This window comes from Pangasianodon hypophthalmus, chromosome 7 (genome assembly GCF_027358585.1).
Source record: "Pangasianodon hypophthalmus isolate fPanHyp1 chromosome 7, fPanHyp1.pri, whole genome shotgun sequence".
NCBI classification, from domain to species: Eukaryota; Metazoa; Chordata; class Actinopteri; order Siluriformes; family Pangasiidae; genus Pangasianodon; species Pangasianodon hypophthalmus.
In genome coordinates this window covers 17,395,475-17,614,977 of record NC_069716.1, presented here as the reverse complement: position 1 = coordinate 17,614,977, position 219,503 = coordinate 17,395,475, and the positions used below count along the sequence as shown (strand labels likewise).

The 219,503-nt window shown below is 37.8% G+C and overlaps 16 protein-coding genes across 32 annotated transcripts in view; 8 read left to right on the top strand and 8 right to left on the bottom strand.

The window, feature by feature from the left end:
• Positions 1–3,254: 3,254 nt before the first annotated feature.
• Positions 3,255–17,516, bottom strand: mtnr1ab (melatonin receptor 1A b). The gene is made up of 2 exons (XM_026918156.3): positions 17,072–17,516; positions 3,255–5,748 (listed from the first exon to the last, which is right to left on the bottom strand). The coding sequence occupies exons 1-2, from the start codon at positions 17,241–17,243 to the stop codon at positions 4,880–4,882; spliced, it is 1,041 nt and encodes a 346-aa protein (XP_026773957.2). The 5' UTR covers positions 17,244–17,516; the 3' UTR covers positions 3,255–4,879.
• Positions 17,517–33,189: 15,673 nt separating this feature from the next.
• Positions 33,190–39,022, top strand: asah1a (N-acylsphingosine amidohydrolase (acid ceramidase) 1a). Its single transcript, XM_026917455.3, has 14 exons — positions 33,190–33,334; positions 33,431–33,477; positions 33,606–33,696; positions 34,308–34,391; positions 34,516–34,594; positions 34,759–34,833; positions 34,941–34,986; positions 35,081–35,225; positions 35,325–35,379; positions 37,176–37,257; positions 37,462–37,593; positions 37,717–37,840; positions 38,475–38,531; positions 38,646–39,022. The coding sequence occupies exons 1-14, from the start codon at positions 33,266–33,268 to the stop codon at positions 38,733–38,735; spliced, it is 1,176 nt and encodes a 391-aa protein (XP_026773256.1). The 5' UTR covers positions 33,190–33,265; the 3' UTR covers positions 38,736–39,022.
• A 124-nt stretch (positions 39,023–39,146) lies between these two features.
• On the top strand, positions 39,147–42,691 carry fgl1 (fibrinogen-like 1). The gene is made up of 7 exons (XM_026918312.3): positions 39,147–40,356; positions 40,518–40,692; positions 40,773–40,932; positions 41,327–41,424; positions 41,529–41,617; positions 41,731–41,918; positions 42,186–42,691. The coding sequence occupies exons 1-7, from the start codon at positions 40,294–40,296 to the stop codon at positions 42,343–42,345; spliced, it is 933 nt and encodes a 310-aa protein (XP_026774113.2). The 5' UTR covers positions 39,147–40,293; the 3' UTR covers positions 42,346–42,691.
• A 111-nt stretch (positions 42,692–42,802) lies between these two features.
• On the top strand, positions 42,803–77,204 carry mtus1a (microtubule associated tumor suppressor 1a). Of its 9 annotated transcripts, none has more exons than XM_034305891.2 (15): positions 42,803–42,882; positions 48,656–50,390; positions 51,127–51,358; positions 52,711–52,881; positions 54,908–55,009; positions 57,006–57,113; positions 66,414–66,637; positions 69,561–69,627; positions 73,137–73,351; positions 73,639–73,744; positions 73,838–73,911; positions 74,092–74,187; positions 74,699–74,815; positions 74,962–75,059; positions 75,274–77,204. In XM_034305891.2, exons 2-15 carry the CDS (start codon positions 48,702–48,704, stop codon positions 75,488–75,490), a joined length of 3,516 nt encoding a protein of 1,171 aa, XP_034161782.2. In that variant the 5' UTR covers positions 42,803–42,882; positions 48,656–48,701; the 3' UTR covers positions 75,491–77,204. The 9 variants fall into 9 exon arrangements, with proteins under 9 accessions (XP_034161782.2, XP_026773509.3, XP_026773508.3 ...); XM_026917708.3 differs by lacking the exon at positions 42,803–42,882 and adding an exon at positions 45,146–45,548 and having other exon boundaries at positions 74,702–74,815; XM_026917707.3 differs by lacking the exon at positions 42,803–42,882 and adding an exon at positions 45,148–45,548.
• On the bottom strand, positions 77,097–82,303 carry pdgfrl (platelet-derived growth factor receptor-like). Its single transcript, XM_026917716.3, has 6 exons — positions 82,071–82,303; positions 81,009–81,279; positions 80,383–80,534; positions 79,936–80,235; positions 79,646–79,782; positions 77,097–77,639 (listed from the first exon to the last, which is right to left on the bottom strand). Exons 1-6 carry the CDS (start codon positions 82,123–82,125, stop codon positions 77,448–77,450), a joined length of 1,107 nt encoding a protein of 368 aa, XP_026773517.1. The 5' UTR covers positions 82,126–82,303; the 3' UTR covers positions 77,097–77,447.
• Positions 82,304–83,255: 952 nt separating this feature from the next.
• On the bottom strand, positions 83,256–98,223 carry slc7a2 (solute carrier family 7 member 2). 2 transcript variants are annotated; one of them, XM_026918331.3, is made up of 12 exons: positions 97,939–98,223; positions 95,983–96,353; positions 94,567–94,722; positions 93,545–93,710; positions 93,286–93,422; positions 92,934–93,156; positions 91,134–91,273; positions 88,538–88,640; positions 87,399–87,586; positions 87,063–87,229; positions 86,051–86,159; positions 83,256–85,844 (listed from the first exon to the last, which is right to left on the bottom strand). In XM_026918331.3, the coding sequence occupies exons 2-12, from the start codon at positions 96,344–96,346 to the stop codon at positions 85,690–85,692; spliced, it is 1,908 nt and encodes a 635-aa protein (XP_026774132.3). In that variant the 5' UTR covers positions 96,347–96,353; positions 97,939–98,223; the 3' UTR covers positions 83,256–85,689. The 2 variants fall into 2 exon arrangements, with proteins under 2 accessions (XP_026774132.3, XP_026774133.3); XM_026918332.3 differs by lacking the exon at positions 91,134–91,273 and adding an exon at positions 90,717–90,853 and having other exon boundaries at positions 83,258–85,844; positions 97,939–98,222.
• Positions 98,224–102,910: 4,687 nt separating this feature from the next.
• Positions 102,911–112,938, top strand: mtmr7a (myotubularin related protein 7a). Its single transcript, XM_026917438.3, has 14 exons — positions 102,911–103,167; positions 103,461–103,583; positions 104,664–104,826; positions 105,466–105,623; positions 105,805–105,933; positions 106,960–107,094; positions 107,191–107,323; positions 109,390–109,499; positions 109,605–109,730; positions 110,525–110,574; positions 110,676–110,876; positions 111,031–111,165; positions 111,697–111,823; positions 111,956–112,938. Exons 1-14 carry the CDS (start codon positions 103,144–103,146, stop codon positions 112,235–112,237), a joined length of 1,896 nt encoding a protein of 631 aa, XP_026773239.2. The 5' UTR covers positions 102,911–103,143; the 3' UTR covers positions 112,238–112,938.
• A 1,685-nt stretch (positions 112,939–114,623) lies between these two features.
• On the top strand, positions 114,624–121,220 carry cnot7 (CCR4-NOT transcription complex, subunit 7). 3 transcript variants are annotated; one of them, XM_034305974.2, is made up of 8 exons: positions 114,624–114,816; positions 115,669–115,707; positions 115,823–116,053; positions 116,152–116,345; positions 118,428–118,589; positions 118,714–118,858; positions 119,024–119,134; positions 120,045–121,220. In XM_034305974.2, exons 3-8 carry the CDS (start codon positions 115,937–115,939, stop codon positions 120,174–120,176), a joined length of 861 nt encoding a protein of 286 aa, XP_034161865.1. In that variant the 5' UTR covers positions 114,624–114,816; positions 115,669–115,707; positions 115,823–115,936; the 3' UTR covers positions 120,177–121,220. The 3 variants fall into 3 exon arrangements, with proteins under 3 accessions (XP_034161865.1, XP_026774381.1, XP_053091595.1); XM_026918580.3 differs by lacking the exon at positions 115,669–115,707 and having other exon boundaries at positions 114,625–114,816; XM_053235620.1 differs by lacking the exons at positions 114,624–114,816; positions 115,669–115,707; positions 115,823–116,053; positions 116,152–116,345 and adding an exon at positions 116,570–116,690.
• A 233-nt stretch (positions 121,221–121,453) lies between these two features.
• Positions 121,454–138,442, bottom strand: zdhhc2 (zinc finger DHHC-type palmitoyltransferase 2). Of its 3 annotated transcripts, none has more exons than XM_026918532.3 (13): positions 138,146–138,442; positions 132,959–132,985; positions 132,445–132,539; positions 131,931–132,051; positions 131,704–131,773; positions 131,575–131,607; positions 130,596–130,716; positions 129,840–129,972; positions 128,335–128,461; positions 128,161–128,247; positions 127,732–127,847; positions 125,146–125,221; positions 121,454–124,433 (listed from the first exon to the last, which is right to left on the bottom strand). In XM_026918532.3, the coding sequence occupies exons 1-12, from the start codon at positions 138,270–138,272 to the stop codon at positions 125,181–125,183; spliced, it is 1,098 nt and encodes a 365-aa protein (XP_026774333.1). In that variant the 5' UTR covers positions 138,273–138,442; the 3' UTR covers positions 121,454–124,433; positions 125,146–125,180. The 3 variants fall into 3 exon arrangements, with proteins under 3 accessions (XP_026774333.1, XP_026774334.1, XP_026774335.1); XM_026918533.3 differs by having other exon boundaries at positions 132,445–132,536; XM_026918534.3 differs by lacking the exon at positions 138,146–138,442 and adding an exon at positions 138,001–138,097.
• A 3,124-nt stretch (positions 138,443–141,566) lies between these two features.
• On the bottom strand, positions 141,567–159,888 carry micu3b (mitochondrial calcium uptake family, member 3b). 4 transcript variants are annotated; one of them, XM_026917516.3, is made up of 14 exons: positions 159,427–159,879; positions 157,530–157,674; positions 155,893–155,924; positions 155,726–155,804; positions 151,685–151,732; positions 151,498–151,580; positions 151,343–151,414; positions 151,091–151,132; positions 149,320–149,415; positions 148,517–148,608; positions 146,750–146,921; positions 145,204–145,312; positions 144,920–145,077; positions 141,567–143,459 (listed from the first exon to the last, which is right to left on the bottom strand). In XM_026917516.3, exons 1-14 carry the CDS (start codon positions 159,667–159,669, stop codon positions 143,391–143,393), a joined length of 1,440 nt encoding a protein of 479 aa, XP_026773317.3. In that variant the 5' UTR covers positions 159,670–159,879; the 3' UTR covers positions 141,567–143,390. The 4 variants fall into 4 exon arrangements, with proteins under 4 accessions (XP_026773317.3, XP_026773318.3, XP_053091780.1 ...); XM_026917517.3 differs by lacking the exon at positions 151,091–151,132 and having other exon boundaries at positions 159,427–159,881; XM_053235804.1 differs by lacking the exon at positions 141,567–143,459 and having other exon boundaries at positions 143,476–145,077; positions 159,427–159,887.
• Positions 159,889–160,021: 133 nt separating this feature from the next.
• Positions 160,022–163,671, top strand: fgf20b (fibroblast growth factor 20b). Its single transcript, XM_026918308.3, has 3 exons — positions 160,022–160,925; positions 161,332–161,435; positions 161,667–163,671. The coding sequence occupies exons 1-3, from the start codon at positions 160,658–160,660 to the stop codon at positions 161,910–161,912; spliced, it is 618 nt and encodes a 205-aa protein (XP_026774109.1). The 5' UTR covers positions 160,022–160,657; the 3' UTR covers positions 161,913–163,671.
• A 22,514-nt stretch (positions 163,672–186,185) lies between these two features.
• On the bottom strand, positions 186,186–187,981 carry LOC128318635 (transcription factor HES-4-B-like). The gene is made up of 4 exons (XM_053235662.1): positions 187,907–187,981; positions 187,647–187,742; positions 187,231–187,324; positions 186,186–187,071 (listed from the first exon to the last, which is right to left on the bottom strand). Exons 1-4 carry the CDS (start codon positions 187,931–187,933, stop codon positions 186,485–186,487), a joined length of 804 nt encoding a protein of 267 aa, XP_053091637.1. The 5' UTR covers positions 187,934–187,981; the 3' UTR covers positions 186,186–186,484.
• Positions 187,982–195,519: 7,538 nt separating this feature from the next.
• Positions 195,520–197,305, bottom strand: her11 (hairy-related 11). The gene is made up of 4 exons (XM_026918071.3): positions 197,231–197,305; positions 196,971–197,066; positions 196,555–196,648; positions 195,520–196,405 (listed from the first exon to the last, which is right to left on the bottom strand). The coding sequence occupies exons 1-4, from the start codon at positions 197,255–197,257 to the stop codon at positions 195,819–195,821; spliced, it is 804 nt and encodes a 267-aa protein (XP_026773872.3). The 5' UTR covers positions 197,258–197,305; the 3' UTR covers positions 195,520–195,818.
• Positions 197,306–199,878: 2,573 nt separating this feature from the next.
• Positions 199,879–201,650, top strand: her5 (hairy-related 5). Its single transcript, XM_026918072.3, has 3 exons — positions 199,879–199,976; positions 200,306–200,401; positions 200,524–201,650. The coding sequence occupies exons 1-3, from the start codon at positions 199,926–199,928 to the stop codon at positions 201,028–201,030; spliced, it is 654 nt and encodes a 217-aa protein (XP_026773873.2). The 5' UTR covers positions 199,879–199,925; the 3' UTR covers positions 201,031–201,650.
• A 6,141-nt stretch (positions 201,651–207,791) lies between these two features.
• pfdn6 (prefoldin subunit 6) lies at positions 207,792–209,437 on the bottom strand. The gene is made up of 4 exons (XM_026918142.3): positions 209,241–209,437; positions 208,430–208,500; positions 208,152–208,276; positions 207,792–207,949 (listed from the first exon to the last, which is right to left on the bottom strand). Exons 1-4 carry the CDS (start codon positions 209,302–209,304, stop codon positions 207,829–207,831), a joined length of 381 nt encoding a protein of 126 aa, XP_026773943.1. The 5' UTR covers positions 209,305–209,437; the 3' UTR covers positions 207,792–207,828.
• A 1,380-nt stretch (positions 209,438–210,817) lies between these two features.
• mrpl11 (mitochondrial ribosomal protein L11) overlaps positions 210,818–219,503 on the top strand; it is a 43,164-nt gene continuing 34,478 nt past the window's right edge. Inside the window, exon 1 of the mRNA XM_026917414.3 lies at positions 210,818–210,927. The gene's annotated coding sequence lies outside the window, so the exon portion shown is untranslated. The remainder of the gene's footprint in view (positions 210,928–219,503) is intronic.

Sequence of the window (219,503 nt, the reverse complement as noted above, 5' to 3'; positions counted from 1 at the left end):
CATATGGTGGTACAGTAATGTTTTCAGTTCTACAACAGACTAAGTAATTGTTTCTTTTGCCTTCCTAAGTCTTTTGGTTTAAGGATGGAGGGTAAAGTTTCAGAATCTCATCTTCATAAGATCTCTTAAACAAACAGACCACACACATACACTGCCCTAATTTCCCTCACACAAAGGCACACAAACAACAGACTTCACCAAACCGCTGAGCAAGGAACCTGTGCAGGTTTATATAGGAATGACTATAGTGAGTGTCCTTCAGTTGCAAATCAGGGCAAGGCCTTATTGTCTACACATACACAGATCTGTGTGGCCAGTTATTGCCTTTCTTTGGATGGTTAATGGTTCTAGCTTCCTAAAGAGATTCGTCATGGAACCTCTGAGTATTAACACTAACCAATTTTCCTATTATGGTTAGTGGCTGAATTTCAAAAACCTCAGTGTATCCGTGCAGCAGTTAAACCTAACAGAAAGTGTTTTGCACACCAATATTCTGGATCTTGTTGACTAGTAAATACAACTAGTAAATAAGTGTTAGAGACACAGATCATGACAACAATCATGACGATAGAAACTTTCACCCAGAAACTAACAGGACTCATTCTAATCTGTGTATTTTATTATCTAATCTGTGTATTCTTTTCTCTGGCCTGTTATTAGGCATGAGTCAGATAGTGTTAGCAAGCTAGCTAAATCACAAAGCAATAAACACACACAGGGTGTGCAGACACCTTGGATGACTCACTGCTATCCAGTATAAACAAGTTTGAAATACATAGAAATGAACTAGTCACTAGCCAGCTATTATGAATTCTGTAGCTAAACAACTAGCATTACAACTAGGTAATGATAGTAGAACTTACAACAAATTAGAGGATAATTAAATATCTTGCCTGTTTATATCCTAAATCAGTTTTTCTTATTATATCGGACTCTCTGACTTGACAACGCTGAGTGTGTATTATTAACTGAGTCCCATGACTGAAAAAATTTATAAAATATTTTTTAAACAAAAAAAATCATTCGCACTGTACCTTTACACTACCTTTACTCTTTAAGATAATTTTAAATACAAATGACATCATGATTAAACATGATTATGCCTAAAAAGAAGTGACGGACCAGTGGAGAGTAGCATGACAGTGAACGCTTGCTATGTTAATTTGAATAAGCATCTTATGCATAGAGAAGCTGAATACCTGATATAAAATTTCTGATTTATTTATCCCTGATTTTGGGTTCCAAAACTTGATGGATACTCTAGGTTTTATAGGCAGGAAAATTTAGTTTTGAATCTCTCAAAAACGAAAAAATGCAACACTTACTTCTTATTATTTTATTAATATGTAACCATAGTAGTGTATGGTGTTGTAATGAACAGGACTCAGACTGGTGATTAGGATACATGTGCATATTACAGAGATTTATTACAAAGAACATGGCTCCCGAAGCCAAATCACTTCTGTAAAGGGGCCTGCCTAAGGGTCTGGGAGCAGTGCGGTCTGGTTGTTCTCTGTGGAAATCGCTGAGTGGTAGTGAGAGGTACAGAATGTCCCTTGCTAGTACCTAGGACCTTTCTTCAGGACCATAGACCTCCCTTTCTAGCAGTACATGATGTTGCCCTGTTGCCTGGAGTCAAGAAGCATGTGGAACATGTGGACAGTACTGGTCACCTGGTTTTGGGTTGATGGAACAGCAGGCTTTAACAGAGCAACATGGAAAGTGGGTAAAAGTACTGCAGGTAGCAATTCCAACCTACTGTATAAGCTACTGGATTCACTTATTTGACTATCTTAAAAATACCTAATGAAATGGGGCCTTAACTTTTGAGAACATAACTTCAGTTTCAGGTCTCATGGGGAGAGGCAGACCATTTGTCCAGGTTACAGCTGGGTGGGTGAGGGCAGTGATGTCTGTCTGCCTGGCTCTTCTGTGTACAGATGGCTTTCTGCAGATGAACGTTCACTGTTTTCCAGGTTTTCTTGCTTTTTCTCATCCATTCATTTTGGGTAATTAGACATACACTGAAAGGGAGTGAGTCCTGTGGATGAGTGTGTTAGCAAATTCTGTGCATAGCGACACCAGTTGTGTTGACTATTATTGCAATATGTTCTCAGGAACCTATTGATTTCCTGGCTCAGACGACCCACTTGGTTGTTGGATTGGGGATAGAACCCTGAGGACAGACTGACATTGATATTTAATTGTGTGCAAAATGCGTGCAATACATGTGCAGTGAATTGGACTCCTCATGCAACCCAATGTCCACTCAGTGACCATAATGTCTAAATAACTCCTTGAAAACAACTTGTGCTGTCTCCATGGCTCTAGGGAGCTTGGAGGAGAGGTATCAGATGGCAAGCTTTAGAAAATCAAACAACGATTGCTAGTATTGTGGTATTACCTTGGGAGACTGGGAGATCAGTGATGAAATCTACTGTGATGTGTGACCATGGTTGATGTGGAATGGGTAAAGGTTCATGGAGACCTGAGGGAAGTTGTCATGTGGTGCAAGACAGGGCACAGACAGTATAAGTTTTGAAAAATTTGCCCATATCTTGCACTAAGGAACACCACCAGAGTTTTTCCACTAAGCTTCTTGTGTGTTGAATGCCAGGATGCCCAGAACTGAGTGACTTATGGACCCATTCGGTGATTATTTCTGACATGTTCTGAAGCACATTTTTTCAGGTGCACATTCTAGTGGGATTGTATCTCCCAGTTGATGGAAAAAAAACACTTTATGTTTCTGTCACACTTAAGCATGAAACTCTGAACTGAACTTACCTGTAGACTTGGCCACAAATTACTCATTGTTTTAGATGGGAAGTGGGATGTTACAGGCTTAGTTTTTCTTATCCATGCTTGCAGGCCTGAGGAAGGCGTGGTAACCTTTGTTTGTTTGTTACTGTGTACAGCTCGTGGCCATTAATAGCAGTGTTTAAAAGGACTTTCTGTTATTCACTGTATAGGTTGGCTACCTGCAGCTCATCATTTAAGACTTTATTTAATTTTTTTCACATTCATTAAGAATGGGGTAGAGGGTTAATAGATGTGCCCAAGGGGAAAAAAAGGGCAGATGGGTAGCCAGTGAAAGGAAACAGGATTATTTATCAGAGCTGTTCAAACATAAAATACATTTACTTCAGCTTCCACAGATTTAGAGACACATTCAGCTCTGACAACCATCTGTGGGCATGGATACAGCAACGTGCACTTAAAAATAGCTCAGGGATTGTACACTGTGTATGGCCAGGATGCACAGGATGAATCATTCTATGAAAGAATCATGCATGGATAGAAACCTAGCTCAACATCTCATTCTATTGCTGACCGATATCCGGAAAACCGGAAATTTTTCAAGGCAACCTACAGGAGGCATCATTGTGATAAGAAAATCTGTAGAACACATAATTTGGCCCAGAAATCTGTTTCTGCTCAGGTGATCCAAGCCATTTGAAAGGTTTTCCTGTCTGCCAAAATAGACTTAGAGCAAAAAAACCAATGCTGGATTGCAGTTTATGAGAATATGACAAGATACAAGAATATGGCAACCTAACAAATGGCATACACATCATAAAATCAGTACATTATAATTAGAATCCTATATTCCCAGTTGTATTTGAACATATTCTTCTAATTATGCTAGTGAGAATATGAAAATGAATACCCTGTGTTGCTTTGTTCGAAAGGTAGCTGTACACTGAATTTCAAATTATCCCAGTAAAACTCACATTTGACAGCTCAAAGACAGACAAACAAATATGTTCAGTCATGTTGCTTTATGTAAACAATAAAGTGATGTATAAAATTTCTGAAAGCAAAGTGACACAATAATGGTGTTTTGCACACAGAACTTGGAGCATGCACAAATACAAACAGATCATTATCACCATGTATATTTTGATCATAGGAATTCTCCATATGACCTGAAAATATTGCTTTACCTTTTCAGTCTTCCATGATAAATATTTCCAGCACTTTTACTTCACCCTCCTGTCAAGCTTTAGTTTATTTCAGCTCTTTTATTCATATACAGGGCAATTAAAAAAAAAAACAATGTTAAACACACATACTTGCAGCATTTTTCTTTACAGTTTTCTTTTCTTTACAGTACTGTTGTCATTTTTGGTGAAATGGCTACCAGTTTGAGTTTGGAGTTAAGAAGAAAGGTTTGCGCATAGATGGTTCCACTCGAGTGATACAGTATTGTGGTGTCATATGACACTGACACCACAAAAATGTCACTGACATTTTTGAATCACCCTGTATACTATGTATACTATGGCACATACACAGAAGTTATAGGAATATAAAAGTTCCCAATCAAAAACATGCAAAGCATGTGCAATTTGTTCACCAATATATTTGTATTCAAAAAAGTAGCATAATCTTGCTGAGTGTTGTATGTTGGAACAAAAATTTAGTGCCAAACAACAATTATCTGGTAAGCTCCAAGGCTTAAAAAAGGTTTTCGTGTGCTATAGACAACCTCTTTTGTGAGCAGAGACAGTAAGGCGTCCAATTCAAAGTTATCAAATGTCAAATGCATAATGTTATATGTTAAATCAAATATTTTTTCAATTTTTTTGTTACTCGGAGATGACATTTGGGCACAAACTGATAGCCATAGAATATCTATAAATAAATACTGTCATGATAAATAAATATATCTTTCCCCATTATGAAATGTAAACATGAGACAGGATATTTGCAGTGCACCATTTAAAAAGAACCTGTCAAAGAAAATTCATACACCCTGTATGTCTGAATACATTGTTTATATATTTATTACTATATAATACCAAATACAGTCCCAAGGGGTCCAGATGGGTATTTGGAGTATTTCTTGCTCACGGTGGCCCAACCTTTTAAGTGTTTACACAGAGTCAACTTTCACTTGGTTGTTGTTTGACATTAAAGCGGACGGCTTGCTTTTTATCCTGTCTACAGCATCATTAGAGCTGTCTGGGTAGAACATCCTAGCAGTGCAAAATGAGATGATGATTTTTTTGTACTCTTGTCTAAAGTTCTGATTGAGCAGTCCATAGACAATGGCATTAAGGCAGCTGTTAAAGTAGGCCATGAAATAACTGAATACAAAGAGCCACTCTGGGATGAGAGGCGCCACCCGCTCTGGGTTCACAGCCACGGCCAGGCCGATAAAGTTGAGCGGTGCCCAGCAGATGGCAAAAAGCACAAACACTACAAACATGGTGACAAAATTCCGCACTGTATGTGGTGTAAGCTTGGTTCGGAACTCAGGCTTGACACGCTTTCGCACCTGGATAACCAGAATCCAGATCCTCAGGTAGCAATAGGTGACGACCAATATAGGAAGGATGAAGTGGAAGAAGACCACGGCAATGGTATAGGCTGAACTGGCTGACTGCGCAAACGTGCAAGAATACACCCGGGGGTCATACTGCAGCGAGCCCACGAAGAAGTTCGGCACTATAGCGACAACAGTCAGGATCCAGATTAGGACGACATAGCACAGGGAGTTTTTGTCACTGTAGAGCTTGTCGTACTTGAGGCTGTGACAAATGTAACAGTACCGGTTTATAGCAATGCCAGTGATGTTAAATATGGACCCAATGACACTTAGTCCCATCAGAAAGCCACTTATTTGGCAATGTACAAAGCCCAGGTTCCATCCACTGTTGAAAATAGACATCAGCACCAGTGGGTAGGGATAAACTGCCACGACTAGGTCTGCTACTGCCAGGCTCACCACAAATATGTTCCCTGCAAAACAAATATAGCGTATTTTCAGGCCTGATTCGTCATTCACATAAGAATGAGAAATTGAGCTAAGCATGTAAAATGATTTTGACTATGCAATATTTGCAGAAATAAAGTGAAATATAAAACAGCAAAATAGAATACAACACATTTGAATATTTAAACAGACTGTTAATGTTTTCCAAAGCCTTTGCACAAAGATACAAATATTTTTATTATGCAAGATAAGAGAATAGCTTGAAATGTTGCAGAAAGCCCAACAGGATTGACATTAGATTAGATTTGCATACACGTTAAACCTGATATCTGACTACAGTGTTTAACTACAATGGATGGATGATTGATTGAATATAGTTTTATTTTTTAGGTCTGTCACTTCTCATTTTTTTATCTCACTCTATTTTGTAGTTATACATTTTTGTCTTACTCTACCTTGTGGTCACAAAGAGCATTATAATGATTTGACACTAATGAAGATTATGAGCTGCAAATGCAAAACCTAACTAGGAATGTAAAAATAAATAAATGTTGGTTGAACAAAAAATAAAGAAAATAAATAAAGAAAAATGTTGGTTGAAATTTTAAAACAAAAAAAAAAACAGAAGAGAGAAAAGAAGGAAAAGAGACAAAAATAATCATATAAATTATGGCTAAATGAGTCACAAAAAGCTAGCAAAAAAAATTTACTTCCTGTCTGACATCTTTCAAACCTCAAGGTTAAGACTTATAGATGTCTTTTTCATCAATGATGCCAATGTATTTTAATAGAATGACCTTCACCACTTTAATTAAGTCATACCTTTCCTAAGTCTGTCAGCTGCTTTCTCTATTAAAAGCATTTGGGTTGCACCTGCTTGTGTCACGTGATGTTTCGTTCTCCTTTGAGGAACGTGTCGAACTTTGGGGCTCGTCTCAGGAGAGAGTTGTGATATGGTTCATTTAATAACATAGCAGTGCTCTTTCTGTTAGATTTTTCTCTCAAAGCACTTAAAACGTATTCAACAATTTTAACTCATTTTAAATCCCCTTAAAAGAAAATATTTGTTGCATCAGTCACTTAGCTCAGACGTGCTACTTGCAATACTGAGAAGCATGTAGCATGACCTGAGCAATAGTGACATGGAAGCCTTTCTCCCATCTGTCTTCCCTCATTAGCACTAAGCCTGTGTGACTCTGTCCTCTGCGTGCGGCATCTTATTGCCGGGAGGCACAGGGGGAACACGAGCTTTCAAGTATTTCAAAATATCATTCATGTTTTTTCCACTAGTTCAAGGCACCCATGTGGCTTTCTTTGTATAAGAAGAATTTTTTTATATCCTGGGTATTAAAGCTGTGGTGTTTTAAATGTTGATTGAACTAAGGCTTGTTGATAGATAAAAAATAAATCCTGGCAGATCAGATGAAATGATTCCTGGCATGGTAAGTTTTTTTATGTATATGCATTCATGACTTAGTGGATTTAGCTTGTTCCTAGAAGCAATCATTAGAGCAGAGGAACAGAACAGTGGCTCAAAATTATTCTCTGATTACTGAAGCACTTCTGCCTTTGGGCTGATGTGTTCTCTCTTCAGCCAGAAAGATGAACAGCCTAGAACAGCCAAAAGGTCCTCAGTGTGCCCCTGGATCCTTTCTGTGGACATCGTCTCCATCTTGTGAAGGACAACTACTGTCTGTTACTTGACTATGAACCATTTTAAAAAGCATAATGTACTGTAAGTAGTGTATAAGGCAAAGACCTGGCCCTGGCCAGGAGTAATTCTAAACTGCTACTGTGTCTTTTTGGGACTGAATTGCATTCTTGGATGATGCCACCCATTTCCGCACAAGTAACAGGTTCCTTTCTTTCTTGAAGACATTTTCACTTAAGTTACACTGGGAACAAACTGCATAGATGTCAAGTGCAGTTTCCTAAATTGGTAAAATTATGCCACATTTTCAGCATTGTAGAAGTTCAGCATTTTTGTAGCACATCCAAAATCAGACTTTTTTCAGTGTAACACAGATCAACATTTAAGTTCAATATACCATATATCATATAGTTTTGGAATATATGGGAACCTAAGGAAAATGCTACATCTTAATATTTAAATCAAAGTAGTTATATATAAGGTTAAATATGGTTGGGCCTTAATTCTGAACAGTGCTAGTTAGTCACCTAACATTATTCTGTCACTTTTATCTTTTACACAACACTGAGTGCAACACTCAGATGTGTTATAATGGCTTTTTGTCACCAGTGCTAAATGTTAAGCTGCCAGTTTCTTTCTTGTTGAACTTACAATATGCTTGTACTATACAATAGGCCTGTAACTTTAATTTTGTAGTCAATTTTACTTTGGACAGCCAATTCTCCTCATTGTTGGACATGTTGAGCATACTGCAATGCATTTTCTGCTCTTTCTGTAATTTTCTTTGAGTTACCATAGCATTCATGTCAGCTCAAAACAGTCTGGCCAATTCGTAAACACTCGATGAATGTTTTTTTGGTCGTTTTTTTTTTACCATTCTGTGTAAATTCTAGAGGCTAAAATCCTAGAAGATTAGCAGTTTCTGAAATATCCTAACCAGACCATCTGGAACTATATATACTGTATGGCCCAAAGTATGTGGACAACTGACCCTCACACCCATATGTGGACCTTCCCCAAATTGTTGCACACAATTGTTCAGAATGTCTTTTATTGCTATGGCATTACGATTTCCCTTCACTGGAACTAAGAGGCCCAAACGTGTTCCAGCATGACATAAAGACATGGTTTGCCAAGGTTGGTGAGGAAGAACTCGAGTGGCCTGCAAAAAGCCCTGACCTCAAGCCCACTAAACACCTTTGGGATGAATTGGGATGACGGCTATGCACCCGACATCAGTGCCTGACCTCTTGCGCTCTTGTGGCTGAATGGGCAAATTCCCACAGCCACACTCTAAAATCTAGTGGAAAGCCATCCCAGAAGAGTCGAGGTTATTAGAGCAGCAAAGGGGAAACAACTCAGTATTAATGCCCATGATTTTTTAATTCTTTTCTAATTTAATAAAACAATTTTTAAAAATTATTTTTGTTGACAACAACTTGAGTGAGAAGTACAATCTTTGACATATTTAGATGAATTTCTGAGTTTCTTAGTATTTGGTACGTCCCCTTTTTGCTTTAATGACAATGTGCACTCGAGCTGGCATGGACTCCACAAGTTTGGGCAAAACCTTATGATCCATTTTAGATCAAATCCATCTGAGTGTCTTCTGAATACGTGCTTCAGTAGAAGAGATTAGGCATGAAGAAAATCTGACCTTCTGTACAAAGCAAAATTTGGTGGTGCTTTTTTTTTTTTTTTTTGCACCACACATACCTTTTGGAATTATGGAATTATTATACCTTTTGGAATTGGTCTCATCAGACCATTTTGCAAACACATTTTGCCACATAGTTTGGGGTGATTTAGTTGAGCTTGGATGTTTTTTGTGAGAAAAGGCTTCTGTCTAGCCACCCTACCCCACAGCCCAGACATGTGAAGAATATGAGAGATTGTTGTCACATGCAGAGAGTAATCTATACTTGTCAGATATTCCTGCAGCTCCTTTAATGTTGCCTGTTCTTGTTAGTGTCACTGTGGTGCTCCATTTTCTCCACTTGTTGATGATGGCCTTTACAGTGTTCCATGGTACATCTAAAGCTTTGGAAATTTTTTTGTACCTTTTTCCTGATCGATACCTTTCAACACTGAGACTATGTACAGGTTTTGTCAGCTCTTTGCAGACCATGGCTTCAGCAGGCAGATGAAACCAAGAAGATTTGAAGAAAATCCTACAGAAACAGCTGGTTTTTATTTTGGGTTAATCAGAATAATTTCACTGATGACAGCTGTATGATAATTACTTTTTGAACATGAGACTGAATGTGATTGGTTCATTCTGAACATAGCCACATCCCCAATTATAAAAGGGTGTGCACACTTATGCAACCAGGTTATTGTACTTTTTTTTCCTATTTTAAGTGTTTCTGATTTTCTGATTGTTTTTTACTTCAATTTTAAACATTGTAATTTCACATTGAGGGTGGAAAAAGTTCTGACATGATTTATCTTGGTTTAATTTTTTTACATCACAAAAACCTGCCATTTTAACAGGGGTGTGTGGATTTTTTTGGTACACCTTTCTATCCCAGCCAGCATTAACGTTTTCAGCAATTTGTGCTACGGTAGCTCTTCTGTGGGATCAGACCAGATGGGCTAGCCTTCACTCCCCACACATCAGTGAGCCTTGGGTGCTCATGACCCTGTTGCCAGTTCACCAGTTGTTCTTCCTTGGACCACTTTTTGTAGGTGCTAACCACGTTTTGCCGACCTGCTTGTCAAAGTCACTCACATCCTTACGCTTGCCCATTTTTCCTGCTTCCAACACATCAACTTTGAGAACTGACCAATCACTTGTTGCTTAATATATCCCACCCCTTGACAGGTGCCATTGTAACGAGATAATCAATTTTATTCACTTCACCTGTCAGTGGTTTTAATGTTATGGCTGATTGGTGTACATATATATAAACTATAGATGCTTTCACACTTGGTGTGTACGATGAGTACGGTGAGTATGGTTCATTTGTGGTTCATTCTGTGCTTCACTTGATTTGTGCATTGTGAAACGTCAAGTTTTGGCCTTCAACTTTTGGAACCTAAACGTCCGGATAAATACTGACAGCAAAAGTCTATGAAGGTAATTCAAAATAATGAAACTGTAATACAGGATAATTCTATCACATGTATAAATAACTAAAACATTTGAACTACAAAGGGAGACAAATTAATTTTAAAAGTTTACCTAAATTGTCTTAGTAAAGTGTTGGGCCACCACAATCCACCACAACAGCTTCATAGCACCATGGCATAAATTATACAAGTCTCTGAAACTGTACTAGAGGAAATAACACTGTTCTTCCAAAAGATATTCCCTCAGCTGGTGTTTTGATGATTTGTTACATCATTACTGAAATCTCCCAAAGGTGTTCAATAGATTGGAGATCTGGTTTTCTGAATTTTTATCTAATGTGTTTTTATTGACAAACCTGTAATTGTTGGTGATTTTAATAGTCATATCAAGAGTGCAATGGCCCTTTAAAGACTACCTGTAATCAAAACTTTTCCTTGTTAGTTCATGTCCTTGGTCAGACGTGCATGATTCATCTAATCACTTAAAAGATACACCTCTTTTTTGTCCATATCCTTCCACTAAAGTGCAAACATTTTACTGCCTCTAAATGGCCTTTGACTACATCATTGTGAGAGTACATTTCAAGTTCTTAGGCCTCACTCAGAAGTTTAATCACACCCTAAATCTAATTCTGAATTTTGGCATTAATATTTCCAAGGTACTTGGAGTTGCCCCTGAATGGATCTGTATCTAATGGACTTATGATATTCTGCCTACTCACACCATTCACACCACTCACACCACACACAGTTGTAGCAGTCATAAATAGATATCTTCCAGACCTAAGTGAACTATGCTTTTCATAGTCATGTGGCATCTTGACCAAAAGACTGATGAGTTCATTACATCTCTATGGTCTCCCTTGGAAAGTGCAGCATCATCTGGTTTGAAAAAAAAAACAATAATTTGAATACAGTTGAAGACAGAAGTTTACACCTTAGCCAAATACATTTAAACTCAGTTTTTCATCATTCCTGACATTTAATCATAGAAGACCTTCCCTGTCTTAGGTCAGTTAGGATCACTACTTTATTTTAAGAAATGTGAAATGTCAGAATAATAGTAGAGAGCATGATTATTTCAGCTTTTATTTCTTTCATCACATTCCCGGTGGGTCAGAAGTTTACATACACTTGGTTAGTATTCGGTAGCATTGCCTTAAAGATAGGAGAAAGAATAGGCCTAAATTGGAAAGAATATTTAGGAAAGAATATAACGGATTATATGAAAATGTACTGTTCATGTCCTTTGTAACTCTTATCTTTTGGTGAGACTAATAAGAACTTTTCAGCAATAACTGAGTATAGGATATGGTAGATACCTCAAATCCATAGGTGCCATCTTAAAGTCATCTTAGAGTTAAAATGAAACACCATTCAGATAGGAATTTTAAAAAAATCTACCTTGCAATATAAATTAAAAAAGCGAAAATGTCAAAAACAGCTTATAATATCCTTTAAGTGTGACTGTCAGTAAAAACCCATCAGTGCTCAGACTAAATTCTGGAAAACAGCCAAAATCTTTTTCAAAAATCTGGTTTTGACAACAACTAAGATTTTCTTCTAATAATATACTTTGAAATCTCTACGTTAATAAATGTATTTTACCAAAACGCTGTGGAAATGTTTGATATTTTCTAACCTTGCCTTGGCGTCTTCCTTCAAAGATCACTTTGGGGAAAGAAGTCAATTTAACAAAACAGTTAGTCTGCTGAAAGATGTCTAAAACCTTGGCTTTAACCAGTGTGAGTGATGGTGGTGCTGGTGATGAGACAGACACTGATGTGGATGTTGGTAATATTTGAAGTGATAATCAACATTTCCTTTTGTACAGCTGAAGTCAAAAGTTTGCATACACTTAAGCTGAAGTCATTAAAACCCATTTTTTAACCACTCCACAGATTTCATTTTAGCAAACTATAGTTTTTTACAACATCAGTCATTTACGACATCTACTTTGTGTGTGACACGAGTAATTTTTCCAACAATTGTTTACAGACAGACGGCTTCACTTTTAATTGACTATATCACAAGTCCAGTGGGTCAGAAGTTTACATGCATCAAGTTTACCATGCCTTTAAACAGCTTGTGATTCCAGAAAATCATGTCAATTGGAGGTGTACCTGTGGATGTATTTTAATGTCTCTCTTCATACTCCTTGCTTGACATCATTGGAAAATCAAAAGAAATCAGCCAAGATTTCAAAGATTGTAGACCTCCACAAGTCTGGTTTATCCTTGGGAGCAATTTCCAAATGTCTGAAGGTACCACGCTCATCTGTACAAACAATAGTATGCAAGTATAAGCACCATGGGACCACGCAACCATTATACCGCTCAGGAAGGAGAAGCATTCTGTCTCCTTGAGAAAAAAAATCGTTTGTTGCAAAAAGTGCAAATCAGTGTCAGAAAAACAGCAAAGGACCTTGTGAAGATGCTGGAGGCAACAAGTATCTATATCCACAGTAAAAACGAGACCTGTATTGACATAATCTGAAAGTCTGCTCAGCAAAGAAAAAAACCACTGCTCCAAAACCTCCAATAAAAAGCCAGACTACATTTTGCACATGATGAAACAAATATTTGGTCTGATGAAACAAACATGTAACTGTTTGGCCATAATGACCATCGTTATGTTTGGAGGAAAAAAGGGTGAGGCTTGCAAGCCGAGGAACACCATCCCAACCATGAAGCATGGGGGTGGCAGCATCGTGTTGTGGGGGCGCTTTGCTGCAGGAGGGACTGGTGCACTACACAAAATAGATGGCATCATAAGGAAGGACATGAGCCAGGAAGTTAAAGCTTGGTCACAAATGGGTCTTCCAAATGGACAATGACCCCAAGCATACCTCCAAAGTTGTGGCAAAATGGCTTAAGGACAACAAAGTCTAGGTATTGGAGTGTCCATCATAAAGTCCTGACCTCAATCCGATAGAAAATTTGTAGGCAGAACTAACTGAAAAAGCATGTGCGAGCATGGAGACCTACGAAATTGACTCAGTTACACCAGTTCTGTCTGGAGGAATGTGGCGAAAATTCCATCACTGCGAGAAGCTTGTGGAAGGTTACCCAAAACGTTTGACCCAAGTTAAACAAGTTAACACTTTAACTGCATTTAATATTGCTTTTTCTACTTGACGTTTATATTTTTATGTCTAGACATAATAAAATAAATAAATCAAATCAATACCTCAGTACATTCATACTGTATATTCTATACTGTAGCCTAGTTTTACCAACTATGAGCAACTGTGTATTTCAGTCATTGTAAACTGATAGATAATACTTATTATAATAATTATAATAAGATAAATGATAAATAATTGTAATTTGGTCATGTGGATTTTCATCTGTGGCAATTACGACAAATAGAGAACCATGATAATAACAAACAATATGAACAACCAGCTTGAAATACCCTCTGTGTAGAAAATAAGACCTTAGCGAATCCTTCTCAGAAAAGAGAGGTGACATTTCATTTTAGTGATCTCTCATAGCAATGGGTTTTGAGATGGCTTTACTAAAAGGGCCATATATAAAAGGAAGAGTTTTTGCATGTCTACTTATTTTACAGGCTATCATTTCAACTTTTGTATTTTCTAGCATCTCAAATTTCAGGCAATTTAAAACCAGCCTCTGGAAAATGTACCATATGAGCTCTGGAATACTTGTGCTGGGTTCAGCAAGAGAAAGTTCCTTGGTCCTTAGTCTTAGCACTTTTTTGGCAGAATCAGGACCTTTTTCCATAAGGTAGAGTACAAGATGTTAAAAAGCAGCACCCTAACAGTGCAGAATGTCTCTGCTCTCTGCACAGAACCACAGTGTAGGAGTTGACTTCAGCAAGCGTTTTTTTTTTTTTCCTTTTACTATGAAAGAGTGCCACAGGGCAGGATAGGAAGAAATGAGGACAGGAACATGAACTTTGTGTAAGCTATATATTTTCTGTTTTATACAATTTAACACAGCATAAACCCACAGTGAACCATGATGTTTCTTATACAATTAATTATTTGCTTGCATTTTAATGCACTTAAGTTATTAAATGATCACAAGGGTCACAAACACCTGCACTAATTAGCTCACTAACAAAATTAAGTAATCAGTGTCATTTTAAATAAAGTATGCACAAGGGAATATTTTGACTCTTATCCCAAATAAGTAAAGTCCACTAAAGTCAATTTTCCTTATAATACAGACTCCATAATGTGCTGCAAACAGTTCCTCTTGAATGAACAATGAGCTTCACTTAATAAATCTGCCTCAGGCTTGCAAGCCATGTCAGGGCCACTAAGTGAGAATAAAACAGTGAGAGAACAAGAGAAAGAGAAATACAGTGTGCCAGAGAGTTTCAAAAATAATTACAGAGGCAAATTTTCTTTGAAAAAAAAACAATAGACTTCATCCAGGACAGCATACGTTCCACAATCTGCCTACATACAAAGCCTTCTATGGTGATGAACATCATATTTAACTGCTCGTGAGCTGTATTGGCGGTAGGGTGCTGCAGGGAATGCTGAGTGTGTTTAAATCAGTGCTACAGGCCAGGAGGGAGTACTTGCTCTGAATAATCCAAACAGACAGTGATGTCACAGGGGATTGAGTCTTTCTGGTTGAATTGGTATATCTTTGTCAAGGGAAAGGGAAAACTGCTGTGTTCCACAACTGAAGAAAAATGCACAGTAAATTATTTGTGTATGTATGTATATTTTGGAACTGTCAGTATGTGTGCATGACTGTACTTTATGGTCTGTGTTGAACATGTGGTATGATTATTTGAAACAGGCAAGCCCTTACAAATTCCCAGTGGGTCAGACAACTATACATTAGGCCATTGGACATCTCCTCACTAGAGAGAAGCATAATGAAGTACGTCACAGGAGGGTAATAGAACAATGAGTGGGTTAACTGTGAGTAGGCATTGCACTGCACCCAGTGGGAGGTCACACTGCAGAATGCATTCCAAAAAGGTTCCCTTTGTGCAGTTACACTAACACAGAAATGCAAGTATTCTGTTAATTGGTAGTTTATGTCCAGACATAAATTACATGGTAAACAGCACATTATTAAGCTGTCATTCATGCATTAAATACATTTTCAGTGGCATCAGTTTTGAGTGGGTTGAATGGGTCGGCTCCTCTCACTCACTCACTCACTTACTACACACACACACACACACAAATCATGTAATGAAGAAAATAAAACACATTACAGCCAAAATTTCATTTAAGTAATCTGTGTTCTGTAGGTTTTACTTTTGTGCTACTAAGTTTTACAGTACAGCACCAGCACACGGTGTTCTCTCTACTGGCAGATGATAGTGGCATATGGGACAGTATGTCACTGGCGATAAGCACTCTGTCCACGTGTGGGAGAGTAACTGGCTATTTCAGTTCTGTTTGATATCAAGCCAATTACCTGAAGCCACTAAGCCGTGGGTTGTGTCTCCGAAAAAATACAATGAAATAAAATGAAATGTGACAATAAAAAAAACCTGCTTGACATAACTGAAAGTACAAAGGAGCAACTTCCTATAGTGTTTCTGTCACATCTTATGAAAAGAATGCCATTGTGTAAAAAAAAATGTCTGTTATATTTAAAATCTAATTTAAGCTTATGTTTTCCTTTCTCACTGTACTTGGGATATAAAGCAGCCTACATTTTTAATGCACTTTGAATACAATGTATATTTGCTTTAGTGAATTGTGGATATATAGCACCATATACAGATACATAATATAAGTGTTTATATGGCTATCACATTAGTCCTGGGTTTTGCGTTTCTTTGGTAAGTCTTTGGTACAACAGGCATCATTAATATTTAAAGTGGCACTGTCAGAGACTTCTTATCACAGTCACAGCTTCACCACTTGCCCCAGGGTAAATTCCATCACTTCCTCACATAAACAAGGAATGTTAACTGTCTCTTTCATACCGTCTGATCTTACTCATAATCTCCCTCCACTTTGTGTCTGGTATGCAATAATTACAATAAAAACCAAGCACTAAACAAGATATTCTTTCACAGTAATGTGAAAAAAGCAATGCATAGAATTTATTTAGTTCAAATGTGTGCATGATTTCCACCTGAATGAAATATACAGGTTAACATGAGCACAATTTTGTCTTTCAAAATTTCTTTATTTACTTTTGGAAGTAATTGTATTGATGCACTATGTTTAGTGGCATAAAACTGGAACTCATGTACGCAACAGAATCAAGCAAATTCAGCAGCAATGCATCACTTTTATCAGTGCACTCCTTTGAGTTTCACTCACATGAATGTAGTACAAATAGTTATTTTTAATTCATGCTTCTAATATTCAAATACTGCTAATATCTGAGCAGTACTTCAGGAAAATATCAACTGAACTGATGTATTAAAAATCACCAAGGATACTTTTACTGTAAATAGTCCTTAATCCTTGTAAATAGTCCTTCTTATTTTTTTAAGATGACTATAGACAATGTTTAGAGAGCATGTGTTGTATTTTTGTGAATCTGTTTATAAAGGATATGTGAATCATGGCTTGGCATGCATGCAAGGTGCGCGTGAAGAATGCTGTGTGCGCATGTGGTGCTGTGAGAGAGATGTTTGGAAATGTGAGCATCCTTGAAGAAGAGGCTTACCTGCGTTTCTGAGCTTCTTATTCCTGTAGACGGAGAAGATAACCAGCAGGTTGCCCAGGATGTCGACCACGATGGTGAAGATGAGCACGCTCCCCAGAGTGCTAGAAAGCCACGGAGGACGGCTGAGTGTGAGCGAGGAAATGTTCGCTAGTATGCTGCCATTTGTGTTCATTTTAAACCTCACTTTTCAGTCCTCAGCATCACTCACAGGTGCTGGCGCCATTGCAAAACTTTTGGAGTAGTCAGTACTTTGGGCTGTGTATTTTTAAAAAAAAACAAACAAACAAAAGCGCGGGAATAAGCCTCCTTGCGTCTCGCGCGTCGCTCGCGAGGCAGCACGTGCGCACGCACTTTTATAGCTTTGGAGCGACTTCACATTTGATAATTCAATTCTCTCTTAATGCCGTGACTCGTCGATGTGTGGAAACGCTGCCCCGCCGTGGAAGAGAACAGAACATTCACTTTTCTTTCTTTTTTTCCCTTCTTTTTTTTCCCCCCCTGACGCACAACCTCATTCACGTTTGCTCACGTGTAAGGGTCATTCACCTCTGCACGCGCTCATTCATTGTTTTGGTGCCCATTCATGATTTATTTCATATAAAGTGAAACTGCATCTACAGTTGGGATCATAGGTTTTTGCAGAATCTGCAAAATGTTAATAATAATAATAATAATAATAATAATAATAATATGGATCATAAAAATTGCATTTTGTTTTTTATTTATTACTGCCCTGAATAAACTATTTCACATAACAGATGTTTACATATAGTCCACAACATACAATAATAACTGAATTTACACAAATGAACCAGTTCAAAAGTTTACATACGCTTGAGTCTTAATACTGTGTGTGTTACCTGAATGATCGATGACTGTTTTTATGTTTTGTGATAGTTGCTCTTGAGACCCTTGGTTGTCCTGAACAGTTAAACTGCCAACTGTTCTTCAGAAAAAGCCTCCAGATACAGCACATTTTTGCTTTTCCAGCATCTTCTGCATATTTGACCCATTTCCAACAGCTATATGATGTTGAGATCCATCTTTCTGCACTGAGGACAACTGAAGGACTCGTACACAACTATTACAAAAGGTGCAAACATTCACTGATGCTCAAAAAGGCAACACGATACATTAAGAACCGGGGGGGAATGCAATTTTTATGATCCTTCTTATTTTTATTTTTATTTTTTTAATTATTAACATTTTGCAAATTCTCTAAAATGTATGTAAACTTATGACCCCAACTGTAGATTGGCTTTAGTGAAAATAAGTGGTGTGGATTCAGGTAATGTTGGCCATCAGGTAACTAATAAGTAACAAGAAAAAAAAATTCAAATGACAAATAATATTCTACTTCCAAAGCATTCGGCTGTTAATCAGGGGTGGAAATTACCTGAGTAGGTTGTACTCCACTTAAGTATTGTTTTGTGGGGTTTATATTTTACTTAGACCTTCAAAGTACTCATTACAAACCTGAAAGGTCTCTTCTTCATCAGTATCCTGGGCTCAGGAGTACAGGTGCATCTGTGAAAATCACCACATCACTTAACATGTAGTTAGCTTATGTATAGCCTAAGAGTTTATTTATGCATCAGACAATTCATTAAGAATGCAGCCTTAACAGTTATTGGCATTAAGGCTGACCCTGCTATCATCGCACATTAATATTGGATTTCATTACAATGTACACAGCTAACAATGCCTTCAGGGGTGTCCTGGGCTCCCACACATTATATCTGCATTTTATTCTAAACCATCCAAGCAAATTATTCAATGCATTAATCAGCTAAAACATTTTCTTTTTTTTTTCCTTTTAATACTTGAGTACATTTTTTAAACTTAGCAACTTTTTGACTTTAAATTGACTACATATTTGGCTGGATATGTAGACTTTTAACTAAGTAAGATTTTTGATATGTTATCTAAACTTTCATTTAAATATAATTCCTCTGTACGTGTTCTATTCCTGCTGTTATTGCAACTGATATTATGCAATAAGTTGTACTACTACTGACTAAGTCATACTTATTAAAATACACACGAAGCTAACTTATTAAAATACACACAGAATATTTGTAAAATATACTTTTGCATCTGTTGTTTTGTGTCACTTCCCACATAACCTGAAAATGTTAGATATAGTGGTAGGGTACACTGTAAACAATTTCTGTAATTTCTACAATAAAACACAGTGTTCACTTGTTTAAATACATGTGATTTGCTGTCTGATACAGCAGCCTGCATTATATACTGCGATAATATAATATTTACAATACTGGAAGATTATACTGTATCAAAGCACCTCTCTGTGTAGCTGCTTTAACACTGATTAGTCACAATTTTATACTTCTGTCTTTATTTTTTTTTTAAACTTGCATTGTTTTTGTGGTTGATGTTGCAGTGATATACTAACAAATGTTAAATCTAGGCACTATAATGGTAAAGCAAACATTTTGGGATGTGTTTGGTAAGAATTGATAAGAACTAAATATTGAGCTTAATAAGGCATGAGGAAGAATGGGTGACGAGGTTAATTGTAAGAGAAGGCCTGTTGCTGTTCTTTCTGCAAGGCAACCAAGTGAAACCCTGCAGAATGGGAGTCAAAAGCATTTACCTAGAAAAAAGATCTTGCAAAAATCTGCTTTAGTTTGCTAGCTAGCCTGATACATTAAACATATAGGCCATATATCAGTCTTTCTTCTTTCTTGTTTCTTTTTTTTCTGTAGTATTCACTGTGACCTATTAATTCTGTTACTGTTGTTCTTATTTGTTCATTTTAGCAAGTACTTACTCTGTCATTTTATATCCTATGCCTCTATATTTATGTTCTATTAAGAGTCACTTTTTTCATTATTAATTTATTTCCATTCTTATTAGCTAATTATAAATCTAATATTCTTTTTATTAATATTATCTAATAAAAGATATTTCTTCTCTTGGATGACAGCCCTGTCACATCTTTTCTTAATTATACTTTTATTTACTTATTTATTTCACCCAGAATGTAATTAGCTACATATTACGATGAAAGGGAAGTGATTGACATTAATATTTGTGGATATTGTTATTGTTGTCATTTCATTGGGCCTAATTTGTCCATATTGAAATATCAAAAGATATAATTTGATTAAAATATATCTTGTTATATTCTTGATGATCTTGGTTAATACAGTGTCTAACTCTCAGAACCTGTTGGTAGATCCTGCAAGTTTCACTGCAGTTATGCTTTTAAAATGAATTATTGAATAGTAATATAGTTAAAGAGGGTTAAGGAGAAAGGTAACTGTCTCACATTACTAGAAAAAATCATCTTGATACAAGACAGTGTCTTCGTGTAAGAGCCTTTTTGTAAGTTTTCTGGAGCATCAAACAAAAAGTGTCCTGAATTTACTCACATTCATCCTAGAAATCAACGTCAGTTAATAAAATCAACGTTCCCTTTATTTAGTAAATCAGTGTCATTTAGTAAATCAAAGTATAACACTGATCAAGATAAAAGTGCTGTATTTTGGTTGTTTTTATTTTTTTATGCTTCTAGGCTACATTTAACACCAATTTGTTAACATGCCAAAAGACATTTGTTAATTTAAAAAATGAGGAATACTTTGGAGAGGAGAACTGTAAATGATTATAAAAGTAAAGAAAAATTTATTTGCTCAAATTACTTTCCTAAATAATCGGGGAAAGGTATTACCCCTCACTCACTGGGAAATTATAATTACTGTTTCACATGCTCAGGAAAATGTAGGTATAAATGTGCTTTTGGTTTTTCTTCCTTCTTTGCCTTTTTCAGTATTTTCCACAACTAATCATAATAGAGATGGTCTGTTTCTAAATGAAACCTGCTCTCTGCTGTAATCTGGTTATTTAATAAATGACCAAACAAATGGACAGATATGACAACTGATTGGGATCTGGTAATTAATTAATTAAGCATTTTGCCAGCCTTACCTGTGTGTGAGAGGGACTGCATCACAAGATTACTTCCAATCCCCAAAATACTGCTGCTGAGTGAATAAATGTTATGATTCTTATACACAGTATGTATAAGAATCATAACATTTATTCACTCAGCAGCAGTATTTTGGGGATTGGAAGTAATCTTGTGATGCAGTCAAGAACTGCTTGAAGTCTGCAACCCTTAGGCATCACCGCAGGCTTGATATCTTTCATGCTGATGTTCTTTCAAGCCTGCAATGCAGCCCATTTCAGTCTGAGTCATTGTCCTACTACAATATTAAGTGCAATCTACAAGGTTTTGAGTAATTTTGATTGGCTCTAAGCAGGTTCTGCACACTTTACAGCTATAAATGACCATGCCACATCACTTTCTTAATTTTTTGTCTTACTGGTAGTGGTTGCTCTTTTCCTTATCTGTCCCCAAAACTTGGTACCAGAATTTTAAAAGCTTTTATGTAATGTTTACATTTTCTTTTTGTATCTAACGGTAAATCCATTGAGGTTTACACGTATATCTGCTAATGCTTATGTGTCATTTGCTTTAAGCGGCACATACTGTATGTATATACAATATATATCACTGCCACAAGAGTGGGGTCCAAAACAAAGGTCTGAGACCACATTGTCTGTGGGTTTTTTTTTTTTTTTTTCATTTAAAATTGGAAATAAACAGGTTTTAGAGTTTTGAAATATTTAAAACTAAGATGCTCCATATCTTGAATATTTAATATATTCAATATATTCCCAATCATCAGACAACTAGTCAGCTGTTGCCTGTTGGTCTTTTGGGACTCTCATGAGAGCAACAAGCAAAAGCTGACTAGTTGTCCGATGAATGGGAATGAAGTAGTGCCGGGGGTTTGTGCTCTGGATGTGATTTGACAAGGATGTAACACTATTCAACAGTTCATTTTTACTCTAAAGCAGTATAGCAATGTCAGATTTTTAAGGTTTGTGATGGACAAATTTGCAGGCACTGACACTCTTTTGGTCGTCATGTTCCTCATGGTCCTCATGAGAAAACAACTCCAGGTGTAATGCAGTTACAGCCAGTTTTGTTAGCTATTTCACTGCAGTATTCAGATTTGCTTTTAAATTTAGTATTCTCTTTATGTCTATTTACAGGAATTCAGGTGCCTCTGTGCAAATCTCCACATCACTTAACATTTAGTTTAGTTATGTATAGCCTAAGAGTTTTCATTTAATTGCGGAGCATTTAAGGACACCTGAACAAGAAGAGTCTTATCTGAATTGAAACAGATTAATGAGGTAGAGCTCAGGGAGACAATATAATTAAGAAAAATTCAATATATTTCTGCATCAGATAATTAATCAGGAATGCAGCCTTTAAACAGTTATTGGCATTAAGGCTGACCCTGCTATCATCACACATTAATACTGGATTTCATTACACTGTTCATATCTAACACTGCCTTCAAGAGACAGACTAGCAAATAAATTGTCTCATTAGCACTAGGCTTTATGTCCAATTAATAGCACACAGCTGGCAAAAAAAAAAAAAATCTAAGTGTAATATGAGTGTTATCTATTTTACAGAGTGTTAGAAAGTACTCTGTTAGCAGAGTACAGTCCTAATTAAATACAGAGTCCCATCTAAGCTGGTGCTAGCTCATTTCCCAACAATGTTTTTGTTATTAAAGTATTAAATCAGTGGATATTTCATCTTTTAGTAGAAACCCCTCGCAAAAAAAATATTAAAGTCAGATTGTGTTTAACTCTCCAAAAGATGAAGGTTAAATGATGTTGACCCAGAAACACAGAAAATACTTCTATGTGGCATTTGGATGAATGTGAGCATGCATAAACTATATACATTCAGCCAAGAATCATAACAAAGCTATACCGGAACTGACAGAATTCAAGTTATTTACAACACCCCAGGAGCCGCTGAAAGGGGTTATTCTGTTTGTGCCTAAAGCTACAACAACACTGATCTACATTAATATGGAGAGTGGCCCAGAGTTAAGGACATGGCTAAGCCAAGCTCAGCAGCCTGGAGTAGAACAGGAAAATGTTAAAGCAACAGGGACTGGAACAGACATTTCAGTCCCAGGACACAAGATTGGATGAGCAGATGTATGAGGGTCGTCACGCAATGGGGACTTAGCCACTGAAGGAGGATTGAAATATCTGGAAAAATAGATAGAATTGGCCTTGCATGTCTATAAAGAGAGGGAAAGAAGAAGCAGGTTATAAAAGGCTATGATAATTGCACCCTACAGACTCCCATTTTTAATCTCCCTGTTTTAATGAAGAAAGAAAATATGTGGCTATATTAAATCACTGTCATGTCATGGCTAAAGCAGAGATAAGAGGCTACTGACACTGATGGGAAGGAAGTATAATGAGAAAGCATAAAAAACATCAAATATTTATTGAAAGATTAAGGGTATTCAAATTGCAGGTGATGTTAATAATACATTTTAATCACAATTCATTTTTAAAGACCATGGTTCAACATGCTGCAAAACAATAGAATAAAAAGCAACAATCTTGGATTTACAAAACTAACTTGATGTGTTCCTGATTCTTTAATGCCAACTGCTGTAATTTCACAGAGAGACATCATGCATTTGATTGCCTTGTAGAGGGCAGGAGTAAGGAGACTACATATTATGTAGATTACTGCCTTGTTTGGATAACTGGCTTCTGTGCACCTCCACCAGGGAGCAGGTCATTCAGGGCACATGCGTAGTCCTCGCTCACATTAGGTGCTCAGCCACAAAAAGATCTAACAGGTTTATCTTGGTTTCATTTTTTTACATCACAAAAACCTGCAATTTTAAGAAGGATGAAAAATGTTTTATATCCACTTTTTACGAGGTGAGTGCTGAATGTCAATTTGGACTGTTATACAAGATCACACAAAACTGCTTCCTGCATCTTTTGCAGAGCGGATGATTGAATTCTCAGGTTGTCTGTTTGACAGATGGCCCTGTTCAGTGGCCTTGCTTTCTTTCTGAGGGCCACTGAGGCAGTGAGGTGTGCACTAAGAGAAATCTGGGTGCTAAAAGAGCCTGACCAGCTTGCCTCCACATGACAGCATCACATGGATCACACAGGGACAACACATGCATCCTCTCTCCTCCCTTAGGCCACTGACAAAACATGCCAAAGCATTTAATGCTATCACTGCCTCACCTAAGCATTGCCATCTCCCAGCTCCAGGGTCCCAGGTCAGTCCTGAGCTCGGGTTACTGTATGGAGTTTCACATGTTCTCTGTGTGTCTACATGGATCTCTGATTTCCTCCCACCTCCCAAAACATGCCATGCAATTGGCTGAGATAAATTTACCCTACCTGCGAACAAGTATGTGTCTATATGAATGAAATGCGTCTAAATGAAGCATGGTGCCCTGCAATGGTGCATTACAAATTCATTTCAAATTACAAACAAAAAAATAAAGATATTTCTATTAAAACAAACAATAGGCACAATGTAGGTCATATACATGTGTACATACACACATACTAAGACCTTCAAATCTTCAAACACCGGCATGCCATTTCCACCTCAGCCTATAAATCACAATCTTCCTGAACATGTGCACAGGTGAGTGAGCCTCTTCTCTTGCCCAGTTACCGCCCACAAATATCCATAAATGGTCAGTGCAAATGACCTCATACTTATAAAATATCAGGTAATATGAGGTGTCCCATTCATTGATTAGTAATTTGGCCTTGACAACGGCAGCAAAAAAAAAAAAAAAAAAAAAGAAGAATTTTGGGGAATGCATTTTGGAAGTTGTGTCAGACATCAAGACAAAAGGACACAATTACCACTTGACAAATAAACTGAAAGAAATAAAAGGGATCATGTCTGAAATACCAACAACATTAAAACAGCTTGTTAAAAATACACCTTTGCACTGGTCTCAGCTATTCTCAATTGAGGCATGATGTTCTCATGCAGTCTCACAGCGTGAAGGTTACGCTCGACTGCTGGGTAGAGATGTGAGCTGGTTAATCAGGCAGTTGTCTACGAGAGATGAGGAGGAGGAATCCATGCTTCTCTGCCATGTTGAGCAGTGCACTACATGCCCTAGACTTTTTCCAGCAGTCTCCCAGACAACACCATCGCCCTTTAAGCATGGACACATGGGCACAATTGAACACTCGAGAGAGTGTGCATCATTGTAGCTAATCTCCTTTGTACTATGTGGGATAGAGAATGAAATCGACTTGTTCATTTAGGCTACAGAATTAAATTGTTTTTGATTGACGAAAGCCGATTCATTCTGACTAGGTGTCTGTTGGCCTGGTCACCCACCATGTAAGATAATCCGATGTACCGACTTGTCAATTTAGTTATGCCAACCAATACGGCTGGCATGCTTCTCATTACCAAGTAGCCCATATGTGTTTATTATGGAGCTGCATAATTTGATATGAAGTGGTACATGTGAGAGCGGTGACTTGCACATCTGGCTGTAATTCTCTACATATCCACAAGGTGTTGTCATTTACACCCAATTTCCTGCCAAGTATTTCTTTATAAATTGGATTGGATCCAGTTCTTCACCACTAGCTGACAGGTCGGAAAGAGGTTAAATGATGATATGTAACAAATGACAATGTGGTATTTCCAGACTAAATATTGCCCAGCCTAAACTCAAGTGGTGCTTTTCCTGAACTGTGATGCACTAGTTGGCCTGTCTGAGGCTCTAGATGATCCTGGCTGTGCTCTACAAACTCATAGTGGGGTAAGTTATTTAATCCTGGAACTTCATATCAAATTCTAGGGCAGCCTTAAAATATACAGGCTGAAATATTCACTCACAAGCTATGGTGAAAGGAAAACCTGTACCCTTGCACATGCAACTAACATGCAAATATCCAATCAGCCAATCATGTTGCAGCAGCCAAATGCATAAAATCATGGAGGTTAATTCCTTCAGTTAATATTCACGTCAAACATCAGAATGGGGAAAAACAATAGTTTTATATATATATATATATATATATATATATATATATATATACATATATATATATATAGACAAAACATCTGTATTGCTTTGTAAGGACTTGCTTTAAGTCTTTAAATCCCATGCTAAGATCTAAGGCAGTTAAAAGTGAATGTAGAATGGCCGTGTTAATTATTGAAGAACAAGCTAATTTTCATTGTCAAATCTTGACAATGCCATTAAAGGAAAGTGCAACAAATGAGAGCTCTTGCAGCAGTCACCTCTGGGCCTCTGAATAGCACAAGCCTTTGAATAGAACAAGAGGAGAATCTTTTAAAAAGGAGCAAAAAAAAAGAAAATTTCAAAAGAGAATTCTTTTCAGTCTTGGATCATGGGCTATCTGACCAACAGGCACACTTAGTGATGCTCCAAACTTTGTGTTGGTGGCGGTGGTGAGCAGCACTGCACCCCAAAAAACTGTCCTGTCTCCCTTTCTTTTCATTCTCTACACATAGAAATTTCAGTACAACACCAACTTGTGCCACCTCAAGAAGATGATTCATCCACTGTAGGGTGCATTCACAATCAGATAAAAATAGGGTGCCTTCAAAATCAGATTACAGGAAGCTGGTGGGAGGACTTTGTCTTGTAGAGCAGAGAAAAGTACCAGCATCTCAACATCAACATAAGAATGGTGGGATTTGGTCCCATCAACCAGGTCACCTGTGCCTGTGCTACTAGCATACGTAGCTAGTGTTACTACCTTCACAATCTAGTGTATTCATTGTATTGTGATTTAAATAAATCTTTTTCAGATTTAGCAGCACTGTCAATATAATGTAATATAATAAAATGAAATAACAGTAGTCAATGAGTAGGCACTCTTTAAATTGCATTCTTTAGTAAATGTGTTTGGTGGAGGACTTTGTCTTGTGTAGTAGAGAAAAACACTTACATCTAAACATCAACTGTTGAACTGGTGATAGGTGTCCAGCATTCTGGCCTGAACAACGGACTGGACTGCACTGATAACAATGCTGTAGAAGTGGCTCAAAATCAAAAAAGGTTCTGATCACCTGCTAGATGGATTGTATAGCTGAAAACTGTAATTGAGATGTGTGGGTCTATAAGCAAACAAATACAAAGGGGTACAAATCTGAACATATTAACTAATAACTGGACAACTACACAACAGTAGGCTGCATTATGCCTCCATTAACATATGCGTAATGACAGTATAGCTAACAGCATGAGGCTAATTGCAATGCTAATGATAATGAGCCATACTAATACGTACACTTTTACTGAGAAAACAGAGTATACACACAGTTTAAGAATAACGTTATAGAGCGTGGTGCTGCTTTTATTTTATTAATTTTCCCTGTGCTTTTCAGTATGGCTTGTATTATCAACTAAAGAAAAATTAAAGCTTATCTCACTAATGATCACGCTTCACACACAGAAACAGCAGGATGCTCAGCCAAGCACCAGCTCACTGCAAGAGTGTAGAAATAGGTTATAATAAACACAGGTGTAGACAGTTGTCTTAGCAAATCACAGCAAGTCGTCGTAGAAAGTCATCATAGCGAGTGTTAGATCCGCTGAAAATGCTATCCACCCCAACATGTGGCATAGGTTTGTATGCCTGCCAGAAAAAGAAAAGAAAAAGGGGGTCTGTTTTGGTCAGTGTCCCATCACAGAGAGACAGGCACCATGGACACTTCTCATACAGACTAGGGAGCAGTACTGCGCCACAGGTGGTGTGTGGCCCCTTGGTGTAACGTCAGAGAACATCAACTAGCTGGATGTGTGGGTATTCCATCCGGTTCTCAAGTTCTTCTTCCTGGTTATGACATCACCACATGCTGGTTCTTACAGACAATGTCCTGACTGTCAACTACATCAACCAGCAGGGTGGCACAAGGTTGAGCAGCTTTCTCTGGGAAAGGTTTGGCAAGGTGCAAGTGGACCTCTTCACCAATGCCAAGTCTACACATTGCCAATTACAGATCTACCTCACAAAGCCAAGACAAGCCCATGACTGGCCTCACCACATACTGATCATTTCCCTCCTCTCCTTTTCCTCTCCTTTTCCCACTTTCACAGATTTCAGCAACTTGGCCCAGTTCTGCTTGTGGTCCCAAGATGCAGCAGTAAAACTTTGGGTTGCACTACTGCTTTTGGCATTGGTAGGAACACCCAAAATGCTTCCTCTCAGAGTAGATCTGCTGTCCCAAATGGACAAGAGATATGATACCCCCACCAAATCATCTATATCTGTGCTACTTGCATGCATAACTAGCATTAACATGCACTGCACTGTTACCTGAACTACCTTGTGTATTCATTGTATTTTGATTTCAATACTTAATTCATTTTCAGATTTAGCAGCACTGTCAATATAGGCACTGTGGTAAGAACTTAATGCCTACTCAATGACTGCTGGTTCTGGAGTAGAGATTTTGCAGGTCAGTCTTTATAGAAAAGCATATTTTTAGTATTTGAACGAGGAGAAATCTGTGTTTAATTACCAATTTTAATCAATACAAAAAAGAACCTTACTCTAATCATGACACCAAAAGAAAAGCAATAAGCAACAAGCTTATCCTGCATGTGGTCAGGCTCACAATGAGACCATGTGGATTAGAATTTTGTACTTGAACCAATTGTTGAGATGCGACCAAAAGTAGAACTCTGTGGCACCTGAGTAAATTTTCTTGAGAGATTAAAACTTTCATAAATCATAATAAAAACTGAATTTTAATTTCTGTCTTTAGAAACAGATACAGTACAAAGATAACTTTTTTCAATCCAGCTTGGAAGAAAGTTGTGTTCAGCACAAAGGATCAGTAATAGTGCAGCACCACTGGTAGCTTGGTGATGCTGGAATTTCAATTTTCAAACTTTGGATCAGTAACTCAGAACCTTAGCTGCTAAGTCACCAGTATATAGGGTTAGGTGTTATAATTGGTAAAAAAAAAAAAAATATATATATATATATATATATATATATATATATATATATATATATACATATATATATATATATATATACACTATATTATCAAAAGTATTCGGTCACCCATCCAAATGATCAGAATCAGGTGTCCTAATCACTTGGCCTGGCCACAGGTGTATAAAATCAAGCACTTAGGCATGCAGACTGTTTTTACAAACATTTGTGAAAGAATGGGCCGCTCTCAGGAGCTCAGTGAATTCCAGCGTGGAACTGTCATAGGATGCCACCTGTGCAACAAATCCAGTCGTGAAATTTCCTCGCTCCTAAATATTCCACAGTCAACTGTCAGCTTTATCATTACAAAATGGAAGAGTTTGGGAGCAACAGCAACTCAGCCACGAAGTGGTAGGCCACGTAAACTGGCGGAGAGGGGTCAGCGGATGCTGAAGCGCATAGTGCAAAGAGGTCGTTGACTTTCTTCACAGTCAATTGCTACAGAGCTCCAAACTTCATGTGACCTTCAGATTAGCCCATGGAATGGGTTTCCATGGCCGAGCAGCTGCATCCAAGCCACACATCACCAAGTGCAATGCAAAGCGTCGGATGCAGTGGTGTAAAGCATGCCGCCACTGGACTCTAGAGCAGTGGAGACGCGTTCTCTGGAGTGATGAATCATGCTTTTCCATCTGGCAATCTGATGGACGAGTCTGGGTTTGGAGGTTGCCAGGAGAACGGTACATTTCGGACTGCATTGTGCCGAGTGTGAAATTTGGTGGAGGAGGAATTATGGGGTTGTTTTTCAGGAGTTGGGCTTGGCCCCTTAGTTCCAGTGAAAGGAACTTTGGATGCTTCAGGATACCAAAACATTTTGGACAATTCCATGCTCCCAACCTTGTGGGAACAGTTTGGAGCGGGCCCCTTCCTCTTCCAACATGACTGTGCACCAGTGCACAAAGCAAGGTCCATAAAGACATGGATGACAGAGTCTGGTGTGGATGAACTTGACTGGCCTGCACAGAGTCCTGACCTGAACCCGATAGAACACCTTTTGGGATGAATTAGAGCGGAGACTGAGAGCCAGGCCTTCTCGACCAACATCAGTGTGTGACCTCACCAATGCGCTTTTGGAAGAATGGTCAAAAATTCCTATAAACACACTCCTCAACCTTGTGGACAGCCTTCCCAGAAGAGTTGAAGCTGTAATAGCTGCAAAAGGTGGACCGACATCATATTGAACCCTATGGGTTAGGAATGGGATGGCACTTAAGTTCATATGTGAGTCAAGGCAGGTGACCGAATACTTTTGGTAATATAGTGTATATATATATATATATATATATATATATATATATATATATATATGTATATATATATATATATATATATATAGCAATTGATTATTAACTGTTATGTCATTATGGTTTCTTCTTTATATCAAAAATTAAGAAAGAAAAACTATAGCACCTTTATTTCACATATTTTACAAAACAGAACAAAATACAGTAAAAAAAAGTATAGCCTTTGAAAGAATAATGTTCATTATGTGAATGATGTTTTACTCACTGATTATTATTAATTAGTATAAGGTTATCAAAATCTTTCATGAATCAGATGAAAATGTTCCTTTCAGCAGATAAGCTCTGAACAGACAAATAACCAAGGACTACAAAGGCATACATAAATGTCAGTTGTTCTGTTTTTAAAGTACTTCTGTTTGAACTAGTGCTCCCGGGACTCATGAGATAAGTGCTATCAAAGCAGATAATCACTGAGAAATGTTTAATTAATGGAGGATCCTCATCTGGCTGACCAGCTAGACAAGTTTTATCTCTGATTTTTTTAAAATCTGTCTTTTTTTTTATCTCTCTGCACTTCTTCTTCTCCAAAAAGTGTAATACTTATACTTCTCTGCTTTGGCAGTAAACGTGATAATGTAGTAAACGGTTGTATTCATAGACAGGAAAAGCTCCAATTCATATCCAGGCTCTTGTGCTGAATGCTGACTGGTGCTTAAGTGTTACATTTTTGTGTTATAGGGGTATATTCAGTTCAGCAGCACTTCTGAATGATTTACTAATTAAGAAAGATTTAATTATTCAGCGTAGGTGCTGCTTTGAGGGATTAACTTCTAAAAGGGGCAACAGCTATGCAGGTTGTCTGTATTGGTACTGAAATACTTTGTGCAACAACTGGTGACAAGTTTTGGTTAGATGAATGGTTTATCAGTCTTGTCCATGTAATAAAGTGAATAAGGCTGGGGTTAGGATGCTTACTTTTCTTAAACTGGACTTAAGTTGAAGTTAAGGGCTAGTAAAGGCTATTCCAGTCACTGTGAATGGCATAATCCTGTTTGCGAGTAATGCTTGTTCTGCTGCAATATCTAAAATGTAATAGACAAACTATGCTACAAAATATTGCAGCTATTCTTACACAAACCAGAAAAGCAGAGCATAGTACACATATTCAGCATGACTACATAGTTGCTTATTTTATTTAGAATTTATTCTAAAGGCTTTAGCACTATTAAGGCTTAGCACTACATATTACGATTACACATTACTGAACATTTGATGGTTTGATGACTATTGGAACAATTTTGTTTTTTTTTTGTTTTTTTTTACAATAGCCTTTACCTACTTTTTAATGTTTTTAATGTTTTTTATTTACATTGTGGATAGTCATTTCCAGTTTATTAATATTTCACAAGTGCATAACCTAAAAACGCAGCTAAAGACATAGTTTTAAAACTTTGTGTAAGTTTTATTTGCCCCCATTTTTAACCTAATTTCAATGTGTTTCATTTCTATTTATACAAGAGTTAGCTCTGATCCACTAATTTGATTGGACAAGTGGTGGTCCAAGAGTGCTGATATTTTGTATAATAGAACTGGGACATTTCACTGTTTGGATCACTCCACTTGTCTGTGTTTGCTACCTAAAATTTGCTACATAAAATAGTTTGTTACGCTGAATCCGTTACTACATTTACTACAGACTGTCATTCAGTTGGAGTGTTACATGGCAACACACAAAAAGCTCTTCTAGCTGTGCCTTTTGGGAAACTATTTTGTTCATGAGATATTGCTTAACTGACAGTAATTTACATGTGGCACTTTGGGTAGCATTCACAGGTTCAGGGTCTGTGGATTGATCCTGTTGGGTTACTTTTGCTGTTCTACTCATGTCTGCATTGGGGTCTAGCTCCTGGTTCTCCAGTTTCCTCCCACCTCCCCAAAAACATGCCAGTAGATGGACTGGCTATGTTAAATTTCCCCTAAATGTGAATGCGTATGTGAATGTGTGTGTACATGGTGCCCTGTGATGAATTGGTGTACCATCCTGGGTGTATTCCCACCTCACACTCTGTGTTTGTTGTAGCCTAGTTTATTTTATCCAATTTATTGCTATATTATTTTGGTGAGGAAAGGCACTGCTTCTTCTTCTTCTTCTTCTTCTTCTTATTATTATTATTATTATTATTATTATTATCCTTACACAATATCAAAACACTATTTTTGTAGATTTATAGAAACTGTAAAATAAAAATGAATTACATTTTTACATTTTTACATTTAGGAGTATCAACCAAACAAGTATATAAAAAAGAAGCTTGTACTGACCCCTGCTGGACACAAGTAGTTATTTCAGGAGAATGAATAGAGGGTTTTTAACTAAAACAGGTTCTGCGAGCCTCAGGCTTTCTTTGCATTCATTAACGCCTTCCAGCATTGTGTAACTGCCGAATTTTCCAGCAGTAGAAAGTCACATTACTGCACAAGCTCAAGCTTTGTGAAAAAACATTTCTCTCCTGGGGACTTTAAGGTGTTATATATTCATTTCCCTCATCTAGAGTACAGCACTTACATTTCTTTTCTTTAGAAAGAAAGAAAGAAAAAGATTGACATTAAGGTAGTTTAATTAATAGACACATACGCTAAATAAATAAATATGCAGGATCAATGTTTTTTTTTCATAACATGTCCGAAAAAAGAAAATGAAAACAGAGAATATTTATTTAGAACTGTGTGATGCAGAGAATTTCCTTGTTTACCATCGGAAGAAAACATAGCGTTGCGGTTAAAAGGGGGAGTCTCCGTACCACTATCGCACACTTTAACGTAATTACAAAAAATAAAAACAATTACGTGTGATGTAGAGTAATGATAGCGTATAATAAATATAATGGCATTGTAAAATACATGTTAGAAAGGTTTTTGTTAAATAAAAATAAAACCAATATTTCCGTTCATCCCCATGACCCATGGTACATTCCAGCTCGATGTACTCGCTTAGGAAGTGCTTTGCGCTTCAGTATGAAGCTGGAAGTTAGAGGCAGTAAAGAAGATGAAGTTGACAAATGCTCGTTGTATTTCGTTGACATTGATCAGTTTTTCCTCACTGTTTGCCTGCTTAGTAAGTAATGATTTGATTTATAATGACTTTAATTGCTATATGAAGGCATTAAGGAGTACATGAGTGTGAAGTGTGTAATGTCTGTCTTGTTTACAGCATGGTGAAGAATGTAGGACAGGGATGTATCCTCCTAAGGGGCCAACGTAGGTTCAGCTATTTCTGTAAAAATCCTGGGTTTGAAATGTTGCATGAAAATTTGATCTTTCTTTATCTCATGCTCCTATATTGAATTGCTGTGAACTGAGAGCACTGTTCTTATTTTCCTGTACAGGTTTAAAAGTAATGTTACCTGGTACACACTGGACCTTGACTTACCTCCTGCCCAGAGGTGGACTCATGTGATAAAGGAGAAAAAAGCTGAAGTAAGCTCTTCAGGTCATGCTGTGATACTTTGGGTCTTGTCTGTGTATTTACTTTTCTATCTAAACACACAGATAGCAAGATATAGCTGAGTATTGCACATACTGTGGCCCCTCTGTGATCCTATCAGTATGTTCCAATAACACTGAAATCCACAAAACTTCTGTGTGATCAGTATTTTTTTATATTGTTGTCAAATGATATATGATGTGGAAAAGTATAGCGTAAGATAAAACTCACTTAAACAGAAGGGGGGAAAAAATTGTATTGTCTAAGCGTTTGTTACTATATTACCTATCGGTATTCTTAGTTTGTGACCCAGCGAACCAGTATCAGAATGTGTTTATTGACTCCGAAGCACTTTTGTAAGTTTTTTTGGATAAGGGCGTCTACTAAATGCCATAAATGTAAATGTGATATAAATGTAAAAAGATATTTCTGCAGTTTTCTGTTATTCTGTGGGTTTTTCCACCCCTAAAACCATGTAAAGGTAGAAGTTCCTGTGAATTAAGGAACAAACTCTTCTCTGGGTAACTGAAACAAAGAACATGAAAGTGAACCTGGTTAACTAACCTGGTTTACAGTAATTAAGCGGGTGTGCTTTGTGTTTCAGTTGGCGGCAATGATACAGGCAATAAAAGATTTAGCCAATGGCATTTTTCATGGAAAATTAATTCATTTAGTGGATACAGAGTTGGTGAGTATTCTCCTTCAGTATTTATAGTACCATGTAATGCCACTGTTAAATATCTCAGCCAAAAAAATGTATGATTCCTGTATTCAGATTTACTTGTGTTATGTTTTTGTGCCTTTTTTTTCAGCCTTTGATTGTGGACATGCTCCCATACCCTTTTAATGAGGAAATTAAAGGAATTGCTTCTGTCTCTGATGTCCTTTTAGGTCAGGGTTGTTCTTTTAAGCAGACTGTCTGTGTCTCTTTTACGTTTATATTTCATAGGATTATGAAAAATGACAATAGAGGTAATATAACAATGTCAGTGATGTTTTTTCTAAGCTTTCTAATATTTCTTACTAATGCAAGCCTTTCTCTTTCAACTTTTTAGGAGAAGTTGTGCTTTTTAATATCTTCTATGAAGTTTTCACAGTTTGCACATCAGTGGTGGCCGAGGACTTAAATGGTGATTTAAATGCTAGGAATTCTTTGTCCATATATAATTCATGACTTACTTTGATTTTTTTAATTAATCTATTATACTTCATAACATGTTACTTATTATTTTGCAAGGAAATATATACCATGCTAGGAATTTGGACTTTGGATTGTTTATGGGGTATGATTTTTAACCTTTTTTTCTGTTTTGTTTTGGTTTTTTTGTATATGTTTGGGATTTATATTGCATTTACTCTCTGTTTTGATTCTATTAGTTGGGACCTGAAAAACCATACTTGGACTCTAACTGAGAAGCTCAAGCCACTTGTGGTGAATGTTGACTTGAAGCGAAACAACAGAACAGTTTTCAAATCAACCAGCTTTGCGGGATATGTGGGAATGCTCACTGGCATTAGACCTGTAAGTGTTTCAGGATGTGCAAAGACACTGATCTGCTTTTCATTTTCATTTTTTTTTTTTTAAATGTTTACAAAAAATGTTATTTGTGTTTGCTTGTAGAAAGAATTTACTCTAACCATGAATGAGCGTTTCAATGTTGATGGAGGATACGTAGGTAAGATGACATTTTTCGGCATGTGAAATTCATGAGTCAAAAGTGCTTTTTAGTTATATAAGTTTCACCTGAAGCCCCTCTGTTGCTACGCAATTTGTCAGCCCCCCTCTACCTCATCAATCAATGAATCAGTGGAAAGTGATCACTATAGGACCACCACTGAACAGTCATTAATTGAGTGGTGCATAATTCCCAGCACAGCAGTGACACTGGCATGGTAATAACATGGTGGTATGTGTTGCACTGGTACAAGTACACGCAGTTATGCCACGGTTTTTAAACACCTCACATGTGTTGAGAAACCAGCCACTAACCAACAGCATGCATGTAGTCGATAACTGATGGTGAGAAAAGGTAGAGCATGTTTTACACACACTGTGCATGGAAAAACCTAATGTACAGTCTGTGACTGTAGACATTCAAGGTAGAGCAACAAGGTACGCTGTATATAAAAGGTCTACACATATCCCTTTTAAAATTGCATGATTCTGTGATGTAAAAAAAAAGAAAGAAAGAAACCAAAATAAGTCATATCAGATCTTTTTAAAATGATGTAGCAACCAACAACATTCAAGTGGAAAACTACTAAAAGTGTTGGGGGGCGGTATACACTCCCCTTAACTAATATTTTGTTAAAGCACCTTTTGCTTATAATGGAGCAGTTAGACATTTTGGGTAAGAGTCTACCAACTTAGCACATCTTGATCTGGCAATTTCATTCAACTCTTCTTTGCAAAAATGCTCCAGATCTAAGTGGCTTTCCTGTGCACAGCCCTCTTCAAGTCATTCCACAGGTTTTTAATAGGATTTAGATCTGAGCTCTGACTGGGCCATTCCAAAACGTTGACCTTCTTCTTCTGAAGACATGTTTTGTTGCCTTGGATTTGTGCTTTGAGTTGTTATGCTGGAAAGTTAAATTTTTCTTCATCTTTAGCTGTCTAATAGAATCCTGCATAGCCCAGGCATGTGACAAATATGAGAGATTGTTATCACATGCAGGGAGTGGCCAGTACTTGCCAAATATCTCTACAGCTAGTTTTAATGTTGCTGTAGATCTCTTGGCAGCCTCCTTGATAACTTTTCTTCTTGTTTTCTTCGGTTCTTGTAGTGCTCTGTTTTCTCCACTTGTTGGTGATGATCTGCACAGTGTTCCATGGTACATCTAATGTTTCGAGCAATCTTTTATACCACTCTCTTGATCGATACCTTTCAACAATACGAGCCACTACATGCATTGTTACCTCTTTGTGGACAGTTTCACTTCACTGATGACAGGTGTATGACGATTACTTTCGAATGTGTGTTTGAATGTGATTGGTTAATTCTGAGCACAGTCACATGCCCCATTATAAAGGGGTATGTACACTTGTGCCACTGGATTACTGTTTATTAATTTTTTTTTTTCTTCTAAAATGTTTATATTTGTTTTTCACTTGAATTGTTGTGATTGCTATATCACATTAAAGGTGAAAAAAGATCTCACATGATTTACCTTGGGTTTTTTTTTTTTACAGCAGAAAAACCTGCAGTTTTAACAGGGATTTGTAGACTTTTTATATCCACTGTAGGTATGTCTTAATAAAGTGTTCAGTATAAATATAGTATTTAAAAACACAGTATCACTGCTGTGCTTAAACCAGCATCACAAACACTGTTAAATCTGTGTTGCTGCTCAGTTAATATAGACTCAGCACTGGTCCTGTGGTGGTCCTTATATTGTTTGAGTACATGTGTATATACATAAACTGTGGACAAACAGTCTTTGCTTACTGATAACATCATATAATTTCTCCCAGGGATCCTGGAATGGATTCTGGGCAAGAGAGATGGAATGTGGATGGGCTTCCTCACGCGAAAGGTCCTGGAAAATGCAACCAGGTTGAGTCGGTCTTCCACTCTTTTTATTCCAAATACCCATATTCAGTATTTATATCCAGTTCTTGATACTTCTTAATTACTTTTTTCTTTTTTTTTTAGTATTTCTAAGTGTCTAAGCTGACCTGTTTCTATTATGACTGTTGAGAAATGAATTATGTGATGGTAAATATCATGCAAAAAATGACGTCCTTGTATTTTCAACAGTTATGAAGATGCCAAAACCCAGCTTGCCCTGACCAAGTTACTTGCACCAGCCTACTTTATCCTGGGTGGAAACCAGACAGGCCAGGGTTGTGTGATAACCAGAACCAGAATCAACACACTGGATATCTGGGAGTGAGCTCACATTATCACACTAATAGTATTTAATATATCAACACTCAGATACTCACTGAGTTTCCAGTTGACTGGGTACACCTGGTTTTGATTTTCTAATATAATGTAACTTTCATGTTGTAGGATTAATTTAAAACTTGGGAGATGGTACGTGCTTGAAACGAACTATGACCACTGGGAAAAGCCTTTCGTTTTGGATGATCGCCGGACACCAGCTATGAAATGCATGAATAAAACCACACAAGCAGTAAGTGTTTACAATAAAGAATTAGCACAATATAAACCAGGAGTTCTCAAAAGGTTTGGGCAAATGACCCCAAATGGACATTATGAATTTTCTGTGACCCCAAGCCTCTGCATTTTGGTTTCTCCTGTTATTTAGCGTCACAAATGTAAATCCCTGTTAAGTTAACTTTTTTGGCATTTTTTAAGGTTAGTTTTCTTCACTTCTGTTTTTCCACTGAGTCAGAGTCACTTGATGTTTTAGAGGAAATAGGGGAGATAGATGGAGAAATTTTTCAAATTTCTTTTGCTGAACTCCTAGTGCAGCATGTCTATTTTAGTAAACAGACTAAAATAGCATGTACACTCTGCATTTAAATGTGTCTTGTCTGAATACATTTAATCTCGTGGTAACATTTCAGAATAGTAACCCACAAAAAGCCATGTTCATAGTGCTATATTCATTATATTGATTTGTAAAATAACAAAAGAAGAGATTGTGAGTTTCTCTCATGACCCCGATTTGTAAATCAAGTGACTCTACATGGGGTCATGCCCCCTAATTTGTGAAGCCCTGATACAAACCATAGTGCCTGTGTTTAACAGTGATTATAAATCATATCATTAACCTGGCTGACCACTAACATATGTTTCTTCAGAACATTACCTTGTCGACTATATATGATGTACTTTCAACAAAACCAGTCCTAAATAAGGTAAGATGTCTATCACTAGTTAACCCAGAACTAATCTAGAATCATTCATGCTTTAATGCAGTTTAATATTATTTTAATGTTTGATTTTTTGTGTGTGTTGTTTTATCTCTCTAGCTAACCACCTATACTGCACTAATGGAAGTATCAACTGGGAGACTTGAATCTTACATCAGAGACTGTCCAAGTCCATGTACTCCATGGTGATTGACTCAGGACTGAACATACTGGTAAAGCTGGTAGTGTGTCTATAGAAGACTATAATGATTCACGGTCTCTGAAATATTACATTAAATGTCATTTCTATGGGTGCTTTTTACTAATACAGAAATAACCACTTCAATGTTCTAACAAAAGTTTAAATGTTTTATGTTGTGGCCATACTGTGGGGAAAATGCTTCTGACTGTAGTATTATGAGCAATTTATAATTTATGTAATGTTTGATTAATGTTGTTTTTTAATTCTTTTCCAAATAAAAGTATTTTTCTCTTTGTTCATTGTTCTCTTCCTTTCATATCAAAATAAGGCAAGTATGAAATAAATAATATAAAATGTATAAAATCATGTAAAATAAATAAAATAGCAAACAATGCACCTACATTTAATGGGCAATCAATGCAATTCATTTAATAGTCACTTTTTAGGGAAAATGTCAGATTTGTTTTATGTATATTTTTATATATATAAGTTATAGCATATATAGCAGTTAAATCCACCTCAGATATGTTTGTGACATCTCTCTGTAAATGACAGCAGATAACATTGACAGTGTTTGCTCACCAAGCACAGATGCAACAGTCTCCTTAACACAAGTCAGTTTTGTGACTATTACATTAATTTAATTATTTTTAAGTTGCATTTAACCTGAAGTTTGTTCAGGAAATTTTGCAAAGCAGGAATTATGGATTTTACTGTTCTGACTGATTATTCATTCATTCAATCATTCATTCATCTTCATTAACCGCTTTATCCTGCAAAGCTTTATTCTACAAGGCAAGAATGCACCCTGTATGGGACACCAGTTCTGCTTATGGCATGGTACACATACACACGCACACACACAGGTTTTTTTTTTTTTTTTTTTTTATACGTGATATAAGCAGCTGCTTAAGGCAACATCTTTGTTTCAGACAGGACACAGAATGGAACTGATGTGCAAAAGAGATCTGCTGCGTTTGCTGTTAGGTAACTGGTGTGAAAACACATATTATTATGGCCGCTGATCTAAAGCACACAAAAGCAATGTGGAAGTCTTGCGTTTCTCTGTGTCCTTTCTGAAAGATGTGCTTGGCTTTGGGGTTGCATTGCTGTACCCTGTGATTCACCACACAGTAACCTTCTACACACACGTGTGTATCAAATCAGGTATTCTTCTCTGAAAGTCAGCCAGGCTATTTTAGATTTCTTTTTTTAATCCTTATACATTTTGTCTTAAATTTTTTTAAATTAATTAGTTAAATGTTGTGTTGCTTGATTTTTGAAGAATGAAGCCATGAAGTTTGAACTAACAGGTATTTTGTTGTAAGTTTGGTTATGGAGATTATGCCCTTGATGTTGAAGATCTGTTCCTCGGCATTGTTTCTGAGTGACTCACCCAAAAAGCACACTGGCAGTTCCAGCGGATTTTAAAAGGCATGCAGGACCGATCAGACAGGCGAAAGATCTTTGGTACATGAGCTGGGAAAAGGATTTAAAAACCAGTACAGTAATTATCGTAAAAGATTACTTTCTTTCTCATTTCCTTTTGGGATTCATTTGATTGTTATGATGGCAACAAGACATTATGTTGTGATTTGGATTGTTTTCTGTTTGGACCTGATTGATTCTGTAAGTATTATTACCTTTCTGAGCATATATGAATTTAATAGTACTCAGTTGAATTGATTTTTAAAATTATTTATCTATTTGGTCAATATCTGACTCCTTTCTATACAGTGCCTTGTAATAATTTTTTGTTGTCTTCTCAAAAAAAAAAAATGTGTGCGTAGTCCTTTGATGAATGCCACCAGGAGAGAGACAGACTTCAGGCACAGTTGAGGAGTATGGAGGCTCGTGCTGTTAAGCAGCAGGAGATGATCCAGCGCTTACTGAACCTCAGTGAGCAGTCTCCGCTTCCTCTAAATGAGAGCATCTTTTATGACCTAGAAGATAAACAATATACAGGTAAATAATGTGTATTTCTGTTTATAAGTATTTTGCTGGAATGCAGTGCTTATTGAAGTTGTTTTTTTTCCTCATTTCAGACTGTGCTCAGATTTTCAATAATGGTTACAAGAAGAGTGGATTTTACATGATTAAACCTGAAAAGAGCCCAGCTCAGATCAGAGTGTACTGTGATATGAAAGAGGGAGGCGGATGGACAGTCTTCCAAAGACGTTCTGATGGTAACGAGTCTTTTGACAGGTGAGAAAGATTCTTTGTGTAGATATTTGTGTATTATTTGTACAAAAGTCACATTGGAGTGTGGAACTAGAGGACTGCAAGTAATTTTTGATAAACTTTATGAAGAGATAAAACAGACTTTCATCATAATGCAACCTGAGTGAGTTAAGTCTAATTATAATATAATAATAATTATTATTCAAAACAATATATTACTTTAATAATATCAGATTATTCAATTCATAACTCCCTCAATTTTTATGTTTCCATTTGGCAGTAGATATTAATTAACAGCTTTCATTTGATATGTCATTTTTCTAACCTCAAAATGAAATTATAACGTAAATGCCGAAAAGGTTAGAGAGATGTTTGCATTACTGGTCTTTCCTGGTGAATCTAATGTCTTTTCTTATAGGGATTGGAATGATTACAAATCTGGTTTTGGTGATATGAAATCTGCACATGGAGAGTTCTGGTTAGGGAATGACAACCTACATTATCTGACATCCCAAGGTGGGACATTCCTGTATGTGTGAAGTTTAAATATAATTCCAAGATCATAAACACTGTTTATTCTTAATTACATATCATGTATGTTTCTTAATATTATGTGACAGCTGATTACAGCTTGAGAATCGACTTGGAAGACTTTGAGGGCAGCCACCGTTTTGCTACGTACAAAAAGTTCAAAGTTGACAGTGAACAGGTAGCACCTGTCTTTTTTGAGGATTAAACAAGGAGATTATCCCTCTGTTTAGTAACTATATAAGCATAAGTTTGAATGAATTATAACTACGCCATTTGTCTGCATGGTTTTAGAATCATTACCAGCTGCAGTTTGATGGATACAGAGGGAATGCAGGAGACTCCCTCTCGGGCAGCTACAACCCTGAGGTACGGGGTTGGGCAAGTCACCAGGGCATGAAATTCAGCACCAAAGATAAGGACAATGATCGCTATGAGCGCAACTGTGCTCTGGAAGATAGGTCTGGCTGGTGGTTTAACAGGTCTGTTAAATGTATTGTTTTCCATAAAAAACTACTTAACAAGTTAGTTTATACATTGTGTATACATTATATGGTTTATACATTGTGGTTATTGGTAATGTGAAATATTAGTCTCAGTGTCGTAAATCATCTACATACAGTATTATAAGCATGTAAAGGATTATCTGAAAAGAAGTCATTATTAAGTGGGAGGGAAAACCCTCACCCAGTCTTCATAAATACCCTGCATGTTGTTTGCTTGAAGTTCTTCCATTGTTCTTCCTCTAGATGTCACTCTGCCAATCTGAATGGACTGTACTATAAGGGGCCTTACAGTGCAATGACTGACAATGGGATAGTGTGGTACACCTGGCATGGCTGGTGGTACTCTCTCAAAACAGTGGAAATGAAGATCAGGCCAAGTGCCTTTGAACCTAATGAAGTCTAACATAGCATGCTCTACCATTGCCTAATTTTTCTTGGAAAATGCATAGATGTATGCATATTTGCAATATGTTTACATACAGTTTATAATAATAAAGAACATATACAATGTAGCTTATAGTATGTGTAGTTTATAGTGTGTATATAGTATATGTAGTTTATAGGCTAGTATATATACACTTTACATCTATATAATCACAAAGTGTTGGTAAAAATGTCAGCATACCATTTTGACATGCATTTATTTTCTTCATGATGAGATGGGGGATGCAACATACAGGCAAATAAAAAAAATGATGAACATGATCAAATGTAAATGCAAATATTTAACTAGACTCAATCAGAGTGAATTAGTCAAATAAAGTTCAATAATGTGATCTTATAATGTCTTTGTGTTGTAACTGATTAAAGTTATAAAGCTTATAGCAAGTTATATAAAACCAAGGGCTTGGAATGCTACCCCGGAAGTGACGCCATCTGTCCGCAGGTGAGAAGAGCGCCGAGCTCGTGCGTACCTGCTGAGTGCACTGTTTTTCTGCAGGTGAGATGCATGGCTGTTTTTGCAGAAATATAAGAACATCAGAAGATGAGTTATACAAATTTGCTACCTTGCATTGTCCGTCAGATTCTCTAAAGTTGAAATAGGAACAAAAACGCATCAGTGTTCCGGTAAATGATCTCCAGTCTTGTGGTTTTTCTTGTGTAGTTTGGCTCCTCGCTTACTAACGCGCTTTAGTGGATAGTAACGGTTGTAAATATTTATTTAGTTTTCTCCTTATAAATGACATGATCGGAACAGCTGAACACAAGCAGGCCCTGCTTACAAATTTATGTTTTAACAGCTTAGGAAATGGCTTTTATTGGTAACCCAGTAACTATGCAAATTACAATGACTCCATGACTACAGTATTTGTATAAAATCCAATAAAACTGTTGCATTCATGATGCAGCTATAATGTATAGACTACACAGCATGCTTAATTATCTATACACTGACTTGCTCAGTCCCATAAAGGATTCACAGCATACCATAGCTTTATGACTGCTTCCCTATTTCTGGAAAGCAGTGCAAGGCATCCAAGATGTCCTTCTGATCAGTGTAAATGAGGTGAATGAGGTGCAAAAAAGAATTTAGCAGTGTTCAGGAAACAGACTGTGTCTCTAAAGGAGATGTGACCTCAGGGGAAAGCGGAGCTGGAGAGACGCAAGTTACTAGAAATAACTAGTTGGCTCTCATGTAATCAACCCTATTCCCAATGCTGCAAGCAGCTTTTAAATAATTGCATAAGCTACAATCTCACAGTTACTTGTAGCTTGCTGATTGAAATTATTAGGAAAGATGAGACGTTTGTTGGTTTGTTGGTACAGTTTACTGATTGCGTGAACATTGATTGCATGCTTTCTCTTTGCCAAGAGAAGAGCAGGGGAGGTCTTGGCATGCTGTGTCTCGACTTACAGCACTTCTGTCCTTTAGGGCATTGTATGGCATCCAAAAGGAATTTAGGTCATTTTAAGATGCCAGAACAAGTGTTGGCGCAGGTTCTTTTAAAGTTTTAAATGAAAGTTTGTCTTAATTGTAAATACATCTAGGCTGCGGAAAATCTATCTGCAGGTACATGTAGATTAAACTCTGTTTTCCTTCAGCTGACATGTATTAATCTAGATTCCCTGGCACAAACAGTATGAAAGGAAGGGTTTTCTGTTATGACAGTACATGTCCATAGATTGTTGCACTGATTAGGTGACATAGATGGAGGTTATAGAGGGGTGCCAGAGTCAGAGAACAGTTGCCTTCAACTTTATTCATGAAGAGCACACATGAATATTTGATTTTTTGAGTTGTGTTGAGAACTGAGATATTTAATATAGACCTTCTCCAGCAGAACTACCACTAATATATATATATATATATATAATGTGTGTGTGTGCATGTGTATACAGTGTGTGTGTGTGTGTGTGTGTGTGTGTATATATAATATATAGACCTTGTTTCCATGGGTTGAATATTTGGAATGGGGATAAAAGAGCTGATAAATTCTTTGGAAAATGGTTGTAATTGACCATACTGACATAACTTTCTACTGTTTCTTAAGTACACAGTCATTTTCTATCCAACATTATCTTACCAAATATTTGCCTTTGGTTTCACAGTCATGATAAGCTGTAATCAGTGGATATGTGTGAAATTCTATCCTGGTGTTTATCTTGTGGTTCATGCATGCACGGCTATGAATCATTTATTCCTCATTATCGGCGATCTCATACCTGAAAATAAAATTTACCATCAGTTTTTAATCACTGATCTGCGTCCAATTTGACAAAAGTTATTCCCACATTGTAATCCATTGCACAATTACTGCAGGTTGGTATTACTGATTATCCATGATTATACATTTTTATTAGTCTGGATTAGGAAGGAATAGAACTGTGTAGAACACAGCTAACCAATTCATGCCATCTGTTCCTAGAAATGTGTGTGTAATCATGTGCCTGTCTAAAGAAACAACCTACATTTTTATTTTCCATATTTAACACACACACAAAATTATGATAATGTTTCTAAACAGAATTTATGATGTGTAAAACAGACTTCAAATGGTCTCTTCCTAATTTGTCTATTGCATATTGAACTGAAATTTTTTACATGCGTGTGTGTGGGCATGCTCTCAGTTTCAGCCTTGGACAAAAAAGCTGGCTGTCATGAACTCTCTCATAATAGGAGGCCTTTGGTCTCATAGCAACAGCGAATGCCGTTCTGTCCTGCCATGTCTAAGCCCCTCCCTCCTTGCAAAGGTCCCTGCTAGGGATAAGGTAACCAAATGCTCTCTCCAGTAAACTTAGCCTTGTAACATTACCACAGGCCTGAGTTGGACCTTGAACCGTGGAGTGGCGCATGCAGAGGCGTGTTAGAATGAGTGCAGTCTGATTGCCCAAAGGTGATGGAAGCCAGCACTGAGAATATTTGTTAGGCAAGGAAACCATTGCTGCAAATTCAGAGGGCTCTGAGAGCAAGAGCCCACACTTTAGCAGTGTGTTAATGATGCTCTGGCAAGTTCGACTCTGAGACGGGGGCTGGTAGATGAATATGTGAGGAGTATGCACAGAGTTATGTGTTTGGTCTAGTCTGAGACTTTGCCATACCACTGATGGGATCAATTCTATGAGAAAGGATCTTGACTTGGGGAAGAAAACAGTTTAACAGAGCTGGTAGGTATATTTTCCCTTTCAGCTTCATTGAATAAGTTGGGAACTAAACAACTAACTAACCAGCAGATTTCTTAAACTTTATGCTAGCAGAATAAATGCTTTGCTATATTGCACAAGGCAGCATTCCTTTTTCAAGGGGATCATTCAGGCAGATATTTATAGCGATGATCAGATAATATGTAAAACTATACTATTCAAAAAAGCTGCTTGTGTTTGTTAGTAAACATGTGCTTAATACTATGTGATGGAATTCCCCATGTCTCATAATTATGTTGTGTATAATCAGTATTATTAGTAGTAGTAATAGTATTTTTGCTGTTTTAATATGGAAATTGGCCATATCGCTTGTCTGTGCTACACCTTAAACAGGAGCACTATTGTGTCCCTCAGTACAGGCTCAGTAAATAAAATCTTAGCAGACTGGAACAGCTCCTGCATAACTGTTTTTATGACCAGCATAACTAAGAGATCTATGTACCTAAGGATTTAGCTCTCATTTTTATGACTTTTGAAAGCACTAATGTCCCAGTAGAGGTATGCTGGTAAATGACTTCAGTGACTGTCCCATTCATAGTAGTGTGTTAACAGAGAGGTGGTTGTTTCTTGTGTTACTTGAGCAGTCAGGTTTTAAATGTCTAAGCAGGCAGTCTGTCCCTAAGGTAATGTTTTGTGAGACTGAGAAATAAAAATTTTCCCCAGTGTTATTAATAGGAGGAAAATTCCTGTGTATGAAAAAGTATTTCTACCCACACTCAGGACTGTGTTATGGTGATAATATCAATTTCTAAAACTTTCAACTGATATGTTAAAATAACTACAGTAGATTAGGCTCAGTTTAGAAGAATTTTCAACCTTCTCTCTCACCTCTTTCTTTTCTTAAAGAGATTATCTGAACATAGATTTTTATATAGATTAGTATGGACCTCCAAAATAAACATAGTTATCATTTTGCTGTGATTATCCCTTAGAACATAAAGTTTCCATTGCATAAAGCATGTGTGTTAACTCTATACAAATGCAACCAGTGTTTTTAGACTCCTAAAGAGGCAAACCCAGCCCTACAGCTAGTCCTGATGTGTAATTTAAACAACTATCTCGGGTCTTTGAGACAGACGTGAACCTTTGCCTGGTGGATAATCATTGTTTCCTCCTGTCTGTACCTGTTATGTGTTACAGACACCTCCCTCTTTCTCAACATAGGGTAAAATGTTATTCTACTGATTTGTTTGTTCACGGTGCTATTGTTGGAAGGAATCATAGAACATATGAGTCTCTCTCCAGGCTAAGCATTTCAATAGATTATTTGATTATTTATTATATTTCATATGTAAAAGGTTTGTTTTGCTGATTCAAGTTCCTGGTAAAAGATCTGGCAGCGAAGAACTTCTACCCCTTGCCTAGACCCCTTTCCTTTATTGTACTTGACAGGAGTGCAGTGGAGTGTGCAGGGTCTTTCTATCAGCAGTTTAAAATCATGCCGAGCAATTACTACCCCTGTGGACTGTGGTTATGGCACAAGCAGGCAGAACAAAGAATGTGATGAGATCTTTTAGGTTCAAATAAAAACTTTCCTCCCATTTTGGACTGCATTATGTTTTAAAGTTTGTACAATGTTTTAATAATGTTGTCTCAAATAGTGTTGAATAATCCACAAGGGGTAGGAGTAGAGCTACAACAATCATAAGAACTCAAACTTATGATTCATAAGAACTCAAACTCTACTTCATCTACTTCTGAGTTTAATATCACCAGCAGTAGATGAGTTAAGCTAACAACACCAAGAACATGAGGATTTTATGAGTTTCTGTTTAGTTGGAAACTTTTTTTGAATTGCACCTGGAGTAAAGGCCATTTCTCCTGATCTTTGTATGTATATTAATTTAATCTGAAATATTATAATTCATGATTTTGGAATGTGTCTGAATTTGTGATGAACTTCTATTACTCCTAAAAACAGATGTTTTAGTCTCTCTATTTAATAATAAATAAATATCCAACGAAAAAGCACCTTATATTATTTGTATGTATTTCCTATTTAATTTCTAAAATGATGTACATTTCTTCAGCATTTCTTATCCATGAAATATTAACATATCCAAAGTACATTGTCACAGAACTAGCTTTCAGTGCTGACAATTTAAAGTCTTGTAACTGTGAGGCTGTTTATATTCTGTCAAGTTCTAATTATCGCACAGTGAACGTTTTGTGACTGCTTTGTAGCACAGTACCTATTCCTGAGTTAAACCAATCTACTTTGATTACCATTTGCTGTTGACTTGTAAATATAGAAGGCTTCTTCCAAACTGTCATTTTTCTTTAGCTTGCCTAGGCACTCATGGCAATAAACTGCAGTAGTGTCTTTAGTTTTCTTGTTAGCCCTATAAATGGTTCATTTTGTTCATTTCCAATGACTTGGACATTATGTGTAAACCTAACCAGCAGTTTGGTTAATATTTAAGTATTTAGGGCTGCTGTGTGCTAACATACTAATAAAAGGACTGGATTTTGCTTCCCAGGCCTGTGTTGCCTTTTTTTTTTTGCTTTCAAAGGCAGTGATCCTAGAAAATCATTTCAGTTAGACTTTTAAGAAAGGTTAACCGTGGAGGATAGTGACACAGTCCAAACTTTATTACTTATACAAAGGTGTCCTTGGAGATATTAAATATTAATATGGTGTCATATTCTTGCTACAAAGAAACGTTGTTCAGTGAGTTGATTATAAAACATTAAGACTCGAGATTGTGTTGCTTACTTACTAGGCAAAAAGGAGTTTCTAGTTTACTATGAACATTAAATATTAAACACATTGCTGGTTAGGTTTATACATGGTAATGTCCAGGTAATTGGAAATGAGCTAACATGGACTATTTATAGGGCTAACAAGAAACTAATGAAACTACAGAGACTGAGCAGTTTATTGTCATGTTTAAGGTGGTCGAACTAATGTAAAATGAGGTAGAAGGCTTCTTAACAGTAAGGTTACTGGTGTATTTGGGTGTTGTCCTGAGAGGCTCTTTTCATCTACACTTTACACCAAAAGGCAATCTTTCTTTAACATGTACATTGATTAAAAAAAAATCTGAAGTATTTACTTTTCTCCATCTTAGGTGCTTTGCTTTGGCTGATATGTAAAGGCTTACCACAAGAGAAAGTATGCAGTCAAACCATAGATGTTTGGACCTTGAAGTCAGCACCTCTGAACTTAAAATCACTCAGACAGCCAAAGGCATGGAGGTTCCTCTTAACGCTATGCACGTCTCATTGTTTGCAGAGGACCAAAATGGAAATGACATTACTTGCCTTAGTGACCATTCATCTGGTTCACCAAGGGGCAGCTGTAGTCATGGTAAGACAAACAGCCCTGCTGATGTAGAGATGATGGAGGACTGTGTCAGTGAATTGATTTCAACTACAAGCATAATTAAAAAAGTGGATATGCAATCCAGTGCGGCCACAGTCAGCTGTATGAAAACTGCAGATGACAACTGTAACCAGAATGTGACATTTATGATCTCGGGACTGCATAATGGCAATATTGATTCTGAAAGTACCATGCCAGATGTCCATGGTCTCCCTGTAAAGAAATATGACGGCATTGACACTGACGCACAACAGGCCTTTGTCATAGGATCTGTTACTCCGTCATGCTCTAGCTCCAGTGAGAACTACAACTCTGTGAGCTCTGGTGAGATGCTAATTAGGAGCAACAGTTTTATCATTCATGAGTCTGATCAACTACTCAGTGCCTCAGTCTTGGAGGAATCTTTAGATATGCCTTCTGATGTTGGCCCGATACCTGGCTTGCTGCCTGATGTTTGTGAGGGTCTTGTTAATAACATGGTCAGTGCTACAGGACAAAACAGCAAACATCCAGACTTTGGAGTCACCTTCATCCAGCCAAGCAATCAGACATTCACAATGGAAGAGGATGTCTTTCAAACAATTCCTCATAATGGACCTGGGGAAAGCAGAGCTTCACATTTGGTTGCAGGGGTTAATCATTCTGAATGTGTCACACCAGTTAATCTGAAGAAAAGTCATATCGAAGCTGAAAGATCCACTCGCTCCACATCGGCTGAAGGAAAAATATTCCAAATTCCAACATGTGAGGAACTAGACATCAGTGGTAATGCTCAGACCTCTACTCCTGTTCAGTCTATGAGCTCTAAAACATTTTGCTTTTCAGACTCTCCTCTTAACAAGAGTAAGAATGATTTCGGGAGTCCATTGGCCCACGTCATGAAAGAACAGCAAAGTTCTGTCTGTCCGAAACCTAAAACTTCATTGACTACATCTACTAAAAGTAATAAGTTAGAAACTAAGAAGTATGCCAAGCCTGACTTCAGTAATATAAAATCTAAAATAATGTCTAGACCCACCAATGCCTCAAAGCCATCAAGTGCGACTGTTTTCAGTGCTTCATCAAATACAAGACAGCACAAAAACCAGACTAGACCTTCCCATTCCATGCAAAGTATAGCATCTCCTGCCAAATCGACCTCTGCAATTTCTTCCAGCTCCACTCTCGCATGTGGTAGACTAAAGAGGGATCAGAACAATGTGATTAAAAGAACTCACTCATCCACTTGTCAAGATACTGCACCTGCTCCAAAGTCCCGGCCTCGCACGTGGTCTGAGACTTCCAGCTCATTGAAAACTAGTGGAGAAGACACAAGTGTAAAGGAGCCACAGGTTGGTAGGATCAAAAACACCTTTACTAATGCAAAAAGCTCATCTGTAGGAGGTTTTCTGAGTCGGACTAGCCTGACCAAACTTGGAGACAGACATGCTTCTTCTAGAGAAGAAAAATGTCTCAGGAAACCCCAGAGAACCAGTCCAAAAGTGAGTTAAAAATCTGTGTCTTGGAGTAAAATATTGAAGTGAACTGTTTGTGTGTTTTTGTTTCAAATGAATTTTAGTGCCCTTATCCAGAGCGACTTACGTTTATCTTTATTTTAGACTAACAGATGAGAATGACTTATGGTTTGGTATACAGTACAAGGTTTAACATTTTAGGAAAACCAACACAAGTATATAATGAAGCAGTGTTTCTCAAGCCTGTACCTAGTGCAACCAAGTTTGTTAATTAGCTTATCATATTGTATCAGGTAAATTAAAAATTAGAATTTGGGCCAGGATTGCGAAACACTGTAATAAAGTACTACAGTACTTTTGGGATTGAATAGCCTCTTGACCTTTGCTCTCTCAAACATGGTCTCAAATGATAAAAATTCAAATTTGTTTAACCATCTTGAACCAAATTAATGTCCAGACAACCATGTTACTGCTTTGAATGGCTTTAATTGTTGCGTTAAATATGATCTTGCTTCTCTGGTAAATGTATTCCATGTGTACACACTCACTATGTTTATAGAGTTTGGGGGGGTGTTACTTGGCAGGGATTTCCAAATTCCCAGGAGAACTGTAGTACAATAGCAAGTTCTGAGTGTGCGTAAGTTCTCGACCACAACTTACATTCTTCAGCTCTATTATGGCCAACACCATAGTGAGTGTGGGGCACACAGACTTCAGTCATTTCTCTTGGGAGCATACGAGTGAAAGGAAGCTCCTCTTGCAGGCAGACTCGTCCCGGTCGGTAGGAGCAGCGCTGTGTGATTGGCGCAAAGGCAGTCTTGGCTCCCAGCCATTGTCATCCAGGGCAGGAGGCACTTCGTCTGCGCAAACTCCAGCTGCAAGCCTTCGGCCACCTCCTCTGTCTGCATCAAAGCTTAAGCCTGGCACGGCACGGAAAAATGGCTGCACCACCACTGACATGCCTTCTCCGAGGAGCAAACTGAGCACATCTGGAGGTATGGAAAATGGCTTGCACATGGTAGATTCTTTTTGTTTCAGCTTATTAATGGCAGTTTTTTTTTTAAAAACATTGGATTTACATTTGTCTGTAGTGACCTACTCCTGAAACCATGCTGAGTGATGCCAGGTTGTAACATTCTATGGCAAATGAAGTAAATTGTGTAATTAAATTTATTCAAAAAGTGAAAGCAGAACTTTCACAGACTTAATATCATAATACGTTGCTGTCATTAAATGTTTTTTGGATGACACTTACTTACAGTATATTATATTAATAGCTTTAACTTACAAACACTGTTTAATTTTACACCACGTGTTTTAGCGTACCTAGCCAAAACAACAAATATATTGATGTCTGATCCATAACTGCACTGTATTTTCTTGTGGTTGATTAGGGCTTAACATCTCATCAGCTAATTATTGAGCGTTTCGTGAGTTTGAATGGAATGTGAATGGAAAACTGTGTATGTATAGATGACAGTCCAGAGTTTAAAGAGACTAGCAGAAATACATGTCTTTAGTTTGTCTGCAGTTCTCATTTTCACTGCAAGGATGCGAATGCCCTACACACTACTGAGAGCCGGTTTTCCTGTTTCTGATGAACAAATCTTGTCATGTTCCCTGAGGACTACAAAGGATACAGATGTGTTTTCTCTACCTTTTTCAGACTTTTTTATAAACACGCCCCTTCCTGTTCTCCATGACCGTTCTTGTAGTTACAGGAGAAAATTAGAGGCCCACTGAGAAGGTCAACCTAGACCGGAAAGCAGTAGAGCTAATGGAAAAAACAGGGGAAGGAAAGGAGTGCTGTGTTGAATCATTCCCTGATGTGATTTGGTTGTTCAATATGGTACTTTTCACTGTTTTACCAGTAATGTGGGAAGTTAGGATATAGGGAAAGGACCACTGTTGGACACATAAGCATGGGCAGAAACTGTTTGACCCCATCATCAAATAGAGGTTTAGGATTATTATCTGTATTCCTAAATACCAGTTCCTTAATATGCTTCTAGGCGAGGGTAAGAAAATGGATCCAGTCTACTTTGCTATTTTGGCAGTAGCATTACTTACTACAGTGTTCTAATATACACAGAGATCAGTTTTCACTGTTTGGGCCTGTATGGGTTCTCGGGGGTGTCAGTTTTGGCAGACTCTTCCCTGTAACTTTGGACTGTTTGCAGAGATTTTGGAAAGGGCAACCTGCTGAATTGATGATTTCTGTATTTAGAAAGCAGCTGCACTTGTGATTGAATGTGTTTGACCATGTATTTGGTAATTTGCTTTGCATTACATAAATGTTTTATTGCTTTACAGCATCACTAACAAAAATTATCTTGTTTTGACGTAGGTAATCCAAGCATGCGTGTTAACGAAGGTGCAGGAACCGAGGGTCCAGGGGGAACCGTTTCCAGGTTCTCTCTTCCTGCTGGCCACCAGCATTCATCAGCCTCAAAACTGCCAATGAAGACAAGGACCCAGATCAAAAGCTTGAGTGCCTCCAGTGGACACACAAAGCCTGGTGAGACTTTAGATGCTTTTTCCAAAGCTGCTTATAATCCACTCAATGCAGCCAATTCTTTGTATTTTCACAATCTTCAATATTCTCCTAGACCAGTGTGATCTATTTTATGATGTGAATAATTCATTCATTCAAGAAGGCTGTAAATTGCAATATATTGAACATACTACTCACTGAGTACAGCTTTGATTTCACTTAATTATGATTTAAACAGATAGCACTACACTTGGTGCTGCATATAGGACTGATCAAGCAGTTAATTTTATTTTAATCCATAACACAACTTTGTTGTTGAAAACACAACCTAAACATTTTGTGTGGGAATGGCTTGGTTATCCTTTCACAGTATGGTCAGTGTTTATGTGAATAGTTTGTAAAATGTGGTTTTGGAGAGTACAGGGGCCAGGATGACATTTGTTCCCTTAGAGTTATACCAGTCAGTATACAATATATCATCTGTTTGGTCACACGATTGGTATTCACTTCCCAGTCTATCAAATACTGCTGTCACTTTGGGGTAAAAATAGATAGGTAGCTATGTCTGAGTCTGAGTTACTGCTCCTACTGGAAGCATGAAATGTGCTTCAATTCTCCATCTAGGACAGCTCCTTGCATACTTTACATTGACAGTATGATGGACAGTCAACCATCTGTGTGTTATGTCCAGTCAAAAATATGCTGCCAATGAAATGGTAGTGCTCAGATATAACTTGTCAGTGTAGCCGTGATCATCCTTACAGTCCAGTTGTTGACCCACTTTTTCAGGCTTGAATCTTAAATCTTATTTAAGCTCTGATGAAGTAGATTCTTTCCTTTAGGATTTTCCCAAACCCTGCAGATATACTTAAGTGGTTTCATGTTTGTTTAAAAGCATGATATTTTCTGACCCGTAATAACAATGATTACAGTGTTCACCCATATCAGCTTTCTAGGGGACAGAGTCATAAATAAGTCACTGAATATGCTGAATGCTTTTGCCAGCTCTAGTATTTGTGAGTTTGTGGCTCTAAGGCCAGTTGAAAAGTAGGCCAGTGTTGTCAGTACAGACAGAGAAGGGGAGCTCTATTCAGACAAAGAGGCTTTTTTCCCCCCCTGAGCATCCTCACTACCCTGCTGCTTCCTCATTGGTCGATTGGCATGCTTTTCTATTAGTGGGGCTCCTCAGTCCCACATGTCTAGCAGCCTGGGTTTGTTCCACTCCAGTTCACTTGGAGGGAGTGAGAAAACTGCACTCAACCGTATGTCGCCAGAAGCTCCATGTATACTGGACTGCCTTCTTTTCTTTGCCCATTGTTAAACTTGTAGAATAAGTATTACTAATGTTGGCTTACGGGGGCCTCCGCAGCTGCACCTGGAGTGAATTTTCCTTGTACGTTTTTGACAACTCGACCCTGATCCCCCGATCCAGTGCAGGCTCTCAGTGTGATCTCACTCTCTTGACATGCCTCCTCATTGGATCCTATCGCTTCTGTATCATTCCTTTGTTAGCTGCCTGTTATGGGAAATCTAAGACTCCACTACAGAGAAGTAAGTTGTGTTAGACCATTCAGAGATGAACTAGAGTTTAAATTTCTGGCAGAGAGAATTTTCATAGAATCTGTGCTGTTGGTGCATGCAGCTGTTTTTTTAAATGTTTGTGCTTAGTGTATTGTTATTTAATACATTGTTGATATCCTTCAGGGTTCTTTGGTCATCCCTATCTAGAACCCTAGTTCAGGAAAGTGCTTGCACATCAGAAAACCCTTTTTTGGAAGCTAAGAATCCTCAATTATTCAACAAACCTTTAAATATCTCTTGTAGAAATCCTGTGTGGTATAATCCATTACAGTATGCAAAAATAGAAATAGCAGATGTTTAGTGTAAGAAAAGCTATAATGTTTACACACATTGTGTAGTCTGGATGCAACTAGGTAATGAAAATCTTTGTGTACATCTTTGTGTGTGTGCTAAAAGTAAACCTTTTCTCTCTAGCACGTTTCTGTAGAATTCAGATTGTCTTTGTGTGTGTGTCCGTGTGCGTTCGCAGATTTGGAGTCACCTTCAGGAGCTTTGGGAAAACCTCCCACCAACAGGACCACTTCATTAAGAACCAGGCTCCAAAGTCTGTCTCCCAAAGTCTCATCTTTTGGTAAAAACACATAAGTTCTCATAAGAACTCCATGCACAGCAGTCTACATTAGTTGCTAGAAAGTGTGGACAATTCAGAGAATTCCTATTGAGCTACAGGCCACTGATTTATAAACGGTTTCCACTGATTGGCTGTGACTTACACTCTGATTTATCTACACTCTTAAAAATAAAGGTGGCAGAAATGTTTCCATAAGATTGATGCCATAGAATGTGGGGATTTTAATTAAAATTTTGCAAAGGTCTGGTTACATTAAATTCCTTTCATCTGGATGATTTGAAGTGGAATGTTTTGTTCATAGTGGGGCTTCACAATTTTGACTAATGAAATACTGAAATACTATGATGGATCTGAATTCAGACCACCGTCTGCTAATTGACAACCCCTGTCATAGGAAACCTTTTTTGGTTCCCCCAAGAATCAGTTCCGTAAACCATGGCTTCATTTTTAGTGCTGCTGCCACAAATATATATACACTATATTACCAAAAGTATTCGGTCACCCATCCAAATGATCAGAATCAGGTGTCCTAATCACTTGGCCTGGCCACAGGTGTATAAAATCAAGCACTTAGGCATGCAGACTGTTTTTACAAACATTTGTGAAAGAATGGGCCGCTCTCAGGAGCTCAGTGAATTCCAGCGTGGAACTGTCATAGGATGCCACCTGTGCAACAAATCCAGTCGTGAAATTTCCTCGCTCCTAAATATTCCACAGTCAACTGTCAGCTTTATCATAACAAAATGGAAGAGTTTGGGAACAACAGCAACTCAGCCACGAAGTGGTAGGCCACGGAAACTGACGGAGAGGGGTCAGCGGATGCTGAAGCGCATAGTGCAAAGAGGTCGTCGACTTTCTTCACAGTCAATTGCTACAGAGCCCAAGTACAGTATGCAGAGAGCTTCATGGAATGGGTTTCCATGGCCGAGCAGCTGCATCCAAGCCACACATCACCAAGTGCAATGCAAAGCGTCGGATGCAGTGGTGTAAAGCACGCCACCACTGGACTCTAGAGCAGTGGAGACGCGTTCTCTGGAGTGATGAATCATGCTTTTCCATCTGCCAATCTGATGGACGAGTCTGGGTTTGGAGGTTGCCAGGAGAACGGTACATTTCGGACTGCATTGTGCCGAGTGTGAAATTTGGTGGAGGAGGAATTATGGTGTGGGGTTGTTTTTCAGGAGTTGGGCTTGGCCCCTTAGTTCCAGTGAAAGGAACTTTGAATGCTTCAGGATACCAAAACATTTTGGACAATTCCATGCTCCCAACCTTGTGGGAACAGTTTGGAGCGGGCCCCTTCCTCTTCCAACATGACTGTGCACCAGTGCACAAAGCAAGGTCCATAAAGACATGGATGACAGAGTCTGGTGTGGATGAACTTGACTGGCCTGCACAGAGTCCTGACCTGAACCCGATAGAACACCTTTGGGATGAATTAGAGCGGAGACTGAGAGCCAGGCCTTCTCGACCAACATCAGTGTGTGACCTCACCAATGCGCTTTTGGAAGAATGGTCAAAAATTCCTATAAACACACTCCTCAACCTTGTGGACAGCCTTCCCAGAAGAGTTGAAGCTGTAATAGCTGCAAAAGGTGGACCGACATCATATTGAACCCTATGGGTTAGGAATGGGATTGTACTTAAGTTCATATGTGAATCAAGGCAGGTGACTGAATACTTTTGGTAATATAGTGTATATATACTTTCTATCACAAAATGCTTTGTGTAATGGTAATATTTACAACAGATATTTTTTTAGTTTTCTGTGGTGCCAACAAAAGGTTTGCACCAAAATTGTTATTTTATGGTACCACACTAAAGTACTGTTTTTGGCTCTTTTTTTTTTTTTTTTTTAAAGTTCATCCCATATAAACAATACCTGACAAAGTGCTGATGTTTCTTTTCTTTAGAAGTGCTACTGTGTCTTTACGTTCTTTTTTTACTGGCCATGTCAAGTGCACTTAAAATCTTTCCTGTGCTGTGAATGATTCTGCAGGAAACAAGAACCCATCTTCACTGTCACATGCATCTGTGAGGTCTGCAGTGAGCGTCTCAAAACCCCCTGCTTCATCACGACCTGCTCGTCTTACTGCTACATTTTCAGGTGGGTAGTTACTAGAAAGTCAATAAGACATTCACACTCTGAGTTTGATTCAGTGTTATTGAGCTGTATATGTAAATGTACAAATTGCTTCATATATCAGTTCAAAAACATTGACATTTGTAATTACTTTCGATCAATAAATAGGATTAAGGGTGATAAGTGAATGTCATTTTCATATCCTTTAATCAGTGACTTAATCAAATGCTCTCTTGGCATTACATAATCCTTACCTAAGCCCACACCAATTTAACAGTTTTCATCTTGACAAAATATAAATCATTCAACTGGCAGACTGAAATCCCTTCGATCATCATCTCTCTCACCACAGCTATTAATTTTTGTCCTGGCACAATGGGAGGAAAAGGTGGATATTTGCTGTAGTGATATGCAGTGTGTGCGTTAAATCCCTCTGTAGTCGTGGTTTTTCATATGAATTGTAGTGGCAGGTGGTTTTCACTGTGCGGGCTCCACTGAGTTGTCGTCTCAGCAGCTTGAGGGCTGTGTTCTGCAGCCAAGTCCATGTGACCTAGCTGAGATAGGGTACACAGCCCCAGCCAAGTCAGTGCTCTCATAAACACGGTGCGTAAACAGATCACCTGCTTGGACCAGGCATTAATATAATCCTGGTCTGTTGCTGTTTTTTTTTTTACTGATCTATGGACTTGGGATGAGTGGTGGGGTTGAATTGCTTTTAGCAATTACCTGTCTGGTTAGCAAAATTTAATTCAGCTTGGGCATTGTACATTTACAAATTGCGTATATTTGAATTTCAAAAATAGTTTTTTACTTGCAATAACATGTCATATAGCTTTAATTCATTCATTCATCTTCACTAGGCTCTTTATCGTGGTCAGTGTCAGTGTTCTGCATTCCATTCTCCTTTACGTGTTTGTTAGAACACAACATTATAAACAGTCATTATAGGCAGTGTTCATGTGCACCTACATTTCAGTACCTGGAATTAGTAAAATTGCACACTTATGAGAACCAAGGTATGAAATTAGGTGCTTGCTCTTGAAAGATGTTTTTTTTAGCCTTGGGGAAAGAGCTAGGGTTGTGTAAGTATGCAAGGTTTGCTGGTGTCAGCAGCTAGCTACACATTCTTCCTGCAAACACTGATGACATGAGATTATGACTGCAGCAGTGTACAGGCTTTGTTTCCTTCAGAGATGGACACCTTAGATTGTATATGATACTATTAATAATATTATAATAGGGCAGGCATTTTGCCCAGCTTGCACACACTATCGATTTTCACCATTTTTTTATGCATTTGTTTGTGTGTCTATTCTGGATAATATAGAAATGATGGTGCTGTAATCCATTTAATGAAATTAAATATCACTCATGGGTTATCCTTGAATCCAATATTTCTCTCATTTTATTTTACATATGCTTTGTATGCCATTATTTTACACAGTGTTGATATTATTATGAAAGGCTATTCTTTATACTCTTTTCTTTTTGGTGTATTGTATAGTTTTTTGTTTTTTGTGGATTTACTGCAGTTCCTTGCCAAGAAATTCATAAACCTTTATTTGATTTATTCTCTACCCAAAAGTTAGTGAATTATTTTTTTTAGTTGTGTAGGAGGGTGCATTATAACACAAGCTTAATTTTGTTCGCGTTATTTATTATAGATTTCAGGCATTAGTAGACAATTAATTGCTTTAACTCCACTGAGATCTGCTTTCTAGGATAGAACCCAGTTATATTTATGTGGAAGTTGGCTGAACACCAGCATGGCTGATTTCAGCTCTATAGCAGGCACAGTCTTGCTGTGAGCTGTTGCTTTGACCCCCGCCATTTTTATCCTCTCACCCTCCCTCTAATGGGAGAAGGAGAGAGCATGTGAAGGAAGGCAAGAGAGGGAGGCCTGCGTCACAGCTTCAGGCTGTGCTGTTCACTCCTCCCACCTCCCTCCTCTCTCCTCTAGCATCCTCCACAGCGGCAGTGCCATGGAGAGATGCGGATAGAGCTTTGTCTGAACATGGATGGATAAAAGCCTGTTTTTGATCTGGGTGGATTACGCTTGTCTGCTTTCTTTGCATCTGTCAGAGGACCTCTGTTGCCAGAATATCCTTCTCTGGCTTTCTTTTTCGCTATTCTACAGCTAGCAAGAACTGAAGAAAAATACAGACACTACTGTGAAGCGGGATTTCATTTCCCTTCGTTTTTTCAAAATTGGTGTTTTTTTTTCTTCTCTCCCTATAGCTCAGTGCTTCAGTGAACTTTTTTTATGATGCTTTGAACCATGCACATGTGGATTCACACTGAAGCTGCTTTTCGTATTGTTTTGCTTCAGCGGTCTTGTTAGTTGTGTGTGTATATATTTTGATATATTTTTGGGACGCCGCAATGTTGTTCTCTCCCAAATTCTCCCTGTCCAACATCCATGTGAAGCTGACTGCTAAAGGTTTACTCCGGAGCCTCCAGCTGCTATCTGGCTTCAAGAAGAACACCGTGGTGTTTCGAGCAGGTGTGTGTGGAGTTCCACCAAAAAACATGTAGATTTGTCTTTTGCTCTATACAGACAGTTTGGAATAATTTGTTTGTATCTTTTGCAAGGTGCTTGCAAGGAGTCTATTTTTAATCTGGCACTTTGCTCTTACTGCCTCAGGGTGTCATTTTTACTGCTCGTACATACATGCTTGTGTATCCACTTACTCTCTGGAACACTTTACAGGACTGACAAGTGTTTTCTCACCATACATGCTTTTACATTAGCTTTAAGAACCCAAATCATACCCATCATCATCATAATTTTTTTTTCCTCCTAGCTTGCATTTCCCTCTAGTTTGTTGGCTGTTTACCTGTATATTCATTCTGATAGAGATCTGGGAAGCCCAGTTCTCTGGTTACTAGCTTGTGGGAAGGTTTTTTTTTTGGGCTGTATTAACTGAGGGATTTATAAATTTGTAAACAATTTTATTCCCATGTAAAAGGCTCATTATAAATTTGGGATTCATTCCGCTCCTTTTTATAGCAAATGGCCAAATAAGGGCTCGTACACAGAGTAGACTGTATTTATTCCTCTTTTATTGAGCTAGGAAAGTCACTATATTTAAACTGGGTGATTTATGAAAGGGTTTAGAGTCACTTGTTGAAGTATCTGACTTAAAATAGAGCTATTGATAGCACTCCTTACTCGAGAATTGCTCTAATATAATCTGAATCAGTGAATCTTACATACAAATTAGTACAGTATAGTAGTACATTATAGTATAGTATAGTACAGTATAGTAGTGCATTCACATAGTTGGTTTGTTTATTATGTTTATTCATGCCCAAATCAAACTTTTGCAGTTTTTCAGGATTTAAATTACAGTATATGTAGCCCTCAGATATTGCATTCCTTCACATTCGTACCTTGGATTATATGGGAATTAGTATTTCATCATAAAATCATTGATTAGTTATTATTTATTTGTATATCTGTATTGTGAATGCAGACTGTCAATTAAGTTTATTTAATTCAGAGACAAATGGCACAACTGTTTTGAATAAACCCATACAGACTGGTAGAGCAATCCCCAAGTGACACAAAAGAATTTCGTCATTCCTTCTGTGACGAATATAACAACCTCTTTAACATGCTAGAAATGGCAGTGAATAATGCATTGTGGGGAAGTGTGGAAATCTAGTAAAAGGAGATGGGTGTCCTTTTTAAAAACACACAGGCCTTGTAGTTTTCAGTGGGGTCAGGAAAGTGCAGTATCATAAAGGAAACATTTCTGGTTCCATAAAGAACCTTGAAGGTGATGATTCTTGAACCTTTTTGGTGTGGTCTCAGTAAACTAAATAATCATTTCCACTCTAAAGAGCTTTCCATGTAATTCTAACATTTAAAGTGAATTGATTTAGTTCTCTGGCACCAAGACAAAATTGTTAAAGATCCATCAGAACATTCTTTAATACACCAAAAATTGCTTCTTCTATGACTTCACTCTAAAGAGCCTTTTCTAGCATTTTAATCTTTTAGAGTGTAGTAGATGATGAGTAGATGTGGGCCCATATTTACAAAGAAGCTTAAGGCTAAACGTAGCTCCTTACTGGCTGATGTAAGAGAAAATAGGTCTGTTAATCCTAAACCTAAATGCTTCATTTTTTTTTCTGTGCATGTGTAATTTGTTGTTTGATTTACCTAATGACAACAGGCTTTTGTCATTGTTGACAAAGGCACTGTGTCAACTGCAGGAGTGTTTCAGTGATGGTGGAATAAGGGTGTTCACTTCACTATCGAGTAATGCAGTACGCCCAAAGTGTACACAACTCAGCAGTGCTTGGTAACATGACAATTGCAGCTATGCAAGAAATATTACCTTTAAATATCATGCACAAGTCATATTTTCTGCAGACTGCATTAATAATTCAGCCAGTTCTACTGATGACAGCATTTTTCATAAATGAATATTGACAGTGACTGACTGACATCTTCACGGTAAGGTTGTAAATGGAAACCTTACCATTACACACCATCATTATTACAGTATGAAAAACAGTAATGAAAAAAATAAAATGAAAGTGTCATTGATTTCATAATACACAAACAAAAAAATCTATGCTGCTATTATTATGAATGTTTTCTTTTAGATTTTTGCAAACTACATAACCATGGATACACTACAGTATAGTCTGCGGCCTTTAAATTGATAGTATTGGAGCATGTAGATCATTAATATTGTGTGTGAAGTCAGTAACAGTTCATTTTTATGACATTCTGCATTGGGATAGTGTTTATGCATTTACTGAACAGGCCACTACTGCATCACTTTTGATATTAATTCATGAATCACTCATGAATTATTCATCGCAGCAAGGTCGACCCTGCCTTTACTTTAGGAATTCCTTAGACAAAAGATTCTCTCTGTATTTTTATAAATAGATTTTAAGGAGAAACTCTTGGTTAGGAACTTTTAGTGTAAAGATAAGATTCTTTGTGAATATGTCCCCTGTGTAGTGTGAAGGAGTGGAACAGTAGAGAACCAGTTTCCATGGAAGTCTTGATTGGTGGCAGAAATAGCAGTGCAAACTGAGAGCGCAAAGTGGATCTGCTTTTCAGGCGTGTATGAATAATTCACGCCTCTGAGATCAGCTTGAATCATTTAGAACAGCTTTCCATTATCTGTAGTGCAATTATTTATTTTAAGCTGCTCTAGTTTTCTAGTTTATAGAATAGTTTTCTGGTCAGCAAGGTCTGACTGTTCTGAATATGGACACAGACTAGCACTATCCAAGATAAAGAAGAGTTGTGTTTAATTCATGAATGGTGTTTTCCCTTCCAAGAATTTGTTTACAGTGTAGAATTTTTCTCTGTTTATGACTTATGTTTTATCGCTGATATGGACACTGACATTATAGTAAACGTGAACACTTAATTGAGTAGTAGTATTCTCAGTAAATCTGCATGACATTAAGTGCGGCCACCAGAAGCCATGGCAGAGTGCATATTAAAATGACAGAATGCGCCCCAGATCATTGAGGTTAGGGATTAAAGCATCACTGTGCTCAAATAGTCTCTCTAAAACAAACAAAAAAAAGGCAATTGATCAAATACCAAATACTCCAGTCATGTAGATCCACTTATTTGCACAGTTTCAAGGCTTCCCTGAGTCTCTTCATGAGGTATTTATTATTTGGCTGGGAGGACAGTGGGTGTCCAGGGCTGTCATTGCAAAACCCTTCTCCCTACTATAATTACATAGTGTAGAATTAGTCTGCAGGGGGTAGATTTCAAATATAATTTCAAGTTTAGTCTTGCCAAATTTCATTTACACTAGGTTGGCATCTTATGTAATATTTCTAGGTGCTCTCTGGGGATGCCTTGGGATAAACAGCTACGGAGAAGGTTGTCGCAGTATTGAAGGCAACTTTTTGAAGTAGTGAGACCTCCGGAGGCCAATCGCCAAAATGCACTTGTTACGTTTGGAGTGTTGATGTAGTTTAGAGTTAACTGTGAGTACTGGCTTTTACTGTGACTAGTTTGTTGTGGGACAAACAAGCATTGTGACTTGGTTATGTTGGCGGCTGTGTGAGTTATATGGTATTCCCTGTGGGGCTTGGCTAGGATACTCTGAAGGACAGACTGATGAGTGACTTAACACTCTAACCGAACACTCCAAATATCTGTAAAATTATGCAGATCATAGTAACAGCTTTGACACTGGCCCAGGCTGTGTACATTACCTTTCATTTTTCAGCTAGCCTGCTTCTCTACTCCTCTGTCTGTCCTTCTAGTTTCACAAAATGAGCCTTGCCCTAATTCACACAGTGCTTGTATTGTTGTGTATTGTCCCCAGTGATATACTCAGAGTGGGTTCAGGTGGGTTAAAGTACCGTAGAACTGAAGGGGTGTACATTTTATTGCTATTGGGCACAGAAGTGGCAGTGTCCCTACTGTGGCTCTTTCCACACCAACTGCTATCCTGTGTGGCTATGGCAACTCTTAACATTGATCTAGAGGGTGCAGTCTCAGCCACATGGCATGGTACTAACCTTATGGACCTGTACTTAATCTTCCTCCTTGGCTTTTGGCTTCTGGATAACAGGAGGACAGCCAGCCTTTAGCTCACCATGGCAATGCCCATGGAGCTCTCTGTTTACTGGGCTTGGCTGCCGCACCGCATTTAATCCCCAACCCTTGTTGGACCCCAATGTGTACATAGTCATTCAGCCACATTCCCCTTACGCTGCATAACAGTGTGTCTGCATGACTTCAGAATCAAGCTTTGGATCTCAAACTTGGTGGTCACAAAATGGTGTGTCTACATAGACCTTTGGGTTGTGAACCAGAAGGTCATCCCGGACTTGCCCCTGCACACTGACAGACCTAACCTTTACAGCTGTCATCATGCACACCAGGGTATTCTGCTATACATGAGTTCCCTTCAGCAGCACAGCGTGTCATTTTCACTTTGACTGACAGGTGGGGTGTCACAGTGGTGCAGGTATTGTTGGTGCCACACAGCTCCAGAGTCAGAGCTTTAAGCCTGTACTCAAGCTACCATTTTTTTGTGCAGTTTTTTTTATTCTTTGTGCGAGCATGTGTGTGTTTTCTTGGGGCATTCGGGTGCCCTGTCATCTCCCTAAAACATTTTGGTAGAAGGATTGTCTTTATAAATTGATCATAAGTGTGAATGAGCATGTGAGCATGCAAGTGTAGTATTCCCATGTGCATGTAGTATACCTGGGATAGGCTTCAGATCCACCATGACTTTGACCAGGATAAAGTGATTACTGAAGATGAATGAATGAATTAAATTGAAGGTGGTTACTGACACATCCTGAGCTCCTTTTGCAGTCAGTTCCACAGTGGAAATTATTTGAGAGAGTTCTCATTTTCTGTGTTTTATTTTAATTCTTTTGTATATGTATTTGAAATTCTGTTTGATTGTCCAGATACAGAATTGCCGTATCATTGAACTTTAGCCACACACACACCACATCAGTATTAGTATTCTATAATTTTGCTCCTGGGCAGCATGAAGATAAATCCTGACCAGTAGAGGGAGCTATGGGAGCCCTTTGAAGTCACTTTTGCAAACGTTTACCAGCAATGATGCGGTTATGGATCAAATTATGAAGCCTCTGCACTGCATGTTCCTCTCTTTAGGAAGGAATGTTTGCCTGTATTCCACATGAGCAGAAGCCTCCACCACTGATTTTTTTTTTCTTACAGAAGAATCAACCCATAGTAATAATAGACACTGCCATGACCTTTACATTGATTAAGGCTCTGTAGAGGATTACTGAATTGAGCTGTGAACATTTTGCATGACCTTTTAAGAGCTCAGCTTCAATCTTTGCTTTAATCAGATGGATGGATTAATGTGATATTAAATGTTGTCCATATGGAAAGCTGGTTTAAATAATAGTCCCTCCTCTTATAATGTCCTTGTCAGTCAATGACCAGCACACTGGAATTTGTTCATTTTAGTTTGCAGTGTTCCTGGTCCCCACACTACATGATAAGAACATTAATATTAGTTTTAAGGGTGTGAACCGAAACTAAACTATCATGGAAGGTTTTTAACTGTTTGTTTAAGAACATAAGGGGTAAAGCAGGCAAGTAGTAAGCCATGCTGTTTATGCCACAAATAGACTGGGGGAGGAATCGAAACACAGATTTGTGCATTTCCCCCACCCACAACTGTGACGTCTTTTCTTTGTAAGCAGGTTAGACTTCCTGAGATTGCTAGCATTGCTGACCTTCCAATTCATTTTTTCCCAGTCTTACTTGCTAGACATTAAAGGAAGTGCTAACAGCTAATATATTAGTAGATAATCTATAAACATTGCATATTTATTGAAAGTTAGAAATGTTGTTTCCAAGGAACATTTTGTCTTCGCTCTTACAATTTTATAGAGCATAGTTATTATCGAACTGTTATTCAGCTGCAATTTTAATGCCATTCATTTTGCAGGGATTTGAGAAAACCAACAGGCTTAAATATCAAATGTTAATGATGCAATCATGTATCAGTTGTATGGAATCAGTGGAATAAAACCAACTTGAGACATTGTTTTGATGATTTTTTTAAATATTTTCTAGTAGAACCCCTTTGTGAGGCTAATAATCCTTGAAGAAACATTGAAATACAATTTTTATAAGAGTGTAGGGGTTTTTTGGCTATGATTCTCACTAAGCATCAGTGGCAAGTCTCACAAGTGCTATGAGGAACCACTCCCACCTCACCTCATTAACAGTGTGCTTTAGAGCCAGCAGTCCTCACAGAGCGGTTATGTAATAGCTCAGGCAGAACTGCCTCCCTGTAGGTCTCTGGTGTCCAATGTCAAAGTCAAGAAAACATGTTAAATTCAAATAGCTTGGACCACAAAAGCACCGCGTACTCTGCTCAACTTTTTAAAATGGTAATCTTATTGTGTGACTATTTCAGTAATGCTTTTATCCTTTCAGCAGAGTTTCTCTATCAGAGAGTATTTCAGGTTGTAATGCTGGTAATGCCTCCCCCTCGGAGGAATTCTGGCTATTATTATGACATGGTGTTGTATTTATAAAGCTTGTGTAAATCAAAACTAGTGTGGCACAGCCATGCTAAAATAAGAGCGCTGTGATGTGTGTTTACAGAGGGGGAGATGGATTGGGAGATGGACATGTCATTCGGGGCACAGGTTGTTCATCAGGGTACCTTGAGTGTACAACTCCTAACATCTGAGAGCTTGTAGACAGTGGACATTGGTGCCTGTGACCAAGCTTAACATAGGTGCACGAACTAGAAAGTGGTTTTAGGAAAAGCATGCTGAACGCTGCATCAACAGTAAATGGATGTTCTCTTACAGTTGACAAAAGCAAGGCAAAGGGGAGCTCACGGAGCCAGCAGCAGGGCCACACCAACGGCCAACCGGACCTGGTGCCACCAGAGACCAAGCCACGAGGATTGGACTACTACAAGGCTCTGTGTGAGAAAAAGAACCAAACCATCCAGCAGCTGAAGAACAGCTTTATTGCTAGCAACCGCAGATTTGAGGCCATCGCTGTTGTTGTACAAAACCTTTACCTACAGGTATACTCTTTTTCTTTCATGCAATCCTTAATTATATATCTGTTATACTGATGGATTCATACATCACCTAATCTTGATGTGAAACATTTATGAAGTTTATGCAGTTAAGATAAAAATGTGTGTAGTATTTTGTTTACTTGACATTGCTAGTGCTGGTTAGAAATTTATAGCCTTGTTGCGTGGATTGTTGATTGTTGGAATGTGGTGTGTGTGTGTCTGTGTTCTGTTTGTTTTGGTGATGCCCTCACATGGCTCTGTAATTAGTTTTCATACCAGGGTTTCTTGGAAGACAAGTTTGACTGTGTTAGTCTGCTGATCATGTGCTCTGCCCCACAGGATTTGTGTGTGTATATACACACACACATATATACACACATAAATCCCCAACCTAGGCTGTGGGGAATCCCTAGATCTGGCCTTTATAATTTGTCAATATAAGCACAAATGTGTGCCCACTCTAGGAAGCTCTCTAAGCTGTTGAGAGTAAAGTACAGTGGTGAATTTCCTTAACTACTGAAGGTAAATCTGTTATATGAGTGGGTCAATTTTGGGGTTATTTCATTCCAATGCTGCCTATTAGTAAGAATCTATATAGTCCATGTTTCATGTTACAGTGATCTAGTTACATCTTACTGTCAAAACTGGTTTAGAATGTATACTCATGCTTCATCGCTGATGCATCCAATTATTGATCTTTTTGCAAGTTGGCAGTGAGGTATCAGTTGGCAATAGAGCACAGAAACTACTGGATGGTTATACATGGAGATTTAATCCCTTTGTTAATTTGATCTCAAGATAAAATTCCACTGTTTATGTATACATCTTATTTTGTATGTCTCTGAAATGTGTATTTTCATTGGCAACGCATACCTTCTGTTTGTCCATATGCCATAATAGCACGAAATGATATGAGCACAAATATAATTATATTTTGTTTGGGAGTGAAATGCCCTGCAGTGGAATGTATTAAACATTTATTACCCTGATAATAGTGGCTTGGACCTTGTCATGTCTGTGTGAGAATGTACAGCTGCTGACTTGATATGGTTACAGGCAAAGTCAGGCATTCAGCAAGGTGGACTGGGCTGGTTCATTTCACTTCTTTGTTAAGCATTGTCAACACTTAGCACAAGGCCGTAATTTCACTATAAGAGCATGCACATTTTTGTTGAATCATCTGTTTGCTGTATTAAGTTGTACAACAAGGACATTTAAAGGACTGCTACAACTGAAGGCTGATACAGTTTATTTATCAGTCAATTAGTGTTGATTTTCACCTCCTTCGAGAATTGAATGCATCAGAGTCAATTATCTTGTGACAGTGAATGGTATATATCACGTATGCAGTTTATTATGTATAGATGAATCATGATCAATTTATTTGATCTCTTTCATTGTGGTGCAAAATATTAGGTAAGAAATTTATTCTCATTTTGCTGGTAACCTCATGCTTTTTGTTTTTGGTGAGTTCATGTTCATGTATTACAGGATTACATGCACTGAATAATAAATTCAGGACTGTACAATGCCTACTTCTTTAAGAAAGACTGTACTCTGCCTTTCTGTTCTTCAGTGAGAAGGTCATTTCATACTCCTCTCCTATAGCATGCTGCAATTTAGTAAGTGCCACTCAATCAGCTTTCTGTCAGAATCTGTTTTTTTTTTCTTCGCTTTGCCTGTGGTGGCTCTCTTAAAGTGCAGTGACACACATCTTGCTCATGTGCACAATGCAGCCTTTTCCCTGCTGCTCCTCTATTAGTGGCATTATGGTATATGCTAGACACTGAGAGGCAAGTGGTTGGAGGAGGGTAGAACCAATGGAATGGCTCCTTCCAGTCATCCCTCTGTTGTAAAAAAAAAAAAAAAAGGAGAGAGAGAGAGAGAGAGCAGTCGTGTGTGGAGGTGGTGGTGATTCCTTCACCTGAGCTGCCGTCTGATTCTGATTCCACTGATTCTGGACTGTTGGACCATGGGCTGCTCTGGCAGCAAAGTGTGCCTTAACGCTCCCTGTGCTTCACCCAGGGTAAAGACATTCATCTTCTCCTCAGGGACCGGACTAGGATGACAAACAGGATCTCTGTGGATGCCTACACAAATGCCTACATGCATCTGTCTCTTGTTAATTATTAAGCGTGTGCTGTGACGTTTGAGAGTTGTACATGACTCATCTCATGTCTTGCTTTAGCAGTGTTGTTATTTTAGGCAGCTTGGTGTAGTCTTCCAGGGCTGCTTTAATTAGGGGGGTTATCAGTTCACATCTGCCTGATGCATGTCCTATGTGGATTTTATTGAGCTGCGGGGGAAAGCACAGGTTGGGAAGCTAGCAGGAGGCTTTTGGATCTCCGCTGCGTCTTTTTTGGGAGGCTGTCAGGAGCACTGCAGCTGAGGGGCTGGCTGAAATCCACTTTATTAAAGAAAGCCAGTGGAGGAGGGAGACTCGAAGCCTAATTACGCCACTCTGCATCATTCTAAACCAGTTTCCTGAGGAAGCCAATTAGTTTTGAGATGCTTCTGTTTTTATATTTTTTGTATTCTGTGCTGTGTAGAATGCAACATAATGCAGAAGTATATATATGACTGTGGATGTTAGAGTCATATGCAGCATTGTCAGTCTTATATTCACAAACAGATATCTAGGTAACTGGAAAAAGCTTCATTACAGCAGTATTGTCACGCAGTCTATTTCTATGACAAGCACATATTCTGAGGAACAGTGACTCTGTTGAAAAAATATTTATACTAGTTGCCATTATAATATAAGGTCAAGCTTCGACCAGAGCATAGTTACATTTTAACCATATTTAAACCATTTAGATTCACAGGCAGATACATTTAATTTTATTGTTTCAGTATATAAACATGGAGGAAAAGTCTGTGTACTGTGTGTGAGTTTCTGATGTGAGTGTCTCCTCTGTGTGTGCAGCATGAAGAATCAGTGAAACGGCGTCAGGAGCGTTCTGTGGAACTGCTCAACCTGCGTGAGGAACTCGGTGAGTAGAAAGTACTGATGCTAATAAACTGCGTCCTTGAGGGCGTTGTCTTTAAGGTGTTCAGTTTTCAGTCCATGCAAAAACAAATGAACAAATCTAGAAAGGTACCGTCTTTGACAAGTGACTTTTAATAAGCTAATTGCATTGTAATAAGAAGAGGAGTGGATGTGCTGTGTCCTGCAATGTGTTTTTTTTTTTTTAAAGCTGTAATTAAATTTTATCCTTTTGTGTTTAATTTCATGTACCTATTATTAGGCATGGAGCCAGTATGCCGTTAGTAGTGTTAGGGCAGGGAGGAGGTAGAGCTGTTTGTTTTACTGCCATGTAATATGACAGTGCAAAAGTCACTAGAGCATTGTTTTCTTTTAAGGATCATTTCAGAGGTGTGCCTTTTCCCACACGCTCTTTCCTCCAGACAGGGAGCAGGGGGGAGGTATATCCGTCCTAACATGCACTTGTACCCCAAGGCCAAGGCCCTACTTATATCTGAAGGAAAGCAGAATTACTACAGGAGTCAGTCTAATTACACGGAGTTACAGGAGGCGAGGTGGTGGTAGTGCAATAGGGTTAGTGTACATACCATTAACTCCTCTGTGGTGATTATCAGATACAAAAACAATCTTTTATTGTCTTTCTATTTGCTGTTCTATAAATGCTGTGACTGATGCAAAATCTATCATTTGATCAGTACAACCAGATCCATTCCTCAAGCCCGGAGCACCAACACTGTATTTAGAGTGTCGCTGTTTCTCTGTTCTTTAAGCAGGAGAGATGCACTTTTTCCCATGAAACTGGAGATATCTAGCGAACACCAGTTTGTCCATTTCTTTCTGTCAAAAAATACATAGTCTGTCCTGCTGCCTGGTGAACTGCTCATGCAGCAGTTTGGTATATAAATCATATTTTGTCTGGCATTCGTTAGTGATGTACAGAACGACTATTTCAATATGTTTAAGTCTTTTTCTACTTTTGTTTGGTTGCACTATTGTTAGTTGGGCAATCTGACTTAAAAGGTTGAAAATACAAGGTTGAAAAAAATATACATCAACCATGCCTCATGTTCGAAACTGTTTGTTTCTGCCTGATACACAATCTACAAAGCTGTAATGACTGGCTTAAGGGGTCGGTCAATCAGGCATTGTATTTTTTCCATATTTTTTGCATTTTTTTGCCATATCAGACATTCTTAATCCTGTGTATGATCGTAATCCTGCTGTCTTGGCCTCTTAGCGCATTCCAGATATCTAGAGAGGCTTAGGACCCCCACATGACTCCCTTTGGCTATCTCACAACATGAGCCATGCTAATATTGAAGAGTGTTATCCTGTTACCCGCACAAGGTTTCAAATATTGATTTCCACTTGCTATTTAAGACTGTCATGAGGTGCATGTTTCAATAAAGCCACTGAACTTCGCGTGCTCTAGCTGGGGGTGTTTTGTTTTGGCTTCTCTCCAGATTGGCCATATAAAAAGGCCAGTCCTGTAAACCACACTAATGTAGATTGTTCTCAGAGGCTTCAGTAAACTGACAGTCCTGTCTATGCACATTAGCTTTGGTGTGCCTGTTACAAAACCATTTATCAGGGTAACACTGATTATAGCTCAGGAGGGAAATGTTGCCCACACTACACTTTAAAGCTTCTATAATTATATGTAATTTCCCCCACTGTGTACATTGATAACTTCATCATTAGGACACATCCATGTAATTTAACGCTTTAGTTTAGTGCAGGGATTCTTCAGTCAGGGAGATCCACTGCCTCGCAAAGTTTCAAGTTTTTTCCAACTCTTAACACACCTGATCTAGTTCGTAAGCTAATGATCAAACCTTTCCATAAGTTAGCATGTTGTGCCATGTAGAAAATTACTCACAAGCTGTTGTATTTGGCTAGCTTTACAGTAGAACTCACCAAAAAGATAGTTATTATATTGCAAGTGATGATCATCCCATCCTTTTTGGAGTTGTCTGCATGGTTGTCAGCTAACTTGCTTGCTTTATATGACACTATGACAACTCACATGCTTTTCCCATCCCCTTTTCCCAAGTGACAAACACTCCTGATGTGTATCGGTTGCTTTTCCATTCACTCACATTATTTGGATTATTTATAGGCTGTGCATCTGAGGTCTGCAGCATAAATTTACCCACGTAATAGAATTACACTGCAGATTTATGAAATGCATCCAGCCATTAGTGATCATTGGTTCAGGCTCATCTGCTGTCCCTGAAACTGCACATGTCATGGTTTTGTTCTGCACCGGGGACAGGTTACAGAACAGACACTGTTTGTCCTCTAGCTAAAGTATACAGTATGTGTTTTTTTTCTAGTTTGTGCTCATGATTCCTTCATGATCGCTCCTAGTATAAACATGATTTGATTAAGGTATTTACACAGGGCGTGACTGCTCAGCCCAAGGGTTGTTTAACAGACTGTTGTGTGTTACAGCAACAAATCGACTGAACCCAAGCACCTCCTCTTTATCACTGATTAGAGTCAGATGAGGGTCAGTGACTCATTCTGTCCTGTGGATAAGTGTCCTGAAAGAATTTCATTTCAATTTTTCTGGGTTTGAGATGTCAAATAGCAAGTCAGATCTTACAGGCAATGGCTTTCAAACACATAAAATGTCCCGATTGTATAGGTCACAGCTGTCTGTACTCTTTGCCAAACTTGTGCCATTGTTGCAGACAAGAGAAACACTTCTAGGCTGGCAAATGCTAAAGGACACTGGCAGTCGTTTTCGATCTAGGAATCTGAATTGCATGTAGTCCTTTCTTTTATGATATTGTTGACAGTGTGGCCTCACACATGCCTTAGAACACAAGAAGTTGCAGCTGTGATTCCAGCAGTCACTTGATTGTGTGGATAAAGAACTGCAGCGGTGTGTGTGTGTGTGTGTGTGTGTGTGTGTGTGTGTGTGTGTGTGTGTGTGTGTGTGTGTGTGTGTGTGTCGGCCCCCTCTGGGACTGGGTTAAGAGGCATCTGTTATCAGTAATAAGAGAAGCTATTCACAGATTTCCAAGTTTGCTCTGATTGTGAAAGTATGAGTTTTGACACATGAGCATGTTATTTTCTCTTTTATTAACACTTACATTATCCTGTCAATTTTTTTTTAAACTTGTTATTCTTGCATAATATTGCACACACTTTTGTAGTACTTTGTAGTGCTGTCAGAAGTGCAATAACAACTGTGTGCTAGAAAGAATGCTTTTCAAATGAATCACACCATGGAGTATTGGCAGAACCTTATGTCAAGGCAGCAGATGTGCTCTAACGCCAGCAGCTTGTCCTTTCCAGATTTGGTGCATAGAGATCGGTCCTTTAATCTTGCACCAGACATCCTAAGATTAAAACAAATTTGTCAGCACAAAAAATGACCTTTAACAGAGGAGCTCTGCATTTTGTGTATTTATACACACACATTTTAGCTGTGATACAGCGTGTATGTAAAATGCATTCAACAATACAGCCATTGGCATGAATTAAAGAGGTGAATGTGTTCCACAGTGAGCTCAGTGCAGTCATGCGAGCGTCTGGAGAAGGAGAAGGAAGAGCTGCATGTGGCCTTCGATGGAGTGCTGCAGAAAGTGCAGGAGCAGCACCGCCTGGACCTGGCTGACCTGGAGGAGCGTCTGAAAACATTCTACTCAACAGAATGGGAGAAAATCCACCAGTCCTACCAGGAAGAAGCAGAGAAGTACAAAGCCCTGATGGAGCAACAGGTGAAGGGGAAGGATGGATGGATTTTATGCATTTTTTATGCAGTGTCATTGTAAGACATTTTTACACAAGCTCCTCTCAGATGTCACTCCTGTATTACTTATCCGGAGAGCTATTTTAATTCCATGATGACTGCTGTATTTCTCAGGTTATGCTGCCATGTTTCCATTTGTTTTCACGTTCGCATGCAAAAGGTTTATATTTAGGCTTACAAGCTACCCGTTGCTGAACGCTTCAAACATTTGCCAGAAGTGCTTCTGATACTGAGAGTGTTTTTGTGCCTGTGTAGCTGGAGGAACTGAGAGCCAAACATGAGGCTCTGCAGAAAGAACTGGAAGAAAGCCATGAAGAGAAGGTTAAGGGCCTTAAACAGCACTATGAAGAATCTTTTGAAGGTGACTAAAATTAGTGTTCTCTCTCCACCCACACAGTTAGCTAACCACTAATATATGTGAAAAACCATGCTAAGATTTTCTTTTCTCTTTCAGAACTCAGAAAATCTCATGAGCAGGAGATGCAAGCTCTGCAAAAAATGCAAGAAGACACAGAAGTCGAGTTATCTGTAAGAAGGCACCAGGAATGTTAATTTGGCTAAATCGAATCAGTTACTTATGTTTACACTTATAAAAGCAGTTTACAAGTGAGAATTCAGTCCATGTTACTTGGCCTCACCAAGTAATCATCTATACAGTGTATGTTAGAAGTATTGAAAACTGACAGGGACATATTTTGTCTTCATCAGAATCAAATTGAGGAGCTCACTACAGCAAACACCTACTTCAGTGAGAGGCTGAAAGCTGAGGAGGACCGAAGGAAGGAACTGGCTGAGAAATGTCAGGTACATTTTTTTGCCTTACCCTTCAAAGCTTAACTTATCCTGTACTGTTTATACATGTTATCAGTAGACAGGAATAGTGCCCACTGATAGCAAGGGTTGAACACTTTCCATTTAGAGTCTATCAGTGCATTTTGTAAAGAGGCAGGTTAATATTAGACAGTCCTCTCTTCACAATGAAGTGGGCCCCCTAGCATTTTGAAAGGGGATTTAGATAATAACCCTCCAATTCTTTGCCAGGCCTTCTATATATAGAGATATCATATCAACAACCCAGTCTCCATTGCCTTTCTGTCGCTACATAATGACTTATTACATAATGTCAGTGTGACTTTAAGCCACAAGATCAGACAGATGCACACATGCAAGTTACCATTTAAAAACACTCTTTGTTACTTTGTGTATATTCATAAGAGAACTATACAGCTTCTATATAACTACAGAGAAAAATGCAGGTATGAGTGGTATGAGTTTGCCACAAAAGCTCTCGCTCACTAACATTTAATGTTTCCAGAAGGACTCTCATACCCTCTATCTGGAGCAAGAGCTAGAAAGTCTGAAAGTGGTGCTGGACATTAAGAACAAGCAGATCCACCAACAAGACAAGAAGCTGATGCAATTGGACAAACTGGTGAGCTCGACTCTCATCTTGGCCCTTGTTTCCCACAGACTTCTATTTTTTCATTTTTATGGATATACTAGACTGAAGAAAGTAAGAAATGGAAAGCTAGTATTTCAGTTTACGCACAATGTGGGTGTTTAATTGCATTATTCTAGATGGAGAAAAATGTGAAGATTGATGAATGTCTTAAGAAAGTCCAGCAAGAAAATGAAGATCTAAAAGCCAGGATGGACAGACATGCGGCATTATCGAGGTTTGGCTCATCCTTTACTGGTCTCTGGATTTTCTCTTGGTTTCTATGACCTTGTGGTTTGATTTTCATACCTTTTTTATTTTCTGGTGCTTTTGATTTTCTTCTATTTTGTTTTCTCTGTCATTATATTTTATATTTGAACTTCCAGTACACTTGCAGTACTTACTTTGTAACTTGAATTATAATGTTCAATGGCCTTTTTTCCTTCCCTTAGGCAACTGTCCACAGAGCAGGCAGTCCTGCAGGAATCACTTCAGAAGGAAACAAAAGTGAACAAGCGTCTGTCAATGGAAAACGAGGAGCTGCTGTGGAAGCTACAGAATGGAGACCTGAGCAGTCCACGCAAGATCTCCCCCTCTTCCCCCTCCGTGACTCTGCAGTCCCCTCGCCACTCAGGCCTTTTCTCCAGCCCCCCCGTTTCCCCCAGATAACACTGGTCATCAGCTTCCAGGAAGCATCTTCTCAAACACTTTGCCAGGGACAGAGTTCTCATCTACACTGAAGGCTATATTAGCTGTGTGGGTCCACATGTGGGTCCACATCCTGTCACCTGAAGGACATTAATCCAAAATGGATCTACTCTCAGGTGAATCTTGTACGGTTGAAAGACTATTAAGACTGATTAAAGGATTGCACAGATGCACTTAATCAATAAGGCCACCTTTTTGTACTTTGCCTTTCACGTTTGATTTTGGAAGAAAAATATCTCAGGGCTTGTACATAATTTCTCATCTTTTTTTGCCACTAGACCTTCCTCCTTTGTTTTTTGTCCTTCATTATCTGGCTATGTTTGAATGGAATGGCAAAATGCTCTATTTTATGTCTTCAGTTTCTATGCATATGACTTGTGTGCTATCAAAATAACATTATGACTGCGTTTGACATTTTTTTAAAAGCTTTACCACTAGCAGCCTTTTACGAGGACCTGTATTCCATCACTACAAAAACATATTCCTAGCATTATACTCATGAAAACTTTCCAGATGCTACTTGACAGTTTAAGGATAGGTAATTCATTTTCCCATTAGATTTTTCTCTTTTCCCCCTATATTTGAATAGCAAGGTATCAAATATTGGGGAAAAAATTTATTTAAATGTAGACTCATGACATTTTTACACAAGTCATTTTCATACCCAAGTGTGAAACCAAATGCTTGGACAGATATTCCTATGTAGTATTCCTAAAAAAAAAAAAAAAAAAAAACTTTAGAAATGCTTAAGGGATGCAGATGTATTCTCTGCATTTTGAATCATTATTTGAACCATATATATTACAATGATATTTTAAAGACAGAGTCCCACAAACTGAAGACTGATGAACAGTGTATTTGATATTTCAGAGAATTAGCCAGTACTTCTAGGAATGAAATTCTCCTGGCAGTGTATGTTTTAAATATGAATACGGGTTTACGCGATTGTTCACTACTGTTGACCCCTGACGAGATACTGGTGTACTTTTTGTTCGTCCTCTTTTCCTTAACTATTCTTTATGACCATGGGACCAACGTATATGACTGTTTGTGCATGTTCAAGTGGCCTCAAGAGCAACCCCCAGTGTTGAACCTCTCTTTCTGCAGCTTTAAGGATTGACTATTTCACATGTGTGAATACGGTTTGGTTGTGAGAGCAAAAGAAATTAAGAGCTAACATGGAACTTGGTTGTGTGTCGCAAAGATATCTGTGTGAGTATTAAGTTTATTGGTGTGAAGCTGATTTTTTTTTTTTTTTTTAAGAAATATGCAATTAATAAAGTCATTAAAAGCACTTGCTTTGTTCATTTCAAAGTCTAGTGCATTTTTAATAAAGTATTTTAGTTAGTAGTACCCTTTCATATGGAAATGGTTAAAACTTACCATATGTAATGATGATATCAGGACAAATGCAGAGTTACAGAAAGCTTAGGTAAGATTGGTCTAAGTAAAAGTGGAAAGTGAAGAGTGTGTAACACTGAACCAAAAATAAGCACAGGCTCCACTCTGCACTCCGCATTCCACATACGGAGTCCATTAGAGGCTTAGCACACTTTCCACCACAAGCTCCACCATCCGCTTATTTTATTTTCACTTCCAGCAATGCAAGACCATGTTAATATTGAGGTACAGATAATGATTGTAGCATTAAAAAAAAAAAAAGAAAAAAAAAAAAGCATAGATCTGATTAAACACTTTGACAACCCTTCACTGGAGCTATTTTCACTATATGAAGCATTTGCAGATAATATGAAAATACATGAAACCAGTAAAAGGTACTCATATTTTATACATTATCTTGCATTTTCCCCCATTGCCAGGAAAAGAGTCTTTTATTTTCTCACAAAGGCATCAATACAAAGAAGCAGCAAGATGCCTGAGGTGTAAAGAGAGTCCAGTTTTAGTCCCATTTAATGGTCTAATGATATGAGTTCACTTGTGCGGCCACAGATGTCTCTCCATGGGCGTTTTTGGCTGTGCAGATGTAGTTCCCAAAATCAATAGTCTCCGCATCATCCACGATAATGACACTCTGGGAAATGCGCGTGATTTGGCCCACACCTCTGTTTATCAGCCTCCGTGAGTCCTGAATACTCACAGGCCTCTGGTCCTTCATGCGAAAACAAGAAAGGAGTTCAGGGTGAGTTTGCTTACATTAACTGCATTCATTCATTTCTAATTTGTGAATACAAGCCTTCAGTTAAATGGCATAGAATCTAAAGGGAGAGTGATTGTGGAACTGTAATAAGGAGAACTCTGAGAGCTGAGAGCTGTAGCCAGGCTCCCCACTATAGAGTCTTGGGAAGGAGAAGGGAGGACGCTGGCAGGTGGTGGGTGCGGAAACTTCATCACAAGTAGAAATGAGAGAAAATTTATTGGATGTTAAATAAATCTATAAATCTATCGCTCGCTTCTGCCAGACTCTCAGTCTCTATGAACATTCACATTGAGTATTTATTGGAGTGTTAATCAGTGTGAGTCTAGTGAGCCAATTACAGGCTCTTTTAAAATGTTCAAACTCCAAGACAAGGTGAACATGGCACTGTGCTACTGGATGTTGGATTTATATAACATGAAATATAACTATTACACAGGGTGTCAAGTTGAATACTACAACTTACATTGGATCACTCATCACAGACCTCTACTTTTTTTCCTATTCAGTATCTAACCAGTCAAGATAACTCAGTGAAGTTTTTGCTTATTACAACTTAACAATTGACACTGCTGGACTGATTTCAGAAAACTGTGAATTGGTAAGCAATCCAGAAGTGGCTAATGCTGTAGTATGGTCGAGAACAATAACTTCATTAACATCTCATTAAAGTCAGTAACCAACCAACAGTCATTATCAGCATTAAAAACACCAGCAGCTTGCTTGACTAACTCTTAAATAAGAGATTTTCTCAAACAAAGAAGTATGAGATACTGTTGCTATTACTAACTTATTCTGCAATTGTCCCATCCCTGTACATCTCATACGATTAAAGAAGGGCCACAAAAATCAGCTCTTAGCCCTTTTGAGCACATTTTCTGAACCTCATCACTCCGACAGATTATATGTCTGCACTCCTCAACTCAAACAGCAGTAGTTCAGAGTCATTAGTATGTTACACATCTACATATTTTCTATTTTCTCTTATTATTATTATTATTATTAGTAGTAGTAGTAGTAGTAGTAGTAGTAGTATTTGAGTCATTCTTGAACTCAAGGTCTGTTTTACAATATTAACAAACTATGAGAAGAAAAAAATAAGAAAAATAAATCCTTAACAAGATGAAGAAGGATTATGAAAGTGTCATGAGAGTAGGGGTTATTTTATATATTTTAACAAAAAATTCTTTACTTTTCCACAACTTCAAACAAAATATTTATGACCACATTTTTTGTGAATAAACTTTTCAGTTGCTGCAATACCCCAAACGTATGATATTTGTATGATTTAGAGGAAATGTACTGGATTCATACCTTGGCCACTAAACCAACTCCTGCACATTGACTTTTTTATGTTACACCAATGCTTACTACTTAAAAGTAGAATGACATTATTACAGCTAATGAAAAAGGACTTTTCCAAACCTAGTGTTTTTGTTTTTTTCATTTTCCAAAACTTTTCTGTGTCTGAAAAGTGTAATGTCACTTTTTTTTCCAGGATTGTGGAACAGGAAAGTTTTCAGCTCAGTTTAAAAAGAGAAAATGAAAGAACTGTTTCTGATAGATTGTGGTAGTGTGTTGTGGTAGGTGCTGAAACACTAATTGCTCCTATAGTGCATAAGATCCTTTCAACTAGGAGCCAAGTGTCAGAGGACCTAAGTGTACATACTAGCCCTGAAAGGGAGCTTTTTTACAGTAAGTCATAAGCAAGTTAGTGCAACTGAAAATAGGAGTGATGTGAGCACATATTGCTGTATTGGTGAGAACGATGGAGGCTGAGGTTTATAATTTATGTACAGTTACTAATGTCTTCTGGTTTTGCACCTAATGTATTCTCCTGCACTTTATTGTACAGAATCCAAACACTACCAAAATGTGGTGGTAATAAACAGAAAATTTTCAATCTAATTTCAATAAGCCTTTTGCCTGATCTCTTTTTGAGAGAAACTACTGTTATTTACCTGTCCCGGATAGGTCCAGGTGAATTTAACATCCATCTCAGGCTCACCCAGAACTGTGCAGGTGATGTTAAAGATGTCCCCTCCACTCACTTCATTTGACGAGGCCTGAATAGTTGCATATGGAGGACCACTAGGTACTAGAGTGAAAAAGAAAAAAGAATACACACAACTAACCTCATGTGTTCCATTTTTTTTATCCATATTCACTAATATCACTTTCATTGTTCTCATATCTCAATGTTCAGCCATCAAATTACACATTTCATGTTTATTAGTAACATCTTTCTGACCTTCAAGATAAAGCAGCTGGTACTTAGTGGAGACCTGAGGTGTGGTCTTTGTGGTGCTCTTAGCCTTGCAGTAAAAGGCCCCCATGTGCTCGGGGCTGGGGCTCTGCAGGATAAAGCCTTTGGTGGGGTTGTAGGAGATAAGGCTCCCATCAGCCTGTATCTCCTCTGGAGGCATTTCCCTGTGTAGGGACACTGTGGTCTTAGGGGTCGTGACTCGACAGGGAACTGTTGCAGGTTTATCAGGCCGCAGGAACACAATCTCGAAGTGGATGAGTGATGGGACAAATAGATCGTCTTTGTCTTGGCAGAGAGATAAAGACATTTACACGATATCTTTAGGCCTCTAAACAGCATTGACTGTTATGGCCACAGTTACAAAAACAATATTGTAATATTATTACTATTTTTTTCTGGTACTGTAAGATCTGGTACTGTAAGATGTTGTACCTGCAAAGTATATGTAGGTGGTGGAGGTGCGATCTGGGTCCTTCTCACACTCATCACCATCACAGAGTATCACCCAGCAGCTGTACGCTCCCGTATCAGCAGCAGAGGGTGATGTCAGGGTCAGCTGACTAAACTTCTCATTCTGGTTAATGCTAACACAACAAGGAACAAGGCCAATTTTTCAGCATCGGTAAGAAAAAAATGGCATACTTAAATCATTATTTTATTGGAGAATCTAAAGTTTGCACTGTGATAAGTTCTCTCAAGATTTCGTCCTCATGTCATCTCAGGGAGTTTTTCCTTGCCACTATCACCTGTTCATTATGGATCTAAATCTACAGTATATCCGGATTTCTGTAAAGCTGCTTTGTGACAATGTCTACTGTTGTATGGTTCTAAACTGAATTACATTTTCTAGGTTGAATTTCTAGATTTTTAGGAGCTTTTTTTTTGCTCTAGGAGCAAACATTTGGCATACATTGTTTCTTTATTAGCTCTGGCTCCCAATAAACTAGGGCTCTGCTCATATTCATAACAAGTAGAACAATATGGTCTCAAGATGGACCAAAATATAATACTTGAGTATGGATTGAGAATGAAACAACTGAGCAAAATAATTGAAGTACCTGAGACGGGAATCATTAAAGGTGTCCAAATAAGATGGGTATGCCCAGCCAATCTTGCTCCCTTTGCATCTTAGTTCCAGTGTTTTTCCAGGATTCAAGATTACGCTGTCACCGAGACGAAGGAAGCGGCCTTTGTCCAGAACCTGGGTGAGAATGGACTGAAATTTTTCTCCTACCTCTTTGTCTTTTACTTTGGGGTAGCGCCCCTTGACCCGCTTTCGCCCTGGTCTGAAACTGGCATCTTTCTTACTCTTGGTCTGTTGACTCACACCTGGGTTAGCATGAGAAAGAAGTGCCATGTCAAACCATTATCACAAATGCTAATCTTCGCTTGGAAATTAGATGGAATGAAGACAACATGGCAAGTATGTGGACGTGGAAGTTTTGTCAAATTGGGGAGAAATGTTTTAGAGAATGGGAAGAATATTTCTGCTTTTCAAGTTTTGCTATGGTCCAGTTAGAGCCAGAGAGTAGAGAACGAGAACAGAGCGGCAGGAACAGAGCAGCATCTGGAAATCTACTCCATTTTGCATTACAACTCCGCAGCTGTACAAACAGAATTGCAGGAAATTTGCTTTTTTTCGTTATGTTGAAGCCCAGACACCATGAGTCTTGCAAGTTTGTGTTTTTGCATTACACTCAAAGTGTATCAGAGTGATCTAGCATAACTTTAACTACATGTTAACTAGCTTTGACTGTTGTGTTTGCTGCTGAGCTTTAATGTTGTCAAAGTTGAAACACAAAAAGTACAATGACAAAACAAAGAAATGTTCCATTGCTCAACATTTTACGTGTGAAGGGAAGCCATGCAACTGAAAATAAGGATAAGCCAGGGAGTTTCATCCAAAATAATGAGGATTTTTCTAAATTCCTTTAGAGCTTGTTTTCCTCCCCAACCACTGTCACTGTCACAGCTCTGGAATCTCCATCACTCCCAACAAATCCAAGGGAATTCCTGACAAACTACAAAAGCCATACATCTCCAGTTTCTTTCCCAGCTATAACTGTTGCCTTAATGGGACACTGAAAACAGTACATAATAAAAAAGTGATACAGACTCACCATTTTGGATCTCCAGCAGGAGTAGTGACGATAGGAGAAGTACCCAGAGCTTCATAGTGAACAGTTCCAGGGGTGCAGGGGCTTGTTCAGTTTCACAGGAATACCAGCCAGCAGATCTAAAGCTCTGCAAACACAAACTGTCTCTATTGCACTGTGGGCTTCTTCATCCACAAAAAGAGGGTAATGCTTTAAAACTTCTCTAACAACCCCAAAATTCTGCAATGCCCATCCTCTGGTGCCCTCTGCTGGCCCAAAGCTGCTTTTGCTAAATATTGTAGATATACAGTGCAATAATTCTCAATAAGATGTTGATTTAGTTCCAATGTTTACATTTGGCTGACACTTTTAGGTAAAGCAACCTATATTTGAGACAGGATACAAATGAGCAGCTGAGGATTTAGGGTCTTGCTCGAAGACCCAACAGTGGCAACCTTCTGATCTGTAGCCTAAAGCCTTAACCAACTAACCACCATTTCCAAGTGGTTATACCAAATATCAGTTAGACTAGGCCAATGAGAAGCATTGGGAACACAGGTAAGAATACACCCTGGATGGGGCATCAGTCCATCGCAGGGCAGCAAGCACACACACATTCACAAGATCATTCACACAAGGGGTACTTTAAAGCCACAGATTCTCTTACCAGAGGTGGGAGGAAATCAGTGAACCTAGAGGACACAGACACAGACATGGGAAGAACATGCACAAAAACCCCACACAGACAGTAACCTGAGCTCATGAGTGAACCGGCGACCCTGAAAATGTGAGGCATAATATTTAACGTAATATTTAATTTTCTTCCGCTGTTCATTACTTTCTGACTTTGAGAGCCGTATAGATGGGGGTAGTAATTTTCTTGCTCTAACACACCAGCCTTGAGGTTTTTATAATTTATTTTTTTTAATTTCCAGGTTTAGATGCTTTGATGCTGTAAATACAGGTTCTTAATGAGTGTGTGTGTGTGTGTGTGTGTGTGTGTGAGTGTGAACTATGTTTTATGGCCATAAAGATTATATCATAAGGTAATATAGAGATATTAGCTAGGTATGTGACTGACAAAAGTCACAGATAGTACAAGTGCAAGGTTTGTTTTGGCTGCTGATAGATTGTGCCCACACAAATTCCACCTAAAAATAAACCATAAAAAAAAAAATGGAAATATGAAAAAAAAATTTATTGGAAAACATAAGTAGAATTTACCAGAATCAGTCTGTAATACAGTTTTATTATTAAGGCCATTAATTAATTGATAAGGTCTTACAGAAAACATTCATAAGAGTTATTCTACAAATTAAATATTTGGATAATGTTATTTCTCTAGACTCTCAAAAAAAAAAAAAAAAAAGCTTGGTCAAGTGCTCTGTGAACTACATCATCAATTAATCAGTATCGGTGATACATGCTAACGATCTAAACTATAAAATGGTACAAATCTAATAATACAATTGCCAATAAGAATTAAACACATCAAAACAATCTTAGATTTTATATTTTTGAAATAGCCTTCATGACAGCTTTGTACACTCTTGGTATTCTCTCAATGGGCTTCATGAGGTAGCAATTGGAGATGCCTTTCCAGCAGTTTTGGGGAAGATCCCACATATACTGAGCACTGCTTAGTTGCTTTTCCTAAGTCTTGAAAGAAATTATAGGTTAGAAAAACTTTTAAAAAATATTTCTTTAAACCGAACATTTTTATTTTGTAAATAGATTCATTTACATGCATCAACTTTGCTATTTAGAAATAAATGTCATCAAAACGTCTTTAAGAAACTATATTATACTGTAAATATCCAAACCATAGCCAGCTGTTGCTTTAATCCTAAATCTCATTTGTTTTCTCATTTATTTACAAAAGGATGTGTCTAAATAAATCTATACAAAGAAGGGGGGGAAAAGGCTAGTGATAGCACATCTGATTACAGAATGCACATAACTGTTTGCTTTTAATAGAAATAAGCCTCTGCTTTAATTTGTTTGACTCTTTTTTTTTTTTTTTTGCAAACATTTGCTTAGTATGCAATTACACTTAAGTGTGTATACAGTAAACATAGCAAGAAAAAAACAGCCAAATAATCCAGTATGTAACACAATTACAGCAAGGAATGTAACCTTAGACTATCAAAATATATTAAAGCATTAATATTATCTGTGACAGCTGGTGATATTAGATGAGACGGCCAAAATCTACTATCTTGACAATTAAACTTTTAGAGTCAAGCAATGCCTTATATCACAAGGTATCATTAATGGGATAAGAATGAAATGGGGCAAACTATTACACACACACACACACACACACGCGCGCACATTTAAAGTCAGTGTTTCAAGTATGTAATGCCCTACAGGGGTCATGCTGTGTTTCCTCCAAATATTTAACCTACATAACCCTTCCAGACCAAAAAACATAAAACGTACACTTCTGTCATCTGTCCTTTTGTGTAATTCGTACTTTGATTAGACAATGTGTGCTCTAGTCTATCTACTTTTAGTTGCTCTTCCATAGGAATTTAGGGGGAAAAGTTGTAAATAATCCACCTTGTTCCCATTCATTACACTTGTGACTGTGCTTTACATCTCAGTCACAACTAATAATGTGTGTGTCAGTGAAGCAGGCTGAAAAATATAGGCCCATAGGGATCAAATCTAAGGAGGGTTTAACTCTGTGCAATCACCTGGCACTGACAAACTGTATGAATCTGCTCTCTGAGCTAGGAAGAATCAGCTCCTGTGTTGCTTCTTTACACCTTTCTGTGTATTTTTCTTAGGACCATTAATGGTGCTCTTGTGCCTTGTTCCACAAAAATCCAAATTAATCCGCCTTCAGATGTTCGCTAACAGCAAATAATGAAAGGTTATATCTTCTGTCTTTTTATCCTTGAAAATCAGGATGGCTTAACCGTGCTAGCCCAGATACACCAGCTGTCTCTGAATATTATTATAGCTCCATTTGCAATAAATGTCTGCTCTGTATTGTAATATAGAACTCACTGTGTTATCTTAAAATAAAAGAAAAGCAATAGATCTATTATAGGTCCTTTGAAGTAAAAGCAGAACTTTCTTCTTTTTAATATTATACAAAGGTCTAAACAAAGCAATGAAAATGAATTGCAAGCAAAGAACATGCAGTCAAAATATTGAGAATACTGATCATGGTAAAAAAAAAAAAAAAAAAGTGAAAAAACAGAGTAACTACTCTATATTTGTATACAGCTTATGGGAAATTATAATGAAAAACGCAATAAAAGCTGAAACTACCTGAACACTCTTGTGGCTAATGTTCTTTGACCCAACTATTCTCTAGGTGTATGAAATACCTGATGCTATTGAAGATGTAGTGTTAACAGTTAGTCGGTTAATGTGTGACATTCATTCCTCATTTAGAGTTAAGACACATTTTACTATCATACTTGTATGATCATATTTCATACATTTTTTTTTTTTTTTAAATCACAGCATTCATGTCAGTATTAATCTTAAGATCTTAAGAGAGAATGCAATGTCAACCCATGCCTGACACTGGGCTCAGAGCTGAGCTGGTCTCTCAGTAGGTAAAGCAGAATGGCTTGTTGCACACAGAGCTTTAAGGCAAAAACAGCTATAAACAGCAATACATTCTTTAAAGCTGACTTGTCTTCTCTGATTGGATATATTTGTCTTCAGCACCATCCTTTGCAAACATCCTCTGTTTCTCTGGTGCATTTTCAGTGCTCTGCCTCTGCCTCTGGTGCTCACTGCTGTGCCACATCCCATAACCGAAATAAATAAGGAAACCTGTAGAAGAGTAAAACACAACTGTTTGTGTATGTCTAGTTCACCCAGTTCTTTCTTGGACTACTCTAGAGTTCAAACATATATGTATCTGAAGCATTTAGTAGTGCCAGTCATGCTTAAATAAATTGTTTTGGAGTGCTAATTGCTGATTGCGTGTGGGTGTGCATGTGTTCGAGATGTGTGTGAGAGAGAGAAAAAGCACTTACCCACAGTCATCCAAACAGAAAAACGGATCCACGTGTCTCCACTCAGCTGCACCATGAGGTAAACATTGACAAATATACTCAGAATGGGCAGAAAGGGTAGCAAGGGAACCTGTAAAGCAAATAAACGCACTGCAGTGAACATCTGCAGTGGTGCTCAATAATACATGGACTGAAACTTAGTCTGTGTGTTAAGTCAAATAAATGAAACACCACATTACTCTCAGTTAACTGAACCATGCACTAAACATTAATAAGGAAGCTTTCTTTCTTTTTTTTTTAGTTTTATCTACTCCTAGCAATATTGGCAGGTAATTTATTAACTGAGAAATTACATATCGTTCAATCAGTGCTATTAGTTAGAAGGTTCATATGCATTAAACAGTATTTGTTATTGTAATTGGTGAATTTATCATTCAAGTTGTAAAAAAAAAAAAAACCTTCATGAGTTTTTATTAAGCTAATTTAACACATCTTTGTTGGCAAGTCTAAGTTAGCATTAAATTTAATCAAAATTAGCTCTGTCTGTTTCCATTAGATCAATTTAGGTTAGTTTAAAGCTCTATGAGATAAGCCTTGTTATTTGTGTTACATTAATGTAATCTTTGTTTATTTCATTCAATAAAGGCTTGTTGACATAAAACACGCATTTGTTTGGTATGGTTAATCAGCAACTTATGACACACAGTTAATAGTCAAAAGATTTTGCTGAAGATTTACATCCTTACTTACTTCTAACCTGTTTTACTTGTTCACTTGTTAGTACATGCATCAAAGATATCCATTCATTCTGTTACAGTGTCAGAACTTTACTATTTACAGTAAACCTTGGCTGGGACGAAAGAACGTTTGTTTTTTATGCTCAGAGCTCAGATCTGATATTCCTAACTCACTAGTAACTTTTTTCAGTTGATATTCAGATCATTAAGTCATGTAGTCATATCGCAAACCTTATCTACCCTGCTTATTTATCACATATACCCTACTGACCTCAAACATTCTGCAGGCTACATACCATGAAAGACACCTTTTTGCTTGTCTGCGGTTGTCTACAGACCAAGACGATACACATGAAAAAGATAAGAAAGGATGCTGCCAGCACTCCCAGGATCCAGGGCTCCATAGCAAGAATGGCTTGTCCATAATGTGTAGTAAGTGCACTCATGACACACACTGTGATAGCTGTAGAAGGGGGAAATGCATACATCAGTATCTGTCTGCTAATCAGTGTGCAATGTTGGAACAAAAGTTGTCATTAACTCCATGCTGCAGGTCCCATGGGTCTAGCATATTGGTAGCAAGATCACAGATATTTGCACAAGACAATTTTGGGCAGTAGCATGATGCTTACCTATGACCCCGACAGCCATGTTAACAGCAGTGGATGAGCTCTTTGTGGGCTGCAGGGAAGGACTGAGGAGAGTGTACAGAGACATTTCTCCATCTTTCAGCCTGTTGAGATGAGACTCAGACTCAGTCAGCTCAGACTCCCCAACCTCATTAGTTTTAGAGCTCTCGAGCACAGAGTCAGGACGATATCTGAAACAGAAGATTCATTATCATGACACCTTTAGTGTCTATTACTAATAATTACACATTGCTGTCACCTGATTGATTATACATGGCTATTTAGGTTGCCTATGAATCTTCCCTGAACACTATATTCAAATAGCAGATGCATTTAAAAAGTTGTGAATATTACATTTGAATGCATAATATTAGGGCATAATTTACATGTACAGCATTTAGTCCATTTGAATATGACCCGGGTGCTTTTGGATGGGTGGGAACCCAGCTGTTTCACCACACCCAGTTCAAGCATAACTATATTTATATATTATTTACCATCAGTTCTGTGTTCACTGTGATTGGTGGATTTCTAGCCCTGCCCCTTCCCACACACCCCTTTAGCAAATGTTTTTAAAATTTTTTGGTTCATTTAATTTTGTTGAACAGAATCAGACCAAATAGAAAGCAAATCAAAGGTCTCAGTAGGCCCTTAAACACTAATAAACAAATTTGATGGTTTATTTGATGGCTTACTGATGGTTTCTTGTTTCACAAAGTAAATTCAGTGTACCATTTTAGGATAATTAGTATTATTTGTGGTCACCTAACATCTAATCTCCTCTCATAGGTCTACAAGTCCTCCTCCCCTCTTGTTGAAAAATCTCTTGGCTCATATGGAGCTTGTGTTTTTTGTCAATGTCCTTACATGTCCTGTCCACTTTCAGGATTTCTGAAAGCATAACTGTGTGCTGTCTAATGTGAGCTTGTCTGAGAAAACAAGGCTGAATAAACAGAACTATTAAATCCAGAAGCCACTGAGACTTGCGCAATAGCTATATTTAGTTATAGACCTATTCCCGTTAACCGCACTGTGTATACTGGGGGTATTTTTATAAACTGCTATAATTTACAGCTAGAAATGCTTTTATTAAGCTCCCTTCCTGTTTTTATTGCAAAGTAAATGAAGCCATTAGCACTAACCTGAGAATAAGAACACAAGCAGCGACCAAAGAGTATGCCAGCAGAGTGCCAATGGACATCATGTCCACTAAGGCTTTTAAGTCAAAAAGACAAGCCATGATAGCTGTAGGATATGGTATATAAAAAAAACAGATTAACAAAGCAACTGAAAAAATACATTAGTGCTAAACTATACTCTATACATTGTAAAGAACATACAGTATACAACAACAAATCTTTTTCCAGATGATGTATTCAATTGGGAATTTATCAGTAGACATGCATTATAACTTATTATGTTGTTTAATAGTAAATTGGAAGATTTATTCAATTTTAACCTGTTAAAGCAAAAAAGTCAAATGTTGAAAGTGAACTTTTACCATAAAACAACAACAGACTCTATAATTAGCACTCCAAACAAAAATCTAGATAAGCATCTGTGTATATTTGTAGCATGAATTACTGATTTGTGGTTGTTTTGTGGTGAAATATCACTTTTAAGTTGTTATAAATGTCTAACAGAAATATTACAAACTTTTGTAAGTGTGTTTTGATCAATCCTTTTTTTTTTAAAAAAGATGCAGCAAGCATAATTATGAATATGACAATTGTACCTCCATCACCATATTTTTTAAAATCACAACCAGGGATTTCATTGCAACACAACTAGCTAGCTGATAGCATATGTATTAATATAAAATAAAACAATACAGCAAATAGCAAATAACTGACTGGAATGCATACTTTCAAATGGCTGGTTTCTATTTGTATTAGTACTTGTCATAACCTAAACTATTTTAGATTACGCTGGGATGATGAAACTTGGCAAGAATTCGGCAAGTGAAAAGTGCTTCACAAATCCCTGATTGTGGTTCATGAGCTATGATTAATGCTCTTCAGCTCTGACATTTAGGGGTTAAATTAGGGGGTGGAGGTGGAGAGGGACCAACTGTGAATACTAAAACAATAAACACAACAATTAGGTCTGGCAATATTTAAATTTGTAGTTATTTAAATTAAGTGTTTAAAATAGAAACAGATACATTGAAAACTGCATTATATACCTTATGGGGAATAATAAGGAGATAATAAAGTGTCTAGAGGTTATACTGTTAATTTAAAGCTGTTACAATCATCATTTTTGGAAATCATGGTGCTGCACAAAGTCAGTTCCTTATTCTTCACTTATTTTTTTATCATTATCAGTAGTTATTCCACGAAACACCATCATTACATTATTGTACAGTATAACCAATGGTCACTGTATTATCTATCTATTATCTATTATCTTTGCTGATGTACTGTGTGGGATCGATTTGAGACATGAGCACCGATCGTGAGCATTGATACAGGTGTCCAAACTTACAAACACTCAGCAGGCTAGCGATGTAGACTATCAAAGCCAGATTGCTTCAGTATGGACTGAATCACAGGGGCCTCACGAAGCAAAGCCTGACCTCCTGGAGCCCTCTTCCCAGTAGTTAATAACGTACACTACACTCTGGCCTCTATGCAGCTGTACGTAGAGTCTTCAAACACTTGCTAAACTCATTCACTCATTCCTGCTAGCACGAAAGCATTTATCCTCTACTGTTCCCCAAAAAAATTCCTCTGCAGCTGATCTTACAGGCAGCTGCACCTGTCCTTGTTCAGTGCCTGTACACAAAACAAATATTGCTCTCTTTTACTCTCTCCAGGATATCTTCCTCTTTAGGGCCCTTATAAATCAACATGTCCAAATATTAGGCACCCCCCTACTACGTTGCATTGTTCATAGGCTCATAGAAAGGTTACATCTGCACCCTAAAGGTTTTATGTAGAACTCTACAAAGGAAAGTTTCTCTTCCAGAAAAGATTCAGAGTAGAACCCGTTATAGAGGTTGGAACACTTAGCCATTCAAACAACTCCAGAGAAATCGTTTTTTCCTAAGAATACATCTTAACATGCACTAAATACACCTGATTCAACTCAACAGCTAATTACCATGCGAATTATGGGTTAAATCAATTATTCAAGAGCAGTAGATCGGGAAAAAACATCAATGTGTAACTTTCACATCACTGCAACCACCACAAGAGCAAGAGCATGCATCCACCACTACCACTGCAAGCCCAGTCATGCACACACTGCAACTGCACCCAAGCTGACACACAAAGAGACAGCAGTCCATGCCATGTCCCTCTCTCCTTGGGAGCTTACCCGCTATGGTGCCTGCTGCCATTGTGGCAGCCACTGGTGACTGACGCTTACTCACTTTGGAAAGAAATCTGAAAAGTATGCCATCTCGCGCCATGGCAAAGAGAATGCGTGGCAGAGGAAACATGGCGCCTAACAGGCTAGGAACAAAAAAGGGGTCATCGTTCAAACACAAAGTATTCCTGACAGTTAAGAACACATATCAGTCCACTGGCAATTGTGAATGTGTAAATAACTGTCAAATGCAGGCATTGTGTAGGCTAATTTTTTTAGTTATTGCTACGATTGTGTTTGGATTTTGTCTCTGTATGATTGTTCATTCTTTAGGCTCACCAATGATATCCTAATGTTGGACATTCACATTTGCCTGGTGGAGCATGTTGCCAGATTTACACAGCAAATTACACCCCCAGCTCTCACCTGCAACTACACCGGAGGCCATTGTTGCAATAAGTGGGGTCTTCGTCTTAGGATTGATTCTGGCTAACACTTTGAAAAGCACCCCATCCTCTGCCATAGCATAGATTACACGTGGCATTGGGAATATGGAGCCCAGCAGACTGCATATAGAGCAAAGACATGCACGGGACGAACACATTAGTCAAGCAACACACACTGTACACAAGCCGCACTGCACCACTGACACAAAGCAGAACAAGTACATGCTGGAGACCAGTTCCCCAAAAGCTTTCTTTAAGGTATTATACAGTGTTTCAGTGTGTGTATTAACATCATAAAGTACACACTTTACAGCATTTTAGGGATTTGGCCATTCAGTTATGTCATCATTTTTTTCCTGGATTATCCCTGAAGGCACTGCCATAGATTCATAGTTATGTTAATGATTTACAGTATATTAGGAACTTTTTTTATAAAATAATAGCACTCCAGGTCTTGTCCTGTTTTACTGTATGATGATATACACTCAGTGGCCACTTTAATAGGAACACCTGAACCCCTGATCATTCATGCAATTATCCAATCAGACAATCATATGGCAGCAGTACAATGCATAAAATCATGCAGATACATGGCAAAAGCTGGTTTGAGTATTTCAGAAATGGCTGATCTCCTGGATTTTCTACACACAGCTAGAGTCTCTAGAGTTTACACAGAATGGTGAGAAAAACAAAAAAACATCCACTGAGTGACATTTCTTTGGGCAAAAATGCCTTGTTGATGAGAGAGGTCAGAGGAGAATGGGCAACCTGGTTCAAGCTGACAGGAAATTTACAGAAACTCAAATAACCACTCTTTATAACTGCGGTGAGCAGAAAAGCATCTCAGAACATGACAAACCTTGAGGCAGATGGGTTACAATAGCAGAAGACCACATCAGGTTCCACTCTTGTCAGCCATGAACAGGAATCAGAGACTACAGTGGGCACAGGCTCACCAAAACAGCACAGTTGAAGATTTTCGCCATCTTATAATGGCTACATCCAGCACGATAATGTGGCATGTTACAAAGCACAAGTCATTTTAAACTAATTCCATGAACATTACACTGAGTTCAGCATACTTCAATGGTCTCCCTAGTCACCAGATATGAACACAATAGGGTACCTAAGGGATGGGAGTAAGTGCTAGAATGGGAGATTTGTAGCATTTGCAAATCTGCAGCAACTGTCTAATGCAACCATGTCAATAGACTCAGCACAACCAGAATCTCAACAGAAGGTCTCCAACACCTTTTGGAATCCATGCCACAAATAGAGGTTGTTCCGAGAGTAAAAGGGGGACCTACCCAAATATTAGTGTGGTGTTCCTAATAAAGTGGCCAGTGAGCGTATGAGACAAAATTGTCATATTAGGAGACATCAGAATGCTTTTGAAGAAACAAATTTATAATATAGACTGTACGGTTGAACTGGTTGTACATACTCCAACAAAATGTTCTGCAATTAGAGATCTCACCAGGAAAAAAAAAGACAGTCATTGTTCATGCATAGGTTTTGTCCTGAAAGAGTGCAATAATGAAGCATCAATTAAATTGAAGTGCAAAGCAATTTATATTTATTCTTCTTTCAAACAAACCACCACCAAAGAATCACTGGAGTTTTTTATGAATCAATCCACAATAGACCCATTAAACAACATGTACTAACTAAGCCTGTCTTTGACAAACAATTAAATAATGTTTAATATTTAAAATTTAAAACTCATCATTAAAATGTAATCTTAATTAAGATTTGAAACCCACCCTGAAAGGATAATTACCTGGTTGATAGTGCACACAGGGATCCCACTGCCACCACATATTTAGCAGGACCCCAGCCAACATAGTCAAAGGCCACAGGCAGAGGACTCTTCTCATCCAGAAGATAGTACGGCATCATGAGGGTAAGAGCAGCAGACACGCCAAAATAAGCCAGGAAGCAAATCAGCAGGGAAGCAACTATACCAATGGGAATGGCCCTCTGAGGATTCTTCACCTCCTCACCTGATCAAGAGAGTTCTGCCATCAAAGCACTGTTTCACAAAATAGTCAAACATGTCCAAAAAGTAATAACACATTTATTAATTGAAAGGGGCTTGATTGTGTCTAGCCATCATATGTCTGCATGAATACCTGTGGTGGCAATGCAATCAAATCCGACAAAGGCATAGAAGCATGTGGCTGCACCAGCCAAGGTTCCGCCAAAGCCATAAGGCAAAAACCCACCAGCACCATAATCACTGGTAACATTTCCAGTGTAGGACAGATTTCTGTAATCAGTTACAAGAATAAGGTTAGTTATCATTTTTTTATTCTCAATGCACATACAATAAAGCCTTGGGATGCCTTACAAATCAAAAATGCCTTACAAATGAATATGCACATCTCTCACCTAGTCACAATAGTCACATTTATAAGGGATTCTTCGGATATCTTCCAGTTGAAAGAATCTCCTTTGACGAAGCCAGAGATAATGACGAACAAAAGCACAAGCACGTTGATGGCGGTAAAGATTTTGTTGACCCATGCTGACTCTTTAACCCCAAAGGAAAGAAGACCTGGGAAAATAAAATCATAAGAAAACATTGACTATCATATTGTGGTGTTCCAGAAGGCTCAGTTTTGTGTTCCCATAAAATAAAGCGATTTATTTTTTATGAACAGTCGGGGACATAGATGTAATAGTACTGTTGTGTGTGAAATTGTAATCTTGTGTGTATGTGTTTTTCTTTTCTTTTTCTTTTATAAATAAATTTTTAAAAACTATATTTAAAAAATCTTACTGCTTACTGAGGTTAAGCTTCGGCCTGGATTTAGGTGTAGCCATAGCATTAATTAGCTGCGTTAATAATTATGTCAGTGGAAAGTCTTCACAATAGTGACAAACAATGTCTTAAATTATTCTTTCATTCAAAATACCTCGAGCTTCTCTAATACAATATAGTAGTCATGTTCCTCATTACCTCAGCATGTTGGCCTTGGAAAAACTTGGCTTTACTGTGATTAAATAAATATTGACAGAATGTCCTCTTGAAATAGTGTAATAGTGTGCTCAGTCCAGCAGTTCAAACGTCATTCTATCTGGAATTTTAGAGTAGCTCAGATGCCAACTGGCTTAGGACCTGAACAAAAAACCCCATGATCAGGTCCACATGAGCCTGCTTACGTATGTACTGCTGTACTATGTCTTATTCAATTTTACCTGAAAAGTTCTGCATTGTTACAGAAACCAGTGCTAATTTTAATGAAATATTTAATACGTAATGCAGCTGATAACATGATGACAAGTGTTGCCATGCATACCAAAAAAATCTTCTAGAAAGCAGCAGACCATTTACATAGTGGACAGTTATGGTTTTAAATTTAAGAGAGAGTTATACATGGCCAAAATGACATTTCAAAAATAAGAAATACCTGATAGGAGTAATATAAGGCAAGCTGCAAAGAAGTCGGGATATTCTGCCAGGCCAGGCATGCTCATTCTGAAGTGTAATTTGCAGAACTGTTCAATATGGCCCCCTACTAGTTCATCAAATGTTCCACTCCAAGCTCTGGCAACACTTGAGGTCCCTTCAAACAAAAGAATATCAGCTTGTGTTGTGAATGCGTACAAGTCAATACAACCCTTTGAAGGTTGATAGAAAAGTCCAACATTTATTCTCATAAAATATTATAAATAGTTTCTGCACATTTCAAAGGGATTTCAAATTATTTAGATGGTGTGTTCTGTGAAATAAATGACTCAAATTTAGGTTAATGATGAAAAACACCTACAATGGAGCAATTCTCCAAGAACTGATAAGGATGTAATATTATAATTAATCTGAAGGTGTTTACTCAACATATTTAGATGTTGTATTATCCAAAATAATTGTGTGTTTTATCATGTTCTATTAAGAAATTTAATTGCTGATGTTATGTTTTATCAAGAGATTTAAGTACACTTGTCACATAACAGGTATTGGATGAGTAATGCTTGTTTCTCTTCAGATTTTTTTAAAAAGAAATTGAATATGAGGAAGACAATTGTTTCTGTAAGAAATCAGACACTATCAATTCATGAAACATATCTGTTAAGCTAATGTGTAGGTGGAAGGCAGGCATCTTTGTTCATTTTTACATTTATCCAATCCTAGCAAGTGATTTAAAAATCTTAATCTAGAAAGATGAGGATCTGAACTGAAACAGTGTCAACCTGCTTTTTGAATGATCCCTAAATCAAGCATCCTTCATTACAGGTAGATGAATAAGATAAATAATGTAGATAAATAAAGTTAGCACAACCAGAACACTAATTCTGTGTTTATGGTTAAAAAAAATTATAATAATAAAAAAAAAACATTTGTAATAACTTTGAGCCCTCACTCATAATTCACAAAATAACCTGAGCATGAAGTCACTGAACTCTTTGTATGCCAGACAAGACAATTTTGACACTGGCAGTTCTATATCCCATGGAACAATGATATATAAGAAAGATATATAAGAATATAAAAAGATATATAAGAAAAAAACACAATTTATTGATTCATTAACTGGTTCTTCAGTCAATTGTTTTATTTTGTTTAAATAGTTTTTGATCATTAACCACATTCCTCATTCACTGATTCTTCAGTAATCACTTTGAAAATTGAGCGCAATACAGAAATACACCCTGAATGGGACCTGAGTCTTGGACAAATTTAAAACGCTTATATTATTTCTTAAAAATAACCTAACAAATGTGCAGAAAATACATTTTAAAAACTTTTTTTATTATTTATTATTTAAGATCTTCCAGCATATTTTTATAAGGATGAAAATTAGAGTAGAGCAATTCTTTACACTCACCTATCACATATGAGAGAATCAGGTTCCATCCCGTGATGAAGGCCAAGAGTTCCCCTACTGTCACATAGCTATAGAGATATGCAGAGCCTGTCTTGGGCACTCGAGCGCCAAACTCAGCGTAGCACAAGCCTGCCATGACAGAGGCCAGAGCGGCTATGAGGAAAGACACTACAATGCTAGGGCCAGAGTTGCCTTTGGCGACCTCTCCAGCAAGGACATAGACTCCGGCACCCAGTGTGCTGCCCACACCCAGAGCGATGAGGTCCGCTGTGGTGAGGCAGCGACACAGCTTGGAATCCTCCAGACAGTCCACATTTTTCCTTCTCACCAGAGAGCGGCTGAACGACAGCAGGTGTGCCAGCATTCTTTCACTTAAGACCAGAAACCAGGGAAATGATTTAATTACATGAATAATATAAAGTAGTAAAATCCTTCAGAAACAAATGAACTCTCAGTATTAACAACCAAAATACAGGATGCAAAATACAGTACTATGCAAAAGTGTACAATGCAAAATATAGTACTATGCAAAAGTCTTAGACACATGTAAAGAAATGCTGAAAAGCAAAGATGCCTTCAATAATAATGAAATTAAACTTTTCTATATAAAACAAATCTCAATATCAACCAATAGTCAGTAGCCTCAGGTACAATTTGTTTTAAAAGGAAATTGGCTGGTAATTTTTTCTAAGAATCTTGGCAAATCTGCTACAGTTCTTGAAGACTTTGACTGTCACATTTGCTTCTGAATTTACAGGTAAAACCAAAATAACCGTCATTATGTTTTTTGTCTGAAAAGTTTTTTTTGTTTTTTTTTACATAATGTTACTTTCTTTAACATATAAACATTTTCTATAACCTTTCATACTTTTTTGTTGTAAAGGTAATGTTTGTAAATCTATTTTTTTTTTTCTGAACATTTAAGAGAAAAAATTTGTATTAAAAGAAATTAGGAAGTCTAAGTCATTTGCATGGCAGAACATCCCTCAAAAATCAAAAATCTGAATGACCAAAAAAAATAATTTTAAAGATCGTCAGGATGTTCACACTCAGTCCTTGTGTGAATTTATGCTTGGTTTCATGGCATTCTGTCATGAGAGAGTAGTTGGTTTATTCCAGCATTCTTTAATTAAGCCTGGAGAGCTACAATACTCCTCAGTTTAGGCTGTACTGTTACAACACCCTACTTGTTCCCTATCCACCGGGAAGCAATTGGATATTTTCAGTTTTGGGTTTGGGTAGGTTTTGTAAGGGTTGCTTCATGAAAGGAAAAAAAAAGAAAAATCCTCAAAGAAGTATTACATAACATGTAAAATATGTTAACCACTGTAATGAAGGTAGAATATTTCTTAACTGTGATGATGTTTTTCACTAATCTCAGACATTACAGTATCTCATTAGTATCTTATGGAGAATTGATCTAATTTGATGGCATCTCACTGATTGTTTACAGTCTTTACATATGTACATGCAGGTATTCTAATATTTACTTGACTATAGGTCTACTCATGCTGCTCACACACATTTCAACATACTGCACCAAAATGTCGAAATAAAACCTTTTTTGTATGCAGATTAACAAGTTGCAGATCCAGTTCTAAAACCCTAGGCTTGAATTGTGCTCTGTTGAATAAATAGTGTTACACAAATATGGATTAGGAGCTGGTGCATATGAAGGAATGTTAGCATAATTATTAAATGTTATGTATAGACTGTGAAAAGGACACATACTCTTTCTTGCTAATTAAGAAACAGCTCTAAGGTGGAATATGAGTCTGCACTGCATGTTACCTATTTCACTAAAATTCAAATTCAAAGCAATTTTAGGGTACTGGAGTTTGTTAGAAATATTTCCTATGAATTTTGAACTATGTTAAGCTTATCCTTAATACTGTTACAGTTACATAAATACTTACAAAATGGTTTCAACAGGATTAGAGAAGTACTTATACTTACCTGTAGAAGCCACAATTTGAGCACGCAGTTGCAGTGGCTTTGAGGGAAGTCGTACAGCACACGCACAACTTCTCACAGAATTGTGTCAGTGATTGCTTTAAAGATGCAAGTGTTGTGCGTCAGCTATCTATAAAGGCCTGTGTTAAGTTTGACTTAACGTTTCTCCTTTTCTCAAGCTCAAGCCCTTGCTGCTGACATGGGAACCCCTAACTCTTCTATTTTTACTCCTTCCTTCATTCTATCCTGGTGTGTCTTAACTTGTTCTGCCTTGGTGCATGGACTCTGGGGGATTGGTCTGACAGCTATACCGCCCCAACAGGAGGAGGGGAGAGGAAGAGGGTGGGTTTAGTGTTTGAGCGTGTAAAACATGTAGAGGGTGGCACATACTCAATGGTGTGTGTGTGTGTGTGTGTGTGTGTGTGTGTGTGTGTGTGCGTGTGTGCGTGCATGTGCATGCATGTGTGAACAAATGTGTAGAGAGAAGCAGAAATAATCATGTCCATGCCTTATTTCCTTTAAAAAAAGCTTCTTTCTAATGCACACAGGCCAAACATATCCAGCTGCCAGAGCACTTACTGACCACTGATAAATGGTTAAGCAACTGACATTGACAAACACTGAGACAGACACGTCTGTTTGCCCAACGCAGTGGGGACAGGTCGCTAAAAGCATGACCGTTCATTGGACAGGGGGTATGGAGGAGTGATCACAGGTAAAAGGTATATGGAAAACTACTTCTTCAAATCTGTGAGTGCAAAAAGGCCAATACATTTATGTTAAAGTCAAAAGTTAAATACAAAACACACTACAAATCTCACAAAGAAAATGCCAAGATCGGAAAACAAGAACAAGACCCCTAACAAGAACCCTAAATGTTAGAATTTATTTAATGGTTACGTTTCTATAATGGTTGTTCATAAGAAGAAGAAGAAGAAAAAAAATTGTTAAAATTTTAGATCACCTTTGTCAAACACAAGATTGATTTACGGACAAAGCAGAAAGCTTTAGAACAACTGACAGAAAAAAAAAACTTATGCTAACAGAAAATAGTCATAAAACAATAAATGTAAAAAAAAATATTAAAAAGTAATATATTATTTAGATAAATGGCTTCTGTCCCACATAAAATATTTTTCTAAATCCTATTGCAGCCTGGCTACACTACTTTCAATTAGACTCTGATGTCTGCAATGTCCTACACTCCCAATTCACCATCACTCTAAGCTCATTATGTGGTCTGAATGCCACAGTGAAAGCAAATGCCACCTCTAATAGATGGCTGAGTTGGAGCCACAGACGCAAACATTCATACACACGCTGCCCTGGGAGACAGAGTGGCGAGATGCAGAATAAATTTATTCATTTAAAGGATTTTTGCCAAAGCTTGTGAATACAAGATAAGATAGATCTAGGTGATAATCAAAAGAAAAATCAAATGCCTAGAATGCTGTAATTATACACACAGTGGCCATTTTTTCAGGTATCCTCTTGTAGGTGAATATTTCATTTGAAATCTAGCAGTAACACTGATATTTAAAACATTCTGCAACACCAAATATCCTTTTAGTAATTTCAAATAATGACAGTAAACCTAATAATAATAATAATAATAATAATAATAATAATAATAATAATAATAATAATAATAATAATGATAATAATAATAATAGCTCAGTGAATTCAATAATATTTTCAACAAAAGACTAGCAAAGCATAAGTCATTAAAAATCTACCTTTTAAAAAAATTAAGATGAGATAGAAGAGCAGATCCAGAGTGTGTTTAATGCAGTGTGTTCCAAGTTTAAGTGCTAAGACACTAAGACACTCAGGGCCAGTTCCCAGGTTTTGTGGTAACACTGACCTTACACAATATAGGATCAAATCACACCTAGATTTACATTACATTTTATCCACTATACTATGGAGGCTTCACTCTCTTGCAAAAGCTGCTGTGTATATCTGCCAGCCCAGCCTTTAGGTGTAGGAGCACAGTAAAGTGGGCATCGTATTTTGTATTGCTCTATCTGATAAGTGTTGCCATTTCATTAACCCAACTACCAGTGTAATGATCAATCTAAAGCCACCAAGTGCAGTGGTTCTTTGCTCTAACAAATTGACTTAGCTACGCAAGGCTTCTAATACTGTTTGTTGATGGGATGCTTTAAACCACTTAACTGTGCCATCATCAGAAAATGTCCTGGTCAATTATTAGTGACAAGGCAAAAGATGGTCATATGAGCTATAAGAGCTGCAGTATAGAGAAGGTTTACATGTATAATCTTTAAAATAATTCGGCAGTATATTGGCAAAACAAAGTAAGCTGTAGCGTGCATGTAACTAATATAATTTCTGGTAGCAATATTTCTGTAAACTATTTGCATTTATTTATCTTAGCAGGCTACTTTTAATCATCATGAGCATACAACTGGTTTTCAAAATGAAACTACTGCTAAGAAGGTTTAAAGTTCATTGGGACAATTCATAGAGGTGAAAATGATTCGCACAATGAAAATGCAGCAGACTAAATGTATAAATGTCTTCTAGAAAGATTAGTTCCAAGTAATTTGGCGGCCACATAACATCAAATGGGAAAGGAATGACTGGAAAATTATTGTCCTTGGCACCGCTTTCTTTTTCTTTAGCAGCAGTGTTTTGTTTTTTTAACTTAGTGGTACTGGTAAGTAAAGCACTTATGCTGTTTATAGGTGTTATATTGCTTTATAGTCATAAAAACAGATACTTGTGCAATTATCACTTGCATGAGGAAAACACACAGCCCTTCACTTCTTTTTTTCATTGATGATTCATCTGACTATCTAACATAATATGTTTGGCTACTCGCTAAATCTATATCAACATACGTATCAAGTTAACAATTTTAGGTTACACTTTTAAATTTCTATAAAATTTTGGTTCGAGGAGCAGTTCTATTGAGCATTTTCTGGCTGTTCTGAGAACACTTTATATAACGTTTCTAAATGTTGCCTACAGTGTATTCTATAGAGATGTCAGAAAACAGTAAACGTTGTATTAAAATGTGCCATAATTGAAAATAATGACATTTCAGTTGAAGGTATTTATCCGTTTCCTACAGTGCTGCAACTGCATTTTTAATCATGCAATTATCCAATCAGCCAGTTATGAGACAGCAAGCTAGTATAGAGTTTATACAGAGTGGTGCGAAAAACAAAAAACATCCAATAAGCTGGAGTTCTGCAGGTGAAAGGTCAGAGGTGAATGGCCAGACTGATTCGAGCTGACAGGACACCTACAGTAACTCAAACGACCACTCTTTACAGCCATGGTCAGCAGAAAAGCATATCAGAATGTACAACAATTTGAACCTTGAAAACCACATCGGATTCCACTCCTGTCAGTTAAGAACAGTAATCTTAGGCTAGAGTAGGCACAGGCTCAACACAACTGGACATTTGATTAGAAAGATTACAAAAATGTCACCCGGTCTGATTAATCTTGAGTTCTGCTGTGACATGCATATGGTAGGGTCAGAATTTGGTATCAATATTAATCTATGGACCCAACATGCCTTTTGCCAACAGTTCAGGCTGGTAGTGGTGATGTAATGATGTGGAGAATTTTTTCTTGGCCCCTTAATACAAATCAAGCATTGTTTGAATGCCACAGCCTGTCTGAGCATTGTTACTAACCAAACTGGGTCCAGTAACGTGACAAGGAGTTCAGTGTACTTCAAAGGCCTCCACAGTCACTAGATCTGAATCCTACCATGTATTAGTATGATGTTCCTAAATAAATGGTAGATGAATGTAGTTTCCTAAACCACAGGTTCCCAACCTTGGCTTTGGATTATTTTAACTGTTCATTCATCTTTATCCTGCTCAGGGTCAATGTGGATCCTAAACCAGAAACACTGGATGTGAGGCAGGAATACATCCTAGATGGCACGCCAGTCCATTACAGGGCCCTATGCACACACATACACACATTCACATACTCTGGAAACCCATATGCCATTATAATTTGTGTGACAGATTTTGTTTTTAGATTTGGATGATTTACTGGCCAAATACAGTCATAGAATCATCCTGAATATTTTTTTTTTTTAGCTACAATCACTTTTCTTCTGAAGAGTCTAACAGCCCTGCTGGAAAAAAAAAACAGCTAAAACCAGCCTAAATTGGTTGGTTGGCTGGTCTTAGCTGGTCTCCCAGCCTGGTGATAGCTAGTTTAGCAGGCTGGTTTTAGAGATGTTTTGACCATTTTAGCTTTAGATGGTCAGGTTGGTTTTAGCTGGTCAGTGTTGTTCAGACTGGTCTTAGCTGGTCAATGGTGGTCAGGCTGATCTTAGCTGGTCAGTGGTGGTCAGGCTGGTCTTAGCTGGTCAGTGTTGGTCAGGCTGGTCTTAGCTGGTCAGTGGTGGTCAGGCTGGTCTTAGCTGGTCAGTGTTGGTCAGGCTGGTCTTAGCTGGTCAGTGGTGGTCAGGCTGGTCTTAGCTGGTCAGTGTTGTTCAGACTGGTCTTAGCTGGTCAATGGTGGTCAGGCTGATCTTAGCTGGTCAGTGGTGGTCAGGCTGGTCTTAGCTGGTCAGTGGTGGTCAGGCTGGTCTTAGCTGGTCAGTGGTGGTCAGGCTAGGAGACCAGACCAGCTTGGCCAGGCTGGAGGATCAGCTTAACCCAGCTATATCCAGCTTAAGATGGCAAAGACCAGCCAACCAGCCCAGGCTGGTTTTAGCTGGGGGTTTTTTGTTTGTTTGTCTTGTTCTGTTTTTTCAGTAGGGAGCTGAAGTATTAGTGTAATGACTGATTAAGTTTAGCTCTCTTTCCAAATGTTTTTTGTTCTGTTGGATTTATAAGTCAGTGTCACAAGTTCATTACAGAGATAATCTTTTGGATTTTTTTTACTGTGTTTTCATTATGTTCATTTATTTACCCACAGTCATGTTTTCTTGTCGCTGAAACAAAACCTATATAGGTTTTTAGTTGTGTTGCTGTAGCATATCGGGTCGGCTTTAGGACCGCGCGGTGTTTCCACAGAGCTAACGGTGATTCACCCTAGTGACCGGGTAGACTATGATCACATCAGATTCACTTCGACAATTTTTTTATTTTACGTAATCTCACAATGTTGTGAGACAATACACCAGGAAATAATCTTTTTAGTGTGATGTTTACAGTTGCTACCGGAAGTAGCAGATAAATGTTGATTTGTGGTGTTTGCGTGTGAAAGATGGAGCACATCAGATTGCCGAAGGTAAACACACAATAATAGTTTATACAATAACTGTACGAATATTACTCACATGAACATGGTTTAAATTGCCCATGGGCTTAGTTTTATTATGTGATGTAAATAAATTAGTGTATATATTGAATAACACGGTGTAATAAATGTGGAGCAGTGCGTTCACAGGCTAGCAGGGACATAATCACTGGTTAGGCTCATGCTGTTTAACGTTATATTAATATCCAGATATATTAAGGACTTTTACCAAATGTTTAATTCTATACATAATTGTTATTGAATTTGGGTGTGTCATATTTCAGGTTGAAAAAGTCCAGCTAGTGGACAGGGGCTCTTCTCACAGGGCACGAGCTGGAACACTGTACTTAACAGCCTTCCATACAGTGTTTGTGGAGAATGAGGCTGAGGATCCCAGTGAACTATGGGTAAGTGCTTACTGACACACTCTCTCTCTCTCTATCATCTATATCTATCTATCTATATCTCGTCTCTCTCTCTCTCTCTCTCTCTCTATCTATCTATCTATATCTCGTCTCTCTCTCTCTCTCTCTCTCTCTCTAACTCTCTATCTCTCTCTCTCTCTCTCTCTCTCTCTCTATCTATCTATCTATCTATCTATGCCTATTTCATCCCTCTATCTATCTATCTAGCTATCTATCTATCATCTGTACTTATCTATATTTCATCTGTCTCATCTCTCACTCTCTATCTGTCTCTCTCTCTCTATCTGTCTGTCTATCTCAATCTCATCTCTATCTCTCTATCTCTCTCTATCATCTCTACCTATCTATCTATATCTCATCTCTCTCTCTCTCTCTCTCTATAGATAACTCTCTACTTATCTATATCTCTCTCTCTATCTGTCTATCTGTCTATCTATCTATCTATCTATTCCATGCCTATTTCATCCCTCTATCTATCTATCTATCTATCTATCTATCTATCTATCTCATTCTCTCTGTCTGTCTATCTCATCCATATCTCACCTCTATCTATCTATCTATCTATCTATCTATCTATCTATCTCATTCTCTCTGTCTGTCTATCTCATCCATATCTCACCTCTATCTATCTATCTATCTATCTATCTATCTATCTATCTATCTATCTATCAAGTCAAAGTGTCCTTGAGCAAGGTTGTCAAATTGTCCTAAATACAAGCAGCTGTCAATAAATAAACTTAATCTTAAATTCATTCATTCATTCAACTACATCTCCCTCAATTGCTTAATTTGTTCATCCCTAATGTATCAGCTTAAATATTACTGAAATTTAAATTAAATGCGTCAACAGAATATAAATAAATTCAACTGAATGTGGAATGTCAGTCACAGATGGTCTCATTAGATGACTATCCTAAGAAGATGCATGAAGAATGATGTCAGGGATGTGGAAATGAAAAAATGGTCTAATTGTCACAGTGTTTTTGAGATCCTTGGTCACATATATGAAAATCTCTGATTGACAAAGTTTCACAATTACATATGCTCTGGTTTTAATCACAGGTGCTGCATAGTCTGGTGTGTAATATTAAGAAACAAAGCCCTACTACTTTGGGATGCCCACTTCTCATTCAATGCAAGAACTTCCAGCTTATTCAACTCATCATCCCACAAGAGAGCGACTGCAATGATGTTTTTATGTCACTCTTACGACTCTCCCGGGCAGGTAAACTGAAATATTTCACAAATCTTAGATATGATCGTGTGGGTTGTTTTTGGACTTGGATGCCATCACTGTACCACAGTTGATAGACAGACATCTTATAAATTCACAGGAGCAAATGGGAGAAAATCATTTATATAAAGAATTGAAGTAAATCTTCATATCTTGACTAAGTGGAATTTTTTTTTTATCACCATGCTCTAATCTAGTGGATTTAATACTAAAAACTCAGCACTTAAAGACCCACAGGGCTTCATCGTTTTTATGTGAGCCACAAATAAAAACTGCTAAATGCAGAAAAGGAGCGTGCAAATTTTGCATAGATTACAACACCTGTGCCTGGAGCTAATTAAACACAGTGTTAAATAACACCTTTTCTTTGCCATTTTTGTATTAAGCTGTCATCATCTTTTCTCTTTCTTCACATATCCAGATTTTCAGATATTTATGATATTTCTCCTGTGCCATGATGTTTAACAGACTCCCAGTGCTTAGAAAATCAAACCCTGATATTGTTTTACTTTCAATAAACTAAAAACTGCCCCAACTGCACTTAGGATCTCTTTACTTGTTTGTTTTTCAATCATATGTACTGTGCCGGTTGCTGTTACTTTTGTTATTTTGCGTTTTTCTATTTTTCAGAGCGATACGAGGACCTATATTGTTTTTCTTTCAAGCCTAATTTCAACAAGGCCGAGAGGGACAAAAATTGGAACTTTATAGACCTGAAGGCTGAATACAGTCGAATGGGAGTGCCAAATAAACTATGGCATGTCACCTCTATCAACCGAGAATACAGGGTCAGTGTGTATCTCGACTGTTACATTCTAATGTTTGTCTCTATGTCAAAAAAAAGTGTAGTTTTGAGAAAACACAGTATGGACGACAACTTGTGGTGACATTTAGTCAATCTGTGACATGTATATATATTATCTGTACACTTGTAAATGACACCTGTCACCTTTACCCCATCTTCTCCAGGTGTGTGACACTTACCCCGCTGACCTGTTTGTGCCTAAATCAGCCACACTCCCTGTCATTATAGGGAGCTCCAAGTTTCGCAGCAGGGGCCGATTTCCTACATTGTCATACTACTGCAAAGAAACTCAAGTGAGTTTTCAAACCATTCTTTGCAGTGAATATTAGCTTTTAGGGGTCCTTTTAATGACAGATTAGAGAGTCTGACCCTTTGTTCCTTATGGCTTGCATGTTATTGGTCATCTGTCATCTGATAGTAGTTCAAATGGAACTTTGTAACAGCATACTTTGACCCCGATAAGACTCCTTTACATTTTCCTCCGGTACTGAACTGGGCATTAGCTATATTTTGTCAATGCTGAACTTACTCAAACTGTTGTAAACTGTTGTAAAGTGTATCTTCTACCCCAGAAGTATCCAAAATGAAGTGTTCAGTATTAGTTTGTATGATAGGTACTTAAAAGCAAGCTTAGTCTTTTTTTTTTTTTTTTTTTTTTTTTTTTCCCTGTATGGGTTTGCTTAATCAGTACAGGCCATTTGTTTTATTGAGGTCAAGTATTCTCCAAAGACTCATATTTGCTTTTGGTTGTGTTCGTTCAAAGAGCTTTTAAGAATATATGACCTCTACACGCAAACCACGGTGATGTGACAGAAATGGCTCGGTCATAGTATCAACTCGTTTCATATCTGTGTCCCCTGTGTCATCAGGGTCTAAAAAAAAATCATATCAGCATAGCTTTAGATTTTTATGGGGGGGAAATGAAGGTCAGCTTCTCATGGAATAGGGTCCATTTTATGGAGAGAGCAGTTTGATATTAAGAGCTCTGTGTATGATTTATTATCTGTGGCTGGGTGCATGTACACTGCCAGACGTCTATTGATGATCAATTCTATTTTTCATCAAAAACAGCATATCATTTGTGCCTGTCAAAAATGTGTTTTTATTTCTTTTTGAACCATCGTATGGAAACGTAGGGCAAGTAGGAAAATAATGGGGAAAGTAGTTAGTAACTTAATTAAAATAACTTACTGTACACCACACTGTTTATTGTTTTTGACCCATTTGATTACGTAGAAGTATACACAGTGGAGCTTTTTCTCATAATGTGGTTTATGCAATCAAGCCTTCATTGTACCGAAACTGTGTTTTCCATGCAGGCAACCATATGTCGCAGCAGCCAGCCTCTGTCAGGCTTCAGTGCCCGCTGTTTAGAAGACGAACAGATGCTAGAGGCCATCATGAAGTCCAACCCCAGCAGCCGATTCATGTATGTTGTGGACACCAGACCCAAGGTGAGCTCTAATCTTTATCACAGTGACAGACATGTTTAATAAAATGTGCATATGATGGCTTTGTAGAGATTAAATAATCCTGGGGTTTTTTTTCAGCTAAATGCAATGGCAAACCGGGCTACAGGAAAGGGCTATGAAAACGAGGATAACTACACCAATATAAAATTTCAGTTCATCGGCATTGAAAATATCCACGTGATGAGGAACAGTCAGCAGAAACTGATTGAAGGTACATATACTGTTGCTTATGTATTCCACATTTAACCTTTAACTATCAACCATATAAAGTACACATTACTTTATTTACACAGTATTTACTGCATGAATCAGAACGATACAAAGCCCTTGTGTGTTTTTTTTTACATTTCACATAGCTTTTTCAAATATCATATTTTTGTGTATCAACTACCAGATGTTGTTCTTATGGTCCATAGCTGAGAAGCTAGCCAGCACTTGCAAGTAAACAATTGTCACATATTAGAAGTGGTAATGTATGATGATGCTGGGAAGAGAGTCCAGAATGTGGTGCTTGTTATAATCTTCATCTTGTAAAAATCTCCATAAAAAAGGTACAAGTTAACATGTTGACTTTCTTGCAATGTTGCAACAATATTAGAAAGCATGATAAAATGTTAGACAATTATAATGATATGAATCAGGTCCAGGGTCCCTGGTTTGATCCTGAGCTCGGATTACTGTCTGTGTGGCGTTTCACATGCTCTCAGTGTGTCCGTTTGGGTTTTCTCCGTGTTCTCCAGTTTCCTTACACTGTCCAGGAAGGCGGATTGAATGAGTGTATGAATGCATGTATGCGTAAGGTGCTTTGCGATGAACTGACATCCCATCCTGGGTGAATCCACCTGCCTGCGTGGAGATGCTGGAATAGGCCCTGGATCCACCATGACCTTGACCAGGATAAAGCGGTTCTTGAAAATAAATAAATGAAAAAATATTTGCACGTTTAATTTATATTAATAAGAGATATGGGGTTTTGAAATAAGATCATAGAGGTTTCATGAATGTTCTTTGTTAGACTACCTTGGGTGGGTATGCCTAGCAGCTTCCCATGTAAGAGAATGGTGGGAATACATACTGCTACGTACATCTGCTATACATATCCTTTGATTATTCTTGTAAAACTGTTTGTAGTGAGACAGGAACACTAGCACACTGGACCACCAAGTGGTCTCATTCACTCTCGGCATTAAGATTACTTAGACTTGACTGTAGGAGGGTTTCATGGTAACGCTAGAGGGAATTTATTAAGGAATGCTTGATTCCATCTGGCTTTCATTGCTTGACTATTTTTATTTGTTTTTAAGTTGACGATCGGGGACCCTTTACCCCCATTTGAGGGGCGTGAGAATGATTTGGTTCACTCTTGTAAAAATAATAGTAGTCTTAGCTTTGATTTTACCCTAGAAACATTAGGGAGTCCGGAGGGTGTATACCAGAGAGTAGCTGTCCAACTGAGACAGCATGGCAGTTTTAGGTCTGATTACATTAAAGTCAGTTGGAGCCTTTCCCTCTCTAATTCTTCCCAGAATGACAATTTTCCTAGAACACAGGTCTGCATTTAAGACCTGACTGAACCTGTTCACTTGAGAATCTGCGGGTGAAGCACTCTCATTTCAAGGGAAGCCATTAGCTTTCCGGAAAATATTTTATGCTTGTTTTAGATGAAAGTATCATATATATTGATCGAGCCATTGCACACTAATGAAACAAGCTCTTGTACCTTCTCCGAAGTATCAGTATAGTTATCAGTATTATCAGTATAATATTTTAAGTAAAGCACATATAAACACACACTTTTGGACTGTTATACAGTTACACCTGACCATGCCTTTGCATACTGTGTTGTGTTCATGATAATCTTAAGTTAATGATGTTGTAGGGTAATTTCAATACAAAGAGATGTTTTATTCTTTACACATTCTGGGAAGCTAAATGATGCCTTGTGTTGGTAAATTAGAAGATAACAGGTATATTTCTTACATGTACTGTTATATTTTTTCTAAATACTGTATATAGAAACAAATGTTGCAGCATTAGTACTGATTATTTTTCAATATCTAAACTAACATACTGTACGTCAAATTTGAAGTCGTCATTTTCCATGTGTACTAAAGAAATTATTTTTCATATAATGTATCAGTAACGCTGGATATTTCTGGTTTTCATTATCAAGAGACCTTTGAACAACTGCTATTCATTTTCCTATACTGTATGCTGTTGGGTTATATTTATTTTTTCCCATGGGTCAGTTTAATAACACACTGTCTCATTCCACAGTGTCTGATCTTTGTTCCTCATCCATGGGGGAATTCCTTTCGGGCCTGGAAAATTCAGACTGGTTAAAACACATCAGATCAATATTGGCAGCTGGAATCTTTGTCGCCAGGGTAAGGCACAGGACTGATTTTGAGCAAAACACACTTGTCTCCAGTACTCCAGAATCTCTAGTTCTGACTGGTTGAGTGTGTGTGTGTGTGTGTGTGTGTGTGCAGGCTGTGGCAGAGGAAGGCATCAGCGTCTTAATCCATTGCTCTGACGGTTGGGATCGGACAGCTCAAGTGTGCTCCGTAGCCAATGTGCTTCTTGATCCTTACTACAGGACTCTTAAGGGATTCATGGTAAACTATTGTGCATACCATATATATATATATATATATATACCATAATGATTTTCCTTATACTGTCTCTAATCAGTTTATAGGAGATAGGGTCCAAAAGCCTGACTTCACTATAAAGAACATTAAGAAAACATTAAAAACAAATAAACATACTTTTTAATTGCTTTAATGCATATTTCATTCAAATGATAATGTGCTCCTAAACTAGGGATAAGTGCTATGGTCTCTCAATGACTAACACTATTTTTTATTTATATTAGTGAAGAATTGTTGAATCTTCTAAGTAATAATTTGACAAACTTTCAAAGTTTTTGAAAATTGTCTTATTATTGTTTTAGAGTTGCAAGAGTTTTTATGCCATGCCGTATATGAATATCGATGATAGTTAATGATGATGGTTTTAAGTCCACTTTTTGTGCATGTCTAAAAGGTTTGTTTGCTTGTGTAATGCTTATGGGCCTTTTTAATGCTAAGGATTTACTGTGTCTAAGTCTGGTCGAGACTCTCTATCTCTCCTGGAGATCAGTCAGGGAAGAGCAAGGCCTAGTTCTGTACAAACTTCTGAGAAAAGTGAAGCCCCTCGGGGTGAACGAGATGAACGTGTCCGGCAGCATGGATTAGCTCTGTCTTGGAATCACATTTCCGGAGAACATTTAATTTCCTGTGGTACACAATGTAATAAGTAGGTCACTAGTATATGGATTATGTCAGAATAAATGAAATACTCTGACATTCCGCATGTGCCAGTAGGTTTACTGTAGATTATCAGATTTATATTTTTGCCTTGTGTGCAGGTGTTGATTGAGAAAGACTGGGTTTCATTTGGACACAAGTTTTCTCATAGGTAAGATACATGCTTTATACTTCAACCTATGACTTTGTACATATTTTATGTTCAGGATTCTGAGAGTAGCTAGCAGTTTATTACGATTCATCTATATTTAGGTACAGCCACCTAAACGGAGACCCCAAAGAAGTGTCGCCTGTTATTGACCAGTTCTTAGAGTGTGTGTGGCAGCTTATGGAGCAGTTTCCCTGTGCCTTCGAATACAATGAGAGATTCCTTATCAGCATCCACAGTCACATTAATTCGTGTCATTACGGCAACTTCATTTGCAACAGTGAAAAAGAGAGGAAACATCTATGGTAAGCTTAATTTTTTTTAAGCAAATTAATAGATGCATATTGTCTTGTGCATTGTGCAGTCCACACCTACCACTCAGATCTATATCTATGTCTGTTGACAAGCACTATGTGCTGATTGTTATTGAAATAATAACCATTTTCTTTTTGTCTGAAGCATTAGAGAGAAGACTCACTCCATCTGGCCTCATTTGTGGAAGAATAAGCAGGAGTATGTGAACCCTCTGTTCAGACCAGACCACAGTCAGACCCAAGGAGTTCTACATCCCATTACTACCCCCTACTGTTTCAAGTGCGTTACAGTACATTTTTTATACATTTTTGTGTGCTATTTTCAGTTACTCATCACTTATTCCCATTGGGATCATTTTATACTTGCTAAAAAAATGCACTGATTTCAAATAACCCTAAAAATACTTTGAAGTATTTTCAAGAGATATTTATGTAGCAGTGTTAACAGTCAACCTCAAGTATTTGACTCTTCAACTACTGTAATCTTTTGTTACATAGTAATAATGAGTAATTAGAAATGCTCATAAACAATAATATAGTAGTTATAATATTAGTGTGCAGTTCACTACGCTACCTATCTCTCCCAACCTTCTTTTCTATATATAAATATAACATGGTACTATAAGATGCTACAGATGCTGATTTTTAGTTTTTCATTCTACGTTTATAGTTCTATAGACCTGCCCTATATTTTCCTTCACAGGGCAGACAGTATTGAAGTGTTTGTTTATGAGTTATCAGTAAGAATACACTACAATGCAATTACACACTGTATCAATGGCAATGTCTTGTGTTTTTATCTGTGGTTCAGGTTCTGGAGGGGTTTGTACAATCAGTTTGACCGAGGTTTGCATCCCCGTCAGTCTGCGCTCGAGTGCCTAGTGTCTGTGAAACAGGAAACTCAGCAGCTAGAAGAAGTTCTGGCCATTTGTGAGCAGGTAGGGATCATGGCCTCTCAGTCTGCTTTTGGACCACTAAGAAACTTTAGAAGCCATGGCTGTTTTGACGTTGTATTCATACAGATCTATTTCTAATGTGCATAGTGAACTTTAAGTGATTCTGTGTTGTAGAAACTGGCTGCATTGGCTAAGGAGCCACTGAAAGACCTCTGTGTGAAAAAGCATGTGCCAGTGTACATAAGCCTAGCCAACAGACCTCAGGACTACAATGGAGGATTTTTTGGCGCTGACCCTAAAGTTCTCAGCCTGTTTGGAGATACACCAAAAAGCTCAGACCAGGAGTTAAGAGAGGCTCACTTCAAGTGTCATTCCTCAAGCAATGGCAACGTATTTTCAAATAAGGATGGAGTCAAGGAACCTGACTCCGACAAATCTGCCTTCAATGCTGCCTAAAAGTGGGACAAGTGAAAAATAAAAAGCCATATATAAAGAATGTAGCTAACTATACAAAGAATGTGTGAATTTCATGTATGCATTTGACTTTAGTTGTTCACTCAGTACTCTTTAAGTCTTTGTGTCTGTATTTCTGTCAGTGTAAAGGCAAGGGTTAATATTTGGTTTCACGTTTGCATGATGTTATTTGTGTTACAAACATGCACATTGCAAAATACCTCATAATGCTAGTAAATTTATTTATACTAAGACCTGAAAGTCAAACACATGAGACTGAGAAAGCAAACACAGCTGACATTTTCTCTATGTAACCAATTTGTAATTTCCATATTTAGATCCAGCTGGGTTATATCTAACGTATACAGTAAATAACACTCCTTTTGTTCAGAAAATAGGTCAGTATGTTTACAAAAGTGGGTCAAATACACTGTCTAATATTTCTGGGGGAAAAAAGAAAAACACTGGACCAAAACAAGTAGGACAAATTGTTAAGCATGTGTTCTCAATGCTTGTTTTACTAACTGTATGAATATCACTACAAATTGGTTTATTTATAATGTTGAATATTTGAAAGTGGGATATGCTTAACACATGTAACCTTAGATTATACGTTAATTCTAAAATAAGGTCTTTCTCAGTGAAAGAGTTCACACTTACCTATTGCAATGTTACTCAAATATTAATAAATAATGTTAATTTTACACTGTTGCCTCATTTTGTTCTGTATAATGCTAATCTTGAAAGCTGCCTGGCTTTGATATACATTCATGGGGAATATGCGTAGATTTTTTCTAAATATTTTATTTTAGTATTATCCTATTTTTTGTGTTATAAAGCTCAAAACACGTTTTAATGTAATCCATTCATCCATTCGCTGTACTGCTTATCCTACACAGGGTCGTGGGGAGCCTGGAGCCTATCCCAGGGACATGGTGAACAGGGGGCCAATCCATCGCAGGGCACAATCGTGCACACACACACACATTCACACACTACGGACAATTTAGAGATGCCAGTCAGCCTCCAACGCATGTGTTTGGACTGGGGGAAGAAACCGGAGTACCCAGAGGAAACCCCCTAAGCACAGGGAGAACATGTAAAATTAGCACACACACAGGGCTTAGGCGGGATTCTAACTCCCAACCCCAGAGGTATGAGGCAAACACCATGCCCATAATTATTTTGCAGCACGTTTGTACAACTAACTTACACACTCTTAAATTAAAAAAAAAGCCCAAAAGGGTTCATTAGTTTGTCCCTCTAAACTAGGTTTCCCCTTCAGAAACTCTGAAGCCATCCAAAGAACCCTGTTTTCTAAGAGTGTAGAACAGTGAACAAGTTACTGTAGCGTTTACATTTTCTTAAAGGAACGTTTCACCCTGAAATACAATAAATATACTTATATCTAATTATTTGTGATGTGCTAGGTATTCTGGTGCTAATTTGTTGGCTGGTGCTGTGTTTTCATTATTCCTGTAGAAACTTAGCAGTTGTCTAGCATGCTGATATCACAGGGTGACACTGCAAGTACAGTTATAATGGTGTTTAATAGGACAGAGAACCATTAAACCATATCAAACATAAGACTGATAATGGCCAGGGTTCTCTGTTCCTTCAGCTCCTAAATCCAAAAGAGCAAGAGCGACTTTTTCAGCGACATTCAATGTTATGTTAATGAAAACCCCAGTGTAGAAGTAGTGGACATAGAAAATGCTGAACTCAAAGTTCCAGAATGCATTGCAGCTGTACGATGCAGTTCTGTTGAGTTACATCAGAGACTCAGCTCTGCCAACTGTGATCTACAAAATGACAAGAATGATGGCTGTGTACAGACTAATGGATTAAAGCCCCGCTGCACAGGTCAGTTTAGGTGGAGATGAAGTCCCACTGGCCCCATTATCTGGTAGTCGAAGGGCATTGTGGGTAATAGCAGAGGCCTCTTGTGAAAGAAGTTTAAACCAAAAAAACTCAGAATTTAATTATATCTTTTGCACAATTGATATATATATATATATATATATATATATATATATATATATATATATATATATTATGATTATTATTATGATTATTATTATATGACATGATTAAAGGAAAAATCCAACCTGAATAACTTTGTGTGTGTGTACATATATATATATATATATATATATATATATATATAAATTTTTAATTCTTGGCAGAATTTCACACTTTACAGAGGGGCTACCAAATTGCTAAATAAGTTGTCTTAGTAAACGTGAGTAAATGTCTCATTAAAAGTAAATGTGAGTTACTTTATTTAAAAAAAAATGCAACATGATTTCTAATGAGAATTAATAAGAGAAAGCGCTGGATCCTTCTCTGGTTTTCCTAACTTTTTGAAGTTCTCCTAGCGTGATGACGTCAGTGAGCACAACGCGCCCGCGTCACCGCGTAGAGCTGTAATGGAGTTTGAGAGGTGGCAGCTGGTTGTTTATGTCGGTGTTAGACAAATAAAACTGTATAAAAGTTAGAGTTTACGACCCCAGTCCTTGTAAACAAAGACAACAACGTGTTACTGAAGCAGTACATTTTAGGTGTACCTTAACTGAGCAGAGGTAAGTCGTGAGAATAAGCGAACTTGTCCAAACTAGCAGAATAAAGTTCTGTGGCTAAGTAGCTAGCCGTGTAGTTAGCATTGGCTAGCACACACACACCTCGCTAGCCGTTAGCTAACACCAAACACGACAATTCCTGGCGCACGTTTTGGATTTCCAGAATGTCAAAGCCCACACAAATACGAAGCAGAGTTTTTGTTTTGTTTTGGAATTAAGTGTTGTGCTGAGTTGGAGGTGTCTGCTCGGGGTCTGCTCGTTGTTGGTTCATTTTTCCCATGTTTCTGGACCATAACTAGCCTGTTTAGCTCCGTTGCTAAACCTGCCGTCATTTGTAGCGTGACTGAATTTCAGGGCTAGCTGACAGACTGCTTGTTCGGTATAGTAAGCTAACTTGGCGTTGTATATAACATAAAAAAAGACATGAAACAAGCTAGACAAGCTCAGATTAATTACCTCAGATTAATTAGCTGTAGTATAAATTGCCTTCTAGTTATCAGTAAATACACTATTATTAGTATCATGGGTCTTATCTAGGCAGTTCTGTCCATTCTTCCACCTTTTTCAAAAGATGGCAACTTACAGTAAAATTGTACACATTTCCTCCAATGACTAGCTTATTCACTTGTATAAACGTGATCAGTGACTATACATGTGTTGAGTAAACTTGCTATGCAGACAGTAGAGTAAATCAGTTATCAGCAACTCTCCATTCAAGAAATGAGGTGTGTACTATACATCAGTGTGTAGTGTTGTGTTCAGTGAATGTGGCAGAATCTTAAAGCTGTTGTCAGATTTATGCCATGAATGTTGGTGTGACAGTTTTGCGTTTTTGTTCTTCTTTTTTTTTCGCAGAACACCAGGTTATGATGTACTTACTCAGCAGAATGCCATGTTGAGGATATTTCTTTTTCCATCATACTTAGTTTGTTGTTCAATATTTTAAACCACCAACACATTTTCTACCAGGTCTAATAAAAGCTTTAATCCCCCTTTTTTTTGTCCTCAGGTCAAAACGGAGAATAGGATTTAATTCAACGAAATTGTTCCCACGGGAGTTTTCTTTTTTTTTTTTTTTTTGTTCTTTCTTTTTTTTTGATGCCTTCCATCTGAAAGTGGCACTATGCCCGCAGCTACTGTGGATCATAGCCAAAAAATATGTGAGGTTTGGGCTAGTAACCTGGATGAAGAGCTGAAAAGGATCCGCCAGGTGATCCGAAAATACAACTACATTGCGATGGTAAGCCTTTTTTTCTTCTAGCTTCATGTATTTATTAAAATAACAATAAAATGCCAGCTCTCGGGCAGATCTGTATGTAATCTTCATTTTGTTTATAGGACACAGAGTTTCCAGGTGTAGTTGCTAGGCCAATTGGAGAGTTCAGAAGTAATGCAGACTACCAGTATCAGCTCTTGCGGTGTAATGTTGATTTGTTGAAGATTATCCAGCTTGGCCTTACCTTCATGAATGAACAGGGTGAATATCCACAAGGAACTTCAACATGGCAGTTCAACTTCAGATTTAACCTCACGTAAGGACAGTTTTGTCATATCTTTATTGTGTATATATATATATATATATATATATATATATATATATATATATATATATATATAATGTATGCACACTTATACATACATATAAAATGAGCTCAAAATGCAGACTTTCAGCTTTATTTTAAGGTTATTTACATCCAAATTGGGTGGAAGTGTAGGAATTACAGCCATTTTTAAATACTTGTTTGCACCTCCTTTGCAGTCAATGACTTCCTGATGTCTGGAATCCACAGACATCACCAGATGCTGGGTTTCTTCCCTGGTGATGCTCTTCCAGGCCTTTACTTCAGCAATTGAAATACATGCTCAGTTTGATCCAGGTCAGGTGATTGACTTGACCATTGTAGACCATTGTGGAACATTCCACTTCTTTGCCTTAAAAAAGTTTTGGGTTGCTTTCGAGGTATGCTTTGGGTCTTTGTCCATCTGCACTGTGAAGCGCCATCCAATGAGTTGATAATATAGCCCTGTACACTTCAGAATTCATCCTGCTGCTTTTGTCAACAGTCACATCATCAGTAAATACAAAGGAACCAGTTCTACTGGCAGCCATATATGCCCACACCATAAGATGTGGTGGTATACTTTGGATCATAAGCAGTTTCTTCCCTTCACCATATTCCTCTCTTCTCATCATTCATGTGCAAGTTGATCTTTGTCTCATCTGTTCATAGGATGTTGTTCCAGAAATATACAGACTTTTTTTTTTTTTTTTTTTTTTTTTTTAAGATGTATTAGCAGACTCTAATCTGGTCTTCCTATTTTTGAGGCTTACCAGTGATTTACGCCTTGTGGTAAACCCCCTGGATTTACTCTGGTGAAGGCTTCTCTTGATTGTTGACTTTGACAGATACGCCTGCCTCCTGGACAGTGTTCTTAATTTTTTTTTTTTCTTCTTCTTTTCTTCCTCCTTAATCAGAGAAAGAATTCTTCTGTTATCTACTCCAGTTGTTTTCCATGGTCTTTCTTGCCATTTGGTGTTTCTTTTTAAGAATGTACCAAATCATTGGTTTTGCCATGCCTAATATTGATTTTTCAGCTTATAAAAAGTGCTGTAATTCCTACTTTCTTGCTGAACTTCTGCACTTTGAACTCATATTCATTATTTCATTTCAACTCCAGTATAGTGTGATAGATAGCTAAAATAACAATAACTTTGTCAAAGTCACAATTTTATGTACACACACACACACAAACACACACACACACACACACACACACAGAGATGGGTGACAAAGGATGTCAAAAAAAGGTTTTGCTAGCATGGTTTGGGTCACTGCAGATCTATATATATATATATATATATATTTGTTATTATTATTATTATTATTATTTTTATTATTACTACTACTACTACTATTTTTTTTTTTTTATAAAGATTAAATTTATTCTATGATGAAACATTTATATCCTGATGGGAGTGGTCTCTCAAAGGATGACAAAGCCCCCATCCACAGGGCACGAGAACTCGCTGAATGGTTTGATGTCTTCCACCAATAACACACTAGCTGAGGGAATATCTATAGGATGAATAGTGTTCATCCCTCCAGTACAGTTCCAGAGACATGTAGAATCTAAACCAAAGGGCATTGAAGCTGTTCTGCCGGCTCAAGGTTTTGGTGCTTTCTCCTTTGTCACCCACTATGTGTATTTATATAGAATTTATAGAATAAAGGTGTTTTTCCAACACACATTCAAAACCATTTAAATTAAGATAAATTTCAACTCACTGTTGATAAATGTATGCAAAATTCTCTGCAAGGTTTGTGCTTTATTTGCTCAGTATTTGTTTGTTCGAATTTAAAACCTAATACAGATTGAGAAATAAGACGTGGTTTTTTTTGTTTGGTTTTTTTTTTTTTTGGTTGGTTTTTTTTGAGGTATTGATATAAACAGCATAACCAAGCCAGTCTGTTCTAGTTTTTTTTTTTTTTCCCCTGGTCTGTGTATTTGGTATCTCACGTTGTGCAAAGTGTAACCAGTGTGCTCCATTTTAGTACTTGTTAATTCTGTGTTAAAATATGATGATAATGCCATGTGTCTGAAAAAAATTTCAGGGAAGATATGTATGCACAAGATTCAATTGAGCTACTGACTACATCAGGTATCCAGTTCAAAAAGCATGAAGAAGAAGGCATTGAGACACTATATTTTGCAGAGCTCCTCATGACTTCAGGTGTGGTGCTCTGTGAAGGGGTCAAGTGGCTGTCGTTCCATAGGTAAATTGACTGTTCATTTTGGTATTGAAACAGTGATTCATTTTATACCTGAGAGATACTAATACCTTTTCTCTATACCTGACTGTCCAAGTATTGTTAATTATGTGTGTTTCTTTCTGTTTAGTGGCTACGACTTTGGATACTTGATCAAAATCTTGTCCAACTCCAAGCTGCCAGAGGAAGAAGTTGACTTCTTTGAGATACTTCGTTTATTTTTCCCCATTATCTATGATGTGAAATACCTCATGAAGAGCTGTAAAAACCTGAAGGCATGCACACTCTTTGTATTTGAAATGTGTAGATATATTTTTAGAATCTAGTGTTGCCAGAAAAGTAATTGAAGTTTCGCAGGAAGTTAGGGATTGCCAAGGCTTATAGACCATTTGTGAATCACATGAAAGCACTGTGTAAAGTGATGGTTGTGTGATGTTCAGGGTGGCCTGCAGGAGGTAGCTGAGCAGCTGGAACTGGAGAGGATTGGGCCTCAGCATCAGGCAGGCTCAGACTCTCTCCTCACAGGAATGGCGTTCTTTAAGATGAGAGAGGTGGGTCAGGAACTGTGGAATTCCAGTCTGCATGCAAGAATACTTTCTAACTCATATTTTGTTTAATAAGCAACAATGGAAGCAGAAGAGTAAAGGTGGATATATCAGTAGAAATGAGTCACCATTGGAAAATTTCACATGCCACTACTGTGGATTAGCAGAACTATTACTACAAAACATGTAATTTCACTAATATCACTTGTCACAAAACTCATGAATGCTGTTTCAGAAGAACAAATGTTGGGTATTTGTGAGTCCTGATCATTTTCTTCAAACCGAATCAAAAAACTGTTTTTTGCACTTGACATAAATTAATGTTATTAGGACAGCTCAGACAAAAGAGCAATGTATTACATTTTACTCTTGGACATAATATTTCTACTAATATTCTGTTAATATCTACTTATATTCTCTGTCTTCTTCTTAGGCAGATATTTGATGATATATAGGGACATAATAATCGTTAAAGTTTTGCTTGTTTGTTCATGTCATTTAGCAACTGCTGCTATGATTTTGTTATAAAAAAGAAAATGTAATGTAAAAATATAATTTTTTAAATTATTTTTTAAATTTTTATTTATTTTTTTTTTTTTAAAGTAATGTGTAAAATGGAGTTCATGCTGTTTTCAAAAGCATTTTTATAGTTCTAAAAATGAATAATACACTTGTATGCTTGAGTCCTTATGTCCAAAATCAGCAGAGGCAGTCATTCTAATAGGACCATTTACTGCTAACTGATTTGATATGTGAAGACACACATGTGCTTTAAAACATTTTGGTTTAAATTGTTCCTACCATTGCTAGATTAAGTTAGAATAAAGCCGAAACTAATGTAGTGTGATTGCCAAAGCAGTTCTAATTTTTCATATAATGTGATCTCAGTGTCCAACAGTGTTTCCTCTCATTACAGATGTTTTTTGAAGATCATATTGATGATGCTAAGTACTGTGGTCATTTGTACGGACTGGGCTCCGGTTCATCCTACGTCCAGAACGGCACCGGCAACGCCTATGAAGAGGAGGCCAACAAGCAGCAGTCATGACACAACAAGAACCAACTTCACCTGCAGGGCTTAAAACATGGGTTTTTTTAGTTTTTCATGAGACGTTCAATAGGAATTTGCACTTTAAAGCTCTAATGAGACTCTTGGTTTTAGATGAAAAGCTAAAAAAACTTTCTCCACTTTGTTGCCTTCTCTACGTTAATCTTCTGTCACAACACATTCCTCTTTTATCATAAGAGACAAGAAAAAATATGGGTGTTTTATTTTTCCCCTGCAAAGCTCAGCCTTAAGCTACATTTTATGTTTTTTTATCATTAATTTATTGCATTCGTTCTCATGCTTTGTTGAGTAGCACACAGACTATTTCAACAAAAAACAGTATGCCAGTTACCTACATGTACAGTTGTTCCCTGATCCATGGAGTACCATGTTGTACCACCTCACAACCTGCAGTAGCTTGAGACAGATGGAGCGAGAGACAGTCACACACCGGAAGATCCTGGCACTTAATGGCACGAGTGAAGCCTTGCACTGATTTTACCTTTATGTTGGGCTAACAGGTTTTACCACAAAATAGGAGAGTGATGCATAACTGCCACTATTTAATTGAACTGAGGTCACCTCTTCTGTATCAAGACTGTCTTCATTTCATTTTAAAAAGTGACTTAAAGGTTTTGTAGTATTTTAGTATAAAATCAAAGCCTTTTATTCATTGTGCTTCTTTAAAAAAAAATCTTAACCAACTCAAGTACTCTTTGTCAGTGGAATTAGATTTACCTGTAGCACTGGTTTTTCATTCATGCGTGTTTTGTGCTGTTTGGGTTTTGTTTTGTGTTTACGGTTGTAGATCAGCTGCATGTACTGATAGCGTTTGAATAAATGCTGTGTTGAGTCATGGTCTGAGCTTATACAGAGGTGTGATCTGCATGGACACTGCTTTTCTTCTGTTCAATGTCACCTGGCCAATTTTCTTCACCAGTGTGTAGAATGTCCATGCTGAGAATATGCAATAACAAAGGTGACTGTTTTTAGAGCTTTTGTAAATAAAGGCCTCAGATTTTCTATCATCTGCAAAATTGGGAACCACGTTTAGGTGTATTGTTTTGCATACACACTTGCATGCAAATTAATGTTCAGTTCTACAATAACAGTACATCAGAAACTGCACTAAGCTTTAAGGATTTTAACAAATCGTTGTAGGTATATTCTTTTAAAAATGTTTCACAATTTTCCGTAAAGGTCTGCCATCATTACCTATTCAATATTACCATTTTTAATGTTAATACTGAATCCTAATCTGCAGGTAACACCACATGTACAGTACATAAAACAATGGCTTTATTATTTTAGCTGAACACATTCATCCAGGTATTTTATAGGCAAATCATTAGGAAGTGATCGTCCATGAAACCATAAGTCGTGTAGCTTAGTAAATAGCCTCGATAACAAAGAACCAGAAGTTAAACTCATGCCACAGCTTATGGCTTACGCTGTATCGCATAGTCTGTTGGTCAGTGATATGTTGAAGCACTACTCTTTCTATGATTGTAAACAGGCACATAAAAAACACTGCAGCACATTTAGAAGGTCTTGGCATGTCTGATTTTCATATCAGTATAGTGTAAAAATACAAGATTACCCAGATGTAATAGGTCAGTGAAAGACTGAACAATAAAGCAGAAAAATGTGTACAGTGCCCTATAGAATTATTGCCAATCTTCATGAAAATTAGCAATTTATACATATATGTAGATAGATAGATAGATAAAAAAGAAAAACAACATGCAATAAGTAGTAGTGCAATTTTTTTTTTTACACAAAACACTGGTTTAAAATGAATTAATATTTTATGCCTGCCCTGGTCAGAATAAAAGGATTAAGTCTCTTCCTGCTGTATTGTCTGACAAGGTTGGAGAGATTGTAGAGGGATCTTTGTCCACTCCTCCATGCAGAAGAAGCTCCTTTATATTCTTAGGTTTGTGCACGTAAGGTGTCCTCTTCAATTCAGACTACAGTTTTCAGTTGGGTTCAAAGATGGTGGTCAAAGAGAAGGTCTGTGCAAAACATTGATGGTGTGTTTCTTTACGTATATCTGTCTTCATTTGGAGGTTTGTATATATATCTTGCTGAAAGCTCTTTAGCCAAGTCTGAAGCTCCTGGCAGAGGCAACCAGATTTTGAGTTGAAATATCCTGGTACTATCATGATTCCATCAATCTTTACAAGAGCTCTGGACCTCCAGCTGCAAAACAGCTCCAATGCATCACCTTCATCTGACCACAGCACATGATGGCAACTGTATTCCTAATGAGGATTGGTGAAGTTCAGGTGCTGCATTTTATTCAGGCAAATGCTACTGCTACTTTATTGGAGTGATTCCAAATAGCTTGTTGTTGTGAAAGTGGCACTTAACAGTTGACTCTGATACTTGACAACCGCAAAAAAAAAAAAAAAAAAAAATGTGCAATTCTAAAACTGAATTTGCACTCTGCAATCTTTTTTCTTCCTTCACCTTCCTCCTCATTGTGTAGAGGGACTGTGCTTATGAGTCTAATTTCTCGGAAACTTTCCGACTGTTTCAGAAACTTTTTGTTATTACCTCAATTGTGCTTAATTGTATTTTTAAACTACTTATGTATTTTATATCTATTATCTGATTTATGCAACAATCATCTGTCTCTGTGTTGAAAATAGTTTGTTTGTTCCATGGTAAAGGATGACAAAGTAATTTTATATGTGTGCAACCTCATATTTAGACCCCAGGGAAACAGGGCATGGTTAAAGAGAAAACAGCTTTCCTGGGGACTGCCAGAAAATGCAAAATAACTTTTTAAAGAACGACAATATTGTTTGCATATACTGTATGTAAAATATTCACTGGGGTGTCAATAATTTTTTGCCATATTTATTTTTGAGAGAAAATACTATTTTAAACTAATGAGCATGATTTTTTGTTAGAACAAAGATTAAAAAAAAAAAAAGTGTCTCATTATGTCTGAGAAAGGTGCCAATAATTCTGCAGGGCACTGTATGTGCACAACATGATATTTAGACACAAAACAGATTCTCTGCTCTTCAAAGTGTGGCACATCACATGTTTTTCATGCATGATGGATTATCATTACAGTAGGCACGCTGATCATTTGAATAAATTTGGTGCCTTTGTCCAAAACCACAAAAAGGTTTTTTTTTGCAAATTATGTGGTAATTGTATAAACAGTTTTCAAAATGGTGTCCACATATACCGCATATGGTTTTGTATATACAATCTTATAAATGCTCATATCTCAACCCACTAAACCTCATTTTTGGTTCTTTTTCTAAAGGAAACAACAAATTTTTTTATCGTTTACCGTAATTGCAAATCACAACAGACCTATATTTTCTAAATGTATTCTTAATGCATTGCACTGTTAATTACACTGTCAAAAGGGGCAAGCAGCTTTAAAGGTATTCACATATTGACTAGTCTGAAGTGCAAAAGCGCTAACATTTTCTCTTTCTGTGCTTATGAGGGCAAAAGCATTTCACTGGTTTCATGTGTACTTCATTTCCTTTAGTGGATTTAAAACCTGTTCATTTGGTCCTGCACACAAATGGAGTGTGTTGATGTTCCAATATGTGAAAAGTTAATGCATTACACACAATATTTCAAGACTGCAATATATCTTCTCTACTGAAGAGTTTGAGAATTATGAGTGAGATATAGGGTCAATGAAACATGGTTATCATCATAATGTGTACATCAATAAAAATACAAATGTCTGCCTAAACATGCAAACAACTGAAGCATTGAAAAAGAGTACCATTTGATGGGACTTTGCTACATATTTTCAGCAATTCATGACACCAATTAGGCATTAGACTTCCTCAGGTTTTTCAAAAAGTTTTCTTCATAACTTTCAGGAACATACATATGCACCACACGGCATGCACAAAACCACAAAGTTTCATCCCAAATTCATATTAAAGTTAGCCTCAAACAAATTCACAAGGTATAAACAAGGCATTAGCTGTAAATAATCACTTGATTATTTGATGTCACTCAGAGTGCACCTTTTCCTGTGTATATTTAGGCACAGAATACACACAAAATCTCCATACATTGTACAAAGGACTGTAACAATCCTAATGAATATAGACACTCCGGTAACACTGCACAGTCAGCTTTTAATATGAAGCACCCAGGCCAAGCAATTACATGGAAACCCACTGGATAGTGGCTGTTTCCTGCAGCAGAAGCCTCCCTGCAGCACAAGGAAGTTTCTTCATTGTTCCACAGAGAACACACAGGGATCTGATAGAGAAAGTGAGAAAGGCCACAAATGTACAGTGGGTTCCAAAAGTCTGAGACCACACTGAAAATCTGGAATTTTTTTTCTTTAAAATTGGAAATAAACAGAAGGTTTTAGAATTTGGAAATATTTTAAAACAAAAACGTAAATGTTCAATATCTTGAACATTAAATATTCACGATTCTGCACTATTTCTAGGTCCGTATTTAAATGTAAGCAAATTAGTGATATTGACCATGCTTTGTACAAAAGGTCAGATTTTCCTCCTGCCTAATCTCCTGTACTGAAGCATGTGCTCAGATGACACTCTGATGGATTTGATCTAAAATGGAGTGCGAGTGCCAGCTGGAGTGCACACTGTCATTAAAGCAAAAAGGGAACATACCCAAATACTAACTCTGAAATTCATGAATTCATAAATATTTCAAAGATTCTACTTTTCACCAAGTTGTTGCCCATAATATAATTTGTAATGAAAATTGGTGTACGAAACGCATGCAATATAGAAGCATTTTCACTAGTGCTCTCAGACTTTTGAACCCCACTGTATATTACAAATGTTTAAACATTTTGTAGATGACAAAGTTCTGCTTCTTTGGCATTACCTTTCTTGTATATGCAGAGATAATAAAAAGAAATTTTATTTACTTATTTTGTGACAAATGTCATATCATATTTCATACAGTACAAAAAAAAAAGCATGAAAAGACAAACCTTGTTTCCTTAAACAAGTCAGCACTGTGACCCAACTATGTTTCTTTCTCTATACTCATGGCCGGGTTGCTTGCTCCTGTTCAGAATGACAAGATAAACACTGAGAAAATAAAGAAGCATAATGTTTCAAAACACCATCTACCCTACAGTCTGCTATGTGTTGTGTGATCAGTCATAAGATCAGGTGATCAGCCTAAAAAACCACAAACAGTTTCCTTAATAACATCACATGTACAACATGTACTCAAAGCACCAAATCATATGACAATGCTGACAACAAAACATACTTTGTTTCAATAAAAACCACCCTCATGTATCCTTAAGTACAGCCTGTGGCTTGACCTAGATTAGCATTTATAGAATTATTATTTGTGTCCGCTAAGTTTTATTATATGCTTCACACTCAAATCTTTATTATTAAATATCTAATCTCATGATCTGATACAGCAATATAAGCCTACAAATATAAGCATTCCAGGAATTCTGTCAAATGAGACCAAAATGAAACTTGTTTTGGGGCATTGGGGTGGATTATATTGATGGCACCACAAATTCCACTAAGTACTAAGATATTTCAACCCTAAACCTGATTGTCTGTCCAAGGTCTTTAGACTTGGCTGTAGATGGACCTTTCAACAAGACGATCAACACATACAGTTCCCCCCAAAGTACAAGAATGGAAAGGCCAATTCTTTTGTTTTTGCTATACACAGAAGACATTTGGGTTTGAGATCAAAAGATGAATATGAGAACAATAGATCAGAATTTCAGCATTCATTTCCTGATATTTACATCTAGATGTGTGAAACAACTTAGAACATTGCACCTTTGATGTCAGACCACCCAATTTTTAGGTCAGCACAGGAAAGTATAGAAACAGATTAAAAGTATATTAAAGTAAATAACACTTAATATTTGATTGCATATCCCTTGCTTGCAATAACTGCATCAAGTCATGACCCACTGACATCACCAAACTGTGCATTCTTCTTTTGGGAGGCTTTTCCAGGCTTGTAGCACAGCTTCTCTCAGTTGTTGTTGGTTTTGGGGGGTTTCTCCCTTCAGTCTCCTCTTCAGGAGCTGAAATGCATGCTAATTTGGTTTAAGGTCTGGTGATTGACTTGGCCAGTCTAAATCCTTCCAGTTTTTTCCCCCTGATGAAGTCCTTTGTTGTGTTGGCAGTGTGTTTTGGGTCATTGTCTTGCTGCATGATGAAATTCCTCCCAAATTATATTGGACATATTTCTCTGTAAATTGGCAGACAGAATGTTTCTGTAGACTTCTGAATTCATTCTGCTGCCACCGTCATCATCATCATTATCATCATCATCATCATCAATAAAGATTAGTGAACCCGTTCCAGAAGCATCCATGCAAGCCCAAGTCATGACACTACCTCCACCGTGCTTGATCGATGAGCTTCTATGTTTTGGATCATGAGCAGATCCTTTCTTTCTCCACACTTTGGCCTTTCCATCACTTTGGTAGAGGTTAATCTTGGTTTCAGTTGTTTTTGGGGTTTTCTTTAGAGCTTTCACAATGTTTCACAATGTCGTCAACTGCTGTCGTTTTCCTGTTCGATGTCTGGTTGTTTGTACACCAATTGCTTCTTTTTTTCCCCAGGACATTCCAAATTTTTGTACTGGCTATGCCAAATGCTTGTGCAATGGCTCTGATCGATTTTCCCTCTTTTCTCAGCTTCAAAATGGCTTGCTTTTCTCCTATAGACAGCTCTCTGGTCTTCATGTTGGTTTATCCTTTTTAACAGCAGATGCAGTCTTCACAGGTGAAACCCAGGGCTCAAACCAAGAATAGACATTCAGAGTTATTAAAGTTCAATCTAACAGGGCACACCTGGGCAACAAGAAACTCCTGTCAGTCATATGTTCCTATATTTTGATCACTTGAAAAATGGGTGGGGTCAAAGTCGTTTAGCACATCTAGATGTAAATATCAGGAAATGAGAGCTGAAATTCTGATCTATCATCTCGTATTTATCTTTTGATCTCAAACCCAAATGTCTTCAGTGTATAGCAAAACCAAAACAATTGGGCTTGCTGTTCCAATACTTTCAGAGGGGACTGTAGATTGCTGCAGAAACAAAATCAATGTTTTAGAAAATCCCAGATAAAATACATGGTCTATAAAATCCCTCTACAAGTGTCATCAACCTTGTTAGACATAAAGGCTTAACCACATATTAATTGTAAGGGTGCCAACAATTTTGAAACCAAGATTTTGCAGAGAACAAAATCACTAAGTCTGTGTCATTTACTTTGTTGTACACTAATTTTTGCTGATGATGGCAATAATCATGGAGTTTGGAACTATTATTTAACTGCACATCTACTGCAAGCTTTATTGGCTTGTATTATTCATACTTTGGCTGCTTGTAGTACCTCTGAATACCAGCACCACTTGGTATTGGTACCCAAATTCAGCTCTGCCTTTCTTTATATTACATATTATATATATATATATATATATATATATATATATATATATATATATATATATATATATATATATATATATACTCTAAGCAACTCTATAAGCCCTGTCAAACTGATTTATATATAAACCCACCTTCTCTGTCTTGTTCCTCTCTCTCATCACTCTCAGTCCAAGTCTGTCCATTGCTCAGCAGTCGGCTTTGAGATTCTCTCAGAGGTTTAGCAGGAAAATGATGGATTTCTCCATCACTAGCAATCAACAAAAATGAGACAAAAATATGATTTTTGTCATATTTGTGTCAGTGTCATAAAAAATAGTGTAAACAAGTGTGTATGTCTGAGTGTGGATTGTGTACTTTATACACTGCTGTATTTAAATATCAATATTGTAATAGAATCAGAAATATCTGGCCTGCACTGTTAGAGACCAGATGTTCTACTTGAAGATCTTGTTTTGTGAAGCCCATGTCTTGTTTTTTTTAATTTTTTTGAGATTAAAATGAAAGGCAAAAGTCACAGTCAACAATCCACTGATCTTGATCATTGATACATAGAAATGGACCTTTTGGCAGCATGTCCAGATGGTGAGGCAGGCTGTTCTGGGTCGGGGTTCACGAGACATGTGGGGAAGGAACATCCATCGCCTTGGCTAAAATCACCACAAAGAAACCCAATATCTTTTAGAATCTTCCTGAGCCAAGTTATATGTGCAACGATGATGTGCAAGCTGAGATACCTGGAAAAAACAGGCAAAAGCCAATATTTCTTTTCATCCCCGAAGACTTGGCGGAAGTTCTTGCTTACTCCGAGACTGAAGCCATTTTTGTCGGCTCCATGAAGGAAGGCAGGTGCACGGAAGACCTCTGAGGATGGAAGTTATTTTGGGGGAAAAAATTACCTTAAATATGAAAAATAAATGCAAATGAACAACTTCAACATTTATCATTATCATTACAACACTTGATGTCCTACATCACTGCCTCTATGTCTACATGTAAGGCAACATCTGTAAGAGTGCAGTCAACAGCAGACGTCCATAACTGTCTCCATTTTTGTCCCTTTACTTCACCCCTTAATCTATACTTTGTAACAGCAGCTGTATCCTAATACTGATATTTAGCATGCCCTTACTGACCTCCCCTCGCCACTGGGGGAATTCTTGTCACCATCATAAGGGCCATTTAAATACTTTATTAACTCAAGTTTGTTAGATGAACACTTACAGGCCTGAGGGATCGAGTCAACCTAAGAGCTCAAGTCTGCGATTCACACCTCTGAGTTCAGAAGGGAAATCAATGGGGGCATGCTTATAAACTCTACTGGTGCTCGAAGAGCATCTTAAAGACCCACTCTAAGCAACTCTCTAAGCCCTGTTGAACTGATTTAGAGTCTTATTACATTTTCATGCTTGCACTTTTTTCCAAACCTCAGTCCGATTGCATGGTGTTATGTTTGTTCATGTATCAAAAGCTTTTTTTAAAAAATGTTTTTTTGAAAAACGATTGCTGGTACAACTAAAACCTGTGGTCTGGAACCTCAAGTGTGTTTCACACAAAGTGTCACTTCCTAATTCACAGTGGCAGGAAATGATATGTTGTGGTCTGAAGATAAAATATAAGGTCTTCTAGATAAACTGAGTGAAGAAATTAAAAACACAAACACTCAAAAACTGAATTATTTCTTTATAAGTAAGTAGCTTTAACTGAAAGACTTCATCTAAACCACTAAACAGCATTGATGCAAACAAAAATGAGAATTTATGTTAACTTTCATTTACAGACAGAAAATTAATAAAATTGCACAATTGAGACATGATTCAGAATGAATTTGTCATAATGTAAACAATCCTGCATTGATGTTACTCCAAATAAACCATCCAAGAATCGATTTTAGGTACACACTCAAGCAAACATTTTTATGTGTTCTAAAATTATGAAAATATTCTTAAAATATATATTATTAAAGCCCCAGTTAAGATGTATTAGAGCTGAAGTGCTTCTAAATTGATTGTTATAATGCATTTAGTCTTTGCATATGAGTGAAAGCTCTATCACCACCTGGGTAAATAATGATCATGAAAACTGTTGGTTAGCAATCACACATGAGTAACCTGATAAACATCACACCTAAGCAGACTTCAACAGATAGTAAAGCAATAAATTCTCAAAACCTCTCGAGATCATCAACAGCTATTTGATTAAAAAATTAGAATAATTTGATGTTTAAGGTCAAGTCACTTACCCAGGGTAGATCTATTTTTGCAAATCAGCCAGCAGTGATAAGCAAACAGTGAAGCCAGACTGACTGAGAACATGGAGGCGGCAAAGAACAGGAACATAATATGGAACTTGGCTTGAGTGTCTGGCAGGCCATTCTGAGAACAGACATGAAGCCATGAAAAGGAATCCCAATTACAGCATATACCACAACTTATGGATTAAGGAAAATTGAATGGAATGGAAACTTATGGAAACTGTAAGCAGCAAAACTATAACCCACCAGAGCATGTTTTCTATTTCAACAGCTAACACAGCTCTATAATGACTAACAATCACTGTACTAGTAACTCTACAATTCTCTAAACGCTCTGCAGCTAAGGCTACTACAGGAGTCTATCAGAAGCTTATTCATTAATCAGTGCACATCAGTCACTGACTGTTTGACCCAGTAATTCCTACCCAGTATTGTTTAAGTCGCTCGTGTGTTTTACCATCCACCTTGCAGGAAAATACAAATGTATTAAGATGAAAACAAGCATCATCAACATTGAGACAATGCTAGGTGTTCTGTGCACCACTTTCCTAAAGTATTGTAAATTAAGAGTGAATAGTAAAAGACCTTCTCTGAAAGCATTCTGAGTGAAAAGAGTGGGTTATTCTAACACCATCATGCTTTAAGAGATTTTTTAAAATCTCTTTTGAACTCAAATCTAATCATGTTGTCTAAGCTACCCATTCAACTGAAGGACATCTTGTAGAAGAAATCAGTTATACTTACAGTCCAAAACTGAATAAAGTACTGCAGGTCTGTCGCAGTGATAAACAGGCAGTACAGCAAAGAGTATGCAAGAAAAAGTGTAAAAAACTTGTAGTTCGAAAAGCCCACGCAGTTGTTCACCCTGTCAGAAGACATCATTTAAACACAAACAAATGTGACTGTAAAAAACTTGCGTCTTGTGTTGCAGCATATCAGGTTATTCATAATGTTTAGGTATAAATATAGCAAAAATCATTTTGATTTGAAATTTATATTTTAATGAACAATCTTTTGATATTTAAGGTTAAGTCAAGCTTATCTGATTTGCATATCATTCTTAGTTGGCCAAAGTTTATTCCTTTTTTATACAACAGTTAGTCCCGGTCCACTAATTTGATTGGTCGAGCAGTGTTCCAAAAGTGCCTATATTTCCTATAACCGCACTGAGACATCTCACTGTACGTCTCACTCCGCTCGTCTGTGTTCACCATGTAAAATTCCACTTCCTAGTTCAAAACTATTACTACACAAGTGTTAGCGACATCATCAGTGAACATGGCAAACTATATTTTTCAGGAACATAACTTTTGACTTAAAAATGAAAGCTTGTCAGATAAAGATAAAAAGGAAGAATGGACGCCAATTTTACAGGAAGCACCTTTTAACGGGAATGTACAAATCAATGTGAGCTAGCTAGCCAGCTAGCCAGCTAGCCAACGTGCTATAAAGTGAGTGTGGCTTCTTCGGGATCTATTTCCGAAATGGAGCAATAATAAGCAGAACATTTGGTGGTATCACGTCTGAAATGTCACTTACTCAATATTAATTTCTCATTTATAGAACTGTTGTATAAAAGCAATATGGCACTCACATTCACACTGCTGCTCATGTGATATTGCTTAAATATTTACACATTCATGTTACTGCATCATGCATTTTTTTTCTTCAAAATACATTTTTTGTGCTTCCTCTGTGTTTAACATCCAAAGTTACTACATACCAAGGACAGTGGTGATCCATCTTTAAGATGCACCTGTGAAACAGTATTAAGTAATGTTGTTGAAAAGATACACCAACAAGACACAGTCTCACAAAATTTCAAATATTTTTATATTAAAGAAAATCATACTTATCACAGACGGAGCAGTGATGACATCGATCAGGTTTCACCAGATTGCACCGATCGCAGTAGCGAATAGCTATGGAGATAATTTTTCTACAGAGTGAATAGCTTATTTGCTAAAGACTGAGTGGAAAAAAAAATATGTGCACTCATTGTTATTTGGCTTGCATGTGTAGAATATTTCTTGGTCACAGTTCACCTGGCAATAAGAATGTCTTGCAATGACAGCTCACCTCCAGACGTTGTGCGAGTGGATATGGGTAAATCTTTGGCTATTCTTCTCAGAATCTCTTGTTGAGATTCAGCACGATCCTCCTGCTTCAGCAGTTCTTTGTCAGTGTGTGACAGGTGGAACTGAGCATACCAGACAAAAAAAACACAATGCTCTGATTTCTATTTTTACTTGACAAGCAATAGTGTGGTCTACACTGACACACGGGGATTTTGGTGACAAATTGGATGAAATATTGTTTAATAATTCGAACACTGCACGTTATAGACATGAACACACACTTGGACATTGTATGGTTTGTGTATGGAACGGTATAGCAATTTTAGACGTATTTGAGGTATTCTGCTCTCCAAAATATAGCGTCTGTACGACACATTACTGATACCAGAGTGACATTTAAGTATGATGAAATTGCTAGTAAAAATGTTTTCCTGTTTTGTCATAACTATTATTTTTCTATTACACATAGCTACTTGAAAAATCACATCGGTGCTGGGAAAAAAAACCTTACATACCTCTTTGAGCGGGTTCATTGGTTTGGTGAAGATGGTTTGCCAGTATGACCATACAAACATGATGAAGGAGACATGATATGCCACAAGGTAAACTACTGAAAAACAAAAAACATTCATACTGACCTGTCAGATTATTAAGTATAATATGTAATTGCTAGTAAAATGACATATTTATATTGTTACTAGTATATGAGGTACCACATAAGTGAGATTTAATAAACTGGCAACTCAGTGGTTAAAACGTGATACCTCCTGATGAACGCAAGAACAAGTGGAGATACTGTATGAAGGAGTCAAATGAAAAGCTTACTTTTTTATTTTGCATCATCTATAGCAAAGAGGTATCACAAAAGTGTTTAATTTTTCAACATAATCTCCATTTTGTTCAGTGTAAGTGTTCCAGCGCTTAACGAGTCTTTGACTAACCCTCATATTTTCTCATTCTAATTTTCTTATCTTTCCCAATTAAACCTATTCTAAATATCTCATCATCATTATAAAACATCCTGCTTACCTTTCTCTCCCACGTTTTCAATTGTTTCTGTGTAAAGAATAAAAAACAAAGAAAAAGGTTAGACCCAATATGTGGTATAATTAAACATTTTTGTAAGAGCTTTGGCTGAAGGTGCCTAGCTCTAACCCAATCACCATGCATGAATAGCTTGTATTCTTGTAGTTTATCATCTGTCTGCACTCTTTTCATACCCTCTGGGTTAACTTATGAAAACAGTAATACAAAAGAAGCCATTAGTAAAATCCAGGACTAGAAAGAAACATCATAAGCACCTTATTAAAAACAACACAAGGTTCACTGTAGAAGCTTTGAATAGGGAAAATTTAAAGATCTGACCTAAATATGAAAATGAAGAGCATGATAGTATATGTAGAATATTAGAAAACAACAGCAGATGCTGTCCAGCTGCAGCAGTTGCTGATGCTGAAACCTACATAACACAGAAGTGAGCTGCTGATCACGCCTCACGTACAGTACACATTCACACAGAGGCCTTTTCTTTACTCGTGCTAACTCGACTTGTGCAAAGTCAAGGTGAGATGCATGTATTGACAAGGTAATTAGTCAAAGTGTTCAAACATTAACACTCTGGTATCATGGTACAGGATTTAGCTGCAATCATAGTGACAACAGTGGCAGTTTATAACAAAACTCACATACTGTCCCTATAAACTTCAACACAATTTTTAACTGGGTTAACACACCAATCTCACAGACCCCAAGAGCTGTTCGGTGTTGGCATTTGTTTGGGAAGTGTGAATTGGTCTTAACACAGAATATAATAATTGAATTTAATCATTTTGGTCCTGCAAATTGCACATAGCTCTTTCAAGAGATTCAAGAGTTGTCATATGTACAGTATTGGCCGACCTGTTTGATGTCTGGTTGTTAGTACACCAGTGGTTTCTATCTTTTTCAGTACATTCCAAATTGTTGTATCGTCTATGCCCAATGCTTGTGCAATGTCTCTGATCTATTTTTCCTCTTTTCTCAGCTTCAAAATGGGTTGCATTTCTCCCATAGACAGCTCTCTGGTCTTCATGTTGGTTTAAACGATCAATTGTTGCCAGGGCAACAAGAAGCACCTGTCAGTCACATGGTCCAGTATTTCTGATCACTTGAAAATCACTTAGGGTCAAATAAAAGGTGCCATGTTCTAAGTTGCTTAACACATCTAGATGTAAATATCAGTTGATTAAAGCTTAAATTCTTATCTATCATCTCATGTTCATCTTTTGATCTCAAACCCAAATGTCTTAAGTGTATAGCAAATGAAAAAAAGAATTGGCCTTGCTGTTCCAATACTTTCAGAGGGGACTGGATATTATGAATCTTATGCTGGTTCACCTTCATTTAGAGCCAAAAATATTCTTTCTTGTTGTAATGTATAGTCTATTCCAATCATATTGCAGTGTTTCTCATACATAGATGATACACTGGCACTATGCTCAGGTATACTGATGACCGCCCAAGTATAATTTGTCCCATCTAAAAATAAATAAATAAATAAATAAATAAATAAATAAAAAATAAAAAACACATTTTTTATTAATCCATTTCGAGAAATGAACAAGCCTTGTTTCTAATTTGGCTGTGGCATAAATACAGAGCAGGAGAAAAAAAAAAGCTGGATGGTGCTGGTAAAACATTGTCCTTTCCTAAAAATGCTTGAACATTAATTACACCATGAACTAGCTAATAACTGTAATTGTAAGGAAGCTGACAAACTGCTGCATTAGTAGTCAGTTCATCTGTCTGTCTGAGTAGCTCCTAATATTAGCATGCTCCCATTTTCTGCTCACTTTGGGCAACAGCAGAGCACATGAGGATATCCAGAGTGATCAGAACTGATGGGTTAAACAAAACAGTTGTCATTGTCGTTCATTAGTTCAGCATTTCACATGTCCTTTTTGACCATTTATTCATAAGGTAGTCAAGCAATGCATTTTAAATATCAGTATAATAAGTGGTGGCACTTTCAGCCGCCTCAGTTTATAACAACTGCACTCTACCAAGCATATCGCTCTCCTCTTCATGAGAGCTAAAAAAAAAACATGATTTCTTATGGTAACGAATGTTTATATTTAGACTATATCATGGTTGGGAGGCCTGTACACTGGGAATGCAGCTAAGCATTAGGAGTTAATAGGCTAGATAAAAATATTTCTACAAATATTATCAGAGAGAATATTTACTTATTTGAGAGGGGTCTTTGATTAAAGTATTCAGAATCAGTCAAGTGTCCATTAATTGTGTGGCGCACCATAGTGTTAATGAATTTTAATTCATTAAATTAAATGAATGAAAGAGTGTAGGGGAGAGCAAGGGAGACAGAGCTGAGAGTGTGGAGGTGAGACAGAGACAAAGAGAGCTGAGTGTGGGGTGAGGGAGGGGGAAAGAGAGCTGAGTTTATGGGGTGAGAGATAAAATGAAACCTGCATCACATAAACACTGTCCACTACTCTATATGCAATATCCCATAATGACACGCAGAAATTTGAATTTGAATTTGATTCACACCCTTTGTTCAGTACTTTGTGGAAGCATCTTTGGTAGCAATTACACCTTTGAGTCTGCTACTTCTTCTTAAGTCTCTATAAGCTTTGCACAACTGGATTTTGGCAGTTTCTCCTATTCTTCCTGGCAGATCTCCACAAGTTCAATCATAGTGGTTGGGGAGCATCTGTGAATTGCCATCTTCATGTCTGACCACATATATGCTATTGGGGTCAAGACTGGGCTTTGGCTAGGCCACTCAAGGACATTCTGAGACCGGTCCTGAAGCCACTACCTTATGGCGACTTGTCTCCGAAGCGTTGTCTTGGCTGAATGCTTCAGGCTGTCATGCTGAAAGGTGAACTTTCATCTCATGTGGACTGTAGAGCAGGGTTTCTTCAATGACCTCTCTGTATTTAGCTGCATTCTTCCTTGAATTCTTCCCCTCCCTCACTGCCTGATGCTGCCACCATCATGCTTCACTGTAGGGAATGTATTAGCCAGTTGATGAGCAATACTTGGTTTTTCACCAGATGTAGAACTTGGAAGAGTCCTGGTGGTTTCAAACCTCATCCATTTAACAATGATGGAGCCAACTGTGCTCCTGGGGACATTCGAAGCTTTAGAAATGGTTTTAAACCCTTGCCCAGGGCTAGGTCACAATGCAATTTGATCATGGACATCTACAGTGAGTTCCTTGGACTTCATGACTTTGTTTTTGGCCTGACATGCACTGTGAATTGTGGGACCTTACAGACACAAATGTATGCCTTTCTAAATCCTGTCCAATCAATTAAATGTGCCACAGGTGGGCTTCAGTCATGTTCTACAGAAGTCTCAAGATAATTAAAGCAAACAGGATGCACCTGAGCTCAATTTGGAGTGTGTTAGCCTAGAGTCTGGATGCTTAAATAAAAGTGATATTTCAGTCTTTGTTTCTGGAAAAAAAAAAACATATTTTTGCTTTGTCATTATGAATAATTGGCCAAAAAAGAAAAAAATTAAATCAAATTTGAACTAAATCTATAAAACAATAAATTGCCCAAAACGTGAAGGGGTCTGGACACATTCTGAACCCACTGTATGCTCTTGCAAAAAGCTTCATAGCCATTGCTGCAAACCTTTCAATTCTCATATGCCTAATTTGCCTTTCTGGTTGTTTTCTGATTCAGTGTGGTTGGAATTCTCTCCCAAAGAAGCCAAATATTGGGTTATTCATAAGCTGTAAAACAATTCCACTTATATCCTGTTGTGTTTTTTCCTAAAAAGATCTTGCTTTTTTCTAGGGAACACTAATATTTTTCATTTAAACTACCCATATCCGTTGCACTAACATATATCATCCAGCAGCTTACATGAATCTAATAGCTGCAAAATATACTAGTTGAAAAACAAACTGTGTAACAAACTGGACCACATCCAGAAAATGAAGAATTTGATTACTGTAGGAGCAAAAAAGTGTATGACCAAAGGAAAAAAAACAAAAAAAACAGGTCAAGCAGGAGATTAGTTCTCTGGCAATGGGATTAGCTCTGAGACATTTAATCAGCTGATCACACACTCATAAAAAGTTCTGTTGTATCTGGTGTAGGCCACATGCTGCCTCATGCATGAGTCAGCCTCTACCTTCTGCTTGATAGTAACACTCACAGAGGACAGTTCAACACCAAAAAAAAAAAAAAAAAAGCTTATTTATTTGTAGTAAATTATGTTGGAACCTCCTGGCTGGTGGACATTAGAGTGAGTAAGAGTCATTAACCTAATCTTACATTCAACTGGTAAAACATCCCAAAGCACCCTTCAAGATGATGTACTAGCTCTAATGTAATACACCTCTGTAGGCTGGTAATTTTATTACATCTTTGCTTATTTTATTTATCTTGTCCTGGGGCCACAGGGAGTTTGAGTGCCAACAAAAAAGAGACTGTCAGTGTAGACTGTCTGTCTGCAGTTCAGCATAAATGCTGGTCTCAATCAGCACAGAAGGAGCAGGAGCAGGAGCATGAGCAGCAGTTGGGGCTATGCTCTCGGCCTCTATACCTCCCTTAAACTAACCTCTGGCTTCACCACGTTTTAGCCATGGACATTTCTCTCGCTTTTCAAACTGAACCGAAAGCCTTGGAGCTTGAATCCAGTTGTTCTGAATCTCTATCTCTTCAGAAACCAAAGCAGAGTGGAATCAACACAGTCCTCAATTACCTGACTGTCCATGGTGATGAACTTGTGACATCTCTAACACAATAACAAATGGAGTGGCCACTAAGCTGACACTGTGCAACTTAGCAATCAGTTATGTTTTATTAAAAACACACACACACACACAACTGTGTTATAATACTAACTACAGATTGGATCAGGAAATTAAATCCTGATTAAAATAAATCCATCCTCTATTTCTCTCAAACATTGTTAAGCATCAACTTGTCTCCCTTGTAGAAGTGTGACTGCTGTAGTGCTTTAGCTCCCTGACACCTTCATAATCACATCCGAGCTCTTGGCTGTTTTCCCAATGAATATATTAACATCTCAATGTCCTAACCACTAACCTTCAAGTAAATGCACTTGCAACAACATGGTTAGGTTTCTCATTAATCAAAGCAGTGACAGGTTTAGATGAAACATGCAAAGCACAAGACACGCGCCTCCTAACACGGCTCAGGTTCACCGAGATCTCAGGCGATCCGCCCTTACCTACGCAGAGCTGGACCACATACGCGTAGTAGGACCACGCCACGAGCGCGCACACGAACAGCACGGGGATCCAGTGCACTACTCGCTGACACTTCCGCTTGGCGCTGCGCGAGCCCGACGGCGCCATGTTTCAGCTCCGCTCTCTGACCCAAACATGCCAAAACAAAAACGCCGAGCTCTTTCGATCCGTCAGGACAGTGGATGCTCGTAAACAGCGGACATGCGCCCGCTTCCTCCAGCCCCGCGCACAGTCATTTCGTCCTGTGTGTGTGTGTGTGCGCGCGCGCGCGCGCGGTGTGTCTGAGTGTGTGAGTGTGCGTGCGCGCACGGCGAGCCATAACGGCCCCGCCTCCTTCTCGCCAAGTTACCATGACGCCCATGAGGCGCAGACCAGTCTACGGCCAAAATCGCGCGCTACTGTACTAAACACTTCTGTACTAAACACTACTGTACTAAACACTACTGTACTAAAGAGTGCGCGGAGTATTTTACATACTGTTTACTAGTGTGGTGTGCAGGTTTGGACCTGGCCTCGTTGTGCGCACAAATTAAAAACACTTTTTTTTTTCTTCCCCAGGAAACTAAGGGTCTAATAGAGACACGAAGATTCACAAAAGTCACAAGTCCAAGACTGTAGTAATCAATTTATTTTAAAAAAAAAACACACAAATTTAACTTAGTTCTTTGTTTTCATGAATATATTGTCCCTGCTGAAAACAAAACAGTAGAAACCACAGAAAGTCTAGTGGTTTCCACTACAAATACCATTACAAACCATCAGCTAACCATTAAAACCATGACCATTACTATTATTGGTCCTTAATGGTGTCCACTAGACATAACATGCCACCAGTAGAAGGCAACAGATTACCAGTAGATACCCACAGGGTCCATTACAGGTTCCACTAAAAGCAATACAGTTCCTGTTATAACCATTAAAACCATTACAAATTCTATGAAGGTTTCTATTGTTTTTTTCAGCACAGGTCTTTTTATTATAGTCTTTGCTCTTTCTTTTTCTTCGATTCGCTTTATAGTGCTATATCAATAATTTTTTTTAGCATTTTAGAAGTGAATACTTGTTACAAATGAATGATAATGCTAATAGAAACAGTAGAAAACAGATTTACTGCTAAATCAATTTGTATTCATTCAAAAAGTTACTTCAGGGCCATGTCTTCCAGCTAGTTAATGTGTTCGGATCTTACACTTGAAATGTGTGTGTGTGTGAGTGTTTGGGGGGTGGTATACGCCTGTAGCACCACACAGACCCCCAGCATTTTAGGGAGGCATTTGTGGTGATTATCTATCTCCATTAGGGCAGCGTTCCCAATCCGACTGTTTGGAGTGTTCTACACCACCAGTGAGTCAATACCTTGGGCTCCTTTCACTGAAACCAGGACACATTTCATTCCATGGTGTTTGGGGTCCAACTGCAGGCTGATGACCCACTTCTGGAATGTTTACAGTACCAGAAAACCCAGAGGGATCACTAAGCATCCTCAACAGGCTCCAATACTGCATGTGCCAGCCTGCATCTAGAGAGTCTTCAGGGATTGGTCCATCCCTGGATGGAAACTGATGTTCTGTTCTGAACAATGGGATGTACCTTGTCTATAGCACATCTGTTCAAGAGGGAACAAAAGTCTTGAGACAGAGTGACAGCTTTTAAAACTGATGTCCTAAGGTATATATTATATGGTATATAATATGTACCATCCTATGCAAGGTTTCTTTGGCAGCAAGCCCAAAGCATATTCTACAGGTCTGATTTGCACATCTGGCAGAGTAGATTGTACCAACCACACCTGATTACATGTACAAGCTAAGCTGGTAGAGAGTTGCCTGATAGCTAAGTGTCCCACCACAAGGAGTGAGGACCACCCGGAGTCAGTCAACTCCCTTGCAGAATAGCCAACATATTGCCAGTGTATGCCACACACAGTCAAATATTGTAAGTTTTCACCAGGGAAACATCAGTGCATCTGCACTCACCACACAAACAGTTCGAAAATATTGTCCTGGTCAGGGTCATGGTAGATCCGGAGCCTATCCTGGAAACACTAGACACAAGACAGGGATACACATTTCCAACACAGGGCATCACACACACCCATTTTCACACTCATTTACAGTTAGAATAGCCAATCCACCTACCGGTATGTTTTTGGAGGTTAATGGAAAACCAGGGAATCTGGAAGAAACCCAAGAGGACACATGGGGAACATGCAAAACTTCCAAACAGACAGTAACCTGAGCTCAGGATCGAATCCAGGACCCTGGAACTGTGAGATGCCAATGCTACCCACTGCTCCAACCTGCCACCTTTTCCTTTAATACAGTCTTAATTATGAGCTGTACACTAACTGCAACATGAGACCTAAATATAGGGACCTAAAAAACAAAGCAGCCTTTAATGAAATTGTCCAGTGCAATGGATAATATTTTGTAAGGGGCATATTTGTATTTCTCAGGACCTCTCATAAACAAGTTACAATTTATACCAAACTATATACTTATATTACAAAATAATCAGATGGAGATTCAGTTACAGACACAAATCCTCTGTGAATTATTCTCATTTTGAATATTGTCTTATTTTAAATGAATATATAATTGCATGTATGGAAGAGAGGAACAACAAGTTTTTGTGAGGTATTCTGCACAGCTACCTGAAAGCTATGTAAGAGTTTCTTATTAGTCTCTATGTTGTCGAGTAAGCTGATCTGAGCAGTTAGAGGCTCACACAAAGTATGCTAACAATGTGGTGAGTGTGTAGAGAAGATTATGTGGCTTAGCAGTTGTTGGGAAGCAAAGAGACCAATGTTGCTGAAGTGCGAGAAGTTACATACAACAGCTGGCCACTCATTAGTTGGCTTTTAAATGTACAAGACTAATATGACATTTCCTTAAAAAGATTTTAGTTCCTTATTTAGCTCTAGTATTATAGTTGAAAATGAGTTCAGCACAGATTCATGATTGGAACATACTTTATTCTCATTTGTTTTGTTTTTTTTTATTATTATTATTATTTATGGTCTTCAAGCTTTTGGTTGTCTGCTTTGTTCTTTTTAATAAGACTGCACTTGCATCCAAACACTGTGCGATCTCCTGACAAGTGTTAGTGAAAGTGTGCTAGTGAATAGAAAGTAGACTGTTGCAAGATAATTCTCCTTTAAATTACATAAATTTGGCTAATTTACAGGCACTATTTCCATCTTTGCATCAAGACTTCTGCCCAGTCTGGGACTTTACATCATTAGTCTGCAGGTCTGCAGTTAGATATTACAAGGATTTTCAGTGCAATTCATTCTGAAGCCCTAGGAAACTTTGATGGGAGAACACTCAGAGCAGGCACATATAGGGTCATTCCTTGTGTAGAACAAAGTGTAGAAGAAAAAAACAATTCATCATCAATAAATCATCTTAATATCAGTCTTTATTAAAGGGATTATTGTGAACTCACCTTCAAATTTGATTTCTCCAACAAACATGTCAACTTTAAGCACAAATCATATTAATCATAGCAGATCAACTGAAAATCAACTGGAAAATGTAATTACGCTCAGTTTTATCCTGTATTCTATCCCTTTTTAGTGTTGATAGCCTCCATTATGTTGTACCCTACATTAAAATGAACAAAATACAGGTAGGCGATAACTAGCATAGCCTACAGCAAGATAACGTAGCAACTACAACATAACAAAAGTTAAACACATGCACGCTGTATAGCGTAGGTTATTTATTCAGCCTAATGTTTACTCATGATTATACAATTTTTGTGCTTTCAGAGTAGCCTACTTTACAAAACACAGATATAGGCTAATACACAGACAGCAGTTCTGACTATGGCTTTAAAAAATATCTGTTGATTTCATCCTTCAGAGTTCTCACTGTGAAGGTATCACCTCCACAGGGAGCAGAGAATTGTCCTGATCAATTAAATATAACCTGGTAATGGATGTTTTTATAGTCAACCAATAATAATCCTGATTGAATATGTGGCTGTGGCCTGAAAAAGTGGTGTTGTAATCAGGAATCCCTTTCTACCAAAACCAGCTAAAACAAAATTCTATTCAAACGTACAGAATGATAATCTTCTATGTATATAGCAGCTTATGATATTAAGGTCATGATGACTCATAGGACATATTAAGCTGTTATACAAGACACATTAAGACACAGTTATGCATTATTATTTGAGTATTAAATACATCTGAAATTTTACATTTGTAAGGATGTAAAGGATTTTGTTAAGGATTTTTAAAATGAAAGTAAAAAAAAAACATCATACATGGTGACTTCAGAAAACAGTTGAAGACAATTTTAATATAAATATAATAACGGTCCTGACATAATATAGAAGACTACATAGAAAAATATAGCCGTAAACCCACTATGAATTTGCCTTGGTTGTTTAATGAAGGCATATTGCATTGCTGCATAAGGCCTCAAGAGAAGAATCTTGTATCAGTGAAACCGAGGTTATAAAATATTTATAAAATATTTCAAAATGTTTCTGTCTTTTTAAATGACTGTATGTATAATTAAATGTTTAATTTTGCTCTCATTAGATGTTAAAGGGCTCTACAAATGTGTCAGTGGAAAGGTATTAGGCATAATTCCTGGAGGTACTGGCTTACTCTGATTCAATGGCTTATCATATAGAGGTACTTGGAGTGTAGTCTTCAGTCTTATGGCTATTGCTGTAAAAGGAACGATGCAAGGAATTTCACTGGTTGACAACAAATAAGTATTTAAAGCCATTAATATTACAAATTGTTTACTAGCTATATTGCAATCTAATTGGTGACTAGCTATAGTAAAATTTCAATTACACAATTCCTAAAGTAACAGCTAATATCCTACATATAATTTCAGTATGCAAAGGCAGTAACTAGTTTCTTTTTTGAATCTTAACGTTATATTAAAACTATGCTATGACAGTTCTCCTCACTGACCCAGAGTCCGACTCGTATCTAGTATCTGTTAATTGACCGGCGCATTAATATTACAGAGTAATATGACGCTTAGGCAAAGCCTTGGTCGAAAAACACTGTGCTTTCATGCTGTGGTTCCTAGTCATTTGTTTAAATATCCCCAAAGCAAAATCATACTACCAAGCCTGATTTTGTGGAAAAAGACAATATCACTAATTTCTACATAGAACAGGTACAAATACTAAATATGCCAAAAACAATAAAGGTAAGATTAAGGCTATATTTTTTTTTTTCTTTTCCCCAACCTATTTTCCAGATAGCTCTTTCTTCATACAGGCCTTAAAGGATGTGAACCTCTCCTCTCCTCGATATCCCTAGAAGTAAAGAAGAAACAGTTGAAATAAGATAGAATCAAAGTGATGGAACATTATAACAAATTTATCAAAATCAACAAAGCGTGCAAGTAAAAATAATTATGGACAATTATGGTGTGTGTAAAAAAGACAGAAGATAAAGAAGTTACATGGAACAATAGTCTTACGGTCATTGAGTGCAAGAGAAAAAAAAAGCCACGATGCTTTAGGTAAGACCACTAGATGGCAGAAAGTCTTCAGGCAAATGGTCGCTCACAATACACAGTGGAATGCATGTCTATGTATATGCAACTGCACTAAAAGACAAATTTACATTTATTGATTTGTTTACGGTCAAGCTGTTTTCCCCCAAAATTCTCACATAAACAAATACAAAGGGAAAAAGCACAGGAGTAGTGAATTACCAGTCCAGAAGTCTTTTGAATTCCATTCACCGTTCTCAGACACTAGACCCATTTTCTTTCTTCAGGGCCTTCTTATGCTTGCTTGGCAAGTTAACTGAGTAGTGTGAGGATTATATAAAATATCACTTAAAAATTGTAACCTCTTTATGCATGGATGGGTTTGCCAAAGTAAAACGGGATTCTGTTTTACATTAGACTTTCCAGCACATCCAGATCCTAGCTGAGCACTTGCATTGTTTTCTGCTGTATAATTTAAGCTCACTTATGAACAGCAATAGAGCAATTCCTCTGGAGGGAAAAGCTCTAAACAAATTAGTTGTTATATATAGATAATATAGATTACCCAATAATAATATGCAAGTGTCAACCTATATGCATTTACAAATTAACACAGTAGGAAATGTTTGTTAAATTTAGATTGTAATATCTAGTTTGAGAAATAGAGAAGCAACAGGATGAGATCCAGTCAAAGTGTTGAAGAACTCTAGGTGCTCAAGGTGTCTTGGTCAAGGCTCAGTAACTCTCTGGCAGTCCTGGGATTTGACCCCAGTGGTGGCTCAGTAGTTAGGGCTCTAGATTTCTGATCAGACGTTTCTGCATTTGAATCCCAGTACTGCCAAGCTGCCACTTTTGGGTCCTTGAGCAAGACCCTTAACTTTGAATAAAAGTGTTTGCCAAATGATTAAAATGTAAACCCATGACAGTTTGTTAAAGGAATAATCTGAGTACTGACTTAACATAGAGTTTCAGCAGCAGAATCTATGTCCTCTTATAGAAAGCTGAATACCTTGTATATTGACTGGCGCCTCAGACAGGAACCAAATGAACCCGTACGTAATAACTTATTAACTAACAACGCTCTGCCCTCTCAGTCTGTATCACATCAGGCTACTGTTGTGTAGAATCTACATGTTTGATTTCCTCTACATGGACATTTTTCCCGCAGATTGATTGGGGTTTTATACCCCTGCTGTCACCAGGGCTGCTGTAAAAGGAAGATAAACAATGTTTAAACAGCCCCAGCTGTGGAGCGGCTGACCCTCTTGTCCCATTTACCCAGGATCCTCGATGCAGGCGGTCCTTCATGATGCCAATGAACTCCTTGTAGCTAAGTTGGTCATCGTGATCCACATCAAAAATCTTGAAGACAATGTTCACAAGGTGTTGGGAGAGTTTTAAGCCTGTGGCAACGTAGACTGCGCGTGCAAACTCATCTGTGCATCAAAAAAGATGTAATATGTTTCATTGTACAGAATCTGCTCAAATCCTTGACTTTAGGAAAGGGGCAACAAAGATTATGGACTGAATGAGTAATATTGGTATAGTGATTTTTTTTTTACCTTGTCCAATCGGTCGACTTGCATAATTGTACATTTGCATGGCAATGGCAAAGTCTTCTAAGTTATTGAGGAACTGAAAGAATGACCTGAATTCCTCAAAAGTGATTCCCTGCAAGAAATAATATCATGATATATTTATAGCAGAAGGTCCTGTAAAAGACATTTACACAGATTCTGATTCTACATAGGATTACATATCCAAAAGAAAATGTATTTTTTAGAAAATTGTGAAAAACCTAAGCCCTCTTAAGAATTCCATCAAGAAAAAAACATTCTACACAAACCAGAGAGTTTGTGATATCAAAGGTGCTGTCTCTGGGAGAAAACTCATAAAAATAATGACTCTCCAAAGGATGTCTCAACCCTGAGAATAATGTTTCCGATAACAAATGCAGAGCTCTGAACAACACATTATCTATGCCAGACTTAACTCTCTCTCAATCAGAGGGAAACCTTAAGTATCTAAGGGACCTTGAAGCTGTCAGACAGATAACAGATCCAAAGGCAGGAAATAACTTAGTCAAACAGTCAAAGTATACCCACCCAGGTCCTGTTCCAGGCCTATGACTCGAGCTGTCAGCACTCGGTTTTAAGGTCAAGCAGTCTGTAGATTTTTTTTTCCAAAGAAGATTAACGTGATTCTCACATAAACAAAAACAAAAGGACTCTATCCAAAACACCTCAGGACTAGTGGATTACCAGCCTACCAGTCTATTGAATTCCACTCATCCATTCTCAGTCACTAGACCCTTTTTCTTTCTGCAGCAGCATTCTTATGTCTGTTTTACAAATGAACTAATGAGTAACATGTGACGCTTGGCTGTTGTTATAAGTGGAACTACATAAAATATCACTTAACGTGGTGATAAGACACACTTAATCATCAATGGACATCTACCAACAGCCACCTGATAAGGTGAAAAAACCTTTCATGCATGGGTGGCTTTGCACAGAGCGAAATCTAAAACAGGAGTCTATTTTCTATTAGACTACTGTTAACATCCCAGCTGAGTATTTGCATTGATTTCTGCTGTGTAATTTAGGCTCACTCATGAAAAGCAGTGGAGCAATTCCTCTGGAGGGAAAAGCTCTACACAAAACTAATCTGTGGCCAATAAGCATCATCAATATGCTATTAAAAATGAACAGCAGGGAATGTTTGTTCAATGTTGCAAAAATAAAAGTGCATATATACCTTAGCCTGTTTAAACCTTTAGAGTGCTTAGATAAGGGTAACCAAAAGTCAATAAGGGCAGTGGCATTCATACTACAAAGTAATATTTTACCTTGTTTTTTTATTATTATTTAAAAGAAATTTCAAATAGTAAAGTACATTTTTGGGGATATAAATGACAGGCCCAGTAGAAAGTGGCTATACTGTAATCTAACTCCAGGTATAGCACCCCTCGTACTACTTTTAAAAAGCCAAGCTTCACTCAGCATTGCAGTAGTGGAATACATGTAAAGTGTGCTGATCCAAAGGTCACTCTGCGTTGGTGAGCAACATTGTGTTGGTAGATGGGATGAGAGGATCAGAAGCCTTTACCTTCTCATCAGGTATGCTCTGATGCACGTTCTCCAGGTAGCTGCTGATGTTGTCCACAGTGGTGTATCGCAGAAGGATCCGGGCAAAGTCCTCCTCACTGATGGTGGTCATGCCTTTAGAATAGGCAAGGAACTCAATCTCAAGTACTTCTGTCTGCAGGTTGTCCATGAATCTGCCGAGAGAAGAAGATGTAGATGCAGTGCTGAGAGGACATGCCACCAGGGAATGAGTGGGACCCTTAAGTAAATGACTAGGCCAGTTCCAAATGCTTCAAAAAGGACATACACTATATTACCAAAAGTATTCGGTCATCTGCCTTGACTCACATATGAACTTAAGTGCCATCCCATTCCTAACCCATAGGGTTCAATATGATGTCGGTCCACCTTTTGCAGCTATTACAGCTTCAACTCTTCTGGGAAGGCTGTCCACAAGGTTGAGGAGTGTGTTTATAGGAATTTTTGACCATTCTTCCAAAAGCGCATTGGTGAGGTCACACACTGATGTTGGTCGAGAAGGCCTGGCTCTCAGTCTCCCCTCTAATTCATCCCAAAGGTGTTCTATCGGGTTCAGGTCAGGACTCTGTGCAGGCCAGTCAAGTTCATCCACACCAGACTCTGTCATCCATGTCTTTATGGACCTTGCTTTGTGCTCTGGTGCACAGTCATGTTGGAAGAGGAAGGGGCCCGCTCCAAACTGTTCCCACAAGGTTGGGAGCATGGAATTGTCCAAAATGTTTTGGTATCCTGAAGCATTCAAAGTTCCTTTCACTGGAACTAAGGGGCCAAGCCCAACTCCTGAAAAACAACCCCACACCATAATTCCTCCTCCACCAAATTTCACACTCGGCACAATGCAGTCCGAAATGTACCGTTCTCCTGGCAACCTCCAAACCCAGACTCGTCCATCAGATTGCCAGATGGAAAAGCGTGATTCATCACTCCAGAGAATGCGTCTCCACTGCTCTAGAGTCCAGTGGCGGCGTGCTTTACACCACTGCATCCGACGCTTTGCATTGCACTTGGTGATGTGTGGCTTGGATGCAGCTGCTCGGCCATGGAAACCCATTCCATGAAGCTCTCTGCGTACTGTACTTGGGCTAATCTGAAGGTCACATGAAGTTTGGAGCTCTGTAGCAATTGACTGTGAAGAAAGTCGACGACCTCTTTGCACTATGCGCTTCAGCATCCGCTGACCCCTCTCCGTCAGTTTACGTGGCCTACCACTTCGTGGCTGAGTTGCTGTTGTTCCCAAACTCTTCCATTTTGTTATGATAAAGCTGACAGTTGACTGTGGAATATTTAGGAGCGAGGAAATTTCACGACTGGATTTGTTGCACAGGTGGCATCCTATGACAGTTCCACGCTGGAATTCACTGAGCTCCTGAGAGCGGCCCATTCTTTCACAAATGTTTGTAAAAACAGTCTGCATGCCTAAGTGCTTGATTTTATACACCTGTGGCCAGGCCAAGTGATTAGGACACCTGATTCTGATCATTTGGATGGGTGACCGAATACTTTTGGTAATATAGTGTACATTCTCACTATCTGGTTCATGGCTTTTTTCTTGGTAGTAAATGTACAATTACTTGTTTGGTAGTTCTTTTTATCTGAAGTGATTACAAAATACAAATACAAAATACAATCCATTAATTTACAGTAGATGTTTAAGTGCCAAATAGAAACAGAACAATGAAATATTACAGCTGGAACAAGTTCTAGTACTAAGCAGTGCTGATCTAAAATCCTGATCTAATTAGCCTTTTACCTGTAGAAGTCCTCAAAGTTCAGTTCAGTTTTTCCCTTTTTTCCAAAGAAATGCACCAACAGAGTTGTGTCAGCAATGTTCTCTTGTACACGCTGTGGAGGCAAAAGTAAAAGGAATTACTCATCATCAACCTCTGATTGAGATAGCAATCACAATAAAGCCATTATGTGGTACTTTTGGCAAAACAACACGTTTACGTTGTGTACTTTTCCACAGAAACACCACAAAACTGATAAGCACAGGTGCATATCATTTTTATGGAAGTCAGTGCCTCACATCCTTGCTTTTGACCTTCTGTGTGTTTAGTGTTGTGCACTAGTCATTTCATTTGTGAAAACTGGGTGCTTAGTTATTCTGCAAGTATGAAATAAAGAGCAGGTCATCCATGCCAGACAGCAAACAGGGTCTCATGCAAAAAAAAAAAAAATAAAAATCTGCACTTTAGTCATATCAGTGTTCTTTCCTTATAAGCTGGATCTGTTGTTGAGGATGATGAGGCTTTCCCTTTAGCAACAAGCTCCCATTGTACCTTATCCTAAGTCCCATCGCTGCAAAATATTCCAAAAACAAAAGAAATGCACTGTAACTGTATGCACACTGACCTTACTAGTCACTAGATTGTAAAGCTTTTAGCAAATAGTTGTATAAAGCATTTGATTGATATATTGAAACAGAATTTTTGTTCCATCCTGGTAGTGACGATGGGGAAAACATATGAACTAAACTTCACAGGAGACAAAGGTACTGATATTATATACAAATAGAACTGGTTAGAAGAGTGATGAGACAGAGGATGTTTGTACCTCCACCAGATCTGAAAAGAGAACTATTCTTGCACCATGCTTCAACACATCCCAGAAGCTCCTGGCTTCAAACTCTTGTTGTTCTTTTTTAAGAACCTGCATAACAGAAGTACAGCTGTTAGCACCTTCAAAACAGTCATTCACTAATTAAATGACTGGAAAATGCACAGAAACAATGTCACAAATTCACAACCTTCCACATGGCATTTAGACAGGAGGAAAAACATGCGTGTAACTAGAGCAATAATTAAAACCTTTTAATATTATCTGGAAGATCATGACAGGTTATAATTACTTTTTTTTATCACCATGCAAACCATGCAAGTCATGCACATCCCCAAATACAGACAGAACAGTAGACAATAAATTAGTCAACTGCCATTAAGTTAAGCAATAGAAAAATCTGTGAAGACAACACAACTCTGAAGTCACTGGTTTTTAAAATTGCCTTGGGTAAAATAAACATTGTGACAGTTCTTTCAATTTGTCTTGAATAACAGAAACATCACAGAGCTTTAATGAACTCACACACCTACAAATCCAGTTTTGGTTACATACTGACAGCATAATACTCCATTATAACATGTTAATACTAGGAACTAAATTTTTTATCTTGATAATCACCAAGGAATTACTATATGTAACTTTGGTTTTTATAAAACCCTAGTTTTAATCGCACCATCAAAATAATCCTCAAAGGCCAGAATTTGTTTGGCTCTTAATAATTATTTAGCCTTTGACTTGTGTGATTAGTGCTTGTGACACCACGTCACTGAACTTGAAGGCTTGTGTATTTGAACTGTCCTAGTGCTATCAAATGCCTAGTGATATCAAAATGATGTCATCCATCATTTGTATTTTTTGTTATCTTTCTTTCTTTGGTATTTTTGGATTATAGCATTTCTCAGTACGTGCACAGGTTCAATCTGTAAGGCAACATGCTTTCAAGGACCAACCTAATCCTTCGAAACAGTTCTATAATGCCTATACTGTGCAAATATAGGCTCCCCTGCCTTACATTATAATCAACAGTAGACCTTACAGATAGCAATTAAGACCAATTCACGTTAGGTGAGACCCTAGACACACATACAGTACCTTTGAACAAAACCTTTAAAAAAATACTAGTTTTCCTAGTCCCTGCTGAGACTGGCTTCCACTTCAGTGTTAGTGTGAGTGGCACATGGCTCGTCATAGTCAGGCTATTACAAAAAGGTAATCTGAGCTTGAATACCACTTTTCAAGTAACTGTAAAAATAAAACATGGGGGTCCAGGAGGAATGGTCTGTCTTTGGGTGAGGGCCTTTTAAGCGAGATCTGGGCAACCACGCCTCAGCGAACGCCACCTGACAGTAGACAAGTAACATAAATCATCTGGTCTCCTTTTGCCGCTGTCCCAGACAATGGAAACATGTTTCAGATTGCATTCGGCCTAGATCCATTAGGACACACTGTCCTGCCTTTCTGAGGCTGAGCAGTGTATAAGGGTCACTTCATTTGACTTTACCTAAATGTGACACAATGCATGGTAAAAGGCCATTCCTCTGTGCCTGTCAGAAAGGCTCCATAATGATGAAGCAGGCCTAGGTTTGTTTTAAATGTCTACCTCAACCATTGTTTCTAGTACAAACTTCACTGTAAAAAATGGACATGCACACATGTTCATGACTGCCACATTTTAGATTTCATCATGCACTAGACACATCAGCGGGCAGACAAAGAAACAAGTCATGCAAACTTTTACACTTTTCTTATATATTCAGATACATACAGCATGGCTGACAGAACCTTGATATCCATACAGTTCCACATTCTTGAAGATGACATGCAGAATACAGAAAATGAGAATACAGTTCTTCTAGCCATTTGTTAACTTTTCCACATTCCATATTTTACAGTGGCCTAGTGTGTTTGTAATATTACTTCATTTTTTACAATTACTGGGTTAACATGTATCAATACGGCAGTGATTCTGACCTGTAACTGAATACTGTAAAAAGAAAGAATTTGGTGTTTCTCTTACCAGTTGTGATGAGCTGTCAGTCTCTCCACCTCTATCTTTTTTGTCATTTTTCTTACGAAATATTTCCTCTAGCTATGGGAGAAAAGTGTTTTATTTGACATTTGCTTACACACACTGAGTTAGTGTGATAAATATAAATCAAAAGGAAAACATACCACCATAAACTCCCTTTTGTCCACCATTTCATTGCCGTCTGCATCAAACATGTTGAAAGCTATCCTAAATCCTGCCCGAGGCTCTAGAAAATGACAAAAAAATCTGACATTGATGCAAAAAAGAAATAGCGTAACATTTAAATGTTTAAAAAATCATGCCATTCATTGAATTCTCATTCATACTCACTTGTCAAAATGCAAAGAAGAAACAGATACTCTGTATATGAGATGATGCCTGAAAAACAGTATGTAATACATCATTCTCAGTTAAAAATTTATGAATTTATGCCTTTTGATCCCTAAACCTCCCTTTAAAATCAAGCTATCATATGTCATTTCAAACACAACATCCCTCCTTAGCCATTGATAACATCTAAGGGGATTCCCTTCTTAACTCCTAATTGGTGTCTTTTTTTTCTACACAAATAGAGACAGTTAAACTCAAGTAATCAGGCAGGTCACAAACCCAAACAAAAGCAGCCCGAATGCCTGGCTCCTGGGCCATCCTCTGTTTGTTTTCCTAGGTGTAAGACATTCTCAAGTGATCTGTTGCTGATTGGGGATGCTTGATGTGGGGTGTGTGTTCTTCTTTCAGGCCTGCTAGTCCTTTTGTTGTGCAAAAAGCGAGAAAAGGAAGAGCAACTGTCAGGATTCAGTCAGGGAGAGACTTAAGGAAAATTGTTGTGACCGTTGAAAGCATTCCCAAGCTTTTGTTTGCAGGCAGAGATAGTGAGTCGAGCACAGATAACTCAGGGTGACTGCTTTGAGTGTTGTGGGAATGGATGTCAGTAGCAAAGCGGTTAAAAGACATATGTGCAGGAGCACATATAACTAAATCTAGACCTAATATTCAATGCAGAGTTGTTAACCGTAAAATATATAAAAACAACGTTTTATGATTTTGACCAGTTTGAGTGATCTGTTGCTGCAGTTGTAAAAACTGTTGCTGCAGTAATTTTGCTGAATTTTTTATTTTATTTTTTTAAACACACATGAGCTGTAAAGCTTTTGAAAAATCTGTGCTAGGATTGAACAAGAACCAAGTAAGTTAAGCAAGTTCATAAAAACTGACACATCTACCAGTAGCTGTTGTTAGACTATTGGCACGCCATCATCTTGGGGCTCAAACATATGTGGCTTTATGCACTTTTGTCATTACACTGTTTTACTAGGGAAAGTGGGTGTGATGTATTGAGGTTTTTTTTTTTTGAACTGGACTGTACACTTATAGAATCTTATTGTCTTGATCAGGATAAAACTTTACACATGTCTAATGTTATTTGAGGAACTAATTTGTTATTTAATGGAAAAAAAGGCTAGTCTTCAAAGATGTTTTGGTTGACTTTACGAATCATTGGATTTTTGTAGATTCCTCCAATCATATATTTTAACTGTGCAAGACAGCCACAATAAGACAGATGAAGAGCCATCAAAGTAACAACATAGGGTTGAGCCTGTTTGGTGTATGAAGGTTAAACAGTTTTGCAGACATCCAGACAAGAGTCAGCTTCAGTCTTGCAGAAAGAAACTGAGCCCATATGCTCAAGCAGATTCTGTCAGAAATACAAACATTCTCAGAAATGATTCACAGAAAGTGTCAGTGTGAGCAATGTAATCCAATGCCATTCTTAGAATTCACCCTATCGTCAGTGATGGGGAGCTGTCACAGGGACAAGTCTCAACACTGCAGAGTTCAAACAGCTCTCCTCGTCTTCTGACACAAGCTTTGTATATAGATCAAGTCATTGTGTTTTTAAAAACATTTCTAAACTTAAGTGTATAGGTGTAAAGTGTACCTTTAGCATTTGAAAGAACAGTTTATCAGTATATATATATCAGTGTCTATACACACAGTATATACATATGTACTCACACACACACACACACATTTATATATATATATATATATATATATATATATATATATATATATATATATATGTATATATATATACGTATAAATGTGTGTGTGTGTGCCAAATTTGCCAAATTTACACACACACACACACACACACACACATTTATATATATATATGTATATCTATATATATACACACATACTCTTCTGGGAAGGCTTTTCACTAGATTCTGGAGCGTGGCTGTGGGAGATTGCCCATTCAGCTACAAGAGCATTAGCAGTATCAGGCACTGATGTCGGACGAGGAGGCCTATGTTGCAGGTGGTATTACAGTTCATCTCAATGGTATTCAGTGTGGTTGAGGTTAGGGCTCTGTACAGGCCACTAGAGTTCTTCCACACCAAATGTGGCAAACCATGTCTTCATGGACCGCACTTTGCGTACAGGGTCATTGTTATGCTGGAACAGGTTTGGGCGTCTTAGTTCCAGTGAAGGAAAACTGTAATCCTACAGCATACAAAGTGAGGCAACAGTTTGGGGAACACACATATGGGTGTGATGGTCAGGTGTCTTCATACTTTTGGCCATATAATGTATATAAAGAACTGTGCAAAAGTCTCGTGCACTCTTTTTAAGACAAAGTTTGTTATATATGTTTATTTTATAACTTCTGCATTATTAAGTCAGTACAAACAGTACTTTTCCAACAAAAAAATTCAGTGTTACAGAAAAAATGTTTGATTATCAATAAAGAAAGCAATATATTATGTAACAGACCACTTTTCAAAAAATATAATGAAGGCTGCTGGGTTTTGCATACAGAAAAAAAGCAAGTGTGACAGTCGGAGTCTCCAGAAGAACTGTGTCAGATTCTCCAAGATGCCCAGTTCCCAGCTCATTTACTTACAAAACTGCACAAATTATACCTGAGACAACTAACTAAAAAGGGCAAAGCATTGTCATGCCAAATATCGACTTTTATTACTGTTGACTGCTCTTTATAGTATTTTTTATGCATTACGCTGCTGCTGCATGATTGGCTGATAGGTTAGATTTGCGGGACAAACAATGATCACGTTAATTAACGGGAGCTTGCAGTGGTCCTTGCTTGGTCAGGGTCACAGTGGTTTAAATTATGCTACTAGTTTATCTTCATGTTTATATGTACATTCTGAACCAATTATAAACTGATGTAGAAATGTCAGAGGCAGAATTCACGCACCATGCTGACAGCGCTGCCATTTCTACCTCTTACGGATGGAACCAAATACAAGTACATTCACTGACCAGATAACATGATCTAAACAGATACAAATAAGGCAACAGATTTTTCTGGAAAGCTTGCAGTGCTCGAGCCAAGTTCATTAACATGATATGATTATTTAATTAATAAAAATATATTAACTTGTATGTTCATTGTGCATGGTTTTCATCCTTTTTAAATGAACATTCTCCATTGTTATTAAAAGAAAATATTCCCAGAAAATCATATGGGCATGATAATAAAAAAGAGACCATTTTAAAGAACAGTAGCACTGCATACCACTGGGCATCTGTTTGAGAAAAATTATGAACTAGCTGAGGCTGAGGAACTGTACAGTTATGTTCTGCAAATTGCTAATTGTTGTTATAATTTTATCATTTGTGACATTGTGAAAAAGTTCAGCTCCACAGTATTCTAAAAAGCATCCAGAATTCTCCTGTTTGCCGGATCTACATCCTCTACATTCTGTCATGTGACTCACTTACTGAGATCACTGGTTTGCAGTGGATCAAATACAAAACCCTTGTCAAACCTTGCAAAGCATAAATTATACATGTTTACTTCTGTCTACAAGGCATAAATTATAAATGTTTCTGTACACTGCTAAAAAAAAATTAGTGTATCTGAACAAAAAAACTTCTCTGAATGTTGCAACAGTACCAGATCCCATATATTCCTGCACCATATTACAATCCTTCTTGATAACAGAGGCTCAGCCATGCTTTGCTTTTTCTAGTCTGGACTGCAGCTTGCTACTGGCTTGCCTTTGTTCATATGCTTCCATTTCTCGTGGAAAAAAGACAGCAGAGAATTCTGCTGCTCACCTGGTAAATAACCTATGCGATTTGTTTTATAAAACTGCCTTACTGCGATTACTTCAGTAGCTTACAAGGATCACGTACAAAACCTTTTTTTCTGCTTTTCACCACAGCATGACAACTCAGACCCTTAGGTAGAAAGGCTGTTTAAGCACTTACTAATCAATTCACTTGAGTTATAAATGCTTTCAAAATCTCTGTGTACTTTCACTCAGCCTCCTAAATGTAAATGTAAATATCCTCAGGAGTACAAATATATACAAGTATTTGCTTGCTGTGAATTCTCACCTTTTTCATTTAAGTTCCTGAAAAGCCTGGATGAGCCTTTCCAAACAGGAGGTGTATCTGAGAGAATCTTATCTAAATCCTTCAAAAAGAAGTGAATATTTAAACAAACTGTCAATGAAATACAAAAGTTCAGTATCACAACATCAGCAGCAACTTTTTTATCATACCTGTTTTGTCAGGGCTCGCCAAAACTTTTTTTCTAGGATGTAACAAATAATACAATTTTAGAAGATTTCTGCACAAACAGACATCATTGGATCCTACCTTAACACAGTATGCTAACATGGTTTAATGTAGTAGATTATTTAGTCTAAATGTTAGTCTAGTTAACATTATCATGAGAGAGTCACATAATCTAATATAGCGATCTTACTGGATAACAGTGTAAACACAAGCTGTGAAGGAATAGCAAGGCCCTGTTGTTGAGATCCAGCCAATGGATCATAAAATGCATGACTGAGTTCATGCATTTGTCCTCTCTCAGCACAGCAGCTACAATCATGAAGCTGTTCTCCATGCAGCTGCAAAATCATTACTGACCCTGCACCAAAATGCAGGTGCACCTACAAATGCTTTCTGCTTCTCACAGCAATCTGGTCCTGAACCTATTAAAAGAACACTGCAGTAGGCCCATAAACACAAACCAATATCACAAATATTATTTAAAAAACATTAAGTGCAATGTACAAGCAAATACAAAACAAAACCACAATTAATATAGAGTTTATATCTTATGTTTGCATAATTAAATTCTTTTATACTTAGCGGTTCTCTGTTCAGGTTTTCACAAACATGCAAAGTTATAGCACACTCAAACAGCCTTTATAGCCATGGCATAAAACCATAAACACCATAATGCCTTTTTCACTGAGCATGTGCCATTAAAAATAATGTGGCTGACATAGTAAAGCAATGTGCGTCCTTTATATTAGAGTTCAGATTTTATTCCTGTCTGGACATACCAGGCACTCTCCGTCAGGAGATAACAGGAGTATACACAGGGTGGAACCGCATACCCAGTTTCAAACTATCACTGGCCCTTTTCTACCTAAGCCTGAGGAAAGCTCCAAGTGAGCTTACATCAACCTAGCCAACAACTCACCAGAAGCAGTTCTGAAACCACACACAGTTCTTGATTCAGCCCCAAGCCAGGGCCAAAGAGTCTAGTTTTCTCTCAACCACAGAAATAGGACTAGAGAAAGCCAGTGGCTTTCTAATATTACAATGGTGTTTAAACCCACAGTGTGAAAGAGCCAATTCAGGGTGGAGCCTTAAGTGGAGTGAAAATATCCTAGGTATAACCTTTCTTCCAATAATATAAAAATGCCACTATATAATAGCCTCTAACAATAGTGTATAATAACATGTGTACAATAGAGTTCCTAAATAAATGTAATCAAGATCAAAACTACCAACCACACCTGTCTTGATGTGAACTTCCACCATAGGTAAGTGCCATCAGAAAGATGCCTTAGAGCTCAAACACATTTGGGAACAGTTTTTACAGGGTTTTCTTCTCAGTCCTTAGATAGATTGCTGGTGGAGATAGCTATCTCCATGCAGGTGTTATGATTTCGTAGATAATGACCAGTCATAGCTACCTTTAAAGCATCAACTGGGTGGTTTGCTTGTATGAAAAACACCCAACTGATACGTAAGTCAATCTCAGATTCATTCAGTCAGTAAAACAAATAAGGTTTCATGTTCATTCTTTTCAATCAATGGTATGTTCTAAGTACTACAGAGTATTTAGTCTTAACAGTATAAACTATGTTTGGTTAGTGAATTTTTGATTAGTGCTTACTCTTTGGCTCACTCATGGTAACTGACTCGATGAAGTCCAGTGGTGTCATGTAAAGCTGGCCTTCGTACTCCACCGTACTAAACAGACGGAACCTGTGCTCATGAGCTGACATTGCCATGTCTTCATCATCAGTAGATATCTTGGTCTACAATTTAAAAAAAAAACACACACTTGAAAAAAATATTGACATCGAAACAAAGGAACCATCAAACATGGGGCTAAATCACAGGTGTTTATGAGCATGTTGTCATAACTGCACATTTGTAGGAATTCACAATTGTAAGAATTTGTATGAAAGGTTATGAATGATCAAGCTTAGGACAAGGGCCAGGATTAAACCTCATAAGTATTCTCATAATTCATTCAGATTCATATTTATGCCAAATTTGTGTGACGTTAAATTACACCTAAGTGCACCTAAGTGCACCTGAGACTTCCCATGCACTAAATTAATAAATTTTAAATATTTACTAATGGAGAGGAACCATATTATGGCTCCTCTACACTGAGCCTTAGCTCACAAGGACAGAGTTGATGTCTTTCCCAGGTGGCAGGCAGCCAGGCCCACTGGGCACTAGGCAAACACCATGGGAAGGTGTGCCTATGGTACTTATTACCCACATCAAATGTCAGCTTTGCTGCCAAGGCTCAGTGTCCTGTTACCTCAGCCCTGGATTCCTGCATCTCAATCCACAAGTTAAGGTTATGTCCAGTGCCCTCCTCCCCACCCACCTCAAGATAAGGGACCAAAGAAATAAACAAGCACTGTATAAGGGCAATTGCACAGTAGACTGAGCCAATCCTGTATGGTTTAATGATCCAACAAATCAGTGATGGTTCTTTTGACAGCAGTCCCCCACAGATTACTGCTGTACCAACTTGTCAGAGAGACTTGTGCCAAGAATATGACTAGGGCACAGCCTTGTCTTTTCACTCTTCTCTAAGCACAGGAAGGACTAAACCAGTAGTTCTCAATAGAGCTTTCTGGAACAAGTGCCTACCCGAAATAACCATGCACTGAGTTCCTTAGTTTTTCATTAATTATTACTGTAATTAAAAAGCACTGTACCATGCCAAAGCAATGCTGCCTCACCATATAACACTAAACTGATTTACATTTCAGAAGATACTAGATACACAGAAACATCCAATGAATTGTCAATGAATTAATAACAATGGTGATTACTTAACCATTGTTTTCCACTGATGTCCAGCTGAACAGTCTTAGAAAAAAAGAAACTTTCAAGGATTCTCTAATGGTTCTTAAGCCTTCTTAGCTTCCTATAACACTCTCATAAGAAAGGGTTCTTCAGTCCTTCCTTAAGGGTTCATTGGATAATTAAGATTTTTTTTTCTTCTATAAATGGTTCTACTTTCTGATACGGAAACATTCTTGTATTGTTCCACATAGAACCTTCAAGGGTTCCTCCAGAGGGACAACTGAAGAATCCTTTGGAGTTCTAAATCTTCTACGAGTGAAGACTTCTTAGAACCCGCTCTTAATAGTTACGAGTTCGGCTTAAGCATTCCTCCTTGCAGACAACCAAAGAACCCTTAAGGGTGTCAGATTTAACCTTATTTTTAAAGAGTGTATAAACCTTGATGGTGCATATTCAACACTGGCCTTTTTTGCTCTGCATAAAAGCATTTAAAACCTGAATATGTTTGGAAGTGGCATTGTATGCATGAGTCTCCTTGGCTATGGACATCCTACTCGAGGGCGGAGATTTCGATTTCAAAAATTTGATTTCCTTGTTTTCAGCACCTCTGTATAGTGGAGAGCGTCATTGACATTAATCCCGAGGGAGCGGCTTGTTTACCTGATCACACTATAATGCGTGTAAAGAGCTGCGTGTCATAAATAAATGCACCCTTATCCCGATTTTCTAGCGCGTACCTTTTCTCTAGCAAACACAACCGGGACTGCGTGGATCATCCTCGTTGTGTCGACTCCTTTCACAGCACAGTGCTGACACACAGCTATTCCTCCTACCGCGATGCACAGCCCTGTCACAACCCGTCGCATGGAGATTTTCCATTTGAACGAATGGGTTGTGCTCAGATAAACGCCTGCACCGTTTTTACAAGCGGTAATGGTGGTTGCTAGCGTGCTGAACCGGCGTGCGGTCGCCGCCATCATCACAGTGACACAGTGGTCAGTGCGAAGCGACTCCTCGCGAGATGTGCTCGCGCCTTCAGCCCAGTCCAATCAAGCGCGCTCATACAGGGGCGAATAAATAAGGCAGATGCTATGCTTCATGTGCAATATTTCTCATTCATGTTGCAGAGTTAAGTGATGGGTGCAATGCAATTGTACTTTTCATGCATGTATTTAAAATATATGTTCTGTCTATGCAATTGTGGTATTTGGAGATGCTGTGATTTTGTATCTTCCTTTTTACAAATGCAAACTCACCTTGCGGGCGTGCACCACACACACACAGACAGAGAGAGAGAGAGAGAGAGAGAGAGAGAGAGCTACAGATGCACATACGCATAGACACATTAAGTGCGAAGAGGAAAGGCTGTGGTAAGGCAGGTCTACAGTCCCAGCACCGCCCATCAGAGCCCTCCTGCCGCCGCTGTGCACCTGCCCTGTGCTCACACAGCACAAACCACTTCCCGCGATCACGCACACACCCACAGCACCACACACACACACACACACGCACACACCCACAGCACCACATACACAAGCGCGCGCACACGCACTCAGACACAGACACACACATACACACACACCTTAAACCTGGCTGCTGTGAGTTTTGCCCTAGAGGTGCGCCGGATTTATCAGTCGCACGCTTCAAGACTAAATAGGCTACTTCCTGTGCAGTGGATGTAATTCCTATTAAGCAAGAGGTGTCATGTCAAGTGCATGGAATTCATTTGAAAGTGACTAAATTCGTGTGCAGGTGACAGTTCAGCCGCAGTTTAATTAAGTTTCCTTATCGGTGGATATTTTACATCTGGGGAAGTGTGCCGCGGAGTGTTATACTAAACTGCATCTACGTTTCCTGCCCTGCACTCGGAAACTCTTGACTCGTTCACTTTGCGCGCTATTCCGGGGCTGTGGGCTGCATGGATCGCATGAGCGCGGGGCGTTAGGGGTTTCGCGCTTGGCTCGAGTGATGGCGGAGATGGGCGCGCTGCTGCAGGGCGCGGAGGGCGCGGGAGCCGCTAGCTCGCTCCTCTTCCTGCCGCCGCTCGCAGACACTCTCGCGCTGCTCGGAGACCAGCGATTTCCGGCCGAGCGGCTGTCCCGTAGCACCCCGGCCGAGCTGGTGCACTTAAAGGGCATCCTGAGGAGGAGACAGCTTTACTGCAGAACCGGCTTCCACCTGGAAATCCTGCCGGATGGCACGGTGCAGGGCACCAGGAAAGACCACAGCCGCTTCGGTATGTTTTATTCTGTTTTTAACGCAATGCTTTAATTCAGCCTGAAACTAATTTTCACACAGATGTGCATAAATGTATTTTTTTTTTCATATATAATATAAATAAAAGTATTTATATTACATAACATTACAATCTGCACGTTCATAACGTGCATTTAGTCAAATACAGCATATACATTGCATATACTTTTATCATACTTTTATTCTTATTTACTATTAGGCTAGGTACGCTGCAGAAATGCAAAAGTATCCCCTAACACCTGTGTATCTTTATAATTTAAATAGAGGCAGTCTGTAGTAATCATGCCTAGCTAGTATTTCAGAACAGCTTACTCCCAATCTGCGACTGCACTGTGGGCTTAGACTGCAGAGTACATACTTAGAACAATTGATTTATTCTTCTCCAGGTATTTTGGAATTCATAAGCCTTGCAGTTGGATTAATCAGCATCCGAGGAGTGGACAGTGGCCTCTACCTCGGAATGAATGACAAGGGGGAACTCTATGGCTCTGTAAGTATTCCTGAGTCAGTTTATGCGAATAAAGTGCAATGTGTGTGTGTGTGTGTGTGTGTGTTAGAGAGAGAGAGAGAGAGAGAGAGAGAGTTTCTAGGTCAAGAAGATGTGAAAAAAATCACAACTTAAATTTTCCATGTATTAAAGGTTCTGCTTATTTGTACTGATTTATTTGTACTGATTTTCCATGAGGTTCAATGTTCATTCATGCATTTCATTGCCTTGTAGGAGAAACTGACAGCTGAGTGTGTCTTCCGGGAACAGTTTGAAGAGAACTGGTACAACACATATTCCTCCAACCTCTACAAACATGGAGAGAAAGGGGCACGCTACTATGTGGCACTCAACAAGGATGGAACACCACGAGATGGGACAAAATCAAGGCGACATCAGAAGTTCACACATTTCCTCCCCAGGCCAGTAGACCCTGATAAAGTACCTGAACTTTACAAAGAAGTTTTAGGACACAGCTGAGAGCAGCAGCTTGGTGTCTGAAGAGGAATAGGCCTGTTAAGCCCTGTTCTAATCATAAAGGAGCAGGGGAAATGGATGGGTGTCTAGTAGCCCGGGTACATCCACCAGTGCCACAAAGATGACATGGGTTCTTGCTTCAGGAAGCATAGACCAGAAATGATGGTGAAGTGCTCAGTCCTGGTCATTTTCCTAAGTGCTGCGAGCTACAGAAGGCGTCCCAGAGTCCATGGGTCTAACAGAACCTATTTAGCATTAGACCTGCTGCTGAAGAGTAAGAAGAGAAAATGTCCTGTCTGATGCTGGGAAGGACATTTATATGACAAGTTTTTTTTTATTTTCAGGCTTGGTTTATTATTGACTGGCTTTGGAGAAAACTGAAGGAACACTACTTATGTGATGCGCTGAAATGTCAAGATTGAAAGCTGTGGAGAACAGAACACATAAGCAGGATATTATTTATACAGTTCACACTACATATATTTATTTTATGTATTTATTTATTTGATAATATATATTTTTACATCTAAATGTAGACTTATCTAATTAGATACACTGTAGAAGGTGCCTTAAGCTAGCATGGAATCAGATGTGTTCATACAATGGAAGTGCAAAATATTACTTTATATTGTCACTATAATATAATGAGTACACTTGTGCTTTTTCTTTTCAGACATATGTTAAATGGTTGTTATTTCTGTAAACATTTCAAGAAGGTCCAAAAAACAATTCTATGTCAATTCAACTAATAATAGCAAACCAAAATTAATATTTAAAATTATATTTAAAATGCACCCACCTTGTCATTTCCCCACAATTTTAAAAGTTAAAGTTTTGAAAAGAGAAATATTCCCTTAAAACTTTGTTTGTTTTCCGTGGCCCTAGTTATGCTGTGAACAAAAGGCTTGTCCAGCACTCATCAACTTCAAAGCTCCTTTTAGAGACCTTCTCATGTAACAACCTCGCAATGACAAGATCAGGGTGAAATAAAAACTCAACCTTAGCTGCAGTCTAGTGGTTTGGCAGTCTTGCACAAAAGGGGTCAAACTGATAAGTATTAAGCCCTTTCCTCTGAATATTTCAGAACAAAAAAGCTTAATATAACGACTTAAGTACATATCTGTAATAACTGCAATATTAATCATGGAAGGTAGTCATTTGTTTGGTCAGTTTTTCATTATATCTGTGACATATGGTTTTGTGTTATTGTCTGAGAGTGAGATTAATTGTCTGTACCAGCATTTGCAATTAAATCAACTGTCACTTGACAATATGAGATTCAGATACCTCGGGCTCACCTTCTTTTTCTGACTGTGTTTGAATGGCTCAATGAGCAATTTCCACAACAATGAGCAAAAAAGCATATCAAGCTACAGTTTCCGTAATGCTTGGATGAATATTTGTGTCGAAGCATGAAAGCTGTGCTGTGTGATCTCAGCATCTCTGTGATGGTGAGCCAGAGGCTGTCATGACAGGGGAGTCGACATGGTGCCAACCTTTATGTGATACTGTGGGATTTTCCCCTCTAAAAAAACTTATAACAAGGAGCAGTGTATGGAGGTGAGAAAGAGACAGAGTAGAAACAAAGAGGGGTTCACACTATAGGGCCCTAAATGGGCAAACATTTCTGACATTATAGTTCTACAGCTATTTAGAAAGACTTTACTGTAGCTACTGTCAGGTTTTATAACTATTTTCGACAGCATCTAGAATTATGATCTACAGTCTATACATCCATTTCCCTTTTCCACTATGCATGTTTATATTTGTAACAAGTAAAGAAAAAAGCAATCAGCTTTCATTTTCAATACATTACATGTATATGATGTAGCATTTTGGTTTGTGTGTGGGTGTGTGTAACAGAAAATATCACATTAAATATCACATTCAAATACTGAGGTATTCGATTCCATTAAGTTTGTCAGATGGGTAACTTTGCTCTAAATGTCCAGTAAAAGGTCCAGCTGGGCAAGAGCTCAGCTAAAGCAGGGAGTAAATTTAACATGTTTGATACCTGATGCTATGAAATACTTTTTGGCACTTGTTAAACCGGTGTTTTGGAGTCTGTCTGGGATGAAAATGATGCCTTTGTCCCTGTAGCAGGTGGTCCAAGGCACTTTACAGCCAACACTTAAATCTTTCATCCATGCCCTCTCTTAGGCCTAGCTCATGCGCTTAATGGATGCGCCCTTATTTTCATCACTTCAGATGTGGCCCAAAAGTGATCTGAAGGAAATCCAATCAGAGGTGTGTGTGTGTATGTGTGTGTGTGTGTGTGTATTAGTTACATATGTGTTGTGTGAGGTGAATGAGAGAAAGACTGAGAGATTGCTAACTTCCACACCTGCCTGTGGGCTGATGTTGCATGTTTTCTGTACTCTCTCTCTCTCTCTCTCTCTCTCTCTCTCTCTCTCTCTCTCTCTCTCCCTATTTTCTCTGTCTCAGCAGTTCAGTCACAGTGCAGGTGTTCCCGTAGCAGTTGTCAACGTCTCCTGTGTTTGTCAGCTGTGAATATGAGGAGGGTGTGCACACAGCCACATGGAAATAACATAGCCTACATGGCTTTGTTGTCTGTCCGGATTATGATAAAGTATAATTCATATTTTTGCAGACTGACCAGGGAAGAGCCCTGGGGATGGGACTAAGGCTCACCTGCTGATTTAAGCAGTAGATTCTTCTAAGGATAGGTATCTGTTTGCATAAGGGTGGTGTCTGACAATACACACAGCAAGTATTTATTTAGAGCCCTTTAAGAGTAAATTACCTCCTTAAAACCAAAGTACAATGCAATCCTGTTTACATGGCTTAGCACTGAACAGTGTTGGTCTACTGAATTGGGTAGTAAATTCATAACATATATTCAAGACAATGAAGGGATTACTTAAATACAAAAAAGAGTGATTCTTCACCATGCCCAGTACATCAAATGTCATATATGTTTTTGGCATGTCATCTTTGAGGTCTTTACCTCTGTATATTTATGTATTTAAGCTCAGTATATTTATTTTTCTTGTCTTTAAAGATGTCAACTGCAGCGGGAATGTTTCATCTGTTATTTTCGTTGCTATAGAGACCTTAGAAAGATGTATAACATCCAGCCAATGGTTGCATGTTTTGGAAAACCTCTGGGGCTTTCCTATTGTTAGAAACCATTGATAAACACTTATGGCGTCAGAAATGTCTTGAAATAAGGGAGCATTTGTCTCATCGCTTTTCACAAAATTGTGAAAGTGTAATTTCAGAATTAGATATTGGACCATTTTAACCACACAGTACATACATACACACATACATACATATGCACGCACGCACACACACACACGTGCATACATACATTCATACATATGTACGTACATACATACATACATACATAAGAAACAAAGAAAGAAAACAATAAAATATTAGTGAATGCTCTCCACTGAATTTTTCTCAGTTACCCGGAATCGCCTTGTTTTGAGTTTCTCCCCGTAGACACATGAAACCTCAGGCAATGTGCTTCATTTCTTGAAATGGATAATCCTTCATCACTTCACCCAGACCACCACACATCTGCTGAGCAAACCACCCTGAATCTCCCATTGGAGTCCAGCTCAGAGCCTTTGACTCATGCATCCAAGGTGTAAAGCCACAAATTAGGTCTTGACATTTGGGCACAAATAATTGTGCCTGAAAGCATGAGGCATCAATTAGACTCTCAGCACTGTGACAGGTCACCCTTACAGGACACAGTGATTAGAGCTAAAAATACATAAATGTGCCAGACATTGTTATTTTTGTGAGAGTTTATTATTTTTCCAGACCTTTTGCATAAGAATTTTTTGCGTTGATGATTTCGGGCCTCTTTTGGGCCAGTACTATAACCTCTGTTCTGCCTTTTTTTAAAACTTGTTCGTGGGTTTTGTTTAATGCAGTATCATTTTTCACATGTGGGCATTTTAGGTCAGATTGCCTGCAGGTCTGTGGGCTCAAAGTTCTCTTTGATTTTCTTGCATTAGAGTGACTTTTCCCACAGGGTTCTCCTATTGAAGGGGTCAGAAAAAAGGTCAATTGGTTAATTTCCATAGTTTTCACCTAAAACATTCTTCAGGCACTTGGGAGTAATTCAATCAGCAGCTAAAACATGGAATAACATCCCTGAATGACAAAAGAAATCATTAAGAATTGATTGTATACCTCAGCAGAAAAACAAACTGTAGTAAGCCACTTCAAAGGAGTCCATCTATGTCCAAAAAGTTAGGCTAAGGCATTAACTACTACATTTCTCAACACAGCTGTTTCTGGCACATCAGTATTATTTATGGCCTTGATGCTGACATATATAAGTTACAGGTGACTAGAAAAAGCTATTTTTCTAACATGGAAAATTTGATCAAATGCCAGATATGTGCACGACTGATTTAAAGTCTAGTCCGGTTTGTTGGCATGGACTCTGCTGAACTGTTTGCCGAACCTGAGAAAGGTATGCAAACGATACACTCACTGCTTCCAAGTGAAAGTGGAAATGTGCATTGTTGCCCATAAGTGAGGCGGAAAATTGCTAACCCATTTGTCATTGTGCATGTAGAGGTCAATCAATGGATTCTTTCATGACAAGCTTACAGAATTGAATGTTTTTCCATAGCCTCACCCCTTTCACACCTGGACTGTCAGGTAAAATAACAAAACAAGAGGTGAGCAAAAGAAAAGGGGGTTTAGTAGAGTTTGGCTTTACAGACAGGGAAAACTGATAGGTTAGAAGAATGTACTGGGTAACTTAGTACTTTAAATGACTGCCTCAGTTCAATTCAGAATACAAATTGTGCCTACTAACAAAAAAAATCAGGGTTTACTTTTTCATGCAACTCAGTATCCTCCAACCCATAAACTGTGTGAGAGACACACACACTTTTCGCTAAGCTGGGGCAGAATGGTTTGTCATGCACTTAGAGTAACTAGAGTAGACAGCTGATATGATCATAAATTGTGATGTTGTACATGCACCATTTACATATACTAGAAAAAAGGGTATTAAACCTGAAACATTATTTTATTTTATCTGAATAAATGCAATGTTTCACTGAAATGTAATATATATTATTTTACTGTATTTGCTGAAATTGATAATTTAAATATTGTGGTCATATTATTGATCAATTTGAGATTAGATTTCTTTATAGATTCCAATTTCATTCAGAAAAGAGAAGCAAAGATTTCTGTTGGCATGACAGATTGCTTGTTGTCTAAATGCAAATATCTTCGATTGTTAGAAAATAACCTTGTGAACCTATTGATGTCTCTATTGATAAGGAAAAAACTGTTTTCACTTCTCAGTCAGTTGTTTGATTTCCTGGTGCCACAGTACTTCCACCTCTTGGTCTCGCTGTTTCACTGTTCATGAATAGAAAATCATTTATAAAACTAAATAAATATATTGAGTGTACTATCTATTGCAATTTACAGTGAACTTTACAGCAAAGCTCTATTCTGACATGCTGACTTTCAGCATCAGACACAATACATGCACAATTATTGTTATGGATTTTAAGTTATATTTATATTTATACAGAAGTTATACATAAATTCTATATATTTTTGCTGATGTCCACACCAACATTAAAATATAAACCATAAAATCTATTATCTACAATATGTTTATTTTTAAAATATAGTGTGCAAATAGTGTGGTTCCATGTGATGGTTTTTAATTGTGAATTTTATAGGATCACAGTGTGAATATCAAACAGAGAGGCCACCTGTCAGGGTGTGCAGCTGCAATTAAAATGCTCTCATGATGTCCCTCTATAAATAACAGCACTGAACATGGCAAGTCCCAGCAAGTGCTCAGAGGTGTTTGCAAGTAGCAAGGAGAGCTAATGGGGTTAATGAAATTAACAAATTACACATAAATTACAAAATATGTTCTAGATAGTAGAATACCCTGATGGGTTACAAGCCATAAAAGACAGTGTTATTATTTGTTATTAACATATTAGTGAGACTAACATAAAGATTGTTTTGGAAATAAAGGCATGAGGTCATTAGATGTGGTACTCAGTAGTTTACATACACATACACTCTATGGCCAAAATTTTGTGGACACCTGACCATCACACCCATATGTGGGCCTTCCCCAAACTGTTGCCGGTTATTTTATAACCTCTCACTATGTTGAAAGCACACAGCTGTACAGGATGTCTTTGTATTCTGTAACATTACAATTTCCCTTCACTGGAACTAAGAGGCCCAAACATGTTCCAGCATGACAATGTCCCTGTGCACAAAGCAAGCTCCATACAGACATGGTTTGCTAATGTTGGAGTGGAAGAACTCAAGTGTCCTGCACAGAGCCCTGATCTCAACCCCACTGAACACCTTTGGGATCACCTGGAATGCTCTTTTGGCTGAATGGGCAAAATCCCCACAGCCATGCTCCAAAATCTAGTGAAAAGCCTTCCCAGAAGAGTGGAGGTTATAACAGCAAAGGGAGTCTCAGCAGTAGGGAATACTTTTGAAATGGGATGTACAAAAAAAGCATATATCGTCATAGTGTGATGATCAGGTGTCCACAAACTTTTGACTATATAATGTATATTTTATGCACTGCACATTCTCTTCCTGTCAGTTTTTAATTTCAGCAAGGCCTCCTTTGGTGAACTTTATATTATACACTACAAGTACTTGGCATCTGGTCAAAATGAAAATAAAGACATTGCAATTGTATGTCAGCTGCCAAACCTCCCATCATGTCTTAGCCAAGCAAAAAAAAATTATGAATGAAAGTGAGAAGACAGCACTATTCCTCTCCAAACTGGTTTTTAAATGTCAGTTATCATGCCATCATCTTTTTTTATGCAGGTAAGGCACAGGCAAGACAATGTGCTAGACTGGATTGTCCATGAAATTTTATTGCACATCTTATTTGTGGCAGATTTGTCCACCTGGAGTGAAAACCAGACTTGAAGAGAACAACTTCAAACAGGCACTTCGGCACAACACTAAACCACCTCCATAGTAATTTGGAAAGCTTCTGAGGAAAGGAAATCCCCTGGCAGAGAGTTGATCAAGTGGGCTAGAAAAAGGTTTGATGACATTACAAGCGCCTAACAGAGTTCTAAGTTATTAAATTAAGATCAACAGTACTTTATTACACTTTCGAGTAAAAGTATCCTTATGGACACTGAACCCAAAGTGGCATAATATTCAATTGATATTATTTAAATAAATGGAAGTAACTGCCTGTGTATGGTGCATATACACACAGTACAAACCAAAAACATCAGGAAATCACTCTATAAAAAGTGAAGTAGTTTTCTATAAAACACCTTCAAATTAAACTTGATATGATTTCCCTTCTACTTCTACAAACGTGGCCTCAGGCTGATATACCAGTATGAAAGTTTATGTTTGACAAATTCAAATGGCTCATGTGTACCAACAGTTTATCAAAGGAACACTTTTCATAAGTACTAGGTATGTTTTGCATGCATGTTCAAAACAGGTACTCCTGCCACAGTGACGACTAAAGCGCTGGTTTTATATACATCTAAATACAGAGTAGTTTGTTAGTAATTACTCAAGCAAACTGTGGTTAAATTACACATTTAATTCAAGAGCATGTCAGTCTTTTTCTAAACTGGCTAAGCCTTGTAGGAATCACAGTCATTTCAATATACTATACTTCATTTCTTCAATGACATAAGCAGTTTCAATGGCTACTTGAATGTTTCTTAGTCAGCTGTGTTTTAGACTTAATGTTACATGGGACAATTGCATCTGGAATCTGTGGCTGTTTTCCAAAGAAGTCTAAATGACAGTAAAGCAGGCCATATTGAGGCATAAAAATCAGAATGAATCAGTAGGAGGCAGACACAAGAATACCATGCAATCTGGTACCTAATTAACAAGCAACTACACAGGTGAGTTTACTAACAGCTAACAATCTGATAGTATGCAGATGATCACAGTAGAATATGAACAAACAATATTTGGAATTAGAAAGAAAAACTTTTGATAAGCATATAAACAAAAATAGTTTTATCTCAGAGGGTTCATCTCAAGATACAAGCCAATGATAAGAAGGAGCAGATAGGCCATGTAGTGTTTTGTCAAAACATGTATGAAAAGCCTGTAGATTAGGCCAGGAAAATATTAACCACTACCAAATTGGTGTCATTGGGAAAGTGTAGAGAATGAAGGACACTCATGAATGGATTCAATTAAACTGGCTTAATTGTCTTTTGGATATTGTTATAAATGACAGCAGTAGGAGGATGAATTAAAAATTCAGTAACAGATGCTTTACTTTGCAACAGAACAAAACAGAAATTACACAATATGCCCAAAAGTATGTGGACACCAGACCATCACACCCATATGTGGGCCTTCCTCAAACTGTTGCCACAAAGTTGAAAGCATACAAATGTCTAGAAGTTCTTTCTTTCCTGTAAAATTTACCTTCACTGTAATTAAGGAGCCTAGCCTAAACATGTTCCAGTATTACAATCCCCCTGTGCATAAAGCAAACTCCATAAAGACATGGTTTGCCAAGGTTGGAGTGGAAGAACTCGAGTGGCCTTCACAGAGCCCTGACCTCAACCCCACTGAACACCTTTGAGATGAAATGGAATGCTGACAGTGTGCCAGGCCTTTCTTGCCTGACATCAGTGCCCAGCCTCAGTAATGTTCTTGTGGCTGAATAGGCAATATAGTGTATGTCATTACTCATGGCCCAAAAGTAGAATTGTCTTGACTCACTTACTCCATCTTCATTCACTATAGTGACATATCTCAGACAGCCACAAGGAGTTGCACATAGTAAGAATACTGTTTTATTTCATATTATGATACAGTTCTGGGTCCCAGAAATAAAGTGTTATGCATAAAATGATATGTTGTTTACTAGATTGATATTGATACTGATAAATGGAAATAAACACAATTAAAATTTTGAGCATTTGAGCTTTCTCATAGTAACTGTTTGATTCCAAATCTAATGTGTTGGAGTACAGAGCATTTTTAAAACAATTTTCTAAGAAGCTAAAAATGCATCATCATTTAATAATAGAAACTAACAGCTTAGCACTTCAGGTGTTTCATAAAATGCAACCTTTTCACTGCAAAATTAAAACAAATCTAACAAATTCATGGTTGCACGAAGGAGGCTTTTTCATCTTATCAAACAGCTCATGTACAGAAGTTAATCAGTGGAGTACAAAGGGGCCTTTATTTAGGTGAAACCTCCATGCTCTCCGATATCAAAGGCAGCACAAGCTACCACAACAAGATGCTACAACAGGTGATAAGATATATGTCATGTGACATATGAAGGAATGTCTGCAGTGAGTGATGGTGAATTAGAAATTTGAGCTTAGGATCAGTTATTAAATTCTGCAGGGTTTTTTTTAATGGTCATGGTTTTCAAAATAATAACTTGTTTTACCATGAATTAAAACAACAAACATAAATCAGATGAAATATGTCCAAATATGATATTTCTTCTTGGGTAAAAAGTAATGTATGCCTTTAAAAGTAGGGCACTTGTCATCAGCCAGTTTGAATTTATAGTTCTTAATCTGATTTTGTGAAGGGATATCACTGTAGCTGTGGTTCTCTGTAGAAACAGCTCTCATTCCAATAGTAATTATCTTGAGTGAAAATGCACAAGAAAGTAGAAATGGAGCATCTAAATGGATATATACCATTGCAGTCTCCAATACAGATGACTATTATAATGACAATTAGTTAATGACTGTCTGCACCAGTATTTTTGCTAGTGCAGGCCATTCCCTCAAGTAAGTCACATGAACTTTAAAAAGTGAGGAGATCTCTGAGAACTTGGACTTGAGTTCTGGACAGTTTCTGCTTTGTGCTAGATAGCCATCCCCTGCACTAAAAACTCTTGGGTATGAGTTGTTGAATAGTAGTGAAGAGACTGAGGGATGCTGGGTACAGAAACTTGTCACTAGCGGAGAAAGAGAGAGGGAGTTCATAGGAAGTTAACTAGGAAAAAGGTGGAGCTTTGGGAGTGGCCTTTCTCCTGAATTTCAGTTATTTCATAACTCCATTTGTGAAAGAGCAGTTTATACTGACAAAATTATGAAATTTATGCCTGAGTAATATGTACGTACCTCCACAGTGCCTTGCATCTCATGTCCATTACTGCAATTACATTTCCATAATATTCAATTCAAATTAATCAGTAAATCAGGGGTTTGTGCTATCTGTTGTCTTTCAAGATATTAATAAATTAAAATATATTTAAAGGTTTCAGATTCAAGTAATCAAGAAACAGATATTATTTTTGTAAAATAATTACACAGACTTCAAACTACCTACCATATTTGCCCCGAATGCATTGATTGCGTGGTGAAGGGGCCATTATTTTTTACAGGAGAAAATGCTGGATCAGGGTTGCTTCAGAGAGTGAGGCTGCAGTGAAGTCACTCCCCATGCAGGTGCTTGTTTTATTGCAGTCAGTCTAATCTAAGAGGCATCACAACGCTACTGTCAAGCACCCGGCCATCTTCCCACCACCTTGTCACAAACCTGCAATAATAAAAATCTCATAACCCTGATGGACAGATGGGTCTTCAATTGGAATAAGAAGAAAGGAAGAGATTGGATTTCCCAAAATGGATTCAAAGTGAGATTAACATCAAATATTACAACAAAGTATTCAAGCACCAACGGGGAGATTGGCATCTTGGCAGCTTGAGGTGGCCTAAGCTGACAGTTTCCTGGATATAAATAAAGTTAAAGACAGGCTTTATGTAAACAATAGTCTTGTGATCACACACTGAACTGCTCCATTCCATAACTTAGAAAAAAAAATTAAATTGGTTTTTTTGAGTTGGATTTAATGAGATATGGCATTACAACTGGATGTACAGACTGATTGTGAAATAGATGACTGTGAACAGAGGAATAACTGTGACGTAAGACTGTATCATTCTGTCAGGTTTACTGTAACTTTATTATCTTTACTGGACAAAAGAATGGCAACACTGTATTACCACCTTTTTGTACTCCTCAGTCCTCAAATTACAGCAATCTAGCGACTGACATAGACCATGCACAAAATAAGCAAAACAACTATACTCACCTTTGTAAAGCTCATGGCAGATATGTAAGAACAAGCAGATCAAAGTTGAGCTCAGAGCATATTAAGGACCTTTTTTGAGGTTCTGAAGAGCTGAAGCCATGTTTATCCATGCATTCCCCCTGTCACTGTCAAACAAAAGCATTTCACCCCTTTAAAATGCAGAGGGGAGGGGGTGAGACCAACGATGAGCTTCACCTATGGTGACTGAACATAACAGTCAACAGAATTCATAGCCCTCAGGCAAAAGTGTGCAAGGTGTATTTTGTCACTGTTAAGGCATCACATATTTGTGTTAACATTCTGGCAGAAAGTGACTGAAAGAAAATCTAAACAGGAAAAGAACACCCTTCACATGTAACTTCACAAGGAGCTTTATTCAAATCTATAGTGTTCTGAGCTTGAGCTATGTGGATAACATAATGTTCTAGGAAAGTCAACAGGGGATAAAGCATGTAGCAAGCACTTGCTAAGGAATCCTGCTCTGTCAACAGGAAACAGTTATGCCATGTTCACAAGCACATATACTATTCCATTCTTCAGCATACTTTGTGCACCTGAGAGCTTAACAATGTCTAAGTTACAACCAGAACAAAAGATTCCTTTATGGCAGCAGCACTCAGGGAGATGACAGCTATAATATTGGCTTCAGTACATATAGGTAACATACTAAGAGGAAATAACCCTTTTAAGCTTGACGTTGATGTCCGCTGTCATTTAGAACTGATAACACAAGGTTAGTGTGTTTTTTCAAGAGCAGGAGAGTATACAGGGTAACACTATAAGGTATTAGAGCTGTGTATAGAGCTGTGCTACGTATAGTAGCCGCCTTATCTCACAAAATTCCCACAGAGTATTTCATAGACATTAGACCGGGACTTGTCATGCTTATAAACTTAGTATTTAAGGCGTCTGTTGCATCTTGCATCATAACGGACAATGTGGTGCAAAACTGCTAACATCCAACTAAAAGAGCCTTAATATCCTTGCCCAATAAAGCTACTGATTTGAATGCTTGATTGAACATAAATTTAAGCAGCCTATAACTTTACAGTACGACGACACCTTAAAAACTTATTTTTCAACACCTTATACAGGAAATTTGTATGCAAGTTTTTTTGTTTTTTTTTTTACAAATCTACTTTTAGATCCTTATACATTATAAAGTTTCTCTTGAAACTGGTTATTATTGGTGGTCTAAGCTGACACTTTCCTAGATTAAAAAAAAAAATAGAATTGTGCTTTATGTACTCTTCTATCTAGATTTTGTGAGATTCCACTCAGTGATTATAGAACGACAACATGCTATACAGAATGAATGTGGAAAAAAAATTAACAATGTGCACAATACATGCATACGTTCTCAGGTAACATTGTCAGATGTTCTGTAGGTTCCTTATCTTTGTTGTCTTTTTATGTTATGCAATTTATGCAATATATTAAAATGCTTAAAATTCTGTATGTTTATGAATATGACAAGTCTCTATAGTACCCTTATCTTTGTACATCTTCTATAGAAAAGTTGAAATATTGTTTTAATATATGATTTTTATATACACGTTAAATCTTATATAATAGTAATAGATTATTACTTGCACAGGACTGTACAAACTCATCAGTTTCACTTTTTTCACTTGTGTCTCTGTCCTGTCAATGGCAAAAACTTGCCTGTCAACCAAATATGTCTATTTCTCTGCCAACTCTTCAGTTCTTAAAGTTCCTCTGTCAGGTTTATGGTGGTGGCGTGGGAGAAAAGAATATGGAACAAAACATCAAGGATGAGGTTCTTTCATGATACTTATCATTATGTTCTATCACCATATCTAACTGAGACAAAGTGCCACAAGATCTTCGTTTGTCTCTTAGCTTCTGCCAAGGAGAGCTTGATCTTCAGTATCTCAACATGAAGAACTGGGCTCATGTAATTATGCCTGTATTCCTCTATGAAGATCTTTACTTGGTGGTCCACTCATTACGTCTGAATACTCCATAATGATCCATGCCTTTATTCATGGATAAGATCTTTCTGTTTTCACCTTGGTTTAAAAAAAGGAAAGAACAAAGGGTTTGCCATAGATTCTAAGAACCACACACACACTGTCACGCTACCTTTGAAAGGACACTAAATGCCCCACTTTTTTTTTTTTTTTTTTTAATTGGTCATGAAATGCATAATCAGAATAGACAGAGTAGATTCCTGTGTTGCAGATAATTGATCATTTATGCAGTTTTAATCCATTGTCAAGTCTAATTTAATTACAGGAGCTGAGGTTTTCATTGCTGATTGTCTATTGAAATCTGTATACCTGTGTGCATGTGCTGGAAATGTCAAAACAGACATCAATTCAGTACACCTACAGACACATGGAAAAATTCTCGAAAAGCTATTCTTCTGTGTTACAGCTCCATGTCTGACATCAAAAGAGTTGGGATTAAAGATTCAGCTACCTGTAAGCATTTCAAAAGGAGACTGAACCTTCACAAAGTAACATCCAGCCCCACCTCAAACTTGTCTAATCAGTCATTCATGCATGACACACAAACTCAATTTTAGCTGTTAAACTGTGGGAGCAGTGAGGCTGTGCTTCTTCTGTGGCATTGACTCTGATGTTGTGTCACATGGACAACTGTTTAAAATAAATTAGTTCCAAACAAGAAATAGGCTTAAGTTAAAGAAAGTATTTCAGACTTGTAAACTTATATTTAATCTTCTTTCTAAAAATAGAAATTACAGTTTTGACGTAATTTAAATTAGTCCGCATCATATATTACTATTCAATAATCAAACAAGCACCTGAAATGCTGCTACAAACTCTTTGAGCTCTTTAATGTGGAAATACATGTGCATTGCAGCAATATAATAAAAGCAATCAGTGATTGGCTCACTTCCAACATACATTTTTCTCTGTCTTTCTCTGTCATTTCTCTGACTTATTTGTGTGTGCAAGGATTTACTAGTGCTACTTTGGGAAACCCCTGTTTTATGCCAAGCATTTTTTAAATGACAAATGTGTTTCTTTTAAAACATAATATTGCTCTAGTGGCAAAGCCATGCATTTTCATACTCTTTTTTAGTGCCTAACTTCAGATTTCAAGTCAAGTGTGCCTGTTAGCAGAATTATTTGTTCATTCATTCATTTTCCTTCCACTTTTCTTAGTGGCATGCAGTGGCAACAGGCTAAGATCACTCCTGTGGGATCCCTAGACATTCCCAAATCTACTGTGACATATAATCTTTCCAGTTGGTCCTGGGTCTCCCTCCAGTGGGACATGCCAGATCCAGTGGGAGCTGACCATGGGGTGCATCACCTCAACTGGCTCCTCTCAATTCAGAGGAGCAGTGACTTGACTCTGAGGATCTCCCATATTGCCAAAGTTTTCACTCTTATTTACATTGCTTGTACTCACAACCTTATTCTATCAGTCACTACCCACTGCTTGTGACTATTGGTGAGGATAGAGAAGTAGATCGTTAAACAGATAGCTTTATCCAAAAACCTGTTTCACCCCCACAGACCAGTACCACAACTTTAACACTGATGCCGCTAACCCAATCTGTTTGTCAATCTCAAGTTTACTTTTCCCATCACTCATAAATAAGATCCAACTCCACCAGGGGCAAGGTATCTCCCCTCACTGGAAGGAAGCACTCCACTCTTTTCCTGTAGAGAACTGGCCTCAGATTTGGAGCTGCTGATTTTCACCCTAGCCACTTCACACAAATTCTAAATGTAAAACATCCAAGTGTATGTTGGAGAGCTACTTTGGACAGTGACAAGAAAACAACATCATCAGTAAACTTGGTTGTGTCTTGATATGCTGTCAATGAAATCACAAACAGGACTGGAGATAAAACACATGCTTGATGGTGTCTGAAACCCACCATAAATTGTTTCAACTTAATGGCAAGAAAGCAGACAAAACTCTGCTCATACAGAGACCAGATTCCATGATGTATTGACCCAAATATCCCATAATCCTGTAGTACCAAAACACAGATTGGATTAGAATACTCCCAAGCCCCCTCAGAAAGCTGTGCATGAATAAAGAGCTGGTCCACTGTTCCAAAGCCTGGGCAAACCCAGCATTGTTTCTCCTGGATCTTCTCCAACTATCAGATGGAGTCTCCTCTCCAGAACTCTGGCATAGACTGGCATTTTCTCTGGAGGCTGAGGAGTGTGATTCCACTATAATTGGAACTATTTTTTTTTTAAATAGGGACCACCATCCCAGTTCTGCCCCAGATGTCTACCCAACATTGAAGAAGCATGTCAAACACACAACCTAAACCTTGTGCAGTGCCTTCAACATCTCTAGCAAAATCTCATCCACCCCTACAGCCTGCTGCCGTGAAGTCTTCTAACTGCCATAGTAACCTCAGCCACAGAGATGGATTCCAAAACACCAGAGATTTCTGGCACTGCCTCTTCAAGGGAGGGCATGTTCATTGGGTTAAGGAGTTCTTCAAGTGCTCTTTCCATCACTGAACAATATATCTCCAGTAGAGGTCAACATTCCCCTGCACTTGCGTAGTAGAGATTGTGTATGGTTTCTTCTCCATTTTTGCATTTTAAGTCTGTCCATCATATGTCTGCTGCCTGACTGGCATCACATCCCCTTCATGGATCAGTACCTTGTTGAGGTGATGGGGCTTGTGCAATTTGTTGAACTTAAAGGCTTTGTGACTGAGAGCTTAATGCTATCAGTAGTACTTCCTTTGGAGAAAGGATTTGAGGGTAGAGGTCAGACAAAGTGCAAACCTAAAGACCGCCCATGAAAGGTATAAAAATACCTGCCCGGGTTACCAGGACCCAAATCTGAAGGCACACCTGGGGGTGGTGTCTGCAAGTGAGCATCTGGTGACAGGGCCACCCACATAACCTGGTCAGCTCAGCCTAAAATGGTGTAGGGTGAAGGGTGAGGGTCACCTGCAATGCCAGCATTATTTATATTATAGAAAATATAAAATTATAAAATCCTGTCAGTATATAATAATGAAATATATAATAATTATATTCAACTGAAAATACATATTTAAAATACATAAATATATATTTAGGGAGGGGAAAAAAAGCTTTTTTTCTTTCTCTGATCAGGATATTTTAAATTACTTTAATTTTCTCCATTGGCACTTTAAAAAGTCAAAATTATTTTCTCCACATATATTTAGCCACCAGAAAAATAACTCCCCACCAGAAGAAATACGTGCCATCAGGTTTTTTTGTGTCAACCTTTGACATGTTAAGTTTTTACTGATTTTACTAGGGGGTTAGAGGAGGAGGGAGAGGGGTGTAACCTTCTAACTGAAGTAAAGTGCATCCTGAAGGATTACAAGAGTGCAGTGTAGAGGTCTTTTTATGTAAGAATGGCTGCAGGCTAGCTGGGTCACAGCCCACCCATGGCAGGGGGAAGCTGGGTCAGGCAAGGCAGCAAGGTACCACTGTTTCTAAACACCACTGCTCATCTAACATGTAACCTCAAGGCATAACTTGTAAAATATCTATGGCCTACACTCATATCTGAGAAAGTTTTATGAGGACAAACAATAAAACACTCATTGGTCATTACTTAAATAATTAATACTCTATATTGTAATACAGTATATACTTATTCTTGATTCTTGAAGAAGAAAAATAAAAGCAGTGAAAGTTATGAGAAGGTTTATTTCTGCACATCAATGAAATGCTTTATAACAACAGACTCTGAAAGTTTATACAGAGAAATCACACAGTAGGTTATTGAAAGTTATGATTCAACAGAATCAAAGTGCTAAAATAGTATCTTAATGCCACAATGCTGGCTCTCCAAAGCTATTGTTAAGTAATCTTTGTTTTGACTATCAAGGACTAGAAGCAGATACAGTATCTATTAACTATGGTTTACAGGACTGGGAGAAGACCCTGCTTACATAATACTTTAAATAACTACTTTGTCTATAAGCAGCTATTTAAGCATTTCATAAGGGCTCTGATATAGCCAACATTCTCCAGTAACAGTAACAGTTCTATGGTAAAAAGATTTAAAAAAGTTACCTAGACTCCACTAAATATGTAAAGAGATAATCAAGCAGGATTCATAAGCAAGAATGAAAATATCAATGAGACCTTAGTAGTGCTCAAATGTGTTCATAGTGTCTAGATTGATAGAAGAGTATATCCATATATTATTAAATGTGATTATGGAGCTTTTTGTCACATCAAATTGTAGACTAAAGTTAGTATAGCTTTTTGGCCAAAGCTCTGTTCATCACCTAGGCACCATTCTGTGGTGTGTTTAATTGTGTGGTGATGCATGGACAGTGGAAATATGCTCTGGGGGCCACTAAGGCCCTCATGGCTCCCTGAATGTATGTCCAGTAGTCCTGTCAGTCTGTCAGCGCTGCTGTCTCTTGTGGCCTGAGATTAAACGCTCTCAGCCGAGCTGGGAGGAAAAGTGGTTCTCCTGCCCCTCCAGACTTATGTAAAAAAAAAAAATGCTCCAGACTTTGGGTAATTTTGCTACAGTCCAGACTTCTTTCTCTATTGACTTCAAAGCCCCCTTTGCAGTAGGAGAAAAAAAAGAGAAATGAAAGAGGGGAAAATGGTGTTTAGTTGTGGGTAGCGACAGATCGACATTCTTGAGTGTCTTCCTGCACTGTATCCAAAAACCTGCTCTATGTATACTCTATTTATCTACAGTATGTATAAATTATACTGTACAGTGTACACTGTAGAGTGTCTCAATATCAGGAAAGATTCCAAGTAGAGCCCTTTAAGGAAGTTGAAGGCTCTTAAATATCCAAATAATCACTGAAGAACTCTGAAGAGGGTTTTTTTTTCTGATAATATGTGCATTAATGTAAAGCTTACTTGTAGCATGCTATACATAGTTCTACCTGAAGGTAGAACACCGGATAGGTCCTTATAAATACAAACATCACAATATATATTACCGCATACTACAAGGACTGTGGTTGAAATAAATATTATTTGTATGCTCTCAGAAAGTTGATTCAGCATTACTGGAGCTTAGTCTTTCCTAAGACTAACCACCACTGTAGTCTTGCAGCTCTTAATAATTAAATACTTTGAATCTGTAGAATGAGGAAATGAAAATTAGAACTTTGCTCTATTAACCAGGCTCTATCGCCAGGCTTACAAGGAAGTAGGAATCATTTATACCTAGGCCGTACTTTAGATTGCTGGAAAATAACACTTTTGAATTCCTATTGTATTTATTTGACTAGACTAAGATTGCAGGTTAAAATATGCACAGTTCTCAAATGTAGGTGCGTTCAGCCAGCCACACACCTTAAATGCTATATCCCATTGCCTTAGGCATTTCCTGATTACTGTCTGTTAATCTGAAATGAATCATTATCTTGTAAAGAAATATGCACCTCTGTATGTTCCATTTTAAACCTTTATTTTAAACTGTGATTTTTTTATTTTATTAATTTTTTTCACATTCTCACTAAATGTGTAGATTTAGAAAAATACATCCAGTGAAATGTTATTTGTGCATGCATTCAACATCCAACATGTACAAGTGTGTGCACGTGTGATGGAAATGTTTGACAGCGGCTCTGCCTCAACAAATTGCTTTAGAGATGTGCCAAAACAAATGTATTTAGCTCCGAGCCCAATAAACCATGACAAAAGCAATGGGCTGGTTCTCCAGGGTTGGTTCCTCCTCAATGTTTTCTTTAAGTCACTCCCTGTTTGGGCCAAATCAGGAATGCATGGGCTTCAGTCAGCATTAAAGTAGCTGTGACGAACAAGATTAGCTGCAATCAGTGTGTCCTGAGAAACCTATGGGTATTTAAGCAATTGTTATGTACCTTTTCTCAGTGTGGTCTCTTTTTTTTTTTGAACCTCTCTTCATAATTATTATCATTGTGGAGGCATTCATCTACCCTGCCTGAGGGGATCTGTAATTTGTGCTGCCCTGGAGTTGGAGTTGGCCATTGCAGTGATCACAACTCTGAAAAGACACTGGAGAAAAGCAAAACTTGCCATGCTATGCCTCCTTGCTTGCCTTACAATGAACAATAGCCACCTCAGAAGAAATGGCACTACTACAGAGAGACGCTTCTGAACATGAAGATGAGAGAAGAGGAGGCAGAAAGGCAGAAAAAAAGAAATAACCATTATCCGAAGACATGTTCTATCATGTCATAGAGCCTGTTTTCTCCAGCTAAATCCCTTGGTGCCTTGCGCAGAAAATATTCAGGCCTTGTAATAGAGATGTGAGCAGCAGATAAGGAACAGGGTGCACACTTATCCTCAGCTGAAAGAGTGTGAGAGAAATACTGTCATTTATAAAAGAGAGAAGTCTTGAGTCTTCGGCTTATTGCCAGAAGGCCAGTCAAGACAGCAACAATGCTGAGCACTATGTTTTTGAGAGAGCTTTTCTCTGTGAAGTGATTATCCTGGAGTCAGTTGAATTTATAGTCTTTTTCTATGTGACGATGCCCTCTGCTGACCATAACTCCCAATTGGGGTAGTAGATAAAGGCATTTTATATCAACAGTCAGAGATGACATTGACATTTTTAGGATTGGAAAACTGATACAAGTTTTACCTGTCACCCCAGTGCTGCTAGTTTAAAGTCAGTTTGTTGTTTTAGGTTGAGTCTTATCTATCTTAAGTATCAGAGTTATCTATCTTAAGTATCCCTACAAACCTAGGTCTGTGCTATGGTGGCCATCTTGACGTTTATGCCCTTTAAATATAATTAATGTCATTAATTTACTTGTACATACTGTGTGTACTCTTTACTTTAACCACTATGAGATATGTTAGTATATGCTAGTTCAAATTGTAACTTACAGACTAGTTTAATTTGCCACACAAACTTATATGTTTTCTTTCTGGCGTTCACTAATATTATATTTACACAAAACTTTGATCATTTGTTTGGGCAAACCATCCACTTTGATTTGGGTGAAACATAATGACAATAGAGAAGCAAAATACTGTGTATGAGAGACGTGAACGCTGTGTGCTTGTAGTGAACACAAGATGGCAGCAAAAGCAAACAAAGTACATTTTCAAGGCCGGGTGGATTTGAATATCTTGCTAAGGCTATCAGTATTTAGGTATTGCTCGTGAAATTTTTCCCTAGGTCGCTCCTATGCTAAACCTGGTTGCTAGGGTGTAGCTAGGTGGTTACTATTCTATCCTAGCTGGATGCTAGAATGTGGCTATGTGGTTGTTATCATAGTCCAGTTGGTTGCTTGAGTAGGGTGTTGCTAGGTCATTGCAGTGCTGACCCAGTCTGTTGCTAGGGTGTTGCTAAGTGGTTGCAATGCTAGTCCAGTTGGTTGCTAGCATGTTGTTAGGCGGTCGCAGTCATATTACTGTTGCTAGGGCACTGCTAGGTTATTGCTATGCTAATCAAATTGGTTGCTAGGGTGTTGCTAAGTGGTTGCAATACTAGCTGGTTGCTAGGGTGTTGCTAGGTGGTTGCTATGATATTCCACTTGGTTGCTAGGGTGTTGCTAGTAGGGTGCAATACTAGCTGGTTGCTATGATATTGCAGGTCGTTGTTATGGTGTTACTGGGTGGTTACTATGATATTCCAGGTGTTTGCTAAGGTGTTACTAGGTGATTGCTGATTGAAATCCAAGTTGGTTGTTATGGTGTTGCTAGGTGGTTGATATGATATTCCATGTGGTTTCTAGAGTGTTGCCTGGTTGGACAAATGACCCATGGACAAATGGACAAATTACCCAATTTGGATCGTTGCTAAGCAACCGTAATGTAGATATTTCCAAAAATGCACAAGCGCCTTATTCCCGTATGGGATGAACGTCTGTGGCAAATTGCATGGCTCTATGTCAAAAACTGCGACCTGTGAAAGCTGCAGATTTTCAAAGCAGAAGAATAATATAAGACGTTGACAGGAAGAACAGTGTGTTGACTTTGTCAAGCCAGCATTATAACCAGTTTACTTTAGCCTACAAATAAGGAATTTGATAAGGAATGTATTTTTAAATAAAGTACAAGGTGCTTGAAAATTGGGTATTTAAATGGATCTTTCTCTCTACAACTTATCTAAACTGTACAAAATCACAAACGTTCATCATTAACAAGCCAAAATTAATCAGGCTAAACTTAACTGGCCTTATAAAGCTATAAAAAGCATACACATACTACTACATCAGAAAAAAAAACAGGACCCTTATATGAAACGTAAAATGAGATTATAACGTTAACCATTTAGCATATTTCACTCACCACTCAGCTGCTTTTGTTTTAAGTGTTCGTACGTTATCTGTGTGCTGGTATGAAAGGTGTCTCTGCAGTGCGAGATGGAGAGCCATATCGAGTGCAGGACAGTTGCTAATGTCTGCTCAGAAAGTCGCTAGATGTGTCGCTAGGTTACTTTTTGCTAATTAAAGTCACTAAAGGAGTCTAAACAGTCATCAAATCTAGCGACAAAGTCTCAAAGTTGGCAACACTGGCAAAATAGAGGCCTATGCACTCCTATGATATAAGTCACCTCTGTTATTAGTTAAGAAAAATGACAAGTCAAATATAAAAATTGGCATTGTTAATTTTTTATAACGTTATTGATTATTCAGACTAATTGTTGCAGCTTCAATCCCAAGGTATTTCCCTCACCAGGCACAAGAGCTCTTCCATTACTTGAAGGGAGCATCCCATTCTGTTCAAGGAGAGAACCATGGCCTGAGACTTAGAGATGCTGATTTTCATTCCAATGACTTCACACTCAGCAGTGAAACACTCAAAAGCATGTCAGAGGTCCATTTCAGATGGTAACAATAGAATATCTTCTACAAACAACAGACTTGTTTACTCTAGACCCCCGTCACATGATTGACATGTGGTGGCCATATACAAATGTCCATATAAAAAAAATCCATCATGGCAGAAATTAATGAGCAGGGTGTAGAACAATTTGGCTTAAGCCAAGGAATAAAAGGAAAAAATATTGTTGAGCATCTGTCTTACAGTTCACAAGATATGGGCCAAAAAGTAAATGCTTGCACTATAGCCCCACCATTAGGCGTTCTCCACCATTGCACCCATCCCACTTGCCTGTGTTCACTCACAGAGTACTGCCTGTTGAGCAAGTTTTACAGTTTGGTCTGCAGGACCTTCCAGCACCTTCAGTGCTTGGACCCCTAAAATATATTAAAATTTGGTTGGTTTTAAATTGTAAATGCAAAGTCAGAGCACAGAGAATGACCCTTACAGTCGCAAGAAAAAGTATGTGAACCCCTTGGAATTACCCGCATTTATGTATAAATTTGTCTTAAAATCTGGTTTGATCTCAATCTAAGTTGCAGTAATCAACAAACACACAAATTATTGTATTGTTCTTGTACATATTGAATATAGCATTCAAATATTCACAGTATAGGTTGGAAAAAGTATGTGCAACCCTAGGCTAATGACTTCAACAAAAGCTAATTAGAGTTGGAAGTTCGCAAACCTGGCGCCAAAGTAATGAGAGGAGACTGGAGGTGTGGGTTAGAGCTATTTGGACTAATAAAAAGTACTCAAACATTTTGAGTTTGCTATTCACAAGAAGCATCTGCTGATGTGAACCATGCCTCGCAAGAAAAGAGATCTCAGAAGAACCACGATCAAGAATTGTTGAGTTGCATAAAGCTGGAAAGGGTTACAAAGTTATCTCAACGAGCTAAAAAAAAGAATCCTAGAGTGACAGCTAAAGACTAGAAGAAATCACTGGAACTTGGAAATGTCTCTGTACATGAGATTACTGTATGGAAAACATTACACAGGCATGGTGTACATGGCAGGACACCATGAAGAAAGCTGCTGCTTTCCAAAAAAGCATTGCTGCGTGTCTGAAGTTTGCCAAAGACCACCTTGACACTCCGAAACACTACTGGGAAAATGTCTTGTGGACTGATGAAACTAAGGTTGAGTTGTTTGGGAAGAACACGCACCACTACGTATCATGCAAAAAGGGCACCGCATACCAACATGAAAACATCAGCCCTATGGTTAAGTACGGTGGAGGGAGCATCATGATTTGGGGCTGTGTTGCTGCTTCAGGGCCTGAACCACTTGCCATCATCAAGGGAAAAAAAATTCCCAAGTTTATCAAGATCACCTACAGGATAATATCAGGGTGGCCGTGCAACATCTGAAGCTCAGTAGCAGTTGGGTGATGCAGCAGGACAATGATGCTAAACACTGAAGTAAATCCACTACAGAATGGCTTCAAAAAAAAGAAAATCAACCTTTTGGAGTGGTCCAGTCAGAGCCCAAACCTTAACCCCATGGAGATTGCAGTTCACACCAGACATCCTAAAAATATGGCTGAGCTGAAGCAGTTCTGTAAAAAACAGTGGTCAAAAATTCCTTCTGAACATTGTGCACGTCTAATCTGCAGCTACCGGAAACACTTGGTTGAGGTTATTGCTGCTAAAGGAGGATCGACCAGCTATTAAATCCAAGAGTTCACTTACTTTTTCCACAACACTGTGAATGTTTAATGGGATGTGCTCAATAAAGACATGAAAGATTATAACCATTTGTGTGCACATTGAGCACATTGTGTTTGTCTATCCAAGAGTTAGAAGTCGATACTTGTGACTTTGACTTGTGACTTATACTATACCAAGTCTATACTTGTGACTTTGATGAAGATAAGATTACATTTGATGACCAATTAATGCAGAAAACCAAAGGGTTCACATACTTTTTCTTGCCATTGTATTTATTTATATATCTAGTCTGATATTAAAACAAATTTCTTAGTGTCTAAATAAATTATTTACATTTTCACACAATACTTAGTTTATGGCTGAATTTTTCCTATTTATATGGCATATATTGTAATTTTGTGGCATATTGGTACATTTGTATAGGTTGACATAATGTTGCCATCTGTCATAATACTATTTGATACTCATTAAATTATATTATTTGTGGGGGGCCACTTTAAAGCAAATTAAAGCAAAATCTTGGGCTGATTTTTGTTGCCAGCCCACCTAACTTCATGATTTATTATTTTTACAGTTTAATATGTTGTGATTTTATAATTTCATTAAAAGAATATTTAAATCAAGCAATTTATTCAAGCAGATTATTTTCCAGTGATTTGACTTATTTGTAATGATCAAACATATTATTTATTTGTATGTTTCAAAATGTCATAGCATTATGTGATCAAGAAGAAAATATATTATAGGAGACAATGTTGTCATTTATTTGTCAAGTGTTTTAATGAAGAATAATCACTGGTGGCAATACAGTAAAATACTATTTACACTATATATATAGAAACAGTGAGGTGCCTATAGAGGCACCCACATTTGTCAATAAATAGATTAAGTACATAAAACAATGAAATGCCTTTTAGAGACATTTGGAATTTGGCCTCTCTTAAAAAGAATGCCAGCTGAATGAAATATTCTGTCCTTCAGGTACCACATGTGTCCACTAGAGGTGTCTATGAGCACCCTATTGTTGTTTCTTCTTGGTCAGATCTTGAGATACCAGCACTCCATTCCATTTCAGCTCCATGGTCTCCATGTTGTTTGGGATGAAGGGAACACTTCTCTTGTGTCCAGATTAAGAGATGCCGACGGAGTTAGAGCTCTGGATTGATGAAGCTGTAATAGCTGAGGTAAACTTCCAGGACTGCAGACAGAGAAAGTTGTTGTAAAGAGAGGGGGAGAGGAGGAGGGAGGAGACACAGAGGGAGCAAAAGGTAGGTAGAGTGGAGAGGGTGGAGGGGAGAGCTGTTCTGATGGAGTAAAGACAATGGTCTTTTGGCAGGCAGATTTAGAAGCAATTGAAGAAGACTCAGTGAAGATTAGATCTTGTTTGTAGGGATGAGACACTGATGTTGATGAGCAGAGATAATGATGAGAGTTGGGTGACTTGGTGTCCGATTCTTTCCCGGCTCTGGAGGAATGACCCCGGTGGCAATCCAGATAGTATTCCAGACTCAATCTGGAATTCTCTCTCTCAAAGTGGTGCATTTGACCCACGACGGTAGAAAAATCCGAAACACATCGATGGGTTTGAGCAGCAGAGACAGGGTTCGATGAGTTTGTTTGAGTATGTGTCATTTCAACGACAGTCTGATTAACAGACCCTACAGAAGGAGACAAAAGTTAAAGTTATGTTACATGGGGGCACAACAATATAATATAATATAATGTAGTATAATATAATATAATATAATATAATATAATATAATATAATATAATATAATATAATATAATATAATATAATATAATATAATATAATATACCTTTCTTATCTGTATTGTCATGTGTGTTCTTTCGTATATATTGAACAGCCAGGTCTAAAATTTCTGCTTTCTCCAGTTTGGGGTTTTGTAAACGCTGTGGGGTGAAGGAGGGGAAAGAGAAAGTTAATCCTGCTGAAGAAAAGGATGATCCAGAAGTAGGAAAACACACTGATTCGAGAAAAACAAGCTAATTCAGACTACTGCAGGAATAATAATAATAATAATAATACAGAATACATGTTACTAATGCAGAAGTATACATTATAATATACAGAATAAGTTTCCTGGGTACATGGACTGCAGACATACTAAAAACAAGTAGTAGAATGTATACCACAACAGCTACACAATAGCCCATGCATCTTAAAACTATGCAATGCTTTTCCAAGCCAGTTCCTCAGGCTCAGCTTACATACCGCATCTGCTGTGCTGTTGAACAGCAGAGCCCTGAGCACCGCAAGGTTTTGATTGATCCGGTCTCTTCTTTTCTTCTCTATCACTGGCTTCAGTTTCTAAGAAGACATGTTGAAATTATGTGTAACAGTTTGTCTAAGGCCGTATTTTAAAACAACATTACTGCACCACTGAATATCAATAGAGCATGAAATAAAATGGCATAGGTTAATAATTAATGAGTTGATTAGAAGTAAGAATTAAGAGAATAGATCATACTTACTCTTCTCCTGCTTTCTGTTTTAGCCATGGTGGAAGTATGAGCTGAGTAGGAAAAGTCTTCAAGAAAGTCTGTCTGATGAATAACTGCTGGGAGCTGAGGCTGAAACTTATATAGTGCAGTACACTCTTTTCTGATTGGTGGAGAGTCTGTGGTGACGTCAGAGCCATCCCTGTGCGTAAAAACTGTGCTAGGTATCCAAATGTTGCTTTGTTTCTGTTGTGCCTGTATTTTGTTATATTGTATAGCATTATCTTCACCAAGCTTAATGATTAAACAATCTTTCAGTTTAGGACACAATATTATTAGTATTTATGGAAACAGATTTTGTTTGATCACTTACTATATAGCAGTGCCTATATCCTATCTGGGGAAATAGTGTGACGTAATAACGTAATATAGATTATAACATAAAGTCTGTATAACAGGATACGTCCATTTCTTGGAACATATGCTTTGGGAATTGTGAGCCATCAGAGAAATTCAAATATTAAATCATTAGGATATTTAAACACTGCTTTAAATGCTGCACTATCTTATGTAATATAAATATAATGAATCAAATGTACACCTATGTACATGCGTACTCACTTATTTTATGGTTTTATAACGTGAAATATAGGCTATTGTTATTGGATCCTATTCAGCTGTGGAGAAATCTGTGTGGCTACAGAGTAGTCAGTGCTTGGTAAAGTGATTCGTGTTTATGTGGGAGGAGGGATATACACTACCTACCTACCAGTAGTGCAATGGCCAAACGTTTAGCACCATTCCGTTAAGTGTGTTTACATGTGAGTGAAGTGCGTTAGGTGAGAAAGGCTTAGTGAGAAAGTCAACAATGAACCTACTGACACACGTGACTTCTTTTTCCAGAATGTGGAATTCAAGAATTGCTAAAGAAAACTTGTCGTGAGAACCGAGGCGAAGTGTCACATTAGGCACCAAGACCTTGTGCCTAACCATTTCATGGCATGAGGTGGGAATGTGGACTCTTAGTGAACTTAAGGGACCAACTGTGCAGCAAATCATTTATAAGTGACCCGGTCAGAAGGTCAGAGGTTTACAGTGGAATAACAGAATTCAGGCTACACAGAGTGCTGTGGATAGACCATGCGTCATGCGCCACCATGCGTCAATCCATCCAATCTTCAGTATTGTGCTGAATGCTGCAGTGAACGCCAGTCTGATAGGGAATGGTGTGGCATGTGTATTCCCGACTCGTGACAGAAACGTGTGATTGGTAGTGTTAATTGTGGCATGTTAACACGTCTGTGCAGGTCCTGGCTTCTTACAGATATTCCAGGAGAAATCAGATCATCTCCAGATTATGTAGAATATGGGTCACTTCAGTCACTATAATATAGGCTATTAAATATCCTGTAGATTTGCTCAAATATTGTCAAGTTAGACAAGGATTTATCTTAAAACCTATTTGCAAAGTATGCATTTATGTTGCATGCATTTATGGGAGCTGTGACATTCCTAAAGATTTTTGGTTTGTATGCGCGCGCTGCATAAGTTGCCTTTTGGTAACCTTGGCACATTATTCTGAGTCTATTGTGGAGATTATAGAGTCTATTATATCCTACATTTAATTATGTACGTGACTGAAAATGCCTAAACATGTGATGTGAGAAATCCGCACGTGGCCACGGGAGAGCTGGGGTCCACATCAGAGTGGCTGGGGTGGAGGGAGGTGGAGGGATACGCCAGAGGTGTAATGGCCAAACTTTTAGCACCATTCTGTCAAGTGTGCATGAATCGACTAGTTTAAGTGAGAATGAATTGGTGAGAAAAGTCAACCGTTAGCAAGTAGACACACCCGAATCAGTAGTAGCTGAGCTCAGGTTAACCCGTAAACAAGTGGTTTTAAAATGCAAACCACACTCTCTGCAATAAAGATTTAATCTGGAGGATTTATAACAATTAGTGTGTAGTTGTATCTGATCTGAGTTCAATTTAACCCCTGAACAAGTGGTTTTAAAATGCTATCTACACTCTCTGAAATAGAGGTCAAATAAGTTTACTGAGCATAATAACCTACAAAAATAATACAGATTGCACATTAAAATACATGGATAGCACAGAAAAGTGAAAGCTTTTATTTCCATTGTGGTCCAGCAAATCTGGTGGATCCATTAAAGGTTCTATGCAGAACTTTAGGAATCAAGGCAGACTTTTTTTTTAACAGAAATTTAGCTGAATGAAGCATTTGGTGGGAACATATGATGGGAACATGTCTCCTTGGCTCCTGCTTCAGGTTATTTTGGGCCTTCTCTGTAGACTGGTAATGTAGTATTGGACAGTCACAGTGTTACTGTCTGGAGAACACAATGGAGTTCATTCTTATCAGTTGCAGTGGATAAACTAGTACTAAATAAGCTATCAAAAAAAGTGGAATGGATGTTAAAGTTTGTCTTAATTCTTGCTTGCCTTACAATGAACAATAGCCACCTCAGAAGAAATGGCACTACTACAGAGAGACGCTTCTGAACATGAAGATGAGAGAAGAGGAGGCAGAAAGGCAGAAAAAAAGAAATAACCATTATCCGAAGACATGTTCTATCATGTCATAGAGCCTGTTTTCTCCAGCTAAATCCCTTGGTGCCTTGCGCAGAAAATATTCAGGCCTTGTAATAGAGATGTGAGCAGCAGATAAGGAACAGGGTGCACACTTATCCTCAGCTGAAAGAGTGTGAGAGAAATACTGTCATTTATAAAAGAGAGAAGTCTTGAGTCTTCGGCTTATTGCCAGAAGGCCAGTCAAGACAGCAACAATGCTGAGCACTATGTTTTTGAGAGAGCTTTTCTCTGTGAAGTGATTATCCTGGAGTCAGTTGAATTTATAGTCTTTTTCTATGTGACGATGCCCTCTGCTGACCATAACTCCCAATTGGGGTAGTAGATAAAGGCATTTTATATCAACAGTCAGAGATGACATTGACATTTTTAGGATTGGAAAACTGATACAAGTTTTACCTGTCACCCCAGTGCTGCTAGTTTAAAGTCAGTTTGTTGTTTTAGGTTGAGTCTTATCTATCTTAAGTATCAGAGTTATCTATCTTAAGTATCCCTACAAACCTAGGTCTGTGCTATGGTGGCCATCTTGACGTTTATGCCCTTTAAATATAATTAATGTCATTAATTTACTTGTACATACTGTGTGTACTCTTTACTTTAACCACTATGAGATATGTTAGTATATGCTAGTTCAAATTGTAACTTACAGACTAGTTTAATTTGCCACACAAACTTATATGTTTTCTTTCTGGCGTTCACTAATATTATATTTACACAAAACTTTGATCATTTGTTTGGGCAAACCATCCACTTTGATTTGGGTGAAACATAATGACAATAGAGAAGCAAAATACTGTGTATGAGAGACGTGAACGCTGTGTGCTTGTAGTGAACACAAGATGGCAGCAAAAGCAAACAAAGTACATTTTCAAGGCCGGGTGGATTTGAATATCTTGCTAAGGCTATCAGTATTTAGGTATTGCTCGTGAAATTTTTCCCTAGGTCGCTCCTATGCTAAACCTGGTTGCTAGGGTGTAGCTAGGTGGTTACTATTCTATCCTAGCTGGATGCTAGAATGTGGCTATGTGGTTGTTATCATAGTCCAGTTGGTTGCTTGAGTAGGGTGTTGCTAGGTCATTGCAGTGCTGACCCAGTCTGTTGCTAGGGTGTTGCTAAGTGGTTGCAATGCTAGTCCAGTTGGTTGCTAGCATGTTGTTAGGCGGTCGCAGTCATATTACTGTTGCTAGGGCACTGCTAGGTTATTGCTATGCTAATCAAATTGGTTGCTAGGGTGTTGCTAAGTGGTTGCAATACTAGCTGGTTGCTAGGGTGTTGCTAGGTGGTTGCTATGATATTCCACTTGGTTGCTAGGGTGTTGCTAGTAGGGTGCAATACTAGCTGGTTGCTATGATATTGCAGGTCGTTGTTATGGTGTTACTGGGTGGTTACTATGATATTCCAGGTGTTTGCTAAGGTGTTACTAGGTGATTGCTGATTGAAATCCAAGTTGGTTGTTATGGTGTTGCTAGGTGGTTGATATGATATTCCATGTGGTTTCTAGAGTGTTGCCTGGTTGGACAAATGACCCATGGACAAATGGACAAATTACCCAATTTGGATCGTTGCTAAGCAACCGTAATGTAGATATTTCCAAAAATGCACAAGCGCCTTATTCCCGTATGGGATGAACGTCTGTGGCAAATTGCATGGCTCTATGTCAAAAACTGCGACCTGTGAAAGCTGCAGATTTTCAAAGCAGAAGAATAATATAAGACGTTGACAGGAAGAACAGTGTGTTGACTTTGTCAAGCCAGCATTATAACCAGTTTACTTTAGCCTACAAATAAGGAATTTGATAAGGAATGTATTTTTAAATAAAGTACAAGGTGCTTGAAAATTGGGTATTTAAATGGATCTTTCTCTCTACAACTTATCTAAACTGTACAAAATCACAAACGTTCATCATTAACAAGCCAAAATTAATCAGGCTAAACTTAACTGGCCTTATAAAGCTATAAAAAGCATACACATACTACTACATCAGAAAAAAAAACAGGACCCTTATATGAAACGTAAAATGAGATTATAACGTTAACCATTTAGCATATTTCACTCACCACTCAGCTGCTTTTGTTTTAAGTGTTCGTACGTTATCTGTGTGCTGGTATGAAAGGTGTCTCTGCAGTGCGAGATGGAGAGCCATATCGAGTGCAGGACAGTTGCTAATGTCTGCTCAGAAAGTCGCTAGATGTGTCGCTAGGTTACTTTTTGCTAATTAAAGTCACTAAAGGAGTCTAAACAGTCATCAAATCTAGCGACAAAGTCTCAAAGTTGGCAACACTGGCAAAATAGAGGCCTATGCACTCCTATGATATAAGTCACCTCTGTTATTAGTTAAGAAAAATGACAAGTCAAATATAAAAATTGGCATTGTTAATTTTTTATAACGTTATTGATTATTCAGACTAATTGTTGCAGCTTCAATCCCAAGGTATTTCCCTCACCAGGCACAAGAGCTCTTCCATTACTTGAAGGGAGCATCCCATTCTGTTCAAGGAGAGAACCATGGCCTGAGACTTAGAGATGCTGATTTTCATTCCAATGACTTCACACTCAGCAGTGAAACACTCAAAAGCATGTCAGAGGTCCATTTCAGATGGTAACAATAGAATATCTTCTACAAACAACAGACTTGTTTACTCTAGACCCCCGTCACATGATTGACATGTGGTGGCCATATACAAATGTCCATATAAAAAAAATCCATCATGGCAGAAATTAATGAGCAGGGTGTAGAACAATTTGGCTTAAGCCAAGGAATAAAAGGAAAAAATATTGTTGAGCATCTGTCTTACAGTTCACAAGATATGGGCCAAAAAGTAAATGCTTGCACTATAGCCCCACCATTAGGCGTTCTCCACCATTGCACCCATCCCACTTGCCTGTGTTCACTCACAGAGTACTGCCTGTTGAGCAAGTTTTACAGTTTGGTCTGCAGGACCTTCCAGCACCTTCAGTGCTTGGACCCCTAAAATATATTAAAATTTGGTTGGTTTTAAATTGTAAATGCAAAGTCAGAGCACAGAGAATGACCCTTACAGTCGCAAGAAAAAGTATGTGAACCCCTTGGAATTACCCGCATTTATGTATAAATTTGTCTTAAAATCTGGTTTGATCTCAATCTAAGTTGCAGTAATCAACAAACACACAAATTATTGTATTGTTCTTGTACATATTGAATATAGCATTCAAATATTCACAGTATAGGTTGGAAAAAGTATGTGCAACCCTAGGCTAATGACTTCAACAAAAGCTAATTAGAGTTGGAAGTTCGCAAACCTGGCGCCAAAGTAATGAGAGGAGACTGGAGGTGTGGGTTAGAGCTATTTGGACTAATAAAAAGTACTCAAACATTTTGAGTTTGCTATTCACAAGAAGCATCTGCTGATGTGAACCATGCCTCGCAAGAAAAGAGATCTCAGAAGAACCACGATCAAGAATTGTTGAGTTGCATAAAGCTGGAAAGGGTTACAAAGTTATCTCAACGAGCTAAAAAAAAGAATCCTAGAGTGACAGCTAAAGACTAGAAGAAATCACTGGAACTTGGAAATGTCTCTGTACATGAGATTACTGTATGGAAAACATTACACAGGCATGGTGTACATGGCAGGACACCATGAAGAAAGCTGCTGCTTTCCAAAAAAGCATTGCTGCGTGTCTGAAGTTTGCCAAAGACCACCTTGACACTCCGAAACACTACTGGGAAAATGTCTTGTGGACTGATGAAACTAAGGTTGAGTTGTTTGGGAAGAACACGCACCACTACGTATCATGCAAAAAGGGCACCGCATACCAACATGAAAACATCAGCCCTATGGTTAAGTACGGTGGAGGGAGCATCATGATTTGGGGCTGTGTTGCTGCTTCAGGGCCTGAACCACTTGCCATCATCAAGGGAAAAAAAATTCCCAAGTTTATCAAGATCACCTACAGGATAATATCAGGGTGGCCGTGCAACATCTGAAGCTCAGTAGCAGTTGGGTGATGCAGCAGGACAATGATGCTAAACACTGAAGTAAATCCACTACAGAATGGCTTCAAAAAAAAGAAAATCAACCTTTTGGAGTGGTCCAGTCAGAGCCCAAACCTTAACCCCATGGAGATTGCAGTTCACACCAGACATCCTAAAAATATGGCTGAGCTGAAGCAGTTCTGTAAAAAACAGTGGTCAAAAATTCCTTCTGAACATTGTGCACGTCTAATCTGCAGCTACCGGAAACACTTGGTTGAGGTTATTGCTGCTAAAGGAGGATCGACCAGCTATTAAATCCAAGAGTTCACTTACTTTTTCCACAACACTGTGAATGTTTAATGGGATGTGCTCAATAAAGACATGAAAGATTATAACCATTTGTGTGCACATTGAGCACATTGTGTTTGTCTATCCAAGAGTTAGAAGTCGATACTTGTGACTTTGACTTGTGACTTATACTATACCAAGTCTATACTTGTGACTTTGATGAAGATAAGATTACATTTGATGACCAATTAATGCAGAAAACCAAAGGGTTCACATACTTTTTCTTGCCATTGTATTTATTTATATATCTAGTCTGATATTAAAACAAATTTCTTAGTGTCTAAATAAATTATTTACATTTTCACACAATACTTAGTTTATGGCTGAATTTTTCCTATTTATATGGCATATATTGTAATTTTGTGGCATATTGGTACATTTGTATAGGTTGACATAATGTTGCCATCTGTCATAATACTATTTGATACTCATTAAATTATATTATTTGTGGGGGGCCACTTTAAAGCAAATTAAAGCAAAATCTTGGGCTGATTTTTGTTGCCAGCCCACCTAACTTCATGATTTATTATTTTTACAGTTTAATATGTTGTGATTTTATAATTTCATTAAAAGAATATTTAAATCAAGCAATTTATTCAAGCAGATTATTTTCCAGTGATTTGACTTATTTGTAATGATCAAACATATTATTTATTTGTATGTTTCAAAATGTCATAGCATTATGTGATCAAGAAGAAAATATATTATAGGAGACAATGTTGTCATTTATTTGTCAAGTGTTTTAATGAAGAATAATCACTGGTGGCAATACAGTAAAATACTATTTACACTATATATATAGAAACAGTGAGGTGCCTATAGAGGCACCCACATTTGTCAATAAATAGATTAAGTACATAAAACAATGAAATGCCTTTTAGAGACATTTGGAATTTGGCCTCTCTTAAAAAGAATGCCAGCTGAATGAAATATTCTGTCCTTCAGGTACCACATGTGTCCACTAGAGGTGTCTATGAGCACCCTATTGTTGTTTCTTCTTGGTCAGATCTTGAGATACCAGCACTCCATTCCATTTCAGCTCCATGGTCTCCATGTTGTTTGGGATGAAGGGAACACTTCTCTTGTGTCCAGATTAAGAGATGCCGACGGAGTTAGAGCTCTGGATTGATGAAGCTGTAATAGCTGAGGTAAACTTCCAGGACTGCAGACAGAGAAAGTTGTTGTAAAGAGAGGGGGAGAGGAGGAGGGAGGAGACACAGAGGGAGCAAAAGGTAGGTAGAGTGGAGAGGGTGGAGGGGAGAGCTGTTCTGATGGAGTAAAGACAATGGTCTTTTGGCAGGCAGATTTAGAAGCAATTGAAGAAGACTCAGTGAAGATTAGATCTTGTTTGTAGGGATGAGACACTGATGTTGATGAGCAGAGATAATGATGAGAGTTGGGTGACTTGGTGTCCGATTCTTTCCCGGCTCTGGAGGAATGACCCCGGTGGCAATCCAGATAGTATTCCAGACTCAATCTGGAATTCTCTCTCTCAAAGTGGTGCATTTGACCCACGACGGTAGAAAAATCCGAAACACATCGATGGGTTTGAGCAGCAGAGACAGGGTTCGATGAGTTTGTTTGAGTATGTGTCATTTCAACGACAGTCTGATTAACAGACCCTACAGAAGGAGACAAAAGTTAAAGTTATGTTACATGGGGGCACAACAATATAATATAATATAATGTAGTATAATATAATATAATATAATATAATATAATATAATATAATATAATATAATATAATATAATATAATATAATATAATATACCTTTCTTATCTGTATTGTCATGTGTGTTCTTTCGTATATATTGAACAGCCAGGTCTAAAATTTCTGCTTTCTCCAGTTTGGGGTTTTGTAAACGCTGTGGGGTGAAGGAGGGGAAAGAGAAAGTTAATCCTGCTGAAGAAAAGGATGATCCAGAAGTAGGAAAACACACTGATTCGAGAAAAACAAGCTAATTCAGACTACTGCAGGAATAATAATAATAATAATAATACAGAATACATGTTACTAATGCAGAAGTATACATTATAATATACAGAATAAGTTTCCTGGGTACATGGACTGCAGACATACTAAAAACAAGTAGTAGAATGTATACCACAACAGCTACACAATAGCCCATGCATCTTAAAACTATGCAATGCTTTTCCAAGCCAGTTCCTCAGGCTCAGCTTACATACCGCATCTGCTGTGCTGTTGAACAGCAGAGCCCTGAGCACCGCAAGGTTTTGATTGATCCGGTCTCTTCTTTTCTTCTCTATCACTGGCTTCAGTTTCTAAGAAGACATGTTGAAATTATGTGTAACAGTTTGTCTAAGGCCGTATTTTAAAACAACATTACTGCACCACTGAATATCAATAGAGCATGAAATAAAATGGCATAGGTTAATAATTAATGAGTTGATTAGAAGTAAGAATTAAGAGAATAGATCATACTTACTCTTCTCCTGCTTTCTGTTTTAGCCATGGTGGAAGTATGAGCTGAGTAGGAAAAGTCTTCAAGAAAGTCTGTCTGATGAATAACTGCTGGGAGCTGAGGCTGAAACTTATATAGTGCAGTACACTCTTTTCTGATTGGTGGAGAGTCTGTGGTGACGTCAGAGCCATCCCTGTGCGTAAAAACTGTGCTAGGTATCCAAATGTTGCTTTGTTTCTGTTGTGCCTGTATTTTGTTATATTGTATAGCATTATCTTCACCAAGCTTAATGATTAAACAATCTTTCAGTTTAGGACACAATATTATTAGTATTTATGGAAACAGATTTTGTTTGATCACTTACTATATAGCAGTGCCTATATCCTATCTGGGGAAATAGTGTGACGTAATAACGTAATATAGATTATAACATAAAGTCTGTATAACAGGATACGTCCATTTCTTGGAACATATGCTTTGGGAATTGTGAGCCATCAGAGAAATTCAAATATTAAATCATTAGGATATTTAAACACTGCTTTAAATGCTGCACTATCTTATGTAATATAAATATAATGAATCAAATGTACACCTATGTACATGCGTACTCACTTATTTTATGGTTTTATAACGTGAAATATAGGCTATTGTTATTGGATCCTATTCAGCTGTGGAGAAATCTGTGTGGCTACAGAGTAGTCAGTGCTTGGTAAAGTGATTCGTGTTTATGTGGGAGGAGGGATATACACTACCTACCTACCAGTAGTGCAATGGCCAAACGTTTAGCACCATTCCGTTAAGTGTGTTTACATGTGAGTGAAGTGCGTTAGGTGAGAAAGGCTTAGTGAGAAAGTCAACAATGAACCTACTGACACACGTGACTTCTTTTTCCAGAATGTGGAATTCAAGAATTGCTAAAGAAAACTTGTCGTGAGAACCGAGGCGAAGTGTCACATTAGGCACCAAGACCTTGTGCCTAACCATTTCATGGCATGAGGTGGGAATGTGGACTCTTAGTGAACTTAAGGGACCAACTGTGCAGCAAATCATTTATAAGTGACCCGGTCAGAAGGTCAGAGGTTTACAGTGGAATAACAGAATTCAGGCTACACAGAGTGCTGTGGATAGACCATGCGTCATGCGCCACCATGCGTCAATCCATCCAATCTTCAGTATTGTGCTGAATGCTGCAGTGAACGCCAGTCTGATAGGGAATGGTGTGGCATGTGTATTCCCGACTCGTGACAGAAACGTGTGATTGGTAGTGTTAATTGTGGCATGTTAACACGTCTGTGCAGGTCCTGGCTTCTTACAGATATTCCAGGAGAAATCAGATCATCTCCAGATTATGTAGAATATGGGTCACTTCAGTCACTATAATATAGGCTATTAAATATCCTGTAGATTTGCTCAAATATTGTCAAGTTAGACAAGGATTTATCTTAAAACCTATTTGCAAAGTATGCATTTATGTTGCATGCATTTATGGGAGCTGTGACATTCCTAAAGATTTTTGGTTTGTATGCGCGCGCTGCATAAGTTGCCTTTTGGTAACCTTGGCACATTATTCTGAGTCTATTGTGGAGATTATAGAGTCTATTATATCCTACATTTAATTATGTACGTGACTGAAAATGCCTAAACATGTGATGTGAGAAATCCGCACGTGGCCACGGGAGAGCTGGGGTCCACATCAGAGTGGCTGGGGTGGAGGGAGGTGGAGGGATACGCCAGAGGTGTAATGGCCAAACTTTTAGCACCATTCTGTCAAGTGTGCATGAATCGACTAGTTTAAGTGAGAATGAATTGGTGAGAAAAGTCAACCGTTAGCAAGTAGACACACCCGAATCAGTAGTAGCTGAGCTCAGGTTAACCCGTAAACAAGTGGTTTTAAAATGCAAACCACACTCTCTGCAATAAAGATTTAATCTGGAGGATTTATAACAATTAGTGTGTAGTTGTATCTGATCTGAGTTCAATTTAACCCCTGAACAAGTGGTTTTAAAATGCTATCTACACTCTCTGAAATAGAGGTCAAATAAGTTTACTGAGCATAATAACCTACAAAAATAATACAGATTGCACATTAAAATACATGGATAGCACAGAAAAGTGAAAGCTTTTATTTCCATTGTGGTCCAGCAAATCTGGTGGATCCATTAAAGGTTCTATGCAGAACTTTAGGAATCAAGGCAGACTTTTTTTTTAACAGAAATTTAGCTGAATGAAGCATTTGGTGGGAACATATGATGGGAACATGTCTCCTTGGCTCCTGCTTCAGGTTATTTTGGGCCTTCTCTGTAGACTGGTAATGTAGTATTGGACAGTCACAGTGTTACTGTCTGGAGAACACAATGGAGTTCATTCTTATCAGTTGCAGTGGATAAACTAGTACTAAATAAGCTATCAAAAAAAGTGGAATGGATGTTAAAGTTTGTCTTAATTCTTTAATTAAATTGAATTTTTATAGATCAAATATTTCTTTGTCATGTATCTTGATCGTTTTATTATAAACATCACTGTACTTAATTATTATAAATATTACTGTATGAATATTAATGAAGGGGTGTGGTTTTTATGAGGGCTGTGGATCACTATTGGTTGGGTAAGCTCATGGGCGGGGACTGCGTGTAGCGTCAGAGTATAACATGAGCCTAAACTCCAAACGTTACCAATATCTTATGCTGAGATAAAGTAGGTGGCCTGTGTGTCTTCAAATATGAGGACGATGTCTAGTGATATCACGGACCAGAAAGATTTGATGAAAAGGGTAAGAAATCTTAAAACAGGCCTTGCAAATGATGGATACCTGTTTTAAGGGCTGTCTGCCTCTAATTCATGACATACTTCACTCAATAATTGAAAATTGTCTTATTTTTTATATTATTATTCAGTATTATATCAATATTATTCACTTTTTTAATATCAGTTGAATGTTGTCATTAATGCATATTAATAATTTTCTGTAAAATGGACAACTTTCAAATGCAAAAAATAGGCCATGTCTTATCTTTGAATGACATTGTGAAGAACTGTCAACAATTTGTTTAGCCATTTTTCTAGTATGCTGATGATTTTATACAATCTATTATTCTCTAGGTTCCAAAACCTCTCATGGAGAAGCGGAGGAGAGACCGTATTAACCACAGTTTGGAAACACTGAGGCTTCTGTTAGTGGAGAACACATGTAATGAGGTAAGTTCTGAACGTCATGCCAAGTGCCTAAAAGTGAACCTTTTTTTCCAGTCATGTTAAATGTCTTTGGCCAAACATTTTACTTGATATAAAACAGTATTTATCTGTTCTTCTTTTTAAAGAAACTGAAGAATCCCAAAGTGGAAAAAGCTGAAATCCTGGAGAGCGTTGTTAATTTCCTGAAGGCTGAGCAGCGATCCAGACCGTATGCATGTCCCATCAAAAGAGGAAAAAGAAAATATGAGGAAAACGATGAGCTGGGATCTCCTTGTAAACGTCAACTGAGCTACCATGATGGTATGAGAACATGTCTGCTAAGGGTCAGCAATTTTATTGCAAGCAAGAGCCAAGAGTTAGAGGGGAACATGCAGGTGACCATGCAACAGGAACTTAAAGACCATTCCATTCAAGGTCATCTAGCGCCCACTCTGCACCTCAGACAGGATGGTGGGTCTATACCAGGGCAGCAGGCACTTACTTATGTGGAGTCGACCAGCTCCTGCGTGGCACTGGGTCAGTCCTTAATTTCTCAAAGAACTGCCATTTACGACCCTACAAAGAAGCCAGCTTCCAGCTCTAAACAGCCTTTGATGTCAAGTGATTCTGTGTGGAGGCCTTGGCCACAGTAAAGACAACCCATCATCAAATATCATCCAAAAACTGATCAAAATCTTTGACGGATTGAATTTATCATCAGCTCATAATTTTTATGAGTCAGTTGTCCTTGACTCATTTACATGCAAAAGCCTGTGAATTGTGTAAATGTGCAGCATGTGTAAATATGTGGATTTTGTACAACAGATACTGAAATCTTTATTTTGATATGGACAATGAATAAACTGTGTGCGTCACAGATATGTTTTGTACTTGATAGTATATATTTTTGTATAAAAGAGGTGTTTCTAATTTTTTTTGAGGATGTAAGCAATTTTGGAAAGAGTCTTTTCCACACCTTTTGTACTTCTGTCTATGAAATGACTATGAATCTTTCTAATGGCTCAGGAAGCATTTACTTAATCGAGCTAAAATGATTTTATCAGATTTGAGATTGTGTTAGGGACACTTATATACATGCATGCGTGCATAGTCTGGTTGATTTTTTTTTCTTTTACAATTTTTATATGTGCTATGTTTTTCTTGACAGCACAGGCTTTGACTTCTTCTAGTCAACTGTAGCCAAAGCAAACAATGTGTATATAAATGTATATACTGAAAGAATAAACCTGCCTGAGGATATATTCTTGAACAAGTTGCTTTGTTGAGTTTGTTCTGCCTTTTACTATTCTACATAGCTATCCATTTATTTCCTGGTCCATATTTCAGAACACTACTCCTCAGAATTCCTCTGAACATTTAGTCTTCTAAGCTGCAAACAGGCCAAACATTTCCAGACTTTCAATTCACTAATGTTCCACTTCAGTCCATTGTTATCTCAGTAGCATGTGCAGAATGCTGCAGTTGCCTGGCTAAACTAAAACATTCAGATGCAAATAACTGATTAGGCTTTCTGCTCTCATCTTAATTGTTGTCTTTTGCACCCTCTTCCCACACAATTTACAGTAAAGTGAACACTTAAAGTATTTGACGGTCTTCAATAAAATCTACAATTGTCACACATATACTACATTTTCATCCAAACAATGAAAGGTTTTGGCTTTAAAAAATTGCCTCTTTTTATTGAAGCCCAACCAATCAATGTTTCTACAGAGCAGAGCAGTTAAGGGTGTCCCAGAAGTCTCTATAGATGGGGGAAATTAATACTTTTTATTTTAATTTAATTGAATGTCTTCTAATATTATTCTTTTTTTTCAGATAACCTTTAACAATGCCTTTGGCAAAAGAAGAACTATTGAAATCATTCTCATGGCCGGATTGGGAAGCTGTCGCAAGGTTGTGATGGACTTTAATAGAAAGCATGGCAAGCACATCACACACAACACTGTTGCCAAATTTATTAACAAATTCAAAAAGACTGGAAGTGTTGTGGACCAACCGAGCAGTGGACATCCATGAACATCCACTAATGAAGGCACAACCAAGGTGGAATAGAATAGAATAGAATAGAATAGAATAGAATAGAATAGAATAGATGTATGATTGTATAAATAATATAATACATAACATTGGAATAATTCTACATGTTATGAATGCATTGTTTCAAAAAGCCTTAGATCAGACTTTGATCATCAATTCTGTTTTCCCTTTAATTATTCTTTTCCTCATCTGGCAGCATGTTTTTCACCACCAGCCAAAGAACCTGATCTTAGACACACTTTCATACTCTGATATATGCTTTGCAAATACAGACTCTAATATCTATTTAAATACATAATTATGTTACAATTTGCTAAAGCATAAGAAGCATATTGTGTTCAGAGAATAAAATAAATTTAAAAAAAAACACTTTCATTGAATATTTTCTGCCACTGAACTTCACCTGTTAAGTTTATTGAAAGCAGACTGAATCCAAGAGAAACAGGCCTATATCTAGTTCTCACAAGTCTTACTCAGGCTTCTTTTGGGATAAAATGTATTGTTCTAATGGCAAACAGACAGAAATGTACATTTGGCAGATTATGTAATGGTGCCAACGCCTTGTCGAAGTTCAGTAAATTAACTCGGATGTAACAAAACCTATTTTTTAAATCCAAGGCGTCTATCTCGTTTCTTATTTCCTTTGGATCAAAGAAAATGGCTTAACCCAGCTAAAGAGAAGCATGGACAAGCCCGGCTTTTCTGCGCTCCTCTGCCTCGCTTTGTTACCTATGGATAAGCTCTAAAAACCAGTCTCAATGGGAATCACATCAGAGGATCAACTGAAGGTTTAGCTGGCCATTACTGGGGGATCATTCTTCCAAATGCAATTACTACTTTTGGGTGTAAATGAGATTAGATTTGCAGAGAACTTCTTTTCAGCAGCGGATGTTTCTTCTTCTGCTGCCAATCCGGACATGGAACAATAGATTATATTTACTGACCGCTGCGACCACAACACTGTGTAGACCAGCTCAGGTTTAATAGAATTTATTGTAGAAATAATGCTGGTTTGTAAGATGGTGTCAAATATAAGCATCTTTCCAATTAAAAAAAAAAACTTGAGGTTAGAGAGTTGCACCAAAATGCATCTAATAGATAATAAGTAGTATTAGAGTACTTATTACAGCCTTAGAGCAGGCTGTAGAGAATTAACCTCACATTAGTAAAACTTTATGGTTTTTATAAATGTAATATAAAAACAGACACAAATAAATGTCCAGTATATTTACCATTTATTCCAAATATATTCAAAACATTAAAATTAAACGTTTCAGACCAGCCTACATTTATAAAAGATTCATTAATTAGAGCGCGCGTTCACGTGCAGGTGTAAATCCATCACTCAGTGAGCGCGCTTGTACCACGTGATGCCGCGACTAGTTCTCACGTGCGTTCAGAAAAGACGGAAACAGCCCGCTTTGCCTTGTCTCAGCTTGCACCAAAATACTAACTTTACAGCAGATCGGCTATATGGCAAGACGTGTTGGGTTAGAATTTTTTGCTACAAATATAAGCCTGAATGTAGGCTAAAACTTTGCAGTTTATATACTGTGACATTCACCATTAATGTAGATGTTGATGATGATGATGATGATGATGATGATGATGTATTTTGTGTCTATTGTAATGTTATGCGGGAGAACATGAGTAAGTATTCAGCTGCATATTGTACACTGTAGTTGTGTACATGACAATAAAACTGAACTTGATAGGTAGCCTATGTATAGACTACAACAGACAAGCACATATGTTTCTCCTCTCTCTCTCTCTCTCTCTCTGCTCTGTTAGTTCTGTCCTCCATATGCCCCAGAAATAGTGATGTGGGTATAAAACTGAGATTTAAACCTGTAAATTTCATAATTTATAGTTTTGTCCTGTAGAATTTGATGTCCTAAACAGAGTTTCATTCTGTATTTACTGTATTTGGGCCTACATTATAGATAAAGGGTTAATAATAGGGTTAATAATAAAGCCTTATTATTGGAATTCAAGTAAATGACAAAAAGATTGTATCATTTATAGCCTATAAAATCTTTCTATGATCCATAACGTGTTTGAAACAGTGGGAAATTAGCACTGAAGGAAGGTGAGGGAAGCACAGTAAAGCAATAATCCATTACAAGCCACCTCCATAACAAGCTGCTGAGAAGCGTGGCAGGAAAAAGAAGAGTGTAATCCACAAACCCAGAATTCCCCAAGGGTTATTCAAACTTTTACTGAAACTGTTAGATTAGACCAAAAACTTTCTATCCACGCATATCACAGGCAGTTCAGTGAAAGGGGGGTAATCGCACCCGACAATTCCTGTAAAATACACTGTGGTGGTGAATTATTGATGTTTTGGGGCAGTTTTGAGGCTAGTGGTCCAGGAGGCTGCACTAAAGCCTTAAATGTGGCTTATAGCAGCCTTTGCAGAAATGGTCAATTTAAAAAAAAGAAAAAAAAAAAAAAGGTTCATTTTATGATTTTATATACACACACAGACACACACATATTATTATACAGTACTGTGCAAATGTCTTAGGCACCCTATTTTTTAGTACAGACTTTGTTATAGATTTTTATTTTATGACTTCTACATTATTGATTCAGTACAAAAACAAGATTTCCAAACATTAGTTTTCCAGCACAAAATTAAATGTTACAGAAAAATGTTTGTATGTCAGTAAAGAAAGCAGCATATTACGTAAGAGACACTTTTCAGACAGAAAAACATAATGAAGGCTGCTGGATTTTGCTGCAGAAATAAGAAGTAAGTGCGACAGTCAAAGTCTCCAGAAGAACTGTGGCTGCTTCTGCAAGATGCTCAGTAACACTTACAGCTCATTTCCTTATAAAACTGCACACATTGTACCTGAGACTACGATGTTTTTTCTTAAAGCAAAGGGTTGTCACACCAAATATTGACTTTGTTTCATTTATTACTGTTTACTGCTCTTTATAGTATTTTTTAAATGTAGAAACATTTAATTTCATTATTTTTGAAGGCATCTTTGTTCAGCATTTCTTTGCATGAGCCTAAGACTTTTGCACAGTACTGTATATGTGTGTGTGTGTGTAAAGTAGTAAAATATCAGGTATCTCCAAATATAGGGATCTCCTATTTACATTATGTGTATTTCTCAAACCTAATAGTCCACATAAGTGTGTTTTTTTTGTTTGTTTGTTTGTTTGTTTTTTGCCACAATGAATGCAAAATTGTTGGTTATGTCTGTGTATTAATATCTGCTTTTCTCCTCATAATAGAGCAAAGCAAAATGATTTCCTAAGGATTTCAAAAATCATAATAATTCAGCCAGTGGCCTGCGGACTCTGCAAGCAGTGACACAGCTACTAGCTAAAGGAGCAGCAGAGAGTGAAGGATGGGTTGGACACCCAGCCTCTCATGAATGGTTAATCCTTTCAGAGGCTTTCCGCTACAGCTGAGGGCGCAGAGTGTGCGGTGGGTGCGATTACTTAAAAGCCAGCGCATCCCTTCCTTTGAAATAGCGCGGCTCTTTTAAATGTCTGTTATTCACGTTCTTTAAGCCCCTGCGGGTGGGAAATGAAGGGGGAGCAGCTTGGCCTCGGCGGGATATTAATTGGAGGTAAGTATCCACAATGAGAGCGTATGCGCCTCGCCGCCTCTGTATTCTGTGTCCAGTGGGCTGTTGCCGTGTGGGCGGGGCCGAAACTCCACTGACGCAGCGTCATACCTGAGCGGACTGAATGACGTCGTCGGGTGAACAGCTGGCCTCGCGCGCCTCTCGCCTGCCCACATAATTAAAGAAAACTCACTCGCTTCACTAGTGTGGATCTAATGCGCGCCAGGACCACTGTCTGTAAACTAACAAATCACACATCAGAGCAGATCAGAAGGGTTCGAGCGGACTACCGCTTCCTGCACTTCCTAAAGTGTGAGCAGCTATCATTAATAAATAAAATACCTCAACACATTTCTGAAATCCTCAAGGTGCTGATTATTTATTTACATGATGGAAAAAAATGTTTACACACACACACGCACACACATTAGGTTCACATTAGGGCAAATTTGATTTAAAATATGTGTACTTATTCATGATTTTCATGAAGTTATGCTGCCTTCATGAGCTATGGTAATTACGAGTATGCCGTGTTCACATGCTTCGTTGTCTGAAAGAACACGAAACACGGACGACGCCACGTTCATTCATACATTTCTTTCTTCTTTTTTTATATTACTTTTATTTTGATACCTTAACACACATTACTCAGCTAGCTAGCTTGCTGACGATGACGATAACGGAATTTTGGACAAATACAAGCTATTTTCACGGTGTAAAAATGTACAACATGCACAGAATTGTTGCTGATATAGTACATAAATGAATAGGACCAAAACTACAATAGCTAACAGTTAGCTGCATTTAGAAAAAGGAAGAAAACCTGTCATTCAGTACACAAACTCCACTCTCCTCCACCATGTTGAAAGTTTAGGACTTTCTCCCATCTCGGAAACTCAGCTATCAGAATTATCTCCGAGTTTCCCAGTCGTAATTACGACCTGAGGGGTCGTTCATATGCAACTTCCTAGTGGGAAACTCGTATTTACGACAATTCCGATAGCACGTGAAGGCAGCATTAAAACCAAAGTAGAAAACCACCACTAAAGGTAAGCAACATTTTTTTATTTATTTCTTGCAGTAGCAGCATAACACAGAATTTAAAAAATTAATAATAAACACCAAAATCAATCTCTAAAATCATTACTAAAATTAAATGAACACTTATTAAAAATATCTGCATACTACGTTTTTTTTTAACCTGTGTGTTCTCTCTCTCTCTCTCCCTGCATCACTGTCTGTCTGCTTGGTGCCATTCTACTGTGCAATAGGCTAAATGTATTATAGTCTGGGCAGTTAAATGTATATTAGATTATTGTTAGTGTGTTTTACTTAATTAGAAATACCTTTTGAGGTTATTTGGGTAATTTGGGACATCTTAAAAATGATTAAATTATAAACATATGTACATGATGTTGACTCACTTTATACATATTTTGTTATGGTAGTTCATGCTATGCAAACATGCATGTATCCAAATATGTATGTTAATCCTGACAATTTTATAACCTTATTTAAAAAGGTTTGTTGCCTGTTTGTTGCTTACACTAACCCTCATATGATGTCACATCAGTTAAGTTACTTTCACTGATCAGGCCAGAAACAAATGCTGCTAAATGAAACTGCCCCAATATACCTAACTTGATGCTTTGATTTTACTCAGCCCTTATTTTATAAATTTTTTAATTTCTTTAGTTGAATGATGAATGAACATGAATAGTCAGCCTACAATGGCAGGTGGAGTGAAACAGCAAATGGGACCAGGGATGTCTAAATAATGGGGTTTATTTATAATCCATTCACAGATCAAGCTTTGCTAGCAGGAAGGCCCTGAGCACGTTGGAACTCTTGCTGCAGGCTGGCGAGGACTTCACGATGCTGATCAGACTTTCGCTCCATCTCTTTCAATAATGTCTCATATCGTTTGCTACACAGAAAGGACACAGACACAGATTTGAGCTTTCCATCGGTGAATCTGTACTACTGTTGTTAATTCTGCAATGAAAATTTATTTTCATGCCAAACAATTTACAATATTATTTGGATAACTGTCATGGTATTGCTTATTTAGACATGATATTATAGCTGCAGCAATTAAATACGTCATACACAACTTCTAACCATCTTACATTTCTCCGTTGATGTACTCGAGCCTCTTGGCCACTGTTGCCTTTGCTTCATCTAGATCTTGTTTCACCAGGACAGGTCCAATTAACTTGTAAACTGTATTCTGGCTGTCCAACAAGTCTAGCTCCTGAGGAACACATTAAATACAACAGATGTTTATAATTGAAACCTTTAAAGCACTACGCATCCTGATAATATGTAATTACACACAATCACACATGGAACACAAAATGCCACTTTACTGAAATTCAGGAAACGATCATAAAATACTATTTCTTACCTCTTTAACAATGTTATTCTCGGTAAGCTGAGCCTCAAGTTTCTGTCGGGCTGACATGCTTTTACTGACATCTGTAATGTGAGACATCATTATACAAGACTCAAGAACTGTGTCATATGCATAAGCTTCCTTATACAGTGAAATTCTTAGTTTGCACATTCTCGCAGATGTCTCAGTATATAATAAAAGATAAATAATAACAAATAAAATAACTAAAATGTTTTTAAAAAAAAAAAAAAAAAAAAAAAAGGAGAGGAAAGTTGTCATGGACATATTTTACAGTATCCCACAGATAATATATATATATATATATATATATATATATATATATATATATATATATATATATACACAATTATATAATGTATATATAAGGTATTTGTGCAATAATGAGCAAAACACAGCATATAATAGGGAACATACAAAATTATGTTTCTGACAAACACAAATAGCTATTACAAATTCAATACTATCATCAATTCTTGTTAAGGAATCAGGACTAAACAGTGGTATGTCATGACTTAAATTCACAACCATCTCTGTGAAGACAGATTATAGTGTGTAAATGGTATGGACGTGAAACAACAATGCTTACAAGTGAAGGCAGATGCTGACCATATCAGTGATTTACTGCACCTCTAATAACTGCGCATTATAATAAAGGAAATCCTAAACAATTAGTGTTCCCAGATTCACACTGACAAAACATCTGAAAAGCGAAAAGCAACGGCGTGCTTAACTGCAATATCCTAAATTAGCTCGTCTGCAGCAGTCACAACGGGCTTGATGATCACTGTTTTCGCTCAGATACCTTTTTGGATCTGTTGGTATTTTTCCAACTCGGACTGTAGCTTCTTTTGTATTGCGTCTGCCATTCCGATGATTATTATAAACTAATTCAACATTCGTTTTTACTAGGTAGAGTAACAAAATCTGCTGATTTAGCTAGCTAACTGTTCCGTAGCCATGCAGATTAAAGGGAGACGCAGCGCAAATGACGCAATTATTCTGCGACTGACTGAGAGCGTCTGAATAGTAATATCGCCGCCTAACGTCCATCTACAGTAACAACCATACGAGTGCTTTATTCCATGTCTTCTAAACGAAGTCTTATTATATTTCAAAATATATTTATAAAATATATGCAAATATTTGAATTTAGTCCATTTGAACAATTTTATCAATATGTTGCAATACAAATAATGCATTTATTTACAGAGAAGCTGCCTTGGCAATTCAATTCAATTTTATTTGTATAGCGCTTTTAACAATGAACATTGTCACAAAGCAGCTTTACAGAAGTATATAAATTCAGGATATAAAATTTAAATTTATAAATGTATCCCTAATGAGCAAGCCAGAGGTGACAGTGGCAAGAAAAAACTCCCTGAGACGACATGAGGAAGAAACCTTGAGAGGAACCATTCTGTAAGTGAGTTGTGTAACCATGAAAGTTCATTATAGTTTTTCACTATAGGCTTTATATAGCTTCATTATAGGCAATTGCTCCATTAACACAGACTAAATTGAGACAAAGCAGTGAATTAGACGGTAACTCGAAAAGTTTTTTTTAAAGGGATAAGTTAAAATGTAAATAAAATATCATATATGTACATATATAGAGAGATTTAGATATGCAAAGATAAATAAAGATGAAGATATACAATAGAAAGTACACTACAATACACAAGTACACAAGCCAATTTCAAAGATATTCTAAAAACATATTTTGAAATATAATGCTTTCCTTTGGCCATGGCTGCTCTCTATATACACTATATGGCCAAAAGTTTGTGGACACCTGACCATCACATCCATATGTGCTTTTTTGAACATCCCATGACAGATTATAATAACCTCCACTCTTCTGGGAAGGTTTTCCACTAGATTTTGGAGTGTGTCTGTGTGGATTTGTGCTCATTCAGCCACAAGAGCATTAGTGAGGTCAGGCACTGATGTCAAGTGAGGAGGCCTGGGGTGCAGTCAGTGTTCCAGTTCATCTCACATGTGTTCAGTTGGGTTGAGGTCAGGGCTCTGTGCAGGCCACTAGAGCTCTTTCACTCCAACCTTGACCAACCATGTCTTCATGGAACTTGTGCACAGGAGAATTGTCATGCTGGAACAGGTTTGGGTCTCTTAGTTCCAGTGAAGGGAAATTGTAATCCTACAACATCTAAAGACATCCTATACAATTGTCCGCTTCCAACTTTGTGGCAAAAGTTTGGGGAAGAAACACATGTGAGTGTGATGATCAGGTGTCTGCATACGTTTGGTCATATGGGGAACATTCAGTACCTAGATTATCATGGCTTCTATGTCCTGCTCAGTGCAGTATACAGTCTGTCCACTAGGGCACATGTAGATCTTCCTCCTGTACATTAGGGGCAGTCTCTCAAGGCTTATCGTGGTTTTGCAGCTGCAACATGGCAGCCTACATGCTCCTATGTTAACGTGAAGGTCTTGCCGTGTTTGTGTGAACACAGTCTTCATTCTGTTAGGTGAGTACATATTATTTAATGTGCAGCTTGTCTCATTGTATCTCATCTTTACTCTTTCATGTGAGAATTGCTTGATGATAAATAAATGACTAAACAGCTGTCATGTGCTGCTTCTGGTCATGTGCTGCTTCAAAGGATACAAATGCATACACACACACACACACACACACACACACACACACACACACACACACACACACACGTGTGTATATATATATATATATATATATATATATATATATGTGTGTATATGCATTTGTATCCTTTGATATTGTACTGGTAAACTAAGCATGTTCTGTAACATCTGTCTAGATGTAACATCTGTGTAGTGTAGGTTACTCTGCATATTTAGACATGCTGTAAGAGCAGTAACTTTATTAACTAAGCTTTTAGCAGTAAAACAACATTTTGCTGTTATTTGTCATGTTTTTCCTAAATCTCAGTGCATGAACCCTTTGGATAGTTTGCATAAATCTGGTACTGAACCCCTTACACAGTCACTCAGTAATATCTAGCTGTTATTAAAATGATTAAATCATATCATTAGATGTTGCTTGCTCGGTAGTATAACTTTATTGCTCAACATAAGGCAGTTTTTGATTTCAAAGAGTAATATTGTCTTGTTCAAGCCCTATTATTGTGTTAGTTAACTTTAATAGAGCTATTTTGAAAAGAAAATTTAAAGAAACAATGTTTTGATAATAAGACACTGTTTAAAATTAAAGAATTTTTTTAGGTACTGGTTGCTAGACCTTAGAATTTTTTTTTTTTTTTTTTAAAAGTTTGTGGACACCTGACCATAACACTCATATGTGCTTTTTTTGAACATCCCATTCCACATTTAGTCCCCTTTTGCTGTTATAATAACATCCACTTTTCTGGGAAGGCTTTCCACTAGATTTTGGAGCATGGCTGTGGGGATTTGCTCATTCAGCCACAAGAGCATTAGTGAGATCAGACACTGATGTCGTCATCCCAAACATGTTCAGTGGGGTTGAGGTCAGGGCTCTGTGCAGGCCACTCAAGTTCTTCCAGACCATCCTTGGCAAACCATGTCTTCATGGACCTCTGTGTTTGCACAGGGGCATTGTCATGCTGGAATGTGTTTGGGCCCCTTAATTCCAGTGAAAGGAAATCTTCATACTGCAGCATCCAAAGACATCCTATACAACTGTGTGATCCAACTTTGTGGCAACAGTTTGGAGAAGGCCTACGTATGGGTGTCCACATACTTTTGGCCATAGGGTGTATATTAATATTAAGTATTGCCTCAAATTGCAATTCAGTTTGTTTTTGTGTATTTTCATTTCCCAAATATGAATTTTAGAGTAAAATATTGTTATTTGTGACTAACTCATACTCACATAGTGTCCCTGGCCCTGGCCCCGAGGATGCATAGGCTGGATTTGGCCAGCATATGTTTAAACTGGACAAATTAGAGAGTATAGCTGGGGGCACAGCTAGCTAAAGTTTGAACTGATCTACTTGAACAAGGAACAGTTACTTCTTGTCACAGTGTCACAGTCCTTTGCTCTTTTTTTTCCAAATGAGCTGGGGTATAGATGGTGTTCCAGTTCAACCTAAAGGTGTTCAGTGGGGTTGAGGTCTGGGGTCTGTGTAGGCTACTTGAATTCTTCCCACTCCAACCTTGGCAAACCATGTCTTCATGAACCTCGCTTTGTGCACAAGGGCATTGCCATGCTGGAACAGGTTTGGGTAGGTTAGGTCCAGTGAAGGGAAACTGTAATGCTACAGCATACAAAGACATTTTGTACAATTGTGTGCTTCCACCTTTGTGGGAAAAGTTTGGGGAAGGCCTACATATGGGTGTGATGGTCAGGTGTCCACATACTTTTGGCCATATAGTGTAACTTATAACAGCAATTTTCTTCAACAGCAGACTCAACGTAGATAGGACAAGGCTAAGCATAATCTAAGAAACTTCACTTGATCTTACAGTTGTGCAACATTGTAGGAAATCAAGGATGTAAAGTAAAAAATACTTAAATCATTTTCACAGAATAAGTTTATTTATGTTAAGTACATGTGCATTATAAATAACAGTTCCAATGACAGAATGATGTAGTGTTTAACAAGTCGGTAGCGTCTTTCCTCTTACGAACCAGCGCAGTGGTGCTGTTTATACGGCATCAGTATTTAGGCGTATTCACGTTAACTTGTAACTTAACGGCTAACTGCAGTTTAAAATTAGGTATCCTATTCAGATTTTAATCGTAATACAGGACAAGTTGGAGAAGAGTCGTATGAGGGTTCTATTTTAATCAAGCTCTGAGAAATGTTCAGAAGCCTGGAATCATGCATTCAAATAAAAGTTTATTATTACATGATCTGATTCTGTCTAATCTACCCAGAATGAGGCCACATCAAAAATGTTTCGGTCGGCTTTCAGAAGCAGTTCTGACAAAGTTGAGATGTTTCATGTTGTCTATTTTAATGTTTCATAGACTCGGTCCTGGTCGAGCTGGCTTGATTTTGGCATTGATCAAGCAATTCCAGAAAATTGTATTGGCCTGTTACTTAAAGGAAATTTACTGGTTTGCTTCATAGTTTAGATGTGATGATGCTGGAGTATTTTTGTTCTGTATGTAGCACTGATGTTTTCTAGATATAAATAAATGGGGATTGCATAGTATGGTTTAAAATGGACTATATTTATATTTGTGTTTCCAAGACCTATATGGTCTCATATAGGTCCTTAGCTCATATAAACATCACTTTGTATAAAAGTGTCTGCTAAATGAGTAAACGTGAATGTAAGTCTTATATTAATATACTGTCTCTGTACACCATTTATGTCCATGGATAAATGTCTGTGGCAGATATTGTGCTTACACAAGGCATGAGGCTGTTTTCTGTTTCAGGGCTCTTCCACAGTATGTTTAATGTCCTAGCTGTTTAACTCGCATATATGGAGAGTTTTTTTTTTTATTATATTATTAAAAAAAAAAAAAACAAGTGTTATTGTTTAAATGAAGACAAGACATATGGAAACTGAGATGCTGTCACTGAAAGTTTATTATTATTTACATAGAGTGCAACTGTGATCAAAATGTATCCAGGGAATTTTATGAAGATCTGAGTTGTTGGGCACAGCGTAATGATGATAAAGATTTAGAGCCAGTTATAGACAGAATGCTAAGATGTGTGTTTGTCTGTGTGTGTGTGTGTGTGACTGAAGCAGCATGAGGGACCTACTGCACTGCTCTTTATTATAAGGATGTATGTAGTGTATTGAGGTGGATTATATTAGGATACATGGACTGGAATCATCATTAGTTTTATTTTATGAAAGTTAAGTGCAGCAATGCTCAACATTGAATGTCCTGTGTGATCATATGGCCACCTTTTACTGTACCGTTTATAATAATAAAATTGGAGAACAATTCTTGTGTTGCTTTTGCAACATTAAGCGTTTCCATAATTCCAAAATCTCTAACCTGTGCGATGAAAGATCTATTGGAGTTTGTATAGATAAGTACTAGTCATGGGCTTTATTTAAAAAAATTCTTATTATCAAACCTTTTATGAAATTTACCTGTGTATACAGAATTCTTGTTTTGTAATCTGAGAGCGTAGTGATATTTTTATACCACGTGGGGGTGCAAGATACAATTTTATTATGAACTGTGGTGCAATCTGTAAAAGGACCCTGCTTCACATGTACACCTAGATAGGTCTGTTTTATTAGGAGTTTTATTATTGTAGTTTATTAGTTGCATTAGTAAACTGCTTCAAAATTAATTCATGTACAACTGCTCATTTTAAACTAAACATAGGCCTTGTTCAGTTTATTGCATTAGATGAGAATTAAGTTCAAAATGGTCACCACAAATATTGACCTCCCATGTGCCAAAAACACATTGCATTATGAATAAATGCATGAAATAGCATATTCTTAATAACAGCTCCATTAAATAGTTACTAACAAAACAGCAAACTGTAAAAATGAGGCAAAGCAAGTGGGATTTTAAAAAGGATATGCTAGTGTTACAAGAAAGCAGCACAGGTTATTATATTAAATAACACTGAAACAACTTAAACGCAGACCTGTCCAAGGTGCGTGTTTCTGACTCGCTGAAGTGTGTAGGATTTTGTAAAACATTATTATTGGGGCAAATGAGGAAAAATAGTGCTCCTGAGTCACTGTGAGTTTTCTTTGCAGTCCTAGTAATTTACAGTCAGTGCTGTCAAGTCGGATTTGGCAGGAGTTTTTGGACGCACAAATCATATGTTGTCTTAGATGTCATACTTCATTACACCACAACGTTTGAAAGACGTCTAGCTTCATATAGAGCTGATTGTAGCAAGCCAGCTGGCTAGCTTTAGCTTGTTAACTAAAAGAAAGGCCTGAGAACAAATCTCGTCAGACTGCAAAATACACAGATCAGATCTCAAATTACACAAACCAAAATATACTGAGAATACAGATATACAGAGAAGTATATTTTAATCACGTAAATGCAGCGTATTTAATCACTTTGTAATGATCATCACCATTAACGTTATTTGTAAAGTGTTAGATTTGACACTTAATTGTAGACCTTTTTAATTGGTTTGGGTCAAAACAATTTCAAAACAACCTATGGCAAGGTCAAAAAAATGTACGGCAACATTCACGAGGTAGAACTTTTTGGGCATAATGATATTTTTGGTGCAAAACAAGATAGATTTTTACCCAGCCCACAATGAAGCATGGTGGTGGCAGCATCATGCTATGGGGGTGCTTCTCTTCAGCTGGGACTGGGACACTATTCAGACAGAATGAATCATGAATAGCTCCAAATTCCAATCTATTTTGCCACAAAACCTGAAGGCTTCTGTTAGACAGCTGAAGATGAATGATTTCGTCTTACAGCATGATAATGACCCAAAGCACAAATCCAATTCAACAAATGAATGGCTTCAGAAGAAGAACAAAGTTTTGGAATCAGAGCTCAGATCTAAATCCTATCAAAAACCTGTGTTAATGTTAGCTAATATACCCTGCTTGGCTCCTGAGTGGTGCAACAGAAAAGTGTTCCCCCTATCATCTGGAGATCATGAGTTCGAATCCTAATGACATAGACAGTCATCCATGGCCGGGAGTCCAAGAGAGCGATATTGGCCATGAGGGGTGGCATACGCTGTTTCGCCTCTCAATCACAGTGACAGTTGCATGAGCAGTTTGAAAAGATTCAGTTAGCAGGCTTCACATCCCTCAGAGGAAGCCTCTCTGGTTGTTAATAGGAGAGACCTAACAAGGGAGTGGGAATTGGCCAAGAAAATTTGAAAAAAAATTATTGGAAAGAAACATACACTGATAAATTTGATTTCACTTTAATGAACTTAAAATATTCTCCATTTACACTGACAGAATGCAAGCGATCCTGCGTGAGCATCTCTGTATGAGACAAGAGGGAGATTGGGGAAGGGGCCACGGCTTCCCCATATTAGTTTGCTAATATTGCAGAGTTCAACACATTCTATATTCACATGGTGATTGGCTCATCTCTTGTTTTATTGGGACGAATGTTTGAGTGATAACTGTGATGTTTTTGCAGAGCTCCTACGTGAAGTGCATAACGGTTGGCAGGTCTGTTAATACAATATAATCAGCCATAAACATCACTGGATATCGTGGCAATGCAATATAGCGTAGGGACAATAATATTGTTATATCGCACAAGCCTGCTTTCCATACTGTCTAGCCAGCTAATGTTAACCAGCTATCTTGGTAACTTCAACCTCAAAGATGTTCAGTACTGCTAAGAATGAAGCCAGTCACAGTGGGCTGAATCTGAGCAGAACAAAGAGTTCTGATCCCACAAAACGAGTACAGATACACCACAGTGGTCCGCTATGCACAAGCAGAGCACTGATAGTCCTCACCACAGCACATACAGTGGAAAGAAACAAACTTGTTGGCTAAAATTAACACTCTAGAAAAAAGGCAGGCTTTTATTGAGTGCAAGAGAGTTTGAATTTTACTTAATATTCAGTAACTGGCAGTCACGTTGATGTGCACAATAAAGTTCCTTTGTGTCTCCGTCTCAAAGACTTGTTCCCAAATTGCATACTGAAGTACTGATTAGTATTTCAGTACGTCGGCAGGTCTCATTACTGTGTAGATGTTTGCAGCAATCCGTATGGGAGAAGGGCCACAGCACAACTTGTGTTATGAAATAACTCCTTGCCTGCAATATCATATCAAATCCGAGAGAGAGAGAGAGAGAGAGAGAGAGAGAGAGAGAGAGAGAGAGAGAGAGAGAGAGAGAGAAATTTACACTGAGCAGCTTTAATTATAGATTTCAGCAGTCTACAGACAAGGATGGGTGTAAATCAGCAAATTGTTAATAATAGTATCTCATGGATATCATTAGATATGTTACATTATTGATGCATTATAGATGTTCATTGCAAAGAGATGTTGCCTGGAAAGGAAACATCGTAGTTTTGTGCTATTGTAGCCTATTTACTAACAAGCTTAGACTGCGAGGTAATTGGTTAATTAGTGGTTCATGTGAGATGGCACACTAACACTGACAGAGTGCTCACATATGGTTTCTGTGCTGTATGGGTAGCTTTTTTGTTTGTTTGTTTGTTTTCCCAACCATTCAGGGCTGAGCTTCCCAAAAGCATTGCAAAGTTAAGATCATCTTGGACTGGGAGAGAGTACATTCATTGTGATGCTCGTTCTACCATTTAACAGTGATCTTTGTGCTGTGATGCTCTTGGGGAAACTCAGCCCTGATTTCTATGAACACTATACGTTAATGTTAAATATGTTTTCCTCAGTCACTGAGTATTTGAAAAGGGAAGAAGCATTTATGACACCAGCAGGTTTTATACATTGTACCTGCAGGTGAACCAGTGAGTCCTGGTTTGCTCAGAGATTCCAGAGAATTATTTTGGCTAAAAGGCTCTGTAATGGTGATTGTATGACTTGGTTGCTTTTTATCTACAGACCATTAAGTGTATAAAGATTCCTGTGATTTGGCCAGTTTCATTAATGGAGCATGCGCAGAGCACCAGGGAGCACCGAAATTCAAGGATTTTTCATTCCCATAGTGTTGTTGGTGTTTGGCTTTGGTGTGTTCAACCCAGCAGCAAACTATGGCATGCCCGGAAGACAGAAAACATTAGATAGCACCCATTATCATGTACTATCTATGATATTATCATAATACATGATATGTACAGAATAGGATGAAAATGTGTAAATTTCAGTTATACAAACCAGATTGTGACTTTCACCCACAGACATATAACCTTTAGGTTAGTATTCAAACACAACATGTGTGCTGCCATAGTAAAATAATCAACAACAAGGTTGTGTGATGCCCTGAATTTGATTATTTTTCAGTACAAGCACGTCCCAATGTATTTTACTTCTTCAATTTCCAACAGTAACATTTTTTTAAATAAATTAATGAATACCATGGAGTACATTTTATACATTTATCATTAAGTTTAATCCACTACACAAGTTCCTGTTATCACTTACTTGATAGCAGCTGTAAACAGATGTACCTTCCCCAGCCTCTCTTGAAGTTAATGAAATGGTTTGTTAATTGGTGAAATCAATATTACGTGACCTCCAATAGCAAGCAGTGGTTGCTGTGGTCTGGTGGCTCAGTGTCTGGAGGCTTTTTTAGTGCTAATATACTGTGTTTGGGTGTAATTGGGAATGGAAAATTGGTGCAGTGGGGTTTGGGAATGGAAAATTGATGCAGGCTGATTTTGTCTTTTTAAAAAGTTCTCCCAAGCTTCACCTGAGAGGAGGAGGTCTTCTTTGGGGCACCTCACTGACCCTCCCACAGTCCTGCCACTATCAATATGCAACTTCTGGAGCAGTGGACAGAATACTAATATGCTGCTGTGCACTTTGAATTGTGATGTTTCTGTGAACTCGCTGGCTTATAAAAGCTAGGCTGCAGTATGAAGCTTAGTTTCATTAGCCTTTTATAAGTGGGTGATGCATCTGGATATCACAGCTGCATTTGAGGTGCACATATCATAGCCAGCCATGAAATAAAGGCCACATGCAGACATAAGGGCTGGTCCACCTTTCCTGTGATAAATGTTAAAAAGTTAATTGAGTGAACATTCCTGGATGGTGTTGCTCCAGGTTAGTTTTAGAGGAACTACAGCTATGTTAAAAGGTTGGCTCGTTCCCTGAAGCTCAGCACTAAAAAAAAAAAATGCAAATCTGGCTGCCACAGCTGTTTATATGCCCATGCACTAGCTTCATGGACATGATTTATGATCCAGAACAGCAATTAAAATTTCACAACAAAGATTGTAGCATTTAGTTAAACATAGTCTTACATAGTAATGCTTTTCAGACAGATCTCAATTAGTGTTCTTGTTTAAATTGTTGGTTTGATTTATTCTAATGAATGTTTTACATTTCAAACCTGGTTTTAGGTTATGTTACCTTCAAAAGCATTTTAAAGCTGGGCAGAGTACATTTGGGGGGAAAAAACGCAGAACAGGTGAACATTAAGCGTAGATGTATATTTCTTTGATAAACTACTCATGGCTAAAAGCAACCATTCCGAATAAACAAATATTTT

What these genes read in the sequence shown, in the direction of transcription:
- mtnr1ab (XM_026918156.3), bottom strand. Translation starts at nt 17,243, where the DNA reads ATGAACACAAATGGCAGCATACTAGCGAACATTTCCTCGCTCACACTC. An exon ending in TAAGAAGCTCAGAAACGCAG is followed by an intron (nt 5,749 to 17,071) that starts GTAAGCCTCTTC and finishes TTTGTTTTGCAG; the next exon opens with GGAACATATTTGTGGTGAGC.
- asah1a (XM_026917455.3), top strand. Translation starts at nt 33,266, where the DNA reads ATGAAGTTGACAAATGCTCGTTGTATTTCGTTGACATTGATCAGTTTT. An exon ending in TGTTGATGGAGGATACGTAG is followed by an intron (nt 35,380 to 37,175) that starts GTAAGATGACAT and finishes AATTTCTCCCAG; the next exon opens with GGATCCTGGAATGGATTCTG. An exon ending in CAAAACCAGTCCTAAATAAG is followed by an intron (nt 38,532 to 38,645) that starts GTAAGATGTCTA and finishes TTATCTCTCTAG; the next exon opens with CTAACCACCTATACTGCACT.
- fgl1 (XM_026918312.3), top strand. Translation starts at nt 40,294, where the DNA reads ATGATGGCAACAAGACATTATGTTGTGATTTGGATTGTTTTCTGTTTG. An exon ending in GTTTGGACCTGATTGATTCT is followed by an intron (nt 40,357 to 40,517) that starts GTAAGTATTATT and finishes ATGTGTGCGTAG; the next exon opens with TCCTTTGATGAATGCCACCA. An exon ending in GGTAACGAGTCTTTTGACAG is followed by an intron (nt 40,933 to 41,326) that starts GTGAGAAAGATT and finishes CTTTTCTTATAG; the next exon opens with GGATTGGAATGATTACAAAT.
- mtus1a (XM_034305891.2), top strand. Translation starts at nt 48,702, where the DNA reads ATGCAGTCAAACCATAGATGTTTGGACCTTGAAGTCAGCACCTCTGAA. An exon ending in CAACCTGCGTGAGGAACTCG is followed by an intron (nt 69,628 to 73,136) that starts GTGAGTAGAAAG and finishes TGTGTTCCACAG; the next exon opens with TGAGCTCAGTGCAGTCATGC. An exon ending in ACACAGAAGTCGAGTTATCT is followed by an intron (nt 73,912 to 74,091) that starts GTAAGAAGGCAC and finishes TGTCTTCATCAG; the next exon opens with AATCAAATTGAGGAGCTCAC.
- pdgfrl (XM_026917716.3), bottom strand. Translation starts at nt 82,125, where the DNA reads ATGAAGCTCTGGGTACTTCTCCTATCGTCACTACTCCTGCTGGAGATC. An exon ending in CCTGCTGGAGATCCAAAATG is followed by an intron (nt 81,280 to 82,070) that starts GTGAGTCTGTAT and finishes ATGCTAACCCAG; the next exon opens with GTGTGAGTCAACAGACCAAG. An exon ending in CCTGGACCTATCCGGGACAG is followed by an intron (nt 77,640 to 79,645) that starts GTAAATAACAGT and finishes TTTCGCATGAAG; the next exon opens with GACCAGAGGCCTGTGAGTAT.
- slc7a2 (XM_026918331.3), bottom strand. Translation starts at nt 96,346, where the DNA reads ATGCTGGCACACCTGCTGTCGTTCAGCCGCTCTCTGGTGAGAAGGAAA. An exon ending in GATTCTCTCATATGTGATAG is followed by an intron (nt 94,723 to 95,982) that starts GTGAGTGTAAAG and finishes TTTTGTTTGAAG; the next exon opens with GGACCTCAAGTGTTGCCAGA. An exon ending in TGATTGCATTGCCACCACAG is followed by an intron (nt 93,157 to 93,285) that starts GTATTCATGCAG and finishes TCTCTTGATCAG; the next exon opens with GTGAGGAGGTGAAGAATCCT.
- mtmr7a (XM_026917438.3), top strand. Translation starts at nt 103,144, where the DNA reads ATGGAGCACATCAGATTGCCGAAG. An exon ending in TCAGCAGAAACTGATTGAAG is followed by an intron (nt 107,324 to 109,389) that starts GTACATATACTG and finishes CTCATTCCACAG; the next exon opens with TGTCTGATCTTTGTTCCTCA. An exon ending in CTGGAATCTTTGTCGCCAGG is followed by an intron (nt 109,500 to 109,604) that starts GTAAGGCACAGG and finishes GTGTGTGTGCAG; the next exon opens with GCTGTGGCAGAGGAAGGCAT.
- cnot7 (XM_034305974.2), top strand. Translation starts at nt 115,937, where the DNA reads ATGCCCGCAGCTACTGTGGATCATAGCCAAAAAATATGTGAGGTTTGG. An exon ending in AAGTGGCTGTCGTTCCATAG is followed by an intron (nt 118,590 to 118,713) that starts GTAAATTGACTG and finishes CTTTCTGTTTAG; the next exon opens with TGGCTACGACTTTGGATACT. An exon ending in AGAGCTGTAAAAACCTGAAG is followed by an intron (nt 118,859 to 119,023) that starts GCATGCACACTC and finishes TGTGATGTTCAG; the next exon opens with GGTGGCCTGCAGGAGGTAGC.
- zdhhc2 (XM_026918532.3), bottom strand. Translation starts at nt 138,272, where the DNA reads ATGGCGCCGTCGGGCTCGCGCAGCGCCAAGCGGAAGTGTCAGCGAGTA. An exon ending in CACTGCTCCGTCTGTGATAA is followed by an intron (nt 131,608 to 131,703) that starts GTATGATTTTCT and finishes ACTGTTTCACAG; the next exon opens with GTGCATCTTAAAGATGGATC. An exon ending in CAAAAATAGATCTACCCTGG is followed by an intron (nt 128,462 to 129,839) that starts GTAAGTGACTTG and finishes TTCCATCCTCAG; the next exon opens with AGGTCTTCCGTGCACCTGCC.
- micu3b (XM_053235804.1), bottom strand. Translation starts at nt 159,669, where the DNA reads ATGATGGCGGCGACCGCACGCCGGTTCAGCACGCTAGCAACCACCATT. An exon ending in GGCGAGCCCTGACAAAACAG is followed by an intron (nt 155,805 to 155,892) that starts GTATGATAAAAA and finishes TTCTTTTTGAAG; the next exon opens with GATTTAGATAAGATTCTCTC. An exon ending in CAGGAACTTAAATGAAAAAG is followed by an intron (nt 151,733 to 155,725) that starts GTGAGAATTCAC and finishes ACTGTTTTTCAG; the next exon opens with GCATCATCTCATATACAGAG.
- fgf20b (XM_026918308.3), top strand. Translation starts at nt 160,658, where the DNA reads ATGGCGGAGATGGGCGCGCTGCTGCAGGGCGCGGAGGGCGCGGGAGCC. An exon ending in GAAAGACCACAGCCGCTTCG is followed by an intron (nt 160,926 to 161,331) that starts GTATGTTTTATT and finishes ATTCTTCTCCAG; the next exon opens with GTATTTTGGAATTCATAAGC. An exon ending in AGGGGGAACTCTATGGCTCT is followed by an intron (nt 161,436 to 161,666) that starts GTAAGTATTCCT and finishes ATTGCCTTGTAG; the next exon opens with GAGAAACTGACAGCTGAGTG.
- LOC128318635 (XM_053235662.1), bottom strand. Translation starts at nt 187,933, where the DNA reads ATGGCTAAAACAGAAAGCAGGAGAAGA. An exon ending in AAACAGAAAGCAGGAGAAGA is followed by an intron (nt 187,743 to 187,906) that starts GTAAGTATGATC and finishes ATGTCTTCTTAG; the next exon opens with AAACTGAAGCCAGTGATAGA. An exon ending in TGACAATACAGATAAGAAAG is followed by an intron (nt 187,072 to 187,230) that starts GTATATTATATT and finishes CTCCTTCTGTAG; the next exon opens with GGTCTGTTAATCAGACTGTC.
- her11 (XM_026918071.3), bottom strand. Translation starts at nt 197,257, where the DNA reads ATGGCTAAAACAGAAAGCAGGAGAAGA. An exon ending in AAACAGAAAGCAGGAGAAGA is followed by an intron (nt 197,067 to 197,230) that starts GTAAGTATGATC and finishes ATGTCTTCTTAG; the next exon opens with AAACTGAAGCCAGTGATAGA. An exon ending in TCAACAGCACAGCAGATGCG is followed by an intron (nt 196,649 to 196,970) that starts GTATGTAAGCTG and finishes TTCACCCCACAG; the next exon opens with CGTTTACAAAACCCCAAACT.
- her5 (XM_026918072.3), top strand. Translation starts at nt 199,926, where the DNA reads ATGAGGACGATGTCTAGTGATATCACGGACCAGAAAGATTTGATGAAA. An exon ending in AGAAAGATTTGATGAAAAGG is followed by an intron (nt 199,977 to 200,305) that starts GTAAGAAATCTT and finishes ATTATTCTCTAG; the next exon opens with GTTCCAAAACCTCTCATGGA. An exon ending in TGGAGAACACATGTAATGAG is followed by an intron (nt 200,402 to 200,523) that starts GTAAGTTCTGAA and finishes TTCTTTTTAAAG; the next exon opens with AAACTGAAGAATCCCAAAGT.
- pfdn6 (XM_026918142.3), bottom strand. Translation starts at nt 209,304, where the DNA reads ATGGCAGACGCAATACAAAAGAAGCTACAGTCCGAGTTGGAAAAATAC. An exon ending in ATACCAACAGATCCAAAAAG is followed by an intron (nt 208,501 to 209,240) that starts GTATCTGAGCGA and finishes CTCACATTACAG; the next exon opens with ATGTCAGTAAAAGCATGTCA. An exon ending in GAGTACATCAACGGAGAAAT is followed by an intron (nt 207,950 to 208,151) that starts GTAAGATGGTTA and finishes CTTTCTGTGTAG; the next exon opens with CAAACGATATGAGACATTAT.